Source organism: Lepisosteus oculatus, chromosome 4 (assembly GCF_040954835.1).
Source record: "Lepisosteus oculatus isolate fLepOcu1 chromosome 4, fLepOcu1.hap2, whole genome shotgun sequence".
In the NCBI taxonomy this organism is placed as follows: Eukaryota; Metazoa; Chordata; class Actinopteri; order Semionotiformes; family Lepisosteidae; genus Lepisosteus; species Lepisosteus oculatus.
Window position 1 is genome coordinate 60,909,546 of NC_090699.1, and position 265,523 is coordinate 61,175,068.

General features: G+C 37.2%; 4 protein-coding genes across 8 annotated transcripts; 1 reads left to right on the plus strand and 3 right to left on the minus strand.

The window, feature by feature from the left end:
• Positions 1–34,786: 34,786 nt before the first annotated feature.
• chchd6a (coiled-coil-helix-coiled-coil-helix domain containing 6a) lies at positions 34,787–182,039 on the minus strand. 3 transcript variants are annotated; one of them, XM_015348043.2, is made up of 9 exons: positions 181,812–182,039; positions 180,340–180,448; positions 179,868–179,925; positions 178,187–178,331; positions 148,639–148,659; positions 143,282–143,365; positions 108,488–108,558; positions 75,094–75,228; positions 34,787–35,055 (listed from the first exon to the last, which is right to left on the minus strand). In XM_015348043.2, the coding sequence occupies exons 1-9, from the start codon at positions 181,893–181,895 to the stop codon at positions 34,953–34,955; spliced, it is 810 nt and encodes a 269-aa protein (XP_015203529.1). In that variant the 5' UTR covers positions 181,896–182,039; the 3' UTR covers positions 34,787–34,952. The 3 variants fall into 3 exon arrangements, with proteins under 3 accessions (XP_015203529.1, XP_015203531.1, XP_015203530.1); XM_015348045.2 differs by lacking the exon at positions 148,639–148,659 and adding an exon at positions 162,586–162,642 and having other exon boundaries at positions 34,787–35,053; positions 75,093–75,228; positions 181,812–182,037; XM_015348044.2 differs by lacking the exon at positions 148,639–148,659 and having other exon boundaries at positions 181,812–182,037.
• Positions 182,040–184,428: 2,389 nt separating this feature from the next.
• Positions 184,429–197,588, minus strand: tpra1 (transmembrane protein, adipocyte asscociated 1). 3 transcript variants are annotated; one of them, XM_015348317.2, is made up of 12 exons: positions 197,470–197,588; positions 196,990–197,064; positions 192,958–193,152; positions 192,359–192,491; positions 191,574–191,660; positions 191,179–191,251; positions 190,807–190,886; positions 190,312–190,422; positions 189,732–189,792; positions 189,075–189,177; positions 188,498–188,578; positions 184,429–187,198 (listed from the first exon to the last, which is right to left on the minus strand). In XM_015348317.2, the coding sequence occupies exons 3-12, from the start codon at positions 193,134–193,136 to the stop codon at positions 186,961–186,963; spliced, it is 1,146 nt and encodes a 381-aa protein (XP_015203803.1). In that variant the 5' UTR covers positions 193,137–193,152; positions 196,990–197,064; positions 197,470–197,588; the 3' UTR covers positions 184,429–186,960. The 3 variants fall into 3 exon arrangements, with proteins under 3 accessions (XP_015203803.1, XP_006631071.1, XP_015203804.1); XM_006631008.2 differs by lacking the exons at positions 196,990–197,064; positions 197,470–197,588 and adding an exon at positions 196,878–196,983; XM_015348318.2 differs by lacking the exons at positions 196,990–197,064; positions 197,470–197,588 and adding an exon at positions 194,873–195,303.
• Positions 197,589–198,959: 1,371 nt separating this feature from the next.
• On the plus strand, positions 198,960–203,672 carry LOC102688510 (troponin C, slow skeletal and cardiac muscles). The gene is made up of 6 exons (XM_006631009.3): positions 198,960–199,167; positions 200,909–200,939; positions 201,519–201,665; positions 202,235–202,349; positions 202,856–202,992; positions 203,345–203,672. Exons 1-6 carry the CDS (start codon positions 199,144–199,146, stop codon positions 203,374–203,376), a joined length of 486 nt encoding a protein of 161 aa, XP_006631072.1. The 5' UTR covers positions 198,960–199,143; the 3' UTR covers positions 203,377–203,672.
• Positions 203,673–214,083: 10,411 nt separating this feature from the next.
• Positions 214,084–216,427, minus strand: rpl29 (ribosomal protein L29). The gene is made up of 4 exons (XM_015348030.2): positions 216,366–216,427; positions 215,802–215,850; positions 215,656–215,720; positions 214,084–214,292 (listed from the first exon to the last, which is right to left on the minus strand). The coding sequence occupies exons 2-4, from the start codon at positions 215,836–215,838 to the stop codon at positions 214,197–214,199; spliced, it is 198 nt and encodes a 65-aa protein (XP_015203516.1). The 5' UTR covers positions 215,839–215,850; positions 216,366–216,427; the 3' UTR covers positions 214,084–214,196.
• Positions 216,428–265,523: the final 49,096 nt, after the last annotated feature.

Below are 265,523 nucleotides of genomic sequence, written 5' to 3' on the forward strand. Positions count from 1 at the left end.
TTTACTCAAGAATCCCCTTGACCCCATGTATCTGGGCTTTATATAAGGTGAGTTATACAATAATGCCATATTCCTGTTTGAAGTTATGATGAAATTTCCAGATTCATTCTCTTTGGTTCTTTTAATGAAGGCAACATTCCAACACAGGAGAATTGTTTAGTTAAGTGTGTTTTAACAAAGAAAGCTGTTCAAAGATTTTCTGGCTGTGCTGTCTTCCGAGTTTTTTCTTTGTGCCTGGAAGCGATTCGGACACTCGGAGCAAAAAAAAAATAGATCATGTTCCTATTGTCTAGCTGTTGGATCCATCTCAGGTTAAACAAGCAGCAAGCTCATGTGCACATTGTACCGATGAAGTGATACATGATATTACTTACAGTTAGCTTAATGTGACAGTATTTGCATATTTTTACAAAATCAAATAAAAAATCATGCAAAAACTGCTTGCTTGCTGCTGGCTCAAATAAGAACCCTCCATTGCTATGACGTGAAATGAATCAAACTATTTCGCAATGTGAGACATGTACTTACTCCTACGTGCACATACTATGTGTACATATTTTACTGGAAATTACCAACAATATACAAACATATACTTTGGACAAAAAAAATCAAAAACATATTTCAGGCTTATAAGTATAAAACAACACTGATTTTGTCAGAATACATGTTATTATATTAAGGTAACATGCAGAAAATAAAAAAAAACGGTATCCTCAAATAATGTAGATACAGTATTAATGAGTGCCACTAAGATACCAAACAACAACTGATTTAGCAATTTTGGTTTTTAAGTGCACATTGTGTGCAAGACTGCCATCTATTGGATTCAATAAGCACGTAAGATGCTGTTCTAACCATAATAAATACCTGAAAATGTCAACATACTACATAACATACAACAAATATTTTCACTACTACATGGTACACAGTTTAAATAATTGAGAAAAGAAGTTGAGAATCTCATAGCTGTCAGATATTGCCTTATTCCTGCATTTTATTCACAGAATTGATTTATTTTCACTTTTGTGTCTATGTATACAGGTACCGTATATGTAATTTCATGGAAAAAATCCCAGGAGCAAAGGATACAAGGAAGGTCTACGCCTTGAATAGGTTGTCAAAGTAACCTAGCAGCTTATTTTTGGAAGCTGGGGGTAAACAGGAGAATCCAGTAGAAAAAATGGAAAAACTCCACATAGACGCCAGATTTGACATAAGATCTTTGAGCTCTAACTGCACTGCCAACGTGCCACCTTTATCATTTTATAATAAATATATAGTGGAGGCGAAACCACTGCCATTTTAATCCAAAAATTACATTGCATCAATAACAATACTGGATTTATCATTTTATATTAATTCAACACAAAACGTGGTCAAATACTGTATGCATGTGTGTCCATTTATGTAGGTAACATGATCTCAAAAGTACATTTATAGACTTAGGAGCTGGGCTTGCCCAAAGAAAGAAAGGAAGAGTCAATTCTGTAAGAAGAAAGTAAAGTTCAAGACTTTAGTACTGAAACTGGTGAGACTGCATTTCAGGCAGGTACCGTATTTAAACTCCACAGGCACCTCAATTATTTTGCAAAACAAAACATAATACAAAATTATATAAATGTTTATTTGCATGGAAGTGAAAACTGGAAGTCCTCAGGTGGTTAATAGCACATGACCCTGAGCATTTTCCCAGTCTAGTGTTCATCATGAAAAACCTATGGAGCAAGGAAAGAGGCACTTGAGCATCATATGAACAATGAAAAGGATGGTCTTGAAATCCCTTGACCAAAATGTTTTTCTATATATATGCTTTAAAATTATTTATTTTGAAAGCATTGCCAAATATGTTCACTTATTCCTCTAGTAGCTCTTAGGAAAATATGGTATAACATTTAGATCAATGATAAAATAATGCAGAACAGTTTATTTTGCACAGTACTAAGGTGACACAGGACTTGAGCCTCTGTAACAAACAAGTAGATAGCATTGGACCCCTGAGAAAATTATCCATGAGCATTTTGTAACTCATTATCATGAGCGATACATTCCTATAGAATGGTTTGTTCAAATGTTATTTTTAAAAACAAAGATAACATTCCTTTTCTCAAAATTGCAGAAATCTTATTTCACTTTTACTACTTTTTCATACAGTACATGCACTACAAAAATGTTGTATTTTGAAAATGTATAGGAAATTCTTTAAATATCTAGCTGTTGTATACTGTAAAGCATGTAAGACTCAGTAGTACTGCTGGCACTGTGTCACATATGAAATGAACATTTAAACTTCTATGGCTAAAGACATGATTCCAACTTTTGTCCCTTCGAATTTGGAATTACAGTACATATTTTATTTGTAGCCTCCCACTTTTTTTCAAGCTGACTCACTGTTGCATACACTGAGCATCACGTTTATCATTTAAATGCACTACAAGTTCAACGGTGCTTTACAACTTAGGTACTATCAACTGGAGCAGTTTTTTTGCTCTCCTCAACATTATTGAGTTCATAGGCTTCATGTAAGCTGTAGGGGTTGCTGTCAGATGACAAACCAAGGAAATTCCTGGCTCAGCCAATCTAGATCCTAACCCTGATGACACATGGTCAGCAATGCATCACTGGGAATGCAGATCCTACTTACCCTAATAATATAAATCTAGGCTTGAGCCTGTTACCTCTAAAATAGAGGGCCAAACCCACATTCTGAGAGCAGTAACTACGTTCTGTGGGAGGGTGGGAGATTATTTTGCCTTTTAGTTTTTAAAAAGCAATTGAATTTCTCTGGGCAAACATAATCTGTGCAGTTCTAATTACTCATTTAATGTGTATTCATCCAAATATACAAATAACTGACAAACATCATTTACTCAAGTCACTTCAAAACCATGGTGCAATGCATAGAGTCTTCATGGGCAATGGGTTTGTGTCTTTACAAATCAAATGATGCAGAAGTTGCCAATTGAAGCTTGCTAATTTAATAAGCAGGTATTTGTGAGCGGATTTCTTACAGGTGCACCTAAGCTATGAATAACTGGTGGTGTGTTAATAGCCAGTGTTGGTACTTTGAATGGCTTCGATAGAATAATTTCTATTGAAGCTGTTGGGTGCTCTGTGTACTGTATGTGATTAGGGCCAACAACTGGCCTTAGATCTTATAACCATTTGACACAGGGAGAGATTTTCAGATGGCCTCCAAAATATAATATTTAAGTTGAACATGAATTGCTTCCTAACTGTATAATTGTAAAAAATCATTGCATGAAGTAAGAATCCCCATTATAATTGAAAATGTCTGTATTTGCACTATTTGAATGTCATTAACTTTAGTCTGAAAAATGAGAATGAACCAAATGGTTCGATTGTGCTGAGTTTTTGGAGGCAGCTGACAGCTCGAGTCATATACTAATGGCATGTTTCCTTTTTCAGTTTTACTTGGGACCTTTCAATCAAGGAAGTTGGAACTATTTTAGGTCACTTTATGGATGCACATTTACTGACACAGATGCCTATACAAATAAGGAAATTCCAGTCATAACATTCTTCAAATATGTTAAAGAATTCCAATGAATTAACTTTTTTAAATACAAGGTATTATGATTACAGTAAGAAGATTGTACAGGGGCACAGTGGTTAGCATTACTACCTTGTAGCGCTGGGGACCTGGATTAAAGTCTGAGCCTGGTCTGCTATCTGCTTGGAGTTGGGATATTCTCCCTGTGTTTATGTGGGTTTCCTCTAGGTGCTGCAGTTTCCTCTCATCGTCTAAAAACATACTGGTAGGCTAATTGGCTTCTGGGAAAATTGGCAGTGGCCTGAGTGTGTGCCTGTGGTTATGTCTGTTTGCCCTGCAATGGACTGATATCCCATCCATGCTGACCTCTGCCTTGTGTCCATTGCTTGCTGGGAAAGGCTCTGGAATTCTGGAAGAAGTGATTGGAAAATGGACGGTTTCATAAAATCAATCATTGGATTACAGCAATAATAACCCCAATTTCAGATCCTGATTAAATAAAAGTTTCAAACCAGCAGCAAGTCTCAAATTTTAAATCCAGTGCTTGATGGCAGCATTCCATTAGATAGATACAAGAACCCGCTGGTAACACAAAGGATTTGGTTTAGAATATTTTGTTTAATGCTGGTCTGTTTATATTTACTGCCTTTAGAAAGAAACTGTGCATGGAACACCAAAAGGCTGTATTGCTTAGATGTAAAATGTACAGTACACCAAATTTACTAAATTAACTAATAAATGGATGAGATAATCCTAAAAATTATCTTGGTCACCATAGCATAACATAAGGGTGTAAATTTAAGTTACAAAGCCAGTGACCATGTATGGAGACCATTAATGTCAATGATGATATATTCACATTAGTAACTGTATCACCCTGCAACTCACAACTGGCAATGCATTGACGCTAAGAAGATGTGAGACTGGACAGTAACATGGGAGACCTCCGGGGAAAGCTAAGGTTGATGCTGGAAGAGGTGTTAGTGGGGTCAGTAGGGGGCACTAATCCTGCAGTCTGTATAGGTCCTAATGCCCCAGTATAGTGACAGGGACTGTGTACTGTAAAAAAGGCACAGTCCTTCGGATGAGATGTAAAATTGAGGTCCTGACTCCCTGTGGACATTAGAAATCCCAGGGTGTTTCTCGAAAAGAGTAGGGGTGTTAACAATGGCCACATTTCCCCCTGGTCTTTACCAGTCATGGCCTCTTAATAATCCCTGTCTATGAAATAGCTTAATCGCTCTGTTCTCCTCCCCATTGATAGTTGAGGTGTGGTGAGTGCACTGGAGCAGTCTGGCAGCTTTCCCATCAGCTAGGTGGTAGCCATACATTTCAGGTGTGGAGGGGAGACTCCCTTATCTGTAAAGGAATTCTACAAATGAATTATTATTATTATTATTATTATTATTATTATTATTATTATTATTATTATTATTATTATTAATGATTACAAAGCATCTGCACCTTGTACAGGTTATCACATAGTATGCTTTGGATACTGTAGTTGCAGTGTAAAGGTGATTGTAGAGGTATGTGACCCTCATCTATCTGTCTTGTGCTGGCATTGTTGCATGAGGATATTTTCAACTTGTCCTGTCATTGACATTATAATTGATTTTGTAACATCTCAGAGGTGTACCGTGGGTGTTTCTGTGACATATGAAGAGGTTTGCAAGCATGTCTTGGAACATTACAACCTCATTCACACCCAACACTTAATTAGCTCATCACTGGGTATACTGTACATTGAATCACAGTGTATGGCACAGTGACTGTGAATCTTGTTATGATTTTATAGTTATTCTGCCTGTCATCATACATACTTCCCATGATGCATTAAATAGATTAGGACTTCAATTTACATATGCAGTTCAAAGAATTTGTGAAAAAGTAATGCTTTTTATCTTTGTTTATCTTTAAGGTCATAATGAGTAAATCAGAAAACAATATCTGTAAAATATCTATAATATACAGTATATGAGTTGTTTAAGAATTTGTAGTAGTTTTCATGCACAGTTTCCCGTTTAGGACAGTATATTTTAACTGTTGATAGCAACGAAAAAGAATTACATTTAGAAAAATCATTGTTGCATTGCAATACCTTATTGGATTTCCCACTCTGGTGCGATAACGTAAAGTGAGAATACGGATTAAGCTTGAACTGCTTGAGCTACTTCAGTTGCTTAGTTTTCAGGTAAGACTGAGGTTCATCACTGTCATTTTGCAATTGCATTTAAGATCACTATGTTACATGCATATCTGACATATGCTCAAACTAAAGAAATAAATTAGCATGTTTTAGCTGACCTGCAGTTGCTTCCAGACCTGCTTGTTTTTTGTGGCATGGCTTTCTTTACTTACAGTAAATGTTGTGTCCTAAGTGTAATTACAATAATATAATGAAACATCTAACAGGAATGGCTTTCTGTCATGGCCCTCACATTAATTATCAACATAATTACATCTCCTCAACTCGAAACGATGAGTCCTGTTAAAGAATGTTCACCCTTGTGCACGCTTCTCTATCTTAATGCTTATTTCCATGCTTGAAGGGTGTAAATGAGTTTTAATTGACATATTTGGAAGCTTCCTGAACCTGGTTTGAGTGCCTTCAAGGCAGTGAATGTCAAGGTGCAGCACAGATATCAGTACTGAAATTAGTAACTTATCATATAGTAATTTCATGGATATGATGGTGGTTGGGGGAATGTTGAACCAATGACCTACATGTTTAACACGCCCAATCAAAAATGCTAAAGACGTGTGCTTCCTTGAGCAGAGCTTTCTGTCTTACCATCAAGGCCCAGATACAATCTTCCCTGTCAGAACTACTTCATAACACAAATTAACCCTTTATTTGTTGCTGCTAAAATTGCAGCTTGGACAATGGGTAATTTAAACTTAAGCAATTTTAAGACTGAACCTCTTTATTTATTTTATTTAAAAAAAAGGTATATGTTATAGATAAAAATAATGCAATATAAACCCAATTTCTTTCTTTCTTCGGACTCTGTAATTTTAAATAAAAAACATTTTCAGCTTGTTATAAGGGCACCTCCATATTAAGCACTTCAGTATTAATCACTCATAGTGCGTAGTCCATGTGTGTTAAGAATTAAAACATGAGAGTCAGAGAATAATTAGGCTGAACTGATGACTAGTTAATTGAAAATTAGTCAGAAATATGTCACAAGTGGGGAAAAAAGCAACTTTCGTTTTCTTTCAATTTATTGCTTGTGTATTTAATTCCTATGAAAGGTGAAGGACTCTGATAACTACTACTCAGGCACAGTGCCAGTCTGTGCCATGAGTGCCTAGTTTCAATTGTATGAGCAACTGAGGGGAAGTAAATAGTTCTGTACCTAGTGCTACTGCCTTGTAGCTCTTGAATCCTGGGCTCGACTCTAGAGTAATGCACCTTCTGCATGGAGTTTGCATGTTCTCTCCTTGTACAGTATGTGTGAGTTCTCTTCAGGCACACCAGTGCACTTCTCAGAACATACTGGTTAGCTTAATGGGCATTATTAAATTGTCTCAAAATTTGCATGTGTGTATTACTGCAATGGACTAGTGTCCTGTCTAGGGTGTAGTCTCACCTTGTGCTTCCCAAGTCTCCAAACTGCCTCATCATTTACCAGAAAAAAGTAACTTGCCGATAATGGGTAGAGAGAAGAAGTGAATCTTTACCAAAATCTCACTTTAATCAATCATTTTTGAATAAATGAATAATATTGCTTAATCTTCTTGTCCTTTTCTCCCTATCTGTTGAACTTGCATACTTTCTTTTTCTCTTTCTCTGGTTTTACATCTCCTTAAAACATTCAGTGCCAGTTTACAAGGCCCGTAGAGTCCATTGATTATCATTCCACCTCAAATCATAATTATTTAATTGAACTAATTGCTAAGAAACAGTCAAAGAATCTGCTTTTGACAGGCCTTAATTAGCTGCTAATCAAAAGAGCTTCTAAAGCACCTAGGATTCCAGCCTTTAAGGATTACTAAAGACTATCATTGCTTTTATCCAAGATGTTGTACATCCCAGCCATTATCTTTTAAGTCCAATTAATTAGTTGGACCCTGAATGAAAATTATAATTTGCCTATATAAATATTTTAAAAATTATTTTACTATCCTTTCACAGTGGGAGGTTTCTCACTACCTGTAAAATCCTAAAAGCAACGTCAAATTATGTTCTTTTTATGAGACTGGACTTTTTAGGAGGACAGCCAGAAAAACACAGAACACCGGCTCTTGTAGAACTCTTGTGTGGTACTAAGAAATATGTCTCTCTATCCTACTGACCTTCCGATCTATTACATCCTAACGCTTTGTTAAATCCCAACTCTAGACTAGAAGTGTGACTCATTGAATGATTCATTAAATAAAGAAGTAGCTGGTTGCAGTGGAAGTACACCCCATGGGCGTTCTTCTGCCATTTAGATGAATCCATTTCTATGCAACAGAAAGTTTAATTAACTTTTACTACTTTTCTGTTGATTGCTGTCTTACCTAGGTAGAAATCCATTCCTTTTTTTTTTGTTCCAGGGGCTAAAAAAGGTCTCTCGGCTGACGGATAAGTGTTGGATTGGCGCCACCCTTGGGATCCTCACAAAAAAACAAGAAGGCTCACCTCACCACAGAGGCCTCCCCACCCCCCTGACAAGGGTGGTGGTAATACATGAATAAATAACTCTCCCGCCCCATCACAACGGATGACCCCCAGGTCAATGCAATCAAGATCCAGTCACTCCCCTCTCTCATCACTGCTCTCAGGCTGGCTGTATTGGGCCCACCTGCAGCAGAGAGCGCAAGTTCAGCACTCAGACACATAGCACTTAACTGGATTGAACTACTCTCCAGATCGTATTTATTTTAATCCCTTTTGTTGATTTCAAACTAAAGTCATCTTTTTTTTTTAAGTGAATGCAGGATTGCCACTCACAGGCACCACTCAGATTCAAGGGACATACTGTAATCATCAGACTGGGAGACACTGTATTTTTGCCCGCCCTCTATGAAGACTGATAACTCATCATTTGTTGTACTTACAGTAAGTGTCACATTTAAGCAGGGATCTGATGAGCATCTTCTGTGTTTTAGTTTGAACAATCATATTATATATGGAATTATTTTATGTATTTCACATCTAATATGGACATACAGGTACTGCAGGGGCAGTATGGCTTCTCTGGTCTCATTCCTGGTGGGTTTTAGTAACCCACAGAGCATATTTTTGTACCTTTGGTGTGGTACTTTACCTTGGTTGTTCCAGTCCGCCCAGCTGTACTATATAAATGAAGACCAGCTGGGTAATCCCTGCAAAGGACAGGCTTCCTGTCCAGGATGTGGGGGAACCTCAGGCTCTCTTGTCCGCATAGTCAACAAAATGAGGACAAAATGTGGTCCAACAAGCCAGTTGTGGCTTGGATATGGAAATTCCCTATGGACATGTTCCTCATTCCTGTTTTTTACATGCAGTCAGACCCTCATTAGACTCGGTGAACCAACAGCTATTGTTAGATTCCTGAGCTCTGGTGTATTATCATAAATGTCCACAGCAAAAATGTACTGGATTTTAATAATAACCATGAATCCTGCATTTATAGAGCACTTTTAATTGCAGGTAGAAGGAGACTCATATCATCCATGAGTGATTTTTTCCTGTTTTTCTGCCTGCAGCTCAGTACATGACACGTCAGGTGGAAAAGCATTAGACCTTAGGTCACAGAGAGAAATTTGCATACACCAGATTGAGAATGCGTGAAATGGGAATTCTGCCAAGAAACAAGTACATAGTTTAAAAAATAGGATCTATTTTAATGACCACTAGTTGCCCAGATCAATTTTACGTCTTGTCTAGAAGACAGCATTCCTACAGCCAAGTATTTTGGCCTCCAGAGCATTTTGGTATCACTATGCCACTAAGAAATCTTTTCCCATTTTAAGCAATAGATTTTTTTCTAAACCTATTGTAGAAATTCTACTGAGTCTTTGTACAGTAAATTACATATGTCTTCAGAATAAACTACTGTACAATTCAGGTTTATACAGCACCCTTTATTCCAGAAGCATCCCACTGTGGTGTTTAGATTTAGCTAGAGGCTATAAAAGATTATGAACATGGGCACAAAGCAGTCACACAAATGTGCAAAGAAAAAAAACACTAACTTAATTTTAACTCCCAGAATTCCTTGTCCTCAAGAGCTGGGGATCTGCATCGATTATGTTATCTGTGTGCACTTCTTGTGTAGCATGTACCTGGTACTGACCTTGGTTATGGCAAAATCACAGATATACAGTACATTAATAATAACTAAAATTGTCTTAGTTATTATCTCATTATCTTACCTTAGTTATTGTCTTAGTAAATTTTAACTAGGAAAACCTCACTTTTAACTTGTTAAAGGTTAGGCATTCTTGAAAGAAAATAACGTCTGTGATTGATATGCAAATAAATGACTGAACAAGTTCTTATGCTGTTATATAATTTACTCTTGATATGGTCTGCTAAATAATAAATTAATGTCTGAGGCAATAAACTCAGTTTTTGTTTGTGTTTGTACAAAAAGTGATTTTTAACTACATTGGGGAGATGAACCCCACAAAGGAATGTGGTTTCAGTATGTTGGGACACACATAACCACAAATGGAATCTTGCTACTTGCTGTTAAGTTGTGGTTATCAAGGTAATGAAACACTTTATTATAGCCAATTGGTTAACACTCACCTAAAATGCCAGATCTGTTTCAGGGTGAAAAAAAGAAGTGTGTTTTAAGAGCATTAACGCGTGTCTGTCTCCTGCATTACAATCCAGTGTTTCATCTATTTTCACTTGTGTTCCTGCCTGTAATGTAAGCTAATGGGAACATCTGAAATAGCACTAACAGAGACAATCCAGACCACGGTTTACTGATATCTTTTAGTTGCAATGTGCTTGATTGTGGTTCTTGAAAGCAAAGTATTTTGTTGTTAGAAATCCCTTACAAATTGCAGCATATCCTGTATTATTTTACAAGCATGACACAGCATAAAACACCACACTTGAAAACTGACAATGCAATATTAATAATCATACTTTATCCATTGGGCAACCATAAAACCTTTAAGCAGTTCCTTCCCGAGAACAGCAGACACTTTGAAAACCCTGTTCTCAGCCGCAAGACATCTCCTGAGAATCACACATTTTATCTGCAGTTACAAAATCATCTGCAGAGAATATTCACTATGAATGTAAAAGACAGCACTACTTATCATAGAATATTTGCACGAATAAAGTGAGAAATGAGTCACAGTTTTGACTAGGGTAATTGGAAAAGCATGCCTTCTTCCTGGTCTGTTTTTATCTACTGTAGAAGAATGTTATATTCATGAACAAGTGTGTGAAAAAGAATAGCATTTTATGTTATTAGAAAACAAGACAAAACGAAAACAATTCTTAAAGTTAAGGCTTTGTCGATAATGTCATTTTGACCACTCAGATCAAATGGTTTTTACACAAAATGATCTACCCACAGTTCATCCATTAAATCCTTAGTCCTCCACATCTCAGAATGACCTGAGATTAATGGCACCAGAACCGTACACTGTGTGTGATGTATTACAAAGAAGAATCACAGTAGAAGGTTTAAACATGGAGTTTCACCTAAGCCTCTAAGCCAGTGAGGACAGGATCACAGTGTAAAAAAGGAATTTTCAAACTGAAGGGTAAGAAAAGGGAGGTGAGACAACTGGATTTAAATCTAAACATTGCACTTCTATTAAACAGATAGGAGTAATCATATCCCACAGTTCCTTTCATGGAATATATTATTAGTTTGCTAATCTCTAGGACAATATATAATATCTAGGACAATATACAATCTTTACAAGATTCACATTCAGTAACTTATTTTTAACATATATTCTTTGAGCTAAAACAAACCACTAAAGAACTGCAACAAATTCACAAAGCTATTGAAAAAAAAACATCTCCTGTAGCTGGCACACCAAGATCTAATTGAACAGATATGACATGGATTAATTACTCTGATTAATGTTTTTCAGCAACAGGTTTATCTATAATAGTAATCGTTATAATCTATAATAGTATCTATAACTCAAAAGTAATGGGTCCAAACTCTAATTTGCATGATACTATACCTTAATTTTCAACAATATAAAGTCCTCCCAGGGACGGAAGTTCCTTTGAATTTGTTCTATCATCATTGCAGTCTTTTATATTTCTTTTTCAAATTTGAAATCCCAGATAATTTGTCATTCCAGATTTAGAATTGCCTATTGCCCATTAGCTCATCTCAATCCTTCAGCCCCTGTACTAGCTACCATGGAAGAAGAGACAACAACAGACATACATCCCTTGAAGACCATGTTTCTTCCCTGCACACGTCCTGCTCACACAGCAGAATTGAGGTTTTTGGCAGAGGTGTGGCACAGCTCCCACTGATTACACTGCAGACGTGATGCTTTTTCTCTTCCCCAAGATAAACCTGGAAAGTACAGTAAGTCAGATGGGTAGCTGCGTCAGCAGGCGTAGGCTGCAAAGGAACAAGTAATAGGTTTATTCCACGCTGAAAAGAGAAGAAAGAAAACACAACGTTTCGGCCGTGGAGCCTTCTTCAGGTCTGAGGTGCACATGGAATAAACCTATTACTTGTTCAAGTACAGTAAGTCACCTATAATATATCTATCTCCTCCCACCTACAGTACTGTATGTTACACTGTAGGGTTTTAATTTGCTCACATCAGCAGAAGTCAAAGGACAGTATATGGGATGATGCTTAAAAAAGAAACGTAATATTTCTAAACCAATTCAAGATGCCTCTGCATAGCCTAATATGCTTCAGTGTTATAAATAATGTGAAATCATACACTGTGCTGTAATTACTGTGTAACACCCTGATAATTATTCAGTTTTTCCGGGTAAATACAATCAATTTCAATATTGTTTCATTGTGCTTCCAGCTACAATCATGCACCTCAGTAATTACATGGTTGTCATGGCACTGTAAAACAAAGTGGTTTCATTTTTTTTAGTCATATGAAGAAAGTTAAAAGAAGCCAGGGAGATACAGTACAGGGGCACTGTTGTGAAGCAAGATCAGACTCATCTGAATCTGGCAATACTGCCTGTTGTACACCCAGACAGAACAGCGACAGAAATGAGGCAGGAGGCAGGTTTGCAGTTTCACAAAGACAGAGGGTTTATTGCCCTTTTAGTTACAGAGGAAAGTGCTGTTCACTAGGGAGAGATAAGGGGAGGGAGAGAGAGAGACACTGCAGGTAGAGACGAAGGGGGAATCTCAGTTTCCCATAGCTTGCCATGTGGTGCAAAGAGGGAGAAGCTTTTTCATGAATACTGGTGTGGGGGAAACAACCAATATCCAACACGGAATCACTGACGGAATTGTGCTTGACAGTTATCATCACCAGCATCAGTGACTTCCTGATGATAAAAAGTGCTTCTGGACTGGGGCTTCCATTGACAAGCCAGAGTCTTGTAGTAATGACCTTTGCCCACATGGTGTGAATATACTCTATATGCAATTTAGAGGAGAGCTTCTCTTTTCCTCTTCAGTTTTGACCCTTACTGCATCAGTAATGTTTTGCATTTTTTTTTATTCAGAAATAAAACTGGCTTAGCCTCAGCCTTTTGGAAAGTAAATCTAGTTAGTGTCTTAATTTCTCAATTAGTTTTAGAGGAACCCCGAGGAGTGACTCAATATTTTTATGTGCTGTAATGATATGACTGTATGCTACATCAGGCACAAAAAAGTCCCAAGACAATCTTAACTACATAAAATGTTTTCATTTCAAGTCTTCTTCTGGGGTCATTTTTCCATATTAGACAAACCACTTGCTTGTTGCTAAACTCGTATAAAGTAATAACAGCGACTTCCGTAAAGTACTGCACTAATGGAAAATGCGTCAGGCTCAGTAACGTGAAAAGTGCTCCTTTTTTACCCTAGAGGACATGAATACCAGTGAAAGACGGGGGGGGTCGTGCATGTACGAGTCACCGTGATGCCAATTTCAATTAATGTACTCTTCAACAACAGACTCAAGATGAGCAATATCAGTCTAGGAAAAACTATGCATCAATAAAAAAACTTGTATTTCTATATCTATGCCTTAATGTAAAACTCTGAGCGCATAATACTGTAAAAGAAATTACTTCATCCTTTTAGCTTTTTAACATTTCTGATTCATGAAATGCTGGGGAGAGGTGGTAGGAAGTAAACAGCACTGAAAACCTTTATTTAGTGCTGAATGTGATTCCTTTTTCTTTGATGGAGGAATGAGGGCTGTATTCCATTGGTTTCTTTAGCTAGATTTAACACTTTAAATTGCCGGAGACCAAAAGACATTGATCAGTTTCCTCAACTGGATATAAACAGTAATTCATTCAATGTACATAACAGAGGCCTTATCTGTAACAAAATCTTGAATTTTTGGACCTCATGAAACAGGTCTGTACATCCCTGCTGTAAAAAGAATTCTGTCATATTACACCTGCATCAAGCTCATTTTTCCAACTTTGAGTGATATACAGTATATTTTTATTACATTTTAAGCAGATTTTATTCATTTTGATTTTACATTGCCTTTCCAGGTGCTTTAATCTTAATCTTAATGCCCCTTCTTCAAAGCATTCAGCATGGTGCTTGTTGTCATTCCTCCCCAAGAGCTCAAAATAAAGCCTAGATTAGATAAAAAAAAACTTTCACCCACCTGCCAGTTGCCAATTACCCAGCTTGCAAGTTGTAGGATTTCATTGGGTGAATGCTGGAAACATTGGTACCAGATGGATTTTTCAATTTGTGATTTGAAGCTGGGTCGAGATTTTTATTGAAGGATTTGTTTGGGAACCACAAAACTTGGGAAGTTGCATTTCTGACTTTTTAACCGCTTGAAGAGCTTTTTGATGTTGATGAGAGCACCGTCTAATAGCACAGACAAACATAAAAAATAATGTGAATATTTTTCACAAACACCTGGGGTGCTGCCATTATTTCAGGTCCAGGACACCCTTCAAAAAACTGTTTGAAAACCAACTAGGTGCTGGGAGAAATAAAGGAATAGCAGGAATAAAAAGGGAAATGTTCAGCATTTTGACGGAACTTTCAAGAAAGGTTCACATTAGCTCCAACACAAAAATTACTTTCTCCTTTTTCTAAATCATGAATCCATTAAAGCTTATTTTCCAAAATGGATCATTATGGTGTTGCACTATTTTCTACCAGCATTGACTGTTGCCTTTTCACACCTTGTAACTAAGAGGCTGTTCTTAATTTCCTTTTAGCACCATGCAAAATAACAATAATTAAAATAAGTAATTTGATTGTGTCACGATCCTAATCCCTCCTCTTATGGGCAACCCCGCCCTTTCGTATTTTATTTGATTACATGCACCTGCCCAGTTTTGTCTCTTTATTTAAGCCTGGTGCTCTTGCTATTACTGTCTCAGCATTGGGAGATGGACGCCCGACAGCACAGGTTTCATCACAGCGTCCTGACCATCTGAGTCCAGGGCTCGGAGCACCTGGCCTCGTTACCTTGGTTTTATTCCCTGTCTCTGTTCTGGATCCTGTTCTGGATTTTAACCTTGTTCGTATCGTCTTGGATGGATCCCCCGGTTCTAGACTTTGGACCTGCTCCCGTTACAGATTGATACTTTTGACTTGCAGAAAATCTGGCACTGAGCTAGGGATCAGTAACACTTACAGGTTGAAGCTCAACAGACCCACAAGTCCTAATAAATAGATAAGAGAGCTTAACAAACTTTTTGGGGTGACCACCCAAAGCCCAAAAGAACAGCATCAGAACGATTTACGTGGGTTCTCACCATATCAGGACAGTGCTCATAGACGCACTACAGCAAAATCAATTACAGCTCACAGCATGGTGGCAAGCTGGTGGATAATTCTAGACATTCATTTTATATATTTCACCTATAATTGAAATTTAATAAATACATATGACACCTTGGATTAGTTTACTAGCCAATTGGACTGAATTATGAATCAAAAGAAAGCTATCCTTAACCTTTAGGAGATTTTTAATTTAGGATTTAGGATTAAACAGGATTTTTATATTAGTCTTGAACTTTGATGTTTTTATATTCCTGTACTGTTATGTTTTCCACATTAGAAACCTCTAAAAAACTTAGACCCTATGCAGCACAGAGGAAGACCTTAAAGGGGCAAGAACCAAAACTGTAATCAGAACATACATTTGAATACAAAGTTTTAATAACAAACAAATGGGAAAGAACACTATAACATTGTCTAAAACACAGTCTAAGGTCAAGGATATCAGGTGAACAGGATATCAGGATTTTCAAGTTCAAACACAGGCATAAGGCCAAATATTGAGTCCCTCCAAAAACCAGACTTCGGTGATCACGATATAACCCAAAAAGAGTCCGAAATCCCAAGACCAGCACTGCAACATACGAAGACATCTGTCACCAGGAACCGGACACAAGGCCATTCCCACGGAGCAACCCAGGACATGGAAAACCAGGAACTTCGCAACCCAGGAACACGGAGAAGTCCGGAACCAGGGATAACTGGGAATCTATGCTGGAGATCCACAGCCAGGAAACTGAAAGCATGTGTACTGGAGCAAGTCCGACTGTACAAGCTGACACTGAGGATGTTACTAAGCTAACAATGAGTGCCGAAAGCAGGGTTAATCAACCTTATATACAAGGAAGGGACCAGTAAACCAATTCTGATTGGCTGCCACATAATCAGCAACATTCATACAGTGTTCTGACAATTAACGCTTCCTGACATGTACATCCCTGGACACTGTAAGACTAGTAAATGAATCAAAATGTAAGTACTCTTCTGAGCAATGTCAAATGAAAATAATATTTTTGTCACAATCAGAGATTTGTTAAAGTCAATAATCATTAATATTTACTTAAGCATCAACAAAGTTATTAGGTGTGTTACTTTCTCTGCTCACTGAGTGGTAATTGTAGCTACAGATAATTGTGTACAATCCATTAGATTTGCCATGGTTGACTGAGAACATAGCTAGCAAGTGTTACAGATACATCTCAGTCTGGGTTCTTTTGGAAATTAAGAAACTGTGGCATGGGGAAGGTATGTTACACAGTGTAGATCTTTATTTGACACAGCTGGATCTGAGGCACTATTTCGGCAATCTGCAATGTGGTGACAGGCTGCTGTAATATGCACATAAGGTGGGTTCCACCTTCGGTCTCAGAAATAATCAGAACGCAACCCCAAGCGTGAGAATATGAGGTCTCTTGGAAAAGAAAACAGAGACTAATCTGAGCAAGAAGAACTGAATTTCTTTTCATCACTATCAAGTAAACAAAAGAAATGTAGGAAAATGTACATTATATATTCACAGATTTAAAGAGATCAGAAGACATGACAAAAGAAACTATTAGGCTCTTTTCAGGTGTGGAATGCATGTCTATTATTATGCATTCACAACACAGAAAATCAGGGCAGCACCACTGATTCTGCGAGAGGTTTTTAATAAGATTTCTGATAACACTGTAACATAATATGTACTGTATGTGACAACTCGAGGTTGCTATGCAACACTTGGCTTGAAATGAAAAGAAGGGGGGGTAAGGGTGGTTTAATTATAAAGGAAATCTTTCTTTTCTCTCTGCCTTTTATTTTCAGATTACAAGTATAACACATGTAAAACCAATGTAAAACTGCCTGGTAAATTGCTTGTACAATAAAATGCTCCCTCTTATCAAGACTATACTGGCATTTGTCTTTTTTTTGTCCTTTCACTCATCAAACATTGTTTTTCTTCTGACGCAGTAACAGCATTGAAACATAAAGGTCTGTATGGATGCAGATTATAATACAGGCAAAACAGAAGAACGCACTTCAAGAATGAAGAATAATACAAAAAAAAAGCTTTTACAAAACAATGAGGGAAAAAAACTTGAAGTTTAATTAACCTTTTGCTACTTAAGAACACAGCAGAAAAACAACACAAAAATCAATGGTCTTGGCATTGTGCCAAAGCGGATAAATTAGAAAAGATATTTCCAAGCGTGTAGATCAGCTCATTTGCATCTTTTAATAAGTCGTTAGCTATAGCACAAAATTGGAGCAGAGCTGCCAGGATTGACTGCCCGGGTGGATTTTTGTTTGGTGCTTAAACAGACAAAGAATAAGGAGTCTCTAATGAGGTAAACAGCTATGACAATTGTCACAGCATCAGCCTGGTATTTAATTTTGTGGTTTTTATTAAAGAAATATATTTAAGTCGGGGAGGGAAGAAGGTTTTGATTGATCCAGGCTCTTTGCCAAATGAGTTTTATTTACAGGTCCTTACCATGATTTGAATATATACTGTATATATTCTCAGATCTTAATTAATGAGATTAATCATGTTAGGATTCTGTAAAACATTTACTGATACATATCTACACGGTTTCCATTAATTTAGCATGATTGACTAACGACTAATAAATTGCATACCGCATGAACTTCTGAAGATAAAATCTGAAATCCTGTTCACATGGCACAAGAAAGTATTATCGACAAAAGACATGTTTGACATAACATACTGACATATCATGTGATATACTGCACATTCTTCTGCAAACACAATAAGAACAAATAATTATTTTCTGAGACTATGTAAAAGATCATCTTTATTATAATAATTTTTAGGAACTGTAGGCCCACAATGTTCTTGAATTAATAGTAATGCTTGTATTTAAAGCCTTGTTTGCATAAATGAAAACAGTGTTTAAACAAAGACATTTTCAAGAATTAACTTCATTTGATTTTAACAAACCTTCTCACAATCTTCTTAAAACTGCTCAGTGTTCCAGACAATATTTATTTTTAACTGGAATGCCCTGTCACCTAAGAAATCGAATAATGTTACTTTGTCTTTGTCTAGTTATTATGGAGTATCTGTCTAGGACTTGGACTTGGTAAACAACAGTGTTCAGTTAATTATTACTTTTGGTCAATATGAAGATGATGAGTGTTTAGGTGATGAAATGAGGCATCTTCATCTCTTTTTAATTAAAGCTCATACTTGAGTCCAGTGAAGACTGGCAGTGTGTGAATCCTATACTCCATGAGTGGAACGCTTCTCCATTCGAAGGCTAATTCCAGTAAAATTGGTACTGTACGCATTTATATTGAATAGATTGGAGCAATTGAAGTGAAGTACCTTAATAAACAGCAGTGTCTGCAGTAGGGATTCAAACCCATCACCTCCCACCTGGAAGGCCAGAGCCCTAACACTATTATATTCTATAATGCACTGCTGTAAAGGGATTACTTATGCAGTCAACCTCTGGATCACAACAAGCAGAGCTGTCCAGGCCTGAACATGGGGATCAGTATGTCAGCAACTTTTCATTAATTAATTAGCTTATTATTGGGTTAACTAGACTGATTTAACCACTTCTCTCAGCTCTACAGGTGCTACTGCTAGAAAACCTGCGGACATACAGACCCTCCACTACTAGCATTAGACAACCACACATACAGTAGGATTTACCTGTACCTGGGTCTGTAGCTGTATATTAGATCATTGCATTATTGATCTAAAACATATAAAATTGAATATTTAGATGGTTGGCATATTATTGAATTTGCATGTGCCTTATTAATTCATGTTACCTTAATTTGCATAGAAGCAAATTCTTTTGAACAAACAAGTAAAGCTGACCAGCTGCTCACTTGATTTGATTGGTAGCAGAAACAATGATTGGTATGACTCATACAAAGGGGGTGTCTATGCAAATTAGCATTCAACAGCATTGTGTATTAAAAGCTGAGCTTTGGGGGATCAGGGTAATCAGAAAACAATCAAAATCTATTTTTTTCAAGATGTAATTAGTAGGCTATATCACATGGAATCTATATTTTAAAGCTTCAAAGAAAAAGAGAGACCAGTGTCTATGACAAAATCATAGAAAATATTCAGTTAGAATCTTGCACAGTAAAGCATTACTCTTCTGGCAGAAAAAGGGAAAAAAGGACAATGGAGCCCTAGGAAAAGGAAAATAAGATAAGAGCAGCAGTCTAATCCTTGTTACTTATTCAGGGATTAAGTACTATATTGTTCATATATCCAACAGATGAGAGGGTTAAAGTTCCCTGCCTGCGTGAATTCCTTGTTATTCTCCTATAATCAGATTACGGGTTGTTGAATTTCTTTATCCATAAGTGTAATGTCATAAGGGAGGCCCAACGTTATTGTTTATACAGCCACACTGGGCCCTGCGTTGATGGATGCTTTTTTGCTGTCTAATCTGATAGAAAATTTGATAAAACACTAAGAGTAAGAGGCTTCATTTCCCTAGAGGAGGCAGGAGGGGCTAGGTTTCTCCAGCCAGATATCCGATTGCAGGTTTTGTGAGCATCTGGAGTCGATTGCAGCAACTTCATTGGGTTAACATGATTTTAACGCGTTGGAAAACAGAATATGAATGGCTTAAAGCTTTTTGTCTCCTAGTGTCCATATCAGCAAGATCTAAACAAAAGCTTTTGAAAAAAAAAACTGTATCCAACAGGGTGAATAAAACAGACTATGCTGAGAAGACTGATGGGCACCCTGTTTGGCATGATATATAGTTTCTTTAGAACACCACAGTCAGTTTCAATGATGAGAATTGCGGTGGTTGATACAAGATAACCACTGCAATTGATTGAATGATTTTAATCTAATTCCACAGCAGTGATTTAACAAGTTGGACTTTATAAAAGAGCCCTAAGTAACAGGCAGCTTGTCAACCACCTTAATATTCTGTTTAAGCACAAGAGAAAATCTGGTTGGAAGATTTTGGAATTGAAATATTTCAAATTGTAGCATTATTGTGCATGCAAAATAAGTACAGCATAATTTCTTGTATGGATAACGTGCCACTGTATTCATTAATTTGATTTTGCACTCAACAGAACACCTTTTGTCTATATATGGAGTGTTATTCAGATAACAAGACTGGATTTTAACTATGAATACATTTGTTATTTAGTAATATTAATTCTCATACGTGCCACATAAACCTACTCCAGCATACATGCCTAATGCCTAGGATAGCAAATCACATATTAAATGAAAGTCCAACTAGTTTTCTTTTGGTTTGAATGCATTTAATTTCATCTCTAAAAGCAGTAACAGAGCTGTCAAGCTCTTTAACGTGAGCAGCTATCATCTGTAACCTTGCCACACTAGGGCCTTCAAAGCAAGGATAGGAACAGCATGAGATCCATCAATGGAACAAAGGAAGTCCCATTGTATAACACCACTCACATGTCCTGCCTTTTTCGTAATTCACAGCCTCTCACGAATGTCTTTCAAACGTGTTATAAACAAAAAGAAACCGATTTTTCCCAAATGTAGCTTTCATTCGGAATATTTTATCTATAGTTGTCCGACATGCATTGCACGAGTCCTTTGTAAACACAATTTCATGCAGCAGATTTGAAAAAGAAAAGCAGCTTCTGTCTTTTTTCTCTTTTATGGCACTTTTTTTGTTTATAAATTCAATTGTCAGAAATGTGTTGAAACCAGGATACTGTATTTTTCATGCCAGTCAGCAACCGATAACAACAATTTCTGTTTTTTAAAGACATACACATTACGTATTGTTTGTTTCAACTGAGTGTAGTACTAGCAACCTGTACAGTAAAACCACCATTTTACGATCAGTCTTTTTTTATCAACATACAAGCTGATAATGTTCAAAATAGTGAATAGTGAACAATAAAAATACATATCAAAATACAGGAAATTATCACCAAACATGGGAATATATCTTGGAAGTGAAGGCAAGTACTCAATGCTCTTTCAGGAACATTCAGTCTCCAAGACATATTGGTAAAAGCCTCATGTAGTAAAAACACAGTGTTTCATTGGTAAAAGTTCTTCATCATTCAAACAACAGGTTCATGAATTCTATAACTGTCATAGCCCTCGGTAATCAAATCTGCTTTTGTGGAAATGTACTGCACTTCTGTAAAAAGAGATATACCGTACTGTATTTTTAAATGTAAAAGTTCATTTTCTGCAATTGGTGAAGACAGTTAATGCTTCTGACAAACCATGACAATGACAGAATTTTTATTTTATTCCTTTTTCTATTTTCCCTATTTCACACTCCAAATCTAAAGCATCTTTACTGGAAAGATATTTGATTTTATTCGATTAAAGCTCCATCCATTTCGGACCGAGTTAACACAAATGTAATCAAATACAATTTAATTAGTGAAGCAAGCTACAGTGCCTTGCGAAAGTATTCGGCCCCCTTGAACTTTTCAACCTTTTGCCACATTTCAGGCTTCAAACATAAAGATATAAATTTTTTATTTTATGTGAAGAATCACCAACAAGTGGGACACAATTGTGAAGTGGAACGAAATCTATTGGATTTTTGAAACTTTTTTAACTAATAAAAAAATGAAAAGTGGTGCGTGCAAAATTATTCGGCCCCCTTGTGTTAATACTTTGTAGAGCCACCTTTTGCTGCGATTACAGCTGCAAGTCGCTTGGGGTATGTCTCTATCAGTTTTGCACATCGAGAGACTGAAATTCTTGCCCATTCTTCCTTGCAAAACAGCTCGAGCTCAGTGAGGTTGGATGGAGAGCGTTTGTGAACAGCAGTTTTCAGCTCTTTCCACAGATTCTCGATTGGATTCAGGTCTGGACTTTGACTTGGCCATTCAAACACCTGGATACGTTTATTTGTGAACCATTCCTTTGTAGATTTTGCTGTATGTTTGGGATCATTGTCTTGTTGGAAGATAAATCTCCGTCCCAGTTTCAGGTCTTTTGCAGACTCCAACAGGTTTTCATCCAGAATGGTCCTGTATTTGGCTGCATCCATCTTCCCCTCAATTTTAACCATCTTCCCTGTCCCTGCTGAAGAAAAGCAGGCCCAAACCATGATGCTGCCACCACCATGTTTGACAGTGGGGATGGTGTGTTGAGGGTGATGAGCTGTGTTGCTTTTATGCCAAACATATCGTTTTGCATTGTGGCCAAAAAGTTCGATTTTGGTTTGACCAGAGCACCTTCTTCCACATGTTTGTTGTGTCTCCCAGGTGGCTTGTGGCAAACTTTAGACGAGACTTTTTATGGATATCTTTGAGAAATGGCTTTCTTCTTGCCACTCTTCCATAAAGGCCAGATTTGTGCAGTGTAAGACTGATTGTTGTCCTATGGACAGACTCTCCCACCTCAGCTGTAGTTCTCTGCAGTTCATCCAGAGTGATCATGGGCCTCTTGGCTGCATCTCTGATCAGTCTTCTCCTTGTCTGAGCTGAAAGTTTAGAGGGACGGCCAGGTCTTGGTAGATTTGCAGTGGTCTGATACTCCTTCCATTTCAAGATGATCGCTTGCACAGTGCTCCTTGGGATGTTTGAAGCTTGGGAAATCTTTTTGTATCCAAATCCGGCTTTAAACTTCTCCACAACAGTATTACGGACCTGCCTGGTGTGTTCCTTGGTCTTCATGATGCTCTCTGCACTTTCAACAGAACCTTGAGACTATCACAGAGCAGGTGCATTTATACAGAGACTTGATTACACACAGGTGGATTCTATTTATCACCATCAGTCATTTAGGACAACATTGGATCATTCAGAGATCCTCGCTGAACTTCTGGAGTGAGTTTGCTGCACTGAAAGTAAAGGGGCCGAATAATTTTGCACGCCCCACTTTTCATTTTTTTATTAGTTAAAAAAGTTTCAAAAATCCAATAGATTTCGTTCCACTTCACAATTGTGTCCCACTTGTTGGTGATTCTTCACATAAAATAAAAAATTTATATCTTTATGTTTGAAGCCTGAAATGTGGCAAAAGGTTGAAAAGTTCAAGGGGGCCGAATACTTTCGCAAGGCACTGTATATATGAAGCTAGACATGAAGTAGAATTTGCAGTACTGTCAAAATAAGTCACAGCCTAATTAGCCTCAGTTTCAAGCTGCCATCTGAACAAAAAGTCTTAAAAGGGGCAAGCTTGGATAAAGACCCATTTAGACCATAGCGTATTGAAAAACCATTCTGAATCAACAAAGCCGTTCTGAATGTTTCTTCAGATGAGACAGATAAAACACATAAGTGAGCATGAAGCTGAACAGTGAAGTTCAATGGAAGCCTGTTTAATGCTTGATAATTTTAATACTATGATCAAAGACAATTTGAATCCATCTAAACAAATGTTCATCAACTGTTGTCCAAAACAAAGTCTTCTTGAGCTTTTCAGCTTAGAAATCCAGCATTACTCTCCAGGAAAGAGAAAGGGATTATTTTTTCAAATATATTTCTCCATCAGGTTTATTTAAAATTAAACTTCAATAAGCGACAATTGGATAATTCAAATTGAATTTTGTGGGACCTTTAATGATAAACCACTGTGGAAAGAAATTATGAGAAACATAGAACCTACACAGAACATTATAACGCAAATCCCACTGTTGAGGTTTTTTCTTAATTAGGCTTAATCAAATTCAAAAATGTCTGTAATGATAATAATGCAAATTTTCCATTGATTAAATAACCTTTGATTTACTGTTTTTTAATTAAAATCTTCTGCCTTGCATGGTAATTAAATGATTGGACCATTTGCATGACCTAAAAAAATAATCATCCACAAGTACACAGGGAAATCTGTTCGACTTCAATCAGCTGTTCTTTCATTGAAGAGCAAAATGAACTTCAATTAGGATCTTTGAAACCCTCCCAGAAAACACGAAATAATAGATTTTTCCAGCCCTGTAACCTGCTCCAATGGGGGTGATAAGCCACTCCAGCCATTGTCCAAAATTCAAATTTACGCCTTTTCTATAATTTGATTGTCAAATAAACTGTCCTGCTAATCAGAAAAAAATAATTATTTAACGGAGAAATGTCAAATTCCAGTCCTCATGAGCTGGACAGTCCTGTATTTTCTTCTGACTTATTTACCTAAATGGATTATCAATAGGTTGCTCTTACCTAATGGTTCCCTGAACCATTGAAAGGGTCTGTTATCTTGGGTACACCAGGGACCTATCCCAAACTTTATCAAGAACTTCTTCTTGGTATGAAAGAGTACAGTAGCTTTCTGCCTGTCTGTCTCATAGTGAAAGATACATAAACTTACAGTACCTCACTGTTCCCATCTCTCACCTGCACCTTTTTCCCACTGGACACAGAAAGATGTAAACCTAGAATACATCTAGAGAATGAGGATTAAGACAATCACTTCACTTTCTCTGCGGAACATTAACTTGATATAGCAGTATCTGCTTCCAAGTCGGCCATTCTAAACTGATGAATCCTAATCCTAAAATTAAAATGTAAAATGTTAATAACAGGGCCTATAATCCTCCTGGGTGCTATTGGACAATCCCCTCTAATATTTGGAAAGAGCTGTGGATTGCGTTTTGTAGACTTTATCCATGAAGAGCAGTTTGCTCTTTTGTCTTTTTTTCAAACATGGCTAAACTCATGGATATCAAGTCTGAAGGGCAGAATTATGTGAAGGAGATCTAAGAGACTCCTGATAAAACCTCCAATGTCAACAAACAATAAAATGTAGTGAATGTAACAGCCTGTAGAAATGGTTTAATGTGCCTCATGGACTAAACTATAAACTAAAAAGTGGTGAGATAGAAATTCAATAAGTGTTAGAACAACAGGGAACAATCAAGACTCCCATCCTTCTGGCATTGGGGGCCAGTCCTCTTACTTGTTTAGTTTAGTTTTTTGTTTCATATACTGATAGAAAAAAGGGAAAAAAAGGAAAAAAAAACATTTTCTTGAATGAGAATACTATAGTTATAGCTTACGTACTTTCACAAAAGGTTTTAAGCCCTCTGACCCGCAATACAACTTGTGCAGTGAGGCATTGCAACTTGCCAATCGCATGAAAGCTCATTAGGTGCACTTTTACCCAACAAAGTCCAGGTGAAACAATGCCTGATCAGGTCACCTTTAAAAAAGCATTAATTCAAAGCTTAGGTCACTGCAAGAAAAAGGCCACACTTAGTCAGTTTTCTGTGCATTCCATAATGTCTCGAATGTCACCAGAATGCTACAGGCAGGCATGTCATGTGCATGCCATGTGCCAGCGTTGCCAGACACTATGGAGTGAGCCGCTCCACTGTATCCCAACTGCAGAGAAGGTTTCAGCAGACCGGCAGGACAGATCACTGTCCAACTTCCGGTCGCCCTCCAGTGGCCACACCAGAGCAGGTCCAACACATCAGACTGGTCCATCTGCGAGATGGTTTCAGATCTGCCACCCGTACTGCTGCTGAAACTGCCAGCAGACACAATGCCCACATCAGTGACAGGACAGTGAGGCTCCATGCTGCTGGTCTTAGAGCAAGGCGACCTGTCAGAGGCCCTCTGCTCACACCTCCTAGACGTCACACCTGACTGGCTTGGGCCAGACAGAGGCTGCGATGGACTCCTCAGCAGTGGCATCAGCAGCAGTGGCATCAGCAGTGGCATCAGGTCCTCTTCATGAGTCACTCTTCAGCCTGTCCCACGCAGACGGGAGGGCCACAGTTTGGAGGAGGATGTATTGCGTTTCTGTTTTCCATCAGTTTATTTTTAGATATTTATTTTTCTTTCCTGACTTCTACTGCTGTCTTCCTATGTGCCATATTGTTTTTTCAAGCTTAAATAGAATGTACTCCATAATCCTGACCAGGTCGCGTGAAAACTACCTGTTACCTTTACCTGTTTTTGCACTGGCTTCCAGTTTTGAGTTGACTTAAAAATCCTCATGATAACCAATAACGCTTTACGTGGCTTGTCACCTCACTATCTGACTTATTAGCTGTCCACTCCCCACCTCGCAACCTTTGTTCATCTGATTCTGGTCTTCCGTCTGTCCCCCAGACTCATTTACATTCTATAGCTGTGCCCCAAAGATAGAATTCTATCCCCAAGGAGATCAGAGAGTCACCTACCCTGAGTGCATTTAAATCCAGTCTCAAATCATTTCTGTTCAGAAAGGCTTTTAGTTAATTAGTGTCTGTGTCTGCTCCATTTTCTAACTACTGTTGCACTTCTAACCAATTGTTAATTGTCTTTGTTATATGTATTTACTTTGTAATTTGCTAAAACTGTTTTTGACACCTGCATAACTGTGTGATACATTCTGTGTTTTACAATGGCCAGAATATTTTCCCTTTGTTTGAACATAGACAGAGTTAAAATAACAGAACAGCTTCTGGAGACTGACATGAAAAAACCTATTCTGGCAAGGGGAGACTTATTTGTTTCCCTGGGTTGACATAGTTTTCAATCAGGTGCAAGAGAGAGGAAAAGGTACAGGCTTGACAGCCTTTCCCTCCTTATAAACTACGGTTTTTGAGAACATTTCAGATGAAAATATTAATCAATTTCAACTAAAAAAAATGGAAAAATAATTCAAAAGATTAAGCAAAAATATCGAAAGCAATGATTTAGAGGTTTCTTAATTTCACTTTATCTTATTGATGTTTCTGTGGGAGTTTAATGCATTTTAATTTCTGAGAAGACATGTAAAATCCCTGCAAATGCTCTCACACAGCTGTTCCTGTTGTAATTTAGAATGACATTAGATCAATACAGATACATTTGGATGCAAGATGTAATTTTCTAACCTGATACCTTTAAGCTCTCCTTTACATTAACTTGGGCACTTGTTACCTTGGTAACCATTGCATTGCTGCATCTATTCAAGTTTTCTTTATTTTGTGGTATTTTCTGTCATAAACATATCGCAAAAATGAAATGAACTCACAATACAATTGCATTTCTATTGTCTGACAGATTTTACTAAAAGGTATTTACACATCATTTAGTTCAATATACAAATCATATAGACCAAAAGAGAAGATTTTAAAAGGCTTAAAAAAGATTTTTTGAAGCTGGATTTTTTGCAGAACGGATGCTTGAAAAAGTAACTTTCAAAATATATTGATGGCATTGTCGCTAATGGAAACTGAAAAGCAACACAATTTCCAGTGTGTTAGCTATTTATACACACTTGACTACCTGAAACAGTTTTCTTTTGAATAAGATTAAAATTGTAATAAAAAGGACTTTTGCAGAATGCAAAAGCAGCTATAGGGCCTGTTCTTAAATGTGAAGTACTGCATTTAACCAAGCAAGTGTCACTTTTGAAACTACTACCAATCACAGTAAAGCTTAGAATTATAGTAATTAATTATTTGTTTGGTAAAAGTGCAACACTGAAGTAATATGGATATTATGGTCAAAAGCTTCTATTCACTTCAAGTCAATGGAGGACTGTGGTAGCAGAGCAAAAGAACATCCTTTTCACATGAAAGATTAATTATCAAAATTAAAATTGTAGGAGCTCTCTTGTGGCTCCACCAGTACAAGCGCTCTCTCTATAGGTAGAGCTCTCCAGATGTTGGATGTTCAAGTCTGGGTCCTACAACTGCACAACTGGCTCACTGCTATCACAACAGGGTCTGGTATTTACAAACAATGGGGAACTAGCAATTTTATTTGGAAAAAAAACTTGTAGGTCTCCAAGGTTATATACAGTATGTCTGTTGATTAATTACTGCGTACTGGGTAGCAAAGAGATAACGGGAGAAACATCAGACTGGAGCTTGGTGAACAGAGGGTCAGTATGATTTACTGTTTGCTGAAGTAGGAATACCACTGGTTCTAATGTGTTAATATATGAATAATTTAAGTTGTGGTATACATTAAATGTGCAAATATTATCACTACCACTTAACTCAGGTAGAAATACTGTGCACTGCAGATATCATGTAAAATATCAAGGATCAAGATTTTGAGTGTCCATTTTGATTTAATTAACTTAATTTCCACATCTACACAATTTGGTAACACACTAGAAATGATGACAGCAAGTTCACAACTGTAAATGTAGTTAGGTCTGTATTTTGAATCATTATTCATTTGAAAATAGGAAATGATAAACAAAAAGCATGGAAAAAAACCCAGAATGTGTCATTTTGCTATTGTCTTTTGATACTTTAATATGAGACACCACTGGGCATAGATGCAATTTGTTCATCTGTAATAGAAACAGACAAAGAACACATGAAAGAATGGTAAAAAGCATAGGATTTGGTGCTGATTTTCTTTAAGAAGTAATTTTGAATCATAGAACTGATACTACAGCATTTTGCCCTCCGTGCAGTTCTGTCATGGAAGAACTGATCACGAGGAATTTGGTGTCCCAAACCAAACACATATCTGAAAAATATCAAGTGGCTTTGTGTTTTAAATTGCTAGAAGATGCAAACCTGCAAAGATTAATTTAAAGCACCTTTTTAAGTACACTAAATGGATTTTGAATGTAAAGCTAAATAAAAGACAACCATTAAGAGGTGTCTGAATAAAATATTTTATAGTAAAATTTGTCAAACCAAACTGGAGGAAATCAATGCAAAAATAATCCAGAGAAGTCAGAGGTCCTTTGCTTTTGTTCACCATGCTTCTGAAAATAGTTTCCTACAAGATAAGAACTCTGGAATAATTACTGGTCCAAAAATATATACTGTACAACAAAGTAAAAAGAATTTTTTTTAGGAAGAAACAACGGCACACCACACACACACACATCTCCCCCCACACCAGAAAGCACAGTGCCTGAAAGAAGACATTTGGAAAATGGAGTAAAACCTTTGATTATCTGCTTGTAAAAAAAGTTGTATGAATAACTATGTTGTTACTCACACAACCATGGCTGAATATGGGTTCGGATCCCACGATTACTTTGCAAAAACTTTTAAGCCAAATAAAAGTTAATGAATTTCAGTGTCTGTTACAGCATAAAATTTAATTTTACTGAACTACAGTACAGATGTAGTAACATTCTAAGTTAATGGCTTTTAAATTTCTCAAAAATAACAGGGTTAACAGTACCTGCCATCATCAACAGGGTGTGCTCTAAAACAGTCTCTCTCGACTTCAACATCTGTGCCCCTGACCCATGGGGCTTTATGCCACAGCTCCTCGTGGGCAGCTGCCATCTCTTTTAATTTCTCCCCAGCAAATGCTTTTTTCCCTTATATAGTACAAAAGCAAAGCCGAGCAAGCTGCTGACTTCACTGCAATTGAGTTTTCAAGATTACTACTGGGCCGGCGTCAAAACTGAGATTGTTGTGTAATGGATATGATTATCTCAAAGAACAAAAAAAAGTCACATACTGTAGGCTTCATACAAATCAAAATCTTGTCTGAACCTGATCACTCAGTAATGCTAAAAGCCAAGTGATTTTATAAATAGTGATGTTCAAGGATTATGGGCTACAGTAGGGATGTCAAGATGATTTAACCACTGGGAAGATGCAAAGCTTTGGTCCAGGCTGTGAGATTAGAATAGTGCTCACATTCTGATGGGTATAAATTGCTCCTATTTTTTATACTGTACATACCAATGCCTTTTACAATACTCGTGGGAAGAGCGAGCCATGTCCGCCCCTAAACATTTCTTAGACCTGTACGGTATACGAAAAGTACCAAATAAACAAACATTGTTAAAACCTCATTTAACAATAACAACTGTGATTGTGCATCAGTTCCAAGAAACAACCCCACATGTTCAAATAAAGCTGAGGGAATTCTAGTCAAAACAGAATGAAACAAAAATATTATTACACTATACGTTTAGCGGATTTAAATTATATTTAACGGCATATTAAAAGTTCATAGGTAACTGTAAAAAGCTGTGTAGACCAGAAGAAATCTAATGAAATAATACTTAGAGAGGGGAAAAAATAAAAACACATGAGACACTATGGACTACAGCTGCAACAAGGGTAAAAGATTAGTAAAGAGTATAATATATTACACAATACTACAATAAACATAATTTTAATGTGTTTTATAACTATTTTATTTATAGACGCAGAGGGTAAAGTAATTATGCAGACCTCTTATACGACTTGATATTTCAAAAATAAATGTCAGCATGGTATATATCAGAGGTGCTTACAGACCTATGGATGTATCTAATATTCATCAAACCTCCCAATGGTTATCAAATTGCAATCCTGCAGGATATGCGGAGCACTTTTAATAACTGCGAATGGGAGAGAAATGACAGCTGTATTTGCGAAAGGGTTATCTTTAAAATGTCAGGAGCTCCTACGTAGGTGTTGTTAAAATTAAAATGGCTGTAAAGCAGGACAGAAAGAAGTTTTTTTTCCCTTGTCTGCTTTACTTTTTCCTTTGGTTTGTAAAGGGCTTCAAAGCTGTTTTGAATATTACCGCCTAATCCTCAACACCCCCCTTTTGCTTCCATCTTAATATGAGCCGCACGACAAAGCTTCTGAAGATGGCTTCGTTGATAAGCCACACTTGAGTGCCTTCCCTCTGGTGAAACAGTTGGCTGTAAGATAAAGTCAGGAGTTGATGGGCATTATGAAACCCAGAGGTCAAACCTCTTGCAGTGCAAATTCAAAATAATTCCCGTTTTACAGGTAGCTTTTCAAATGAATAGAAGTCTAAGTTAATATTTATGTGGTGTGTTATGAGGCTGCCAATTTTTATTGCCTTCTGATAGACTGCATCTTATTTTAACCTTTGAAATCACTCATGCTTCAGTCTGTCATTTCTTCATGGTGTCCAGTTTCACCTACTGCCCATTCGGAATACGACTATTGTCTTGATTCTGCCTGTCCACCACACCACTTTCAGCCAGTGAATAGAGCTATTAATATCTTTCTGTGTTCTAGCTGCAAAGTGTTTAAATAAATCTCATACTCCAAAAAAGTCCAAACTTTTAAACTATTGCTGTAAAATACTCTTTTTAAAATTTAAGCATAAAATAGAAGAATGATAAAATATTTCCAAAGCTGTGAAAGGTGTTTTTTTTAATGTCCTGACATTGATAAATTTAAGAAAACAGTCCCTCATAGTAATATCCAGTATTAATGAAATTTCTAACATATATTCATTTCTGTATATTTGTATTGCCGAGCTTCATTTAATTTTCTGAATATCAGTGTCAGATGAATCAAATTGCAATTGAAGAGATGGGTGGTGTAAATGTTTGTCTAAGAATATTACTGGAATTTCCTAAACACCACTTCCCCTGTTTATCACCATCCCAGCATTACAGCTAATGGCTAAAATTTCTAGATTACTTTCACATCTCATGTGGATCCCTTTTTCTTCACTGAAGCAATAGATCAGTCGCAGTAGGCTCATAACATAGTCAAGATTCTCTGGACAATCAGGCCCAACCTGGTAAGCCCCCTTTTCCAAATCATTTTCCATTTCATGTGCAGAGGGCTTCGTAATGTCAGCTACTGTGTTTTCTTTAAACAGAAGACCGGTTTTATTTTGACTATATTATTCTTTGACTAAAATATGACATTTATCAAGCTAGAATATTCATTTGCAAGGTAATTCCTAAGCTTATCTATACAAATAAAATCTATAGTAGAGTACAACGCATTTGAACGACTCTAGTTAATACATATGCAGTGCTGGCTCATTCCACAGCACCACAGTCATCAAACTCAACATACTGGGCTCCAGAAACTAATGGTCTGTGCGTGCATTCTGCTGGATGCTACAATGGTTAATGTCAGGGTTTCAGATAAGACAAATCAGTCAAATACCAACACTACTCCGCCAATTTAATAGCAGTGCTGTGATCTGCCCATCAAAGTGACAGACAGCTGAAATCCTTGTGGGCAATAAATAAAGGGGCAAGGCAATTTACAATGTAGGGGTCCCATTATAATTTCTGTGACGTGTTTTTTTAAAAGATGTGCACTGATTCAGAATGATGACTCCCGAGGAAATAAGCACACATTAATTATATCTCCCAGACGTGCAAACTGCACTTAAAAGAATCCTTCAGATGTGGTGAACGCCAAGGTTGCTGTTAAGGTGAGGTTTATCAGTCAGACGCTGATTGAAAGCCTTATTAGAAACTGTGAAATACCACAGTGTTGCATTGGGCCAATATCCACATTGAAGTTAAGTTTCTGTTTAATAGGGAGATGTATGGTGGTAAGGTAATTGCGGATTCCTCAAAGATCCCATTTCTCTGAAATGGGCTAATGTAGACAGCTACAGATAAATTCAATGTGTACTCAAAGAGCTGAAATCAATTGAAGCGCTGTATCTTACAGATTGAAGATGTTCCTTTTACTCACAGATTTAGGAGAATTTAAAGGGAAAGCTTTTATAGTTTAAGAGCAAATGGTTGCGATCGCTTTGTGCACTTTTGTTCTCAAAAGCAAAGAATGGTGAATGGCTTTGCAAGGTTTAAGAATTCCATGTTTTTTGTGAATCAAGCATTTTCCTCAGTTACTTTTCACATTATCTGCGAACCCGAGCTCTCTATTTCATTCTTATCCTCTCAGATCCACGTAATTTGACAGAAGGGTGGAGATACTGTACAGTAACGGACTAATGAACTCACCTTAGTCAACACAATAACTGTTTAAGTGAAGAATAACTTAATTAATTTAGCAAACAGTGGGGTTGTTAAAAAAAATTACATTGTCGTTTGATGCCGCATTTAGGTAACATACATCACACATTAACTGGTCACTTCCCAATCAGTTTTTGAACTTACATACTCAATGCGTTGACCAACAGGACAATTCCTTGCTTTCCTGAAGAGTTGTGTCCTTAAGGATGTTGTCCAGCTGAAGTCTTTTATAGCTGCTGGAGAAGAAACTGAAGCTTCCATACACCAGCATACAGTAATAAAAAAGGAATAATGCTATTTATGTCTCCTAGATCACTGAAGGGCCATAATCAGAACTGGCTCCAGGGATTGTAAAAGCCAATCTTTTGGTGAACAAGTCATGAGAGGTGCACCAAGTGAACAATCACACCTAACCAGAGGAAGCAAACCAAAGCACCCAGCAACATCTGAAGCGAATGTGGAGGAAACCTACAAGTTCTACCAGGCTTCAAAGGCCCAAACTGCATCCAGGACCTTAGGGCAATGAGAGCAGTGCTTCCCACCACTGTACCACGCTCTTTTACAAAAGCCAGATGAGAGGTTGATCTTACTGCTGAGCACCACCACTGCTCATGGGAAAGGTCACTATGGCAACATTATGGCCATGCAGAGTTTCTGAGAATGTATTCTATTAATATATCCTTTACGAAAAATTAAATAAGCTATCAGCACACCGTTAAAGGAAGTTAACATATTCTGGGAAGGAAAAAACTATTTGAAAGTGTACAAATTTGTATATCTGAGTGGTTCATAAATAATAAATTAAAATATTCAGAAATAAAGGACTTTGACAGTAAAGCCTAGCTCCAAATGAGGAAAAGCACCACCTCATGGACACAGGTCAATGAAGAGCAGACCCAAGAGACATTTTACACATTGCTGTGGTTCTGTGTCCAACAAATGCTATCGTCCTGGTGTTTTACTGGGATTTGACAATTCCCTTTCTTGCAAAGGTCCTGTAATCTTAAATTGGTTTAAGAAACAGCATGTGCAAGAACCTGCAAATTCATAAATCACTCTACTATGAATGTGAAGAGCTAGAATTCAGTTTCTTTTTTGAAGTCACCATTTCACAGGTAAAAAGAGTACATAAAAGCATCACTGGCAGTAAAAGAAACTACTGTAAGTGCATCTTAACAAGAATGAATATACAGAATATGCTACTTTGTTCTAGAGCCAAGCTGTGTAGTAAAGATGCATATAGCAAAATGTTATAGAAAACTGTAAAATCAATGCCCTAGGTTCTATGAGCCACTTTTAAAAGTTTTTTTTTAGCTAGTTATACTGTTTTTTGACTTCATATTCCAAAGTTTAAGTGTACCAAACATGCCAAATGGCCCAATGTCCTGAGAAGCTCTGAGTCATGTCAGATGCTGTCCATTCACATCTTAATTCATTTCAGAACTGGTATTGGTAGTAGAATTTGACAATACATTATAACCCCGAGCCTTTTCGGGAGATTCTAAGAACAAAACTATGAAATATGATGTCAGAGATGATTGAATAGCTATATTAGTTTTTTCTTTTTGCTGACAAAATCTGGAAAGTTCCCTACTCCTGAACAGACAAAGAACAGCAAATGGCCATGATTTATCTGACTAGAATGGAAATGTGCAAATTTAATGCAATATATTATAAAGAAAAAAAAAAGCACATATAAAGTTTGTATAACAGCAAAAAATACAAATAAAAATATTTACTTTTATGCAGAACTTAATTAAGGGGTCAGGCAAAACCCAGTGTTACAATAAAATTGATATTAATTTCTATATGTTTATAGGGTCTTTGGCACTAATGTGTTATTAATGACATTACAAAGGCAAGTGATTTTTTTTCTTCAAATTTTATTTAAGATTATGGAGGCGTATTTTACCTCTAGGGATATAGTGCAACTTCAAATTAATCTGAACCATACAGTCAGACATAAGAAAGTCAGACGTTCCATGCTTTTAACAATCCACTCCTTCTTATTATACAAATGGATATACAATCATTTTAATTGACAGTTTCCATTCAAGTCAAAGCTGTGCCCATGGCAATGGTCACCCAGGTCAAAGTAACTCCTCTTCATCCATGATTCACCAGCAGGTTCTGCAAAGAAAGACAGAACTTAGTACTTTATAGAGTATTTCATTTGCCAGGAAAATGATAAGCTTTAGGTAAACCATTTCCAGAATGACAAATGTTAGGAGCCATTCTGCATGAACTGCATACAAGAAACCAAAACACAGACAAGAAAAGGGAATTATAGTTTCATGTTATCAGCAGAAAAGCTTTTGCTTTCTTGAGTGATTTAATTAATTTTTAATTATTTGTGAAATTATAAAGAATTAAAATACAAGATCCAAGATGACCTGTTTTGGACGTCTCCGGAGGTACTTATAGAGAGAGATTAAATTGTGGTGCAATTAATACAGGAATAATAAAAAACGGAGAGCTTTCTTGTCCAGGAGAAAAAAATATGTCTGGATGGGAAGAGTGTAGGTACATATAAGTGAAGGCTGAGAGAGCCAAATGCTGTAAATCGTTTCTCCCATTAGTAAAGAAACTTACACAGTCTTTTTTGTTACTAGCTCACAGGTTATAAATTTTCTGTGGCATCACTGTTTAGTAGTCTTCTTAAATACAAAGGTAACACATCATTTAAACTTGCATAGATTAGCATGGTGGTCACGTCAATTTTCCATTGAAAGAAATTCAATTTCACAATACAGTTCAGAGAGCTGTATACAATCATCGATCTCGGTAATAAACCTACAAATTTTATGTTCGTATAGGCTCAGTTTATCCACTGGGACCTTATTAGCAGATAAATAACCCATGTACACAGCAGCACCATTTCCATTAAATGTCGCACTTTGTGGTGTATTGGATTAAAAAAGTGAATTAAAATAAGAATGAATTCAGTTTTAGATAAAGTATTTTCTCAAGGTAGGCAGAATAATTTCAATTAATGCTACAACAATATAGCATCAGAGCTTTTTAAATCTTCACCCAGTGCCTTAATAGAAATTTTCAATTAAGATCTGATGGGTGAAATTAATACTCCTTCAGAACTTCTTATGTCCTTAATATGTAAAACTGCTCACTAATTATACACAGGACTTCTCAGACTTCATGCTGAGTAACACTAAATTCATTAGCATTAATACAGGCAAATCGGATTATTTTTTAGTGTGATAATATATTAAATTCATGCACAAGTCAAGAATGTTACAGTATGGGTTCTTTGTAACACTATTCTGGAAGTGATGGAGAACACAGTTTGGGGGGCAGACTCAATATTATCTTATAGTTACCAGAGATGCAATGGTACAGTATATTTAAGAGATTATTACAATTCAATGGAAACAAACAAAACCACCTGCCAAAGGTGTGTGACAAATTGCATAGAGCATTTGTATTGACTGCTAATAAGAGGGACATATTTGGATGAAAACGTTCTTGCGAGTCAACTTTCAACAATACATCCTGTATTAGATTTTGCTTTAAGGATAAAACATTATTATATCAATCAACTTTATTCTACATTTCCCAACTGTATTTCAGTGTAACAATTCTGAATACCATTGAATGTATATGGAGTGAAGTACACATTTTAACCTGTCATTGTGTGTACTTTCACAACTTAGCAACCCTCATTCTGTACCTCTTGACCTTTAACAGAAACTACAATCTGTGGCAAAACATGTCTAAAGACATGATTCTGCTTAAAATAATATTTTTCAATATTCTGAAGGATTATCTCATTTAAAGGCCAGAGTGTGATCGAAATGTATTGCGGAAGCAACAGACCATATAACGATTTCTTCTGATGTTTATTTGATTAGAAGCATCCACTCTTGTCTCAACCTTTTAATAAACAAGATGACTAGAGCAGAGGATGAGCCATTGTTCTGCTGCGGCACTGTAGCCTCCTACAGCACACTGTAACTAAATTAAGATGAAAAATCCCCCTTTGCCTTCGAAGTCATTTGACCTCGGATCTTTGTTCCGAAGCGGCACCAAGAACTGAGTTTTAGTTACAGCAGATTAATGCGCTGCATTAACACAACTGAGGAAGAGAGGCAAGTTGGCAATCGATCACTGCAGCACAGAGGGTTGGCAAAATGCTGGCCTCCTTAAACAAGTTTTATCAAGTTCAGCAACAGCCCACTGAGACTAATGATGTACTTGAGACTGGATGTCTCCAGATCCATTGTAGTTTCCTGGCTTCTAAGGATATACCACCTGAACTTATGCAGCAGGAGGACTTTAAACCACTGGGCAGCTCTGTTTTGACTGCTAATATGATTTGTTAATATAACTCAAGCTTGAGTAAGCACCTGTGGTTGGGTTTGCAGCCAGATTGTCTCATCTTTGCTTTCATTTTCACTGACAATCTTGTAACTGTCACTCTTCTGTCAGGTCTTTCTCAAAATGCAATGTAACTGGATTTCTTTTTATTATAAATGTCTTTGTATTCCTTGTCGTTGTCTCCAAACCAATGCTCAGATATCTCCTGCAACAAAGCTATAATTTGTTGAGCAAAGTTTTTTTTGATCTACTAATTTTCAGCCAGGCATACACATTGGACAAAAATCCATTAAAAAGGTGATTAATTGCAATGTCCAGTTTGTAGTCACTGCCCGGAGATAATCTAGACCGAAATCACCTGTCATGTTATGGTACATTACCTACGTAAAAAAGGTCAAAGACAATCTGACCTATTTTAATTGTGTTTTGCTTCGTTATCCATTTGCAGATCCTTAAAATACTAAATCGCTATCTACAGCTGTTCTCCTCAATGAACCAGAAAGATCTTAAAATTCACATCCAAGAATCCTGGAATTGAAACCTTGAATGAATGTGTTACACGCAACTTAAGAAGCTAGCTGTTATTATTCTTTCATATGATCTCATGCCATGTGTGTTTAAATTCAGGTGGCAACCTGCAGACTACCTATGACTGAGAACCCAATTATTCATAACTGGAAAATTAGCTGTAAAATGCTAAGATTGTTTTTGAATTACAGATGACATTTAAAATGAAAGAACCAGGAATTCACATAGCAATTGCAATTCACAGCTTGAGCCTGAATGTTGTTCTCCCAGTGTCTCGATGGTCAAACGGAAACACAATGCTCACAGCAGTGAGCAGCTGTAGGAGCTGTCAAGACAGTGACTTTCGCCTGCCTGGCAGCTTCCACTAATGTGACCAACAAATCCAGACTTTCAATTACAAGAGAAAACATATTATGGAATCCCATTGCCTGCAGCTTGTGATTTTTAAAAAATTGAAATCAAATTAAATATTTATATTTTATGCACTGTATGCAGATATATAAATATAAACTATAACATTAAATCTAAGTAAATTTAAACACCTACTACAGCATTCCTTTGCAGCAGAGAAAAAAGAAAAAATATTAATCTACTGTATTTTGTCTGCAGGTACTCCAGAGGTGAATGCTACTACCAGTGACTTACAGAACTTATCATTGAATGATTTTTAATAAAAATGTCTCTAGTTTTTAGATTTTGAAATCCGAATAACTTTACTCAAGGGACATCTTTTATCTGTATTTGATTTACAATTTATCTACATTTTTTTGCATACTGGGATTTTTTAAAAGAGGAAACAACCAACGACCATTCCTCTCAAACAGAATTGCTAAAGGCTGGATCCGAGGGCTTTATTTTGTGAATTATTCACAGCTTTTTTTAAACATTGCTTTCCTTTTTTTAGAGAAATACTGCATGACAGAACTTGTTAGCACTAGAAATAGGTGCAGCAGAGTGGAGCAGTTCAATTACAAATATGATCAGTCGAGTGGAGCAGTGGTTAGCGTTTGGCTTGTAGCTGAAAGGTTGTGGGTTCAAATTCCAGGTGAGAGTGCTGTTTATCCCTTAAAAGGTACATAACCCAAATTGTTACAGTAAAATACAAATGGGTACAAATGCAAGTTACTTTGGATGAATGTGTCAACCAAATTAGTAGTAGATAGCAGAAATGTAAGAAGTTAAAATTAAACATTAAAACAATTAAAAATGAAACAGTGAATGTATGAATATTAACATGTGCAAGCACTGAGTGTAAAACATGAAAAAAACATTAAGCATAAAACATTTAAATATGCAAGCAACAAACATTGAATACATTCAACACCTATTAAATGTATGCAACACATATTAAATGCAAACATTCCTCAAAGTGAAATATGATTTCAAGGGTCAACTGCTGGATCCTAAAATTAACCTCCTTTGTAAGAAAGGTAATTCCAAAAAATCCCATTTCAAATTTGTGCAGAAGGTCAGCTACTGAACCATGTGTGAATCCAAAACACCACTATAGGGGTTTCATTATGTATCACTTAGTACAGGATTTTTCGGCCTTCTGCTGAAAACGTAATGTTCTTCCTGGCTTTTCCTGGTGGGAAACCGATGTCATTATAGCACCCTTACTGCTGCTGAAAGCACTTCCACCCTGCCCTCAGGTTTTTTTTCTGCTTGCATCTGAGCACGTCGAATGTATCATGGTCTTTCAGCAAGATAAAACTCACCCACTTGTGGGTACAGCAATTAAATTGCCCCTTCGACCCCGTTCTATGCTCCATTTCTCTAATCCCCCTGCTTTTAGCAACGTCCATTAATGACCAAAGACCTAATGATCATTTTGTTTCGTTTTTCATTTGCTTTATCTTTGGCATTTTACAGTATAGCACAAGGAAGCCTAGCTCTTTAATTCAGGAGTGCCTTACTTAAGAAATACTGGAGACTGACACACTTGTAGCCTTTTCAATCAGAGCTCAAGTCTGGCTAAAGGTCAATAAGAAAATTCCCTGCAATTGCAACGTCATGACCTTTTTTTGCAATTGTACATCTCAGATTTAATCTCTTCAAGCTGGGGTGGGATACACAGTAATCCTGACAGACCAAAGGTCAAAGTTGTTAATTTTGATTGCATCCAAGCCATGCAGGCTTTTTTTCTGTTTGAAACAGGCACTTACATCGATTTTCTTTTTGGATAAATCCAAATATGACTCGGAAAAAGGTCTTTATATCTGCTTATTTCTTATTAGAGGTTGATTAACTTATCGGCTTGCCAATAATAATGGTTGAACTGTTGTTGATTTTTTCTTAGCACAAGCAGAGTAATTTGAACATTTGGCAAATATGTGTTGCAATAAATTGAAATTGCATTAAATGAGCAAGTAATTTACAGTGGTTTGTTGCATATCTAACTGCAGCGGGACATGAGTGTGGGAGGATGTTTGCATTAAACAACCATGTGATTTACAGCGGGTTGTTGTATATCTGAGCACAACAGGACCCGAGTGTGGGGAGCTGTATGAAAAGACAGATAATCGACTGCTGTATGATGACCACCTAGGCACCCTGCCAAGATCCACCAGTGTCTTGTACTTTATCGCTTTAGCTACTGCTGAAGTGGACTGTAATTAAGTCCCTTGTAACTTGTTAAGACATTTTGTATGGTGTGATTATTGTATGACTATATTACTTCGTATTCTTAATACTCTGCAGTTTACTAATTGTAACTCGCCTCTGATAAAGGAGCAAGCTAAACACATTCTTATTCATAGCATCATGCAATCGCATTTAATGCATAGTATCTTCATCAATACAAAGAATGAAAAAGTGTATAATTTGTGTTTAAAGGTGTGTTTGTGCTGCTTTCATGACCAAAGTCATTGTATATTAGCACCAAGAATTGAACATATGATAGACTCATAAGCAGATAAATCACACAGCCCACCTTATTTCTTCTTCTCAGTGTGAGTTGGAGATTCAGCTGCCCATTCAGAAGCCGCTTACAGTACAGTGACTAAGGACTTTAGTCCATTGGGCTGACGCCCAGCACGCTTGAACCTTTTTAAACTTAACGTATTCTTGTAGACTTGACTGCACTGCTGTTTTGAACCTGTGCAGTTTGATCAGCTTGAAACACTGTGACTGGTCTGTCTCCTACTAATGCAGACAACTAAGCATTGCATTGATTTTAAGACAATCTCATCCCCAGTAGAGGTTTTTTGGGAAACGAAGAGCTTAAAAAAACCACAAGCAATTTCTGTTTTTGATTTTGGCTTTTCTGTTTGTCACAGAATGCTTCACGAGATCAGCCTGAAATTTTGAAAGTTTTTTCAATCTATATAGCATTTGCGGTCTTTTCTTTCTATCATCACAGTCCTTACCTCTCTTATTTCCTTACTAATACTCAACCCACCTGATTTTGTGTTCCACGTCCTGGGCTAAAAGGACCTGAGCCTAGAAGTGTGTTTCAAGGCAGAGCTTAGAAATCTTACACAGACATGAAACTGAAATCTAGTACTCCAAAAATATTCCAGTCTTACAGAACATTAAACATACTGGGCTAAACATACTGGTAGTGAATTAGCAAGTGGTACTGTATATTCACAGTTTTCTCTTCCTTTATGGTAAGAAAATATTAGACAACTTTAAGTGTGATGACAGAATTAAATAGCAACACACATTACTCCAGTCAGAGAATTTCTCAGAAGCACTACTCAATTATTAACCAATATTATTCTTTTTCAGGATAAAGTTAGTCTAATGTCTTTAGCATGGCTTCCTCCTATAAAAAATAAAGATCATTACCGAGCTCTTCTCATACTGACAGTTTATTCTTACCTCTGTGAAGGACTAAAGAGGTCTAGAGCAATGTCTCATCCTTAGCCAGTTAAGTTTTAAAGTTCAGCCCTGTGTCTGTTCTCCCCTTAGAGAGTAAACAGATATTTACATTCTCTCCCTCAACAAATTTTTACTATTTTAAAACATGAACATTAAACAAATAAGAACTATACACCACCATAAAAAAGAGAAGAAAAGGTTATAAATAAGGGAGTTCTCCAACAGTTTTTTCAGGTATTGTTTAACTTTACAAAACAGCCTACACAAGCTTCAATTCACACAAATTAAACTATATTAAAGAAGCTAATTAACTTAATCTTTTATAGGTGTTTTGACATTCAAATAGTGCCTTTTACTGGTTGAAAGGCATATTACTATGTAAATAAAAATAAACCATTCTAGGACTAGGACTGTGTAATGACAGGATGCTGTGGCAATATATTCTAAATAAAATAAATGTTTTATCCAGAGAAGGAAACTTCAAATTATATGGACTTCATCCAAACATAAAACTACAAAACAATGCAACTATGCACTTCTCATTCATTAAGTCTCTGGAAAAAGACAGTCACTGTACATGCTTTCAACACCCACTTGATTTGGCAGTCTTAACATCCTCACAAATGCTCAAAAACAAATGCAAAAACCAAGATATACAGTATGAAGAATCACTGATGTGACAACTGCCAAAGTGCACCAGCATGCTCACCACACATCAGTTATCACTGGAGTGGAGAGCAGACTAATGAAGTCATTTCATAGATGGGGATTATCAGGAGGCCATGGCAAATGGTAAAGGCATATGGGAAATTTGGGCAGGACACCAGGGTAACACCCCTATTCTTTTCAAGATATGCCCAGGGATTTTTAATGACCACAGAGAGTCAGAACCTGTTTCATATCTCATCTGAAAGATGGCGCCCTTTTCCAGTATAGTGTCCCCTTCACTATACTAAGACATTAGGACCCACTAAGACTGCAGGGTGAGCGCCTCCTACTGGCCCCACTAACTCCTCTTTCAGCAGCAACCTTAGCTTTCCCAGGAGGGCTCCCATCCAAGTACTGGCCAGGCTCACACCTGCTGAGCTTCAGTGGGTTACCAGTTGTGAACTGCAGGGTGATATAGCCATGGGCTGATTTACCTGAATTGTAAATTTTGCATTGTATGATATTGTATTTTTAGATTGTGCAGTATTTCAATTTACTTTTAAAAAGACGTATCAATAATTCATATTAATTTAGTGTCTGATGCGGTTTATAACATATTTTTACAGTCTTGAAAGGGAATTATCTTTTACCAATCTACAGTGGGTATGAAAGCTTTTCTGCAGAGAATGAAAGGGCAAAACCAATACATACAGTACTTATACTATAAAACAATGCACAAGAAAATAATTCATGAAGTAAAACCTCAGAATGTTTACTATAGGATAAATAATTACATATACAGAGACTTAATTTTTTGTTAACAACATACAGTTTATAACGAGGACATTGAACCATGATATACAATTAGAGATCTCCAGCCACCAGTTACCATAGCCTTGCCACCCTCTCTCCAGCCAGAGAGAAAAATCCAAAAATGTTCATCAATATACGGTACACCTCAAAAAGAGAGTCAGGGAAGAAGAGGTTTCACAGCAGAAGTGTTGTGATTTCAGCTGCAGACTCCAGTCCTCAGTTCCATGCATCCAAGGCATGGAATGTTCCAGAAACAAAACTTTCCAGAAATAAAGTTGGCAAATTTCAAGTCACATAAAGGGAGAACACTAGAACTCAGCCAATGCAGAGCTATCATCTTCTTAGCTCCTGTAATGTGTGATATCGTTTCTGATCCACTCGATCTCCTCTACCACAGATCGGGGCTCAACTGGAAAAACTGATAAACATCAGATCCCAAGAACCCGATCCCCGTTTGTCTTAGGGTAATATCGATATGTGGATGCACCGGCACCACAGAGTGCACTGTCTGTGGTCAAGTGCAGTGTTCATTATCCACAGAAATAAACATGAAGCTCACTCGGGCTACTTTTCTCAAGGAAACAAAGATGGCATACTGTATGCAGCACCACACACAGGTGTGGCAAAAGGGTCAAATAATCACTGAGGAGTGGAAAGCCTTTCCTGCTCATCCCCAGAATTCTGAATAAAGATTGGTTTTTATCCTGGGGACTGGGTGATGCATCCTCTTCTCAACTTCAATAAAACAAAAACTATAAATAAAACAGTCTATGGTCAGGAATAAAAAACACACAGTTACATGTTTCATTGCCAAGGCTCCCCAACACAATCGGAGTCTATGGAAGCAAGGACTGAAGGAAGTAATGAAGTGCTTTCAGTCTAGCATTACCAATGACACATTCCTTGTGTTTCACTTGCGAGACTGATTTGATTGTTTTCAATGTATCAAACTAGAACTCACAAAGACCTTTCCTTCTGTCTGTACTTTTTTGAAGCCATCCATTCCTTTTCAGACTACAAGTCCACAGTGCAGAAAGCAGCTTTATCAATATCTCCAGAGGTTTAGATGTGGGTATTGGATTCCTGCATGGTAAACTTGGTAATTGGCTGTTTAACATATTAATCACCACTTGCGAAAACAAACACGTTTCAAATGATATAGATGAGTTATCGCTGAGAAATACAGTATTCAGATACACCCAGTGCATATAATACGTTATTAAGGTTCATGTTTTTTCTATGGGGAGACCCAAGGGCGCTGTGGCTAGCATTGCTGCCTTGCAGTGCTGGAGCCGTTTGTTCATTTACTGGGTGCTATCAGTGTGGAGTTTGTATATTCTCCCCATGTCTGCGTGGGATACGAATTTGTGCGTGTTTGTGTCTGTGTGTGCTTTGTGACAGACTGGTGTCCTGTCCGGTGTGTACTCTGATTCATGCCCTTTGCTTGCTGGGATGGGCTGTGGATACACAGCAACCCCTGTATTGGATAAAGCTGTGAGAAAATGGATGGATGGCTATCCCTTATATTTTATATTACCATTTGTTAGAGCCCAGCCCTGTGAGGACCACATTCCCCAGATTCCTCTTGTTCTCCATCACCTGACCAAACAGGTCAGGAGACAATTTAAAAAGCAGGAAGAGGAAACTTCCCGAGTCAGGCAGTCTGTAGGACTGGGTGGTTGCTGTCTGAGGGGCTGACCGTGTATGTACCACTCGCCGGACAAAGAAGGACTGACCTCTGACCGAAGACAAAGGAACTTGTGAGTTTTTGTGAACAATAATAATAATAATAAACTTTATTTTATATAGCGCCTTTAAAGGTGGCTTCTCAAAGCGCTTTACAGGATGACAATAACAATAAATAAGAAGACTACAACAATAAATAAGAAAATTTCACAAGACAGGACACAATTATAATTACAACAATACAACAATAAAAATAGAGGAGACCGTGGAAGATGGTATTAAGAAGAGCAGAGGGGTGAAGAATGGAACCAGTTAAGTAAAGGCTTTTCTGAAGAAGAAGGTTTTGAGTCTGGATTTGAAGGAGTTTAGAGAAGGTGACTCTCTAATATCCTTGGGCAAAGAGTTCCAGAGCTTGGGGGCATAGCAGGAGAAGGCCCTGTCGCCCATACAATGTATACATACAATGTATACAATATTAGAAAGGTCTTAAATGTTGAGAAGTCTGAGAGAGAGATTTTGTGTATTTGGAAATTTTGAGGAGAGTCCGAGATACTCTGTTGTTTGAAAACCTGCGAGCAGTATAAGCTGATCAGCCATGACGGAGAGGCAACTTTGAGAAGAAGTTCAGGTAAGAGCTCAGGCTTTTGTTTTGTTTGTTTGGTTTGTTGGTTTTGATTTTTCCCTCCACTGTGAAACAAACTGCACTGGCCATTTTAAACCTTACAACTGTCTAGTATGTCTGTTGGCCTGGACCTGCCTATTTTTAAGATCTCATTACTGCACGCCCAATGGCTTGCTCGTCACATATACTGCATTGTGGTTGTCTTTTACACTGTTTGTTGCCCTTTTGTGGTTTAAACCCAACCAATTTATCACCAAATGTTTCTTTTACTTTCCAGCTAAGCTACCACTGATGCCTCCTGGAGTTCACGAAGAGAATGAGGAAGGGCAGAGTCTCTGATCTGCCCACCCATCAAAACCCTCCACCTTTTCACATGCTTTAAACACCACAGAGCCTGACAGGGGAGACAGTGCCGATTGGAGGTGTGCCATGATGATGTCACTGCAAGACTGTAGGCAAGTGGGGCGTTGGCTCATGATATGACTCTGGCTCTTATTCACAATGTCGAGATCATGGCGCTACCAATGTGCTTGATTTGACCAACTTGACCGGTGATTTTTACTTTTATGTTAAGAACCTTAAAAGTCACTTTATAACACAACACTGACTGATTGGTTAATAACACTGAACTCAAAGCTGTGAGGTAGCAAACCTGGGAGTCTAAACGAGGCCAAAGAGAAAAGGATTGCCCTTTGCCATACCAGATCTGCTCCCCTGTTATCTACTCACCACTTAATTCACCTGGGACAGAACAGCTCTGCTAATTATGTGCTAGCCAAGGCTAGACCTCAGAGCAATTAGTGAGTTTTCCTGCCAGTCTCCTACTGTTCTCTAGTCTACTGCCTGATAGCTGTAAGAATTTCTGAGGAGATAACGAGAAAGGGCAAGGGGCTTGCAACTTTTGATTTTCCTTCCACAAACAAGTTTTCTTCAATACTTGTTCACACTAAAGGGAAAAAAAACATGTGGACTATCTGTAAGAAAATCTTAAGAACCGAACACCACAGTTCTATTTTAAACAATAAGCTGCTTCTCAGAATGCTATCACAATTTTTGTGCTGGCCTTCATATCTTCCTTTCTCTGACCCTTCTGTTTTCTTTGTACACATTCATATCTTCCCTTCTCTGCCCCAACTGTCTTATCTCTGAGATCTTGCAATGAGTAACATCCACAGATATTTGCTATGAACAGACTGAGGCATGAAGAAATTAAAGGCATGTTAAAGATTAAGCACATTTCTTTTTCCCCAGTTATACCTAGTTCAGACTGATTTTTATCATTGCGGATCCTAAATAATAACTGTCAGAGCTTCATATCAATCTGGGATTCTCAGAGACTTACATGAGTATTCTGAATTGCTTTTAGCTCCCTCCCAGTGAGAGGGAGAAAGCTTATGACTAGGACAGTCCTGATTCTGATCTGCATGTTATCTTAAAAACTAGCTGCAATTATAGGTGCATGATATTAGAACAAATTTGCTTCATTTATGATTATTATATTTTTACTAAATGAAAATGCATCCCTTTCTTGAAGCCCATCTCACACTGATGCAAAATTCTCAAACAGAAACTTGCGCTATGTGGTACATGCATGACAATCCTGGGAAATCAGGTACAAGCAGAACCAAAATGGAGAGAAATACAGATAAGTATGACTGCGAGTTGTGGCTTTTAGATTGAAATCGCAGTTCAGATATCTCAACCCGTGTATCTGTAGGTTACAGATTACAAGGCCCATTATCAGATGTGTGGTTTACATTATTGAATCATGCCATATGCTTGCATCATTCATCCTCAGGCTAATGCTTTCTAAATGATTATAAGGTTGAGATCAAGGTTCAGTGGTAAATAAATCGTCTCTGGCATCCCGACACAGGTGTCTGCCAGTGAAGAGTGAACAGTTTCAAGCTGCACCACAAAAACGCATAGTTCAAAGACTCTTCTCCCCTTTCGATCATTCTTGCCTCATTTCCCGTTGTGTGCCTTCCAATTTCCTCATATCCTAAAGGGGCAGTTAACACCACCCAGCTTCTCTGTTGATTTCATTCCTTACTTGTTTCATATTTAATTGCGTGAGGTGCTAGCATGGCTTTTTACATTTAGTAATTACTATTAGCAATAATAGCAGCAGGATAAAATTCTTCATGCAATACAGTGAACATGAGTGATGAAAAAAATTCTAAAGAATCGGGTCCTTATATTTACTACATAAGTAACAATTATGTGAGATCCTCATTTCTCTTTCAAGCTGAGTCACTTAAGGCCCACAGGAGAAATATGAGAACCTACTTTCACAAGTTAAAAGATCTTGTATCTCCTTTAAACTGTGAGGAACAAAGGTAACCAGTACATCTCAAGAGCAGATTAGAAACCTTGGGAGAAAACGAGAGGATATTCTATTGGTGATTTATAACAAATCACAAATAAAACCTGATTAAACCTGACACTGAGGTGGCTGCTTCCAAATCTGATTTCCAATATTAGCTGAATTTGTGTCAAGGCAGCCATTAAAAAGATTGTGTTCATGTTGCTAGGTTTTTCAGCTCATCTGTGTGAATTGGGTTTTGCTTTCATAAAATAAATATGGATCTGATTTTCAATCTTAATTTTTGATGCTCAGATTCCAAAACTACAGAATACAGCTAAGATGTACTGTTTGTTTTTCATCTAAATAATATTGCTTGGCTCCGTACTGTAAAGTCTACTCTTGTTGCAGAAAAACTGTTTCATGGCTTTGTTTCTTTCTGTCTTGATTACTGCGATGCCCTGCTTTAAACAAAGGCTGACAACACCGAACACACATGATAATACTGTAGATTCAAAAGTCAATATTGACCAGGTCTCGTTCAAGTGATCATCTTACTCCTTTTTTGGAATCTGTACACTGACGTCTGGTCAAGTCTCATATTGATTTTAAAATTCCTGTGCTGACATTTAAGGCTGTGAATGGCTCGGTACCCTCTTTTTGGCTGATCTTTTGGCCACTTTTAAATGCTATATTTGGTCAACAGGTTCTGGTATTCTGATATGTTCGCTGTTTAGTTCAGACGCCCCTGAATTAACAAAATCTGTCTGAAAAGACTCTGGTTTGGGACTCTTGGTTCTTCTTATATCTTGAAACTTATTTGGTGAAATTAATACCCTCTGGAGATCCTATTTTTATGTTACTTATGATGATTGTCAACTGCAAAGTGCAGAATGTTGTAAGCATTGTTAAAATGAATTAAAACTCAGAATTTAGAAGCTTGTGAAAAGACTCCTCAATTCTGAATGACAGAAATGAAATGAGTAAAAGAACCAGTTTCCACAATGCTACACTGATGGGCAATGTGTGCACTAATTACACTAGGACAAGGACCTCCCTACCATTCACTTCAATACATTTTGTGACATTGTATTGTTAATAACTACAAATAATCAGTTGGTTCTGGGCAGTTTATTTTTCTATGCCACTATGCAACCAAACAATTAAAAGCAATCTCATTCGGCTGGCTCTTCAGATGCAAAACCACTTTGGTGAGCAAAAGATTAAAATATTCTGAAAAAAGATACAGTGGATTTAAATCACAAAAAAGGAAACAACTTATTACATGGCACAATGTCAAATAACTATTGGTAATGCAAAGAATTTAAGAACACTTATTAATTGAACACATAAAAAAATAACAGTATAAGTTCGAGATTGTCATTCTTTTATGTTACTGTTTTAGTGAATAAGATGAAAGTATTAAGATCATGATACCTCACAGCAGTGTGACACCTTATTTGCCTTGCAACATTTATATTATTTCCCCTAAAACTGACATTTCAGTTCTGAGCATTAGATCTCTTGCACAGCTCTATAGCAATGGAAACTGGCAAGGAACAAAAATAAAATACCTAAAATGTACACAATACAGTCTTAATAAGCCTTTGTAGGCCATTTAAAAAAGGTGTTTCAGCAGACAATGTTAACAAAGCTTCAATTTAGCAGGTGCAAACCAAATGTTTTCTGCCAGTTGTCTTATTAATATATTTATGCCACAGGATGAATGGAAGGCATCAATATCTAGAGAGCTCCATCTGAAATGAGACTGTAGAATATTAAAAACGAAGAAGAAACTCAGATGACACTATGACAAAATGAGCAGCGTTTTTGAAAACCTGTTGCAAATTCCATCAAAGCACATACCACAGCAAAAACCTATAAAGACATCTGTAAAAATACTTTAATCAAATCTCTGAGGCACAGACAGAACGTAAGCTGGAGAAAAAAAAGAGATGAACTAGGTACTGTCTTAACTAAGAGAGGACACTGTTATGATTCTGTTGCACATCTAAAACATTTTTGGAAAGAGCAATATTTGTATCATGATTTTTGGGTCCATGAAAACCATTCTGTGTTTTAAATGTAAATCTGTAGTGCTACAGTGCTTATTAGGGAGCTTGACATCATACATACTTGGGTTGTCATTACTATTATATAGTGGGGTTAGCTGCTGACAACAGGAAGTAGTTAATGACGACTTTATGATGGCACAACATCCATCCATTTTCTAACCAATTCTTCTATTTCAGAATCGCTGGAGAGCCAGAGCCCATCATGGCAGGTAAAAGACACAAGGTAGAGTACACAGTGTTCTGGGTTTGGGAATTTGATTTTACAATCATATGATGACACAACCACTTTGATGATGAATCACTGTCTGTGGTCACTGTTGCCATCCAAATAGTACTATAACATTTGTGAGCGTAACAGTGTTAGAGGGTAGTTCTTCTACAGTATTTATACAACTGAACTTCATTCCAACAAACCAATTATTTATAGACCTTTTCTATGTACCAATTAAGTAACACTAAGGAAAGAACCAAGTTTTCATGATTAATTAGATTGGGAATAGAAACTCTTCAATGAAGGAGATAAAAAGAGTTGTACGTCTCATGTCTCCCAAGAGGGCTCCATAATATTGGGATGCATTTTGAAGTGCAGGTTTTCAATGTCTCCCTTTAAACAAAACTAACTGTACTTGAATTAGTATTGAAAAAAACAATGGATACAGTTTATGTTGAACTCATTTTCTGTCAACTTCTCTTTTATTCATTACCTTGCTGGTTAGCAATATTCAAGTGTTTAAAAAATGTTTTTAATGTCACAAGCTTGTGTTATATATGAACAATGTAAATATAAAGTAAGTTCAATCAGGAAATCCTCAACATCAGTAATAAAGCAATTAAACCTATTTTACACAGAATATATCCACTTTATGTTTTGAATACAAACAACTTATTCTGCAATGATGGAGATCTTAAAAACTTACATTGTCAAGAGATGTCCTAATCAAAGAACATATTTTTAGTATAATTCATCTCTAAAAGCAGCTGTACAGTATGTGGTTGTACTGTATATATTTAGTGACTCTGTTATGTAGCTCAATCCTTAAACACATTTTTTCTCAAGATAATATAATAGGGGAGCTGCCTGTGTCTGGATTAAGACAACATTGTATATGAAGCGATTGAGAGATGTGTGACCTTTCGGAAGTCACTCAAGGATTGATATGAAGTGAGCAAAGGAAGTGTTTATATAAAGGGGGAAAAAATTGCAACTTCTTGTTTTCAAACACAATCACTTGGTGTGGCATAAATATGAAGACATGTCTGGTCTAATTAAGTCAAGAATGTCAAACATAAACACCTCCGAGCTTTCAGAAGGTCAAGTGAGACTGCCTGTTAGCGCTGCTTCCAAGAAAACAGACAGCAGGGACTTTTTCTGAGCGATTCTCTGAAATCACTAAAGAAGATGCCTATTTAACAATGTAATAGATCTACATCGAATTAGATCTATAAGAATCTAATAGGAATAAGATGAAATAATACTATGTTTTATCTACTGCAATATCATTGCAGCAGGATGGATATGAACTGGAAAACAGACTGGTCTTTTAAAATCTAAATCAGGCACCTATTTATTTAAGACGAGAGCTAAAATATTGAGAACACAGGCTTAGGACACACTCCATTAAATACAATGTAGTAAAGAGGGGCAGGAAATCATTTGCATATTCTACTGGACTACTTTCAGCATTTGCTATTACATGGATAAAACCTATAATATAGTCTTCAGCTGCAATTAAAAGGGAAGCCAGAAGATTATTTATAAGTTTATTTGGTTTGATTTTATTCTTTTGTGGAATATCACAACACAACAAAATTTGCAAACAAAAGGAGGTTGCTCATAGATAATTAATTGAAGGCTCTCAACCAGCTGTTTTTTATTAAACCAATCAGGGCATGGCTTTGTCAACAGATTTGGATAGTTCCAGACTCCCACAGTCCTTCTCTGGCCAGTTTTAATAGCACTTTCCGTTTGTTTCCATTTGTGTTCTCTGGTTAGTGTTCATTTTGAAGAAGTACACAAACTTAGGCTCGTCAATGTCTTTGGGCATTTTGAAAATGTGAATCAGATCCTCTCGTTGTCTTTTCTGTTCAGGGCTAAAAAGATCTGAATATTTTCATCTGTCAAAGTATGACATTCTTTGAGCATGGTCGTGTATCTACGCTGTCTCCTCTGGACTGATTCTAGACCAGCAAAAGTTTATTTTCGATATGATGCCAAGATTACAAACACATTGTATATATGATGTTATAACATAAACATCTATGATTTTTTTATATACTGCTACTTCAAGTTCTGCGTTTTTACATTTGCAGTTTATGAATTTGCTACCTTCATGCAGCAGTCTGTACTTGTCTACTAAATGTCATCTGACAGATATTTGCCCAGTCTTGAATTCTATCTCAATTTCTTTTGTAGCTCCTACAGTGTTCAGGCATTTTTTTCCAAGATTATTTATTCTTAGTCCTTAAGGCATTATCTGTGAATCTACCAGACAGTAGTCAATGAACAGAGGGAAACCACAGAAGTCTGAATATAAGTTTAAATCATCTCATGAATAAGAAGCTTTAGACTCTTAAATTTGTAAACAACAGGTAGATACTATTCAGATTTTCCCATCTATTCAAAGAAAATCTGCAGAGCCAAATGTGAAATGTTAAAGTAAATTAAATATATATCCTTTATGTTTCATGATTACAGGTTACAGAGGAGTTTGCAACTTTTATAGCCTGAAATGGACCGAACATATCTGAAATGAGACTCTCAGGCAATTACAGTGGCCCACTTTTTTCATTTTGAAGGGAATCTGCCAAGTGATTCAAGCTGAACTTTACCCAGACATACAGTAGCTGTTCACACGACACAAGTAGACACTATATTCAGCTAAATGTTTTATAAAATTTAACAAGTAAAATAGACCTAAAATATTATTTTAGTTTTCAGCAGTGAAAGGTTATAATCCTAAAACCATCCTGTAACATATATTGTATTTGCCTTGACTATTTCAGATAAGATGCCCCTCCAAAACTAAAAATAATAACTCGTTTTGCCCAGAAAAAAATCCATTAAGATGACAATCTTCTCCCCAAAGGTGACCTGGCCACAAAATGACATTACATTGAAAGAATTATGACAGATTAGTAGGACACATAGTAGATAGATTCTTTAAATCAATCTAATAACATAGAACAAAACAATTGGGGAACACAGTATCTGCTGTTTTTCATTCAAGCTAAGCTCTACATCTCTTGTTTCTCCATGCTTATTTTTATTTAACTTGTTTGTTAGGTCTGTCCTGAGTGCCAAAAAGATCCTACTTCAAGGGTACCGTTTACAACAACTTCAGAATTCAGACCTTTTCACTCTCTGCTCAACATGCTTCCATTATTTTTTTATTAAATAGCTTGAACTTGAACTTTATTGCCATATGTAACCGGTACTGGTACAATGGAATTCTTACTTACAGAAAGTCTCTCGTTTGTAAAACAAGTGTAAAAACAAAACAAAGTGCAAACAGTGCATCAAGACAATGTACAAACAAACAATAGACAATGTGCAAGTAAACATGCAGACAGTTTGAATGTAAACAATACAGACGTGTAAACAATGACTGGAGATGTACAATAAATAAATTACAATGAGGTAGATGGTGATGGTGTAGGTGTGGTCCGAGGGGAATGGCTAAATGTGTTCGCCAGTCTCACTGCTTGTGGATAGAAGCTATTGAAGAATCTAGTGGTAAGTGACCGTAAGCTCTTATATCTCTTGCCTGAGGGCAGTGGTGTGAAGAGCTCATGCCCGGGGTGGTGACTGTCCTCTGTGATGGCCAGAATTCTACCACGGCAGCGGTCCTCATAGAGCTGTTTAATCTCGGTGAGACCGCAGCCGATGATCTTCTGGGCCATATTGACCATTCTCTGCAGTGCCTTTTTTTCTCGCGAAGAGGTGTTGCCATACCACACGGTGATCCCGTTGGTGAGGACGCTCTCGATAGTGCAGCGGTAGAAGTTCACCAACACATGTATTGGCATCCCCCATCACTTGAGGCACCTCAAGAAATAAAGGCGCTGCTGAGCCTTCTTCATGATAGAGTCAGTGTTCACAGTCCAGGTTAGATCTTTAGAGATGTGAATTCCCAAAAACCTAAAGCTGGTGACTGTTTCCACTTCCGTTCCATCAATACTGAGTGGGCTGTGAGTGTGTGGCCTGTGTCTCCGAAAGTCCACTATTAGCTCTAAGAAGTCATAGTTCCAGTGGGATTCGATCACAGACCGTGTGACATGGGAGTCAGGAACCTAACCCACAGCGCCACCGGCCGCGGTCGCTAGCTCTTACTAGTTGACCAATTTATGAAGAACAGAAAGGTGGGAATGTCACTGAATCAGACACACCCACAATTAGTGCTTGTTCCTACTACACCAGTTCATTTGGTTACATTTCAGGCATCACAGCTGAACAAGGACAGTTCTGAAACTCAGAAATTGTTACAGCGTTGGCACCAATTACAAATCCTAATTGACCTTTCAAGATCTGAAAGCAAATTTACAAAACTGTCTCAAACAGAATTTGTTTCCGATTAAAGATTTGACTGGAGCAAAAACCAGCACGCTCCCAGGACCAGGGCCGGGAACTAAACAATTATAATCATTAAGACAGATTAGCTTCAAAGTGCACTTACAGGAAAATTACACTTAAAAACATGTTTAACACAGAGATATAGCTTACGTCAATACATTAAATGTCATGTTTTGTCATTAAAAGGCTAGTACAGAATACACACTAAAGGGTTTCTAAACAATAAGGAAGCATTTGTTTTAACACAACTTTAGAGGTGATCTAAATCAATCTTCATGTCTAAATAAGTATGGGATTCATCAGTTACAAGCCCACAATGCTCATTTAAGTGCTTTTTCAACCCAATGAAAAACATCCAAATAGATATTTGGAACATTGCCTTTTACTTGCTAAATGAAATTTAGATGAAATAAAAATAACACATGCCTTCTAGAACCTAATGAATCACTCACAGAAAACAAAATAATCAGCTTTCTTTTCATTGTTCTGCTAAGTCTGACAATACAGAAACCCATAGAGCTGTTACGAGTTGTTTTATCACCAAATGAATACTGAAGATTTTAGCATTTATCAGTTTGTTTCTTTCATATACAGTTCAGTTCTGTTTAGTGTTATGTCTTGCACTTGAACTGCTTCACAGTCAAGGATGTAAAGGTGAAAATAAAAACATAAATGTCCAGTTCCAAAATTCAGAGTCTTTTAAATTCGAGGTCCGTGTCTCTTCATTAACTAATGAATATATCAATCATTTTTTATTAAGTGCGCTTTCAAGATCAACAGGAGCTTAAGGAACTTGACTATTGCAAAGTCAGTGCAGAGTTTTAAAATGTAATGAAGCAACCAGAAAGAAAAAAAAGACTGCATGACACCAAAATCAGGATTAAATTTCAAGCGAATCAGTACTTTGCGGGGAGAAAAGACAGAAATATGCAGAGATACTTTAAGGGAGCTTTAGTTTAAAAGCTACAGTGCACATCTCTTAATGAATTACAATTTTGAACAGCCCTCACAAAGAGAGTACTAATTAGGCCATGAAATATCTGTAATGCATTTTAATGCCAGACAATAAAAAAGTCCTAAAATAGCAAAGAAGTGGAACTGTTTTACTTTCGTTGTGTTTTTGGAATATTTAATTAAGCAGTACTTGACATTCCAAATATTCTGCAGGTGTAAGGAAACATGCACGTACAATGGCAGTGGAGTTATCCTCTACTGACTCACTGCAAAAACATGATGACTGCTCTTCATCTTTTATCAATATTTCCCCCCTGAAACCTGTACACTATATGGCTCACATTAAATCCAGAGTAATCCAACCAATATTTTTCAATGGCAAGTGTCATGGGGCATTACTGATTTAGCCTGGCACAAAGTCTCAAGCCAAAACATTGTGCCATCTGCTTTGATGTGGTTAAAGCAGACATGAATGAAGCCTAGATCTATATTAGAATAAAAACAGATTTTTTTAACAAAACATTTATTTTTGACCCTCCTTTTCACTGTATCTGAGCTACCCCATGGCTGGGATACATAACATAAGGTCTGGAGAGTATACTCCAGTATATATATATACTGTATATATAAAAAATTCTAGTCTGCACTTGGCCAGGACCAAAGTGAATTGGAAATATTTCTTATCTGATGATTGGCAGGCAATTGGGTTTCACAGGCAACAGCCCCACTTCCAGGATGCAAGATATTCATGGCAAAGCAATCGAAAATAAGTCACCAGATGTTAGCTTAGAAAATATTGAAAGCTTTATGCGTGGACTACTTACTATTCTGTCCAGTGATGGATGGCATAAATACTGGCAGGTAAACACAGTATTTCCCATTTATAAAGACTGCATTTTATACTTTTTGTATATTACATGTCTTATACTCTTTGTTTTATGAGAGGAAAAATATACCTTAAAGCAGTTCTTTAAAAAGGCTCTTATGAGGGGGAATAGAAAAATCTATCTGTATGCGCAGTAGCACAGTACTGAATACTCTCAGTTGTTTTTAAATGCTTTGTAAATGAGTTGTAAAATGCACAAAGCCGGGACAGAACTCAGCATGGCCTGTCAAAACTCATTGTTTCAAGAGGGTTTTGTCTTCTTATCCTCTGTATTACGTGTGATGCCATCTTTGAAGACAACCAAATATTCTCCAGTACACCACAACTGTCTGACTCATTTGGAGCATGGGTGGTCACCTAGGTGACACAGCTGAGCTATCTCTTCCTCGTGGTGTTGTCAGGCTGTTAAACAACAGCTTTATGTAACCCAGACACCCCTTAACAATGTGTAAATGACTGCATGGCTTCTTTGTACAAAAAGGTTACGCTGAAACTAGCAACAGGGGGATTCTTTCAACAAAGAAGTTTTCTTTTACAAGGCGTGAATGGATGGTTATGCCCAAACCAGTCCGGGCCCTTAAAATGCTATAATGTGAAACCTTTATTGTTGATGCCTATGGTAAAGGAAGGCAAACACTAAGTGGACTGTAAAAATATCTGCTCACAAAAGCTGGGGGCACTACATATGCTGGGGATGATAAAACGTATTTAAATGGTTTTTACATAAAGCTTCATGCTTCTGAAATGAAGTGAAGATTCAGCTGTAGAATGCCTCCTGAAGTAGTTAAGTATCAGGCATTTCAACTTATCAACTTATGTGCATTAACAATGTTTTTCTTTGTGCCTGTTATTTCACTGTTTCTTTGTGCCTGTTATTTCACCAATAACACTGCCTGTTATTTTTTAAACTGTTTTAGCCCAGATAATTGGCTTCTATTCCATTATTTGGTGATTTGGTGAGTACTGTGCACCAGTATCTGGAATCTTGTCGGATCCTCATTGTTTTCATGATGCTTTCAGGGCAATCTCTGCATTTAGTCATTTAGATCCAACTTAAGGATGCTTAAAACTGCTGTCTTGAATACTGTATCTCACATTATGGTGCTACTTCAATTAGTCTTTGTTCAATATCTCCATAGGTAGCAAAATCAATTTTAAAAATCAAGCTCCTTCATTAAATTAGACAACTAGTATAGAAAGTCATGACGGTAACAGAAGACAAAGTGGGTATCTAATGCAAATTACACATGCCAGAAGAATACGTTTTGTGGAAAAATAAAATGTACTGCCTAATGCAGTTTTTTTCCATGGCACGATGTGACTAATTACCTGACTGTCAATGCAATTGTGCTAAAACATCTCAAGACCTACAGTATATAAGTATAGCCAGCAATAGGTTCCTACAGTTTGATGTGTGGTGTATATGCTGACTCATGGTAAGGAAATCGCAAATTTACTTTGGTCATGGTTCATTTTCTCTATAAAAGAGCTATTAATTATAAAAACAGATGCTACTCTGTATCTTGCTCAACCTGCAGATTGTCAAATCTGCACATAACCTCTTCGGTCGATTAAATTAAGGAGATCTAGTCTGTGATGTAAGTTCTAGGCCCAGAAACATGTTGGTCCCTTCTTGTGCTGGAGAGCAATATTAGGACACAACATTTTTTTGTTATCTTATCTAAAGGCTCTTTCTCCATTCAATGTTTCCAATAACACTGCTGTAGTAAATATTCTATAGGTTCACATACACTCAGTACAACATTACAAATGAGTACCTGGTTCTTCAAAGGCTTTACTGGATAACCAAAAGCACTAAATTTTAAAAAATTCTAAGCTGAAAACTTAGTGCTGACATTAATGTTAAATTGTTGCCGATTTAAATTTTCTTTTATGGCACATTGTCTGGGCTCAAAGACCCCGTTATTATCTTCAACATAAGAGATGATTTTAGTTTCTATAAGAGCAGGGCTATTTGTGTAGTGCTTTGTAAACTGTAACTACCAGAGGCAGCAAGTGATTTGGAAGTCCTAACGGCCTTTTTTGTCCCCTCTGAAAGCCCTTTGAAATCTTTTGTTGATACGCCCAGACTTGGCTGGCGATGAAACTGAAATTGTGACTGAAAATGCAGTGTCTTTATTTCAGGTTCAGTACCACTCAGAGTAACAATATAAGACCAAAAAGGGGGACACACACCTTTTGAATGATAAAACTACAAGGGGGGGGATGAAAGCTACATAAAGAAAGAAACCAATTTCAGCCGATCTAGTGTTATTATTTCCTACAAGTGCCATTCTGTGTACTCAAAAGAAATAAACCAAGCCAAACGTTGAGATTGTAGACCATTGTAACAACATTGGCCCACATCCCATTCCCCTTACATTAATCCAAAAACCTTTTTTCCCCAACTTGGTAAACACCAGGCCCTTTAACGAATAGTTACATATGGAAATATCGTTAACGTAGACAAAAGCATACTCATTTTTTTATAAAACACTGCAAAGGAACGACTAGATTTCCCTTAGGTTCTACTGACTACACTCCCAATTATTTCCAATATAACACCCTTAACTGATGTCCTTTTCTGAGTAAAAGGGATTTAATGGAGTGCAGAGGCTGATAAAAAGGCAAGTGTCACTTTCACCTACTCAACCCAGAAGTGACAACGATCATTATACAGGGATTTATCACGGCTTCCAGAATTTCTTTCAAATCGGGAAGGATTCCCAACTGCTCAATGTTATTGGGGTGGTTACACAGAAATGTCTTTCAGTGAATAAGATGCAATCCACATTTTCAAATGAAAAGGATACAATACCTCACCAAAGTACTGTTTGTCTGGACAGTAATACAAATACTGTAATATGAAGCACTGATCTGAACCAGAAAACTACAAGAAAAAGCAAACCACAGTCCAATTTCCAGGTTTCATCACTATTGGACGAAATCCTACCTTATACAAACTTCTGTAATGCCAGTCTGTATCAGCAGAAAAACTGCCAGAGGATGTACAGGGAGATCGAATTATACCTTTGAGGCACTTTTATGAGGAACTCATTTTGTGCATTCCAAGATGCACCATTAATTTCAAATTCCATAACTTTCTGGTAAGATAAGATAATACTGTCAAACATTTGTCCTCTCTTTACTTTCCCATTATTGTTACATTTTGTTAAAGGAGGAATGTATTAGTACATTACAGGTTTTTTAAATGTCTAGTTTAAAATGTGCTTAGTATACTGTACTAAACAAACTGTAATTATATCAAAGAAAAACTAGGGATGTCAGTGGTATTGCTGAATCTGCCCTTCATGCTTACATTATCAACGGGAATACAAGAAGAGAATAAATTAAAACCCTCCTTTGGACTTTTTTTCTAGCTCAAAGAATGTCCTTGAGGAAAATTTCATCTGTAGCTGCTTGAAGTCTGTGAGTTGTTATGTATTGACTGAGTGAATCAGCTGAAAGTTGCAGAAGGGAGCTGGCACAGCATGAGGTTTTAAGAGATTTTGCCTTGGTCAATACCCTTATGCTTTATCAACATCAATGAGAGAGAGACTGATTTTTCCCCATTCAGTTTCTACATACACAGTTGTCTCTCAGACCAGGGCTAACACAAAGTCAGCCAGCTCAAGAAGAAGCTAGAAAGAACAAGGGGGAGGCTGTGGGTTAATCTTTTTCTTTGTATCATTCTTTCAGTCCTTTTGGAAGGGAATTTTCCTTAATAGCAGAGAAGTAGCCTGGCAAACTTCATTGACTGAGCTCTATACAAATAATCAATAATAATTTATCAACTCTGCAAAAGACACAATGCTGAATATATTGACTGCAAATCTTATGGCAGAAGAATTTATTGACAACATAATCAATATTCAACAAGGGTACTTATGCTGTTCATCTGCTTGTGGAGAGCAGACAGGGAGCACCAACTTTATTACCAAAAAAATGGAATAGAAGCCAATTATCTGGGCTAAAACAGTTTAATTTATTCTTAGTGTACACTCATCAGTGTACCAACAGAAAAACCAGTAACAAGTTATTTGCAGTTTAACCACAGATAATGCTAATGTATTATTTAAAAAATGAACTTGCTGTTCTATATTAATATCTCTTCTATTCCGTATTAGCATAAAACTCTGCTAGTTTGCACCGGTCAAAAGCAATAATCAGGGACTGTAGATGTGTTAATTTTTGTTCGTAGAAGGCACTACATTACAAAAAATGTAGCGCTGCCAGTACTGTGAATAGTCTTTGCTCTTAATTCTAACACTCCAATTATATTTCTAAAAGTTTCCCTTGTCCTCAAAATGATAGGTCTCCTGATTTTTTTCATCTCTTCCTTGAGCTCTGCCCTTTTCTTATGTCTCTACACTGAGATGGGTGGTTGAATTTAATTGTCATGAATGCAAAAGGGGTAGCCTTTTCTCTCTTTTTTGGTAGCAATTTTGACGAATCTATTATGGAATTAGGTGTTTGGGGGGAAGCTGTAACAAAGGCTTAGAAGCTTCCTCAGGTTCTTGAAGCAAAAAATTGTAATCCGCTAAAGACCTTGGTTTGGCGAGCAGAGGAGCCCCAGCACGCCTCCTTTTCAGAAATGCATTTAATCTCAGAGGGCCAACCAGCCGCAGTATTTAAATAAATAATCCGCCGGCCATAACAGAACAACGAACAAAAAGACAAGGTTTACAGATCCTATTAAATGTTGCTAGTGTACAGTCCAAAAGTGTCTACTAATTACATGTGAAAGACAAAGAAGCTTGCTTAAAAGAGCTCTCTGAATGATACATGTATTGCCAGACAAATACTGCACAGCAGGCAGTAATCATTTTCCTATTGGAAATTTAAGGAAAAAATATATGTTGTGAACATTACTGATTGTTACTTGCTTTGCATATATGATTGCAGTGATTAACTTTCTATTACAAAATCCAGAAGACATACATACAGAGACTGCTATGGAAATCATACTGTGCTACTACACTTACATTCCTTCTATATGGTGCAGTGCAGGAAAAATTAATTTACTTGTATCAAAGATCCCAGTGCACTCTTCATAAAAGTAGTGTTAACCCCATGTTTCCTGTTTCCATTCAACTGTGTGCTTGTGCAATTTGGCCTATCTGAAGTTCCCCCTTAAATTCAATTGATGAAGCGGTTTCTTATTTGTTGTATAACAAGGCTGTTGGTACAGAATGGAGAACACGTGTCACCCAGGTCAGAGCTGCACTTATAGAGGAGGATGTCTGAGAAGTATCTCATTTCTTTTTGAGTTTCGCATTTGGGCCAACCTTGTTGTGAAAGGCGCTATATAAAAATAAATTGAATTGAACTGAATTTGTCTCCTTCATAGAATAAAACTCAGAAGCATAATGAATTGAAAAAAAAATCAATAACTACATAGCCTATGACTTCGGTTTTCTTAACAGAACATTTTATTAATATATGCTTCCAAGGGTAATGATGCTGACCAGGACTGGAAACCATCGTCTCTCATCTCAGCCAACCTTTCACATCAATCTTTCATTCTTCTGCACATTAACCAAGTTCCTTCTCTGTCGACAGCTGCCAGCGTCAGCACTCGGAGTTCAGCTGTGTGCCCAGTGTGCAACTGGCCACAGGGTCTTGTGCGCAAGGGCTGTGACAGTGGACTGTGCTCACCCAGAGGTCTGGGCTGCTGTGCCACTGGCATGGCACATGGCTTCTGGCACAGCAGTTCTGGTTCTCATCTGTTACTGTGCCGTTACCTTTTCATCTCTCAGCTGTAATGGCCTACTGCTCTCTGGTGTCTTCTTTGTTTGGCAGCCAGTTGGCAGCCTTTTGAGCACAAGGCCCATCCAGCAGCACAATGTTCACGGCGTTAGGCACTGGCTTTAATCCAAAGCTTTACTCCCCGACCTCCTACAGCAGTGGCTTGCAGAAAACTTGCCTTTTTTCTGCATTTGCTGTAGTTCTATTACGGTCATATATACAGTATAGAGTGTGCAAAATAAATCTTCATACCATACTGACACCAAGGATTAACTATGAGTTTCCATTTCCACCCCAGAAAAAGGACTGCTTATGATACAACAAAACATGATGTTTAACCGTTATCCTAAAAAAAACTATATTAAGCACTAACCTCAATGCCGAGCAAAAAGTAACTGTCAATTTAATGACTATATTGTGGTAGTCGACAAACGAACAGTATCTGCAGCACCAAGAGAAAAAAGTAAATGTGGAAGAGAGGAGAGATACTCAGCGCGGACAGTGAGGCCACCTTTTGGAGACTATATGTTAATCCCTGCGTGAGGCAGACATTTACAGCAAAGGCAGAGGAACAAGTAAAGGTTAATTCTATGCTGAAAGGTAAAGAAAAAAGCATCTGTTTCAGCTGTGAAGCCTTCTTCAGGTGTGTTTAAGCTGTATCTTCAGCGCATATATCTTTTAGAAATACAGTGAACAGCTGTGCTCCTCTGGTAAATATACGTACCTATGCTGGGCAGGATTTTTAATGCAGTGTGGTGCCCTGCTGCTTGTTAGTCCACAGAAGGTTGCGCTTTAATCCCTTACACATGCGGGAACACGATGAGTACTTACTTTGAATCCTCAGAGTATAAGAAATATTTTAAAGTGAAATAACATTTCACATTCTGTATGCACCTTGCTACCACTGTTTTTGGCCATGTCAAATTGAAATCAAAGATAGGAGCTTTCCCTTTTTCAGATCAGACATAAATGCTAAATAGTTAAGCCACTGGAGAAGCCAAAACATATTGTTTCCAGCGTAGCTATACAATAGGTGTCATTACAATCCCAGAAGGCTGTAGTGTAACCAAATGACTAAAGCTTAAAAATATAAGCATACTAAAAAGGTATTTTTTGTGGAAATAAAGTAAAGCACATTTTACTGTGGTGAAAGTAAAATGGATTTTTTTAAAATACTGAACAGATGAATCAGTTTATTGGGAAATACTGAGTGAACATTCTTTTTTTTAACTGGCAACATGAGGAAAATAATAATTTACGGTCTAAAAATCCTAATCTGAAATTATGTCACATTTTCTGTCCCTGACAAAAAGGCCATCCTCCGCATAGCTGAAAACGAATAACCAGATGTCTGTGACAAGAAGAGATCGGAAATACCTGGCAAGTAAAGGACACACTTCAGTGTAGCTTAGAGCACAGCATGAATACCCTACGTTTTTTTGTGGTAAAATACACAATTGAACTATAAGATGACTAACCTCAGAAAACACACTACTCAGGAATTCATAAGGGAGCATTGAGGCACCGATATAACAGAAGCTCTGGAAATGTCACCGTTTCCACACAGCCCAATGAAAAATGCCTGCAGCCAGCCTCAGAGGACCTGCTGTACCTTGTTACAGAAGTCAGCAGCCCCTCCAGAGGCAGCAGCCCTTCTCGATCTGAAGCTTTGCTTCCACATACCATTGGGCACAGGTTAAGCAAAAGCCTTTTAACTACACTATGTCTCTGAGGGTATTCGCACTCAATTAGGCCACAAGTAAAGCCTACTACTGCATATTTACACAAGAAAGGAAAACAGTATTTCTGATAAGATCATTGTACTACACCCATTTCACCAAAAATGTACCTATCCTAACTATCTAAACAATCACTAGGATGTCATTGGAGACTCTCTTTAATACAGGAACTTAAAGGCATAATAATATATTTTCAGGAATGAGGTGATTGGGCCTATCATAGATTTTAATAGGGAACTTATCCCATAATTGCAACAAAATCATTTTCCATAGCATCACCGTACAGTTTGGTGTTGATACAGTACCTACAAATCTTTGCACCTCATAAATGCAGTCTTCCAGTTTCTGCAAGTATAACACGTCTTTGGGCCCTGAGATTTAAGTAAAGGGGGGAATAAACATTGGAAAACATTCAAAGGGGAAGAAGGGATTAGAAAACCACCGATCCAGTTGCTACAGGAAGGGAATAAAAACAAAAGAAGAAAAAAGAAGTTTCCTCAGCTACTTCCTGTAATGCAACCCTGGCTTACAATACCCCTTGTTCAAGACTGAAGAGGTTCAGATTTTAAACCTGTGAAAATAGACTGCGGTCTCATTGCATTCCCTTAGGACGAGGAAATAATGCTGTCACTCATCTCTTTAAACATTTCTGCAATTAAGCAGCCAGTATATTTGATGGCTTTCTTGTGGAGTTTAATTCCCACACCAAGACAATTTCATCTCAGGCGTGCCCAATATGTGACCTCCAAGCTGTGTCAATTTGCGACACACTACTATACTTCTGTAATGTGGATTAATGCCCAGTGAGAGATTAACAGAGACCACCAAATTCATTCCCCTCATCATCTGTGCTATGGTTCACTTGCTTTTTGTGTCAGTTCTCATGATGGCATGTGAATCAACAGCCAAGGTAGTTTACCCACCTAAACCATGTTCTGTTTTATTCCTCAACCAGGCAATTCCCAGGAGTTTGATTTTTTTTTTAGGTTGCTCTTTGGTATTGCAGTGGCTTTCACAGCAATTAAGACAAACACATTGAATATCAATCTTTATTCAGTCAAACAGTAAAATCCTCAAATGGAGAATGGCTTTAAGCAAGACATAGATAAAACTTTTGATTATAAATATACTGTATAGCATAGGTTTTCTTGACTGTGATAGAAATAATGTGAAAAATAATAGCAAAAATCTGTGCTCCTTGGAATTCTAATTGTATTGAATGGTCCACTGCACCTGAATATTACACTATATGCATGGAAAGTTTATTGTCTCCTGCTAAATCCAACAATTAGATCTAAGATTTTCTGTGCAATCAATATGCATTTGAAAGCAGGAAGACCTTGTTTACAGATCAACACAAAACAATACAAAAATCTTGATAATTGCCATTGTATTACAGAGTTGAAAAGCTCACTCTGTTGTACAGAAAGGATTTTTCATTTGATTTCTTCAGAGAGCAGACTCTCCATTCTATCTGTCCTGATCAATAGAAATAAACTAGTCTTTCAGACCAAGACTCACGTTGCAAATCTGACTCAATTGCCAGTAGTGCAAAAGCCACTGTTAGCTTCTTAGAAAATATTTCAAAGCGAGTAACTCAGGTTAGTGAATCACAAAGACAGGTCACTTTACAATGGCTGTTTACAATATTTAACGAAAAAGCAAAAAGGTCAGGAAAACTCTAGAAAAGAAGTCTAAGATTATATGAATTTGATATAAATATACTTAAAAATGAAGTTTCAGACACTTGGTATATATAAGACAAACCAAACTGCTTTACTTCTCAAAACTGATTTTTAAGTTTAATAACTGATTTAATCTGAAATAAGCAGACTCACAAACTGTGATTTTTCCCACAATGAAAACAACTAAAAGCTGGAAACACCAGGACTAGAATGGCAGGACTGGGATCTATTTGAGTTTTTACACACTATGGACTCATAAAAGAAAAACAATTAATTGAACTGAGGAGATCACAGTATGTGCAGAGACACTGGAATTGTGTAGTTGAGGCATCGGAGTTCAAACTCAGTACTCGGGAAAAGGACATCCTGAATTACTCAAAAATAAATGTCCCAGAGCTATAGATGCTGGTGATAAAACAGAACTGATCCTGAATTTAGGGCATTCATACAAAGCCACTTATATCTTTTCACAGGATCTCTACTTTACCTTCTCATTTTGTACACTATTTTAAATCTTTGTATTCTTATTTATATTACTGTACACAAGCAATAAAATGTCTTCCCCTGTCTGTCCAACCTTCACTTTGTAATCCAGATAAACTGTATGTAGCAGTTCTATTTGGTGTACTTTTAGCCTTTTTTATTTTTCTGTCAAAACCAGGTTTAGAACTGGTTGTAATTCAAAAAACATTTATATTTTTCACAACTCACGGACAAGCCTATTAATCTCCCATGATTCCCTATTATTTTCTCTTATTATTTTATGAGTGACATGCAGAGCTCAAATCCATAAGAAGCATTTCCACATGAAACGTCAAAGGGCTATATTCTTTCTATTCACAGTGTATGTTCATCATGGAGAGCACCCCTTGAAAACTCACAGAAAAAGGGAACTGAACTGATGCTACAGGAATTTTCTTAACTGCACTGGAATGCAACCAGGCTACTGTGGAGAACATCCCAGCTCTTCTCTGCAGCTGGGTAATGAAGCCCTCAGAGGCAACCAAAGAGATCTCAGCTTCCAATCCCATCTGAATTCTGACCTCTAAAACTGCCAGCGTTTCCTGACCTCACACTGGAATAGCAGTTTTATCCCTGAGCCAGTAGTGAGCCTCTCACCGGCACTTCTCCTTGTTCTACACTGTGGTTTGGTTAAGTTGGAACCATATTTTTCAGCCCTGGTTTCCTTCAGCTTTCTGAATCAAGGAAAAATCAAAAGGAGTATTTTTATGGTTAAGTAAAGAAATTAGGATGATGATATAATTAATATTTCAATTTGTTATGTATACCTTCTAAATCAAAATGGTGTATATATATAAAAAATAAAAGATAAAAACAGAAAGTATATGCGGGTGCTCAATGTTTTCATGTCATATCAAGCTACACATACGGATAATTTCTGAGAACTGGAAAAAAATGATTTTAGAATCTGAGTTTTTTTTAAACAAAAAACAAAGGATCAAACATGGATCACAAACAGCTGAGCCATAAGAAGTGGCTGGGCATCATTAGGCTTGGTAATAGCAAAAAAGGATTCCTAAGAAAGAACATCAATAGCAACATAAAAGTCTATTTTAATCAACCACAGCAGATATATGGCCTAAAATCTGTAAAATCTTTAATGTCTTTTATATAGTATAAATAAAGGTAATTACACACTGGCTGATACTGAACTAAACAAACAAGCTATTCACGTGGAAAGCTTCTTTTTGTCATTTTTATCTCTATCTCTGTCTAAGTATCTGCTAAAACTGGTACAGTATATAGTGACTAAAATGTTTCATACATCTATTTGCCAGAGAAGCGACTTGTCCAACAAGATTTTTAACTCCCAAAGTTTATTTTGAGCTACTGTATTACTCTCGTTTTGTAAGTCTTCCCATTAGAGAGTAGCCGCAGTTCATGTGGGAATGTTTGGTTTAGCAAAAAGCAATGGGAAAACCAACGGAAAAAAAATCACTGTTATACTGTTATACACTTCTCACACAAGGGAACAAGCACTTTTTTTTCTTAAATTCGAGCAACTGTAAAGGTGCGCTTTGCTACACACGAAGAAGCTGCCTGAATAGCTAAATTGCTAACTCCCCAGGGCTGTCATTTTTTCTTCTTAATGAGCAGCTTTAAAAAGGGTAAAAGCAGGGAAAAAAAGTCTATCTGTGACCCCCTGAACAGGGGGGCATTGCATTGACAGCTCCAGTCCTGGTATCAGGAGTCCAGGCATGCAGCCCAAATTAAAGCATTTAATAGCACCTGCATGTGCAGGAAATGGAGCAATCGGAAATCCCTAATGCCACGACTAGGAAGACTTTAATCAATGACACCACAGAAATTCAGACTCACCCAAGCAGAGTGCAGCTTTGATAGTTTCAGGCATGTATCCCAGGAAATGTCAGATCCCTTGTGTTTATTATGATAAAGTTAAAGTTGCGGTTCTCCCAGAGAACCCCCAGAGTTTCTCATTGGGAGTTTGGAAAATGAAGCTGCTCATTATATAATTTATTAAGTATTTTTTTAAAGCCGCACTCATCTTTGCTGAGTGAAGTACGGCCTTAGACAGCTGAATATAACAAAATAATGAAGTTGCTGTGGTAACAAATACTCCTCTCATCTGAACTCCACTTTCATGGCTTTGCTCTGATAAGTTAGTGATATAAATTAAGAGGCAAGAGAAGACGTAGGTGCCAGTTATGAACCTTGTTAACAATTGCTGTTCCCTTTTGTGGAGCTGCCGTTCTGACAGTTTAACCTTTCTTTGCTGTTGCAAGTGTTTATCACTTCTCATTTGGTTCTAAAACCCAGATAAATCAAAGAGAATTTGACAATTCTGAGGTAAGCATTAATTTACAAGATAATTTTCTCTCTAAATATTTTTGGAGACCTTTTGAGGAACGAGTCTACAGTATATGAGTTTTTAAAGTTCAAGAAATAAAATTCCAACGGAATCACAGCTATTTATTTTTACTTTGTTGCCATTATCGTTTTGACAGGCTACCTTTGTTCTCTTCAAATTGTCTTTAGGATCCCTGAAATGACTTGCTTTTTAAAAATAATCACTTTGCCCTCCTTGCAAAGATCTTGTGTGAACATACAGTATTAAGCATAAAAATCCTGTAAGCTGGAATCTAGTCTGACACACTGAGCAAATGAGCAATCTTACTAGAACTATAACTACTTCTACAAATTTCATCTGTCTTAAATACAGTGTTTTGTCAATACATAATAACGTTCTGAATTTTACCCCAAAAAATAATTCTGTCATTTGCAATAGAACACTGTGACTGCATCAAGGACACAGCATATGGTAATGTTGTAATTAGTATATTACTAGCCGTAAACTGCTTTTGTGCAACTTGACTCTGAACCTTCGCTGGATCTTTTTTCATTCAGACTGAAGTGCTTGAACATTATTAACAATTAAACATCATTAGTGCATTTAGACAAGAACACTTGTTATAGGAAATAGTTCAAAATGATAGCACCCAAATCAGCCTCACTTGGGTTTTTTTCCACTATAGTTCCATTGCCAGTACTGGATGCAATAGGAACACACCTCCCAGAGAAAGAAATCCCCTTAAATCTCCCCACCCCGTATGAGAAAGGGACAATTTAGAGTAGCCAATCAAACATAATCTGCACATCCTTGGGAGATGGGAGGAATCACCCAGTATACAGGCAAGTATACTTGGTGGTGGTGGAGGGGAGTCCCCATTACCTGTAAAGCGCTTTGAGTGGAGTGTCCAGAAAAGCGCTATATAAGTGTAAGCAATTATTATTAATTATTATTATTATTAAGTAACCCAGGTTGGAATCAAACCCAGGACCCTGGAACTGTGAGGCAGTAATGCTCACCTCCATGCTACCCACTAAAGTTTCCCCTACAGCTTTCCTGAGAGTGAGTCAATGGATATCCTGAGCGGCTGCAACAGACATCAGTGCAAAATTCATACATGGAGCAAAGAGGATGGCATTACCTTCAATGTGTGTCTTACAACTGTCAACACTGACATTGTTAAAATTGAGGAAGCATGTGCAGGTGAGTGCTTCTAACTCCTTTTCCAGCCATCTTAAGCCAGCTATTGTTAAAGAAAAAAGACATCTTGAGAATAAGCTTCTTTCAAACACTGAAAGATTAACATACAGTAAAGCAATGCTGCACATGTAACAGGAGTTACATTAATTATATTACACTACTTTTCATATTATCAGAAGATTACAGTATATCTGTTTGCATACATGTTTTTTACAGACACAAGGAGCATGTTTGTTAACACTGTTCCCATTGTAGAACACTGAACAGAAATGTAGTGTCTTTATCAAGAGGAGCATTAATGACCTCGTCATAATAGCATGTATAAACCTGTGAAATATCATACCACTGCGATCGATATATGTAGAATTTCATCTCATCATTCCAAGCTGAGGAATGCTATTTTTACAATTTAATAAATCTGAAAATCTTCAGATGGGCTTGTTAGCTGGGGACTGGTAAAATTTCATTGTGCGGCCACTGGAGCAGATCGAAGCTAATGCACTCAGTAATTTGACAAACTGTGTCCTGATGGACAGCAATGTGGACCTTAATAACAGGGGAGGGAAGGGAGAAAGAATACAAATTCCAAGGCAGATGGAAGAGATGTAATCAGAAATGACAGAAACAGACCAGATGGAGGACAGTTTCGGGAGCTGAAGGATGAGCTAAAAAAGATAATACCCTGGGATATGGCACGGACCTGGACCCTAAGGAATTGAACCGACATTTCCGTTAACTAAAAAATAAAATAAAAAATATCAAAAGCTGTATTTAACAAGGTATGTCAGTAACGGGACTACTAACTGACAAAGACATAAATAAAAGAACACAGAAGTCAGCACCAGGAACATGTGGTTTGTACCAGTCTACAGCAGCTCTATGTGGAAGAGAATGGTATGTCATTGCTTCTGTCTACATTAAGCATATTGACAACCTTAAGTACTCAAAACACGGAAAACCAAAGGTGTGGAAAGTGCTGGCAATGAATAAATATTCATTTTGTCCTCATACTGTAATCTTACAAAAGAGCAAGAAAAACGGAGAAGAAATACAGCACTTCATCAGTTTTTTCCCCATTCTGTGATGAAGCACTCCTTAATACATCTAGTCATCCGCTGTACTTCTATTAACTCTTTCAGATTTGGAGTTGTGCGCATCTTTTTCATCCATGCTGACAATTGCACAAAATCCAAACAGTCAAATCACTTATATAAATAGATATAAATGAAAATGATGCATGTAGAAAGAGCAATGCGAATATGCAGTCTGCAAGGAATGAATAATACAAACTGGGCTCCATCAGTTATGCACCTATATCAAGTTTAATATGCCAGAACGATTATATTTAAATGTAAAGAAGAGTCATTACTTGTCATGCACATTTCCTAAGATTACAACATTTCATCTACGACCCTGAAGCACTCTGAGCAAACTGCTGCATTCTGCAACTCTCTGCAAGAATCTGTGCCATAAAGAACCATATGTGAAATATGATACTGTCCAAGGGCATTTTCATTGCTCACTGACACCCTAGCGACCAATAGTTAGTGGCACCTTAGTGACCAATACTTAAACAGATTTAATAGCCATGTCCTCAAGCTTCTGCCACGGGCTTCCTAAGCATACAGCTAAGCGACAGGAGCTGCTCTCACTGCTTTGCCACAGACAGAGTTAAAATCGTGGGCTACATCTGTCATACTATTATACACCGGGCTCTTCAATGTGAAGTACTGTATCATTCCTATTGGAAGAGCAGTATTCAACACGCAACAGGATGCAATGCGCCCAAGCATCTATTCATGCACAAATGCCTCTGCTGATCCGAAGGAGAAAAAAAAAACATAAGCCAGGAACAAAAGGATCTTTGCAGGCCTAAAACTAGCGGTTCAGCTAATTTGGTCAATTTCTCACATAACAAATGTAATTAAATATAAGCTGCTAAAGAACCAATGTAGAAGACAAAAACAGGCTTACGAGAGAATTCAGAAACGATTTCTATCAGTTGAGAAGCCTGCACAATTTATTCCGCTACAGTCTTGTCTTGTTTGTTTGTTGGTGCCCTTCACATAGTAGGGATCATCAAATCTTACTGCTGAGAGCAAGGACACCTGGAGTGAGAGACAGACCTGCAGTGAATGCAGGTGCACACACAGCTGCTTCCCACAGAAAGCCTGTTCTCAGTCTAGCAACGTGACCAGGATTTCCTCGCCACTGCTGAAACCCTTCCATTTCTCTCTGGCACTGTACCCATAGTAGCCCTGGGCAGAGCTGTTAACTCTTTGTTTTTAAGCAACTATGTTTTTATTTAGAAAATAGCATTAACGCATGTACAGCACATATGCAAAATATTAAACCTTCTTGAAAAGCTAAATAAAATGGGTAACAGAATGGCCAACAGGCAGCCTCGGTCCTGGAAGGCAGACTATTAAAATGGTCAAGTAAGAGCTGGTTTCCTACAGTTTAGGAACATTCCTCCAGTGAGCCCAATTAATTGTAATGATGAGACAGGTGCAGCAGCCTGTTAATTAAAACAGAAAATTATTTTTTGACTATATCAAATAGACATTAAGCAGGTACAACACATCCCATTAAAGAGAGGGAAACATCAGAACAGAACCTTTTTAATTAAGTGCAGGATGTTTTCATTTTTTAGATTTTTCAGTTTTGCTTTCACTGTTAAGTGGAATTTACAATGTGCAAAATCATAAGAAGAAAGTTTTTATACAAGAATTTGACTGAAACAAATTGTGCTCCATGCTGCATACCAAACAGATTCTAATTCAGGGATTATTTGAGAAATCTGTGTTAAGAAACTCAAATGCAGCATTTCTTCAATAAAAAACAATCAATTAAAAGGAAAGACTTACAGTATATACAATGATAACATATTGAATCTCTTCAAAAACTAAAGTATAAAGATAGGATCTACTTGATGTTAATGTGATAAGCGATTCAGAACATATAAAATATAATATATATAGTTTATATATATTATTTGACCTCTGCGATTCAGGCCGAGGAGTAGTCTGTGAATCAGTGGATTGACATGTATTCCAGTGGTTCTGTAACATAAGGATGAATCAACTGTTCAGTTACTGTGGTGTTTTGTGGGGGAAACTATAATAAGTCTTATTATGTATTGTGGACATGTTTACACTGTAATCTTTCCAATGGACTTCTGAGAGTAAGCAATGTTACCTACTGTACATGAGACTGCATGTCTTTTGGTACTGAATGCTTGTCACCTGCTTCAGCTGTATGCATCAGTTACTTGTGGGTATGCCTGAAAAGGTGAACTGAACCCAGGCTCTAATAAACTCTACATTAGATCTCAGAGAGACTTCAGGGGATTCTCTGATCTTCTCCCCAAATATTTTCCAGTTATTCAACTCCTGGAAACAGCACCTTTCCTATGAGTGCTTTCAAAGTGAAAGGGGCATTAAAAGCTTTGAATTCTAAACTTGCACTTTGCTGACCAGTTCTACTGCACTCTTGCGTCTAGATAATCAGACACGCTGTCTTAACCACTGCATTTCATCTTTCGGTGCCTGAACAGTGGAAGCTAAAAACATCTATCACAATCAAAGTCAGAGTGTCTCACTCTTTAAATTACTTCAGAATCCCACTGAGCGGAGACACAGATCAGGCAATATCTACTCATTACCAAGGCAAGACAGCACTGACTCCAGCTCACAGATACTGAATGACATCTCTAAATATTAGATTGAAGCCTTTGTACTCCTATACAGAGATAGCTATATTTTGGAGGAATATGACTATCAAAAATGATACTGAGTTATTTTAATAAGTAATTTTTTAAACATAACTCATAGTTTTATACAGTAAAACAAAACAAAAAAAGAAACAGCCTTTCTTTGTCCTGTAATCAGGACATCTGGCAATGCACAGTGCTTCATTGGAGAGCTTTTAATAAAAAATATCAATGTTAACATCATTAAAGTTGCCCTGACATTACCGAATGATTCTTAGAAGTTTAGTTTCTTTTGGGTTTGGCTTCTTTGCTTCTTGTCCGAGTCTTATGAGCAAACTTCATGAATCACCTTGCAAAGCAATGATCTCAGAACATTACCAGAATAGGCAAAACAATTCTAAATCCATATGTGTAAGAAACAGCCATGTCTATGGACTGCCAGTTAGCAAGGAATTAAAAACTGAAGATTTGACCTTATATTTCACAAGTCTCTGGTTCTAAACTGGGCTGGAACTGCGCTGGTCTTCCATTCATTAAAATTGTCCTGCTGTTTGAATTATAGATTTGCCTCACAATGTGAAGCAGATAGATTGACAATGCACATTTCGGAACACTTGCATGCAATACATTGTATTACATAATAATTCTTGATATCCCTTAAGTATAAAATTAAATTAAGTAATCAATATCAGTATAATATCAAATTAAACAATTTATGACTAAATTAAACACCTATGAAGGTGCTCCAAATCATCTGCATGAAAAAGGACTTCAAGATCAAATTTATACATTCACAACTGTAAAAGCTGCTTATAAGCTGCTTACAAGTCAGACAAATGATTGGTGAAAGGTCAGCCTAAGTAATTAAGTTGACCTTTAAGTAGAATATACTTACTGAAGGTGCAATATTAAGAGTAAATCATCTTAAATAATCTTTCATCTTAAGGGAGTCTTGGGGCTTCTTTTGGTCTCATCAGGTACAGACGCATAATAGACTTGATACTCTCATACATATGAGCAAAATGCTCCTTACTCCACAAATATATTTCAGCTACAAGTGATATTTAAGTTACAAGTGGGTGGATGGTTATTGGCTCATTAAGTTATGCTCACACACTTCTTGTGTAACTTATACGGAAATGTCAGCACCAACGTCATCCAAAAACATGTTAATACAGCCTAGCCTCTGATCTCTGTCCCCTGCTTTTATTATAGTTCAATTAATATACAAGAATGAACAACCATTTAAAGTAGTTCAATGAAAAGAGATGTAAATACAGATGCAAAATTCTCCCTCAAAACTACCACTTTTAACATGGCGCCAGGCAGGAGAAATTCTAGAGTGCAATCTTTGAATTGTATACTCCTTTACACTATGTACTTCAAATAGCCCTAGGGTTGATGAACCCTATAAATAATATGAATTTAAACTTAACTTTACTGTTACCATGTAGGCCACAACAAAAAATATTGTTCAGTACAATTTTTCACACACAAAGTAAAAACATGTAAAGATTATAACTTTTTACACATGTGTATTACATGTGTAGCCCATAAGGATGACTTTGGACAGGTAAAGATGAAAGCTCTGGCTATAACACTGTACCCCTAACCTAATGCATTACAAAAATGTAAGCAAAATGAATTAAGCTTTAAGGAATATCAACTACTGTGTAAAGAAAAAAAATTCTGAATTCTTGTTGAGAACCAGTGTACAACAGACCTCCTGTTACAAACAGGGTTTATACTTGGTTTCTTTATGTCTCCTGTAATGCAAAACCATAAAGTAGAAACTAAGTGATAAACAACTTGGAGAAGAAAACAATAAATCACTGCTACTGAAACGTCATTCTTCAGTGTTACTAGAAGTTTTCCCGTGTCAGAAAAAAAAAAACTTACCCAATACTGGACTGTTGTACAAAGCTTTGAAAAAGCCCTACATACCTTCAGAAATTTTCTCATTGCAAACACCCTGGATTGCACAGGATTTACGGGGAATTTTCCTCACCTTTTTTGCAGCATTGATGCACTGCATGTACTCCTTGGCCAGGTCAGAGCAATTCAGTGTTTGCTCCTTATTCTCTCGATAGCACCGCAGGATCTCCGACTGCAGGTTACTGCACAGAGGCTCCACCCTCCTCTTCCTGCAAGGGCACAGAACCAGTCACTTAAATTAAGAGGAAAAAAAGGTGGTTTCTCAAGAAAGCTTCTAAATATCCTCCTTAGGGACAACTTTGATAGAGAACTTTCGTTGTTTTCAAAAGCTGGTGTCGTTCTACAACAAAGAGGAACAGATTTTTAGTTTATCTATCAAAGGTTATTTAACAGTGTCAAACAAAGAAAACACAACGCTTTATGCTCTACATACTAGGAAAATAATTTTAAATAACAGATATGGAGGTGACAAAGCACAAGATGTTTAATACAACTCATGATGCAGAAATACAACGACCATACTGCAAAACACTTGTAATACACTGCAGTGTGATGATACAACATAGCTTTCCGGTAGTCTGTAAGCAGTGGCAGTAACTGTAGAGTCTGCTGTCCAGGTGGAGAGGCAGTGAGAGTGTACAGTGCTGATGATTATATGTAGCTGCTCTCACTGAGCTGGGCAAGTAAGGAGAAAGTGCAGATATAGGAGATCAAAGTGTGAGTGGAAAGCAAGACTAGCTGGCTGACAGGGAATGATAGCAGAGGGCTAGAGGAGCGGGCAAGCAAAACAGTGAAGAGAGTGGTGAACTGGAACGAGGAATCATGGGAGAGCAGCAAGCAAAGGCTTTCATCAGACATATGTCGTATCAAAGCATTGCTTTTTTATTGAGAAGTGCCTCAGAAGAATGAACCTGAAAGTTTAGATTCATAGGACAAAATCTAAAATAATGTCAAGCAAAAAAAAAAAGAAAATCTGGGAACGCCATTTGAAAAATATATTAATTAATATTTTAGGCACACTGTCAGTAGCTCTAGTCATTAGGGGTTAGTAGGGCACAGCCCCACCTGAAGTAAAGGGAGAGAAGAGGAAATAAAATGTACTACATGCTGTCGGTATCTTATTTTATATTTTGTAAATAATGTTCAGAAAAATGTAAATGTCAGTACTGGAAGTATACAAACGTTTACCCTTTAACAACATTAATGCGGGTAAAAAACCAGGAAGATAGTATTGACAGTGGTAGCTAGTACCAAACAATGGCGTTGTGGGTACCTGCCAGATTGCTCCACAAATCTCAGTCCTTTCCCTCTCCTGTACCTTGCCATGGGAGAAATGCACATTACAAGCTCTCTGAGGGGTCCATGTTTCTTGATCTCTATTTATCAATCTGTCACAGTTTTTCTTTTCTATTTTTATCCTAATTTATTGTGCTATGCATTATTTTAACATAGAAATTGCAGTAACAAAACTGGACCTTCTGTTGAAAGTTCGTGGCATCTTCTGTGAGGTAGCAAGTTAACCAGTGTTCGTTCATTAACTTTCTAAAATATTTTTTTTGTTAGGAAGTATCTCTTCCTTGATATTTAACACAAAGTTGGAGGATAAACATTAATAGCCCAAGTCCTCTAATCCTGTGATTATCCAAATAAGAAAAGAAAAACCCTAAATGTTTAATAGCAAGTGATTTATGAAGAAAACTAAGCAACTTTATTGTTTTCCAGATCTTAATTAGGTGGAGAAACTGAGATACTGACAAAATCAGACTACAAAGATTTAAGACTGTGAAAGATTGGCAAAACACTTAGGCAATCTCCATCAAACTAGAATTACTGATAACCGTAAACTTAGGCAATCTCCATCAAACTGGAATTACTGAGAACAGTAAACATCACCCCTCAGATAATGGGCAATTTGTGTTCAAACAATAAACCCACCTAACAGCAAGTGCTATTATATTTCTAATACCATTATTAGATAAAATACAACTTGCATGCTGCCATCTGTTTGCTGTGTGATAAGATACACAAACTACATTTTGTTTCTTTGATTGCACATCCTGTACATTACCTTGGATTTATAAAAATGTCAACTATCAGTACTATTACTGCTATATTAATAATAAAAATGTAAAAAGCAAGCACCACGGCAATATTTTTAAACCAGTGTTAGCAATGCACACATTGATGTATTTACATACAGCACATGGCATATACTGTACAGTATGTCAATCTTTGCCTAAAATGTGTGCAGCCAGGTCTAGTGCAAGTGATCACTCCTATCCTGGAGTCCTTGTACTGGCTTCCTGTCAGGTTTCATATTGACTTCCAAATCCTTATGCTCACCTATAAGGCTCTACATGGCTCGGTACCTCAGTACCTGTCTGAGCGAGTATCATCCTACACCCCACCTCGCAACCTTCGCTGTTCTAAATCTGCTCTCCTATCTGTCCCTCAAGCACACCAACACTCTATGGGTGACAAGGCCTTCTCATGTTATGCCCCAAAGCTCTGGAACTCTGTCCCCCAAGGATATCAGAGAGTCACCTTCTCTAAACACCTTCAAATCTAGAATAAGAACCTTCCTCTTCAGAGGTGCCTTTACTTGGTTCTTGGTTAATTGGATCTGTTATTTACCCTTTTGCTCCTACCGTATTCGGTACCACCATCTACCGTCTCCTCTCATTGAGTATTCTCATTGTGCACACCTTTTCTATTTTTTTTTATTGTTGTTGTCGTTCTGTAAAGTGCTTTGCTTTGGTGCTACATAAAATAAAGTTTATTATTATTAAAATACACCTAGCCTTAAAATAACACACTTATCAAGAGAGATACAACATATTTTTCTGGTCCTATTTTTCTTTTCAATATTGCTGAAAATATCAGAAACTAAAGACGGGTATTTACTACTGTATGTAGTGAATGACAGAAAGAAAAATTTCACATCTAAGGAGCAGAATGCTAAACAGTTGGCAATCTGCTTCTTAAGTCTGAGAAATATTAAACTCAGAAATGCTTTTTAACTGATGTTTTTTTAAACCATCTTTATATAATTCCTGGAGATTCAACACTAATGTTTTAATTAAAATGTAATTGTAAAAGTGCTGTGACACTATATTGTATACCAGCACTTTAGACAGCTTATATATAGCCCTCTCAGCAAATGCAAAATGACAATTACCCCAATTATCATTTTGGGCATTCTAAACATAGCCTGGAGTCAAGTCTTTATTTACCTGACTACAGGCACAATATATTCCCCAGTGAGCTGGATGATCATTATCACACACAGCAATGATTGACATCCTGGTTGGATTTCTCACAGATGTTTACAGATTAAAAACTGTGCAAAAATGATCAGAGCTGTGGGTGTGATTAAGCAGGACACTTATTACAGGATATTTGTGAAATATGGCCCTCACATTAACTTTGACATATACTGCTGTGCAGGAAGCATTAGACATTTTGCATTATTTGTCATTTAAATATTTTTCCTTCTTCAAGAAGAAACAATTCTATGGAACTATTTCGCCATTTGATTTTAATTTAACTGTTAATACTGATAGGTCTATATTTGTTACAATAAAAGAAACCTTTTAGCTTTACTGACGTGCAAAGAGGAAGAAATGACAAAGAACACCTTACAATGAGTCAATTCAATTTCATAGGGAATTTGATAGTTGGGAATTCTATTGCAAAGTATGTGCAATTGCCCATCCCATCCCAAAGCAGAGCTTTTATTTCGCCATTCAGTGCTATTATTTATGTACTGTAACTTGCGAGAAATATTTTCTGTCCCTTGAACAAATGCATAAATAAACGGAATGTGCAGATTATTTTTCAAAAATAATGAAAGGTTTTCCTATTGGGATAATGTGGGGTGCGGAGAACCATGAGTTCCTACATATCCATTCCAGACTGTACTGAGTTCTATGTGCAGAGTTGCCATCTCAAATTCATATCAGTGCTGCTTGAACGCTTGGAGAGGGGACTGATGCAAAAGAAGAAGAGTATATTACCAGGCATTGCAGTGTTACCTTAACATTTATCCTTCAATAGAGCTCTAGGAAAAGATGTACCTTCTGCAACAGTTTCCTAAAAGGGAGGCTACTTTAGTAACAGCAGCATAAGCATAAGTGTACTGAATCATATGGAAATAGCTGTGTTGGGCAGATCTATGCAAGCTACAAACCCAAGGGAACTTCTGCAAAACAGTTCTGTTATACACAAGGCTGCCAAGCCTGGCCAATGCACTGAACGGGGTAATGCTGTCACCTAGTGTACAGTAACTAAGAGACCGTTGCGCTGTAGTAGAGCATTGTAGATTACCTATAGAGAATATTTCTAGCAGAATACTTACAAAAAGCAGTAAATGTATACTTTCTGTATCTGTCCTTAAAGCGGAGACAACCTCTTGTTGTTATTCTTTGATATGCTTCATTTTTCAGTGTCACTGTGACAAAGAAAACTGGATTGAATGAAGCTAAGCTAAAGACAGGACATGAACCTACAGTAACTGTTTTACACTATAATTGCAAATATCTAGAAAACGTGCTAACTAAGCATTGAAACATATTTATACAAGATGTCATTATGCATGAATGGTGGTCTCTGTAATGAATCTTGTCAGGAAACGATACACACAAAGCAGAATGCCATACAAGATGCAATAGAAATGAGCACAGCTCAAAGAAGACACTGTACAAAAAAGCAATATGCTACCAACATTGCAAGAGCCAGGTAATTAAAAGCTGGCTCTTGATGATAACGTTGGAGTGGGGTTCAATGTGCTGAATTATTAGGGGAAATCTGTTCAATACAACTGGCTGAAGAAAACAGGCAGTATCACATTAAATTCTATAAATAATGTCACTGTAATTACTTAAACCTGTTGCTTGGTTACGTATTATCTATACTGATGCACAAAGATAACTCAACACTCAGGCTTAATGGGTTTAATCAAAGATTGTGAATACACATATCAAACAAAAGCATAGAAAATGTGACCACAAATACAGGTAAAAAAAATCATGATATGCCCTCTGTATAAAAAGCCGAGAAGAAAACATGACTAAGTTAGGACTTAACACACTAAAGCACAGACAGGATCAGCTTCTGGACAGACTGCAGAACGTTTGCCTTCTGTTGGCACTTGCAGGTTAGTCCAACAGATTTTATATTGCACAGGTCAGGAAAAAATCATGGCAAGAACTCAGCACTGCTTTCTTGAAGTTGTGTCACTGTAATCGCAGCAGTACTATGTAGACTTGCATTGTCCTTCAGGAAAATAGAAATTTTGGTCTGGCTTTCAGGAAATGGTTAAATCTTTGACTCCAAATTGATAAACTAGTACATAAAAGTACTATACTGCTGAGTAGAACTTTGCCTTCAATCTGCACCAAAATATTATTGTGATAAAGGAGATTCCTCTCTACACAATCCCACTTCCACCACCCTAACGGTTGGCTTGAACAGTGTAATGGCCAACAACAGACTCATCACAACCAAAAAATGTATCTTCTATAAGGTCTTTCAAGAGCAAAACTGTGTTCATCTGTGAATAAAACAATCCACCACTCTCTTCCAGCACCTCAGATGTTCTCTGGCTCACAGAAGACAGCAAGGTCTCTTGTTAGCTGTCAACCTTACCCCTAGACAGCTTCCAAGTATGCATATTATTTTCATGCAGATAGCGAGTTACAGCCATTCTGCTGATTTGTGGGTTATTTGCTCCTGGAATTTCTTAGTGCTGTAACCACGGAGGTCTGAAAATTGCCTACCAGGATGTGGCCTGTTTTCCAAAACGTTCGCTTTCTGGTTTCTCAGAACTAATCTACTGATTATTAAAGCAGAACATTTCATTCTCTGAGTGATTTCCCTTTGCTCATAGGTTGCCTTCAATCAAAGTGAGAGGGACCACGTGATCTTCATTACTCAAACAGGACATGGCTGCATCTTTTGCTGTTCTTCCCATCGTTAAATTCACCAGAGCAATCCCAGCAAGCAACGGTTGAAAGACAGGCTACACCCAGGACAGGATGCTAGGGCATTCAAAGACACAAAGAAGCACACACTCACACCAGGGACACTTTTCCCAGAAGCCAATTAACCTAACAGCGCGTCTTTGGACTGTGGGAGAAAACCCGGAGCACCTGTAAGAAATTCACATGAACATGGGGACCACACACCACTGCAGCACAGTGCTGTCCACTTTTTAAACCCATTTAATTTAATTCATTCTTTTTTTTAATTTTTACATAATCTCAATGCATTTTGAAATTTTAATTTCAAAAGGTAGTGCGGTGGCTCTGGAGCTAAGGATCTGCGCTTGTGACTAGAAGGTTATCAGTTCGAATCCCGCGGCCGGCTGAGGAATCCTACTCCATTGGGCCCCTGAGCATGGAGTCTCATGGAGAGCAAGCTGGGGTATGTGAAAAGACAAACTCCTCATACAAGAAACTGTATATGGCCAATAAAGTGATCTTTTTTTGAAATTTTAATACGTCAAGCACCAAGTGTTTGTGTGATATCACATGAGTTTAATTCAGTATTTGGTTATCGCACATTAACATTTTACATTTACTTATGTTGAGGATGCTTTTATCTCAAGAAACTTTTGTCTAAATTGCATCTGGTCAATATCCAATGGGCGCATTTAGCAGCAGCATAACACAACAACAAACAATAAGTGCAACATTAAGTGCTAGTATGCTTCATAGTTTAAGGAGTTTGAGTGCTGTCTGACAGGGAGTAGTAACTATAACTCCTCAAACAACAGACCAATCTGATCATTGTTTCACTTAACTTAAACTTTAAGACCTTAATACCATGATGTGTGTACCCACTGAATTATTAGTATAGATTGTGACACTTTCATTTGCAGTATGGCTGACTTTGTGACTGAGGAGCCTAATTTTGTAGCATTTAAGTTAATGGAAAAATATGGTTTTTAATGATATTTAATGACAGAAGAGTTTGATTTGTCACAAAAGATTAAGAATCCTGGACAAATTTGCTTATTTTGTTTGCACGTTAGAATTCTAATTGAATAAACACCAGAATCAATTCTCTGTTGAAATAACACTTGATAAAGCGCTTTTTTAAATAATAAACTCCGTGCAATATTATAAAAATATCTTTCCTCAACTATTTATTCATATACAGTATATATTTACGGAAAAGCGTTGTTATAATATTATATATTATATAATGTACTATATTTAATTTATTTCACTTGTGAGTTTTAGATTTATTTGTACTCCTTCTACACACATACTTTATTTAATAAATGGAAGTTAATCAACTTATCCCTCTTATCTTACCAGCACTGACATCAATGTGATAATACTGTTTCGCTGCATACTGGGGTTATATATGGTGTCTGAACTGAGCAGAAGAGGAGGCCAGTTAACACAACGCTGTAGAACACGCTAGGAAAGGAAAAAAGATGAGGTGGCTGAGAAGCAGAAAGAAGAGCATGCAAAATGAATATCCTGGCAAGCTTTTTATTACTGACAATAACGAGTCGTCTTGGTAAATTAGACATTTATCTCTGTCTCAGCCAAACCAGACATTCGCAAGAAGATTAATTACAGTATTAACCCTTTCGCTACCCTCCAGCCAAATGGCTAATTAGAAAAGACTGTGCAAAGCGACAATTTGCTGACCCAGCATTTTTTGCCTTTGTCGAATTCCAGATGAGTCCAGTGTTTGCGTATTGTACTGTTTGTGTCAGTACAGGTACGTGTGCATCCACATAGGTAATGAGGACAACAACGATACCAACAGCAATTCCTAGATCCTAGATGGGAAATTTAGATAGGAAAGACTGAGCAAACAAAGTCATATTTAGCCAGGACACAACACATTTGTGTATTTTGCCAACTCTTATGTGCAGTTTATTGATCATTGAGGGATCATTAAAGACTTAAAGTCAGAACCTTGGTTAAATATTTACTGAAAGGAAGGCACAGTCTTAAGACACTGTCATAAATTGGGAATACTGTTCCATCAACCCCAATTACAGCAACAACCTAGTTTTCTTTGGAGGTGTCTCCCATCCTAGTAATGACTTAACCCAGCCTTGATTAGCTTCTGAAATCAGGGCTACAAGGTGGCAATGCTGCTAATATCCTTCTGTGTTGTTTCTTTCAATACATATTCATTAACACATTTAACAAATACGACAATATCCTTAATTTAAATAATTAGTGTGCCACATTTTCAGCATTTATATTTTCTCATGCGATGTCCCTTCAAAAGCACCTTTGCCCTGTCTTCTCCATTCACCCATTTTCCAAACGCCTTATCCAAAACAGGGTGCCACTCATTAAAAAAATCATCTCATTAAAATAATAAAACTGCTCCTAATAAAACAGCTGCTTTTCACTTAACATCACAGTCGCTGAATGTTTTGCCTCATTAGTTTCTAAAAACAGTTTACAGGTGATTTTCACCAGTTGTGGATGAGACGTCCCATCAATATTCTTTTCAACAGATCAGAGAAGCAGTATATAACATTCACAACTATGCTATTTCAAATAATACTGGTTAATAAAGATAAACCAACCTATAATGAACAAGCTCTCCTAAATTAGGATCTAATGAAGATGTGCTGGCATTTGTATTTTAAAGGGATTTGTATATCACTGTAAACTAAACATCAAAACTGCTGAACACCTATTTCTGAAACAAATGGAATTGTAATGATTATTATTTCCATCTCTGGAAATTATTGTTTTGACCACCAAACACAGTATAAACTATTTTTTATGTTCAAAGTGAGGCTTTATTTGGTTTCCTTAAATGTCAGTAGATGTTATATTTTTTGGCTCACGAAGAAGTATTTACTTAATTATTAAATTACAAACTTCTTTGTAAGCTTTTCTGTGTCTTCCACATAGAAAAGCTGTTTCAAGCTGTTCAGTATAAAACATGAATGAATTCTGGAGAATAGTCTTAACTGGATTACCAGTTAGCAGTAAGAATATTCATTAACAAATGAACCAGACAGCGACACACAGAATGATGATAAATAACTGTAACCAACTGAAACATGGAGATAGTTCTAGTAACCTTGGAAACCTTTGAATTGAGCCCTGAGCCACAACAAAAAAAAAATGCCATGGGTCATCCAACAGAGGCTTATTTTGTTGTGAAAAAACTCACAGTGCCCTCCAGATTTGTTCATACCCCCAATGTAAAAGGAACAAAAAAAAACATCATATAGCAGAATGAGCTACAGTATAGACTGGATCGTGTGTCTTACTGAAACATTCTAATATTGTTATAATGTAATCATAGTGGCATTGCACAAGGTAATGTCATATTTGTCATAATTAATTCCAAAGGAGGGCCATATTTATTCCCACCTCTAAATATTGCTTTAAATCAAATTCAACAAAAACAAACCTACAGTGACATTCTGCTCTTTGGCAATGCAAGGGAAGCCTCCGGAACCATACAGAGACTTCAGAAGGTTTTCCTGGGGTATAAAAGGAGGTAATACAAGGAAAACACTCCGTAGCAGCTTAAATCCTTAAGGTCAGAGAGCTCCTTGAAGACCGCAGACAAATGACCACTGACCTCTTCTAGTTTGAGGTTGGCGAGAAAAAGTATTCACAAATAGCTGAACCACTTCCTGCTACAGTATCAATTTTAAGAAATTTCACACTACTAATATACCCTAGTAGCAACTGTCCTAGGAAGAGCACAAAAGTGCATCTTGCCACTAGGCTGGAGAGAACTATAAATCCTTTTACCATTGACCATAAATAAAGGTCGAAGCGGACCTTCACACCAATACACACTGGCAATGTCAAGATACAAGCTGTGAAATGAACCATTCAACATTGCCACTGAATGAATGTAGCACTCATAGCTGGTTTGCAAGGAAGAAGCTTCTCCCATTCAGGAAGCATCTTCCTTGTAAACCAGCTATGAAGTATTAAAAATTGTGGCTGTTTCGCACCTACAGTACCAGTCCTGGAACCTGTGTCAAGACAGCAGGAATCATGAAATTCCAACATGTATTGTGCCAGGAAATTTTAGCCAGACACATGGTTCTTTCGTCCACGATGGCCGATAGTCCGAAATAAATGTCCTTGTCTGGCCATCTCCAGACCTCATTCCAAATGAATATTTGTGATTCTCACTCCAGATGGCAGTACACTAAGGAGTAGAATATGGACTTCAGTGTGGGTTCTATAAATGGAAATTCGTTCTTTGATAGTCTGTGAGAGAAAAAAGTCCTGTGAATTAAAATGTACAATTTAAGGACAGCAACATGGTCCTCACCCTAAAGGTCAGACTACATCTAAAGCGAGTATCTGCACGGCAGAGGCGGAAATGATAAGCAGAGACCTTTATGGAAAAAACAAGACTAGGGGGGAAAAAAATCAACCAGAATCAAAACAGGGTTTAAAACGAGGATGCAATGGCTGGTCTTAGTGTAGGAGTTACTTACTAATCAGTACCATTAATGGAAAAAAGTGTTTCAAGCAAGTCCTTAGTGGCTTCCCTCACCTTAGAAAAGAGAACTGTCAGCTTTGGATTTCAGAAGCGTGATAATTCTGCGGTGCGCTACATGACGGAATGAATTCTTCCCCTGAGTACCTTACATGAACAGACTGCAATATATGGCAGCATTTAGAAACTAGGTTCTGTTTTTAACCTGTGAAAAACAATACCACTGAAATTAATCTGATTTCTGTGTGTGAGATAGCTCAATACTTAGGTCATAACACACATAATATGCAAACAGGCCTGATGAGTTTCTTTCTACAAAGTGCAAAAAAAGGGAAATGGTCTCTCATTTAATGATTATAACATTTATGGAGACAGTATGTTAATTGTCAAGCATAAAAAAAATCTACAGTAAAAACTGTGCTAAAATCACTTATGTGCTCTATACTATTATAAGTTTCAATGTACTATCTAGTTTCAATGATCACTGCTGCCCATGAAGTCAGACCAAAGCACTTCTTGCCCTGTGTTACTCTTCACAACAATATACAAGTTAAAAACCAGAGAGAGACCCATTATGTTAGCCTGGTTGCTGGTAGTTTATTTATTCATAGACCAAGATGCAAAGTAGAGGTTTCTATTCTTCCTTAAAAAGCATGCATTACCCATCAACATGTCCTTTGACATGAATTTTCTTTGTGAAAGTTAAAAAGTAGATTTCACATTAACTTTCTCATTTCATTTCACTGAACTGATTGAGGTTTTTTTTTAACCTCTCAGTGCACATTACGCCTTTGACCTTGGAATTATGTCGATCATTTGTCTTTGAATTCTTTCCAGGGCGGTGATATCTCTGCTGTAGTACCGTGACAGAAGCGCACTACATATTTTTAACACTATCTACATTGACTTGAATTTAACTTGCTTTACATCTTCCCACACCACTGGCCTCTTATATCACTTACTTGCATTATTCATTTGACCAAGCCTCAGACCTTTGTCTATTTTTTCACAGACATTGCTATTTTTATTAAAACAGCTCATCTTACAACAGCACTGCAACTACAGCAGAAACTCCCCCTGTAGACATGAGCCGTTTAATTCATTATGTAGATCCTGCTGTGGTACAGCTGTAAAATTGTAAATGAGATCTCAATCTCTGTTGTGATACCTGATTAACATTTTTAATTAAATGCCACCATGTAAGATGAAAAGGTTAAATAAACACAGAATAAACACTAATATGGATCAAATGGAAATTTTAATGTGGCAGCAACTGAATGCTTAGTCTTCACTCTCCCTCAGCACCAAATCTTTGGCATAAGAGCAGAGCAGAGCTATTATCTCTTCTTTGTTTTACACAATTACTCTAGACTGCTAGAGTAATTGTCATACAGTCAAGGAGCTCATGACCAATCAATAAACACATACAGAAATATACAATATATACATTAACCTTGCTGAATAGCAGATGGCAAGCTTAAAATTTTCATTTGACATTCTAGCTATGTAGTCCCAGGTAGACTTTTTCAAAGTACTGTACTTCTCTATAAAATTAATTAAGAAGAGCAGAACAGCACCCTCTGTGATGCTCTGCCTTGCATTATGCTTCCCCTTTAATAACATTAAATGTCCTGCTTAATTGGATTGCGAATTAAAACAAGAACTCTAATTTTAATTTTATTTGCATGCCAGCCCCACTGTTTCAATTAAAGCATATTAAGATCTGACCTCCTCTAAGCAAGAGGAGCATCAAACCATTTCTTGTTTTTACTTGTGAATCTTATCTACAGGAAAAGAAAGAAAAGAGAAGAAACAGAAGTAAAAAAATGAACAACAACACACATTTATTATTGTTAAAGGTGTGATGTGTATCAGATTATAATTTCCAACAACTGAAGAAGCCTTATTCCATTTAATTACACCCAGAGAAAAGGATGAATACAGTACCTTAATTCTTTCTGCTCACTGATAAGAAACTCAGCTTTAATTTAAAATAAACTACGTTCATCAGAGAGGAAAGCCGACTGATAGCAGAGGCTTTTTAATAAAGGAGTCTGAAGCAGAAAATTGGCTTCCCTGAGCCTGGGCTCTGAGCTTGTTTGAACCAAATTGAAGGTGAGGTCTTTAATAAAAATATTAGGCGAACTGCTTTATTAACTAACTTGGAAAAGACAAGGAGCCGCCTGGATGGTGGTTTCAAGCGTACATACATAAGTAAATAATGAGATGTTCAAAGATTAAGTGTTAATTACCCCATTTCCTATTATTTTTAATCTCCTTGCCACAAGAGAGCTGTTCAACAGAGCCTGACTTTTGAAGCTCAGAAGAACGTATAAAAAATTTAAGCAATTGTATATCTAAAATGTGTGATTTCAACTCTAATTACTTAAGGACAGTCAAACTCACAATGATCAATGGTCTCACCATCTTTGTGTGGTTGCCTAGTTGAAGAAATGGTGGGTGACACTTAGATTAGTGACTGCAAATTCTCTTTATTAATTCTTTATACCTTGAAACATAGTAACAACGTAGTAACAGAGTATCAATAACTGACCCTTATTTACAATTAATTGTATATTTATTAAAAGTTACATTATATATTCCAAATTGATGAATTTCTCAATTATTGAAAGCTTCCTATCTTTGCATTAATAAAGTATAATTACCAAACCTCCTGAAACCAGAGTTGCAAACCTTTTTGTAAACAAGTTCCAAACTTAAACTCACCATGAATGTGTCCTGAATGTCAGTACCAAGAACTTTGATGAGAAAGCAAAGGGAGTTTTTTCTTAGCCATCTTAATGTGATAGACCACTGCACTGATGTTTTATTCCATGTCTGTGGTTTAAGGCCTTGCAACAGGAATTAACTTCACACTTTTTATGTTGTGTTTCATAACTTGTTCCAATTGAAGTGCTGTCACCTATGCAGAGAGAGTTTCTTGCTGAGTTATATAATTACACTGCATCAGAGGAAATTGAGGCTGTTTACAAATTCTGTGTGCACCAAACTGCATGGTATAAATGCAGTTACAGATACCAATTTTTTCAGGTCTACCTTTCTTTCATCAAAATACTTGACTGTCTCATTTACAGCCACTCTACAGGTTGGTCTGTGCTAGGGTAAGACTGCACACAGCTCCTCTATTATGCGGTCTTCAACAAAATATCACACTACCTCAAGTACTGCACTTTCATCACCTGCTGTGGAAATCAGCATTTTGGTGATCCTCAACGTTCTGTGCCTTAGACCAAACAAATTCTTTCACAGCGTTGTTGGAAAGGGAAAAGTTGGTCAGTTCTTTCACAGTGAATTATTTTGTCATTGACAGAGAAAATTCCAAGCTCTACTGAATGGATTACATTCTGAGCCCCACATAACAAGGCTATCACTTGTGTAAAATTCTGAATTGATTACATTTTAGGTCCTTCAGTTGCATATTTTATGCTTGGACGACAATCATTTAATAAACATTTTGAATAACTATGTCCCTTTAATTTTTTATCTTTAATAATCCGACCTGACTCTGCAGCTGCATGCCAGACCTCTCAGGCTGGTCACAGTGTTGCAACACTAGCCCCAAACCTTAAGCATTTTCAAATTGTGTGCAAACCCAGAGCTGAAAATGAATCCCAAGTTGGAAAAAAAAAAGCAGAATTTTGGAAACTCATTTTTCCTATTTCACCAGGTGCCTAATAACTGACACACTGGCAGTCAAAATTACTAGGGAGACCTAGGCAACTGAAACACAACTGAAGGAAAAATCATCAAACACTCTTGATTTATTTGGAATGTTATGGACATTCTCAACAGAGAACACAAAAGAAGAAATGGTTGGATGTTAATGCAAACATTATTTATCAAACCCTTGTAGTCATTCATGGCTGTGTATAATGTAGACCTTCTGTTACACAGCTAAACATTTTTTTTTATCCAGCAAGACCTAACCATCAGCCATGAAAAATATGTGCTCAGTGCACTCTTCTTTATCCACTCAATGGGATTTATAATCAGACAACTGTTGTTGACCTCTAATTTTAAACCATGATGGAGAGGGGTGTGCTTCTCATGGATTGCATCTGGGGCCAAAAGCTCCTGTCTGCTACCATGATGTTGAAAACAAATGGATCACTCACAAGTTATCTTCTTGGCATTTGTCTGTCCTGTTCAATTGAAAGTAACGTAAGGCACATATTTATTCTCAGGTCTGCTAATAGACACCAGAAGACAAGCAATACAGCCAAAACAGGACTTGCATTGTTAATAGCTGTATCAGAAACCAAGATTGAATTTAGCAGGTTTTAGTAAAGTGGGCTGCAATCCAAGTTTAGTTAGAACACACTTCCTTGACCTGGGTTATGCCTAGCTGCCAACTGAGAACCACATCTTGTCTCAACCCAGGTCTCTAAAAGGCAGATCTGACAGCTTTTCGATTGACTAACCAAAGACTGCTCAACATCCAAACCAGCAAATAAGATTTGTCGACTGTAAGCTGTCAACGTGGTCTCTGCTGCCGAAAAGCCAGGGCATACAAGAAATGTTCAGACCCAGAGGATTCTCACACAAGGGATAATTACTACAAGCGTGGTCTAGGTCATTTAATCAAGCTTAAAGTTACATGTTTCTTCCTCTTAATTGTCTCTTCTACACAAAAAGCCTCCCTTGTCCACTTAGCCTTTCTTTAATATCGGCCTTCAACGTTTCTCACAGACATCAGAACCTTTCTGCCAAAACTGCAAGAGTGAAATATAAAGTAACCGCCTTCCTGTATCTATGCATTGGACGCCAATTGCCTCCGCTTTATGACAGAACTGTATACATTCCAATAAGCAAAAAAAATCAAAACAAACATATGATATATTATTTAAGATGAACGCTTAAATAGTGAATGTTATTGAACAAAACCCTAACCCTAATTATATGAAATACTATCAATCGTGGCTGGAACCAAAATATACATAAATTCATTTTAAATATGTACAGAACATACACACTCAGTAACACATTCATAGTGCCCAGAATACACCAGTAGTTGTGCATCCAGCTATACAACTTCCATGATCTGATTATTCCAGGCAACCTGGGGTCTGTCCTGGAAGCAGAAGGCACACAACAACCTGGACTGGACCACTGCCTATCACAGAACAAAAAAACAAGCATACAGGGACAGTTTAGAGACACTAGCTACCACATCTAAGGTAGATGGGAGGAAACCAAAGCGTCTTGAGAAGACCTACTGTATATGAAGGCAAAACATGAAGAAACCAAACCAAAGGCATCGCAGCCCAGATCCAAGAACCACGGTGGTAGTGCTGTCACATTACAGTGCCACTCTAAGAGCATGTTTCAATATATTTGTCCAATCGTTTTATAACAATTCTGATTTGCCATTTATAAAAGACTTCATGCTTTTTCCACTGTATGGATTCCTCGTTTATGGTGATTCTTAAAAGCCCCTTATCTGTGGATCTGGGCTTTTCCACTTCTTCCAAACAATTCCCGTCTCCTGCTGACAGTTTTATGCATCATAAAAACAGTCAAGTGAAAAATGAAGATGTTACTGCATGTTTAATGCCATCTTGTAAACCACAAGGGCCAGTGCTGAATGTAATCCATCAGTGCTGAAAGGCGCTACCTGTCTGCAGGTAAAGATTCTCGGAGAATCTACACCCTCATCTGCGTTTTTGTCTTTACCTGACAGGGAGCCTCTATGGATACCTCACAGCAGGCAAATCTTATACAATTCCTACTAATAATTACAGTCTTAGTCTCAAATATGGACTGGTTTGGAGCCTTACAGCATCCAGGATGAAGGCACATGACCTAGGTGCCACAATCTTACATTTTTTGTAAGGTATGGCATGTTACATCATGCCCTAAATACAACCTGTTCCTGGATAAATTCAGAGTAACTTACGAGAAGCCTAAATAGCCCTGTTCTTGCATCCTCTAAGAATTATTACTATAAGATGACCTTGCAAGGGCCTGCTAAGAAACAGCATGTTTCTATACAGTAGGAAATCGGGGGCTCATTCTGCATTGGTGGTGATGAATGTTGGTTTTACAAATCCTGGACACTTGGTGTCTTTTATAATGAATGCTTTCTGTGGAAGTAAGAACAAACGGTAGGCTTCCTAATTGGCTTGCAATGCCTCTCCTGCCTCATGCTGCATAGTACAGAGTTGAGTGTGCACGCTGTGCTGCCTAACTGTGCTTCTCTGCTCGGATTCACATTCTGGCAGAAGCATTGTATTTAATAGAATCTGTTGTACTTTAATAACTGCAAAGCTCTGCGAAGTGTAAATAAATGCACTGATGCTGTTTTTTTTTGTCCCATAGTTGAGCCATTGCATTCTTTGGGTTTTCTGCCCTTTTTGGACTGATAACTATTTTTATAGATCTCCAAGAAATGTTGAATATGAATATATTGAATATATATACCTTTCAATTACATTGAGATTTCTTTACACAACAATCAATTTAGTTTGTATTTAATTTAATGTTTTGAATATCAATGCACATTTGACTTCATATTTTTCTAGTCGTGTTACATGTATTCTGAAAAGTGCAATGCAACCTAATCCCTTTTGTATCCTCTGTATTAGGATTCTAGCTTTATAGTGTACTATACTTTGTATAATTCACAAGAGGTTCCTTTACAGCACTTTCTGCACACAGATGCTGCGTAGACAAACAGATTGTGCAGTTAGGCTAAGGAAAATAGCTACAACCTACAGTACCTTGCATATACTGTATTCTTTCATTTTGTTTTGTTTCTGTATAAGGTAAAGCAAAAAAAGCAAGTCATGACAAAAACATTTCCATTCAATTTTGAGTAAATTCCAGAGAACTGACATTTTTGTAGACTTCCGTTCCCTTGTTACTATTTATTAATCTGATTAGACAACTGAATTTACTCTCCTAGTCGACAGTTATGGATTAGGATAGTATGGTGTCACTCTTACGACTGAGACGTTTTTGTTTAGAAGTGTAATCACCAAAAGTTGACATACTTCCCCCATGCACATCCCATCATGTTGGCCTATGTGAAATATTCAGCTTTTGTAAAGAAAAAAGCAGGGTCCTGGTGAGCTTTTCTTCACCATTTTAAGCAAGCACATTAACACATTTATTCTTCTGTGCCTCATAAATGTGTAAAATCCATTGTAGAATAACTGCTTCTGTCGATTCAACCTACGTTACACCAAACCGTGTCAGAAATCTAGCAGAGAAAGGAACATGACAGCCACTGAAATTGCAGATATTACTGTATACTGTATGTCCAATCCTGGCCTAAATGACTAGTGCAATCCTCAAAAGATTTCTTGCCACCATCTACTGACAGATGACTGGATGAATACTGTGCATTTCCTCCTGCAGGAATGAATTCTAATGCAGCCAGTTCCTAATTTGCCACTCCATTCCAGTTCATCCCAAAGGTATGTTTGGAGGTTGGAACTCATCTAATGTTTTTACAGCTATTCACTTTCATCTACTGTACTACCCACCCAGTTTGTGACATGCTGTGTTACCATTTAGATAGATTTATAGTATTTCACTATAACCCTCCAACAGGGCTGGAAGTACACTGATGTCCAAAAGCACTCACAATACATACTGGCAGGACCAGTGCTCTACACAAAAAATCAACACATTTTTGGGCTCCTGCTGTATCTGAACTGTCCAATTGGTAGAAAACAGCATGACTACTGAAGGCTGGAAGTGAACTTAAATGGAAAAATATCTTGGTGTGGAATTACATACTCAGCACTTTTTGCTATGTATTCATTTTTCTTTTGCAAATGTTCACTATTTAAATTCAAATGTTTATGTCATTGGAGACAAGCCTTCAAACATGAACTCTGTGACAAAGTAATAAATATACAGTAGGAAGCGGTAACAAGGAGGATTTATGATTCTGGACACGTTAGTATGAAAAACAGGGCCAGCTGTGGCTCTGTGGGGAAATGCAGTATATTATAAAAGAGTGCATCACATGAGATTCACCAGTATGAAGCGAGTCAGAGCTCAGCAGCACATTGGTCAGCAGCTCTTTAATCGTCTTGGGAGGCTTCATACTGCAATGGAATATAAGTGAAAAAGAAAAGAGATAATATTCATCTCTCACATTTTGAAAAAAAATATTCTCAAGGTTCTCTTTTATTGAAAACTATTTTTACTTTTCAAGGAATGTCCTTTGATGGATTAGTTTACTCTTTGTAGCTGCTCGCTATATTTTGGTGGGCATAGTCTCCTGACCTTCACTTTAAATAACCTGCCCTAAGTTCTCCTTGAAAAGCTTGTTTTTAAAAAAGCAGATGATAAAGGAATGCTTCATGTCACGTTACTTTTATATGGCAGGTGACAACAATCCTCGGCCTGTACTCTTCTAAATGCTCTTAAACAGCATTCACAATGTGTCTGATCTTAAGGCTATCTGCATGTTTCTCTTGACTTTATCAAAGAGTCCTTTTGGCAGGGCAAAAAAAGGAGCATTTGAGAATTATTTCTACTGTACATGCGGCAGAGCAGTTCTTATTAAATTCTAAGTGGGTCAGTTAATTCATTATTAAATAAAGCATACTTTATATATTATATACATCTTTTTAGAAAAAATGCTAGTCTTGAAACTAGAGCAAAACCTGCCGATCAATAACACACAGCAGGAATGAGTTGCATGTAGTGTGAAAAAAAAACATGAGTAAACCACATGACAATTTTAATTAGATTAGTGCATTAAGAACTTCTGGCATCTCATTATATATTTCTAACATTACACAACGTAATACCTATGTAATAAAATATTTTTACAAAGGCAGCACTGCTACCACTTTCCTGAGATTATAGTTTTTTAATGGAAAATTTACTAACAAATAACTGGAACAGAATGGGAATATGTGGGATTACACAGATGATGATGATAATTCTTCTTCTTCTTCTTTATTTAACCTAGTAAAACCAAATTAGTTCAAATTCACATTGACAAAGATGACCTGGTCAAGAGGCCAGTTTCATTAAATCTGATGGGAAACAGACAAATAGTTACGGAGACGGCTGACACAGAATTTGATTTTTTTTTTGCCAGTGATCCCATGGAAACGGTGAAGTTCAAGAGGCTGCGTCTGAAACGCAGCAGTAGAAGTTGTAATAGGTTTGTTAATACAGCTGCATTAATGAGATGATAAAACTAGACCTGAAATGAGTAGCTCTTCTTCTCTATGAAATCCCCAAAATACAAAGCATCGTCTAACAGGGTATTAAAATATTTTTTTTCCAGCATTTCAACATTCACTATCTTTACTTGGACAGATTATATAGAAAATCCTAACACGAGTAGATTCTGTATGTCCTTTTATATTCTGTGTTGAAATATATGTTGTGTCCCTGTTGCTCTTGGATGTGATCATTTTTCAGAACAGAGAAGATGCTATGTCTGCTTTGCTCTCGGATGGACGGCCGTTAAGAAACTTCAAAACTGCACTGAAGTGTGCTATGGCTTCTCTCTGTACCTCCCTGCAAGAACGGGGGAGGAAAACACACACTCCACACAGAAGGTGCCTCATTCCAGAACCCAGACTAAAAAAATACGAGGTAGCAGTGCTGTCTCCCACCCCACCTACATTTAAGGAACTAAAATTAAAACTATAAATAATGAATACAAAGCAACACATCAAATTCAGTTTTGGATTAGGAAGCAGCAGGTGTTTCCAAGGGCTGCAAAAGAACAAGTAAAGGTTAATATCAAGCTGAAAAGAAGAAAAAAACACAATATTCGTATTTTTTCATTTCAGTTTAATCTTCCTAGATTAGGTGGTTAGTGGATAGTGAAACAATTTTTTGTTTTTTTTTAAGTGGGACAAACTTAAAAACCCTTCTGGAAGAGAAAAATTGCATTAGTTGCTGCAGCTGCTTACAATTCTACATGCCATGCCATCAAACTTTGCTGGTGAAAATTACTGTTTTATTGTGGAAAAGGACCTTCTTAAAGTTTTTATTTGATGTTTATTTAACTGCCTTTAGAACAGACTTGGAACCCAAGAGGTTTCTTAATTAAAATGGAAGTGAAAGCAATTAATTGCAGTTGAGTGCATTCGTTCTTGCTCTGTAGCTTGCCATAGTCTTTTAAGTGATGATTAGGTGCACAGACACAAAGAAAGTATCTGATCGAGGAGTTAACCATTCCTGTTTTGAAAAAAAAAAACACTTTTGTATACAGGGATCTTCAATCCCCAATAATTTTTATTTGTTCCACGAAGCGATTTTTGTTCAGCACAAGCACTTTAAATTCCCTACATTGTGTTTCATCTATAACAGCGTAGAACAGATCCTATCAATACTATATTTCCAAAATATCGAAACTCTTTGTAGGTAAAACCTATGACTGTTAGATAATACAATTGGTTGAACAGTTCACAAAAAATTTACAGGTAGTTTGGCAAGCAGCAAACTGTGAAAACACAATAATGGATAACAGTCAACGTTCAAATGATTCTGCGTGCCAATTACATTTTCTCTCGCGCAACTGTGAAAAGCCTTTCTTATAAAGAAGATAACATAACTGAGAAATAATTTAAGCAAAAATAGCAACAGGATCATACACCTACAAATGCATTCACAAAAGGCACAGGGATATATTTAATAAAAATAAACATGCTAACTACAAAACACAAATTTACACCTAATGAAGGAACTCATGCAATCTAGGAGCTCAAACCCTGTTTGCCCCTCAGCGAGTGCTCATCAGTCTGTTCATTTCCTAGCAAAATATCTGTTCCCGTTAAACTTATCTACTGTAACTGCAGAGGCTTTCCCCTTACAAAATAACATCTGTGTACAGTTGCGGAACATCAGAAAGTGATTAGGAGGCATGGTTCTCAGCTGTTCAGCAGAGGTTTCACAATCTGTTAGCTCTGCAGAATACTATACTGGAAGAGAGGGGTAATTAATACAGCAAATTCCGGACTTACTGCTGCTGCTTTCCCTGCTCTCCTCTATGACTGACATTCATTTTGAAACAAAGCCCCCCTCCCATATTAATGTATTTTGATCTAAAAAGGCCAGCCTGTAAATAATGTTCTGATGCAGAAACATACACTCACAGTTTCTTTCTAATAACACTTTAAATGGCGCCTTTATCTTCTGTTGCAGAGTGGAAAGGAAGCTGATCTGGTCTCAAAAGAAAGCCGTCCTAACGTGATTAGAGGAAAGCAATGGGCATAAACAAATATTTAGAAACAGGGTAGTCATTTGAACTTTTCTTTAACATTGTTGCCCAAGTCTCAGACGTGTTAGACAGTGCTATCTCACTATTATTGTTGTCATACAGTACTACTACAATCCTTAAGTGCTTGAAGAAACTCCTAAAGGTGGAGGATGAGTTTTTCTTTGTGAAGGTTAATATCAATTGCAGGCAATTGTTTTCAATTTGTGACCTGAATTCCAACTGTATGCATAGTTAATTACTAGCACATTCAATCAGATTTTGCCACTCAAGGAAGCCGCAGCAAGACACATGATGTTATTCAAACCTACAGCTCTGAATGTTCTTTCAAAGTCAAGTTATTACCATAGGTTCACCCGTCTGATGAAATACAAAAACATGACTGCTTGTTTTTGATGAAATGTAAACGATAAAGAAAGGGAGGAGCCTGATATGCATCATTCCGCATTCTAGAAAGAAAACACTGTGCATACTTAAGGGAAAAAAATCATTCGGAGCAAATTCTGTATGAAAAGGAATCTATGAGTTATTTTTCAAAAAACAGAGTTTGCCTGTAGTGGTCGGAGCTAGCATTGTATTTTGAGCCACAGAACAAAGCAACAAGTCCTACAAAACCCAAAGAGTGAATAAGAGTAGTAGTAGTAGTAGTAGTAGTGAGTAAAATGTGAAATAATAAGTCATATCAGATGTGTTAAGATATTATTCTGTAACTAAAAAAAAGGGAAAAAGAAAAAACATAACAGGTTTGATTCCCCACAAACACGTGAAAGAATGTACTATAATACACAGTAAAATATTGTGAAATAATACTAAATAAAAACTATAATTAATCTTCAATAATGAACACATAAGCACATCAACAAACAAAAGGAGGTCAGTCTAGTTCATTTGTTTTTTTAAAACTTACTTCCAAGGATCTCACTCAGACATTACTTGAAAGAAGCTAAGGAATTAGCTCCAATAATATGGCAAAGTAGCATGTTCCAGACTCCCACAACTCTTCATGTATAGTAATCCACACAGACTCAATATAACACAATAACAGCTACAATGCGGCTACAATTCAAGCTCAATAATGAGGTTTTAATTAACAGGAGACTGAATTTATGAGTGTTAATTATTAAAAATGTTGACCTATAATGGTGCAGAACTCCAATGGTAATGAAGGTTGAAGTGTAGAAGGTGTTGACTGCTGACATACTGAGTGTGATAGAGCAAACTCAGCAGGACTGTAAAGAGAGGCATTTACTCACAGGTTTTAATGGGAATATAAACCATTCTGACATTTATAACTGAAATGCTCTGTTACATCAGCTCTGTTCTCATTTTAACAATGCCTGCAAACTTGGGTATTAGAAACATTAAGGCTGTTTCCCAGTTCACTTCCCAGAAGTTCTGTGTCAAACCATTTAGGATGAACATTCTGTACACTCTGCTTTCAAAGTACAAGCCTTTTGGCTCAAGATGTTCGTCGTAGACAGCGCTCTCGTACACTCTGGAGTTGAATAAGAAAATACAGTTAATTAGTAAATAGTTATAACGGAAAGACACCCTTTGGTACATCTTGGTACATGCTAGATGGACTTGACGCCGTAACATATCAGTCTTGAGCACAATCAAGGGTTTCTGAAACTGAAACCTGGCTTTAAGTTATGAAAAAAGGTTACAAATGAGAGAGGACCACCCGACCCAGCTACTGTAGCTCATTTGATTGCTAGCTAAATGATCTGTGGATTTCACCCAGCAGAGCTTCTTGTCAGTGTTTCATAATTCACTTTGTTTCGTGGCAGTATTTAAGACTCGAAGGACAGCAGAAATTTCTTTCTGCTTTTGCAAAGCTGCAGATTCCCCCATGGAGAATTTTGTTATAGCATGGAATATTTGCTCGTGCCAAGAGCATCATTCTCCAGACGGTGAATTTAATTAAATAAATATTACTTGATTAATATCAAGCATAATGTTATTGACATAAGAGATCGTATTATTGGCTAATAATGATTTTATTATGTTATTCTCTGTGTGAGATGGGGGGCTAAATGCATGAGTTTCTCAATATTTTCATTAAATAGTAAGAGATAATTATAATGAAAGGATAGGATGATGTTGTTATTCCTTAGACCTCTACTTCCAGGCTGGTTGTTCACCTTGTTCCAGTTGTTCTACAAGTAGCAGCTGTTGAAGTAGCTGCTCCTGTCCTGCAGGTTTCCTTGGGGTGAATAGATGGCACACCGCACATTTGTGTACTGTGCTGAATAAATATAATAAGAAGGAATTATGTTAAATAAATGTGGAAATGTGTGACATATTAAGAAAGAGCAAATGCTTACAACGATTCCCTGGAGTGCAATTGGCATATAACTGACAGAGACAGAGACAAGAAAGTAGCAGGCAGCTATAGTAACATTGGGTTGGTAATTCGTTATTAGCTGGTGAACTTCAGTCTGAGATTTTTCGATAGCTCAGCAACTCTACTCTGCTTTTTTATGTGGCTGGCATTAAAACCTGCTCGTAAAACTAAGCCGTTATTTTAACACACCAACAGCTCTTTACAACTGAAATCCTGCAAAGGCAATTTTTGAATGCACTCCACCTTTAAGATTCATATACTTAATTTTAGACAAACAGTTTCCACAGCTTAATGTCTGAAGATGAAAGCTGCCCTCACAATACACAGAATATCATGAATTAACCCTTAGGTATTGTTTAAAGCAATATAAAAGAATTGAAAGTTTTATTTTTGGGTAATGGTTGTTGTTTAATGGGGACTAAGTTAGTGCTCCCTGTAAATCCTCCATAACCTATTCATCTGCTTTTTCTCAGACTATGTTACAATCTCTGTGAAGCACTTAATAAAACCTGATGGAGCACCCCTTCAGCAGGTTCCAATACAAAGAGCGTGTAGGAGTTTATATAAAAAGGCATCATATTGACACAGATGAGTAAATCTATGCAAACATCGATAAAGCCGTCCCAGACTGAAAAACAGGTATTTGTAATGACATTTAAGAAAAGGAAAGGAACTGGTGCTATGACGAGTAGTCAAACATCTGGTCTACTTATTTCCCTGTACCACACTGTCCTTTTTACAGGAAACAGCTTTCAATATTTCCACTCCTGCTATGTTTTTCAAGGTTTCCTAAAACTGGAAAATAGCATGAGCTTTAAAGGGGGGTGGGGTTGCATTCTAAGCCATGCCTAGAACCATGTCACTGGAATTTCTGTTTTTTAACACACCTTTGGCCAACAGTAAGAATCTCCCAAGGCCGTAATAAATGACCGCACACATTTACCACAAAAAGAAGCAATGCTGAAGGAACAAAAGGCTCCGCTCACCAGAGCAGTGAATAAGATGCACAAGCAGAGGTAAATTCCAGTTGAAAAGCAGTTGGAAAAACAACGCTCTAGCTGGTAGACCTTCTTCAGGCAAACTTCATGCGCGCTTTCTTTCTTTCTACTTGTCAGTGTGGAATTAACCTCTGCCTGTTCCTTTGCAGCTCACACTCTGACACAGCTCCCCACTTGAACCGCTTAAGTCTCAAAACTTCTCTATTCAATTAACTCGTCGGCTATACAATATAGCACACTGAAGCAGTCATTTATCGCACAAGAGTAATTTCCTCAGGATGCTTTAGGAGCTCTGAAAAATCAATAGTGTACTATGAAAAGATGATTAAAAGGAAGTGTCTTGAATATTGAAGGCGCTATGGATTTATAACACCACAAAAAAAAAAACACCTGGAAAACAATCGAGTTGCATATATGATTTAACACAGAAACACTGTGTGTAACTGCAGAAGTACTCACCTCAGTGTGGGTTCAGGTACTGTATTTTGCACTTTACATCTTTAGATACTTTCATATTTGGCAGTGTTATTAAAATTAAAAACAATTCCCAAGGGCTTATACGTGTCTAAACCTCATTTCACAAGAACTGTCACGTGAACCAACTAAATTCTTAGGTGTTTGTAAAGCAAGTGATAATTGCTCATGCTTTCCTTTTGTAATTGAATTTCTATGTGTGGGCTGTGTGGCTTTGTATTATAACTATATAATGACTTACGTTTGTCTGCTTATAGCCCTAATGTAGTCACACAGTTTTCTATGTCCAACAAAAACCAGGCAACCTGATGACTAGCACTGATTAAAACTGGCTAACACCCCAGGTGCAAGGTTCCCGATTCTCATGAGAGAAGGGCAGGGAGTCACCAGAGCCACTGCAGAAAGAGCTGAGCAATTAGATAGGATTTCAAGCTTCCTTTTTCACAGGGACGAAGGAACACAAAGTAATGGACAACTTAAAGTAGCCAATCAAGCCTAACCTGCTTGCCTGTGGGATACAAGACGAAACCAGTGTGCCTAGTGAAAACACAGGTAAGCAAAGTAAGAACACACAATCTCAACACTGGGAGCAGAACCCAGCACCCTAGAGGAGCAGAACCACACTACCGAGTCACTACGTGTAATAGCAGACCTCTTTAATGAGGGGGAGGCACCACAACCATCTGCAGAAGCAATTTATTTCCCCCACAATTAGTCTGCCTCTCCACTGACCAATTCTCAGTCTACTGCAATCTGCTCCTCCTCTTTTTTCTCGCTTCTCTTTAATCATGTTACTCAATTCGCAATTACTATGAAATACTTCATTTGAAATCTAGCCATACTGGCAAATTAAACAATATTAACAAGGTCCCTCGGTTTAAATTCTCAACCTATTTATACATTCTAAACATTTATGTTTTTCATTGCTGGCATGACATAAAACTATATTTATACAGAACAATGTTCAATTTGGATATATAAATGTAACTATACAAATAAATGACCCAAGACCACATTTATTCACCAAAAATAATAATACTCAAGTTACCCCACCACCATCGCCATCTAAAACCGAATTTCTGCCAGTAGCAATCCGAGACACACAGGATACGATTATGTTAAACATCCCTGAGGGAGTACTTCAGTCTCAATCAAACGCAGAGATTGTTACTGAACTGCTAAGATCCTTCAGCCTCATTCCACATCTCTTTCACATCTATCCTATAAATTAAAAAACCTTTCATCTCTAATTTCTGCTAATTAGGATGAAAAGGGCAGTGGGTTATACAACTCCTAGAAAATGAAACAGCAGAATAAAGGAAGAGGCCACTGGAGATCGGCTTTCTGGATTAAAACAGTTGCATCTGCATTAAAGACATGACCCTCCTGGGCTGCTTTTTGCAGACTAGGACTTTGTTAAGTACCTTTAATTCCATACAACAAATTATCTAAATGTTAAAGCCGGTAAAAAGTAGAAAAAAAGATACAGAAGGAAAAGAGGTGAAATCACAACACATTTTGGACTGAAGTCCTGTGGGAATCCTGTTTTATCCCCTCCAGAGTGAACGAATTAATGGAGTTGAGGATGAAATGCCATTTTCTTCTGCACGCTTTGAAAGATTAGAGTGTTGTCTGTGCTAAATCCGGTCTGTGTCACGGCTCCATGAGTCGCTGTGACTAAATTAAAAATAAGAGGGGCCCCGCTCCTACCCAGGGAAGAAAATTCTTTCTCAAAAAGATTAGGGTGAAAAAAAGAAAATTTTAAAAGTAAAGACAGCACAAAACGTTCAAGAGACAGAGCGCTAAATGTAATTGGACATTTCTGTGATGAAAAGACAATCTTTTGTTACTTCATCCTTCTTCCAGTTTCCAGACTAAAAAATGACATACATGGAATGCATAGCAGCTTTCTGCCCATCTTCATTTGGTAATGTTTTACTTATTTAATCAGTCTTCTAAGGACATTTCACTATTCGTTATAGCCATATACTGAATGTTTTCTATTCCACTATTTCACTATAGCCAGCAGCCATATCTCCCTACAACTCACAACTAGCCACCCACTGAAGCTCAGCAGGTGTGAGCCTGGTCAGTACCTGGATGGGAGACCTCCTGGGAAGCTAAGGTTGCTGCTGGAAGAGGTATTTAGTGGGGCCAGTAGGGGGAGCTCACCCTGCAGTCTGAATGTGTCCTAATGCCCCAGTAGAGTCCTTCGGATGAGATGTAAAACCGAGGTCATCACTCCCTGTGGTCATTAAAAATCTCAGGGCGTAAAGTATTCGCTTTACCAACACTGTAATTCTGCTTATTCGAAAACTAGGAGTGTGGAGTGTGACTTCATGACTTCATTACTTTGGAGTGAAGCAGATTTGTGTGGTTTTTTTTCAGCAGCACCAAAGCTTCAGAATAACCTCCTCTACTAAAAGAAACTACATACATGGACAGCTTGCCCAACACAGCAACCAGATACATACCAAATGGAGATCATAACACAAAAACTCTAACAAACGAACTTTCACCTTTCAGACCATCTTGCTTCTTTTGTTGACAATACTTAACCAATCCTCATCTATTCATCTCCCAAAGAACCCAAAAAAGTCAGCTTCAACAACCAGGAACATTTTGTTCGTGACAGACAGCAGCAGTAGATCAATCTACCTCTCTGCTGTACACAAATATAGACTGTTGTCACCAGCACAGGGTTATCTGATACCACTTAGTACAGAAGATCAAATCACAAACACTATTGCAAACCAGTCTTCTGCAGACTTTTGTGTGCATTTTGTTGATGTTTAAAAATATTCCTCTTTAACCGTGCCATTTACTACATTCAATTTAATCTATAACTTGTATTTTGTTAGACCACAAGGCATGATATTGTAATATGTACAATTTACACTTACCTGCAAATTTACATTGCTCGCTGACATGTTAGGCAGCTAATATAACATATTTAATCAATACTGTGATTCAACATTTGTTAGATCTACATAAAAAAGTTAAACACCTTCAACCTTTTGCTCTCGATATGATGTCACTAATGTAATTTTCAGCCCCATGTTCCCGTCTACCACAGACGGTCACCACTCAGACTGCACAACACTGTGCAAAACTCTCGGGTTTTATTGCATCAATAAATTGATTAATTATTCCATGACCAGTCTAGTGTGAAATAGCTGCACAACCGCAACAAAATGAAAAGCTGGCTGAACTGTAACTGCACACAATGACTCTGACAAAATTGAATACAAAATACCCAGCATACAAGAGGGATAAATCAAGCACCTGCTTGTGCAACATTTATCCAGTTTTCATTTAGCTGGTTATAAGTCTTCCACAATGATCACTTTTTTCCACAGCCTTTCGGAGGCCTTTTTTGATGCAGTTGCAGTGTTTGTTCTGCATTTTATAAAACATTTTTTAGCAACTTAGCAGTAACCAGTCTTGGACAGATGTAGCTAAGATGGATGGAAATCACGAAAGCCTTCACGTATTGTCACGTCATTGATATCAGTTCCAGATTATTATAGGGTACTGTATCTCCAACAATCTCTTTCTAACGCTTATGGTTTTGGTATTTCAAAGAATTTGTTCATTAATCAGAACTGCGAGAGAGTATTCTACACGTTCTTTACATTAACACACAAGGACAAGGTCTTTAGGTACAAAGAGCTTAAACATCCTCATCCTTCTATTTTTAAACTTCATGCCTTTTATTACTGTAAACAATCCCTTTTCCGGAACTGGGAACTAAAACGCTGGATAAGCGATATGATCGGAACTCAAATAATGAACAAAATGGAAAATATAACATGATCTGTGCACTGGCCTGCAGACATGCAAGATTTCAGAGCTTCAGTACAATGTTCGGTTCTTTACTATAGTTGCAGGGACTTTATGACCAAAAGGACTTTTCAACACAGAGCCTTTCATGCATTAAAATAACTGTTATAATGCTAAAAGCCAAGAAGACAGAGCACTTCCTTTTCAAAATAATAATGACAACAAACTATAATTAAAAAATGTTTTGTGCTGAACGTTACAAGTGGTGCTGCTTACTAATCACAGCAGGAGCAAAACTAGCAAGTACAGAAACAGGGTGAAAAACGGGCCTGAGCCCCACAAAGTGTTGCCAAAATAGCAAACACACCTGAGCCGCCAGCTGAGCCACATGGCATGAAGAAGATAGGAGGAAAACGAAATTGCACAGGATGTCAATGTGGGCTGACACTTTGCTAAAGAAAACAGGCAAAAAAACGGGCAGAGAAGGAACCTAGCAGAACATCCTAGCTAAACTAAATGTTTGACCAAAAATACCGTATAAAACTAAAGTGAAAAAAAGATGCATGAAATTAAATGGTGCTGGTTTTTTTAAAGACATATTGTAATAAACTTCTAATTTATTTAAACATTTTTAATGGGCTTTAAAGATTACATCTATGTAGATAAAGCTTTTTTTAAAGCTTTAAAGCTTTAAAATTTTAAAACGCTCATAATTAATTATAGTATAATGAACTCAAGAGATGATTTATAGGATTCTAAGTTTATACAAATTGGTGATGTATCCTTCAGACCTCAAAGAAACACTTCCATGTATTTAAATCATCCTCAAATAAGCCCAGGATCAATAACTATACCATAAGCATCATGAATAATAAATATTAAGATAATATGAGAATTACAAGGACTAAAAAAGTGTTCACTGTGTCAGTATTATCTTTGGGAGTATATTAACAGACATGTCAGTGGGGTTTATGTATTTAATCAAAGTCTAAAATGGAGTTACATGTGCTGTTGGGAAGTTGTATTTTATTTTTTCTTATCAATATTATTAATTCATATTTTGATTGAAAGACTATTTAATGCTATTGATTGCAACAGACAGTTGCATGGCATTAATATAGGAAGCCCACAGGGATGAAGGAGAAATACAAATTAAAGTGTAAAAATGTATTTCTGTGCAGTTCTGGGGATAGTGATCAGTAACAGAGAACTACTAAGCATTTAACAGTAACAGCATTTAAAACTACAGAGATTAAAATTCTAACACCATTGGTATAGTGGACAAATTTCATAAGCCTCAATACATTCATTAATAGAAAGCCTGGCAGAAGTTTAAACACCAAAGACCATTAACAAAACTAATGATTAACAAAAGATGAATAAGGCTGTAGAGCTGGTAGACATCTTTAAGAGACATACTAGAAAGCTGCTTATTGGGCGTGAAATTACGACATATGGTCCCTAAATTAGACTTCAGGCCCCCTCATTTTCATGTTCACTAGAGCACGTGGTAAGAAATAAAATGACTCAAGACTGAGTCATTTTAAAAAGACTCAAAATGATCTTATTCAATACCAAGCCTCCAAAATTTAATCAATTACAGTACATGTTCCCACTTGGTCAGATATTGAAATCACATGGTCTTAATTATAATTTCTGTGCTGATGATACTCACAGCTATGTCCATACTAAACCTGACACTGACGTAGCTCTTTCTGCAATCGCATCTCTGATACAGTATAAAAACCTGGATGACTAAATATTTCCTACACGTGAACTACAGCAAGACCAAGGCCATGGTGCTTGGCACCTCCCATCACCTACAGTACGTAAGCAGTAACCTTGCGTGTGGATGGCACTGTGCTTCAATCACAATAGAAGAATTTAGGGGTGGTATTTTATGCGAAGAACACGGTTCAAAAATTGATGACCTTGAAAGTAGAATTCTCCTATGCGAGGAAAACAACCCGTGGGAAGATGAAGGGAGAAAAGGGCAAGCACAGGTAAAGATCTTCAAGTTTCCCCAGAAAACAATCAGACCGCATTTTGATGCCCAAACAGACATTTATGATCATTATTTCATTTGGCGGTGTATTTCTTTGAGTGACCTCTTAAAACCTCTCACAAGAAAGTATCAAGGTTCATTAGTAAAGCGTTTCCTCAGTGTTACCTTGTTCAGAACAGACATTAGGAGGAAAATTAATTGAGCAGCAACAGTGCAGAGTCTGGAAAATATACTTTGTTTGAGATTTGTATCAGCATTGTATGAAGAGAAGAGAATTCGTGAAGGAAAGGAGACTATACTAATGAATTTGAAGACTCCGTGAATAAGCAACAATATTGAAATGAGAAAGAAAAAGGTCTCAGGACTCACAAGCAATATATGTAGCCAGAGCAGATGTTAATAATGCACTAGGATGCACCATTAAAAGATAAATTATATGTCCAGTAAATGCAAGAATTTGAAGTAAAGCCAAAATTTCACAACTGTGCAAAGAATTGGTTCAATAAACTTCAACTTTAATTGTCTTTTAAATCTAAGTCAGGGGATTTCAGCCTCTTTACCTCGAGCTTCCCTTTAGAAGGCATGACTCTCAATAAAGATCCCCAATTTAAACCTAATCAAAGTGAAGTCTAGGGTTATTAGAAACGGAGACACTGTTAGCTGTAAAATATTCAAAGCAGGTCAACATTTTCAAGTACTGTCAGAGCAGATTCACTGTGTGAGTGTTGAATTTAAGATTATTAGCCTTTGAGTGAAATTTTCCTTTGTTTTAGGGCACTCCCTAAATAGTCTCTGGAGAACCTCAGGGTTCCCGAGCCTTTAAAATCTCTGTGTTAAGTAGCTGCACTTTCTAATGCTTGCTAATTTAAAAACACTAAATACTGTACATAAAATGGACAAAGCAAAACACAACATCCAGAGCAAGGCTGTTATTGATGCACATCATGACCTCATACATGACATACCATTAAAGGCAAAGAGATTTGTTAGGATGCAAAGCTAATAAGAAAATAAACCAAACTGGAATGTGAACTGAATTTAAGTCACTCTTTGCATCACACACACATACTGCAAACAATTTCCATTAATTACCAGCTCTGAATCATTCACAAGTTGCAGGGAAATTAGTTTGTGTCTCAACGCTGAAAGAATGAATAGATGCTAATGAATATGAACCGCAAATTAATCTTCAGCCATTTTTCATTGGCGAACCGTAATATTGAGAAAATAGCAGAATGTGTCTTGACAAAAGACAGAAGACGAGCTAGTTCTATTGTGAGAGAAAAACAATATTTTTGTCTAACAGTTTTTAGAAAGTTACATGGTTCTGGAATATTTGTTAGGTGTAATTTATTTTGAAAATCCTACCAAATATGAGTATTGGGAAGGATTTTGATTTTATGGGCATTTTTATCATCACAAAAGAAAAGCTTTAAAAAATCCAGTTACCACTACACAATCTGCCAGGATCATCTACCTTGCAAAGAACATATGTTCAGTTCAGGGCGTTTTTTTGAGGACGGTCAACATATTAAATGAGCTCTGAGAGTCTCTTAAAACTAACAGAACAATCAGAACAGGTTTCTGTTTTTGTGCATGCAAAGTCAAAGTTAGCAGCCATGGGTAGCTGCTACACTCTCTAAATGGGATTCATCAGCATAGCAGAGCACAGCCCGACCACTAAATGGGCATTTGCACGTGGATGCATCCTATAAGGACACATCTTTATGGGTGCCGTTCTTGTATTGTGAAAAGGCCTGTTCTAATTAATATTCATTCCAATAAATTATAATTATCCACCTATCCATCCACCTTACCACACAGCAGGAACTTTAACTGCATCCCCTATAATTCTGACAGCCTTTTTTGGCAGTATACAAAGAGAAAAAAAATAAAAAGATAGCTAAATGCACATAATTACACAGCTATTCGCAGTAACTAGAGAAACATAAATGGTGTTCGAAATCCAGTTTTTTAATAATATGTATTTGGCATATGCCCCATTATTTGAGCAATGAAAAACAGCAGTGAATATCAGTCTTGACATTCTTAATGTATTCTCTAATTAGAAGAAAGATTTTTTTAAAATGCCAAGGTGGAGATGTATTACTTTCACAACTTATTAAACCCATAGAATAAAAGGAAAAAGTCCTTCTTGATAATTAAAATGACTTACTTCACATGAGCTTCTGCCTGGGCTGCTGCCTCATGGAACTGTTCAGACGTCAACTTGTAATACTCGATGTTCTAAAAAACAAAAAGAGCATAAAGACACTGATGTGAGCAAACCACGTCAAAAACAGCTACGTCTGCCCACAGCAGAAAACCATCAGGAGATGAATCCAACTCTTCCAGCAGACCTCCAAGAGAACTGAGTCCTAGCTAAAGAGATGGAACTTCAGAAAGGTACAAACAGTGAATTCACCTTTAGCACAGGCTGCACACTATAGACCAGATGCTGAGAGTTTGAATCTGTGTCTTGTCACTAGCCAACTGTGACCACGGTTCCCCAGAAGCCAGTGCACAATTGGCAGGGTACTGTCAGGGTGACCTGGGGTTGTCTTGGCTTTCAATGAAATCTTGACTGCTGGAGCCTGCTGACTTGCAGGGATATCAGCAAGTCCTACTGCTCCTCTAATTCAAGGTAACTCCTATAGAGCACTGTGAAACTTGCAGTATATCAAGAAAGGCAAGCTCCTGCCGGGGATGTTCTCATTCTCCACAAGCAGCGCAGGAGTTACTGCCACAAGGCGACTCTTGAAAAATAACTGAAGATTCAGAACTGCTCAGTTATAAAATACATTGGTGACTCCAAATTGTAAAACACCACATAAGAGTTGGTTTGGAATAAAAAAAAATCTGTACATTACACCTTTACATCTACACTCCACTGAAATGAAAATACCTGTCAATTTTCTGTACTTTTTGCTATTATACAGAAGAGCTTTATTCACATACATGTACACTGTTGAAAAGCAGTGAAAAAGAGTGAAATATCTGTAAAAATTTGGAAAATGCATTAAAGAGACATCAAGGAGCTTGACTGAAAAGTCAAATTAAAAATGTATAATGAGAGACTCGTCTTACACACAGCCTTAGTGAAAGGATACCCATTCCTCTTTAATCTCTCTACTACAAAGCAAACACGCTTTAGATTTTCTTTGGTCTGACAAGGACACGCCTTCAGAATCCACAGAGGCAGCTGCCCACTGCAGATTAATTTCTTAAATTGCTTCTTTAGGACATCAAAAATGGTAAAAACATGGTTTTATTTTGCATTTTTTTCCCTCAACAAGGGAAATAATCTACTAAATAAAAAAGAAAAAAACATGACCCAGGCAGAGTTTCATTAGAAAGAGAATCAGACACATGGCAAGACAAAATTCCCATTCTGGCATCACATGAAGAAGAGTTGTTTAAATATTTAGGACATACCAACCTCATCTGCTTACTTATGGACAAATGGATTAGAATCACTGAAGAGAAATTGCCTTTTAATTAGCACTAGTTTAACGATATCATAAACTAAAAGGGCATAATAACCACAACTGCCTCTACATAATCCCCGCTCAAAAATATTTTCCTACAGGTTTTTCACATAAAAAACAATAAAAATAAGCACAGTGGGATGTTGCCCTTAGACGATGTGACATTAAGGAGTTACCACTCAAAAAGAAGACGAATCTATCTAGAACTGAAATCATTTTTTTGTACATTTGCTAACTGTAATAATCTAAAGTTTGAGCTTAATTCAAAATTAAAATATCCTTTTTTCCTCAAACCATCTGACATTTAAGTAATATTCAAAAACATTCTTGCAGAATGATATTAATTTCACCAACAGCAAACTAGAAAGACTAACAATACTAATTATTAGCAACACACATATAGACATTTATAACCATATTTATACTGTTTTACCCCTATTGCAGAGGTTTATTTTTCACAAAAGCAAATACCTAATTTGCTGTGTTTTAGAATTCTAAAGTACTACCGTATTTAGAACAGAGAAATACTGTAGTATTCAATTCAAATATATGTACATGTAATAATTATATTATGTATAATTGAATTTAGATTACTAATTCTGCTCTGGCAGCAGGATTAAGTAATTTAGTATGGGGCAAAGCAACAGCAATTGTGGTGTCAGCTTCAATTGACATATCGCTGTAGACTTATAATGAGCAGCAAAGATTGTGTTCCAGATTTATGAACATTTCCTATAAAGATGCAAATGTTTCTGAGATGGAGGCAATGCCCATGGTTAGTCCATTATATGACAAATAACACCATGATAGACATTTCGTGAAGTGTACAACTGTAAGTGCATGCAATTAAACAGGCCAAAACATTGTAATGGATTGCAGCTGTGAGAGTCTTGGCTTTAAAACCCAATTAAATTTCTACATAAACAGTAACTATTAAGAGCACAAAACACTTGCCATGAAACTGTCTGGACAAGCTTTAAGTGTGTTATTACATGTTGTTCTTAAATGGACAGATTTATGGTCATAATACAACCTATTATTTTTCTATTTTCCTACTCCCCTATCTGTTTTCCTCTCATTGAGTATTATATATATTAATTCAATTTACTGCATGAATTAAATAACTCTTTGCAGGTGCTTGGTTTCCTCTTGAGACCGCAATCACAAGGATGTCTAACACACTACAGATTACTGAGTGGGCTTATGATAAGAAAAAGAAAAGGATGTACACCAAGTTATCATGTGGAGCACATTACAGCACAAAACCTTAACAGAAAGTACAGCACAAGTTAGAGAGACCAGAGAGTGCACAGTTCAACGAAAGAGATGACCTGTATTATTTAAAAATGATATTTCTGTAAAAACTAAAATACAGTTTCAGTTACTGTAGTTTTAGAAAAGATAGTGTACAACGCTAGTAAGAGAAATACAAAGAATTAATAGAAATAGTGAAGATAACTCTATGCTTTTTTGCTGGGCTTACATTGTATGTGCTCCAGTCAAAATGCTGTTAGGGCTTTGTCTTCATGGCGATGCTTGAATGAAGATGTCTCCCACTCAGGAACAATAAATATTTACAGAAGCAGAAAAAGAAATTTTCTTTTGTTTTATAGGAAACTCATCAGAAAAACAACCCCGATGACAATGACGTCCGTTGCAAACTGTATTTATCAAGTGATAGACACAATAAATTGTAGTTACCGCGTGGTGCGGTGGCATTTGAGAACGACTCTCACACAGAGCCAACTGCTGCCTGCAGCTCTCCAGCTACGGCTTTCATTTACCGTGCCTATCAGCACCCGCCAGCAAACTTAGCTACGCTTCCTGCCCAGGACAAAACTCTGTACCTGCAGTGAGTGTGGAAATAATACACTGATTAACAATGACTGCTCATCAAAATAAGATTTGCATAACAGTAACAGTGAGCTGCATGGAACCTCATTATGAAAACCTATCTTGTTATGCAAATCAAAAGGCCCCAGAAGTTTTTTTTTGAGGAGGAGGGGGAAATGAAGCAGATGACCCAACTTAACTGCAGCATACCGCGCAAAAATAACTAACACGAGGAGAAATAAAAGGACCCCCTAATTATAAGATGGGTGCCACTAATGTTGCTGTATAAATAGCAATCCTTACAAGAAACCTCCTGGAGCTCTGCGTATCGGCGCTGTTTTAATGAAGGGAATTCGGCTATGATCTACACACTGGCTGCTGTCAGGCGCTTCATCCTACACTCCGTTAAGGAATCAAATCCCGCATAAGAATGGCAACTAGAACACTGAAAAAAATATTCTGACATTTAATCGAGGTTTACGTTTTCCTCAAGTTGTTCCAAGATTCTGAAGTTTTTCACATAGCATCTTCAATGAATCCAATACTCACAATCTCATACCCAATAACTACCAGTTTGCAAATGTTCTTTCCTCTGAAAAAATTAATTTGAATGAAAACAAAGTCCAGTGGGACCACTGCTGAACTTTGCAAAATCCGATCATTTCTCTGAATGCTTGGCTAGTAATTTATATATTTCACAGTATTTGATCCCTCACAGGGAGCAGATTTTCTGAGAGATGAGGAAAAAAATAATTTCCAGCGGCACTTACAGTAATCTTTAGTCTATTAAGGGGCACAAATATAAATTATTTTTTTCTCCTCCTTTTCATTTTTGTAGATCTAGAAGGACCATGGTTCAGAGATTTTTTCTATTTGAAGTCCCTCTAAAGGGATGATTAAAATAACTTCTTATTTTACATGCTAATACCTTAATGACCCATCTCACAAGAGCTCATAATTGCAGACCGGCTGTTCTAAAGTGCAAAGTGAGAGGATGTCTTTATTTCATTATTTCTGAAGGCCTATGCACAGGGGATTTATACACAATGCAGCATTATTCTAATGAGCTTTAGAATTTTGTTTTCTCCAAAATACAAAAGGCATTATTGCCATTAGTTTAGCCTCTGGTACTGGAGGGCACCAGTAGTCTTATGACTGCTTTCAGTTGAGGAATGCTGTTGTAAATTATGGACAGGAGGTTCATTTTGCAAGTTGAATGTCCAAAAGCCAAAACTAATGCCTGCAGGAAACAATGTAATAAGCAGCTTAACCAACTGTTCTACCTGATAAATGATATATATATATATTTATGTGCATGGACAGTGAGCGTGCTGGCATTACGTGTTGTTCATTTCCTTTGTCACACAGTAATAGTAGAAATACAGGGGAATTACTGTGCTGATAAAGTAACCCATTACAGTGACCCAAACACCTTAACTACAGCACATCTCCTAAACCTTCTAAGATGGCAGATGGCAGATTTCCACTTTAATTTGACAGACCTGATCATCTTGTTTATAATTCTAAACAGTATAGAACATAAATCCTACCTTTTCGACATTTTCCCCAGGAGCCTAGAAAACCACAATTCTGGTGTTTAATTTAAATAAAATGGCTGTCACGATCTAATATGTAAAAGGGGAGATGTAAAAATACCCGGAAACAGAGGATATCTGTTTCTAGAGACTGCAGCCACGCCACCCTTTGACAGATAAGAAACACACATCGCCATAAATAACCAAATAATAAAATACACTGGGATAATAGGAACGTGTTCAGCAAACTTGACTTAATGGCAAAAAAATAACCCCTTAATTTGATGATAGCCAGCTCCAGATTGCCTCTCTAGCAGGAGGTAAAGTTGCAGAATTCTCTTTCCCGTATTGATCATCCAGCTCAAAACTTTCACCTCAGTTTCAGACACCTGTTTTTAGTTTAAGAGCAACAGGCACTGTCAATCCTATAATCCTGTACTGAGCATCTTAAATATGCTTTTGAAATGGCTGCAAATGTAGTTATTTCAGCAATAACGTGTTCACACTTACCCATCCAAATCATCACCCTCTACACTGCAAAGGACTGTAAGAAAACCTCTCCAAACACATCCGAGTAGTAAATAACACATCCGAGAAGCAACACTGGAAAGTCCACCGTCTCACACCTGCGGACCGCGGCAATATTGGAAACATATTTTTTATTTTCACATAACAGAAGTGAACATATATCTGAATTATTTAATAAATTGTCATTTTCCGTGTGTTTGTATTTACAGGGGTCTTATGCGCAAACAGTCCATTTATCTTTGTGTTTCCGATCAGTCCTTGGTGTAGAATACAGCGTGAGGGCACACCTGCCCTCTGAAGACACAGGTGTGGGTGCCGGTGTGTTGGATCCTCAGGCGCAGTCGAGTGTTCTGCAGTCTGCAATGTAATGACCCAGACATGTTTGCTTGTCCTGCTTCATGAAGTTGCCCACCTGCCTGTATAGCAGCACTAACGACGAAACTCACCGCAATCGTTAGTGCTGCGTTTGTGCTGCTTTCGTTTCCGAGATATACAGTAGCGCCTTGTTATTTCGGGTAATCATGTGACTATCTACAAGGATGTTTACAGGTACCAACAAACTCGGTACTTGAGCTCCTGATTGTGATTAAAACGATGGGGGCAATTTGTTTTCCGAGTCTGGTCGGGTGGGGTGGATGTTTCAAAACAGTGCGTTCTTTTCCTGGCTTTAACGTCACCCTGTGACGTACAAAAAAGCAGTCACGACCACCAGATCTTTCAGTTGTGATCTTTCGATCAGTTGACCCCAGACTTTGCAGCCTTTACACGAATAAACAGTTACATTTAGGGAGGAGTTACTATGTTAGTTCATTGGGTTAGGTGTTTTGTTTTAATTTTAAACCGTGTTCTCGAAAATGTATTGCTTGTGTAATCCTTTCATTGGTGAAGAGACACCAGTTTCCAAATTACCGCTGGTAAAACACGAGAGCCCATCTTCAAAGTTTTAGGTATTAGTTTCCAGATCGAAATAATTCATGAAGTACAAAGCAGAAGGTGTTTCCCCTACCTTTAATATACGATTAAAATTGTTCAAATCCCATGCATTCATTACATAAAGCAGCGGAGCCAGTTATATTGCAAATAAAAAATGTATTTTTTTTCCGAAGAGTATGGGACATTGTGAATCAATAAAGACGTTAAAATACAAGCCGATGGTGTTATTTTGCAAATAATTAAAGCACTTAAAAAATAGATTCTCATTGACGGTATACAAGCCGATCCACCTGCCGCTGCTGGCTTGAACAGCTCTCAGAGCCGCGATTGGCTAAACCCCCGAACAGCTCGGGCCGCGATTGGGTGAAGAATGAGAATCGACACTCTGATTGGGTAAAGCGCCACAGCGGAAGCACGCTAGATATACAGTAACACATACATTGGTTTCCAAATACCGATCAATCTAAGAAGTCGCACTGAGGTCAAAACTGAATAGCAGACAAAGAATGTCATGGCATCACATCGCGATACCCATTGCGACTGGCGCATCACTGTCATGGTGCCACTGTCACGACATTAAGTCCATATATTTCGATCTGAAATACCCCGACAAAACGCCCCTGCCCCCCGTGTCGTGACATGGAGCCCGCATCTCGCAATATGGCGTACCCCCGACAAAACACACATCCCCATGTCGCGACACGAAGCCCCGTATATCGCGATATGACATACCTCGACAAAAATGCCCTGTCCCATGTCGCGACATGAAAGCCCCTATATCGCGATATGACAAAACTGCCACGCCCATGTCGCGACATGAAAGCCCCTATATCGCGATATGACAAAACTGCCACGCCCATGTCGCGACATGAAACGCGTATATCGCGATATGACAAAACTGCCACGCCCATGTCGCGACATAAAACCCATATATCGCGATATGACAAAAACTGCCACACCCATGTCGTGACATGAAGCCCATATATCGCGATATGACACCCCCCCCGACAATGCCCCACCCCCCTGTCGCGATATGGGGTCCATATGCTGCAATAGGACATACCCTGACAGGATATGCTGACCCTATGTCGCAACACGAAGTCCATATATCGGAACTCCTCCTATCTGGGTATATCATGTCCTGATATGAGACCTTTGCTGCGACAGCGGTGCCAGGGTGGCATGGAAGCAAGGCGCCAGTCGTGATATACACTGCCGCGATATACATGCAATATACATGGGGTCCCTATCATGACATGCTGCGGAGGTCTTTTCACAATGGTATCCCATAGTTTGGCAACAGCGTGTCACGGTACGGAAAGAGAAGGAAAACGTGCCTTAGAAAATAAAAACCATAGACCTTACAATCACGGTGATTTTACATACATTACAACCACAGGTTTATGTCATAAATGGTTACCCTGTTCGCATGCGTCATGTCTTAGTATTATTCACATCTAAAGAGGCCATATGTTTATGGATATTGTCTTTAAAATGTTATGGGTATGAGCTAAACTGTAACAGAGCGCTTGAACTGGAGGGCAAAGTCACCATGCATGGTCACATGATCACCGGAAAAACAAGGTGCTATATCTCAGAAACAAAAGCAGCACAAACGCTACGTTCAACGACACAAACCGGCACAAACGTAGCACTAATGAATGAGGTGGATTTCATCATTTGTGCTGTCTGTAGGAGGGCCAACTTCACGGAGCTTTTACCTTGCCTTTAAATTTTCAGCGGACTTGATCATAACATCCCAGAAGAACGTGCAGGCACGTATGGGTTTCAGAGGTTGGAGTAAATGCATCGCCCCAAGGGTAATATCGAGTGAAGCGCCATGAGAATAAAAACTGCGAAGGTATTAAAATATTAAGTTCTAAAGATCTTGTTTGATCCTCATGATGCTTTTAAACTTGTATGAAACCCATGAAATTAGTATTCTATTTTCGAAGCCAAAAGACCCCTAATTTGGAAATTCGTGACTTACCACAAGACTTAACAGTGAATTGTTATAGTCGCATTACAGTGCTAACCAAATCATCGTACCTTTAATTGCAAGAATGGTGTGCTAATAAAAGCGTCAAATACATGTTTTTGGATGTATTTTAGCTCTGTAAACATCTTTCACTTAAAAATACTGCAGAGGCGATCTGAATAGTTATATGTAAAATGCACACTCGCGTCTATCCGTCAATATTATCTTAATGTTATTCATGCAGTCCAAAACTTGAAATTTGTTTACAGGAGAAATTTTAGGACCTCTTCGTGTTTAACTCTTACAGGTCGAGCACGTATCGAGCTGCTACAAGCAATCGCGTGCACTGGGAAGCTCGATACGTGCTCTGGGAAGCTGGAAAGCAGCTGGGGAGTTATTTTCAACGGCACAAACCGGCACAAACACAGCACTAACGAATGAGGTGGGTTTCATCATTTGTGCTGTGTGTAGGGGGGCCAACTTCATGGAGCTGAATTAACCAAGTTCTGAAAATGGGATGCTCATTATTACTAGTAGTAATGTGTTTCAGCTCGATTCTGCTTCTCCAATGTTAACTGTATTGTGTTTTAGTAGAACTTAATTACATTAAAATATGGTAAATACAGGGATATACAGAAATTAGGCTTGTAAAGTATATAGGTCTTTTATATGTAAAACCGGACAGCGTTAATTCTATAATAAAAAGAACTGTTAGCTCCTTTCATAGCCCAGAAACAAAGAGAAAAACAGCAAAATAAATCAGAAATACTGCAGTGCAATTAATTAAACCATTTATAGGTATATCCGATAAAGCTGGGTCAAGGACTACTCTAATACCTGCCTGACACAGTATACAGTAGATGCCATAGCATGTTCCAGTCATTTAGTTTTGAAACATCATCCAGTTAAAATCAGATACTCAACTAATCATTTTTACTTTAATATGTCAAAAAAAGTTCATCTTTTGTGGTTTCTGTGGGAAACAGTTGCATAAAGTAGTCATTACGTTAAAAAAACATGTTGTACCCTTTAATTAAAGCTCTCATCTCTGTTTCGAATCGAATGATTGAACTGATTACCGAAAACTTCTGCCTACCCTCTTTGTGAAGTAAAATATAGTACTGAAACGCCATGAAATTACTCACAAAAAGGTGAAGAATTGCTGGTACCTGGTTTCGAACCATTCCCAGAAATAACAGTCAAGTGCAACCCCATCCAAACAATTCTTCTCTGTAACTATTCAGTTAGGAACCAGCACACCCTTGAAACCACATCTCAGCTCACAGGCCATGCAACATCATCTACACAGGGTAAACATCTGGACTTTAACCAAACCATGATAATGACAACACGTGTTCCGTATCAGTAGTGAGAAAAGGCAGTGGGCTCTCCGGCAGCAAGTCTGAAGGGGAACTGCAACGCCATTTTTATATTTAGAAGTTTGAAAGAATCGGCATTAATGAGTGCATTTCAAACCACAATGAAAGTTAAATGTAGACAGTAAGTTGTAAAATCTCCAATTTACATGGCAAAACAGATATGCGCAGCACCACGTTCTGAGAATCAGAGCGAGACAACAAAACTTTGGAGTTTGAAGTGGCCCTATTACATTATAAACAAGCAGGCTTGTGTATACATCTCTTTTAATCCAACTCAAACACAGCTTGCGACTTCAAGGCGGTTTTGCCGATAAAAGGAACTTACAAAATGCAACCCCAAATACTACACCTGTTAATTCACTGGTTACTACAATTACAGGATCCTTCCATTAGCATTCATGTTATGTGTGATATCATGTTAGATACAAAGTAAAGTAATTCTAATTTGTCCTGAGCTGTCTAAAATAATTTCTCCCCAAGTGACTAATGTCAACTCTCAATAAACAGACATGTAAATAACTCCTTTCACAGTACAAGGCTGTGGATTGCTAGTGTTTCTGCTTTTATAGTTTTTAATCTCCTTTTCAAGTAACTGCCTGTTTGTGGCGTTACTCAAATTAAGCACTAAGAGCATACATCTACTGCCGAAAAAGCTTCTTTAAATATTAATTAAAATGGGCGGATTTAATGTGAGCTGGAAGCATACAATCACATAGTATGGAGGTGAAGATGGCAGAATGCTCCTCCAGATGGGGAATATTGGCATCTGTCTAAAAATTGGGGTACCAATGGGACACAGATGGCTGGGAGTTGAATTCAAGTTTATCAGCTCTCCTAGGGGTTTGCACTACCTCCCAGAATGCTGAAAGATCCTCTGCATAAAATGGTGCAGGGCTCAAAATGGACCAAAGAGCACAGCCACAAACACCTCCAACCATTCCAAGCACATTAAAGCTGTGACAAGAGAAGAGCACTATTTCAAACACAAAGCAAGGCAGCAGGCAGGTGCTGAGGAGTATTAGCTGGATTGCCCCCTCCTAATCCTCCAGCTGGTGTCTGCCAGGCTCACCTCCTCTCCCATCAGCTTTTCCCCACTCCTGCTCCCTGGCAGGGCTCTCACAGTGGTGCTGATCCCCTTGGGGATCTGCTAGATCTCCCTAATCCCATCCATGTCTTTATCATCATGGTAGCTGACAGCTTTCGAGGATGCCTCTGTAAATACCAAGGGTAATTTCTGTACACGATTGGCGAGTTCCTTTAGCAGGCTAAAAACAACCGTAGCCAACGGGTACTTCTAATTTTAAGCTGACACACAATAAAAGTATAAGATGTTGTGACCCTAACCTGCTGCCTTTTGAACAGTACACCTGCCAGGCTTCAGGAGGCATTTTCCCAGACCTCTCCCTAACACTGCTCAAGTCAAACATACCTCCCCGCTCATCTCTGAGATGAAACATGCAATGTCATTTTCTTGTCTTTGGCTTTCTTAACTACTTATGGCATTACGTACCGATTTCTTATTTACCATATCTGGTATTGCTGAATTCACCATGTTCAAGTGGGTAAGAGATCGGACAGCATTTGGACTCATTTGTGTCTGTTTATGCACGGATAGAGTTTACAAAAATGTTTTCCAGAAAACCTACGTAAAGATGAGAAGGGTATATTTGTATGTACAATAGGATAAAGTCATAACATCAGAATAAGACACTTTGATTCATAAACATTGGAAATTTAACATACAAATGATAATGTTCTATCTAAAGGTAAAGATGTTTCTTTCATAGTCCACTACATGTTTGCTTGTTTCTGTAGTTACCACACCAATGTTTCTGAATATTTCTGAATAATATTGCTCACGGAACTGAATACTTTTATGCCTGATTAACTCAGCTGGCTTCCTGTATATCCTTATTATAATACCCACAGTATCTTAGCAGCCACCAAAGCAAAAGAACTAACGTTTTTTTACTAATAATCAAAATACAGTGAAACTGAAATCTGTTTAATGGGAATGCATCACCAAAAGATACTGGTTTTCTTTCTGACAGTGTGATTAATCTCTTGTGCAGCATAAACCCTCCTTGACTATAGTTCTCAAAGAGAGAACCTGGAAGAGCACTGCAGTCTTCTGACACCTATTAGGTGGTGGTAAAAAGAAAGAATGTTCCTGGATATCCTTCTGAAGAGTCACATGTTGGATGCTTTCCAAATCTCTGTTCCTTTTGTTTCAGATGCATTTAGATGCATGAGGATGGCCCTATATAAATTCAAAACGTACTGACCAACTATTGTACTGCAATTTTACCTTCCAAATAGAAGCTAACCATTTAGTCTGCTGAGTGGAAACTATTACAAGATCGAAGAATCTCATAATTGATACGCTACTGAAAAATTGTTGTTTTGTCTTTCTGTATCACATGTACTGTAGTTTGCTTTCCGTTTCAAAGTTGTGAACTCAATTCTGATTAGGTATCAAGTCTGCATTAACAGGTATCTAGTTTTTTCTGTGACCTGACAGATTTACCCCGCAAGATTAAAGCTGTCAAAAAAATTCCAAAAAGTCTTTTATCAGAAATGTGAATCTCCCATTTTTCTCTAAATCAAAACATCTGTGATACTGTATATTAATATCTTTCTTGGCTTAAGGTCTTTGTATTTTTAAACATCTTCCAATGATTAATCTAGGGGTATTAATATAACACTATATACATAATGTAAATGAATTAAAAATTATACAGCTTTAGATGTATGAATGATATGTATCTTTTGTGACTATTACAGAGATAATAACCAAACAAAGCAAGAGGTCGTAACTCATGATTGATTCATGACTGGAAATAAAAAGCAGATCTACACTATGGAGATGCATTGTTAAGAAATTATTTTTCTGTCATCTTGGTACATATACTGTATTATAGTATACAGTAGTATACTGTATATTGACTAGCGATGTCACGGTGTGAGATTTTGATGGTACGATTATAGTCTCAGGAAATATCACGGTTTCATGGTTTTACGATTTCTTTTCAGGTAATTTATTATGAGACACTATGGAGGGCAAAAAGACAATGCATGGCATACTGTAATTAAACATTTTATTGTTTTTTTTTATAGCATTCTTTAGGTCCTGCAAATAAAACATGTAAGCCAACTTTATCTTAAAAACATAAATATGATGGGGAAACATAGGCACATTTAAGAATTCACTGTAGCTGCCTTTAGAAACCAAAATAACACAGTATCTACCTTTTGAATATATAAAAATAAATTTAATAAAATATTTTTAAAAATATATAGAAAATATTTATAATGGGCAAATGGAAATATTCAGAGAGGTCAGTCTCAGCCCGTCCCTCTCCTCACTTGGAACTTCGTCACTCGTTGTCAGTAAAAAGTGTATTTACTTTAACGCCAGGGCCAGTGGGTGGACTGGTGGCGAGCACCAATTATGGGGAAAATGTTTCTAAATGATAGAGTTATTCCCCACAAAATCAAATCGAATGAAAACGAAAGTAATGTTAAACGTGCACAGGGGACTGCTCTGCTGTGAACTGCCAGGGGGAGCCCTAACTTAAGCTAACTAATGTAAGGTTATCTAGTTTATTTTTTACCTTGACTTGTGTAAAGAGGGATGGGTGGTGATCACGGAGAGGCACGTTTTGCAAATGGGAAATCCGTTATCTTCTACTACCCCCTGATCATTTTTTAGATATCCAAAATGCTCCCACACTGCCGATTTAAGAGTCTTTTTTGGTGGATATAACGCTGAGATGTCGTATCCCTCTGACATTTTCACAGCTCGTCTGCTCTATGTAGGCTAAGGTGTTGTTGGACTAGCCATCTGAACACTGCACACACACGTGACTCACGAAAGGAATTTTTCCGGGCAACATGGAACGCGAGGCTTCTAGTTAATAATAATAATTATAATTGCTTACACTTATATAGCGCTTTTCTGGACACTCTACTCAAAGCGCTTTACAGGTAATGGGGACTCTCCTCCACCACCAATGTGCAGCCGGATGCAGCCAGGATGATGCACACGGTTTGGAAACCGTGACGTTTTTAATCTTGGTTAATAGTGAAACCGGTTAATCTCAACATCCCTAATTTGAACTTTACCCCCTTTTTCATGAATGTAGGTGCACAAATCAGATGAGATATCAACTTCTGTACCTGCCCGAAATACAATTTAAATTCAAAGTACTGTAGCGCTCTCAGGTTCACGTGGGTATGCACCCTCGCTGCTGCTGCCTCAAGTCGGCCCCGCCCTCGCTGGGGACTCGAACCCGGGCCTCCGGCATCACTCAACAGGGACCCAGCCAGTTGAGCTAAAGGGAGATCTCCCGTCAGCCCAGCGGCTGTGGCCCCTGCTATTCACAGGGAAGGGCGGTGACGTCACCGCGCTGGTAAGCCGGCTCGCACAACCTGCAATGGCGGCCGTATGCGTCACAGTATTTTCACTTTTCATTTAAAGCGCTACCTGGTGTCTCGGTCAACAGTTAAATCAACTTACTACAAAATGTATACAAGTGTTAATTGCACATCTGTTTAAGGATTTCTATAGACTCAAAATACTACAGCAATATTTAGTGCAGCAACTAGTTAGGTTTCAATTCTGAAATGTAAATTGAAAATATTTTATACAGTACCCGTTTACAACTTGTACTTCAGCGTTGCGGCCGAAGAGCGCCAAGCTGGGGCGCACGGCGAGGGGCAGGAAGGGAGTAGTAGTGGCCAAGGCAGGGACTAGGTGAGCCGCTGGCCAGTGTGGCTGACCACTTGTGGAACAGGTGTACACAGTTGCGAGATTGCCTGGATTCACGTAAATAGTAAATAGTCTTCCTGGTTTTAAACCCCTTTTATACAGGTACCCAATTACCACCCTATACCGGTGTAAATGTAACCGAACTGACCACAGTGTGTTGTAACTTATCTCTCCCTCTCTGTTGTGGTTGCTGTGGAGAGAAGGGAGGGAGGAAGCAGAAAACCTGTGGGAAACAGAGGGCATAGGACAGTATCTCAAGAAGCTGTGAAAGACATTATCATGTTAAATTAAGAATGAGATTTCCAACGGAACAAGATAAATTGTTGCTATGTAACTGCTACCATGTCAAAACTTAATGAGATGTGATCATATATACTCTTTTAAGTATGTACTGTATATTAATGTAAAGATTTCTATTTTGTGGTTCCCTGTATTTATTTGTGAAAAGAAAAGAAAGTTCTTAAAAATCGAAAATCGATTAATAAAGCGCCGTGTTCTCATTTAACAAGAGACTGAGTTCCCGTCTCTGTCCTCGCCGAACCCAATGCGTTACAAGTGGATGTTGAAAGCCAACAGGAAAAAAAAAATCATATCTATGCATTTGAGGGGAAAAAAGCTTTGCAAATGTTAAGAATGATTAAAGTCTGTGCTTTGACAGAACAAGCTGCACCGACCCACAGCGGTAGAATTAAAATTAATCATGGAGAGTTATTGAACAAAAATGCCAAAATCCACTTCATTATTGCCCCCTTTGAATTTCTAAAATACATTCTAGTGAAGGATACTTTTTGAGATGGTAGTTTAATAGGGGTCTGGTGACTTAATCTGACCAAAAGGTCTATTGATCCCTCCAGCCCTCTCCCTGCCCCCTCACCATTCTAAATTTACACCCTGTCCTAAGTCAGTCTTTGCCAGAAATTGTCATCTGCTCTACTAAAACAAACAATGTATCACGAAAAACACATAACAAAAATGATGATAACCTTGTTCTTGTCCTTAAACCGCCTCAGTGACATCTGCATACTGCACAGACGTCACACAGCTGACAGTGACACAATGACTTCATGCACGCCCACAAGCCTCTGAAGCATGGAAATAAAAGAAACACAGAAGATGATAGCAAAATTGTGGCACAAAATACTCACGTTTCAAATACATTGTAATACAACTCATAGTTTCACTGAGTTTTTAGCACAAAAACACTTCAGGACACAGAGCTCAATTCTGTCCGTTCAGCGTCCATTTTTATTCTATGGTATGGAAAGCTGTCTCAGCCCATCGAAGGATTTGTTGCTCACATCCTTTTCCCTCGACTCGCTAGACGCCCAAATCACTCCAGGGCTCTGCAGCGAGCAGAACACTGGAGTAGCCACATGTAGGGGCACTCACAACTTCTCAAACACACAGGAGCAGGGCAAACAGGAGACGGTATATACTAACTATACACAACCAAACCATAGCACTGGAACATCGTCATCCATATCTGTTACAGTGAATTAAAGGAACATCAGTTTCTTAACATATACACATGCAACCAATCACAATGTATGATGATGTACTGTATGGCCTACACTTAATCTGAGTCCCTCAGACTGTGGGCCTGAAGCTGTGGTGGCACTGTAAGCGCAGCACTAGCCTGACCCATTAAATGCTGGTTCATAAACATAAACCTTCCCAAATATCATCTAATGGAAATGAATGGGACTGCACGTCAGTATTGCACAGTTTTGGTTTCAACCCTCATTTATTTACAACTGGACTAGAGAACAGTGGAAAATGCTGATTAGCTTCCCCTCAAACCTCCTGGCAGCAGATACGAAGAAAGTCTTATGACAGCAAATATCCATCTAAGTAAAAAGCCCAACCACAGAACACATGCAAGAGGATGCCAAACAGATAAGAAAGAAACAAGGAAATGTATTTATAAAATCATTCGGAAAGCACTGATTTGGTTTGTGTTACCGTCAGCTTCCCCCAGGCTCAAAGCTCACAGTTGTTTTAGCACTAATCACTGACATTTTCAATCAGCAGCTTTAGCATCTCTGAGAAAAAAACAAATGAATTTGCCATCTCCAAGACAAAATGAACTGAATCATTCCTCTTTCTGTATTTTTACTTCTCTGCTACTTAGGAAGAGATAAGCTTAAAAGGCTGTGACTGTGGTTTAAGGGGACATGTGCAACAAAACTGTCACAATAATTCATTTTAAACAAAAAATACACATCCAAACTATTAAGTCCTAAATAGAACACCTGTATAAAAAATGACAGAGTCATTTTTACTTCCTGCAAAAGTCATTTAAAATCCACACCTCACCAGGGCCAAGAGTACAACAAGTTATGTACCAGAATTATCTTACTATGTATTTAACTAAACTCTGCCTCATAATATAAAGCCTAATCATTCAGGCTTTTAGCTTTCTATGCAAACCTAATGCAAAGAGAGCTCATGTATCATTAGAGGACATTTGCCATCACCATCATCATCTTCATCAATGGAGGCCCACAGAAAGGGCAGTCCTTACAATAAATCACAAAGGAGCTCAAACCTGAGGTTGAGAGTTCCCCCTTAAATGCAAGTGTACAAGTCAATATGGGTCCTGTCTGAGGATATTTTTAGGGACTGTTGAGAATGGTGTGCAAAGCTATGGTATGGTGAGCTTTAGTGTCAAACATAGCAGTGTGTCCAAAGAGATACAGCCACCTGGCTCAGTTTCAGCTACCAGAGGGGACACTATCTGGCAGCACTACATTCTGGATTGGCTTACTATACAAGGTTCTGTGGCGATAAGTACTGTCAGACAATGCATTAAGCCACTGACAGGGTCTATGTCTCAGCACCTTGCAAGAAAGATTATGCAAATGCTAATAGTCTTGCTAGGATGCTACAGTGCTTTCACGTGCTATATTTCTGTCTTCTAACAAATGCTGAGGACATCAAGTTAGGTCAAAGATTCCACCACTTCCAAGATTGTCCTGGATGACCTAAATACAGGTAGTTCTTAATCGACACCAAAAAATGCAGGGAAATTAAAAAACATGTACATTTAAAACTAATTTCCCATAACAATAAATGTATCATGCATTCTGATTTTGCTCCAAAATATAAACAATTAAACACATTTATTCATGTAAGATGTTTATATAGTCATATCAAAAGTTAATTTAAACCATTTGTTCATGCTTAACAAATTCAAGAAAAATGTGAAGGGAAGACTGTTGTCAGTGTTGGTTGGTGAATGGTGTGGAAAATGTCCATACTTCTGCAATGTGCCAGGATTTCTGGTCTTTTGGTCCTCAGTGAGCCCTTTAAAAGTCATTTTAAAGTCTCATAAGGAACATAAGAACAATTTTTCAAGTCAGAAAATGTAGACATTTAATCATTTTATCAACTAAACGTTAAGGTTGACGATTGATTTTCATTTAAAAAAATAAGAGCAAAAATTAATTAAATAATCCTTTGCATTGGATTTCATTATGATTGTTTCACACAGTAGCTTACTTTGTTTTAGGGTTTAAATGATTTTATTTTAGATTTTATGCCTTACAAACTATTGCAGAGCAACTGTAAAATTCTGCCTAACATAACCAGAAAACCTCAAAGCCTTACCTAAAAAGTAACAAAAGAATTGCTTTCCAGGAATCCCACCATATGGAATTAGGAATTTTCAGGGAGGAAGGGCTAAATTTGTCCAAAAGAAAACCAGCCATGAAATCACTTTTGTGAAAATGATCAGTTCCAAAACCCACAATGGGGCATTTTTAGTGAATTTCTTGCCAAGAGCAACCTTGTCACCAACATAAGGTACAGACTAAGACAATAAAATTATTTTATACTAGTTTTATTTAGTAAGCATGAGGTGATGTTTATGTAACTGGAAGAACACTTAGACAGTGATTGTCCAGTTGTTCATGTGTGACCTAAACAAAATGCTATTCATCCATTAGCATATTCTACACTCTCAGTCACTTTGTGTAGTTGACTGTTGCTGACCATGCTCAAACCTGTTAAAGAGAACTAATTAGTGAAAACTAATTCATACTAAATTAAGAAGTGGTACAGTATATATTATTGAGATGCTTCAAACAGAAATTCCACAAATAAAGAGAATGTAAATTAAGACCTACCTGGATTTTTATACTTGTGTGACATACGTTCTTTGGTTAACCAAAGCAACTATTCATCATTGATCTGGATTTTTATTTTTGTCCATTTAACCTTCAGCAGAAAAGAGATCTCCAAATGGAATTTCTACTTTAAAAACATGAAACAAACTATACATAATTTAAATTTTCCCCACCAAAATCCCACAATTCAGAATCTGATTCCTATATGTTTTGAGCTGGCCTTCAAAAGTTAAGTCTGCAGTCTCCTGTCAGCCACTAGTTCGTACAGAAAAATAATATACTGGTCTTATAAAAAAAAAATCAAACAGCATGAGCATGCGGAGGATTAAACACACAAGGCTCGATTCAGTGTAAAATAATTAATAAAGAAAGGGTGCTGCTAGGTGTTTGAAAACTAATGTAATGTAAAGCTTAATGTAAAATATTCCAGGGGCACTTAAGTGAAGAACCAACACAAGAAAGATGGAAATAAGTTTATAACGAGTTCTGCTACAGTTTGTGCTGCAGGGGTGCTGTCCTTTACACAGTTAGATGAGTTTTATTGTAAGAATTGCTAAGGAAATCCTACTGAGGAAAAGAAAACAGCTCAAGGAAATAAAACCTTTGAAAGAAGGTCTTCTGTATCTTAAATTTAATCTCAACCCACCTCCACTACCTATTAGTGATGTATTCATTTCTGTTAGTGTAATGTTGAAAAGTCAAGGAGCACGATATAATGGCTGTTTGAGCAATTCAATGCTTTCATGTGCGTCTAAAAATACATCTTGGTGCCTTTGAAGCTTCTCAAAGCTTGCATGTCCTTTGGATTTCTTTTTCCACACATAGCAGCTTTTCATTCCACATCATTTTCTTTGATTTTTTTCCTATTCATGCAGCATGGAGTGCTTTTAGGATGAAATTGTTAGAAGCATGTTTTTCTCTCGTCTTTATTCAAGCTCATTTGTCCACGTCCATGATGTAAATTTGATTTCTAATGGAAAAAAGGAGCTGTATGTTTAAAGTTAAAACATAAAAAGCAGGAAATTATCAATTCAAAGACAAGCATAGATAAGTTCGTTAATACCCAAGGTAACATTCATAAAGGTCATTTTTGTAGTTTTGTTTTTAAAAAGTACTGTAGGTCCTCATAAAGGGGAGCAGTACAAGAACTGTTAATCACCATCTATGAACCATCTGATCCTGGCTTTATACAACAAAAGAGCTTAATATGGGTTTAGTAAAAACTGATTTCTCAAAAGAAAATAAAGGATTCTTACCTCTTTAATATTTAACTTTTTGTTCTGGTTACTAGCTCTATTCATAGCGAACATTACATTTCAGAGAGGAAACAAGAGCAGAGAGCAGCGCCTAAGCAACATTTTCATATGGTGCACTCAAGTCTTAATTTACCTGTCATCGATCAGCGAAGCAATTCACTACAATTCCACAGTATTACTAACTATATTACTAACTGCCATTCATCAATCAAAGCTGCTCCTGCTGTTCCCTTTGACAAAGCAAAGAACAAGCTCCCAGAAGCATTCAAAACATTTATCTTCTTATTCTTCCAAACATACACCACACAAATAACAATTAATATACTAACTACTCAGCTTCTGCATAGCGGTAAGCATTATGAAGCCTGCATTTTTTTTTTGACAGATTACCTTGATAAAAAACAGCAGCCACATCCTTAACCAGTAGGGACTGTTGTGCAGGACTGTACAATGGAAGGAAGACCAAACAGGCCTTTAGAGTTGAAAAAAATATACAGTACACTTGTTTTCTGGCATTTATTGTTAGAAATATGCAATAAAAACTGATTTTTGTATTACTTCCAGAAAACAAGACATCAAACTTTGCCTCTGCAGTTAACAGAAAAGTAAAATGTTTTGTTTGCTCACCATAGCTCTTAGTAAGAAGCTATGTTCCTGATGCAGTTTAATCACGACAAGCTATAAAATTAATAATACAAAAATAACCTCTGCATTTATTTCCCTTGAGGTTTAAAGAAAAAAAAATCAAATGAATTTGACTTCAACTGCCTAAACCTAAGAGGCTCAGACTGCTTTTCTCTGTCCAGTTAATACCTTTTCTATTCATTGTTAGAGTGCAGATATTCCCAGAATTGCCAGTTTTGACAGCAAGCCTGTGGATTTGTGAACAGCACGTCACACAAACTGTCAGGATTTGAGGAGGATTATTATCTCTTACGTACACTGAAGTGCTTCAAAGTGCTTTGCAACACAAGTGACAAGGAAAAAAAATACAGCCCTGACTCCAAAAGCACAAGAATAAGGAGGGTTGGGAAAGGACAGAAGGGAAAACCCACTGCGATCTTTGCAGAAGTGCCTAATGCAATTTTTATCACAGAATTTGTTTTGCTGCTAGAATCTTTGCAATTTGATTTTCATATTAGCTGGGAGCAAGCCCATTTTGTATGGCATCTTAAAGAGCAGTCACAGTCCAAACAATAGGAATCTTTCAGTTTTGTTAACAACCAATGACTTATGTCAGAACCTACTTCTTTTTATGAGTAAGAATATTCTGTTTGGCTACACAGCACCAAGTGATCGACTGTAAGTAAGGTCCTCAGGTAGTGTCTGGCTGACAGAATAATTGGAAATAAAAGAAAGTTCTCTTCAGAGTTTTGAAGAAGCTCAGTCTCTGAGCAGAGTCCCTAGGAGAAACAGACCACTACCAACATTATAGAAAACAGGGAAAAATACTATGAACTATCTGAATCATGTGCTGTGGAAAACCCAACACATTCTAATACAAAATGGACAATAACATACATAACCTACTCCAGTTTGGTGTATAAGATACATTTTAACAGTATATTCAACTTAAGTGCTTAAGTTAAATCAAATTTGAGTGCCATTTCCATTACATTTCCTTTATGTTTCCCCACATTTAAATGTATATATGGTTCTGCTTTGTGGTATAACCAATTTTTCACAATCTTCAGTGTTTATTTAACAATCACATTCAAAAGTATCTTTCAAAAGTATTAATCTACTACCCTCGATATTTCATTATTAACCAAAATTATTTAAAAAATAGTAATTGTGATTATTGTGCACAAAACACATCTCTCTTCTCTTGAAAGCAATACTGTCTGGATGCGTCATTCAATAGCTGGCAAAAATAAAGGTGTAACCCTTTACGGATCTCAAATGGGAATCCAAAGGACCGAAATCTGAGTTAATCAGGGTTCTCAGATAAATGATCAACATCACCTGTATACTGTACTTTACAGGTGATAATCACCTGTATGTGAGGGACTGATGAGGCAAATCACTTAGCAGCAGGTCTTGTTTTGTAATTGGTAAAGGTATAGTGTTTTTAATTGGAAAACAGAACTGATCAAAGATGTTTAAAAGGGACATCAATCAGAATACTAAGCATAAATGAAATACTTTTGCTGTAAGCATGCTTCGGGACCTTTCACATACAGGTATACCCCTGCATGCCACACACACCTACAGTAAAGGTAGTGCAAGCATGCATGTTTAAGAGAGCCTGAACCCTGCCCAGTCTTCATGATTTGAGCTTCATTAGCATGAAATGATCTGGAAAAAACCTGTGGGAAGGAGGAGTCAGGGAGCAGATGCAGAGAGAGAACAGAGTAAGGAGCATGCAAGAAGTCACACCAGGAGGTCTGGTATGTGCAATCAGAGAGGTAGGAGGAAAGCCAGCTGAGAGCAGTGCCAGAAATTCCTAGGTCAGCGAGTGTTGACAGGAGAATGGAGTGAAACGGCAGGGAGATCAGGAAGGATTAAGAGGGATGAGAAGGAGGTAGCATGAGCTGAGTGAAGAGACTCAGTAACAGAGAGAAGTGCATTTTCTGTTGATTTTCTTAAGGTGCTGTTTGTTAATGACCTACACTATAATAATCGTAACTAGAGCTACACACAACAAACACACAACAAAGCCACTTACAGTAGGTGTCTACCTCATTTAGGTCTATAAAACTTTGAGGGGAAAAAGGATATTATACTTAAGTGAACTGTACTATATGCACAGTTCATGAATTTCTTCACATGTAGAAGCCTGTGAGACAAAATCAATATTTATTAATTAGCCAGTTCTCCTGAAAATAAGTGAGTTTCAATGTTTTGGTTCCTGTACAGCATCATTAGGTAGCTGACTACTGATAAGAGCTTTTTTCCCGGTGCAAATTTAAAGCTGATTAAAATTTACTGAAGATAAGTTTTAAATTTACCAGTTACAGATATTGACTAATTATATCAGAATACAACCAAATGAATCATGAATGTATATTAATGAAAATAGCTAGAACCTTAATTAACAAATAAAACTATATTGTTTTTTTAATGCTAAACCTAACCCTAAGCACCAGCTTTCAAATCACTGATGATTTAATTTCACAGAATGGCACGTGTCAGGAGCCCTGACCATGTACATCTGAGGTGACCCTCCTCATTGGTGTTCACTTCACTTTCTACCCCTGTGCCTCTCCTTATTTAACTCTTCCCATAGTGGAAAGACTAGACTGGTGGCTCACTGGTTGAATATCACTCTCAACAGACAAACAGCCTCGAAATTCCTGGCAAACAACAGGCTCTCCTGTTCGATCTTCTGTCCGTTTGTTATTTTAAGTTATTGTTTTAGGTTTGTTGGTTTTGGCTCAGAGCTCTTGAAGACCTAGCTGAAGGCTCTGCCAAGCAGAGCGAGTTGTGTTCCCTTTCTTTAAGAACTGCTTAGCTGATGTATCACAAAAACTAAAGTTTCCAGGCTGTTTTTTCATCTAAATCTGTCCCTGGCTTGTGTTTGTCCCTCACTGAACCAGGTACACTTGAACAGACAGATTTGTGGTACAGAAAAGCAGCTCTATAGCCCAATAGAATAAGAACACAACAAAAATGGCACAGAATTAAAAAAAAATATTAATGGAGGAAATTGACATATTAATAGTAAGCAAGAGGAAACGAAGGCAAAGCAAAAAAAAAATGTAGTGTACAAAGAACAGCACAGAAAATAAAGGTTATGGGTTGTACACAGAGTAAACTTATTAAAGGCACAATGGTGTTCAATAGTGACCAATATGCCATAACTTCAGTCCACTTCTAAGTGAAGTTTGTTTTGTACCAGGATAACAGCTCCTAACAACCAGACTAAACCTTAATTAATTAAACCGGAATGAAAATTGATACTTTTAACCACACTAATGACTTTCTTAGTTGCATACATACCTTCTTAGTTGCTAGTACACAAGTCTAGGTCTGTCAATGTGCACATTGACAAGTTAAAAGACAGATATACTGCAGGGTCAAAAAGCAATTTATGTTTATTTGCATTGTTTAGAAAAGAAACTCAGTTTTTTTTCTAGAAGTCTGTAGAAAAGAGACTCTCAGAATTTGAAGAAGTAGTTCTAAAACACAGTGGTTTGTCATTGCCATCTCCCCAGGACTGACATGATTCACACAAAAATAAACTGAGTAAGTGAGAGCCTGTATTATTACTATCTTCCTTTGAAGTCCTGTCAGCCAAGTTCCTCAAACACAACAAAAGCCTGACAGCAAACACGTTCTTGATCTGATTTCTTTTTCAAAATCCAGCTGGTACTGTAGATGTTTTATTTCCTTATTCTTCTAATGAAGTAAATAAATATGAATATGAGTGTGTTACTGTATGTAATAACTAATGTCACAGATTCTTAAGTCATGCATCACACATCAACAGCCCAAAGTCGGAAATAAAACATGTCAAACGTATTTAATGTGATCACAAAGCAACTAGTGCATATGTTCTTCACAACTTCTTGATTTAAGACCTACTTACTTGACTACATTGAAACTTATAAGAGAACCACCTGTATGACTCTATTAATTGTAAATGTTAAGTTACCAATTATCTGCAAATTTAACAGTTTTACTACATTACCAGCAAAATAGCTGAGGAAAGAGATGGCAGACAAAATATAATATTTTACAATAACTGGGAAAAACGTCTTCTCAAACAATTCCTGTTCATTATAAAATCTGCTACAAGTAATTTGTTCTAACTCAAGTTAAATCCTTCAAAAAAAGTGCCAAACTGAACTGGTTGTATTTTGTAGAAAAGCCCAGGTGTGGGTGTACATGATTTATCTCCCTCTAGCTTTTCAGGTAGAGCAAATGCAGATTCAGAAATCCATTGAAGCCAACATCTCATCTTAAACAGTAATGAGCAAACCTGCAGTTTTCCCACAAAATAAGGTACAGGAGGCAGACATACTGTATGTTTCTAACATTATTTGCACTCTTCTAAGTTCCAAAGGCCCAGATCAGTTTGAACATGTTACATAATCAATATTCTTCCCATTCCAGTGCTAAAAAGGCTATTTAATAGCACAATCTGCTCATACTGTACATTCAGGTATTGGTATACGTTCACTAATTAAATTATTTGCAAACTTCCTATCTATATATTCTCATGATGTACAGTTTCAGTTTCCTTTTTTCAAAGACATTATGCTAATCTCAGGCAATAAATGTAGGCATTTCTGGCCTCCTACTTTTTTATATTAGTACACTGATTGTCTGCATCTTCTAACAGTAACTCTTCACTTGATGAATCACAAAAAGACTATCCAGGAATGCAGGTAAGCACACCTGACTGCAGTGTGCAGGTAAGAAGTCTGACACTGAAAGCAATAAGATGAATTAGAGTAAATTGCTCATCCCTTTTTGACTGTCCATCTAGTAATCACCTGTTCCAGTTTAATATAGCGTTCAAATTAAACCAGATTAAAATAGTTTTGTCTAATGTCGGCCATCACATGCCTTGGAAGTTTAAATTGCCTTTCACATTTTGTGAAATCTATTCTCTCAGACAGACAGGTGAAATTAAGAGCATGACAAGAAAGGAAGGGAGCTAGCTCTCACATAAATAAAATAACTTCTGCCTGTGCTTTGTTTTGAGGTCTAAGAAACCTCATGCACACAAATTATTAATGGTCGCTACTGGACTTCATTACATATACAGAACAAATAAGCTCAGAGGCAACTGGAAATGTCGTTTCCCAGTAGGCGCATGTTTGGGAAATGAACATTTCTCCCCTCCATACTTTTAATTAGTTCAACGAGGGTAGAAGAACTCATACAATTGGGAATTTATTATTCTTGAATGCAGCCAGATCATCCCAGTTAGTTCTTCTTTGAAAAGAAAATTGAAAGGCATTTTCTACTCAGAAACACAATCACATTTTCCTAATCACTCCAGCCAGCTAGCAGGTTTCAAGACATAAATTGAAACCCGAGACTCCAGAGCATTCTCCTTTTCTGATCAAATGCACACTATGGTAAAAAGTACCATGTTTTTTATTTTTATTGAGAAGCAAAAGTAACTTAAATAATGGATTTAAAAAGACAAAGTAAACCAATTCTGAATAATGAATACGTGAGTCATGTTTTTACGATTTTGACCAATCTTATTTGTAATGTACTGTCTGCTGTGGTGCTGTCTGTTGTACAGTGCATGCCCTGAGAGAACGGCACAAAAAAGAATTCCGATGTACAGAAACTTGTGGCAAACAAACTCCCCTACAACTGATCGGTAATAACAGACTGTGACACACTCAAGTGACTCTGACTGCTGTACTGGCAACCACCTAATTAACGAGAGCTTATTAGACACGAGTGATGAGGTGATATAACATGTCGCAAGTTTAACATAATAAAAATCAGGAAAGGAAAAAACAAGAAACCAATATGTCTGCTTATCAAGAACAAAGCATTCAAGACGTATTTTGATGCCATAGCTGTAGTGCACCATCCTCAGTCAGATTCACCAGAAGTGGAGCTTTAGTGACGATTCAAGGTTATGTGAAGACCACTCTGATGTCACTCAGACGACCGCGAGAGTGGGGCAGATCTGCAGAATTATACAGCAGATGTGCACAACAGACCAAATGATGGGAAAATCAAAGTGATAGTACGGACAGGAGAGACTTTATGCTACAGAATACTGCTTGTAGGGATTGATGACAACCTAACTGCACAGCTCTACTTTGGCTCAGTCCTTTCAGGATAAGTACTGTATGTATCGGTAATACGGCAGATGCCTCAATCACCTGCCCTGTGCCCAACTTTTTTGGATGAGTTAGAATGATATGTGGCATCTAGGACTCTGAGACCAGTGAACATGCTTCTCCAGATTCTATAAGAGAAACAGAACAGAATCTCACACGACAGCATCAGAAGCCTATTACAAAGTACATGGACAGCTTATATTTTGTAGTAGACACCCTATTGACAACAAATCAGCCTAATACGTTTATCCATGCCTTGTCTGTTCAATAACATATCAGCATTTGTCCCACAGAAAATACTGTAATTTTCACAAATATATTTTTGTTTCCTTTACTCAGCATTTTTTTGTCGCACAGAACAATAAAACAAAAAAAATCATTCGCTATTTAATTATAGTTTCCCCTAAGATTTGCTTTCCACCTGTGGAAATGTAAGTTGTGCTGAAATGACTTAAGATCCCAGCAAATTAAATAGTCAAAACATTGTTTCAGGAACAAAAGCATTTGATATAGAAAAAAAACAACAAATAGCCAATTAACTGAAAGCTATCACATAAAAGATGTATAAGCCTCCTATCTCCTGGTCAGACACTGGCCAGATAATGTAACTATCAGATGCTCAAGTTAGCTTCAATAAAAACATTAACATTTTAAGGGCTTTTATTATGGTACTTTCTGTACTTCTAAAGAATATAAGTCAAAAAGGAAAAGCTAGTTAAAAGAAAAAGACTCACACTGTAGTGAACTACAATCCATATAGAATACACAAGCCACTTGGACCCTTCATCATATATTTTAGCACTTTAAATGAGTGGAAGTTGCAGCATCCTCTGCTGTCCTTAACAGCACTTCTTTCTCATCTTTCTGGCATTGAAGAAATAAAGCTTAATTAACCTTTCTGTTTCACGATAAGAATAACAGTCAGGCTGTCCCACATATTATATGGCCATAAAGCCAAACCATAATATACTACAGTGTTTCTCAATATGTTGCAGGTGATTAAAATTCCTGAGCAGTACATAGACAGCAATATTGCATCTGACCGTGGAAGACTTGACAGGAGCTATCTTCACTCACAGTACAATTTACCTGAATTCTAGAAGTAATACACAGCAACAAAAGAGCAACAGGTTATTCTGGAACTGTTCGTAGCAGTGGAAAAGTACAAATGTGGTCTTCATTCTTTTTAGTGCAACCCATTGCCTTAGTCTGGTCTTCTGGAAATTAGACCAGCCAGCCTGGGCAGTGGAGTTCAAAGCACATTCCCAACAAATACTCTGCTTGAAGGAGTTCTTGAAGTGGGTTTACTGCAATTCTTTGAGCAGGGATTTGTCAAAGATAGCCCATACAGTATGTGCTAAGTACAGTTCAAGCTGAATGACTGGGCAGGCCAAGACACAACGGTGTTGTGAGATTACATGCAGATTTGACAAAACAGACTGTGCCAATAGGAATCCATCCAAAGAGGGCAGCAATTTCACGTAAATGGTGACCAACTTTGCATCAGGACACAAATTCCATCATGCATATGTAGGCAAACTTTGATTTACCTTGTAAAAAACACACAAGGAAACCATCTAATCAAAGTTACTGACTGGCCAGGAATTGGCTGCACATCCTCTTTATGAAGGTATGCACTATTACCTTTATTAATTATAAATTGAGAAAGATCAAGCCTTCCATTTTTTCTGAGCATGCAAGAAATGTACTGGCATCCAGTAAAATCCATATCTATCATAAATTCAAGTCACACAAGCACAGATATTAGCAGGAAATGTTTCTGTATTGAAGCATCTATTACAAATAAACAGAATAAATAATAAAAATAAATGCTTAACACATGCTGGATAGTGTTAAATGTATCCACTAGTTAAATATATTTATTGCTTAACTCATTCTACCAGTGTCTGATTCTGGTGGTGTCACAGCTCTAAATATCTCTGTGAATGTATCGTTTCAGTGAATTGAAATTTTTTTATGATAATATTGCAGGTTTCTTTATTATTGCTAGGGCACTCTGAATTTAGTTCCATTTCCAAAGACTCACATATTTTAAAAAATCTAAAAGGACTTATGAAAGATCAAGTCTTTCTTTCCCCCACTGCTTCATACCAATACTGGTCAGCTCTCTGGAATGAAGAGAAAATGTAAAATATAAATAAAGATATATATAAAATGAGCCCATTTCCAATCACCTTCTTCCTTCAAGCATGACAGCAATATGCAGTCCCATTTACTATAGCATGTAAAACGTTTACTTAAACGTTAAACACCCTGAGTGCTGTGAGCAGGAGATAAGACTACAGAACTGGGAAAGCAGCTGGAACGGTTCATACCAGGCAGCTAAAGAAGAAGAAATGAAATAACATAAATTTAGGAGAATGTGTCTAACTTAATTTACCAACAGTTACTTCAGCATTTCTGCACCATTTCACTTAACAATGCAGGCTAAGCATTTTTAATACTGAAAAGGCTCAGTCAAGGCACAAAAAAACGTGCAGTAAAAAGACATATTTCTCTTTTATCTTCTTCTGCTATTTTACCTCTGTCCAGTTACTTTCATCAGGTTATTTTCCTCAAGTACCTTCTCCCCATGCTGCTGTGGTCTGAGTGAAACTAAAGACACATAAATATGAGCTTATCCATGATGGCAAAACACCCAACCCTTCATGAAGTATTACTTTGCTTGAGTAAGGTAATACAGTACTACGCTATGTGTGATATAATCTCAATGCATGTTTATGATTTCCAAAACCCTTCCAACAGCAATGTTGTGTCTGTTTAATGCAAGAAAGAAAATTGTCAAAATTTAAGTGAACAACAAAACTCTTGAACACTAAGTGATCAGCTCTTGCTAAACTGAAGCTGTTCTCTAAGTGAAAAGAAAAAAACACTAAACCCACAAATTCAAATCAATGTGCAGGATTCTCAACAAGAATCCCCTGTACTAACATTGCCTGCAGAGAATGGAAATGAACTGAATGCATGTGGAACAGACTATTGCCCACACCACGCTCCTTGGATTCGGAAAGAAACTCGTAGATGAAACAAACAAATATGCTACTAGCCACCAAAGACAAAACATAAGTTCTTGTTACTTCTCTTTTGCTCTTATGTTTATCCCTTTATCACAAAAAACAACTGTGTTCTTTCCACTCCTTCTAGAGCAAACTACACACAAACAGTTCAGTTCTTCTTTTCATTACAGCCAATTTCTCAATCCCAACTTCACCAGTCGTACTGTAGCATAGAGAACAAGTCAACACATCAACACCTACAGCTTGAATCCAAGGCACACTTGGCTTCTGAGGTAAGTACATCCATAATCTACAAGGAGCATTCCAGCCCAAGTAAAAAACAAAATGACAGCAGTCACTCTGTTATTTAAAAAGTCCCCCCTTCTCCCAAACAATCCAACAAATTACCATCCCATTTCACTTCTAAAGTTTTCAAAGGGGTTTACACTAGGAAGTTTCATTCTCACCTTTTTGGTAATATTTGAGAACTTTTTCAATTTAGCTTCAGAACAGGTCAGAACACCAAAGCATCTCTTCTTCCAACTAAGAACAATGAACTAGAAAGCCTACTGCTCTAACTGAGCTACGTGACACTAAACACTCAGCCTGCTAACTTAAAGTAGTGCTATTGTGCAGTAATCTATAGCTTCCGCACATATATAATATAGAGAATATTGATTCACACATTAAAGTATAAGTGACCACCCATCCAAATTAAGTTAATACAAATACAGTTTAGATTTTGCTGTACATAAAATGCCTTTTACCAGATATGGATACTGTAGAATACCTCTGACATAAGAATACATAAAAATACATTTTTTTAAAAGTTTTAGAGTAATTTGGGCAAAAATTAAATAGGATGAGCTGCATTTAATAGAAAATTAATAGAAGTGTGCTCAACAGAAATTAAGGAACAATATCAGAGAACATGTTAACATCTACACATACAGAAGAAGAGAATGATTAAAAGATCTATAAACAGCTCATCAAAAGCAAATATTACTCGTTTTTGCATTCATGGGAATGCCTCTAATAAATCCCAAAGTAAACACCTTCATAATATTAGGCAGACACTATTTGGATATTATTATCTTCCTCATTCCACAAACATCTCCATTCTGCTCCTGGCACCTCTTCCCTTTTCAAGATTAGCAGCACTTTAATAAAATCAAATTTATTATGTAATAAACACTTCCACCGCAATAACACACTTTGCATAAGTCAAGAGGCAAAGCTTACTTTTAATTTCCAACAACTGTGACTGCAGTAGCTGCATCTGACTTTCTCACTAAAACCAACAGAACTTAGAAGTTACTTAAACTTATTTCCGTCAGTAGCCTACAAATGGGGTATCAACATTTCAACTTTTTTAAGTCTGTTTATTAGTTAAATTACACATTCAAAGATAATCTGCTTACTTAACTTAAATTGGCTTATAATAATTTAGTAATTTACTTCAGAATCTTGCTTATTAACCTACAAGGAAAAAATACAGTACGTAGACAAATTAACAGATATGAGCAATATTTAGAACCAAGAGGCATTTTTTATTGGTTTTAGATTTCCATCAGATTACATTCAAAGCACAAGCCTAGGCAGGAAACACATTAATACTACATTGTGGGAAGTCAAGAAAGCTAAAGAGGTTCTTAATAAGTAAAACATTTTAGCACAGTAAAATCAAGCCGTAGTTGATCTGGAATAAAGATATTTTAAGACAGCTAAACAGCAGATATTATAATACAAAATATTATTACATCTCATTTTGTCCAGCAAAAATAAAAATATTTGCATTGACGTGTGTTTTTCACAAACTATTTTTTGTGAGATAGTTCTGTATATTTTACTCTGCTGGTAGAATTTATCACCAATATCATTTAACCAACCTAAGAGCTCATGATGACCTTTTTTTGTAGGATCTCTGAATTCTCTTCAATCATAATGCCTCATTATGAATGGTCAGAATGCCCACTGATTTGATCTAAACTCCATCACCGCAAAAATTATTTGATAATTAATGTAAAGAATCTGTTATATTTACATAAATGCATTTTATTTTTAATCCCCTCTAGTTGCAAAGCTGAAACCGGCAAAACCTTCAGGTAGCAGGTTTTGAAGAGAGGTTTAAAATAAGGTTTCAAGTAAATCCTTTACTCTTTGAAACCGCAGAAAACAGTCTTCCCTTGAAGTACAGTAGCTAGATTGAGAGGATGTCAAAAGGTCACTCAAACAGCTTCCCTGGCAGTGTCTCAAGTGATGATAGAGGAACACGGAAAGGGTTAAACAGAATGAATTGGCTAAAACACCTTACACACGTAACCCACATTTTTGGTGGCTTCCTGCTCATCACTGATACAACAATTAATAGCCAGGAGGTCCAGCCGAGGCTTCAGGGCACCAAGCTGGAGAACCATGATATGAACTCTGGAAATGGCTAACTTGGGGAGAAAAGGAATGAAAGGAGATGAATCATGTGCTCAATCAATGCTCTGCATATCATTTAAAATAAAACAACAGCCAGAGAGCTCTGCTTTTGCCAGCTGTTGGAAATGACTCAAAAGGAACAAAACTGACTTGACAGGGACACACAAAATCAATTTATTCCACTCAGGTGGAAATGGAAGCAGATAAGCTATTGTGGATTAGCATTCCCACACAGAGAGCTCTTACTCGGGATGCGGCTGGCTGGCTGGCAGAGCAGGGTGAGGCACGAAACAGAGGAGCTGCTCGGCACAGAGGCCCAGGCATCTTAACATTCACCTGAGGTCCGACCTGATGGGCATTAATGAGACAGAGGTGTCGGAGCTGCTTTTGTCCCTGTTCAGACATGAACGGCATCTATAAAAGGTTGTATATCAGTGTCGCCACAGTTCTTAAATTTATGTTAAAATCTCCATTCATCATCATCATCATCATCATCCCCATTTCCATTAAGTGTACAATTCATGTAGACAAACATCTCAGTATGCTTTGCTAAACAAATAAATACAGACGGTAAGCAAGAAAAAGATATGCTTCATGTAGCCTGTTTGAATCGGTACATCGCTTTCTCCTTAAGATCTATAGGTTACATTTAGGTTTGAAGTAAGATTATAATAATCTGCTGAACGGTTTAGGAGAGTGAGCAGTGAATGCCTGTGTACTGTACCTCCTGGACGTGCATAGTAGAAGGAACCTCAAGGAGACTTGAGAACCTAAGGATGCCAGAGAGAACACAGGGCCTAGGAATTGAGCTATGGAGAAAAGGACCTTTGTTGTGAAAACATCTGTAGGCTAAGATTACTACAATAAAATATACAGTAACAGCATGTGAACTGTGGGTCCTGTGTTAACCAGTAAGTGTGGAGATATTGTTCTCCTGCTTGGGGCATCTTGCCCTGGAATCTGAACTCTATACCTTAAAAATAGTGTATTACGTTTCAGCCATTAAAATAATAAAGTTTACATACAGTAGGTCAGAATATCAGAGGCAGCCACCATGGTGAGCACTGTTGAGCAGGTCATAGAGGGCCATCTTAAACAAGATGTAGATTCTCTTTCAATTAAAAAAAAAGCACTTAAGCAAAAAAAAAGCCTTTATCCATAGTGATGGAACAAGACGGTATGCTGCACTGCTTTCACTTAAAAATCGCTCAGTGTGCCCGCAAAGGGGAAAGCTATTAAAATACCAGGTCTCTGATCCATTTCGCAGCATTGGAGATGTCTCAACACTTCTCCCTTTCTGCCTGAATGCAACACAGAGCCCGTTACGAAGGGCAAACAGATTAATAGATCGAATCCTTAACACTGACCTCGGTGACTCATTTTTTTTTATTCCAACCACTCTATTGCCTATGCCTTCAAAAAAAACAAAACAAATTAAATGTCCTCACTGCTAAAATGTTTTGCAAACCTTTATTTTCCCGCTATGCACCCTGACTTTAATGCGCTAACAAAATGTCAAGGACTCCGTGATACAAACTCTGGGTGAAAACAAAAAAAAAAAGAAAAAGCCACACATTCTTTCAAAGCATGAATAAGAGAGAAAATAGCTGTGAAGTAAGTTTGCCACATCACCTATTACAGAGACAATAGATACATGAAGATTGTGATGTGTGTACCTACAGTGAGAACAGTCCTTCCAGGCCACACAATTTTTGTTACCTACTGAATTATTGGACTCAGGAAAGTGTCAGACGCGTATCTTTATACAATTTTATTATCAAAGAAACTACTTTTTGGTGGGTCACCACAGATTGCTTCCATTTTCACAGCAAATACAGGCAGCTCCAAGAACAGGCACTAACAGCTATTGACTCCAACATTTCAAAGAATACAAAAGTGGATGCTGCATGACAAAAGGGACATAATAAAGGCAATTTTAAAGAAAACCTTATTGTGTATCTGCCGCAAAAAAAAGGCAATTTTACGTTTTAGAAAATGTCCACTGCTGAAAAAGGAATCTGAACAAAAAGCAACAACAAAAAGAAAATCACCACTTGATCAAAAGAAAACACCTCAAGAGTTGTTCTCCTACTAGAAAACCTAACTCCATTTGTGTGGTCGTCATTAAGAAGAATAATAAAAATCTTTAGTTTCTACAGTGCCTTTTAAGACACGGAATCTCAGGACATTTTACCTTCAAAATAAAGCAAAATTATAAACAATAATAAACTCAAATTTTATAAACAGGATTAAAAGCTTATGTAGACAAGCAAGTTTTAAAACATGATATAAAAGTGCTGACTGACATTCAAGATCCAATAGTCTCATGTATTAAGGATAGCTATTGAAAAATGTACTATTGCTGAATTTGTCATTCTCTTTAATATTTTAGTTTTTCATTGACACAACAACGTAAAACATTATTGAATATATAATCTTTACGTGTTACACTGATGTTTATTGCTAAAATAACTGCAGATTTTTAATTTTTGAAAATGTGGTCTGGTTACAAAATAACTAATAGAATCAACCTAGTATGAAAGTTCTATTCTATTCTATTCAAAATTGTGCACTCAAAGACCCAAGTTTCTGGTATTTAACAGACGTGTAACAGATGCAGTCATTAAGACAAATCAATTCTGATATTAAAGAAAGTCTCCCATCTTTTTCCATTGTCTCCACTTGTCTGTGGTGTTGTCTATACTGGTTGGAACTTTTACTTTCTGCAGGACTCTTTCTAATGTATTAATAACCACTATAGAGGGATATAAATTAAGATATATTACATATAGAGATGATAACAGTATATGGTAATAGTACAGATTCAGGACAGACCCCCTTGTTCCAGGCTCACAGTAATAAAAACTAGGCCAGTCAAACTAGCCTCTAGCCCTTGCTACTTTGTTTGAAGCAAGCTCCAGTTGTGGAGGCCCTTACCTTCTTTTCAAGGTGTGCTAGCTGCTCCTTATAAAAAGTGTCCAGCAGTTTCAACTCTGCTTCTTTCCTCTCCAGCTGCTTTGCCTATAAAAGAGAAAACAGATCAGGCTTCAACGGAAGAGATCAGGCAGCAGTCTTAAAATAAACAAAAAAAAAAAGCTCAGTGTGAAACCTTTTTCTTTCTGACAGGTTGTGCTTGATTTTCATCTCTCCCGTTTTCAAGCTGGGAGCAGGCCTTAGCAATCATTTAAAGAAAGAACTTATCAGAGAGGGCGCAGCCTTATAGACCTTCTAGAAAATAATTTGCTTGCTGCATTACCAATCGGGACATCTCAGCTTCCTGACACATTGTGATACTGCAGAGGATGAAGTGCTTTAATTCTGATATCTAGGTGAGACTATCAGCTTGAGAAGAAGGTAACTAGTAATAGCCTTCCAGTGTGCAAATGGAAAAACAAGGAGATGAGATTGAGAAATAAGAAGCAACTCTTAGAAGGCAATATAAAAACAAAAAGGTAAGCCAAGATACATCTTTGACTTGAATGTTCAAGCTGCACAAAAACCTTTAAATCAAACAAAAGAAGTTCGGCCAAGCAGATTGTGCTATATTGAAGAAGGGGGAAATAAAATGGGTTTCTCCAACATGCTGGTTAAATTTCTATTTAGTCGACCTAGGATACAACTTGGCATAGAACAACCCAACTGTGGATCCTGCATCTGGAAATATTGGGAAGTTTGGTGTGCCTTTAATGTGCCAGGGCCAACTGTTCCTATCCTGATGCTGAATGAGAATCCTGTACCACACATTTCTTTCGTTCACCACAACCTATTGTAGGTGTAGCAAGAAAGCCTTTACTTGCTGTTCACACTATCTCAAACGTGCTGCCTCCAGCAAAAAGCATACCGAAAGCCGAAGACTGCCAAAGTGACTCGAAGATCGTACAAAAAAATGGGGTTTCGGACGAAGCAGTAAAAGCATGCAGGCTCAATTCTGTGATGCAGGTGGCATGCATTCATGCCTGGGTCATGTCACTAGCCAACAATGACCAGGTTCCTCCTACTTGGTGGTATACAATCAGCTGATGCTATTTTGAAGTCTTGAAACGATGTCAGTGAAAGATGCACTGTACCTCCAATGGGCATTAACTCTCATCAGGCACAGTAGAGCCCGCAACATGACAAATGGCTGTAAGTCATGCATTTAAACACAGCTTGCGTCACTGGTGTTGCTAAAACTATTCAATCACTGCCATGAGTTATGTTCAAAACCAAAATAACTGTGCTGCCTGTTCAAATCATGTGAACTTCTTTTCCTGAAACACCTTTACCACCTTAGCTGATAAATTTCCAACTACAGTTACAGTGTCCCTTAACTTGGGAATTCTTTAACTTAGGATGGAATGCAGCAGCCCAGCACTATGGGCAACTATACAATCCAATAAATGCCTCCAAATCTAGCTTGTCAACACTGCATTACTCTGCGATACTGTTTGTTGCAAGCACCCAGCCATTAGCCTAGATGCTAGGCAGTAGCAGTGAAAAATTATATTAAATTAGATTGCCTATTGGTGCCTACTGACACACGCAAAAATTTCTCTTAGCTGTCACCTACACCAAATTAGCACACTATAATGAATACACTTAACTGTACAGTATGATATGTGAGTAGCTGGGGACCTTTACTAATTGTTGTTGTGTCTTCTCTGTCAAACAGTTTAGAGGAACCTACTATTTTGTTGTAACATTCTATATTAAAAAGAATTGTAGAAAATAATGATAATCACCAATGACACAAACATAGAATTCCATTGTTTGTTAAATCACTATATAAACCCAGAGCACAAATGGTTTGGCAGGAATGTTTTTGGAGCTTTTGACACTTGTTTTCCTTAATGTGACTGAATACCATGTGCAGAGCTGTAGAGCTCAAAAGCCTTGAATGTCTAGATCTTGAAATGTTAATTTGTCGACCACTTCTATGCATCTTCTTAAAAATCAAATCTTTCGAAGAGCTAGGATTCTCTTCGTCCAATCAGATGATAGTGGAGGGTGGACACAGTCCTCTGGTACTTGGAGTTCACATAACTAACATACAATGAGATGCACACGATGCACAATGTTGTAGCTGGCACAGGCAATAATCGCTCTAAGAAACCATAACGGAAAAGCAAAAAAGCTCAACTCACTGTCTTCAAAAAGCTTCATCCTCTGTCTGCTTGATAGATTAATCAGACACAGCAGACTGAATGAGCAAATCTTCAATTACACACCTTCTCCACCTGCTTCAGGCACGGCAATAAATCAGCCATTCAAAGCTGTTTGTTTGTTTGTTTTTGTTTAAGAAATGCTTCAAGTAGGTAGGACAATGCAATTGTGCAAAGAAGCTAAAATGCTTTATAAAACAAAAAAAATAAAAATAGTAACCTTCCAGGGAAAGCATCACAGGTATTTATGGCAAACATGAACGAGATCAACCCATTTCTGCTGCAATGTAGACAAATAATTTTGTTCTGCATTCTTTGTGGGCCTTACAGATTTCATGGGCAGATGGATCTCACATTAAACTGACCTGTACCAAATCACATACATATAATATCCTATGCATATGTCATGGTCTTTGATGTGCAATGAAAATCACTGCATGATTGTTACTCCTAGTCTTGTTTTCAAAATGTGTCAGTGTTGTAATGTAAACAATTAGGAACTTGTTCAGCATTTGAGTTATAAAAATAATAGAAAAGCATACATCCATCTATCTGCTACCCACTTTTGACAACAGGTCAGAAAAAAGTCCTATTGTTTGTCTGTATTGGTCATTTTGGGTTAATTTAAATTTACAAGATAAAGAGGCAAAACTCTAGGGAGAAAAAGTATAATGAACTGGAAAATTATGGATTATGAACCCAGAACTCTTGCTTTGCGTTCATTGATCATGTTTTCCCAATTCATGCATTTTGCCTTTTACTGCTGAACTGTCTGACTGGATCACTGGAAAGTCAGAAAAAAACACCAGAGAAAGATATCAGAAACAGCCGCAGGATAATTGCCATGAACAGAGCTGATCTCATATTCTGTTTGAAGTAAATGATCTGCTGGTGTTGGAATGTGTGACGATCCCTAAACATGAGAAGAAACAAGAAAGAGCTCTGTGCAGAAGAGAAAAGCTGGTACTATGGAAGAGAGGCAAGCAGCAAGCAATTCATGGTTCTGTTTATAATTAAACAGAGTTTACACATACAAGTAGTTCGACACATACTGTACATACTGTAGTGAGAAATACAAAAACACTGTCTACTCATATACTGTATCGCAGCAGTACTTCAAAGACCAAACCCAGATTTTCAGAGGATGCAACAACAAACATCTATTGCTTGTATTTACAAATACAAGTTATGGCTTTGTTTCCTGTGAATAAATTTACAATTTACAATACCACTTCCATATTGCCTTGTACAAATTATTTTCAAGGGTTCATGTGACTCATACATAGATATGCATACCTTCTGAAAAAATAATGATATTTTTGTACATTTTCCATTAGCAAGATCACTAGACATCGGACTTATTATTAGGGTAGGATACTTATCTATAGTAGATAATCTCAATTATAATCTACACTTTGTGGCAGTGGTATGCCTTCACAACTCGTAAATAATACTGATCACTTTGTTAATGTGCTAAAAAACCTCCTTGGAAACAATGCAAAGCACATTCGACCTATCCATTGTGTGTGGCTTCCAAAATCACAGAAGGGGTCCTCCCTTATACGCTACCCCTGAAGCAGCCTATTACAACATTCCCAACTGGTAGTAAGAGTTTAGTTTATGCCACTCAATTCATACTGCCTTGATGGCTAAACAGTTGAGTAAATATACGTATTGGTACATATTGGGCAATTCGATTCGGCAAAGATTGGACAACGTTATTCACAGAACAGTATTTTTCTTCATAGATCAGTCAAACATAGTGAAGAAGGATTAATGTCAGGTGCTGCTCTGATCTTCCTTCCATTGCAGGAGCATAGGCAATGCAAATTGGGGCACCATGTTCCACATATTGCTAGTATCGTATTACTGCCCACTTCTAACAAATGCACACTGGCACAGACAGGCAGCAGTACCTTTTGGAATATCTTGCTCTATAGTAAAGGCAAGAAATTGTAGGTCTTTTCCCTGAACAACAGGTGAGACTTTGCAGGTGCTCATGGTATCTTACATGCTGGAGTCATGGCACCTCAATCGTGCAATGACCCAGCCAACCACTAGAAAAGGAGTCCAACTGAACATGCTATCCTTGAAAAGTCCCTACTGTATAGAAACAGTGCCTGCGATTGCTATTCCTTAGTGGTTCCCAATGGGCTTCAGCAAGTTCAAAGTTTCGCAACTAGAACCCTAATCAGATTTAAGACCTGTGAGCAGATCATTCCTGTTTTCACAGCTTTGCAGTGGCTGGCAGTAAAATTTAAAATTGATTTTAAAATCATTTTATTAACATTTTTTGTATTCACTATCGTATTAAGTACGATACTTAACACTACTTAATACTTGGATGAAAGGTCCTTTTTGCAAGTTAACTGTGTATCTAAACTGTTGAATGTCCTAACTTGTGCCTTTACATGGGACCATCACTTGTTCTATACATGGGGTGTTTGTCCATTACTAAAATATATAAGGCAGTATGAAGTCATTTTAAGCCTCAAACCATTCGAAAGCAGGTAGTGTACATTTGATAACTCAAAAATCTAATGATTTAATGAATTTACATTTAGCACTGATTTAGTCATAAGCACAAAGGCAAAGCAAAACAAGAAAAAAATGACCTAAAGACTTTTTAAAGTCAATGCAAAAGGAAGCAAACGGACGCAAAAAATTTAATCAATATTAATAATGGAACAAAAGAGACATGAACACACATCCATGAGACACTGAAGAGAATAAGATGATATACTGTATCCCACCTGAAAGGGAGCTTGGAGCTGTTCTAGACCAAACAAACACAGTTTTGCTTTTATTGAATTTAAAAGATTATAAATCTTCATGATGTTGATCAATCATTCAGAACTAATTGTTCTAGTAAAGCTTTATCTCATGGGGCAGATGAGTTTTAAAAAGCTTCCACAAATTATACCCCTGCTCCATACAGTGCAATCAGTCCCATACTTAAGCTTCTGCCTGTTGACAAAGAGAATAACTTCAACCGGCACACAGATGATATGTAATTTTCTAGCTGAATACCCTTAAAACATAGCAATGGAGATGGTATATGCATGCTCAGATTCTGTTTTTAATGCACAATGAAAACATGACATTTAAATAAAAAAAAGAAAGTAAGATTAACAGCAAACACGCACTGCTTACCCAGGCATCCAATTCTGCAGGCTGGGAAGAGTAAAGAAAGAAAATGTATGAAAAGTGATTAATTGAGCCTGGCTTCTAATATAGGTTAGAGTAGAGTACTGATTTGGTAATGTTAAAATAAGGGGTATAAATAATACAAAAACAAGGAGATATTCTTCATCGTTAAAAAGACAGCATTCCCATTTTTTGCTTAATAAACAGAGAGCTATAATTTAATCTCCCATAGAGCACTCACCAAGCAAGGAATCTGCTGCAGTTCTCATTATTGATGGTCAAACTGCAAATTCACTTTTAAAATATGAATCATTTAGTGTGAAACAAACATACTGAGTGCATGCAACGTGAGGCCAGAATTTGTATTTATTATTTTTATTTCACGTGCTATAGAGACCTGAAAAGGGGGGAATGTTTTAAAATCTGCCCCTATTGCAGCACAATACAAAATAAGCATTTCTTGAAGTAATCCTTACTATTTACAAAAACAAATGGGTGCATAATTTGCGGCATTTAAAATATTCCCCAGTTGTTTTTAAAAGTGCAGCAGCGCTGGAAATGAAACACCACAGCCGTCTGAGGAAAGCCAGCACTGCAATGTCACCTTGTAATCAAAGCTTATTCAGCGACGCAAAGCCACTTTTAGCCCAGTCCTTTATGCACAGTCAGCAATGCAGATCAAGTAACACAGACTCCAGTCACCTGAAAGCAAACTCAAGGTCCAGCAGTGGCACAAAAGAACCATTAACAGGTGTTCAAGAGACCGCAAAGAAGACAGATTTACTAAGCCTAGTACCATGCAAAGAAAAGGCTTCTACATATCGTTTTCCACTTCAGTGTTGCACTGATATTCACATTGCATCTTACAGTAAGGCACCCACAGGGCTCATGGCACCAGGCTACAGATAATTTCTGACAAAAGTCTGTGAGAATATAATTAATAATTGCGTATACTTATATAGAGCTTTTCTGGACACTACACTCAAAGCGCTTTACAGGTAATGGGGACTCTCCTCCACCACCACCCTTGTGCAGCATCCACCTGGATGATGCGACGGCAGCCATAGTGCACCAGAACGCTCACCACACGTCAGCTAACAGTAGGGAGGAGAACAGAGTAATGAAGCCAATTCATAGATGGGGATTATTAGGAGGCCATGATTGATACAGGACAATGGGAAATTTGATCAGGACGGTGGGGTTACATTTATACTCTTTTTGAGAAACACCCTGGGATTTTTAATGACCACAGGGAGTCAGGACCTCGGTTTTACATCTCATCTGAAGGATGGCACCTTTTTTACAGCATAGTGTCCCCACCACTATACTGGGACATTAGGACCCACACAGACCCCAGGGTGAGCGCCTCCTACTGGCCCCACTAACACCTCTTCCAGCAGCAATGTTAGTTCTTCCCAGGAGGTCTCCCATCCAGGTACTGACCAGGCTCACATCTGCTGTGAGGCTGTCAGATTTGAGGTGCAGGGTGACATGCTGCTGGCCATAACATGGAATATGGAAAAAGGTGAAGTGTAGGCTTCATAAAAAAAAGAAGTGCGTGCCTATGACATGTTCACAATGATACAAAACTGCAGTGTAATTAAATAATTTCCAAAAGCATCTAATGGTCTTGAGGAAACTGCAAAGATAAGTTTTAAAATGAGTTGTTATTTTGCAATGTCTGAATGAAACCTCTTTAAAGGGTGGCTGTTCTCATTTGACGATACGAAATGCTTTCAAAAGTGAATTTAAACCCAGCATTCCTTATCTTCAAAGAACTTGTGCACATAGCATTTGTGAGACACTTCAAACTGAATTTTAACTTCCTGCAATCAAAGGCAATTCTTAATCCCTTTTCTAAAAGGTACTCATTTATAAACAAGTTGTTTTGTTTTTTTCCCCCGAGTGGAAGTTGGCTCACCAGAATGCTCCCAACAAAACTGATGCAAACAGATGAGCACATTCTGCATTTTAGTGGTGCTCCAGAAGAATAATGAGACATTTAAAAAATACCGTACCTGCAAAATGTATGGCAAATCTATAAAGATAAGGAAGGGCCCATTTACTGACTGAGGCAGGATAATAAGGCAGTTACACCAAATGCCATCTGTTTAACCTCTCCATCCTTCTTTGCTTGAAGATGTAACATCATTTACATTTCATTTTCACTACCTCATCGTTGTTCTTGCTTCATTAGGCCTATCTCCCTTGAAGACGAGCAGCCAGGAAAAAGAAAAACACAGTAATTCTAGCCCTGCTCCCGACGAGCAGAAAATCTGAGCCATTTCAAATAAGAATACAACTTGAAAAGAATCACCATTAGTCACGACAATTCATATCTTTGCAATATGTAATATTATCCTGGCCCCAACCAGTATGATCATGAAAAAAAATGACACCCATGCAATGTACTGAGAATTCTTTTCCTGAGGCCTGGGACCTCATTATTAAATGTTGTGACCCGAAAGCCAGTTTCTCAACAAGCTTCTGCACATATTCACAAGTGGCACATCTGTGAGCTGTAGCTGTCCTAGAAGACCATTAGTAATCAAACTACATTTTCTCTTACAAGCAGACTCTTGTTGTGCGTGGGGTCCCAATCATAATCAGATGATTGATGTTTCGTGAACAGAGATCAAATGGGACCCACGCGCACTGAAAAGGCTAAGACCAAGCTTAAACCTCTACATCTTTCAGATTTTCCCTGCAGGCAATGTGCAGCCAAGCCCAAACTAAATAACATCAATAAGAAAGAGCTTACTTTGTCAGTTTTCCTAAGAAATTAATCTGCTCCTGGTTGTCCCGTATTGCTCTAAATGGGTTTAGGCAGAAAGTGAAATAATTAAAGGTATTTTCTGGGACTAAATGCCCAGCTAAAGTGAGTAATTGCTTCAATAACAAGGGCGTGAGGCTGTGTCTGGAAGTAATGCAAAAAGACGTCTAACCATTCAAGGCCAAAAAGAAGGGAAACTCTTTCTCCACAAATCAATTATGCAAATGAACATTTAAATAACTCCCACAGATGAGCTTGGTTTTACATTTGGCGTGTGTATGGGGGGGGAAGGCTAGCGTTCCGGCCAACTCGAACTAATTTACAGTTAACACTTTGCCTCTTCTGGGAAAGTGGAGGGATTCGTTTTTGCTGTTAAAAACAGGTTAATTGTTTACCTATTCACGCAGCAAATTGTAAATTAAACGTTTGCAGTTTGCACCGGGTGCTGTAATCACAATTTAAAAAGGCAAATTAATCATGTGTACTCAAGTCTTGCACGCTGGCAAGATTTGTATGTACTGTATGTAACACAGTACAGTGCAGGCTCTGAGCTACAGATTCTACTTGCTTATTGAATGAAACAGTCCATATGCATCATACTGCTGAAAGACTTGCAGACTGACTTGCCATCCAATCTTTGCCCCTGATCTTCTCCCGGCTTCCATGGATTTCTCTAAAATGCATTTCTCCTGCCGAGTGTTGTTGTAGATTTGTTATGCTCTCTGTATTTATTTTTTCAATGTGTTTATTTTGTACACAGCTCCAAGCTATGCAATGAATTAGCAGTTAATAATCAAACTGATTACCCTAACAGCAAGCTGTCTGAGGAGGGGGGATATAGGCCAGTGGCTTCCTTCTTATTCCGTATGATTAACGATTTCACAATGATGAATCTCTGGTAGAATTAATTAAAAGTTTTTTTTTTCCCCAGAAATCACCCAAAAAAACAACTATGAAGAAAGGAATTAAGACAATGTGGATCTTATATTTCATACTTGCACCAAACAGGACGCTTAAAATAAAAAGTCAAATGACAAACTGATTTAGAAATTGAGTTCCTGCTGCCTTTAGAGGGAAATATAATGGGTTTTTACTACTCTCGGCCTCAAGCCCCAACTCAGTGGTGTGAAAAAGTAAGTACACCCCATGAAAAGGTTTGTCTTTTTTTACATTTCTGGGCAAAAGGATATTTGATCGTCATTTCAACAATACTGATAGATAAAGGTGATCTAATTTTAAAAATAACATTGAAAAATCACATTTTGCACTCATTTGTACTATTTAAAATAAACAGAAATGCAATTTCCTTGTATGAAAAAAAAGTGAATACACCCCTACCTTTATCATAGCATAAAATGACTAAAATTAAGAATCAGGTGCACCAAAACAGGTTCAAATGATTAGAACATCATTAGAGAGTAACTTGGAGGGCACTGCTTTATATAAACATCAGAAACCACCTGTGGTCTGCTTTGCCTATGAGTTTGTAAAGGGTTTTAAAGCTACTGTATTTCCAAGCTATCTGTATTTAATCACTCCATCGTACGTAATTCATCTACAAATGGAGAAAAATTCAAACCACTGGCAATCTTCCCAGGCCAGATCGTCCCACCAAATTCAGCCCAAGAGCTGACCGAAAGATGCTGCAGGAAGTCTCCAAGAACCCCAGGATAACATCAAGGGATTTACAGGCAAGTCTTGCCTCAGTTACTGTCAAAGTGAATGAGTCCGAAAGAGACTGCAAAATTTTTCCTTACATTTGAGGTAAAGAAGGAAGAAGCCTCTTCTCTCAAAAAAAGAATATAGATGCATGACTGAAATTTGTCAGACACCACCTAGGTGAAGATCAGGACTACTGGAACAATGCGCTCTGGACGGATGAGACAAAGTTAGAGCTGTTTGGTCACAATGTCAGATATCATGTTTGGCGAAAACCAAAAACTGCCTTTGACCAAAAGAACCTCATACCAACTGTGGTAGTGGAAACATTACGATATGGGGCTGCTTTTCTGCCTTAGGGCCTGGCCAGCTTGCCATCATAGTCAACCATTAATTCCACATTGTACCAGAGAGTACTTGAGGAGAATGTGAGGCCATCTCATCTCATCTCCAGGCATTTCATCACTCATCTGTGGTGATGAAATGCCTGGAGAAGCTGGTGTTGTCACACATCAACTCCTCCATCACAGAGTCCCTGGACCCCCTGCAGTTCGCCTACCAGAACAACAGATCAGTGGATGATGCTGTCTCCCTGGCTCTGCATACAGCCTTGGAACACCTGGACACTAAGAACTCGTATGTGAGAATGCCGTTTGTGGACTACAGTTCAGCATTCAATTCCATCATACCCTGTCAACTGGTGACAAAGCTCAGGGGATTAGGTCTGTGCAACTCTGTCTGCAACTGGCTGCTGGACTTTCTTATCGAGAGACCACAGGTGGTGCGGATAGGCAATAAAACATCAATACCACTCACCCTGAGCACTGGAACCCCACAAGGCTGCTGTCTGAGTCCAAGGTTGTACTCCCTATTTACTCACGACTGCACAGCAAGACACAGCAATAACCGCATCATCAAGTTTGCCGATGACACCACTATAATAGGACTGATCAGTGATGATGACAAGTCCACTTACAGGGATGAAGTTGTACAGCTGCTTAGGTGGTGTCATAGAAATAACCTGGACTTGAACATAAAGAAAACGAAAGAGCTAATAGTGGACTTTCGGAGACACAGGCCACAAACTCACAGCCCACTCAGTATTGATGGAACGGAAGTGGAAACAGTCACCAGCTTTAGGTTTTTGGGAATTCACATCTCTAAAGATCTAACCTGGACTGTGAACACTGACTCTATCATGAAGAAGGCTCAGCAGCGCCTTTATTTCTTGAGGTGCCTCAAGCGATGGGGGATGCCAATACATGTGTTGGTGAACTTCTACCGTTGCACTATCGAGAGCGTCCTCACCAACGGGATCACCGTGTGGTATGGCAACACCTCTTCGCGAGAAAGAAAGGCACTGCAGAGAATGGTCAATATGGCCCAGAAGATCATCGGCTGCGGTCTCACCGAGATTAAACAGCTCTATGAGGACCGCTGCCGTGGTAGAATTCTGGCCATCACAGAGGACAGTCACCACCCAGGGCATGAGCTCTTCACCCCACTGCCCTCAGGCAAGAGATATAAGAGCATACGGACACTTACCACTAGATTCTTCAATAGCTTCTATCCACAAGCAGTGAGACTGGCGAACACATTTAGCCATCCCCCTCGGACCACACCTACACCATCATTGTAATTTATTTATTGTACGTCTCCAGTCATTGTTTACACGTCTGTATTGTTTACATTCAAACTGTCTGCATGTTTACTTGCACATTGTCTATTGTTTGTTTGTACATTGTCTTGATGCACTGTTTGCACTTTGTTTTGTTTTTTACACTTGTTTTACAATCGAGAGACTTTCTGTAAGTAAGAATTCCATTGTACCAGTACCGGTTACATATGGCAATAAAGTTCAAGTTCAAATTCAAGTTCTCTCAAAAAGCTGAAGCTAAACCATAGGTGGACCTTGCAACAAGACAATGACCCAGAACACTCAAGAATATCCATAAAAGAATAACTCAAAAAGAAGAAATGGAATGGCCAAGTCAAAGCCCGGATCTTAACCCCATAGAAATGCTGTGGGGGACTTGAAGCAGGTAGTACATGCAAGAAAACCCTCAAACATCACACAGCTGAAGGAGTTGTAAGGAAGAGTAGGCAAAAAGTTCTACAAGTCTATATAGGAGACTGATAGACAATTACAAGAAACACCTACAGGAAGTGATTTCTGCCAAAGGGGGCAACACCAGCTATTGAAGCTAGGGAGTGTACTTATTTGTTCCATAGCAGACAATTGCATTTCTGACTTTTTGTTGTTGAATAAATGATTGCAAAGAATAATTTTCATTGTTATTTGTTCAATTAGATCACCTTTATCTATCAATATTGTTGAAATGAAGATCAAATATTCATACATGCAAATATGTTGAAAAACACCCACCTTTTAATGGGGTGTACTTACTTTTTCACAGCACTGTAAAATGCAGACTCTAAGTTAACCAAATATAATTGTCCTGTCATCATTATTAGAAATGAGAATACTGCTAACATATCCTGTCATAACTGTAGTATAATTAAAGGAAATGTATTTGAAATGCCTTTAAATGTTTTGCTGAGAAATGCAAATATGTGATAACTGTAAACCTAATCATCACATAGTTAACACACAAGAATGGAGGCCACTATATGATTGCATTGTGTTTTATCAAATAAAAGCATCACTCTCTGGAACATGAAAAGAGAGATAATAATAGCCTCTTCCTAGCAATAAATCAAAACAAATCACTGTAAAAATGGGAATTAATGTTAAGAAGTTTGTTTTAAAAATGGTACCGATGCTTTAAATGAGCTTTTAACAGCAATCTGAGAGTGAAATGGTGGTAATTTCCATCAGAGCAACACATCATTAATGGATATTAAAACAAAAACAATCACACTTCATTTACTTGGTTTATTGCAACAATGTTATTACTCTACATTACATTTCTTCGCTGAAAGTTAATTACCAGTAAATGGAACTAAAAATCATTTTAAAACTCTTTTTTCATGCCATGAGTGAATACAAAGTTAGCTAACTTTACCACTCACAGAACACTTGATAAAACATCTCAAATGAAGGCATACCAAAAACAGGTGACTTGCAAATTAGAGGTGTAGTTCTGCTTCTCTCAAGAAATAAAGCATATAGTACAGCATGAATGTGTTTTGCTGTGCTTTTCCAATTTTTACCATCAAGTCAGTACCAAGAAAACAGAAAACAATAAGTAACCAATCTAAGAAAAGTGAAAGCTAAACTCAACAGAACACCATCATCCCATCAAGACTCCTATTTGAAAAAAATGTTCAACTCAATCAGGTGGAAATGGTTTTACTACCATGAAGCCTTATGAAGATACAACAAGGGGAAAAAAATTGATTAGACTACAAAAAAGACACACAATCTGAAGTTGCACCAAAACTTAGTTGGCGGTCAAATCCCCAATTTCAGATTTTAAAAAGAAAACCTTTGTGAGAGTTCAGATTACGAGTATATTTGTGCAAAGGGCACAGGATAAAATCTCAACTGACTGTGCTTATCTTGTCAGCAATTACTAGGACTCCAGCCACTGCATGTGCAAAGAAAGGGGCTTAACAGCTTTGCATGTAAAAAGATGTCAAGTCTGTGATTACAATTACTGATAGCATACAGTTATCTGTGTGGTGCTATTCATTTAACAAGCCAGATTAGTCTTCGCCAGTTTTCTCTGAAATTGGAAACATCTGAAACTCCTGAAAAGTACTACTAGAATCAGAACCCAGTCTTGAGCAGTGTGAGATTATCTGGATTAGGTACTCACTAAATCACAACCGCAAGTAAATGGCAAGGAGGCAGAATGCTATAAATTCATGCACACATCATCCACTGCCTTTAGTATACAGTTCCCTCAAGAATGTTCATAGAAAACAAATATCTTACCTTTGAAAGAATATGTTTTCCATTTTTACCAAAGTATCAGGTAACCCCTTCATCTGTGTAACTGTACTAGAACTGTTGTCCATCGGGGTCTTTCTTTACTTAGATCTATTTTACTTTATATCAGTAAAGGGCCACAACATGATTGCTATTTTTTTTTCTTCTTGGGGTGATTACTGGCATGGAGTTATCACGATGCTGGCTGGGATGATTGACACTCAGAACTGCATGACATTATACTGATTCATCAGCACATTGTGGGAATTAATGAGAGACACTAATTCATTGGGAAAATGAAGACATTCTTTAGACATGTATTAATCAACAGTTAGCATCACCTGATTAAACAACTGGGAAACAACAAATAAATATGAAACTCATAGCATATGCTTTCAAAAGTAAAACATTTTCATTTCTATTTTGAGAGCATCCTAGTAATACATCACTTAAAGCTGCTAAACATTGCACATTGCCTTTACCAAGTTTTCACCCAAATGACCCCTAACCACCATTAGACAGCTGCATTAAAGAAGTAAGGATCTAACTACTGGGTCAATTTCAAGATTTCAAGATAAGAGAGCATCCCTTGATGCCAGGTAAGGGTATATAGAAGCTCTTAGCAGCAAACCAACATTTTGTAGGAGCAGAGAGACCAGTCACCCAAACCCACTTCTAACACCAAGGCAGGCTATGAGGAGATCTTCCATTTATTAACAATACTCTGAAAAAGCTAAGAGCACTCTTGTTTAAAATATCGGCTAAAAAAGAAGAAATCGGTTTCCAAGTTTAACCAAAAACGGGCATTGTGAAGACAGTTAAGGGGGTCCTTCATGGGCAAATGGTGTCTTTTATTTAAAATCAATGTGCCAAAGAAGCATCTTCAGGTGTAAGGTATGTTTTCATTATGTGGCAGGATTTATTTGGGTGGCGTATAGAACTGTAAACAGAAAGAGAATGAGTCAACGGGGGGTCCTCGCTAGTTCAGAAATACAAATGCTGAGAGAGAAAGTGTAAACTTTCTGTTTCTTCAGGGGGGCCTTTAGCTGTTTTTTTTTCTTCCACTTGTGTGCTGGCAGGCTCTCCCATCAATCCAGCTCCAATACCACTGCTGAGCCCCAGAGCCACATTTTAAATATGCATTTCTTATCAATAATTAACCAGCCATATCATTAGTATGTATCTTATATATCAGTGTAACCTGAAAGTAACTGGCATCTCCTTTGAATTCCCTCGGAAATCAATCTGTCAGCTGCTAAACACCCTAAAGCACTTCAGAATTAACATTTATACAATAATAATTAATATTACAATTATTTGTATAACCAAATGCCTTTTCCTCATTCAAGTATCATTTCTTAATTCAACTCCAGTTTTCAATACAGATGAGATTTCCAATATTTGCTGCTACTTCGGGTTTTATTTATCTTACTTCTTATAAAAGGCTAATAGGGACATTAGCTGTCCGTCTATGGACTGCTGTTGATTTACTGTCAAAGAAAACAAAGCACCAACAGCCATTTTAACCTGTTTTCTTCAATTGTTTTGACAAAGTAAAATTCTGATTTTGCTGTGGTGGTCTTCACCCCATACAGGCACCTTGATGTGAGACAGAAGGTACGGAAGCATACGTACAGTACACTACATAAGTAACATTTGTTATCTGTCAATATTTAAGATGATTGCAGACTAGCGCAAGGGAATAGACATACTGATTTCCAAAATGCAGCACCCTGCTCACAGAAATCCACACCAAATCTGCATTTTAAATTGACACTCGACCTGCCCACCTCAAACAGTTGTACAATTGCAGATCTGATGAGCTTACATGGAGATCCAAAGTGTAACATTCCGTCTATCTAAATCAATCTAGAACTCTGTGCTTTCACTGCCTTCTTTAGGAAGTCTGCAAAGGAGCATGCCTCTGAGATGTCAAAGGCCCACAAGAAAGACACATCTATTCACTGTAATGAGGTGCTCATTCATTAAGCATTAATGTATCATCAACTACAGTGAAACTCCATGCATTCATCTGACATCTATATATGAAAGAGTAGAACTGGGAAACTGGTGAATTTCTGCACTTAAAATAATGACTAGTTCTCCAAATATGAAAGCTAGAACTGTAATTAGTAACAAGGTCAACAGTTTCCACACTGTTATTTGAAAGAAATAAACCAATTTTAATGGATGAGTTGTTTGCATCTGCTATTAGAAGCCATCACTGTCTCTCTTTTATGATAGTGGCTACTGTTACAGTATTTTGTTTAGTGGGTAGCAGTCACAAACCACATTTGCTATGTTATCTTCTGTTCACATTGCTGTATCTATTCAACCTATTTAACAATGCCATACACTTTATATAAAATAGTAATCTGAAGTCAAATTGGATTTTTCAACAGGAATGCATAACATATTTACAGGAATTGAAAATAACAGCAGTAAAACAAACCATGATTAATTTCTTCTGCACAGGAACTGCAGAAGTTCCAAATAAAGGCTAAGGTCTCTAGAAGTGTATACAATCTTGACACCGTGTCATTTTGAGCTGGGTTTAAAGGTATGAGATTGTTTTATAGTATATCGCGGCCCTAACAGACAAACACTGACAGAACTTGTCGTATTTAACAGATGACTAAAAGGTGGAATAAGAGTCACCAGAGAATTCAGCTACCAACCATCAAGCTTATTTTTAAAAGATTTAATTTTAACCTTGATGGCACTGTGTAGAAGTAGGATGATCTGTATTAATTTTGATGCAGTTTGGCACTTACGAATGTCAAAATACATCGCTTAGAAAGTCTGCTAACAAGGAGAGCATCATTAATTGCCTTGATCACACATCTACTTCTCAATCACAAACAACACATTATACACATGTATAGTATACTGAGACACTCCTTAAAATAAGCTCCACCTCATCAGTTTTTCCATTACACATGACTACGCAGTTGACATCACAGCAAGTATCATACCATCTACAAAGAAGGCTGCACATGACACACACACACCCAAGACCCATGCATCAATGTGTTCTTGTCTGCTCCTTTTTGTATCTGCTGCTGTCCTGCATACATAATATTTCTAATTCACGGCTACTCTTTCCAATATGTATACAGGTAGTTTCAACACAATACCCAGGTGTGCGGTGTTCAAACTATTTTTTTTTAAATAGGAATTCTAATAAGTCAGTATGATTAAAGAAAATGGGTACAGAGCTTAATGAATTTGCCTGATGCAGTTCATTTCACTAGAATACAGAGTTAAAGTTAATATAACTTAAGATGCCAGTCCAGCCTATAGTTTTCGTAAGAGCCTTTGAACCCGAATGTAACCAGTTTAACAACATATACTGTACACCCATCTTTGATTTATATCCGTACTGTAGTCCCATTATTCTGCTTTTAAACTGCAGGACGCACATGTATGGTAAGCTCTTTTTGTGAAATGACCCATGAATATGCACAGACTTTTAAGGAACAAGACTGGAATTATTGTATGGGTACAAAGTCTTATGTATACATACAGTATATATTGAACCCCATGCTGTCATCTGGGCAACAATTTTGGCCAATACGCTTTCTGTGCTCAAAAGGGCTACTTTATACTGCACAAGGTGTGAAGAAAACAAGTCTTTAGTTAATGCTTTATACAACAGAATAATCTGAAATTATTACTTATAATTTGGTCAGGGAAAATCACAAACATTCAAGTCCAGATTTAGGTGATGTTTTGAAAAAACAATGTGTACTTATCTGCAATTCTGAAAGTGAAAATGTTTAAGGACTCAGTAACTTTTTTTTGTGAGTAACACTCAAGACTTGAATGTCTTTTACTGGTAAACATAAATGAATTAATAAATACAAGCAGGCAGTCTGCTGCTCCACACTGCTTGCCAACATTTACATTCAAGTAGCAACATCCCACCTGTGCATTCAATTTTACAATAAATATAATTAACTACAGACTGTCTAAAACAATCTTCCAAAGATTAGCTCCCTTTGTACTCTAGTGCATCCCAAGAGAATTTTGTTTGGTGACAGGGTTTACTGGCATTTCAAAATATTTTTTTCCCCCCAAACGGGAGCTACTCAGACTTTCTGTGCTCCTAATACATGTCATCAATATTGAGGAGACGATGCATAAAATTATGTGGGAAGAGGAGACTAACTCTTACTGCCTGTATCACAGAACATGGTGAGAAAAAATTCCTTCAGAATACTCCAACATCAGTGAAAAGCACTATAAAAATTCAAATGACACATTAAAGGCAGATTAAAGGAATCTGTTTCATTTTATAAGAGGAGGTTACAAGGGGGCTTGTTTCATATAACTAAAAGTATAAAAGATTGGGTCCAAGATCTACAACGTCATCAACAGGACTGAACACCACATGCAGGTACATTCAGAATAGAAAACATGGGGCAGTTCTCTTCACAATGGTATCAGAAGTGGAAGCAAGTTTGACATAAATTTGATACAAGTGGAACCTATGTGGAAGTTCATTTTAAACAAAGAACAGGAGGCACTGCGTCACACAAAGGACTGAGGGAACAGGGAACAAGCTACCCGACCATGTTGTCGAAGCGACACCCTGGCTTGTTTCGAGAAAGGGCTTATGTACTTTCATATGTATTAGGAACAAGATGAATGAAGTCAATTCCCTGGGATCCCTCCAACAAAAGCCTGATGGAATTGTTGGATCAATGCAGGTGAATGTAGAGGCCTCCTGTCATCTAATGCTCTTATGCTCTCAATCTTTTGCATAAGACACACAGAGGACACACACAACTGGAAACCATGGTAACAAGCTGTAAACAACATCTTCAAGCTGCTCTCTGACTCAGTGATGCTGCTCAGTGATCTTTCCTCCAGACACACCACATTACACTAAAAACAGAGCTGTTTTCTCATATTTCTATGAAAATACAAATCAACTATTAGGAAGCAGGTATTATGAACGTCGTTTGTTAGTCTTGTTATTCTGTACTTGTTGAGACTCCAAAAATTTTTAGATTAGATTGGGCATGTCAATAAATACATCCTACCTGTCAGGATCTGCATTGTTTTTTTTTTTGTTTTCTTTCATGAACTGCTAAACTATGATTTCTAGTAAGATACTAAAAACTTTAAAAGAGAAATGTTTTATGCGTGTTTTGAAAGATAAGCCTAAAACAAAAGGGTACAGTCAAAAAAGTGCTCATATTTATTCTGTACAACATGAGTGCCACCTGAAAAACTGTTTTCCTCTAGGCAATTGGCAATATACAGTGAACCCCATAAAGCTGGAACATCTTCTGTGAGAAAGATAAAAAAGAAACAAGCAATAAAAAGCAAATGACAATTACAAAGCAACGGAAACACTAGGAAAGCACTGCAGTCCATACAATTCACACCTTTATTGCAATCGGTACAGCTGTTAAAAAAAATCCACTTTGATCTAAAATGCTGGCATCACAGCATATACAGCACTACACCGTATACAAAAAAAAAACAGTGAAAATTATTTTTCATGTTAGTAACAGTAATAAGCATTTAATTAAAAAAAACTAACAAAAATATATTTTCAGATTGTCTTAACATTCTTATTAATCCAATACATACAGTATGAACCCCTATACTGTACCTTTAAGACCTCATTCCGCAGAGACGGAGCGACGCTATGAAGTGTTGTTGCTGCCATCTAGTGGATGATAGAAGTAACCGATCTTAGATTCATGGCATGGCACAACGCATCTTCAATTTACAAATAACTCGCCAATACCTCAGATTTATTCAGGATTAAAGGTGACATCAAAGGAAACTGACATTTCTACGATACTATAAATAAACCCTTTTAGAACCTACAGCTGGACTTCATTCTGGCACCCTGTAGTCAATCTTTGTCTGTCAAACTAAAGTGGAAATTGCCCCAAAAAAAGAAAGTGGGACTATACACTTTAATTAAAATGCTGGAAAAGTAATGTAGTTTTGATTAGAACATTTATTACAGAGAGAAAAGGAATTTAAAAGTAAAAATTATGTTTTTCCAAATACACTTAATTGCTTTGATTCTGCGTACAGCAGCAGCAGCTACCCACAAGCATGTCTTTTCCCCCCAAAAACACTGCATCAGAGAACATGGATGTCCTCAAACCTCAAAGACACAGCAATAAAAATCTCCTGATCTGCAAGTCTTAATTCTGGTTCCAGAAATCTCCAACAAATTTGCCCTGTATGAAGACACTTTTAGAGTAGAGGGAGTGACAGTTTTTGTGTGCACTTCCAACTTGGTAAGAGGACTCTGAAGGCAATTCAATACTTCAGCCTGTGAAATGACATCACGTTTGTCTCAGAACACAATTCCAGCTGATGCTTAAAAGATTCCTGTGATGTAACTTTCATCCTTGGTTCATTAATTCTGTACATCAACTAAAAATTTTTGCATTTGTCAAAGGACCTACAACTATAGCTAATTGCTCATTTCCACACAGAACCCCAGTCAATTATGAGTGTCCAAAGATATATGCACACATCTATAATGAGATGTAATTCACCAAGAAGCTTTTAATGATAGGAATCAAAGAGTTTCCATTTTAATCAGGAGGAAGGGATTAAGGAACTTGTAAATTAAAAAATAAGGGAATTCATTTTGACACTGTAGATGGTTGCTATTCATTTGAAATAAACAGGTCTAAATTTTAATATTAGCTGCATTTATTATAACTGTATATAAGGCAGTTAAAATACTAGATGCACAGTGAAGCAGCACAATTTGAAAATAAACAAGAACTCGACAAACCCAAGTTATGAAAACTAAACCACTGAAGTAAGCAACACTGGCAGACCTAAAATTATATTAATGCCAAAAGCACTGAGCTTAGATACATTTCAGATGCAGTACTAATCTCTGCATTTCTATAATACTACATAAAATATGTTGTTGCATCTTCATGCACCTGGTTAAACAAAAAATAACCTTATTTATCTTCTGTTCTTCAGTTCTTATTGCTAACACAAGGCATCTGCATATTAGCCTTTAATACTCTTAAGATGTTGAGACTCCTGCTTTATTACAACAAGAGGCAATGTCACTGGACATAGGAATAAAGGTAAATGCTTTGACCCGAGTTTAAACACAGCAAGGAAGGATAGCTCTTCTATTCTGTGGAGTAACAGGAGGAAATTGATGGTCTTCAGTGACATATCATGCTGCAAATTTGTCTGACCATTTACAGAAAGTAGTTCTGCTGGGGTTAGACAGCTTTCAGGCTTACTTATTACAGTACATACACTGGCCAAAGAAATAAAATACCACCTAAACTACTAAAGGATTTCAGCACCCAACATTTGCCTGACATAAGGTCAGGTTACTTCCCAGCATTACAATCAAACCAGTGAAACAACAATAAACAAAACATGTCGCAAAACAAAAGGGGAGGTATCTTAAATTACTAACAGAAATTTGTGTCGATATAGAGTTGTATGTGTATACATTTTATTTAAAAATTAAGGAGTCTAACAGGGACAACAAAATGGTGTAAACACGCATTCCATAATCTTAAATTAGCATTTGAGTGCCACATAAGAAGAAACAAACACGGCCTTGAAGTCAAGAGAAGGGCTGAATATTGAATTATGTTGGTGTAATGTTGATGCAATGCCTCTCCTGCATGCGTGGAAATTATCATCACGTAAGGTCTTCATTAATATTACACAAACATTAAATAAAACCTTGTGTATTTCAATATTAAATGTATAATTTGCATCAGCACGTGCTGTTTCTCTTCTTAAAACAGAGCTGTGCATCAAGACAACTCCTGAAATGGACAGGCATCTACAGAAACAAAGTGGCTTTCCCATTAAACCCAGATACTGTCAGATGAAGTTGGCATTTTAAAAACTACGGTCAAGTGTTTTAATACAGCCCTGTCTGTTACTAGAGATAAATACAAGAGAAAAAGTAATTGTAGTCGCCTGACAAATCTGAAAATGACATCTATTTGTCTGATTAGATTCATAAAATGTCCTTTCCCCAAGAAGGCTTTAAAGAACACAAGTGTACAGGTTTTAGGAAGGCAAAGACAACAGGGACTGGGAATTCATGATTAGTTAAGATACTGTAGTACTGTATGAAACAGAAATGAACATGTTTTCATGACACACCATTATATAATGGAGTTTTCTCCAGCTATGGAATGTTGTGCCATGTGGGCATTTTTTGTTTACCATCCACCCAACAGCTTATTTAAACAAATCCAGAACCACCTGGGTCAAGTTACGAGTCCAAAGACATCCAATATGCTATGCTGTCCCCAGAATTAATAGCAGATAATAAAAAACACTTCCTTTAAAAAACATACTGCACAGTTTGTTTCAGGGCAGAACGACCATGACCCAACATATTGAGACTACCTTTAAAAGGACAGCAATTACTATTACTGAAAGTAACTGAAAATGTAAGGCAGGATAGAATCCTTAGTAAGGCAGTGCACTTGCCCCCATTGTTTCCTTGCAAGTTTTGCCTTGTTTTTAAAATCAAAACAGCACAAAACAAGATTTTTTTCCTAAACAACTAACTTGTTCTGTCACAGGTGACTAAAATGTCACAACTGTGTAGTGTTGTTTTTGCAATCATTTCTATGAGAGATAAATGGCATTATAGCATTACACAGTAGCTGGCCTTAACAAATAATAGCATTAATAGGCAACCTGCTGCAACCTGAAAGAGCTTTCCAGAAATTTCCCAGGAAGCTTTCCAGATATCACCCAGGTCCGTAACTGAAAAGGTAGAAACAGCGGATTCTCAATAGGTCCAAAATTTAACATTTCTGGATAATACCATGCTTCATTTTGGATAAAAATCAATGTGTATCTGCAAGGGAAATTAAAGCTGTTGCCTGATCTTATACACTGTGTTTGCATTCATAAACAAACCCCAGCTGTTCCTGAGAACTGAAAAATGGAGAAGAACTGACACACTTTCCTTTGGTGTAAAAAGCTCATTTAATCAAGCATGCAACTGAGGCACTGCAACACAACTTACCCAACCCTTCAAAACAGGGTTATACTGAAAGACATGAGACCGTCAGTTGAAAAGACAGGATTTTCTGTCTGTTTTAACAACAGAACATCACCAAGACTTCTTTGAATGATTTCTCTAGCATAGTTCAAATCCACAACAGTGCCATTCTTCCTACAAACCACCCGGAGCATGAACGAGAAAACTCCAAAAGGTTCAGTGTTTACATCTGAACACTGAAAAAATAAAAGTAAATAAAGGCAAAAACACTTTCAACAAACTTTGCCAAACAAAGCCCTCTTCTTACAAAGAACCTGTCATACTTCCCATTAAAAATAAAGAAACAAACTGCAAATTTATGTTTGTGAAAACATGCCTTCTTCATGACATCTCCAGAATACATTAAAATGGCAAAAAAATCATACATGGGATTCTTCACACTGTGGAATACACACTAATTTGCATCCAAGATTCAAACAGTGATATAAACTACACCCCACAATCTCCGTAGAAAAAAGCTGATCAAATTCAGGTTCCACTAATAAAGAAGGCCAGATGACTGGCAACAAGTTTCATTTTCACATACCGATTACTACCTAAAGACTTATTTTTAATTTTGTTTTGGCTAAATTAAACTAAGTTTAAAATGTATTATTGCTAATCTAAATTTTGAAGAATACCATTTGTATGCGATTGTTAGAAGAGATGCCCATAAACATTTCCAGTTGGCCACATTGGCCTGTTTGGGTAACATACTCCACAGACAGGATTCACTGCAAAGATTTAGGCATAGCTTGGAAACCTTTGTCTTAAGATGCTGATAATGTTTTATACTTTTAGACAATGTGACTAATAATACCAGTCATTATGACTTAGGTTAATCTTAGTAAATGAATGAAGTAGCTTAAAACTGTTTTCTAAAATTAAAAATGGAAATATTGTCAACTCTTCAGCAGCTATATTTAGCAAAAGTCTATTTATTTCAGTGCAATGCTACTCCTGCATGCCAAACACACTGCACAAAATAAAAACTAACAATGTTCTACCACACTGATAAGTAGTGGGCAGACTGAAAACCTTTAGTGTCCAAAGCATGCATCCCTCCGTCGTGGGTGGGTAAAAACCATGTATGCAAAAGGAAAATCTTTAAATTATGCTCATTTTTTTCTGGCAGCAGTCTATTTTGTGAAGTGTTAACTCACCTTACAATTTTTGTGACAAAATAACCTGCTTAGTGAAAGATAATTATGGACTTAAAATGATCATATTTCATCTCAGTCTTTGGAGTTAAAAGTGCAGGAGCCAATGACAGACACAGAACTCACATAAAAGAACAGATTCCCAGATACTGTCCGAGATATCAGAACCAATATCCGGTTCCCTTAGAGCTTTTATTATCAAGCATTCACTGAAGGACAGTTCAGTGACAGAATGGCTGTAGATAGTAAGTATCTCACCTCTGGAGTAAGGATCTAGTACTAGAATCGAATGAGTAACATAAATTTAATATAACTTCAGTACAGTGCTTTGTAACATTTCCCCAGACAAACAACACTATTTACTTCCCAGCTCAATGCATGTACTGTATATACCAAGGGCATTATTCTGTCAAACACAAGCCTCCACATCCCCTTCTGAGCAAATGCTTAGTAATTTGGGCTCAATGCCATGCAGAAACACCTCCAGCTGAGACCTAGTAGTATGTGCAGCTTCTATGGAGCCAACAGGCAGAAGCTACAATTCATCCCTGGAGCACAGCTCTGCAGGCTGGCCATACTTATGACTTCTCTCTGCTTCAGGGATGAACACCTCTTTATAAAACGTCATCGCAAAATTGGTATGTTATTGTGACATTAAAATTAAAAATTAAGCAAAACCAAGTCACTACATGTCTACGTACAATATTCTATATTGACTGGAAATGTCATATTTTCTTTTCTATTTTGTTGAAATTTAGCATAGTATACCCAATAGGCAGCCAGAGTACTGTATGTAGTCTGAAAAACAATCACCCGAGAAATAATAAGGAGATGCTAACAACCTAAGCAAAGCAAATGGGAATATGACATACAGCTAAAGTATGACAGACTGCATGAAACTGAAAAATGTGACTGGTTAGGGTCAGAACTTAACAGTACACACTGCTGGACACAAAGAGAACCTAAAATGGCATGGCATATAATCATTTCAACATGTATGTCATTGCAGAAGTATTTCAGAATAGTTTAAGACATTCTGAGTAAAACACAGAACCTCTTTCACAAAAAACAAAAACTTGTATAATCTAAGTATTCTGCAATGTAAACAGGAACATCATGAAGAAATTTCAATATTTAGTTTAAACTTAAATATTTTCACTTACCTTTCCAGTTGAGTATTGAGGTGTTTTTATTGCTTTAGAAAAGTTTAAGACAAACACAATATAAATTATATTAGCTGGTATTAAACCCTGAACTGACAAATGTTAACTCGATGGAGTTTTAATTAAACAGGCAAAAAAACAGCCTAATGCAAATGTGACTTTATCACCTATTCCACTGACTGCCTGTAAAGGCATTATTAAAATTTAAAAGAAAAATCCCTTTGGTCTTTTTTCCTCCTGCTCTGAAATTAATCTCCTTAAGACTATTCATTGGATGCAAAGAAGAATTCGTAGATAAGAAGGGAATGTCTGAAAATGCCAGTCGAAAGAGAGGAAAAGAAAAGAATAACAGTTTGTCTGTGAAAGACAAAGGCAAGAATTTGAGATAAAAAATAAGGCATTAAAGAGGACTAGGGTTTATTTTACACATCTTGGCTCAAAGGAGACAGACTCACTAATATTGCGCCATGATTAACATGCTTCTCTGACAGGTTTCCAGAATGTGCCGCTCCAAGACTTCAAGGAAAACTTTTTTCTTCTTCGTTTGAATTCTTTAATCACATATTTTGCAATTTAAACTGCATTTTATCCATTCCTAAACACGAGCATGAAAACACAGCAGTCTTTTTTCTTCTGACGCATGCTGCTGTATTCATAAAAGTTATAAAGTTATAAGATAACCTGCTGTACAGTATATATTGTTGTTATTATTTTCAGATCAATCAGATGCATTCTTGCTCACAAAGTGCAATACATATCTCGTAAAATCTCATTAATGGCTCCGTCCTTCCTTTATCATTACTGTATTTTGTTTCTTATTTCTATATTGAAAAAATAAAAATGTTTAAATCTGATCAATTAAACAACGTCTTCTTGTTTAGTATGTCACATGGTCCCATGACATTTTCCTTCTCAAATTTCATTCATAGTTTTCATGGTACCCTAGTTCCAAACAGAACATACTCTATTTGCCCAGAAGAACAATTTGCTTTGCAGGCAGATAAAAGGTGAACCCATTAACAAATAAGAGAAATGCATATATGAAAAAACAGGCAGTTGCCTAAATCGAGCAGGTTAATAGCTGTGGGAATAAAAGATGACTTAGTTCTATTGCTCTTGAATCTAAGTAGTCTAAATCGACATCCAGACAGGAGGTCTTAATTCACTGTGCAAGGAATTGTCATGACAGTCAATGACTATATTGGTCTTCCACATTATGTGGTTGACATAGACATCTGCCAGCTGTTTCTGTTGTGCACCAATAGGTTTGCTCTTCACAATAGTGCTCAGTCCATTTTCATTGCATGTATTAAGGTTACCAAACCAGGCTACCACAGTGAATGTTTGGACAACTTCAATGAAAGTTCTATAGAAGAGTCATTCTTGTAGTACACATACACAGAATGGTGGGTAGCTGCGTCAGCATGCGTAGGCTGCAAAGGAACAAGTAATAGGTTTATTCCATGCTGAAAAAAAGAAGAAAGAGAACACGTTTCGGCCGTGGAGCCTTCTTCAACGTTTCGGCCGTGGAGCCTTCTTCACATACACAGAATGTTCTTAGGGAGAACAATTGCTGTTGGCCCTTCTTACATATGGCTCCCATGTTTTCCTCAAAGGTTAGTATGTAATCAACAACAGTGCCAAGTTATTTGAGAGTACAATTTATCGCTCTCTCCTGGTGTTGTTTTGCATTTTGACCTGGGGGGAGATGGGCTAACCTTGACAAAATGAAGGAATATGAGCCATTTAAACTTCAGTAAACCCAGTTTTGAGCATATTTCAAATTAAATTTCCAACATTTCTCTTATCATCACAACCTTGACCTGACAATATTCAATTTTCCTGCACTAGAAATCTAGCTATATACAGTAAAGTTAAGAGACAGGAAACCCAGAGGAAGTTGATACCAGTCTCGTCATTTTACAACAGCAAGATAGTTTAATTGACAGACTGAACTTTTGACTCCCCTCCCTTCTGGGTGGTAGTAGAGCGAAAACAAATCCCCTCAAAGGAATCGTCTGCAAAGAAACAGCTCCAGCCGTGGGCATGCTCCAACTTCAGAACTTTCTTTTCAAAGTAATCCTTACAAACGAACACCTACTGTAGGAGCGCTGCAGACCCTGGTCATGAAGAAATTTCCCCACAACCCCATTCCCAAAAATTATGGGTTTACCTTACCCCTTGGAACTACTAGTGACCTCTCCATCTGCAGAAGAAATAGCAAGCAGAATTTATATGAACAGGAAACCCCACGAGTATGTACTGTATTGGGGATGAAAAGGTTTGAGAAAGTACAGTTTAAGGAGGGATGTTTCAAACATTGACTGTTAATTTCCCTAGAGTCACAGCAAGGCTGTCAGATTCAGATTATCAATTTATTCATTCTTCTGTTGTTGTTTTTTTTTCCAGTTTTCCGTTTCCCATTAATCAGGCACATCTAGAATGATCAGGAGGAGTTACTGTCAACACTAGGTTGAAAGACTGCAGAACCAAAATCAGGCCTTCATACCCTGAAGTTATTAGACTGTGATATTTCATTTTTCAGGATAGAAAAAATAAGTAAGAACACTAATATCTAAGAAAAACATACATACAAGTCATCATCACAGTTTCCTTTGTTGCACCGTTTTGGGCGGAAAGCATGTCCTCCATAGTTGAACCTATATTTTTAAGAAATTACATATTGTAAATAAAATTCATTCTGTATGATAAGCTGGACCACTTAATTCAAGCACATTCGTCCTCACTAAAAAAACAGTCCTGGTTTGAGAATTACCTTGATTTATTTGAAAACTATAGTGATCTTTATTCAGTACATACCATTTTCAACCAGTGGTACTTCACAAAGTCCTGCTTAGATGAAGAAAATTGTATTTCTGCAACAGTAATTACTCTATGTGGAACAGATTATATTGTCACCATGTTATTTCACACAGTACACTTGCCATCATGCCAGCAGTTAAGGGTGTTAAGCACACCTTTCAAAACGACAGACAAATGTGTTTTCCTTAAAAAACAGATACCAGACATGTGTGTAATACCTTCATCAGGTACCCTGACAATCCCAATTGAAGAAAATGCTCTTGGAAGAAGCCTTATTCATTATGAGCTCTTTACGCTGTAAGATATACATTTATCATTTGTGAAAAAGAGGTGTAAAATGGTGCCATTTTGTAACGGGCTGTTATGTATGGTCATGAGATGCAGTTCTTGTTTTTATCTATACAGCTGAGCTTTCAACGTACTGTAAGCTGTGAAAGATTTTAACATAACCACCAGCAAACACAGAACCACAATCATTGTGTGCCTGAATAAAAGCACACACTAACTTTTCCCCAACATACCCATATAAACAAGTAATGAAGAATAATAAACTCGGGTGATATTTTTAACACAGAATTCAAAGATCACATTCAAGGACAAGATCACATGAAAGCCTCTGGATTCTGTAGAAGAATTAAAACCAAGATCAGAGATATGTGCAATGAAGCACTCACTTTTCCACAACTGAGATACAAGCAACATAGCATTGGGTTTTAGCCAAATTTAAACTTAGAAAATACCTGTATAGTGATAAACACTGGTGTATTCTGGTATAGTGGTACTATATAGCTTCCATTCACCCACACTCTAAACTACTCAATTGAATAGCTGGGCCTGCCACTTTATTGACATATGCTATTGCCAAACAACACAGCAGCATGCAATTTATATCCCTCCTCCACCTCCTTTCATTACTCAAGGACTGTGCTGAAAAAAAGAAGAAAAAAGCCATCCATCCTGACCACTTTTTATTAAATCATCCTTCAGACAAAAATAATAATCCTCTGTTTTCATTTACCCTATGATCTTTAAAGTAAAATTTATCACCCCTGCTTTCATGTACAAAAAGATATCCTAGATTGCCTATGACCTGTGTGTGCATATTATTTATATGTTAAAATTCCACTAGTAAAAGATGGGACTTATAGATTTACATATATTCTTTATTGTCAAAACTAATAGGGTATATTTTAGTATTAAATATCCAAGCACGTCGTTGTTACAGTATGTAAGGAATGTGTTGGAACACTCCATCAGCCCTCAGGCAGAACTATGCTCTAGAAACACAATGAGCAGATGAGTTATGGTATCTGGGGTCAGTCACCATATAGGGTTAGAAATGCTCTGGAAATTGCAAGATGCATTTTGAAATGCTGTTGATTTTTATCCGTTAACCATTGCTGTAGTCAATGGCACCTCTATAGTTTCCATCCAGATAAAGTAGTAAATCTGAAAATGTCATAACTCATTATCCGATTTTTGTAAGCCACCCGTTTAAAAAAAACACTCAAGGTGATATTAAATTCAGTGTCCCATAAAACAAGCACAGCATAATAAACCGATTTAAGGATTTCAGATACTTCCAAGCAGCCATGGTCCGCCCCTTGAGTTACAGCCTTTACTGTGTGGGTATCCCTTCCCATATGCAGTGTCATGACTGATTAATTTTATAATAAAGGGCACTGTAAATTACAGCAAAATCAAGATATAGACAAAACAACAGATGATGCATACAAACTTTAAATATAGCTACAAGCAAGGATCATTACAGATCATCCCTTTTTTGTAACAGATTTGCATTTGACCTTTAAGAGTGGTTATCGGTCATGAAAAAAGACAAGCAAATAAGGTTTTTCATTTGTGTTCTTTAGTAACCACGATCCTATCTGCACTCTTGGGTTTATAAACTCAATTTTCATTGGTTTCGAAGGAGTAGTCATTCACGTTTTTCAACAAAAACCAAACCTATCATCAATTACTTTGTGATGAAGATAATTTTATCATGAACATGAGGTTTTAGACCTCCAGCATGGCTCACAATTCTTCCAGTTTTGTTTTCAAAAATCCGATATGGCAGCCTAACTATGTGACCTGCCAGCATACTTTTATCTTCACCTAGCCTGTTCAAATCCTGCCAAATGACATGCATTTTCAGGAGCATTTAAAAATAACAGTGGAAACAAAAAAACAAGCTCAACCACCACCAACTTTGCTTCTTGGCTCCATAATCATAACCTGAACAATAACAATAGGTTTCCAGCAACATCATAAACTCGCCTATAAAGACACTTCCCTCCAGATACTCAGTGATGTATTTTTGACTAGTCATAAATACTTGACTAAATTACTCTTTCATTTCTCACTTTTACTCTGTGCAATGTTTCTAGCCTGTTTCAAGTCTATAACGTACTGTATGCTGATCGATACTAAAATGCTGCTTCTGGTGATCTTGGGGAAGCCAGCTGAGAACTGGTGCACCCACACACTCATTAATCACCCTTATCTAGAACATGTGATCAATATGCTATTTCAGGTACATTAGATTATCAACTGCATAAGAACTAAGGAAAAGAGCTGGTCTAATTAACTCAAATAATTTTCCCAGGTCTTAGACTGTAACATTTCCAAAAACAGAAAACCAGTGAGATGGACTGCAAGTAGCTTAACTGGTGAAAGCCCACACCCAGGCACAGAGTGAGCTCTAAGATCTAGGTGACAAGTGCAGGTCATGTCACTAGAAGACTGTGATCAGGATTTCAAGTGGCAATACAAAATTGTTTAAGTGTCACCTGGGTTAGGACTGGGATTAGGCAGCCAGGACTAAGTGTGGTCAGTAAGGGTCACAACTCTTCTCCAAAGGGCACCGAACCTCATATCCTTCACGGAGTAGCTTAGAACATGAATATCTTGAAGCGTGGGTGCCTATCCTCATTTCTTCATTTGGTCCATATTGGTACAGCAGTCATCACTGTGAGCCGACATAAGAAACAACTGGCAACTCCAAATAGGGTGGGCATATAATTAAAAAAAACTAGATTTCTCAGATTTAAAAAAAAATGTTGGACTATGCCATCTCAAGCAACACAGCAGGAGATCCCCGTCTCTGTTAGATGTAAGAACTGTTACAATAAAAAGAAACTATTTACCCCATCGGACCCATTTGGCTGCTAGAATCTTTAGACAGTTTCTAGCACTCTACCCACACAGAGTTACACACAGTATGGGACTTTAAAAAAAGCTCACTGCTGCCCCTACAGACAGAGTGCTTATGCAGCAACCTCAGGTTATACCATATAATTTATTGTCGAAGACACAAAATAAGCACTTATCAATCCACACCAAGTTGCCAATGGTTTTTCAAAGGCTCAAGGGCCCTATTAGAAATCTGTCAAACAAGCCTTTTAATGTCTTTTCGGCTGGCTTTTTATTAATTAAACTCAAGAGGAGGCTATTATTTCTTAAGCAACATTTTTCTTTTTGCTTTAGTGCTTCCCAGGCTGTATTTTGCTACTGCAAATTATACACAGAGTGAAACTGCCTGATGCTCACCTCTAATTTTAGGTAGCACGATTTACATAATTTGTGGTTTTCAAGAATCAGTCTTTCTTTCCCACTCTCCTATTATTAAAACAATTTGATTTTCCTGGGCTGAAAACACCATAATAAGCAAAAATCTGGAAGAAACCTGTATTTTACAGAGAGGATGATTTCATATATGTAGGTATTATTATCTTTAAGAGCGTCATTATTAATCTCATGCCAGAGTGAAGAATGTCCCAGCACTTGTGTGCAAGTCCCAAGAGGGGTTAAAACACAATTACGTCTCCACAATAGAGGTTCTGCACACTGCCTGATAGTGAATTCCCCACACGTGCCTCTCCAATGAATTTCGATTAATGTCCGGTGTGTGTCAGAACCAAGATAAGGTGCTGGCAACATGTCTCAGAAGTCAGCCAGAGAATGGGACTCCGTGTAAAACATCAGCCTGTATCTAAATCCTCAAGAAACTCTCTTGGTACAATTTACCTTTCACATACTGCAGATAACAGCATAGCTAAGGGGAAGGGGAGGTGGAGGGGAAAACACAGAAAACACATTTCCTGCAAGATTTGTGTGAGCGGGGAAAAAAGCGGGATGTAATCAAAAAAAGCAATTTCAGGTTACTTAAAATTTCGACAGTGATTTGCGAAGAGGCACTTAACCAGGGCTTAGCTAAACTAGCCCAAAGAGAGAGTCTTATTATAAACTTGCCATTAGACAAAATAAATAAATAAGAGCAGGTAGCTGCGACTGCAAGTGGATTTTTGTGCTTGGGGACATCACCGGATACCGACACAAGAAAATCCTGAGAGCACAATCTTTGTCAGCCTGAGATAACAGCCACAGCCGTAGGCTTAGCTAGATTCTCACAGCAGCGGAGAGCAGAAAGGCGCAAGAGTGCAAGCTCAGTCTTGCCCAGGGGCAGCGGCTTATGAGCGTTCAGTGCAAAGCGTACGTCTTAACGCAGGCATCTGGGTACATCTGTTGTTGACAGTAATGGGTTATTAAACACTGCATGGCTAATGAATTACTTCACTTAGCTGCTTATTGTTTATATCCGTTTTAGAGTTTTGCTTCTCTGCTTACATTCAGAGCATCACGCTTGAAAGAAAATACATACACGTAAAATAAAAAACATTTTAAAATTTCTGCCTAGACAGGCATAGTATGTTTTATCTGTTGTCATGCTTCTTATGATGTTCTTATTTTCGATATTTGTGTAAACATATTTACCATGCACGCTGACCTCTCTTTTTTAAATTAATCAATTTTTGTTTTCTATATTACATACATTCATATTATTCATGGACTTTAGCTTGCAGTAATATTGGGATATTAATGGACATAAATCCATGCAAAGTAACCAGGTTTCGGCATTTACAGTACATCTCTCTAAATACCCAGCCAAGGCAATGAATCATTTCTCTCCTTGCCATCAATATGGATAATGTAACCTTATCTGTATTGATGGCAATAATCTTAGCACCGAGCTGACCAAATTCTGTTCTACATCATTGTTATGTTTCAGGCAGAGCACTGTCACCTAATCTTACGTTCAGTCACACACTTTAGTCACACAAAGTGTGACACACTTTCAGTTTGTGAATAAGGCAAATAAATGTATAAACGTGACCTACCACTGAAGTTGGAAATATCTTTGCAGCTGTTACACAGTACCAACAATGTTGAGAGAAAAATAAGTTATGAAGGCAGCTGCTCACAATACAAAAATAAAGTATTAGACCAACTAACACAAAACCTCTGTGAAGTATGACTAAACACAACCACTTACATTATGTAAATGTAAAAAGGTTCAAGCTTACTGGCTCTTTTACAAATCTATCCGCAAAAGCCATGGGTGATTTAAGTGGGGGGAACTGAATGTCTCCTATACTGTTAGCTTTACCTCATAACGGATAAAGAGAATGAAACAATAACAACAAAAAAGTAAGTCAAAGTAACAATTTATAACAAACAAATGGAATAAACAAATATTAAAGACATCCAATCTGTTCTGTAGCATAATATTCACTTATGGTTTTGGTTTTAGGTTTGTCTACTTCTGAACAGAGCCTCAAGGGTTTCCATTGTAAATGTACTTAAACCCATGGCCACAGGTCTGTGCCAGCAGATAGCCAATATAATAATGACACCTGCAAAACGGAAGTAGAAGGTAATCAAGTACAGCAGGTGTTTGGAAAAACACCAACCCACAGCCAGGATCAGCCTCCAGTGCTAATCCTGAGCCAAGATCTAAGATAACCATGTGGCCTGTCTAAGGCTTCAGCCTGAAGTAGCTTTGATGTGTACAAAACCAAGACTGTAATTTTACGGTACCACACACCACAAAGGCCTCCAGACATCAAAGTTAAACAGCTTGGGCCTTACACAAGATGTTCTTGACTGAGCACGCCCCCAGGTGGGAAAAGAAAGAGGCATTTCTGTTTTGGACGATAAGAAGCCTACCTACTGTAAGACTAGAAATCTGAACCTACATAACCGTAGAGATTGTTATTTAAGATCAGTGATCATAAAATCACTACGGTTCAGTTTTCAATGAGACTCATTTAGTGCTCCACCAAACCATATCAGAATCAAGTCATAAAATTCAAATTACTAGTTAAACAGTCACCGCAAGAGGTAATACAAACAGGAGGAGCTTTTGAGGAGCTTTTCAGAAGAGCAGAATGCATTTGTATGGAACAGGGAGTCGCTCGGATTTGAATCAAGGTTGAGTTTACAAGGGGTTAAAGGAGCCAAACATCCAGTGTGCAAACTTGGTTTCATTTGAATTCTTTAGTTCAACACAATGTTAGAAATTAATCTAGTTCAATAGTTTGAGTTCTCTTTTAACAGTTTCACACCAATTCAATATTCTTTTGTCTTCACATGTTTTAGGACAACTTTTTTTTAATTGCTTACTGTAATTTAAATCCCAGACTATCTCACTGATAAAACTGCACAAAGAAAAGACAGCCACAAACATGTCTGTTTTCATCTAGTTTTGATCCATATTCATTTTCAAATATTTATCTGCAGACCTAAAGGCACTACAAGCATTGTGCAAAACATTGTACAAAAAAAGGTTTGGAACAACTATCCTAAATACCAGTTAATTTAAAATTTAAAAAATAATTTTATAATATATTAAATAATATTCATAAATAAAATATAAGTGAATAGGTCAAGGGCTTTCTTGTCTTACTGCCACTTTTTTTTACTTTGGGAAATTAATAGAATGAATTTGAGTTGAGTTAAGGCAATTAGTATTAAGGCAATCCTTAGTATTAAATTTAAGGTGACTGACTCCATTAACAACATTTACAATGTTCCCCCTTAATTTCCAAGCTTTAAGGCAACAAAATACCAAAAAATTTGCCTTCACTTCTGATTGTGTAAGTTTAAACTCCATCGGACTCATTTTAAAGGCGCCAGCTCGTGCAGGGATCTGCATTTAGGTACACTGCTGTGTTCTTGGGGGCACAGTGAAGGGACACTCACCAGCACCTTGGCCTTCTCTGCCTCCTGGCGTGTGTGGGCTCGTTCCCGAAGGACAGCCAGACTCAGCTCGTCTCGCACCGACTCCCTCTCCTTCCGGGCAATCCGAGCTAGCTCCTCCTGGACCATCGCCTTCTCCCTCTCGTACCTGCAAGAGAGCGTCAAGCAGGTATGGCATCACACCTGTAACCAGAACAGTCTCCAGCACCACAAGAACACCGAACACCCTAATCCGGGCAAAAATGCAAAGCACTTTCTGGACACACAAAGCATAAAAAAAAGTATGAGGGCATAAATTGACCAAAACATTAACAACATTAACCAAGATATTTTTTTTAAATAATGTACATTTTCATCATTACTAAAGTAAAATAGTAAAACTACTATTACAACTAATAGCATTTTCAAAAAATAAAAAAATTACAACCCGCAACACAGAGTTAAGACATAACTTAATCAATACCATCATCATCATCATCATTCCAAGCAGAGGTATTTCTTTACAGTCAGCAGTTTTTTTTATATTGATCCACTTTTTTTCACAAAATGGACAGTGTATGATCTTATTTATGGTAATATTTCCTAAAGTACTTCAAAGCATTGTGCAGCACAAAAAAATTAACACACAACACCACACCACACCACACTAAAGGCTAATGCAGAGCAATGTTTCAGCTAGATTAAAAAGTACTGATGCAATCATTATACTGTTTTGTAGCCACAGGAGGTCATTCTGCAGACCAAGATCCTATCTTTCTTCATAAAAGACTAAGCTTGCAAAGATTCTCTCTTCAGCAGTTTTCTGACAGAATGATTTTGCTGCAGTTAAATCTGCAGCTAAGAACCTTCAGACATTTTTCCACGTTACGCATTTGAAAAGGACAGTGAAGATTCAAAGCCAAATGATGCTCTTTGAAAATATTTGGAATAGTAATACTGTGGACTTGGCAGTAGTAATATTAACTGGACTGTATCTGCCCACTGAAGCTGACTACAGTATTCTTCAAGTATTTCTTGATGACTTATATTAAACAGGGGCTTCAAAGGCTTGTTATGCATGGTCCCTTTTCCATCAGGACAGCCCACAATGTTCAATGTCTGATAATGACATATTTGTGGGGTTTAACTTCTTAAAAAAATGGTTGAGTACCTTTACAGTGTCAGCAACCAAATTAATAAACAGATTTTTCACTTTTAACATTTAAAACCACAATATTATACCTACTAGCTGAAGAAAAGAAGCTACTTAGTAAACAGTTTAAAAACAGAGAACTGTATGAACAGAGAGAAAACTGACAGATAAACTAATATAAACTAAAATAAACTAAACTAATATGACTAAAATAATATAAAGGTTTAGTCTCAGATCTGAATAACAATGTTTCCAGATTTGTTTCTCTATCATATTAGAATAATATTGTCCCAGAATTCTTCTAAGATACTTTGTTTTCCTTCCAACCCACGTTTAAGGATGTAATACTTCACTTCACCACGGGGTGTCAGACGAACTCCACCTTTTTAAAATACAGTACGGTCAATGTTAGATCGGAATAGCTTATAAAAAACCCGCACGGCCCTAATAATAAAAATAATAATAATGATAATAAACTTTATTTTATATAGCACCTTTAAAGGTAGCTTCTCAAAGCGCTTAAAACCAATTAAAACCAATGAAAACACCCACCTTCTGTATAATTCCTCTTCTTTCACTGTGACTGTGTGTCCCGAATGCATCTTTGAACCTACAAACAACAAAAGAAAACATCTTCATTATTTTCTTTCACATTTTCAGATTAATGTGATGTTGTTAAAATGTTTGACCACCAACACATTTTGTTTCACTGTTTGTTAAGTGCTTTCACATTAATTAAATGTATTCGCATTTAATGTAATCTTAACATCTTTCTCCAAAGAAAACTCAATCAACAGGTAAGCATCTGCCCCTCATTCACTAATCTTCAGTTAAGCAAAAGTATCAGTTCACCCGAATCACTCTCATCAGTATGATGGAATTAGAAATAAGCAAAATTGTTGAAAAGCTATTTTATTTTTTTTTATTGAAATTCTTCTTTTCAAACTTTTTGTACCATCTCTATTATTACACCTATTGATGAAACAGTAACTTGTAAATATAGTTCACACAAACAAGACAAGACCTGAGGAGTCTTTACTGCTTTCTGTCTGAGAGGACGACCACTCGTCTGAAGCAGAGGGTTTGGATTCGGCTGATTTTTCTTTCATTTTCCTGATGACATCCTCCGACAACTGCCCAGAGAAAACAAGTGTGTTATCATTTTGTCCAGGAAGCGAACCCATACATGTAGACAAACAGCACGTGTAAGTGACAGTAATGCACTTCTTTTCAGTGCTGACTTCACGATTTTAAAGGCTAACTGGACAATGTTCCACATAACAATGTTCCACATAACCCCCCACAGTTTTCACACAGTTTCTTCCCACAAACTGTCAGAACTCTACCCCTACCACTGGCTTTGTATGTTATTTAACTTGTTGTTGTTGCTGCTGTTCTGTGTTTATGTTTTTGGTGATTCTTTTAATGTCTTTCTTATGGAGCACACATGCAAATATGCATGCACTTGTGCATATGACAATAAACTGAACTGAACAAACAATCAAGTCTCAAGGCTGTGTTAAGTAAATTAACTGCTGTCAGAAAAATGTACAACATTCAAAAATCATGCCACCTCAGGACCTTATTGCAACACGTTTTTGAAGAGAAGCAACTTTGGGCCCAGACATTCCTTGAACAGAAAGCAGCTACACCAGATCAGGTCGCTGCTGGAAGTGGTGCTTAAGGACCAGCAGGTGAGATTCGCAACTCTGCACCACTAATTCCAAACCTATGCCTGCGTCTGGAGATTCGAGACACTGAGCTTAAAGAGGTACATATTTTTCGATGACACAAAAAACAAGGACCTCAACACCCTGCAATCATAAACGATGCAATCGCTGTATTGTGAATAGTAACCACTGCTTACACAAGTTGAAGAGCACTTGATGAAAGCATAGCATTACAGGCATTTCAAGACAGTGAAATACGAGATTAAAAGGCAAACATGCTCCAAAACTGGAACACAAATTACCACGTTTATTTGGTGAGTAATTTAGAAAGTTAATGTTATATTTCAAATAAAAATGAATTGGGCCTGTATGAGAAAACAGCTATTGTTTTTGTTTTGGCGTGTTGATCTACAGGATGACCGTTTGTTTTTGCTTTAACAGTAACATTGGCATTGTCAGTTTCGGCAATTTGGCAGCATTTGAGGCAGTCAGCATCCGATTTGCCTGTTACAAAGCAAGACAGCTTGCAAACCTGCAAGCATTTATCAGAGGTCAACTTTGGTTTGGTGCCGAGAACTGTATAAAGCCATGACTTATGGGATGCTTCCCTAGCCCACATAAATTGCTCCATCCGATGTTAGAAGACAGGATTGCATCTCCAGGCGTTTGTACCCAGTATAAGGTTGTCGAGCTAGACTTAAGAGGTGACTAAAAACCAGATAAAGCTCAGTTTCCATTTTTGCATTTGCTATAAACGTAATACGTTCTCCTTAGCGTGCAGGACCTTTCCAATAAGTTTGCTTTTTGGCAATTGTTCCTTCCTTACCTTGATTCCGTGCAAAACCCTCACCCTGTCTTCCTCGTCCAAACCAAAAGACACCTTTCTAGTTACACTCTCACTCCCTCCCATTGTAAAATGCTGTCCTTCAGTACGACCTTCGGTTATTTTGCTTGGATTATTAAAACACTGATATTCCTCTGCAACCACTTGAAAATCTATGGACCTTTCAGCCTTCGCTCCACATGAAAAGTCATTTTTTTAACATGCCAGTATTGTGAAATGCAATTGGTAGACGTACATGGGAAGCCCAATCACATTGCAGAATGCTACCGAAGGGAACCGGATTCAAGTGGGAACTGTAGTTCAGTAAAAGCAACAACTTTCAGGCGGGGCTTGTTAACGTGCATTATCCCTGTGAGCCTGTATTATCTCAGCCATACAGTGAACATTTTATGTAGCGTCGGCTTGAAAAACGGATACATCTTTCCATTCGTTATCTTTTAAACGGGAACGGGAGCAAGTACAATAACTATACACAAAATCGGCTCGGGAAAAAATGAAAAAGGAATGCCTTTGAGATATTTAGAACCGTTTCTAAATGATTTAATAGTGATTATTATGTACATAGAGATAAGTTATGCACCGTTTTTGTTCAGAAATACTTCCTCCCGTCAACAGCTGATTATGCTATTAGAGATGCAACCAATCTGGTTTCTAAACAGTATTTGTCATTTGTAATTATTGTTGGACATCACAGGCCTACATTTTAATAAACTAACAAGGTGTCATTGCAAGAATTAAATGACACTGGAAGTCTGGTGGTTTTAATTACATTTAATAAAGGATAGACATAATTGTTTTACATATAATTAATGAATAATAATTGCTTACACTTACATAGCGCTTTTCTGGACACTCCACTCAAAGCGCTTTACAGGTAATGGGGACTCCCCTCCACCACCACCAATGTGCAGCATCCACCTGGATGATGCGACGGCAGCCATAGTGCGCCAGAACACTCACCACACATCAGCAATCAGTGGGGAGGAGAGCAGAGTAATGAAGCCAATTTATAGAGGGGGATTGTCAGGAGGCCATGATTGATAAAGGCTGATGGGAAATGTTGCCAGGACGCCGGGGTTACACCCCTACTCTTTTCGAGAAACACCCTGGGATTTTTAATGACCACGGTTTTACGTCTCATCCGAAAGACGGCGCCTGTTTTACAGTATATATATAAGTCCCAGTCACTACACTGGGGCATTAGGACCCACATGAGCTGCAGGGTGAGCGCCCCCTGCTGGCCCCACTAACACCTCCTCCAGCAGCAACCTTAGTTTTTCCCAGGAGGTCTCCTATCCAGGTACTGACCAGGCTCACACCTGCTTAGCTTCAGTGGGTTGCCAGTTGTGAGTTGCAGGGTGATATGGCTGCTGGCTACTATATAGTACCATTATAATTATATACAAAAACAAAGAGTTTCAGAGTTGGCACTAAATCGTTTTTGACAATTATGCTGGTCTGACTAATTGAACCATCAAAACTTAAAACTAGTAAACTAATAATCTGTCTGCACATTAATTCACATCTCATGTTTACTTGATTTTGACAGCCTTAATTACACTCCATTTCAACGTTTTAGTATGTCTAGGTTACAGAGCGTCCCAATCCGAGAGGGAATTTGAAAATTGGGAACTAGAAACCCTTATTACTCCCTAAATACCAATGTTTCCAGCTCTTTATTGTGTATTGGCAGCTACCTCCACATACAGCAGTCCTAATTTTTAAGGGTTAGCTATTTATTGACTGTTTGTGTCCCCTCAACTAAAGCATTTGTAAAGCTTAAACACAGACTGTAGAATTACAGAGGCATTAAAATGCTATGCCATAAAAAAACAGTCCTGCCCCCTTTGTATTACCTATAATTTATCTGCATTTGAGATCATCAGTGAACATCACATCATATCATTGTTGAACTCCAGATACACCTACACTTCCTTTGAACGTGAGGGAGTTCTTTAATTTCCCAATACACTTTGAACACTGGAAAATCTTGCTTTCTATTCTATTTGTCTGGGAATTTGCAATGATTATCTAAACCAAATTGGATTTTCCAAGTACCTCAACATTTTTAATCCGGACTTAAAACTCATTTTTGCACTTCAACTTTCTCGTTTAATTTACCGTTTTAATTTATGTATACCTTCCTCTTTTATGAAATAAAGCTATTACTCCTATATTTACTTTGTCACATTCATACCATGAACAGCTTCCAACCTCAAACTTCCATGGAATTGGATGAAACGATAAGTAAAGACTAAGGCGGATCTAAGAAAAAGTATATACCTGCATTTTTCTTCCAAATTCCAGTAGGCCTACAGAATTATTTAATCTTGGGAGTTTGGATCATAGATTTCAAACCCACTTGAGAGTACTGTTCAAGTAACTGTATATTATACTGTAAATGGATATAAAAGTGCTTATACATGTAAGCACATTACACTGTTTATTCCTTAACCAGCTGAAACAAATACAAAACGTTAGCTTTCAGCTTTTAAGGCATATGTAAGATTTGTTTTTCCCTCTTACCATGAGTTTTCTACTTCTACTTTGGCAAAACAAAATCTAACTAAACATTGACAAAAGAAATAGAAAGCAGGCAGACAGGAAGCGTTTTTAATAATCACTTTCTAGGAATGTTTAACATACCACAATAATACTCTATAGAAATACATACAATTAAATAAAACCATTTTCTTAATAAAAAATGTTTAATTTTTACATGCTTTCATGTTGGTCTTGCAATGATGAATCAAGTGTTGTGTTGATCCCTGCCCTAATACAAATTCCAAGCCTCCACAATTCCACCAGTCAAATACCTCCAACAGAACCCAGGGTCATCTTGAATTCATCTATCTTGATGCCAGTCTTCAGCTCCAGACCAAATTCCATGGGAGAAAAATATTTTTCAATTAGAGGCAACTTCCTCTGAAAACATTTCCCTGTGCAACTTTTATTATGCTGCATCAAAATCCCAACACAGATTTGCCATATTAAAGGGCCAGTTCAAAATTTGGTCACAATATTCAAAACAAAGTGTATCATTTAACATTTAAGAAACAGAAAAATCTCATAGTGGGAAAGTTTCTGTGGTCTATATTTAAATATTTCAATCACTCTTTTTTTAATAAAATACGCAGTCCAAAGAAGCTTAGCCCAAAGTGCAAAAGTTAGAGTACTCTTTCCAGTTAAATTTCACACAGGTCAAAAACCTTTTTCACTGCCAAACATGGATTTAATTCTTGCTAAGAAACATTGTATAATACTTGTGCTGTAATTGTGACATCTGCACCTCTGTTAAACCCTATGAAAGCACAAAAATATTCTGATTTGGCAATTCAGATTTACACAATACAGTATTCAAAAATAATTAAAATTACAAATGTTTCCAATTCACGGCTCACAAAAAAAATGTTCATCTTCACTGTACAAGCAGATGTAACAATCCACATCATCCTATCTATTCCCTGAAACGCAAAAGTCCAGCATTTCCAGATGCAAAATCCAGCCCAGATTATTGCCTTACAAGTTAAGGAAACTAGTTAACTACTGAAGAAGTCTTGATAACAATATAATCCATTTCAGGGGAATCATTAAAGCAAAAAATATTTATTCAAGAGGTGTCAGTGCTGAGAAATAGTACTTAATATCAAGACACTGTATCCTTCTATTTCTGATATACTGGATCTGAGTGTTCCATATAGTTTTCTGAGAACTTATTTGTCTAATACTAGTACAGCAACACATTTCTAGTGCTACTGATAAGGTTACAGCTCCAGATTTTGTAAAGGCCAAAACACAAACAGGGAACTACCACGGTTAAAAATCACAGCTTGTATGCAATCCCGATTTATAAAAATTGTTAAACAAAAGAGGAGGTTACATAGAGTGATATTGGGGAAAATGTTCCAAGTTTGTACAAGTAAAGCAGGAGACTGCATTCATGCATTCACCATGCAATCAATAAAGGAACCAGTAAAGATTTCTTTCTACTTTTCAGCTCCACACTGAATATTAGAAAAAAAACAGTTAAACACATATTTTAGCTATGGATCCTTCTTCAGCCTCCTCATTCCTGAGGTAGGATTCACAGCTGAAACAATGAGTTCCATCCTGCTTCTCAGAGTGCAATTAACATCTGCTTGGTTCTCAATTACAGTTATGGAAATTTTAAGTATTTTTTAATCAGATGTTCAGTACGTTCTCATTAAAACAATGTCTTACTGGGCGGGTCCATCAAACATTAATTACAAACTATGCGCACATAGGAATAAATAAGACTCTTTCTCATACACCTTATTTATATTTTAATGCTCTTCTATAGAATTTCTTTTAGTGCACTAAAGTGGTTAAATTCCAGCACACTGGTCCTACCATGGAAACACAACTTTTCTAAATTCCCTTAATATCAGGGAAAAAGTAACAAAGCAGCTGTTGATTACAGGATAAAAAGGGAAAAAATAATTTATGACAGAAATAAGCTAGTTGACACTGGTTGGTATTTATCCATTTAACTGATAAATTACTGTTTTGGCTGAACATTTGCAACTGCTCCATAAATCATGTTGACTAGAATTTCTACAAACCGAACCCCTCTGGTGAATTTGCTACAGCCAAAGCTATAGCAGTGTTATTACATTGAAGCACCAAAAACAAAACTCTTAAGTGACGATTTAAGTTAAATTAACCCCTCTAAGAAACTCCAGTAAAGTCTCTTATTTCCCATATAATCAAAGCAGCATGTATGTCAGTGTTTCACGCCATCAATAAAGCATTAGTTAAAAGCTTTTTTTAAAAAAAATAAAAGAATCACTTGTAATACAATGTAAATGCTGAGTCTGAGAGAAAATGAGGATGACTTGGCAAAAACCGTGAGGCAAAATGATTTGAGAATTATGTCTGCCAGCTCATTTCCCTTTCTCATGTGGGACAGCAGGGAGCCGAGATTACCTGTTGCAAATTTCAGATTGGAATGTATATACTGTACATTTACTGCTTTGCTCAAAAGCAACATCCATGTTGCTAAGTATCCCCATGAATGGATTTATAAAATCCTGCACATGGTCTTTTACATTTCATGATCAGAACTGTTCCTGGAGAGGTGCAGAATCCTACCCCTCCTCTGGATTGGATTCTAGGCATTGATGGCCCTCCAGCGGTCACTATCAATACTGTTAATGCTACCCACAGGATAAGGGCCTGAGGCGACATCATCCAAGTAGGACCCCGAGGTATCTATCTGTGTGCTGGAGTAGAATCCAGGTTCATGACCATCTTTCTTGCCCACACCATAGGTCGGGGGAAGGTGAACATCTGTGTCATCAGGCTCATCGATCTGGGATTTGTAGGAAAACAGGATCTTTGGCTCTGATCTGGAGAAGGAAATGAGAGATAAATACTTATTCTTGCCAGAGTAAGATTCAAAGCTGTGACTTTATCAAATGTTTTGCTTGTGCAATAGGTTTTAATGATGTCTATTCTATGCAATAGAACAGATAATGATTATGAACATTAAAACAAATACACTTTTACTGTAGGTAGGGAACGAATCTACTGTTCGACCCTACATTTTCATATAAAGGGAGAACACATAAAATTGGACATCTTTATGCTACACCTTTCATTCAACATGACTAATTTTACAAGTTTTTGATGTCAACTGTTACATAGCTTCAATGAGTTTTTGTAAACCCATTTCACATTAAGAAATGATTTAAAGAATTTGGGGGATTCAGACTTCAAGTATGAGTTTTTGTACTGTTAGATGAGCAATAGCTTAGTAATGCATGTCTCCAAGAATCCACATCTATATAAGCATGAGAAGCTCCATTCTGGCCTTGAAAAGCACCACGATGACATTTTTATATTTCGGGATTAGAAAGAATCACCAATGATGAGTGCATTTCAAACCACATTAAAAATAAACTGTACACAGCAACTTGTAAAACCTCCAATTGACATCACAAAATACACTAAATTTCCAGGTAATGTATGTGCAACACCATGTTCTGTGACTCAGAACAAGGCAACAAAACGGACATGTTGCAGCTTTACTTCATTGTGAATACATGTCTTTTAATTCAATAAAAATATTGCATATCTGCATGCAGATCACACTGGAACATTTCTGTGGTGAAATGCCTGCTGTGCACCCTGTACTTATTTGTACATCACATTACATTAGTTATTATGTTGACAGGCGAGCAGGAAGGGCCGCATCACATTGCAATTCAGAACTCAAAGTTTGCGACAAAACGTCAGCTTAAAGTACTTTTACAAAGTTCCAGATTTCGTGTGTAATTCAAAATTTGTAAAATTTTCTACAATGTCGATTAATTTATTCTGTAACCAAGATTTAATAACCGGTCTAAGAAATTGGAACTGCAGTTTCCCTTTAAGGACCACTGCCCAGGATGTCTTATAGGTCTCTGTAAATATCCAGATTCCTAAGAACAAGGAAAGGCTATTAGCAAACAACCAAGTAAATAATGAGTTCAATAGGCGATTGTGGGTTCAGGTGAAACCTTTAGTCCCTCCAGGATTAGAGTTGTGCACTCTTTGATATAAACTATTAAATGAAGGTAATGATGATAAATAATAAAAGCCTTAACGTATCATACATTAAACCTTAACATACACATTAAACAAACCAAAAGGGACACTCTACATACCCAAAAAATCCTTTCAAGAATGTCACGTAGATCAGGGGAGCAAACACGGAAAAATATAGGAACGTAGTCACGTCAACGCAGCTGTTAAAACAGACCCCAAAACAACAAAAAAGTTAGACCTTACAGAATCACATGATCCGGAAATTGTAAAGTTCTGTTTTAAAGCAATTGAATCCATGGGCCTAGTTTCATTCATCAAAAGAATTTTATAAAACAAAGCAATAACTATTTTTTGTCACTGCCTCATCAGGAATTTTTATCCATAACCTTACTCTTACAAATCCATGTCCTTCAGTTCTACGCCACATTGCAGCTAATGTGGTTAAATGATTACATTTTGCTATCCAGCACTTATCAAGTAATTTTATAAAGCCTTTGGAATTCTATAAATGCAAGCCTAGATACTACTTCAGTTAATTAATCACATACATCATGCTGTGTTGTGGTTCTCATTAATACTATATTTTTTCTAGGTATAGTAATAAATACAGCGCAAAATCGCTTAAAACAAACATGAGTCCTTTCTGCTGGAGAGTGGGAGTAAGACGACAGCGATTAGACCTCAACAAATACATACCAGAGTCCTTCTGTGATATCCGCACACAGTAATGCACTGCCCAGACCCTGTACTAGGTTCAGCAATGACAGGATACCAGCATATACATAAAAACTCTTCTTGGCTGCAAAATACACAGGCCTCATTCATTGTACAAGGCATCATGTTTTATGCGGTTCTACAACTGCAACTCCATATCATGTCATTTCTAGCTGTAAGTTAACTCTAAACTATCTGGCATAGCATAATGGCATAGTTAGCATGTTCTTCTTACATGTAAAAGACTGATGAAGTATACAAATGAAGTATGTTTGATGAAGTATACAAATGCGGTCTTTGTCCCACAAGGTAATGTATGTTACTTATAAAATAAAGACAGAAATATTGTATATAAGATACCATTGCAAATATTGTCTAAATCTTAATAAGTGTTAACGGAATAGAACCCATTTAAAAGCATGCAACGCATTTTAATTCAAAAGCCAGCAGGATACAACTGCTGTCACTGCAGCAATAAGTGAAGTATGTTACCTCCTGGTCAAAATATTTCATTGTTAATTTTTAAATATAAACTGCACTGGCTGTTAATTGCTGCTTTAATTTACATTTTTAAATACTTTGCACTCCAAATTCAGGACACTACCATCATCTTGGTCAAATATGTGAACTGATACTCACATGGAAGAGATATTCTTTCCTTTAAAGGTGTTTTTGGAAGGATGACTATCAGGGAATAGATCTGTAAGGCAAAAAAACTTTGAATCCCTCCAAGCAGCTTATGTAGGTTTTCTGATGTTCTTACCCAAAAAAAACACTTTAAGCAAAATGACTTTATTAACAGAAAAATGTATTTTTATTTGCTAATTAACTAATTAATTTTCTCTTTCAGGACCGAAAATCTGATTTATTTCTCAGCTGTGTGAATGCTGTCAACTGAATACTCCTGGGAGTTAAAAAAACAACATACATATAAGCTTCCTGCAGTTTAGAGACCCACACTATAACAATATGACATACTTTATTGAAGTGCAATTATCAATTATTCCTAAGGTACATGGTAGTGAAGTATCAAACATATCAGTGTCACTACATTGAAGTGCAATTTTCTTGTACTTCCTAAACATAAAAATAAAGCACAATAATCTGCAGTAAAAAATGTTTAGTTAAATAATAGTTTATAATATAATATTTCTCCTTCATATATTTGAATTGGGTATTCCAATAGCAATCGGTATCCCCAGCCTTTGATTCTCAGTACCAGGAAGAAGAAGCAGGAACTAGCAAGCCAGAAATGTCTTCCTCCATGGCCATAGATGTTAAAGTCCTCTGCTGAGAGATGGACATCTGGGTACAGGATCTCTAAGGTCCCCTGAAGACATCAAGACAAAGTCAGATTTATGTAGTACACCACCCCAAAGTGACTACCTGCAGTCCTCTCTCCTCTGGATGTACTGATATTCATATTTCCTAAGTAATACCCTTTAATACTTCATTTTAAGCCTGGTTAAGTCACTTTGATTCAGTCACTTTTCAAAGCCCAAAGCTGTTTAGAATCATTCCAGATTGAACTGTACAAACAACTCACCATGTTGTATGTGTGTATTGTGCAATTATACCCAGTCACTGATTAAAAGCTTTTACAGTGTAGTGAAAAAAAGTTACCAAAGGAAAGCAAATATTTTTGGTGGGTACTCACAAGAACTCTAGAGACATAAACACTGGATGAACCTTTATTCCCAAAAATCTGCTATACCTGAGTGATAGAATAGGCCAGTGCCAGCACAGCAGTGATCGCTAAGACACGCTTTATGCTTGATTTGCTTTCAAGGTGACCTGTAAACAGAGAGTAAAGAAAAGTATTAATGGGTGTTAATACAAGTGTGCACATAAAACAGTTTGCTAATGCTTTTGGAGTTTGTTTGATGAATTAGCATAAACAAAAGAAAACCTAATGGATGTACTGTAACAGAGATAAAAACCATTCTGATTTTCTCCAAAAATATAATACAACAAATAATATGACCAGTAAATAATTAAGAAATAACTTTACTAACATGAAATACCTGTCGGATGTATTATTTTTTCACTCTTTTACACTTGTAACGTTGCCAATTGCGAGACCTACCAAAAGCAAGACCTAGTATGATAACACTGAGCTCAATGGCAAGCAGGAAGAATCGTGTTATCTCCCAAAGAACCTGCAAAAACAAGGGTTTGAGCAAATATCAGTTTCTCACCTAAGAGCTATGAAGTGGTCAGTAAAAAAAGCAGTTTTACTGTTAATGCTTTTTACAAGGACTGCAAGGTAAAATCAGGGTAAAAGGCAAAAGGAACAAAGCCAAACACAATCATTACACTCTAGAGTTGCATCTCACCATTTAGTGCAACAGAGTTACAAACGTAAAACAAATACTTCTCAGATTAAGCTACATAGGTCACATATAAAAGTTCATATCCACTGCTGAACGCACCTGATTAGATACTACCCAAAACAAATTCACAGTGAGGGATGTGCACTACCTTGTCAATGATGGTAGCTGCACTAGAAGCACTAACAGTCATGGAGACTACAGCACGGGTAATTCCAACAGCAGCTACGACGAACACCTGGAAGTGAAAGACAAGAGCTGGTTACCCAGAAGTCAGTGAACCCTTTGTATCTGTCCAACCACTCAGGCAAATCATCATTCTAAAGAGCTAAAGTTCTGCAGGCACGATAAACAAACACAGTACATCTTGTTAATATATTGCAGTAGTTCAGGTGGGTAGAGGTTCACTCACACCTGAAGAAGGCTCCACGGCTGAACTTACTTGTTCCTTTGTAAATATATTTATTTCAATCTTCCATAAAGACATCTGTGTCACCATATACATCTTTACAGCACAAGGAAATATAATGCCTAATTGCTTGCCAGCTATATACAAGATCTATACATCAGAGACAACAATCTAGGAAAGCAACATCACTTCTGTCCTGACTTGTAAAATCAATATTTATGCTCATCCTTCACTTCTAGAGTAAAGACAGGTTCTAACTAAAAAAAAAAATCACATGAACCTCTTGTCCAAAAGTAAAGCCTAGCAACAGTGTGGACATTTTGTTTCAGTTGCTGAGAAAAGTATTTTGGGATATCCAGTTCACGGCTGGGAGTTTAACAGAGAGATTATTTTATCGTTTTAAATGGGGATTCAAAAATGTCATAAACAGCACCTCTGAATTCAAAACCTTTGAAAGAAAATGGCTAAGCCTTACTGACTTAAAGGATTAATTCGTATTACATTTCTTATTTTTTTATTGTGCTCACCAGTATATAAAAAGTAATAAAAATGGGACTGGAAGTAATACGGATCTTGGCTCGGGCAGATGGCAGCTTCCAGACCAGAAACGCAAAGAATGCCACATTCGGGATAAGAAGAAGAAGATCCCAGAATCGAACTCTGCAAAGGAAGTGGCAGTAAAGGGAATAGAGGAGTTAGACACAAGAAGAATAAAATACAATTTAACAATGTAAAAATTAAAAAAAAAACATTGCTTGATTGACCCCATGGTTGAGGGAGAGGCATCTTGTGGTTTCTGGCCTTTTTAAAATAAACTGATAACTTGACTGCTTAAGAAAACACCTTTAACAAATTCATCTGAGGCATGACTGGAATTCATCAGAACAGCAAACTATGGAAGAATCCAGCTAGTCTAACGCTTCAACTTAATCTGACTTACTCAAACTAATCCGGACGAGTTACATGCATGATTTATTGCACTCTTCCTACCCAAGAAAGCCCTGTCAACACTTTTTCTTCCAGAAAACAAGAGAAGAAAAAAGCCTGTTGGTTTTGGCTACACATTCATGCATAAAATCCTTACTCATTTTCCATCACTCACCAGGCTGAAATTGAGGAAACTCACCTGGAGTCGCCGATGTCTTCAAACAGAATCTGAAGGCACTTGTGTGGCTTGGAGATGTTAGCTCCGGGGTCTGGCTGCCATGTTGGGGACACAGAGCTGTTCTCGATTGCTGGTAGCAGGGTTAAGCTTTCACCTCCATAGTCAGCAAACCTCACCACTGTGTTCGCAGCCTCCAACATCCTGCAACTGTCCTGCCTGATGACACCAACAGCGCACACTTAGTGACCCACTCAGAATACTGGTTCCACCAGGATGGGACACTTTTCTAGGCATTTGTGGTTTTAAGTAGGACAGCAAATCTAAAGTAGGACATTCATCCAGATATCCATATATACATGTATATAGGTGTCATGCTTACTATTATTTTTAGAGTATTAAAATTTATGAACTAGAAAATGTATGAACTAATGTAAAAATAGCAAGTTAATGTCATTACACAGAAATACAGCAGATATTACATTATTCACGTTTCCTCCATTTCAAAACATTCTTAAAAAGTCGAAGGTGTTTTGAAAGCAAATTTGCTCATACCTGGATCAAATTTGCCCTAAATGAAAACATCCCCAAATCAACGGTATCATCCCTTTGAATTCTATTCAAGTAGTGACCCCTGTAAAACATTATGGGCTTTTGCTGTGGTAAAAAAACATATAGCAATCACATTAAATATTGTGGCCTTTTCACAGTAGGGGGGGGATTATTTCAGTTAATTTACATCCAGTAAATGATCAATTCTATGAGGCATCCACCTTGCATACACAAAACTTATAAAACAGTTTTTTTTTGGTTGCAGTCATCATGGTTGCAGTCAACCTTTAGTTAAATCCAGGTAACTCCACATACATGAACATATAAGAAAATGTCCTTCCAAAAACAAACTGATGGCTGTATCTTATCCATTGTTTGCAGAGAAACAATGGAAGCAAACTACTTAAGGTCAGTAGTTCCAACAGGAAAAAGGAGAAAATGATATGCAAAGAAAGCCATTCACCCAGAAACCATCTATTCCATAACGGAGCCTACCTATTACAAGAAAGTTTTAGCTTCACAAATCATATTCCCTTATGACTGCACTGACAGATCACATGAATTCCTTTAAGGAGGTCAAAACCTCAAACAAGAAATGAAAATGTAAGGCAACACCTAGTAAAAAAACGCTCAACTACTGCAATGGGATATAAAATCACACTGTATCGATCGACACCCTACAAACTACAACAGGTTAAAAGCACATATTGCTCCTCTACTACAGTGTATCCTTACAATGACTACCTTACATTATATCATGCTCACTCATACTAGTTGCAAGGAAGATGGTTTTATTTTTTTATGCATAGTAGTTGAAACTTTCACTCACAGGCAAACATTTCTACCCTTTAATAGAGCTTGGAAATCACTGGAGCAGTCTGAATGAAGCACCTTGCTGAATAATCCCAATTGGGATTTGAACCTACAACCTTTCAGGTACAAGTCCAGAGCCCTGACCAATACTCCACAATATTTTGTCCTTCTTAAAAAACAAAATATGTCAAATTACAGTTAACAGGTCACCTTTACACAACTTTCTTTATCTTCATCAGTCGGAATCAATATTCATCATTGAATCAAATTCTGAGAAACTGAATTCAGAGTGAATTTGAGGGTCTAGAAAGCTACACATATCTAAGATAAGATTTTATTGTCCCCTGAGGAAATTGTTTTATGGACACACAGCACTCCTGTACATTTAAATAGAATGCAGACAAAAAAAAAAAAGAAAAGAAAAACATTGCACATTATTCTATTTAAAAGATAAACGTTATACATCTCTCTATTGCACATGTATAACACATACTGTAACAACATGTAACATTTATAAACACATCACAAAACATATTGCACTCAAGTGGGTTGTAAGAGTCAAAATTGTGTTTACCCTTGACATTTGCGTTGAAAGTCTTGGTGAATAGTGGAACAAAGGAATGCTGATGTTACTACTTGTTAAATCTACTTGTTACTACATCTATGAAAGTAATATACAGTTTCTCCCCTGACCTACCGCACCCTGACAAACCCTTTTAAGTGTAAAATCCAGCACACTACCACACACCTTGTCTAACTCAGTGTCCTTTAGGCTGCTGACTGATAGGCAAACAGCTGTTATACCACTGGTCCTCAAATTCTTCACACTGCAAATTCCTGCCAGCAGCAACAGTCCCTGCACTCGTATATTTGAGTGACATTCATATTTTAAGAAGGCGGGGGGGGCAAACTCTTTCTCTCATTTTTGGCACTCTGCCGAAACTAACCTTGCTGTGGTCAAATGACTTGAAACAGCATACAGGGGAGATGACGATAAAGATAGTGCTGTTTACTTCAGCTTCCCCCAAAAAAGTCAGGGACACATACAGTATATGCCCGTGTACTTTGAGGACCACAGTTTCTACACAAATGCTCCTCCTGTATATGTTTTTGCAGTACACCACAATCCACTGCCTATACAGTATGTTTCCATCAAAACAAGGCCTGGAGAAAGATGTTTCTCTTGCCTCCCGAGCTTCATCGTTTACATTTACACAGCAAAGTAAAAATATCACATGTTTGGGAACTGGAGATTCCCTAAGAACCCAGAGTGGTCTCAGCCTGCCAGTTATGGTTTCTGAATGACTGCTTGGTTTACAGATATTTGTCTTTGCTTTATTGGGTAATTTTATTAATCCTTTATCTAGTCATCGTTTTTTATTAAGAAGAAATAAAACACCTTCTAAATTAAAAGTGACATGGACACTGTTGGGGTTCCTTATTTACTATACAGTAAGTTAAACAGCATTAGAATGTTTTCTTGTGCCGCAACAAAGTCGTGCAATGTAACACTTCGTGCAACAGGCCCTATTTCATGAAGCTCGTTCCTACAATGCTAAACTGTCCACACGTCTTGAAAAATATAAACACAGTACACATCGTGTTACAAATCAAAAAGCATTGACTGGTATCTACTGGTGCCTGTGCATGGTACTACTACCGTCAAGTTCATAACTCCATACTATGGACCATATTGACCATCTTATTACAGCACCACATGTAAACAGACCGTTTACATTCTACCATTATAACCAACCAATATCTGCTCGGATAATAAGAAAAGAGCTGCTATTTTTTTTACTGAAACAAACTGGAAATTCCACTTCAGATACAGTAAATATGTTTTGATAAACTGATGTCGCCTTTGACCTCAAGGTGACAATCCTCATTTTCATGCACATAACGCATCACGTAACACAAAAAAGGCTATTACCAGCCCTAAATAATAACAACCTTGGTCTCCCAAACCGTGAGAATCAAAAAGTTATTATCGGGTCTCTTTGGTGAGGAAACCAGTCGTCTTTATTTGCAATAAAAAGAATGCACACGTGAAATAACGATTTCTCAATTTTGAAGAGAAACAAGAAATTACCCAAATAAACTGCGCCAACCACATAAAACACTACTGTCATTTCATACTGACAATGAACATGTGAACAATGAATAAACAATGTTATGGTCTTAGCATTCAGTGAAATCTATTAAACGCCTCATAACGAATTGGAGATTTATGTAAAAATACGAAGCTAGAATATCACCTACAAACTATTTTCACTTCCTCGAAAGGATGAAAACTACATTTGACAAGGACCACGGTTCTAGTTTTTTGCAATCCCCTTGATAATAACTATGAATACTGTAGGAATGCAGTGGGTATGAATCGGACTTTAATTAATATATAAGAGCTCAGTTCTTATTTTATATCAAATGTAAAGAAGAAGAGCAGTAAGATTGATATTCCCTATAACACACAACTGTGTTTCAATATTCAGTCATGTGCATCGTAATATATGATTATGTTGCTAGTACTACTTAAAAACCTCAGAAAACCCTAACACGTTTCCAGCGAGTATACTTACTAACGTGAGTCCTTTTTACATTAGATTCAAAAGCGGGACCTCTTCCACTGCCGAATGCATTAAAACAGAAAACGCTGAAACAAAATAATAATTGGAAAAAAAAAATTGTCACCTGATTTCATTTGCTTTCCCTTCCTCGGTGAATAGTAGGGACTTCCTTCCCCCCAGAAAAAGACTCAGGGAGCGTCTGAAAAGAAACAGACTGTTAAAAAATAGTCCGGTTTTTACGAAATGGTCATGAATTTCACTAAATTCCTGTTTATTCGGAAATTATTTTTAAATAATCCTCCAGGAATGTTAATTTACATTACTCCATGGTAAATCGAGCAAGACATTTACAGTTCGACTGATAGCGAACATGACAACTACTTGCTTTTCCTGAAAATCATATATTTCACCATGAACCATTCCAACATTGTTTGGGTTCTCGTTTGATATAATATAAATGACACAGACTGCGCATCCTAGAAGAACAAAACTGGGTACATTATTAAGGTCACAGTGCGTTACACTAAGTAAGCATTGCCTTTTGGTATACAGGAATATTAATGTAATATAAGATGTAATATATATAAACTGGCGTGCTACGTACTATACACAAACTGCAATGTATTTTGTATTCCCCTGTGTTTGAAATAATTAGAAGAGGTTTTTAATCATATAAACTCTAATGTTAAAGACGTTAAACTGACTAAATTGTGACCTTATATACAACTGCCTTCCATTTTATGCAGGCCGGGGGGGGGATTATATAATGTAAAATGGCGTGTTGCATGGTGGGAATGGTAGTCTTTCGTGTTCAGAAATTAATTTAAATTCGTCAGTATTGTTGAGTTGGTTTCATGCGTTAAATTCAAGTGTTCACAGTTATGAATGCTAATTCAGCGCCCCAGGGATATACTACATTATTACATTTTGTCGGAATAATTTGATTTCACCGGCGACACATTTAGTTCAGTTTTGTTTAATACTAGGCTGTTGAATTCGAATTAAAACTATGCGCATATTGTATAACAACTGTACTGCGCCACATGAGAAACAGTACATATTACATTTTTGGTCTTTATAAAAAGACCAAGACCGTTTAAATACGAATTTAAGAAATTGGAGTACATTTTAAAAGACGTCGAAGCAGCCTGCAAATTAGACACGACCTTTTAGTCAGGTTCTGTCAGGTTCTAGTCCTCTTTTTGTCTTCCTTTTAAAAGTACACACAAGACGTAACATTTTATGTTTCTAGGCTATGTACAGCACTGTCTCCTTACATTAATTAGTTAATAATTAACAGTGTTTTCATAATTATGGTTAAGTTCCTCATCAAATTTTAAACAAAATTGCTTGAAAGCCACTAAGTGCGAAGGTCTGAATAGTGGCTTTAAAAATTGCAGACCTTCACAAGGATGAATTTGTATGTCTAGAAATCTTTTAAAACCTAGGCTTAGAGCACAGTATTTTGCAAACTGAACAGGAAGCATACAAACAAATGTGGAAACAATCAAGTATTTTTTTTAAAAAAACTTTATTTTTATTGTTTTCTATAGAGTCAACATTGAGAAGCCCTTACCAGCAAAACAAAACAAACTGATTTTTATATTCATCACAACACCAGTTGAAAATTCAGTACATAAAAAGTATTTTTTTAACTTGCTTCCCTTTACCCTTGTTTAAAAGGGAAAACATCGCTTATGTCAAAATCATTTTGAAAACACCATATAATCAAGTTTCATTTCTGAATTAATTTCTGTAAGTTTGGTGCTTGGTGCATCTTGTCAATTGTGTAGGAGGCATTAATGCAAATGCCTTGGAGACAGAAGAATTATTCGCCACGCAGCCTTGAAAACAGAGCTGTACTGAATCCAAGGGAAAAAAAGTATCCCTATTAGTAGATCATGGCCTTGAAACATTATTGTAGGAGGACTTTTCTGGCTCGTCTCTGAGCTGGCATATTCTCTCTGTAATACCCCCGCTGGAATGTTGAGTGTCTCTCTAGTCCATTCAGGCATGATTAGGGGAAAGCGACAAGAATGGCTATCCATTTGGTTCATTCCATTCCAAAGTATGCTGTCCAAGAGTCACTACATTCTTATCTGAGCTGGGAGATTGCGATTTATCCACATCCCGGTGGGTTAGCTGGGAGGCAGGGAGGGACACAGCTCGGTCTGAGGGGCAGATATAAAGCTGCCGTCGAGTGGATTTGCCTCTGCTCTCCTCTGTGGTTCTCTCATCGCCTTTGCTGTAACTAGGAGCCATTTGAGTGGCTTCTAACATGGACAACATTTACAAGGCAGCGGTAAGTAGAGCATTTAGGCATCTTTGAAGCCGGAGGTATTCTGGGAATCGACAGAAGCAGAAAGACAGAAATCATTGGGATTCAGAGAACAAAGATTGTAAGAATTCTCTTGGCAAAACATGGCATGTAACCTTTTTTAAACTCATGTATTATACCCAAATTAAACATACAATATAAAATCCATCAAGTTTACATAGCATGCTAAGAATATTATCTATAGAGTCAAATGGGTTTCTCCAACACAGCTGCTTTTTGTACCCAGTTTCTCCGGGTAACTCTTGTTTGGTAACAGGATGGTATGGTCATTTGTATTAGCTGGGTGTTTGCAGAAATCTGTCAAGTACTGCAGATACTCTTGTTTCATAATTACTTTGACATAGCCTAACAGTGTGGTTGGAATGGTAAACTCCATCCGAGAGAGTGTCATCTGAAAATAGAGCCGGGAAAGTGTTACATTAATACCACAGTGAAGCACACAAGTGCAAATAGCATAGTATTTCTGGATTGTGCGATGACTTCTATACTTAGTGGAATACAATCATTTATCCTGTGATGGAGTTTAGTTGATATGGGTCACAAAACATCTCTCACCTGTGCTGGGGAATTGTGCCACTCTATTTATTATTGAAAACCTCACTGCACTTGCACCGTGAAATCATTTTTTTAACGAAGATACTGTTATTCCAATTCTTTGCAATCACATTCAGTACCTTAACCAATAAAGAGATAAAAATAAATGCAGATTTGCTCATTGCTTCTGAGTGCAGTTGTACGTGATAATATTTAAAACATTTAAGATTAATATTGAGAATATTTTCCTCACTGTAGTTTTGCAAGGGAAAGTACTAACGAATGTGATGTGGTTTAAGAATGTTGAAATAATTTGTTTTTCATATACGGAAAAATCTGAAATGATAAAGATCATTGTGTGATGACTCCATCCATGCCTACAAATGGCAGGATCACCTCCAAAGGCTAATTTTGGCAAACCACTCAGACAGCTACGCTTTTGTCATGTATGGTCACAGTAGAAGAGCCTGTGATTTAGATAAAAACTTCAAGGCTAAATTCCAATGCTATCTGTCAGAGCCTGGGCAGCTACAAGATTGTCATTCAATTCCTCATTGCGTATAGTTGTATTAAAATGACAGTGCATATGCGCTGCATCCCCCTGACTGGCAAATCAGTAGAATTGTTCTTGGTAACCATAAAGTTTTGCAGCTGTCATTATTCTTGATTCTCTGTGGATGTTCCTGCAATTCCTGTTTCATTTTTCTAAACGCTTTAAAACACAACTTATGTTTCCTTTGTTTATGGTTTATTAATTTAATGTAGTTGTATGATGTAAAGTTCTGCTATTTTGTCAGCATTGATTATCTACAATCCATGTCTATCAGTGGTTGCTAAGGTCCTGTTTTTGCCAGGAATGTTTCCAGATGTACATGACATTACCATAGATGTCAATCTGACCTTAACATTTTTAAATCTGAACTGTGAACTTTAACCTGTATTCACCTTTCAAGTACATAATTCAGTTATGCTTATACTGTACATGCTCTTTACAGTATGCAGTGTTACTTTTTCAGTCATGCTGTTAGAGCCATTAATGCAGTTCATTAAACATTTTTGCCTAATTTAAATACAAAGTACAGGTGAATGTAAAGAGTTTATATACTGTAAGCCTACAAAGCCCATACACAAATCCATGTTTTAAGTTGTTTTATTTCTATTTCTGGAACAGGTTGAGCAGCTGACAGAGGAACAGAAAAGTGGTAGGTAGAAATTGCCTGTATCAACTCACAATGAAAAGTGAGTTGCAGTGGTGCTGTTCACTCTAGCTTTCTGTCAGAAGTTCCATTATTGCTTTCTGTCAGTAGACAATAGCAGTCCCAGAATGGGAGAAGAACAATTTGCCTTGATCTGTTTAGCCTAAGTGGATATCTATGGCTCCAAAATCAGCTTTAAGAGTATCATAACCTTTTGAGAGTCCTCATATTAAAGTCCCCACTGTGCAGAGTCAATCATAGGTGTAGCGCCATCTACAATAATACAATGACAGAGACATCCACAACTGTTCCCATCTTAAGCTTTTCAACTTTGAACTTCAATAAACGTCTAATACAATGACCAGAGTTCCTGTGCAGCCCAGAGAAACCCTAAGAGCTCGATTTTAAAATACAGAAAAGGACTAAAAAACAGGGTAATCGAAAACAACCTATAATTTATAAAACCGCAGTAGTGTGTTTGCATTTTTCTGAAATATTTTTACAATACACATTTTGTGAATTTACGCTCCTGTATGCTACTGCCCGTGTTTGCTTTTATCTAATCCTGAGTCCTCTCTGTTATAGAGTTCAGGGCTGCCTTTGACATCTTTGTACAGGATGCAGAGGATGGCTGTATCAGCACAAAGGAACTGGGGAAGGTCATGAGGATGCTCGGCCAGAATCCAACCCCGGAGGAGCTACAGGAAATGATAGATGAGGTGGATGAAGATGGTGAGATGTTCTGCATGTAGCACATGTTCATGACCTTAAATACATATTAATCAAGGAGGTGTGTGGGAAAGAGGTATGTGGGTTTGCTTACAAGTCTAAGAATACTTTTATAAATAGTTATTGTTATGTTACCTTGGTCGTTATCCACTATACAGTAATCCAAGTTTAAATTACTGCGTAAATTCCACAGTTTTCAAAACCCACTTCAGAAATATACTGTATATCCTGATTTTCCCTCACCTACATAGAAGGCCACAGACTGGGAGGTATGTTTCTCTTAGTTTCTCAGTAGTACTATACATCAGAAGTACAGAACTGAACGACACAAAAAAAAGGTTCTGGATCTATGTAGAAGCTCATATTATTAAATGAAAAAAATATCTCCAATTACAAAGTGCATATTATAAACCCATTACAGCACTTCATAGTAGATTTCCACTGGGGAGAAACCAGAAAATCCGAGTAGACAAAAAGCTGTTATGGAAAAAAGGCTTCTGAGTTTGCTATTACTGGGTGGGTCAAAGTTTTGATCTAATTTTGACCGAAGTATTACCATTTTCTTATTGTAGGGAGTGGAACAGTGGATTTTGATGAATTCTTAGTCATGATGGTCAGGTGTATGAAAGATGACAGCAAAGGCAAATCAGAAGAAGAACTTGCAGAACTCTTCCGAATGTTTGATAAGTAAGTGCTTGTTGTCAAAAGGGAATCTCTCAAAGAAATTTGTGTAACACAGTAGGTTAAAACCTACAAATAATGATTTATTAATGTTAATATTAATCTATTTTATCAACGCTCAAATTACCATTAATTAAGGTCACATAAAATGCTAATGATATATTAATAGATACACTGTAGTTTACATGTTAATCCTAAAAGTAACCCTAACATTTACCTAACCAAATTACTACTGAATATTTATGGATGCTTTATTATCATTACGTAGAAACATAGAAACTCAAGTAATAGTACGTTGATGACATTCAATATCAACTGTATTCAATCTTTATTTATGCTTGACTGTGCTTGAATGGATGTGGTCATGTTGAGAATTGATTAGAGATTATACTGTTTTTATGGGCTTTGATCATTTAAACCCATTCATGTATTCAGAGATGGCAAAGAGAAACCTTTTTTTGTAAATTCTGGATTTTTCCAAATCGGCTGCTTTTTGTGGATAATTGTAACAGAAACGCAGATGGCTACATCGACTTTGAAGAATTAAAGATAATGCTGGAAGCCACAGGGGAAGCCATTACTGAAGATGACATAGAAGAACTGATGAAAGATGGAGACAAAAACAATGATGGAAAGATCGATTACGACGGTAAGTACAGTATATATACTGTATATAAATCACCATTAATGGATTTAACATTTCACTCATTGGAAGCCAGAAGAATAATGGGATTGGTTGAGTTGCTTCCCACTGACAGTTTTGGCTTCCTTATCATCATAGGATGATAACAGTATAGTATTTGAGGAAACTGAAAAACAGAACGTACTGACTTCATAGCATAAAAGAATGAAACTTTTTTATGCTGGGGCTACACTCACAAGACAAGTGTTGTGTTGTATAAAGAGGGAGTCATTTTTTATTCCTACTGTATATCCAATGCATTTTTGAAAAAGAAACTTGAATCATGTTAGTCCCTTTTCTTTTTTTTGGGGTTCTGTAGAATTCCTGGAATTCATGAAAGGAGTGGAGTAAATATCACAAGGCCAACATGAAAATGTTATTTCTTCAAGTCCCTTGCTGTGATTTCTGTGTGTTCTTGTACCCGATTGGCATGGCATGAAGCTACCGAACTGACTAGAGAGGCCAACGCTGATCTTTTCTCTCCTGAGCGGAGAGGACATCCTCTTCCGTGTGAACTGAAGGAAAAGGATTCTGTATTTTTTCTTTGTTCTGGTAATGTAAATACAGTAAATGAGACGTGAAACAATATTTTCAATTTCTGGAATATAATATCTTTTTGGGATTTTAATAAAAGTTAATGTCAAAAATATGGTTTGTGGTTTCATGCTCATAACTAATGAATATATTGCATTTTGCATACAATTTACAATGTATAGCACTATCAAAATAATTTTAAAAAAAAGTTTTCCCAAGTGCTGTACTATCTTCATGGTTCCCATTTATCATACAGTAAATTGCTATGGTTTACTGAATTTATACAGGTTTATCATCAGTTTGGAGAATCTTTTAACCATTGCTTAATCTGATTTATGCCATTAATGACTTTGTTTCATGAGCAGATTTAAGTCTTAACATTCTTGCCTAATTTCCAATGACAACAAAAACCTTAAATGCAACAATAATTGTTTTTGAATGAATATATTTTTCTAATATGAGAATGTTGCATCTAATTATACAGTATATATAATGTATACTTATTTATACCACTGATTTAGAACTAAATTGAATAATTAAATAATAGTAACTCTCTAATAAAAATGTGAATTACTGAATAACAATTTTCACATCCTGGATGTCAATTTTTATTTAAAAAATATACAAAAAGTGCAGCACAATGAAAATATTTTTAAAATACAACATACTACTGGAAATTCTGTGTCCTACAAAATACAACTAAATAATAATGGTTGCATTATGACAAACACAATCAAGAAAGAATGATTTCACTGGCAATCATAAAACAACACTTCAATGTGGAGAGATAGACAGGGTTATATTATCATCCTAAAATAAACTATAGCTGCGCTGCATACTAATATTTTCCCACCCAAACCTTTGGTATCATAAAAGGTTGGTTTAATTAAAGGAGAGTTTACAAACCCTTGTTTTAGGGTCCCTTTTAATCTGACAGAATGGAAGAATGAGTTTACAATGTGTCTTTGTCTCCAGAGGCAAACTTGATTTTGTATTGTTCCTGCTCAACAGAATGTGACGACAAAAATGGAAGACCTATCCTTGAATGTGCAATGTTCACTTGCACTGTGCTGGGAATTGGATGTGATGTTTCTAACCATCTGTCCAACAGTCAAGCACAAGTTCCTGCAGGCACCTATCAATTACACTAAAATGAACTTGTCAGTTGTAGATATCCTCAGCTCTACTTTTGGACATTGACTGACTGTAGAGTCTTTCCTTCAAGGTTTCTACACAGAAGAAAGAGTTTTGTGTGCCTTTCAGGAATTGTGTATGACCTTGTTTGGCATAAATTATAAATTGCCTACTATACTCCAGTTTCCTATAGTACCTCTTCCCAAAGACATGCAGGTTAGGAATGACTGGCTTTTGTAAATGATCCGTTTTAGGGGTCACAAGGAGATTTCATGTGTGGAAAAATACTGCCCAGGGAACCACAGAGAAATTCAGCCACATTAGATTAATAGGCTGAATGATCTTCTCTTATCTTTGACCTTTCTGATGTATAATTCCTATCCTGGCAAGCAACAGGCACAAAGCAAGGTAGGCCTTGGACAAAATCCCAGTCCATCAAGGCAGCCACACGAACACAGACAGACATGCTCACACCTAAAGCTAATTTTCCTAGAATCCAATTAATCCACCAATATGTTTTTGGATTTGGGGAGGAAAATGGAGCAACCACAGGAAACCCACATAAACATGAGGAGAACTTACAAAGTCCACACAGAAAGAAAATATAATTTTACTGTATATTATTTTTTTCAATATCTAGGAAATAAAATGTTTGGAGGTATAGATGACAGCCTTGGAAACTGAGCGTAAAAAGGTGTAGTCTTTTTCACAAAAACACAAATAAGATGCAATTAGGAGAACTTCAGGAGGGAAAGGATTTGTGATATAATGTAGTGATTTAAAGCTGCTTTTGAAAAATATATATTTTCCTTTGTCCAGAGCTCCAGCAAATATACCTGTGCGTGAAATCATTAAGAATCCTGTTTTCTTCCCGTGACACCAATGAAAGTTAAAAGCGTGGTAAAGCAGTATGAATCGGATTATTTAGAGAGCAATAACCCTCTAACAATGAGTACACAAGTCTAATTGAGAGATGTAAAAAATAGCTTTTTCCCTCTAGCTTTTGTAATTTAGATATCAGCCACTTCTAACCAGTAAACAAATCTTTCCCTGCCTTTTTGATGGTCTCAAATCACACCGCACTGAGATGTTAAGATTCTTCCTGACAACAATTCATCTCTCTAACTTTCTCTTCATCCAAGGAATTCCTTCTCCAGCCTCATTAGCAAGTCTGAATGCTTAGTGCAGTTGTTAAACAAATGTCAGCTATTAATAGACCAGGTGATAATAACCTAACATAACCTACAGGGCTGGAACTCATATACTGCAATGTTCTGCAATATGAAAGTGCATATTAATGTATACAATAACTATGGGTATTTTAAACTCCAGTTTTCCTCCAACTTCTTTGACATTATAGCTATTGAAAGAGGTTTTCTTCTATTGGCTAACACTTTTTTAACTACATGCCCACACAGTTATATAATGAATTAGGTAGGTCTCTCTGTATTTGAGCCACAACAACTCATCAATGCGGACACAATCCTGGTTTCCATGGCATTAAGAGATCAGAGAGGACAAGACTACCTCCTGGATGGATAGGAAACCAGTCCAATGCAGAGCCTACCCCACCAGTCCCCATTCTTGCAGCTGGATGGTCTGGAGAAATTGGGCTAAACCTGTTCACTCAAGGTAAAACAGCCAGTGTCTTGAACCCAAAACCCACCACACTATGCAATACTGCTACCTAGCAAATGGATTAGGATAGAATAATACACATCTCAACAGACAACTGAATGCATCTTTAAATGTGTTAACATTTGTTTGTGCATAGGGGCTTTTCACAGTCCAGTGACGATTCTTTTGTCAGCTTAAATAGCAGTTCTTTAGAATTATGTGCAGTGTATGAAGTTTTCATGAAGTTAATATGAAGACATGACATTTTGATAAACAAGCATCAATCCAATTTCAGAAAGCCACATTTTCCATCTAAATGGAGATGGCAACTCAATAAAACATTTCCGAGTGAAATATTCAGGAAAGGGAACAAAGCTCCTGGGGGCTGAAGAAATTGGTTTTTCAATTGCAGCTCAGGTGTGATGGTTTGTCTCCCCCTGCAGGGCTGCTGGCACTGTGGTCTGTAGCTGTGTGTGCTGTGGAGAGGTATCTGGTGGTATGCTGACCTTTTAAAGCCCTCAGTTTTGGGAAGCAGCATGCAGGATCTGCACTCCTGATCATTTGGCTACAGTCACTGGGATGGTCTCTTCTTCCTTTGCTGGGCTGGAGAGCATACAAACTGGATGGCAGCAGCTGGAGTTGTGCCCCCGTCTGGCACAGGCAAGACTTTAAGAGCCGTTGCTATCTCTTGTCAGTCTTCGCCAGCTGCTTTCTCATCCCCTTCTTTCACCTCACACTTTCTTACAGCACTTTACAACATGGAAAGACAATGTCCTGCATGCAACTAAGCCCTGACCTCTGCAATCAAAAAGAGAATCAAAACTTCTGAAATTTGCAATCATTAGGTTTGCATGATTTCTCTTTGGTAAAGTAGAATGTGAAATGATGAATAAGCTATATTGGGGAGATATATGTATTTCCCCTAATATATATAGGGGATATATATACTGTATACGGGAATATTAACGGAGATGCAAAAGGGTAATGCTACAGAAACATGATTACAAGTTATCTTGAGATGTTATCTTATGAGGGATAAAGAAACTATTCCTTCTCCACCAATAAGATAAGACCACTTTATCAGCCATATACAATTTCTTGTATTAGGAATGTATTCACATACCCCAACTTGCTCTCCATGAGACACACAGACAGGGAGAGAAGCTTGGGGTCAGAGCACAGGGTCAGACATTTATACTGCGCCCCTGGAGCAGTTGGGGTTAAGGGCCTTGCTCAGGGACCCACCAGAGTAGGATTCCTCTGCCAGCCGTGGGATATGAACTGGCAACCTTCCAGCCAAAGGCGCACAGCCTTAGCCACAGAGCCAATGCTCCGCCTCCATCAGATTTACCTTTTTTCAATAGAAGACTGACAAAAGTAAATATGATGGAGGGAAAGGGCTGCACCAAAAAAGGATGGAGGTTTTTTTCTAGGTTTGGGGATGCAAGCTATCTGGACTGCAATACAAAAACTAGACAAACAAATTCCAGTCTTTATCAGTTGGGAATGTAAATCCATTATTGCTCCTCCCCAGTGCCTCATTCTATCACCGACTGAGTTGGAAAGACAGCGCTATATTTAGAATAATTAAACTGAAGGATTGCTAAAGACGATCAAAGTTATGGGTCTTCGACAAGGGAGCCGCTGGTCTGAAGCAATCAGCAAATGTTTCAGAAGCTCTGTGACAGCTGCTCTTGTGTCCCTGAAAACGCTCGAGCAATTAACATATTTGATGCCAGACTCTTGTTCTCCAGTGCAGTTCAAAACAATAAAAAACAACCTTTAGGAGAAAGGAAACAAAGGCTTTCTTTGAAAACTCTCCGTCATTCAGAGTGGCTAACACACCAGTGAGAGATTACTGACCAGAGCCGACACATGCTATACAGTTTAAAAAAACACCAAAAGCATGATAAGCCAAAAACTAAAAGCTCATAACAATACAGGATGTACTGTAACTAGGCATGCTGAAATTCAGCACTTATAGGGTAGCAACAATACAGTACTAGATAGGACAGAGGAAGTGAAACGTTTTCTACAGATTACATAACTAAAGACATGGATGATAAAAACACATCAAATCTGTGGTAAATACATTCAATTCCTCTATCACATTTCAAATTCAATTTAGCTATATGCCTCTAGAGATACTATCAGCAAAGTAATTTAGGATGTGGCATTTCGCTATTTCAAGCACACTATTTAAAATTAACAGTACAAAGGAATTTTGCTTTATAAACTTGTATCACTCTTCTGTTAATTTATTTGGAGAGCTAAAGGAATGTGATAACATCTAACACATTAAAAAAAAACCTTGGGAGGCAAAGACAACATTCCTATTAATGAACTTGTTTCAGCACAATGTAAATGATTACACATTAAAGGTGCTGCCAGCGATTGAACTGTCCCTGGCAAAGCACAGCAATTAAACCTCATTGCACTGAGCGTGTGGGCATTTGTAGCCTGTCGTATGTATACTCCATAAGATACAACCTAGGCTTGTTTATAACAACAGCGTGCAACTCCTGTCTAATTTACTGTAAAATATTTGGAGGTAAGGATTTCCCTTTCATTTGTCATATAAAAAAAGAATGTGATGAAGTCAGAATGGGATTGCAGCTGCCAGGACATGTAGCTCAAACTGCACACTGTGGAAAGTTGCCTTATAACAACATACTAAACTAATCCCCCCATTCTCCCACCGGATTTAAAACAAGAGACCAATCTGTCTGGTGGTTCAGTATGAGCACCAGCAGTAAGTCCCCGATATGGCTGTCGTTGTTGGAGTTGTTCTGACCAAAGATTAAAAAGGTGCAGGTTAGTTTGTTGATTTTTGGATATCCACGTTCACAAACAGCATCACAAGTAATTGTGTATCAGTTTTGACTTACATTATCTGCAGCTGGATCTCAATTCTCTAGAAACCTAAACCCCCCTGCAGTACAAGATATTATACAGTATGCACTGAGTTTGAATTCAGTAGAATGTTAGTGTTCAGATTTAATTGATAATAAATAATACATTTAATAGTCTAAGAAGCAGGGGTTTTCAATTGATAAACCTTCTGGTGTGTTTTTAATAGTTTTAAAATAACAGTAAAATAACTTAACAATGTTGTTTGTTGTCAAAGCTGGCAAAGCCTCTTAAAATATATTTTAATAGAACAAGCAGTGAATACATATTTTTAATTCAACAGCAGAGTAAAAAAACTCCAACATGTGCCTCTGACCATTTTATGACTCACAAAAAAACCTTTAAAAATGTTACTTCTCTCCTCATCTTTTCAACAGATCAGTAGAGCAGGTCTGGTGAACACCGACTCCACATAGAGAACTTAGTCCCAAGTGTAGTGATTTTGGTCCTTGCTTTGCTTATCAGTCAGATGTGGTATGCTGTGTTTGCCTTAACAGTAATGCTGACACCTCTGACTCAAATTCATTGCAAGATTCAGAGCTTTCCCATAACGCTTTAAGACCAAAACTGGAGCAATCTATAATCCATCATAATAATCTGTGTTAATAAACAGGACTATAGCAAAAGCAGAGGCAGCAGAACCTGTGTTAAAAGGTATCTATATATGTGACGCCTTTGACTTTTTCACACCAGTTAGAAGTTATGTGATGCAATAACATCCCTCATGCCTCAAAAGTGCTATTTGCAATACATGTATTCAATTAATGTGCAGATGTTTAAAATAATCCACTTTGTGCTGATGTGAGAAATTATTCTGCAGCAAGTGCCTGAAGAAGACATTCTGCATTTCTGCTCATGCGGGATGAAATGAAAATGTATTAACTTAACACACAACTGGAAAAGACCTCCCTGAAAACAGAAATGATCTCTTTTAAAGTCTAGTATTTTTACCAACTTTAAAATACAACAGTAGAATAGACAGATGAATGAGAAATGTAGTTGGTTCTCTCTACAAGCAAATAACATTTTTTATTTAGGAAAGATTTTTGAGTAGCCCAGAACATAAGTCCACCTCTCCTGGCATTAGAAGTACACAGACATGCACACTATTGCTCTTGAGAGGTTGTACCCAACTGCTTTATACAGACAAATAACGAAGTGAAAAGTAAACAACCACTATATCATGTATAACTAATTTGCATTAGTATTTACAATGACAGTTAACATCCGTGAGACTTTCAAATGACATGAAATAAAACTGGGACACTGAATTAAGATCTGCAGCCTAATTCAAGTTCTAATGTGAACACTGGCCAAATTTAAAATAAATAATGCTTTACCATGTACTGTATAAGGTGAGTAATTACCAATCGCATTCCTAGCTATACACTAATGAGTGTTTGATTTGTTTCCATTAACAGGTGATTGCTTTTCTGGGCTGCTTTGTCAAAACGATTCCCAGAGATCAGAGAATCTTCTATATATAAAACTTAACAAAAGGGTTTCTCCAGACACCAAAGCCGCAGCTCCACCAGTGAAAAACAAGATTGAAGACACCCCTTCTTAATTTTGCGGATTTTGCAACAGACATTAATCTTAGCTTTTCTTACAGCCTTTTGCAGTACCATTCTTAATCTGTGTATTCTCTTTAAATCATGTTAGAGACGTGCTGCAATAAACTTATGAGCTTTTGCTCACCCTGCAATTATCACTCCGTGCTTAATGGGAAAAAAGTCTGAATTATATTGCGCATTATTAATCTTGAATTAGTATAGAAGAACCAGAATAGAAGGAAAATAAATTTTCTTCATGAAGTTATTAGCAGACATATATCCATCCATTTCTAACGGTTTTATCCAATACAGGGTCACTGGAGCTGGAAGCTATCCCAGGAAGCAACGGGTGTAAGGCAGGATACACCCTGGGTGGGGAGGGGACGCCAGTCTATTGCAGAGTGCACAAGGACACAGCCACAGACACATACTCACACCAGCACCGTAACATCAAATCTCATGACCCCTGTACACCTTCAGATCAGTCTGGTTTCTCTATTCTGGTCAGTGTTGTATTATGCTCATTTGGTTCTTTGACTAACAGTGTTTGATTATTTTGGACTCCACAATAGGAAATTACTCAAGAGATTCTTCTTTTGAAACGACTGCTACCTTCTTCAGCCTATTTCACTTCACTGACCAGCATTACAAGAGACTCAAAAAAGTAAAAAGGTCACTACACATTACTAAAATTATTTTTTAATATAACTTATACATTCACAAAAAACAATGCCTCCATGCTTTTGAATGGTTGAAGTTCTTAGCATTTAGATAAGAAATGGCTGGTATGTTATCATTGTAAAGATAAACATTAGTATTAAAAAGGGCTGTATAGGTATTCCTTTGCATAATTACATTTGATAAAACTGAATTTCTGTCAAACAAGGTCATTCATGCCTACTTTCATAACCCTTAAGTACAGTATGTGGTGCAAGCTAGGCCTTTAAAATATATACCTGAGATTATTCATCAGCCAGAGTTTCTTCTCTCTTCCTGAAGAACATTTCTTTGAAGCTGTTTCTTGTGGTGTTATACTCGACTCTTAACAAGCAACCCAGATGTGCTGAATATCTCTAATAAAGATCACAGATGTAGTTTCAAAATAAGCAACAACCTGCAATATATATATACTAGTAGTGCTCTCTGAATGACCGTAGGAATGCTCAGCTGAAGATTGACAGGACTTCTGTGTCTAGTCAGTAAATACAAGATGGTAAGTGTTCTTGCACTACAGAGAAACTAAGTAACACCTAAAGACTCATTATAGTTTTAGGTCCGAAAGATGACTTGCAGATAAATGCTTGCAAATAGCAGGTTTAACTGTTTCTTTAGAAAAGAAAGCAGAAACCATCAGCACAATAATAGGAAAACCAATGAAATCTCAAAGATAGAGAACAAGACACTCTAAATACTACGCTTACTGCATAGTACTTTTAGGCCAAAACTGTTTGAGGTTATCAGTCCTGTTTCACAGCCTCAGTCTAGATCAAGTTACACAATGTATTGTGTGATGAGCTATTTCTGTCTGCACAATGTAGTTACCATGTTTAGAAGTGTTTGATTTGTGAAGACAGAGAAGGCTTCCAGTCATACTACAAAATACCAAACAGTAGTTTCCAAAACGTTTTACGAGGGTTCTAGTTATTTAAATGCTGCTTGTGAAGAATGACACCCGATATTTAAATGTATTTGAAGTATTTGAGTGCTTAGGCATATAAAGATTTGGCTTAACCACCATGGCTGAGGTCCAAGGACCCCCACACAGAGTGAGGAGTGAACTAAGGGGTAGCTGTGAAGAACAAGATGTGGCAGAGAAGGGCTGCATTCAACTAATACGAAGGCTAACATTTGGTATTGATAAGTTTTTTTTAGGAAATGTTGTCAGGAATAGTTCTGCGTTAAGGTGGCTGAGGTTAAAGGGAACCTTGATGCCGTCATCCCTACTGCACTTTTGTTGTAAGCTCCATTAAAATATGCAATGGAGAACATTCCCATCACGGTAATGCTATCATACTTCAATTTTGTATCACCATCTGACAATCTCACTGTAGAGGCAGATAACCATTTGGATTCAAAGCTGAAGGATAAATAAAAAGGAGGGCAAGGAGTCTGCAAACTATTTTTACTTCAGCATCCGGCGCTACTAAAGAATGAGGTTTTAAAATAATATTTTGTATTGGAGGAACATGGGCAATACCACAAATTAAAAACTAAGATTATGGATTGCATTCGTGCACATTAAGATCCTCGTCTTTAAACAGATTTCACTTTGTATCTAAAGCTATCGGCACAAATGTATCCCCAATATAACTATTATAATAATAGAACTACTATTATGATTATTAGTTTGATTAGCCCTTTTCATTTCACTTTCCCAAAGAGACTGCCATCACCCAGCCTCTGCTAGTCACTCTTAAAAACCTTTAGAGTAGAATAAATGTCAGCAAGAGATTACCCATCAATAAAAATACAGAAGCATAATATTCTAATATCTTCAATCAAAGATCTGATGTAAAACCAAAGGTGCCACTCATTGGCAAGAACTAATTTAGAAACAATAGAAATCCTGTCTCATTGCAACTGATATTTTTAGATGGTTCAGCTGCAGGTCTAGATCTGTTCTCATGTCACTTTAATGTTAAGGATTTAAATTACCTTTTGAGGACAACCCTAACAGAAAGTGAACTTTTCAGTATGCATATCCAACAATTTTCTTGTATCTGATCTTAAGCTGATATCAGGAGCTGAGCAATACTGTCTTAATTCCACTTTGGGCTCACACTTTAGGCCCACCTAAAGCTCCCTCTTAATTCAAATGGCAAAGCAATACTTCACTTTTCCACCTGATCTGCAGTATAATGTGCAACTGTTGCATAATGGCTACTGTATGTTACTCGAGTGGTGCTGCACTTCAGTAATGGATTAAGTGGGTCCACTCCTACACTTAAAACACTTTGGGATCCTTTGGAATAAAAAAAAGCACTATATAAATGTAAGTATAAAAACCACTTGCTTCTCCCACATTCTACGTAGCCATAGAAACTGTTATCAAGATGTTTTTAGTTGTACCACACAATTTTAAAACGGTCTCAACCTTTTCAAATATTTGCAGTAATTAAGTTCATGGAACTAGATCTTTGCTTACTTTAAAACAATGATGCATTCATGTTGTTATCCAATTGCCTTTTGATTCAGTTAAAATTAAAGAAATTATCAACTTTCCTATCAATACTGCAACTGCTGTCCCAATCTACACCCTCATCTAGCTAAAGATGAATAGCCTTTTTTAAAAACGAAAGAAAGTGAACTGTTCCTTTCAACTGCCCATGGTTTTATTCAGGTACAAAAGATGTCTCAGGTGATTGAAACAGTCCGAAAGGAAAAGTCTGACAGGAAGGTGGATCCTTGTGATACTCCTGCCACTTATTTTGCACTCTGTTTGGCTGCCATGGCTTTCTTCAGTCCTTTCTTGTTGTGCTTCTTAGCAAACCGCATGTTCCTCATGAATTTTGGATCAACCTGCAAAAGCAAAACTACTTTAAAATGTGCCCAACTGGAAAGATGTCATCAGCATGATCAGTTTCACATGTTAAGCTTTCCTTACAATATTAGAAGTAATGTTTAACTGAGAAAGTAAGCAGTGGCATAGATGATCAAACTAAGCTTATATATTCTGATTTCTGTACACTACCTTTTCCTACAGATCACCAAGCATGTTCAAGTCATGCATTTCAGGCAGCATGTTGAGGACACTTTCACTTTGACTAACTTAAATTTAGATTTAACAAGGGATATAAACCAACATTCTGGTAAGACACACAGAGAAGCTGAACAAAGAACAAAGAAATATGTAGTCACTATTTTTCTGATCAGGTATCAACATTTTCTACAACTGCTTTATTACAAGAATCTTCAAATTGTAACCCATTTGCAGACATCTTGTGCTATAATGATAAGCACAAAATTTGGCTGTCAAAAACCCAAATTTTTGACAGCCACGTTTTAGAGAGCATAGATTTCTGATGCAGTCTTAGACAATATACTGCCAAAGACTGAACATCTGTAATGACCTAACTTTCTATGAAGTTCATTTTTAAGGTGCCTTTTTATTAATCACTGCTTCTTCATATATTTAAATCTGTTCAGTTACTTTATGTCATTTGCACACATAATCGGATGACAGTTTATTACATTAACAAATAACTTATTTAATCCAATAAAGGAACATTTATCCTTAAAATTAGTACCTTGGTCATTCTTTATTATAAGAAGTGTAACTTTTGCAATATGTCTATCTATTAAACTTATTTGGAGCAGACTAAAATATTACATATGATCCAGATGGGAGCCCAACTGAAAACATTGTACAGAATTGATGTCACAGCTGAAGATGACAGCAGAATAAACAATGGCTTATTAACGTGAAAGAAATTGGAACTTCCCCCTTGTTTTAAAACCATCATGCATACAACAGAAAGTTAAACAACTTCCTAGAATACTTAAAGGTGCGGATATTCAAAAGACTTTCTATTATAAGTGACTAAACTCAACTGAACACGAACAATGTATGCTTGGGAGGCCAACTGTATCACATTTACTGATGTGCAATTCTTGAGCTACGTTCCTAAATTCCAACGTTTATTTTAGAAATAATGTTATTCTTTTAACGACCATATGCTCAAGCACAGCAGCTCTTGGTTTTACAGTGCAATATATAAACGTGATTATTTTTTACATTACATTATTACATTACATAAAAATGTAACATAAAAAATAATCGCACAAATAAAATGCATGCAAAATAAGCCAAACAGATAACAGGACCTACTCACTACATCCAGGACGACTATTTAAGGCCACAAAGCAACAACACAACACTTACCCCCTTCAGGGACTCGTATCTGTCAGATCTGGGCTTTTTAATGCCATTTCGATGCCACTTACGGGCTGGAAAAAGAAAAAAAAAACAGTAAGTATAGAATCGAGTGTGAAGAAACGAGCACATAAGTAGTATTATTTTATACTTACACTGGTTGTGGGTGGTGTGGTTCTTGGACTTGGCCATTTTAAAACTTTGCTAAAACGAGAGAAAACAAGGTTCAGCATTCACATCCGAAGCTACTTACACACAGTTGTGGTAGAAAATGTATTTACATGAAAAAACGAGCTGTACATAACTATTTAGATGCGTAAACAATTCCCAGAACTTAAGTAGCGTTATATACCAATTGTGCATTTTATATAATGCAGTATGCACTTCATTGTGTGACGTTCCAGCAAACTAACTGAAAAGTTCTTTTCACCCAAGGTTTCCCAATATAATATTAATTATACTCCCAGCTCTTCGGTATGTAAAAAACAAACCAACGTTTGTGTACCCTACGTAAGTGCTATGGAACAAAATCGGAAAGTGGCCTTGTGAATCTAACATGAATGTAAGGAATCAAGGTTGTACTTATGTTGCAATTCATAGTATAATCCACCCGTTATGCGTTACTTAGTATTAATGAGCCCTTATATTTTAAGTTTCACGGTTCACGTTTAAGGATTGTTTAAGATGAAAGATATCCCTTAAAGGAGCAAATTCACTACCTTGCAACCGAATTAGATCACAACCGGAAGAGAAAGGGAAGTCGCAAAGCACCATGGTAATTAGTAGCGAAAATAGCAGTGCTTCCTGTAGTGTCACATAAAATGACTACTGGAAACACTGGAAATACGGAAATAGGTTCCGCATATATATATACAGTATATAATAATAATAATAATAATAATAATAATAATAATAATAATAATAATTGCTTACACTTATATAGCGCTTTTCTGGACACTCCACTCAAAGCGCTTTACAGGTAATGTGGACACCCCTCCACCACCACCAATGTGCAGCATCCACCTGGATGATATATCTTACATATATGCTGTGGTCCTCCGTATTATACGGAGGCACATTAACTAGAGTGATCTTTTTATAGAAAATGTCAAATGTACAATTACAGGCTGACTTTTCGTTTGTTTTAGAATTCATTTTTTCAAATAACAAAGTTCTTATTTCTTATGTGAAACTGAAAGTAACATAAGTTCATCAAAAGATTTGAAATCTCATTTTAGCCGGTTTTAGCATATCCCCCTGCAATTCACATCTGACAGCCCACTGAAGCTCTCAGCAGGTGTGAGCCTGGTCAGTACCTGGATGGGAGACCTCCTGGGAAAGCTAAGGTTTCTGCTGGAAGAGGTATTAAAGGGACCAGTAAGGGGGAGTGTACTCTGGCGTCCTGGCTTAATTTCCTATTGTCCTTTACCTATCATGGCCTTCTAATAATCACCAGCTATATTTTGGCTTCATCACTGTTCGCCTCCCCACTGATAGCTGATGTATGGGCAGTGTACTGGCGCACTATGGCTGCCGTCGCATCATCCAGGTGGGGCTGCATATTGGCGGTGGTGGAGGGGAGTCCCCATTACCTGTAAAGCGCTTTGAGTGGAGTGTCCAGAAAAGAGCTGTATAAGTGTAAGCAATTATAATGATTAATTATTGATACAGTCTCTCAATAAAATTCAAATTTAAAAAGCGTGCAACGTTTCGTGAATAAAATGTGATATTCAGATATGAAATGTAGTTAAAAATCTCTTTGAAGAATAACAAATTGCTAGAACGGACACTAAAATATGAATCTAGATGATGGTTGGTAAAAAGAATCAGAATCGGATTGAACGTAATTTTTATATTGGATGACAGTGGATCCATCAAAGTCCAGCAGGTGGCAGTATAAGACAGTGGTATTATAAAATCAACGCGAGCCAGAGAGTAGCAACGATTTTGTTTCACTACTTCTTACAGGAATTAGTCAAGTATTTAAAATATTGAAAAATACGCATTTCAAGTAAAGGTTTAATGTCATTATACTCAGTTGCATTCGATTAATTTATTATTCTTGCTGAAAGGAAATTGAGATTGTTGGTCCTTCTCGTAAATAGAAGTTGTCTTAACAAGAGTTTGAGCAAAACAAGTTCAAGAAAAAAAAAATATCTGGAGCTGCTTCAATTAATTACTCACATTTTTTTTTTCATTTTGGTGTTATCAGAAATCTTTATGCCACTATAAAGGTACTGCATCTACACCTAAAAATGAGTGCTTGCATCAACACATCAATAAAAAAAAACGTTCAAACACCGTTAACATTTTGTTTTCAAGATAAAAAAATATGATCTGAATTCTAGTCAGCAGTCAGTTGATATTTTACCATTAAAGTAATCAAATCTCACCAACATAGAGTAATTTCTAGTCAACTGGGCATTACAGAATGGGTTTCAGATTACAACATAAAGTAATCATTTTATTCTACTTCTACTCAAAAGAAAAATGTAGGGGGAATATTTCATGTAGTCTCAACAAAGGCATAAACCTCAATAGCTACCTCACCATATTTAATATAAATTATTTATAACAAGCCTAGAAACTTGACAAACACCGCTTCTGTACAAAATGCACATTGTGTAAAAAATATTTCAATGCAAAAAAGAAATAACTGACAATGTATTTTTATTTTGCTTTTTATTTTTTAACCAAAATAGATCTTGAATGCTGTGGGGTTGGCCTATTGTGAATGTTTTTTTTTTTCAGAGAGAAAAGTACTTGAAATTGTTTTCTGTCAGATACAGTATGATAACACAAGGAGGTGATGTGAACAAAAAACAGACTGCTGTTGACAGCCTGCAGTCTTTTTATCCACAACAACATCGCGGGGAGATGAAAAGAACATTAACTGGATTATACAATGTCAATGAAGTCAAAGAGCTGTTTTTTACTGCGCAGGTTAAATTGAACTTTTTTAATTAAATGATTTTTTAATTTATTTCAGCAGGCACCTTAAACTAAATCAGGACATTTTCCTGAGTAATATGTGGTTTGCAAAATGTTTCCCATTACAAGAAGAACACTATACTGGAAAAATATTTAACTTAATGTAAGTTTATCACTAAGAAATACATTGAAAAAGTTACTACAATAACTTTGCTGTGATTAAAAAAACGAATACATGCAGATCTATACACATTTACAAATTGTTATAATCTTTTACTTCTTTTAATATCTGTTAATGATACAATACTATCTAGAATGATATTTTATTTTGTTGTTTAAGTCCTGAGGTATTGCAGTGTCCTCAAAACAAATATATCAATGAACATTTTTGCCTTAAAATCTCAATACATTGTATCAATGTTGCTAATTTGCCCCCAGAGCCAAATTAACACATTAAAATTTTATATTGTAGTTGGGCAACTACCACCTTATCAATGTTAAACACTTTTTTCCCCCCATTCCCTGCCAGTGTTAAGCATCTGCTTGAGGTTTTTGTGAAACACGTGAAATAACTGCAACAGAAAGCACCCATTACATGAAATACTTTATAAAAATCTTTCTAGGCACTGATGTGAGCCCAATTATAAAAAAGGTGATGGAACCTTCTTGGGTGATGAGAGTTTCTGGATTCTGGATCTTTGTATTCAGCTGTGAGATAAGATGGAAAATGGCTGAGCAGAGTTATTTGAACTAAACATCTTGTAGATGTGATTGTGAACCCCACTGTGTTCAAAGACTCATCCGCTTAACAGTGCATGTGATGCGGAGCACCATTTGTACAACAATGACACAATCTGGAAGACTACAGGCCTCCATGTGTACTGTTTCTGCTTGTCTCCCCAGGCAGTTCTGTTGTGGTAATGCTTTGCCGGAGCTGAAGTAATCTGACAGCACCCTACATTTAGACATATCCTTTACCAAAGAGGCAGGATTGAAATATGTTCTCAATGATAGGCTGGGAGAACAAAAGTTAAGTTGTTAAGTTAAACTTATAAGCAGTTTCACCATAATCAGAAGTATCAATACTCGTCTACCTCATGCAATGTAGGACGAACACCCAGGCAGACTGGTGTAGCAGTGCTCTTTTTACTCAATTATTAAAGTAGCTCACAATGAGCCTGTGCATGATCACTTTACTCAAATCAGAGTACTTAACCTATTTTAAAAAAGACATACAAGAAATACAAGAAGATACATTGCTGAATTACAATACATATTTAGGTATTTCTTTTGGAGTCTTTCTAAAAAGGCAAAGATTTGTAATATTATTTTATTCTTTTGAGATATTATTATATTTATGTTATTTTCTGTGTGAAATCGGTAGTACATCTAGGTGATGATGATGAATTAACAATCCAAACAAGAATGCCTAAATAAAACAGTAACCTTAAGAATTTGTTTATCAATGATAATGAAAGTGACAAATTGGCCTAACACCCACTGAAATTTTTAGTTGCTTCTGGCTACTTTACTACAACTATACATTATGTCTTTTAAGGTTGGTGAAACAGGGATTTTTCAATTTTAATTGTAACTCTGGGGCTCAAAGATTTTCCATCTTTTTAGTTAATTGTGGAAGCCAAAATAGGTGCTCTTTTTATGGAAATGTGTGACCTACATTTTGTGCACCTGTTGAAAAAATATCAGGGGAACCTAAATCCATTACCTATGCAGCTGTGTAAATTCCACCTCTAAATATGAATCATCCATCCACAATACATGGAGAGTACAAGCAGGAAATTATCCAGCACATATTTTTATTAATTTTAATTGTTTCATTCAATGTATTAGACATCGTTTGGTGTTTGGTGTTTGGTATCAATATGTTATGCTTATACTATGAAAATGAATTAATTACCCGAGTCTTAGAGTATCCTTGTGTGTTTTCATGTGGAGAATTAAAGTATCAGTTTTGATCTGAAAAATATCATTATGCCCTGTACTCCTATCACATGGCATTGCTTCCTCTGTAAAAGTTGAATCAGTTGTAGCTTTCTAGGTTGACAGAACTCTAGGTAATTTATAAATAGCTGAGACTGACTAGGCAGCGAAAGACACTTTACAGTATATACAGAGACACCGAAACAGGTGAACAGTGAAATGAAGGGACCTAAGTAACAGGCAGAAGTATGGAGGAAATGTAAAAACCTATTATGATTAAATGGAATACTTCCCTTTATTTTGTATGGTGAGGGGCAGATTGAACTATATATAAAGTTGTCTGAGCCATTTCAAAACCATGCTTTATTGTATTGTCTGTACAAGTATATCTTCAAAATTGTCACATAAAAACTTGAAAAACAAATACTTTAAAATGTGCTTCTTGAGTCTGAAGGATGAATAAATGTGTCTCATTTTTAGCTATGTCAAAACTTTTAAGTGTCTTAAAAATATCTAATGAAATTAGTCTTTCATGGATATTCGGTTTCATTTTTCAACAAAGCTCTGGAGACAGACGGGTCTATCGGTATACTTTGAAAAGTTATACAGCTGCATACCTTGACCAGATTGCTGTAGCTAGCCTTTTCCTTTGATTGGAAGTTTCCCTTTGTTACCTCAAAGCTTTCTAATATTTCCAGCTGCAGGGCATCGGGTTTGAAATAGCAAAACAGACTTAACATATAAAACGAGAGGCCATATCCAGAGACAATGCCCAGTCATGTTATTCTCTGCTTTGCTAGCAGCTACAGGGAAAATGTTCTCTTGCCTTTGTGTTCTAAAGGAATGAGAGTTCATCTCCATTCTACTTATGTAACAGGGGCCTAAGGGCTACATTGTGCATCACGTGTTCATTACAATTGTTGCACACAGCCTGTACATATTTGTGCACAGTTGTTTCAGTGAACTCGCAGATCTGCTAAAAGCTTGCAGTAGTTGTGGCTTCCTGGATTAAAGGCACTATGATGAAGTCTGTGAGGCAGCCGGATATTATACCATACTTGTTGAAGTAAAGTTCCAGCGTTAGAAGATGCATCTTGGCAAGTGAAAGAGTGAGTGAAAATGTTGTGTGGACAGACAGCAACTGGATGAACCAAATCTTGTGTAAAAGCATAGAAATACAATGGAGTTTGAAATGGAGTTTGGTCGAAAATCTTAACTTTTCCAACATGGTGGAATACAGTATCTGTTAAGCTTCTTTCTATCATAAAAAGACCTCCACCGTTGTCTACAGTTGAACCAGCTGGCTATATTCTCAGAGAATTTATCATGTGCAGAATTAAACTATAAGAGAAAAAGAAAATTAAGTGAAAATTCTGACTTGAGTAATGTCTCTAATGAGATTACACAATTATTTTCCTTTGTATAAGACAATTTTTTTCACATTTATACATACAAATATTTATATTTTAATAATACACATCCAAGAGCTTACAGTATTCTCTGGTTTTCCATGGTGAGTCAAAGAATAACATGCAATTATTTGGCTGCACTATAATAATTCTAAGAATTTCCCTTCTGTTTAAATGCACTTACATTACTTGATAACCACTCTGTATATTGAAAGTCATTACAGGTCACAGATTTCAGAGAATAGGTGTCTCTTTTCACAAGGTCAAGTGCAAATACAAAACCATCTCATAAACCAACATCCAGAGTGGCAGAAAGAGGGCATCTATCTACTTACAAGACAAGGATTAGGGAGTATGGTAAAAAAATAAATAATCCAGAGTATAAAAGCACATTTCCAAGAAAATCTCTTATCTAACCTCTAGCTACAGGTGTTAGGCCAAATGTATTTTTTAGGGATGTGATTTCTAGCCCTCACCCAGCCAGGATATTCCAAGCCTGAGATACTCTTGAAAGAAATGCTGCATTCCAATAGTATCCTCCTAAACACCAGTTAACAGATAGTAGCGGCTCTGAATCGTCCTGGTTTTGGAGTATGTGCTGTTGTGCTATGCTGAGGTGTAAGCTATACACCACACCAAGGACAGAGTGTCCACATGTAGTAAGAAATGATATAGGCAGTAATGTATATATTAATCTTAGGTGTTGCGATCGTGCGAAGATTCAGATATGAACAGAATAGCCTGTGGTTAACTTTGAGCAAACAGAGAACATCTCTGAAAGTGAATCCCCTTTTCCATTTATGTCTCTGCCTTTATATCTTTTTCTCTGTGTTTGTTCACAACAACATATTTACCAGAAGCCCCATAAAAAACACAAAAAAAGCTTACAGGTGTTTTCAGAAATTAGAGTCGTGTCAAGTTTTATCGAAACACTTTAGTTTAAGTGTGTAAATGTTCTGAAACAGTTTTGCTATTGTCTTCTTGAGAAGCTTTAAGAAGCTACCTTTAAAGGCTTTAAAGGCTATATAAAATAAAGTTTATTATTAAAATGAATTTTAGACAGGCAAACACAAAGACAAAGATATGATAGCATTATTACTGTACATATGCAATCACATAATGTGATATGTCAACACAAATATAGCCTTGACAAACAGGTTGTGCTTTGCAAAAGGCAGAGGGCCACAACTGCAAATGTTCTTATTATATATTATATAATATATAAACATATTTTGACATGTTTTAATATCATGTTGATTGTTTTATTGGAGGTATTAAGTCAATGGAAATAATGGAGGTTTAAATAATGTAGATGTGAATAAGATGACAGTTCTCAAGATAAAACAGTTTTCATGCACTTTCATGAAATGTTATAAATACTTTTTAAAGCACTGTATTCAGAGCTTTCCTATGGTATCCCATTTTGTGAAATTACAAAATCTTGCATTCACATTGTTAATATTTTTCTTAAAACCTGAATGCTCAAACTTCTAATGGTAAGATAAGTTAGAATAAATGTCAGCAAAACTAAAGAGAAAAAAGAAATATGATTGTATACAATATTTGGTGGAAGCACTCTGGTAGAAATTACAGCCTCCAGTCTTTCTGAGTAAGTCTCTGCCAACTTCGTACACTGGCTTGGTGCAATTGTTGCCTATTGTTCTTGGCAGAGTTGCTCAAGCTCTCTCAAGTTGCTTGGGGATTGCTTATAGAAAGCAGTTTTTCTTCCAGTCTTTCTTCAAATTCTCAATAGGATTCAACTCGGGACTTTGTCTGGGCCACTCTGGGACATTCACGTTTTTGTTCTTAAGCCACTTCAGCACTGCTCTGGGCTTCTGCTTTGCATCGTTGTCCTGCTGTAAGGAGAATTTTTGTCCCAGTTTTAGGACTGAAGCCGTTTTTTTCTGCCTTGTCTATGTTCCCATCAATCCTGACAAGCTTCCCAGTTCTGCTGATGAGAAGCGGAACTTCAGTATAACATAATGCCATCACCACCATGTTGGACAGGAGGGATGGTGTTGACTGAGTCCTGCACTGTCTTGGGTTTGTGTCAGATTGAATCCAGAAAGTTCCAATCCTCTCTTGTCTGACCACAACAACTTCTGCCACATCTTTCCAGTATCACATAGGTGCTTTGTTGCAAACCCCATGTGGTGTTTTTTTCAGTTTCATACAAACCCCCTTTGTAGAGTGACTGGGATATTGCGGACCAACAGACAAGTACGCCAACTCCAGTTTCTGGCCTCTGTAAGTCATGGTAGCATCGCTAACTAGTTTTGTCATGGCTCAGCTACTCAGATTGGAAGGACTAGACAGTTGGGGTGCCTTCCTTCTTCTTAATGATCAACGTCACCAGGCTCAAAGAGACATTAAGACTCTTTGAAATGTGTTTATACCTTTCTGATTTGTGCTATTGTACACTTCATCCCTCAGTAGTTTTTAAAGTTCCTTGGTCTGAATCTTTGCTTTAAATTCACTACCTGACTAGGGGACATTACGGAGATAGGCGTATTTATTGTTAAAATCATGTGAGCCACTATTACTGCACACATAAGCTGCTGACCATATTTTGTACACTTAAAAAGTTATATTTGCCTCACAATGGATTTGAGTACATGCACAATCATGACTTTTCCATTTTTCCTTTCATATTAATTACCTATTTACTACTTTCTTTTTCGCTTTTTGCATTGTGGAGAGTAGGTTGTGTGTATAATAAATACTAATTACCACTTCAACGTGTCACGACTGCAAGCTTTAAAGCAACAAAATGTGAAAACTGTGCAAGAGTCTGAATACATTTGCAAGGCACTGTAATGTAAGTGCCATACTCTTAGTACATTAAAATTACATGACTGGAGAATAATTTAAAAAGGCACAGTTTTTTTTAGTTATTAGGTACACAAGTGCTAAAGGTGCTGAAAGGCACTATTGCTCATGTAGAAACAGGCATACAGTGGTGATAACCAGACCTATGAGGTATATTGTTGAGTTTAAAAAATAAGATCCCAAACATTCCCTGTAAACGTACTGTATCTTGTGAGTAAAGTAAGAATAAGAGACACTATGAGGCAAGACTGTAAGTACACAATGGTAATGTAAATTAATTATTTTAAAATGGACCGGAATGTTATGCATATGTTTTCCATCTCCTATGAGGCATAAAGTTATTTTCAGCTGGTACTCCAATGTTATTCTACATTTATTCCAAAATTGCCGGGTTTACTCTATAGAGGACCTTGCAAGACTTTTTTTGGCTTCCATGAGCTCTCAGATGCTTGTATATTTAATCCAAGTCAGAGATAAACTAGTTCAGTTTTATGTTGACTATTTACCACTCGTACATACGGCAATGCTGCATGACTGCTTCTGTCGCCAAAGGAAATGAGGTACAGATGGTGTGTCCGCCCTGAGTGTGGCTTATAAAATGTATAGTAAAATCAGATCCACCCCCACCCACGCCATGTAATTACAGCAGTTAAACTACACCCGCAGAACCAAGCAGAGTTATAAAAAAATCCTAGCCTTTAACCTTCAGCAGAAACATGACACATGGCTTAGGACAAGCTACATGAGGATACCTTTCTATTCATGTGGCTTCCATTAGACCTCTCATTTGGTGTTTGATTATGTCGAGTATTGTTTCAGATAAAAAGTTTAACTAGAAGTAATCCCTCAGTTGCAAAATCTGGTCAGGGAAGTTGAAAGACATTAAACACTGGCTTCTTTTAATCAGCTCCTTTCAGATTTTTCTAATTATCCTCTGACAATCTTTCCATTACCATCAACACACACCAAGCTCCCTTGCCTGCCTCTCTGCAGACGAATGTCTGGTGTGCAGTTCAGCTGAAAATACAAGTCCAGGGACGATGTTTTAGTGTAAAACCTGCATTGTGTATCCAAGACATGGCAAATGTGGCTTCTTATTGTTCTTGTATTGTGATTGCTTGGAAATCTAACTATAACACTCAATAGTCTATTTAAAACAGTGTTGCAAGAACAGATTCAATGTACAGTATGTACTGTAGGTCAATGTATGTTTTAACGTGCCCTTAGCTCACAGTAATTATAAAGATTTTTGCTTCTTTCTGGAAAAAAGATGATAGATTATTCATTGCTGAAAGTAATCAGTGAAATATTGCCCAACAGTCCTTAAACGCAGTCCTGTTCAAATTCTGTAGAGTGCTCCAAGAGGATATGAAGTCATGGAAAGTAGATATTGTCAACGGCTCTCAGCGGATGTTTAAAGGTGCATGCCCTACAAGACGAGAACCGTTAAATGAATGACAAACAAGTTCAGCCTCGTCCCCTCCGTATCTTTGAAATTTTGTAACGTTTGTCTCGTAATGTAATGTCTCTTGTAAACTGCCTTTGAGAGGCTTACCTGCTGTATATGCTTTTGCAATGGGTTTGGAAATCATGAAGGCCAATGTAGTAAAGAACCAAAACGGGGTTGACTTTTTTAAAGAGAATTTATCTTGTTCTCCATCTCTGAGGTCAGTGAATTAAATATTACAGCATTTGGTACAGTAGCGCTTTTTTAAAGGTTTTCCAAGACTTTCATCCCCCACAACTATGTTGCTCCAAGCAAGCCAAGTTTATGCGAAATGTCTGCTACGTCTCTGTGAGAGTGAATCAGCCCCCTGGCACTTCAGCTTCTGACGGCCTGGATGTATGACTGTGTGATGCTGATAGGGTAAGCGTGTGAGCTGAAAGAAACAGCCTGAGATTAGACCTTGTGGATACTTGAGGGCAAATGAGCTACTAGAGTGTTGAACGTTGTAAAAAATAGAAAGCAATAAAGAGCCACTGTATTTTAAGGCTCCTCCATTGGCTGCCAGGGGAAGTGAATGAAATCCAACTGACCTGGATCGTGGCCAGCTGTCACAGTGCATCAGGAGCTAGAGTCCCCGGGACCTTTCATAGCATCGGCGCAGATCCAGGGAAAGGCATGAGTCACTCACTAATCCTGCAGCAACGTGGGCAGGCTAACGGCTGCTTGTTGACTGCACTCTGTCGGTTGTGCTATTATATTATTATCAGCATTATTCATTCATTCATTTGTTCCTTCATTCATGCACTTTGCAGATGTCCCTGTCCAAGGCGAATTGCAATCAAATTTACCTTTGCTGTAAGCACAAGGAATAATCGTGCAGGTCTGCTATTGAAAGAGATGATTGATATGCCTCGGTGTAATTTTTCTCTGGGTTGCTCCTAACAGTCAAGCGTGATGTGTTTGACAGTCTTCTCCTAACAGTTACAGTAGCTGTGCAATGCAGGTGTTTAATATGGCTTGGAGAGGGAGGGGAGAGTGTAATCTCAGCTAAAAAAAAAATTTTTATTCTGCAGTTTCATAGGAGTTCACAAGTGCCACAAGTCCAAAGCAAAATGCAATCCGTTTGTCTTTCGTCTAAGATACACAGATATGGGGGAGAGGTGAGAGGGTGAGAAGGAGGTTGGGAATGTAGTTTTCTTGTTTTATTTTGTTTTAGAAACATCTGTAAACATTTCTTTGTTTTAAGATAAGATACATAAACACCAATTTTATTCTTAAAATTAGTTTAAAGAGTAAAATTATTTTCTTTACATGAAAGGATTCTGAAAAGAACTGTTCAAGCAGTTGAGGAGAAATAGTTTCCTTTGTTCTTGATCTTATTGATACTGATGGAGGAGAGGTGTCTTACAGCCCATTGGCCTTTTTGATTGTGAACTTTCATACTACAGTGTAACTCATAACTGTACTCATTTTGCACTTCTCGTCCCAGAAGATCCCAATGAGCTTTATGTGTGGGAGGAGGCATGCTTTATCAACCATTGAAGTGTAATACACACCTGGAGGGCAGCTATTATGTGCCAGCAGCTTAAATACACACTAGATCAGGTGGAGAAATGATAAATTACTTAACCCATTGATTTAAGGAGGAGTTATAGGGAAGCTGGATTCTACAAATCCGGAGAGGGGATGTAGTCAGTTTTCTAGGGGTGAGATCTCTATTATTACAAACTATGACGTGCCTTCATGGCCAAGTAATCAGAACAGGTTTAATATTTGTTTCAAAGGATGGCACTTTTTATAGCACAGTCACCCCTGTCATCATCTGTTTCAGCAGGAAAAGAGGTATCTATTGGTCCACCAACACTAACAATCCCAATAGTAACCAGGTCCACCCTTCCTGAGCTCCTGAGATCTGATGAGATCCGTTGGTATCATTATTGCTACTTATAATTTGCATTTTTAATGTCTAATGTTGTTATTGAAAATGTATTTTCCATAAGTAATATTTGATCAAATGCACTTATTTTATTGCTTCTACTTAGTGAGAGTGTACTGATGTTCACAGGGGAAAACGTTTTCAAAACTAGGGCTGGTGGAAGCTACTATCCAAAACGATGGATAGAGAAATTAAATAAGCCTTGAACGGTGACTCATGGATCCTGTCACAAAAACGCAGTGTAGTTGTATTATATATTGAACATGGCAGCACTGAGTAATACTTGTCTCAGTGGGGGTTTACCACTTTTGACCTGGTTTTTGAACAATGAAGCCTGTCGTCTAACATTGTAATAACCTTGTGGATTTTAGTACTGCCAAAAAAGACAAATAACAATACACAGCAGGGTCATCGCAGTACACTGCGTACAAAATCCAAACATATTGACTGCTAAAGTGAGAAAAATGGATCCTCGCTGGAAATTAAAGCAAAAATATGTTTCAAAACAATGGAGTTAAGATTGAGTGATACCTTCATATTCGGCAGTATATTTGTCACAGAGTAAGAGTATTCATTAGGTTTTCTTAAAGCCATTCATTTATCAATGAATGCCAATATACAGCTTGATTACGGAGAAAAGGTTAAGTCCTTACTCAGTACAGTCAAAGAGGAATTGAACTGCTCCATTTTCAAGCCCTTGGAAATGATCATTTTTTAAAATAATAATAAGACATAAAACAACAAGTCATTTGTAAAAAAGTGGGCATACTGCCAATTTGAAAATCACTAGGGTTCTGAAAATAAATGCATACTAATTGCTTTAATTCTAGATTTATTACACTTCAGAAGGTAATACCACTCAGCCTTCACATACCCCCTGTGAATAGGGAAGTTTGTCTTAGTGTATGTGTTTTTAAATTAATCTCAAAAGAATGTTTTTTTACTTTCAGTGTATTACTGCATTGCAGACCCAATTTCTACTGACATTCAAATATTTGCAAGAAAGGCCAAGAAATTGCCCGGATTTCCCTTCAACCAAGTAGCTTTGCTATTTCTAAAGACAATGTACTAGAGAGGGTATTTTGGGATCCATTCTGGAATATGGGTTTTTACTATGACAAACTACTTTTTTCTTACGTCAGTTCCAGGAACTAGTACCATATCAACACTTTCACAGTTCCAATGGGTATGGTATGTTTCCAGAGGAAAAATATAATACAGAATAAATATAAGATGAAGACATAGAAAGACATAGAAAGTGGAGTTATGTCATAAATCAGTGACTTTCAGGATTAAAATACATCTAATCAGATGACAATCTGTTCAATTACTCTCTTGGGTCTACCATTGCCTGTGAATCCTGTAAGTAATATAGACAGAGCATGTTCGTAAAAGACATAGCCTACAATTTTGCAATGCTTTCTGTTCCAGTTGTCATCATTTCCTCAATATAATTCATCACTAAGGATTCACTTGGCTTCAGGAGTTACACTGTTCACAGTAAGTTTTATCATAGGGGAGCAGAATGAAATCTGAAATAAATACTATTGAAAGTAATAGATTTTTTGAGGGAGGATTACGAGGATATGATGGGACTCTGAAGGAGTGTTCTATTTTAATTTAGCTATTTCTTCCTGTGCAGAGGATGACTTAACCAGATAGGATTAAAATATTATTCTTTTTGTATGAAATTATGACAATAAAGCAAAAATCCTTCTTTACACAGTCAATAAGTGAAGAGGTCTGCAGTGCTTTGGATGGATGTCAGTTTCCATTCAGCTGTAAGCTCAAAATCACCCACCTTTTTTATTTTTGTTGTATCGAAGTCTTTTTTTACTTAATCTGACAGAATATTTCCTTTGGTTTATAAAGTACCAGGCAACACAGGAAGACATGCATTTAAAATATTAGAATTCATGAACAGCAAACACTGAAAGCAGAAAAATAACAACAGATATTTCCATTTCATAGGTTGTTACCTTTTTGTAATAGTTGTTTACGTATCTTTTAGGGATGGCTCCTGATTGGAGTCAAGCCAAAGTGGGAACATAGTGATTCAGTTATGACTTTGTGAGACTTTTTTTTTAGTATACAAGTATTTTAAAAGTATACTTTGACCCAGTTAGCTTTCCAAGTTCCACTTTTCAGTTGAAATGCCTGTCAAATCCTGGTTTCATTAAACTATGACAAAAAAGAGTTTCTCACAAGCAATTCAGCATGCTGCATTTTCTTTTCTCTATCTGGGCTGTTTGGGTGCTGAATTCAATCCAATCCAAACACATCAGTGACTGACTGCATTCATGTCCCACTACAATTTGCTTGATTGTACAGCAACATGACTAAATATCAGTGAAAGTGTTAAACGTGTTAAACATTTTTTACATAACTGGACATCAACTACAGATCACTGGGTGGTGAAGTTATCTGGCTCTGTCTTTTCAAATATTTTTGGAAGGAAAGAATGTTCAAAAAGAACATAATTAGGGACATCATAAAGAGCAGATACAGCCAATCCTTGAAACCTGGAAGGTGCATTGTAAGTTAACAGGTATTGATGCTAATGATTTGACCCCATAAATTTTTGTTCTTGCCAGCAAGGATGAGTCATGTAAAAAACCAGAATGTGTTCTTGCTTGATTACAGGGTTCAGGTCTCTTTTTCCTGACACCTTCAATGTGATGGGCTTGTGAATTGAGCATTCCAAATATGGTCGATTTTCAGTCTTACTAAACACAGTGCTGCAACAGAACTGTAGGAGACAAAGGCAGATCTTCAATTCAAAGGATATCCTCTAGAAGACTGCAAAACACAACCTGCATCTTGCTTTCCAAAATGGCCCCATCAATCTGCTCCATTGAAGAACCCCCACCTTAATTGTTTAATTGATCCTGTTGATTACCAGTTTAATAATTATAGATCTGCTTGTAAAAAAACTTCTGCAATAAATTAGTTTGGAAAGGCCCCGAGTTGAACCTGGTCATTGTCAATTGATCAGATCAACAATGCAAGACTGGATTGACATATTGTTTTTTTTTTCTACATCTCTAATTGGTGACAGTATGATCAGAATTGCAGGTAAATTTTTAGCAAAAGCAGATAGATGGGCAGGCAGACAAATGATTGATGCAGAGACAGAATACCTGATAATGGAAACAACAAACCGGAACATTGAAGCCATTTAAAAACTCTATAATAGACTCAAAGCCTTTAATATTTGGTTGTTGTTTACATAACGATGGGAACCCATTATCTAACCATTTTCAATTGCCGTCAGTCACTGCAGATTGCTTTTTTTGCTTTCAATGCTGTGCTTCATTGAACTAATTGGTATAATTGAAAAATGTGAATTAATGAACAGAGACTCAACAAAATCAAAGCACAGGCATGTGACTCAAAGTATGTGCTGCTCACATGTGTATGAAATTTGGTTTGCGGTGCTGTGCTAAGTATCAAACTGTTTTTAGGTTTGAGAGTTAAAACGTTCATTAAAAGTTGAAAAAACACTGTAAAAAACAAAAGGTCATTTAAAGTTGTGGAAGATGAAGACAGCCTGAAATTATCAATGCAACACAGCTGAGCCAACTACTACTGTTCATCAGAACAGTAAAAGAGAAATTTCTCTGGCTGATCTTTTTAAAAAAAAACAATTTTGTCTTCTTTTCTGGGGATACATCACTTATACACTTGAATATATATAAGTATGCCGCATTAGGCAGTTAATAATCACTGAGGATCAATTAATCACATCTCATTGATAAAAGCAAACCCAATGTCTTGATCAATTGCATCCCTTCTTTTGTGAACAATGACTTAATTCAACAATTAATTTGGATTCCAAACAGACACGAAGGATACCTGTCTGTTCACTTCCCTATTGAAAAAGGAAACAATGTTTTAGGAAAGTAAATATTTTCAAATATTGTTCTGAACTAGATTATTTCGGGCAATTACTTACTTACCCCAGTTAACGTCGCATATAATGAAGTTGATGGGATGAATTCCAACATTTGTTTATTTCGTAGTCAAGCAGTTTCACAAAGGCAACACAGCAAATACACATTTTACCTTAACTCAACAGGAGAAACATCCTATCGAAATTATATCAAAATTCACTTTAAACACACAGACGTTTTCTTTTGTCTCCAAGGCAAGTCAGGATATTTAAACAGTGAATTACAACACATTTAAAAAAGTGAATGGCCTCTGACAACAGTATTAGGTGAGAGATTTGCTCAAAGCTGGAAAAACAGAATGTTGCCAGTATGGCAACATACAGTGTATTAGCTGTCTGTAATCTTCTGCATGCTGCTGAGACCACAAGGCAGTACAATTACTATTTTTCTGTGCATAATTGAAATCTGGTGATTTGTGCAAAGCCTTTGGATGGTGGTCTTCTAAATATACAGTAGCATTCACAACAACAAGCAGCTATATTCTGCAATGTTCACCTAATCCTTTAAGAGCAGCCAGTAACATTTTTGGATTGACATTTGTGATTACATAGATTCACACTTTCGCCTACAAATGACAGCTCTTTTCCTTATTCCCTGCTGATAAGCACACTTTCAGATGCATTTTGCTCTCTGTGAGTTGAGTTTGTGTACAATCTTGTCTCACGAGCTTGGCCTGTCAAAGGATTTAAAGATTCAGATTGCGCAGCGCCTGCTGTGTTTCAGAGATGCGGGGAGACAGTTCTTCCTGTTTTTAGTAATCCTTTCCCTCCATGTAGTTCCTTGTGTCCTTTCTGAATCAGAATCGGGAGCAAGGGGAGGGGGGTGATTTCTTTTTGTTATTTTTTTTTGTAAGCAATCTTTTTACACAGACTTCAAATGCCACAAATGTCCTGCAACATCCCATGTGCTCCTGAGGAGAAGCCATGTGACAGAAACAGCTTAATTCCTGAGCTGCACACCACCTCCCTTCTCCTCTGACTCACTGATTCACAAGAAAGGTTGAACGGGCCAGGCTGGTTATCACCCTCCTCCAATCGTATACTATTCTTTAACTGAAGAAAAATGGAGCGCAGAAATAAAGACCCCCAAGCTACTGGGGAAAACAGAAGGCCAGTTGTACCCCAAGCACACACTGAACGGGGTGACAGTTATAGTGCTTTTAGCACATCAGTGCATACTCGGAAAAGATTAGTGCTGCCTTTGATCGTGCCGGCTGTAGTTATTGAAACAGTGTTTCTGATTATAGCCAAGGGGAAAAAAACGAGCCGTTCTCATTCAGCTCGCTCCGCCGCTGTTTATCATTCAGCTGAAGAAAGAGAGTCAGCCGTAGGGAGCAGCTCCATGACCAGCATACATTTATTACTCCATTGATTGCTCCGGTATGAATGGAGCGCCGTGGAAGGTCACATGACCGTAGTGAGCGCTGCGGCGGCGCGGCAGTAGCGGCGCTTGGAGCGCAGCCCAATGTCATTATGTAGCAATCAAGTTCCTGGATTTCTGACAGGAAGCCTGTTCGGCTACAGATAAGATGGCTTAACAGAAACTAGATCTAACCGGATCTTGCCTGGGAGGGATTTCTAAGCAGCAGAGTGTGGTTAGGGCTGGAGCAAGCAGTTTCTCTTCCACGCGTTATCCCTGGAAAGGGGAAGGGAAGGGAAAAGACGAAGGATTTTAAAGGTGCATTTTCCTTTTGTGGCCGAAGACGTGCCTCTGTTATGTCACTTAAGATGTTTCCATACACACCTGTGCCAGACATAACAGTTATATACTGGAATTGGTTACTGCTGCCCAACCTTTTAAATAGTTCAAGTAGGTACTCCTGAAGAAGGCTCAGTTGTGTTTCTTTTCTTCTCTTTTCAACATGGAATAAACCTTTACTTGTTCCTTTGTAACCCTTTAAATGACAGGCAATAAAAAAGTTTCAGAAACAAGCATTGTTTCATCTAGGTAGAAACACTAACCGATTATACTGAAGAAAAGTAACGTTCCCAAAGTGCTGTGAAATCTAAAAATATTCACCACTCATTACCACTTAATTTTCACGACTTCTTCCCTCTACTTCATACTTACAGAATCACTATGCTGCAAAAAAATAAATTTCCAGTTAGACACGTCCTGAAAACACGCGTTCTTTAAAACGAAGAATATCCGACTAATGCTGAGCACCGCAAATAAAACAGTGTACTAAAACGAAAATGCTTTTAACTCAAAAAGAGCTATCGAAACGAATTCAATTAAACGATTTATATTAAAAATGGCTCTGGATCGGACGTTAAATTGTCTGTTGTAACACGGTTAAACAGACGCCGGTAAACAAGTGTGCTTGAGAGAAGGAAAAAATACAGATGAGCTGTACAGTATATCAGTTTTCACTTTTGGTTCTGGGGGACAGCTGTCCAATAGTTTTTAGGTAACCTACAGAAGTCAATGAGTGAAGATTCGGAAACAGTGCTAATTACTAATTAACTGGTCTATTCCACCTCCACAAAGCAAAAAGCTACAAAAAAAGCTCAATATTCAGATGAACAATCAGAACTTGCTCCACCATCCTACTCCCACATACGTTGGAATGAACCTAGACAGGAGGGAGCACTTCAAGAGAACAGGAACAAGGAACAATCTGATCTCCAAACTTGCTGGTACAACATAGAGTGCCGCCACTTCCAGTCTCTACACCTCAGCCTTTGCACTGTCTTTCTCAACAGCAGAATACTGTGCTCCTGTCTGGTCAAGATCATTACATACAGAGTAGACACTCAGAGTAATGAATGCCACCATGCACATCAGCACTGGGACCCTAGACTCTACCCCACTCCCCTGGCTCCCTGCCCCAACAAACATCACTCCTGCACACATTCCATGATTCGAAATAACCCACAAAATGCCACTATACAAGGACATATCTAATCCACCAAAGAGGGGTCTGCCTTCAAGAAAGACAACCTGAAAAAACCCTATCCAGCAAGACTTCACCTGGGCTCAAGAATGGGAATCACTAGACTGAATTGCTTTAGGATGGTTATGGTACATTTCTTGCCTGCCTCCATACAGTAGATGGGGAATCAGAGCAATGATCCCATGGGATGGAGCAAACCATGTAGTACATCTTAGAGGTCGGCTGAGGTCCTCAGTGGAGGACCTCACACCCTGAACACAGCTGGGCCAGAAGATACCACCTGGGTCAGGGACTTCGCATTTACTAAATAAATACCCATTGATTAAGAGTCCAGGGTGAAATGAAAACCAGAAAAGACAGTGGCTCTCCAGGACCAAGACAGAACATCAGTGCTGGGTGGAAATGCTGCTAGAATTGAATGATTAGAAAATCTCACCCAGTTATTTCTTTGGAGAGACCAGCAAGAATATCACCTTTGGCAACACAGCAGGGCTTTGTATACCAAAAGAAACACCCACTATCCTTTGTTTAAAGAGGCTCCTTCTTTTTCCAGTTTTAAATGTGCTGTCCTATAGTTTTCAACCATAACAAACCAGGTTAATTCCACACTAAAAAACAGAAAGGAGAAAGATAACTTTTCAGCTGTCAAGCCTTCTTCAGGTGTGACACACCTGCTCAGGTGGCTAACTTTTACTTCTTCTTCTAACGCAGCTCCCCACTTGAATAGTTGTGTACATTGGTGGAGGCCAATAAAGATGCTAAAAAAATATACCATGCACACCAGCTGAACGTAACCTGAAGCTTCCTAAATCATTCAATAGTAGCCTCATATTCACCAGCAACACCATCACTGGATTGAGTAACAAAATGGTACTTGATCCTATCTCAAACTGTCCTTAACAATGATAAGAGTTTCATTTTGGCAACATTTCAACCTTAAAAAGGAAAACTAAAAACTTTCTTAATACAGGTAGATGTCACAGTCAAACCTGTCAATACATTGCCTGAGAACTATGACAAGCACTTACTGTATATACTGCACCAACATCTGCAAGGCAGGATATCCTGTAAGGCTTCCCGACAAATTACATCCCACACCTCACTCCACAAACCACTGGTCTACATAAAAGCTACAGGTGATAGTATGAACCAGATCCATTTTCTACAAATTTATCAGTACAGGCAAGGAACCCTCAGCAATCACAGAAAAACATAAAAAATCCTGGCAGAACCTGATTGATTAGACTAATATGATGCATAATAGTAAAAGGCAGAGGTGACAACACCTGTGTTATTGCTTCTGAAGTGAAGATGTCACTGTATCTTTCATTATGAGAGGATGTCACTGCTGAAGTTAGGATGTGTGTACAGGTGCCTGAACAGTCAAGTCAAAGCCTGGAATGCTTTGCTACAATGGTTACAGAACAACAAAGCATACTGGTTCTGGATAGTGGAACTGCTGGTCCTGGTATACACTTTGCATTGTTTCCTGTTTCTTCTGTGCCTCACAGATATGGGTTTTTTTTTTGTCAAAGTGAGTGCTCTTTTCTTTGACAGGGCTTGGCCCGGGACTGTTATCCCCATACGGATGAAACTGCCAGAACTTTGTGTCAGTGCTAAAACTCTTGAGAGAAGTTTGCAGACTGTCAATTCAGGAGGCTTTTTGGCTGCATTTTCCAGGGGAGAGCACAGATAGCCTTTTGTGTTTGTCTCTGGCTTGGAAATTCCCTTTGCACTTGGACTATAAAAGCATCCTTGAACACTCGAGGCATAATTTCTTGATCCCACTTGGACTGAATGAGCTTGATCAGTTTCTCTACTGTGTGAGGGCCTTACATTGTAGATTTCAGCTGAGATCGCCTCAGCTCCTGGTACCTTGCCATTAACAGTAGGCTGAAGACTTTCTTGGTCTCTCCTGTAGATGGGAGGTTATTCATGGGAACTCCCTAAGGCAATCTCTCATTTACATCTGCAATGAAGATGAGGGACAGTTAAGGATGCCTTTCAAGTGTTCTGCTCACCTCACACTTATTTGTGCATTCGCTATGTGCAGAATGTTTTCCACCGGTACTTGTGAGTGGTGAAGATCCAGATACCTGGAGACCAAAGACAGTCCTGACAGGTTCATTAAACTTTTTTAATGTTGCTTTGGTGGGCAAAAAATGGATTTCATTTTCCTTCTGAAAAGTCTAAGTAAGCATTGTAAGGATTCTTCTTGAGATATACGGATTCTTCACACACCTGAGGAAGGCCCGACTGTCATGGTCGTCATCCCTCCTCTAGAGGGCGCTCCTACATTTTTTTCTGTATTGTTCTCAGTTTAGTAGTTTCACCTGTGTCTCTTCCCCTTTGTCTTATTCAAGCCCGGCGTCTCCGCAGTTCCAGGCTCAGGATTAGCCAGAGGGCACAGGCTTTATCACAGCATCCTGACCTCTGAGTCCAGGTCTCGGAGCACCTTGCCCTGTTATGGTTTTAACCTTCCATGCTCCTAGTTCCCCCTATCCTGTTTTTAGCTGTTTTCGTCTCGGATGGACCTCCCGGCATTGGACATTGGACTGCACTCTAACTAGCCCTTTAGACTTCATTGGATTTGTCACCTTGGCCTTTCCCCATGCACTGGATCGCCACTGTCACCACCCCTGTCTGTCGACCCCACCTTCCCTGGTGTGCTTCTCCAGACACTTCTGGATTATACCATCACGCATAGGGTCTTTAACAACACACTCGACGGGAGTCGGATTCGACTACTGTGACATCAACAGCCTAAACGTAGTGTTTCTTCTTTCTACTTTTCAGAGTGGAGCCTATGCTCGCTCTTTTGCAGCCAACAGACGCTGACATGAGAGCTTCTATTGACATGAGGCTTCTGTTCCTCAGTTTCTCCTCTGGTGTCCCCCCTCCACAGCCAATTAGCTGTTCATTGTGTTTATAAATAAGCTGAAAATTATCCAATAAGAATTGAATCCAGAACTGTTTGAACTTCAGCCAGGTTTAGCTCAACAGACAGTAAAAGTGAATTTAAAAATAGTGCAATGGTAGGCAAGCAATACACAGAAATGGATTCTTGACACGGTCAAGAACGGTTTTGGACAAGTCCTTCGGCTTCCAGTATTTGTATCAGCTGCAACCAGTTGAGCAGACTAGAAAAACAACACTGTGTTTTCAAAAACATAAAATACTGAAGCAAAACATTGACACAGGATTACAGACAAAGGCTGTTTTAAAAGTATAAGCGACTTCTAGACGTAATTATTGCATTAAATATTTTTTTTCTGTGCAGAGGGTTTCTGAGGAGTAGGTTCACAGAGACTTTCTACGTGACAGGAAAAGACCAGGAAGCTGGAAACCTCATTATCATCTAAAGCAGAAGAAAATTTGTAGACACGATCACATTGCACAGAGGCAGGCAGAAAATAGATTATACTATGGTTCCTGCAAAGGGTATTATTGCATGCTTCAGTAATTAAATGTGCATTTCAATTTAACACAAGAAAGTTAGGTCTGAGTTAATTTCAGAACACTGAAAATCTGTGATTCTGCAATGTTTGGAGGCCAGCGTTCACACGGTTTCTTAACGCTTCAAATTTGTTAAATACTTCAATGGAGTTAACATGTTCAGCAGTTATATATGACGTGGCTAATATTGCTAATTTAAACAACTTGTCTGAACAACTGTTCCAGCTCAGCAACAGCTACAGCTGGAAGATGTGCAAGCAGAGCCCAGCATGCCTTTGGAAAATATTATTAATTAGTAACAGTTTCCTCAGCAGCACTGAGTAATGAACATGGTTCACGATCAGCTGACTAATTTGACACAGATTTAAGTACCATGTATTTACTAGTTTAATGATGCATTTTTTCATTAGTCTATTGTATGAAGTTATTTGTGTCTCAGGCTGTTCGTGTTTACTAATTACAACATATTAACATGACAATAGCTAGCAATGCAAATTTCAAAGAAAACTGACTGAAGCATGCTTCTTGATTGGGCTTCACCAACCTCCTATTAAAATTTTAAATGAAAAAAAATGTACTATTTTTTTATCGGAGAGAAAAATAATGCTTTATGATTTTTCAAAGATTTGTTTAGACAGAGCTCAAGAAGTCATGAAAAGATCAAAGTAACATAAAAAACATTAATAGGCTAACATTATCTAATTTAAAAAAAAAATTCTGTTCAACACAGATTTAAGCATTAATACCCTTTGCAGGAGACCTAGTGTAATTTGTGCCTGATATGTGCAATGTGATCATCTCAATAAACCTAGAACACAAGTGTTTGATTTTAAACAGTGCCCAAACTCATGCTACAGAAGGACAAAGAAAATATTTAGATACTTTGAATGTTAGATACTGTACGGTTGGTACAGATGCATCAAAGTAGCGTTTTTACAATATATAAGTAGGAACAAGAATTGGATTGGGTTCTAATGTCTTTCCTTCTTTCCTTGGCTTATGTTGGATTCCTCCTGTGCAAAGCATGGTAATGACAAAATGGGAGAACAAATCATTTTCCTGTGAGTTTTCCCTCGGTCTTGGACCTGCACAATGGAACAACAGTGCATCCAAAGTCATATAACAAATGTTTCATTGCTTCTTTACTACAGAAAGATATTTTCTAAATTGTATATACTGTACTGTGGCACTGCAACTGAAATTGTCTAAATGGTAGGACTTCAGCAAAGAAGAAGTATATTTTTTACCAACTCAGTGCTGAAAATAAGTTAAAATCCTTAGTCTGTAACAAAGAATGAATGTCATATACAGTATATACAACTGATATTTTTTGTTTCCTCTTCTAAAATGACAAACTTGGTCTTAGAGTCTTTTGTGAATCAAGCATGCACAGCTGAACTGTTATGAATGGCAGTTGCCTTACAGTCTGTATTGTGTTTCCTTGCATTAACTAACCGGAAGGCCATAATGACCTCAAAATGAATTGATTTTAACTAACCGACCACAATTAATTGATTAACTCTTAAGTCTCTTCTATACAGCACCTCACACGGGTTCTGAAGTTTGATGGGCCTTCTCCTAATTTGTTTTTAATTTTGAGAATGGTTGACAAATACTTGAACACAGTTTCAATACAATTTGTGGCACCCTCTTTGGTTTGAGTTAAAGCTGGTTCAGCTCATCCATCCATCCTGACCTGGAAATCTCTCTCAGCAATATAGCTTGTCGTCTGAAGTCAAAGATGATGCGAGCAGGACCATATTGTAATCAGGAAAAGAGAAAACTGTCCGTTTTACATACTGATGTGTAATAAAATCTATAGAAATGTGTGTTCATCCTGGCAATAGTCACAGGATTTTTGTTTCTCTCAACAGAATAAAAACACAATAAAAACCATAAAAAACATAAAATAGATGCACTTAATAAATGATCTTAGGTTTATCTTAGGTTTTAAGTAAGGGTTGTAAAGGCAGCAGAAAATCCTGCAAGACAGAGCAGATTTTTTTTATATACGGGAGTTCTCCTTATTGTTTGACCTGTTTTATTCATTCACCGACCCAGCTGAATGAATTCCCAGCACAGCTTTCTTCTTTTATTTCCAGCCTTTTCGAGGAAATGTAAAGCTCATATATGAGATCTGAGCACTGGAATCTCAGAAGTGACTCATATTGTTCTGGTTACTATTATTGCAGTTTTCCGATGTGAAAGACTCCAGATTTTGATGATCAGCCTGCAAAAGGCCATCATGACTCACAGTAACTCAGTGGTGTTTTAGTTCCTTAATCTGGAATTCAGTATCCTCATCCCACACAGCCGATTATTCAGTAAGTGTGAAAAATTAATTTAATGCAAACCTCTCCTTCCCACTTATCATACTTATAGACCTCTCTCTTTCTTTATTCTCCATACCTTTTGGACTCAGTGGGAAGACAAAGTTCAGCAGTCAGGGCAATGGAAAGCACTTTGCTGGGCTCTGTTTACATATGCAGTGAAAAAGATATGTCTGTCCAAAGTGTCTTTGTATGGTTTGAGCCACAGGAGGGGCTTCAAAAAGCTGGGATTGATTTTCATTGTGGTCATTTAATGTGCTGACATGGTTAGATGAGAATCTGAAAAGTCTGAAGTAACTTGTAAGACATTTTTGGTTTCTGAGAAAGTGAACTACTGTGGGCAAGAACAGACACTACTGCAGTACTGCTACAGAACTATACAACTGACCAGCTGTATCTATTACAGAATGAGACATTACAGAACATACTACTGCACTTTGAGGTGTAAGAATGACATTCATTTAATATTACTTTTCAACAAAGTTTGCATATTGTCATTGCTCCACTGTTCCCTAAAAATAATATTCCTTTTGAGTTTTAGGTTGCGTTAAGGATAGAATTTTCCTGCTCGGTTCATAAGATTTTACAAGCTTAAAAAAAATACACTTGGACATTGTTCAAAATATGTGTATGCCTTGAGACAACTGTTGTTATTGGTGTTATGTACACTTTTATCTTCGAATGTCCTACATAATTTAAAACTACATTAAACACATTCATCATTTTGACTCCTGTTGCTTATTTAAAAAAAAAAATCAACGTCCATTCTTCTGCTATGAGATTGCTGCAGAGTTTTAGTAACACCATGACAGGAGCCTGTCCTGGGAGCACAGGGCACAAGGCAAGATACTCCCTGAATGGGATGCCAGCCCTTCACTGGGCAGACACACAGACACACACACACTCACACCTAGTTCAGATTTCCCCTGAAGCCAATCAACCTACCAGTGCAGAGGGGGAGGAAATCAGGACACCCTTAGAAAACCTTCACATAGATGAGAAGAACACCTCCAAACTCCATACAGATAGAGCCCCAAGTCCAAGATCGAACCCAGAGCCCCAGAGCCCCAGAGCTGCGAGGCAGCAATGCTAATCACTGTACCACTGTGCTGCCCACGGGAGTGCACTGATACCTCAAATTTACCTGTTCCCCAATACAGAGCAGTTGCTACACTAATGTATACATTTTCAGCAACTGCATGCATGTATTACACAGGAGATGCCCTACAGTACACTACAAAAAACTGTAAGTAATGTTTCAGCAAAAAACAAGGTGGGATTCCATAGTTATTTATGCTGATGTTCTTCACTTCCTCTTTAAACCCCTAAACCACTCTACAGTGTAAATCAAGGATGGGTCAGTGCAAATCCTGCAACATAAAAAAGGTTAGTACCCTCAAAAATAAAGGTTCTGTATGGCTATCGTTCACTCCTCTGAATGAATCTATCATACAGGCTTTGCTCCATTAGCTGTATGTGAAGTTATAAATCTAATTATCCTTGAATTAGCAGTTCAACAGCAGACAAGATGTTTGACCTCAGAATGTCTCTGATGTGATTGTATAAGAACAGGCCCCCTTCCATCCACTGGCTCTAATGGGAAAACATGCCAGACCCCACTGGTTCATACTTGTTGATTTCAACAAAAGGAAATACTAACTGACAACTAGATCGTACTTGGTATTACTTTATAACAGTAAATAGCTGTGAGAAAGAGGGGAAAAAACAGGAGAGTCAAAATCGGCTGTTCTTTCAGACTGAGCGGATTTGAAATGGGTGAGCAACAAACTGTATGAACGTGCTCTCAAATAAAGTCATAATCTGTCTAATCTTAAATTCCTGTCTTGCTAATAAGTGTTCAAACTTTAATGCAGACTTCCTCCTCAGCACAGACCTTTATTAATTACAGAGTCTACCTTGAGCCCCCTGGGAAAGATTAGAAGCCAGCTCATCTCTGAACTCCTGTGTGGCATGGGAAATCTGGGGCATGACTTGTAAGCAGAAAAGACTATTTAGTTAAATCTCTTTAGGTGGCTTTTCTTGCACAGACAACTGCAATGCTTCCTTAGCTACAGTGATTGTGTGGGAGTGTTCACTGCTCTTACTGGAAGAGAGAGAGTGGGTAGGTGGTATCAGGAGGGTTTTGGGAGCTGCAGGGATGTCACACGTTCTTGACAATTTTAGCAGGCACAAATGCAATTCTTTAACCCCTCTGTCTATAATGGATTCAGTTTTATGTTGTTTTTTACAGGCATGTTTTAAATTGTGGTTATGAATATCCCCAATATTGCCATTTGATAACACTTGGTGGGGCAAATTTGTCTGAAGAGAATGCTAATTATTTTATGAAACCAAGATAAAAGTAACACACAGCTAATTTATCATTTATAAACATATCTGTGACCATTAAAAATATATAAATATATATGTCTAAGTAGGAATATGTCAGGTTTATGGTATACTCTAAGAGCATGCTGTTGCAATGAATTATTCTGACTGACATGATGGTAAAAATCCTCTCTTATGCAAGTCCTTAAAGTTTAGTTTTCACAAACTTGTACATTTGACACATTTAAACATTTTTCATAACCCATTTGTTTTTTCTGTTTACCTATAGGGCTCAAATAGTTCCATGTGGGAAAATTGTTCATTGAAACATTGCAAAAAGTGTTTGCCATGAAAAAAGTAACTTAAAGTAAACAATGTGTTCTGTATACAGAAAGACAACATGCTTCATGTACTGTAAATAGTAAGAAAGGGAACTGTTTGATATGTATTTTTGTTTGCTACATCCACTTATCACCACAAGCTTTTCTGACACTGACCGAAACTGTCCAGAAATTAGTCAACAGCAGAAGTCCACATGAATCACATGCCAGAAATATCTAAATGTATAAATAATGTCAGATGAGAAAGAACAACAATGGTGAATTTAAGCTTAAACATTAATGCAGCTCCACAAGTATATTATTAAGACTCAAGCGTACAGATATAAAATGTAAACATATTAATATGTATTTTATCAAAATTCACACACATTGAGTAGCCTCCTTTCTCATATTCTCATATGAGGTTGATTTTGCAAAGAAAATTTGTGCATGCTAGAAAAACTGCATTAACTTAATTAAGGTGGTAAAGTGTGAAAAGTAGCATTGCATTATTCAATAGTGTAGCTATACAAAATAACTACATATAGTTCTAAATCCATTATGCTTGAATGTATTAATACACCTATAAAAAAAGCTGTCAATTTGGCCCTCTGGTAGTTTCACAAAGCCTGTCACCATTTAGAGAAGCTGCTGGGAGGCACCTTGAGTGCAACTAAGTATTAAAAGTGGTTGGATGTGGAAGTCAAATACTCTGTACTGCGTATTCATGAGGAAAGTCAGGGAACAATCTGAAGATTTAAGGATAAAGGCTCCATAGTGACTGCCATTATGACATCCGGAAGACATCCCAGTTTCAATAATGTTTTTCATCAACAAAACATTTAATGCTGATGTTATGGTTGTTGCATAGCAGAAAAGTGCTTTTTGGGTTAATTCACTTAGCTGGGAATCTTCAATAAATTTTGGCATCACCGGGAGATTTGGCATTGTTGTTATGAATCTGGTGTCTGCAGCAGTGTTGAAAGAGAGGCATGGATTTGCTAAATACCATCTTACTTACTACTATATTTTGACTCCCAGGTGACATACTGTAGGATCTCATGACAGGGTCTGATGAAACTCAAACTGAGTCTTTGGATTGTCTCACATGTGGCATTATTGGCACATAAGGTTGAAGCTTGTATTTGAAAAGAATACAGAAAAACAGAAAATCATTCTGAATCCTCCAGTCCTGGTGTTCTGGTTAGAACTGGTTAGATTAACTAGGTCAATTTACTCATAAAGTGAAACTCGTGTTTGGTTGAAAATGGACTTTATGAAAAGGAATAACAACAGAAAACATGTCTTAAAATGAGCCAATTGTTGAGAAGGCATAAAAATCAGTGTTTTATCATTTTGGTATTCTCTAGTGGATTGTTGAGGGTATGGACTGAAGAAAGCTAATCACAAGTGCAGAACTGCAACCTGTATGAACTGGAAAGTCTCCACATGTACATCAGGAGACGTTTTAGAGCTAAAACAATATTGTTTGAAACCTGAATTTCCATGTTACCCAATGTATTTTGTTAGTGTACTATATTAATCAATATTTAGGAACAAACTAGTTTCATCTAAAATATGTTAATTGTCCAAATACTTCTCAAGAAAACATGTTTTAACATTATTCATTTTAAGTGTTTATGCAATAATGTTTGGATTAATTAAACTGATTCTCCACAATTAATAGAGTAATTAGAAATAACAGAAAGCATTGTTTATGCTTTTTCTGGTGATGTCTTTTTACAGCCGTAGTATGCCTGTCTCTCTATATATATATTCCATGTGGTGAAATTGGCTTTAGTGCAAAAATTGCTTAAGATTCATGGGATCTCGAGAGAACAGAATCTTTCTTTGTCTGGACTGCAGAAACTCTTACATATCCCTCTGTTACTCATTGGCCTAATTATTGCATTGCAGTCTAGTGGAGTCTTTGGGAATGAGTAGATTCCAGAGCTGAGTGTTTTAAAATTGACTGTGACTGTATTGAATGAGTAACCATGACCATGTTTCCAAAAAACAAAACAGAAGAAAAAGAAAACAAAGGACCAAGCTAAAGACATGTTGGAGCACTGTGGACAATATAGAATGTAAGTCAAAAAGAAAAAAATGACCACACACATCTCTCCATTAAAATATCTAAAAGATTAGCTAACCAGCAACTTAGACTCTACGGCTTTGCATTAATAATTTGGAGATCTTTTGAAAGCCACCTCGTTTTTTTGAACATTTTTGTGTTTTATACTTTATTCCCCATTTGGAATCACTAGTTTCTTTGCATCTTGGCCTACAGCAACACCTGCTTTACTGCACAGGACGGATGAGAAAACAGAAGTATACACCTACCCCCTGCTCACTCAACAAGTCTTTAATCTTTCAACATACTGCAAGCTTTACAGTGCCTGATGGGAGAGTTGGAACTGATAGGAGGAGCAGATCACTTTCTGATATCACTACAAGTCTGTAGTTGGTGCTGACTAGGGAAACATTAAGTCTCTATCTGATAAATATTAATGCAAGCCTACCGATGCCTGTGAAATCACAAGAGCTGTAATTTCATCAAAAGAGACACTCCTCTCATGACAACTCATCCCCATCCTTCCACTAGCAGTACTCTTGAAATTGTATGCCACAATTCGGGAAATCCCTTTCACAGTCTGGTGTGGTCCAGGCTTGAAATCATGATATCTGGGTGCTCTAATGCACACCTTTACTGTCTGAGCCATTCTGGAACTCCCCGTGAATAACATTCAATAAAAAAAATAGCTTTAGGGAGAACAAATGTTTCACAGGTAAATGCTTTTATTTTCTATTTACAGAGAATGTTTCTTCAGTTATTTTTATAAATGATTATAGTCAATAAGTCACGTCAGTATTATGGGCTTTCCATTGATACAAATGAAAGACAGTGAATGAATGACAAGAGGAAATTGAACAGCTGTGGACTGTCATGCAAGATGTGAGCTGTCTAACCTGTGAGGATGTGGTCAATAGCTGAGGTGGCTCCGGGGGTGTGATTCACAGAGGTGAGCCAGTTGTGAGCTGCCTGTGCAAAAAGAATTCTGCTTTGATGTTCAGTGTTTTTCACCTCCAGTTCAGCTCGCAGCTAGAAATAACACCTTGAATGACTCATAGCTTTGCACAGGCCTGTTCTCAAACATACCTGCCAAGTTTTCAATGTTCCACTATTGTTTGCCTTAAAGGCACAGCTTCGTCTTCATAAATAAACAAAAAAGTAAAAATAACTGAATGAGAAAGCTTTGAAAGAGCACAAACAATATACAAAGCTAAGACACACTGATCAGTCAGTCCACAGATTATATACTGTATAATCACTTGCTGATGCTTTTAAATGAAGATTTTTATAATTATGTCATAAATAGAACTCTCCCTAGAATGTTTTAGCAGATATTTTGGCAGATGTCTATGTTTGTCCATCTCATCTGTCCAAACTCTATTCTTATATTTCACCTTAAATAAATTGTTAAACCTGTTTAAACAGGGAACAGTGGTCCTTGAGAGCAGAAGCCCATTATTACTTTTGTTTGTAATGATCTTTCTGTTACTTAATCAGACACAGTACCTGTTTAATTGACCATAGTTTAATTGTTCTAGGCCATTTAGAAGCTGCTGAGTTAAAGGCTACTTATGACTGGGGCTCTCCTGGAGCTAAGAGGACCATGTGTTCCAGATGCTCTGGAAATGCTAGATAATCAAGCAAGAGAGGAGACAAGGGATCAATGGCATCGATATACCTTAGTTCCTCTAAGGTCAGGACTGTTACTGATTTGTGACTAGTGTCAGTCTGACCTTATGCCAGCAACAACAAGATGTTACATGGTGCTCAAGCCAGCATTGGGTGGCTGTGACTCTGTATTTTGTTTATATTATGAGCTCACTCACTTGCTATATCTGGAGTGGTCTGTACTAATTGAAGAGGGGCAATTAATGAAAAGATTTTTTAAACAAAGAGCACAATTTAGGTGCTGTATGTGTCACTATTGCAGAGAGGAGTAGTAAATGGGAAATTAATTTTAACCTTAATGCAAGTTCAAGTTAAAGCAACTCACACTAAAGGATGTTGAATAAGAGTACTGTATGAAAAAAAATGTTAAGTGAAACATCTTAATGACAATTATGAGGTAAGGCAATACATTTTGTTGTTTTATTTTTATATAGTCACCATCTGCAAAGGGGATGCATTTCAGCCATGTTTTTCCTGTGTTTTAATTTTCATTGCTGCTAGTTGCAAAAGCAAAACTGCCCAACTTTGCAAAGCACACTAGTGGACTGTTCTGTTGTGTAAAGATTTATAATCTCCAATCATTGTTCAACTCTCATTTGTGATCTTTCTCATATTTGAGATTATAAATTCACCTTCTGTAATAGGAAAAAGAAGTTCATTCTGTATCAGACAGACCCTTACAGAGAAGTTAGGACCCTTACAGAGAAATTTAACCAAGATGTACTGTAATTAGTATAGACGAGTGCTAAACCAGAAACACAAAACTGTTCTCCCTAGATGCACTGGAATGAACTGGTCCATTGCAGGATCTCAATGGAAAGTTAAATGGAAAACCTAGTGGAAAAGCCTGGACACTTCACTCATACCTACAGCTTGAATTAAACCTACAGAGGATCCATGGAGCTCTATTGCAACATACAAAGTATCAAATGTATACATGTGAAGCTGGCCATAAACACAAAATCCAAAATATCTGAAAGTATCTCTAAAGTCTAACTTCATTGCCTATTTTATATCCTTATTCTAGTAGGTAATGTAGTGTTATTCTTAATAGAATTGACTGCATTGTTATACTTGCATTTCAGCCTCTATGAAGGATTGTTAAAAAATAGAACTTCCTGTTCATATTTGTGCTGGGCCACATATTTCCTCAGTTGTTGAAGCTTCTAGATTGATGTGGTTTAACAAAGTTCACATTAGAAAACCTCAGGCTGTCTACATACGTATGTTAACTTCCTTCAAAGAGGTAAACCATTTAACAGGGACAGAGAAGGCAGAAAAAGACAGGTCTAGCCTGTTTTTGAGAAAACAAATTAAAGACCTACATTACCTACAGTTATGCCTGAGCAGTCACCAAGGAAGCAAAGCTTTAAACTGGTAAATAATTACTAATATGATTATATGTTATATTAAAACCTATGTTTGACTTTACATCTAGAGATTAGTGCTCATATCTTGGAAGAGCTGTGCTAATGTGCCCTTTAGAGAGTGTTTTTATTCAAGTTCAAGTGAACTGAGACAAAGGTAACAAGAAGAAGAATAAAATAATAATGAGTATAAATAATGAATAGAAAATTGTTAATAGCAGAAATGTATGAAATTACTTTACTGTACGCCTGTGAGAAGAGTGAAGAGCTGCCCTAACCAGGGGTTGATCACACCCTTTTATGTACGCCTGCAGCCTAACCACAACCAGGCCAACAAAGAATTCTTCTACAGTACCACCCAACAAACACTATTACATTTGTACTAACTGGAGATGCTCATGTTTGAATGATACGATCTTTTACTCTAGACTGTTTAACTCTATGTACCTCTTAATCACATTTTAAACTGTGCTGATGAGCAGATCATCTTCAGCCTCTTGTGGTTTTTGAAGGCTCGGGGCACTGAACGATTGGTATATCTTATGCTTGTTTAAGAAAATGTGAAGGAGAGGAAACAAAAGGCAAACACTAAAAATGGATGGCACATTATCAATTGTACTAAAGTTTATTGCATTGTTCATAAGAATAGGGTTGTTAACTGCATTGGATTGACTAAATTCCATTATGAACTTGTGTAATCTGGCCCTTAATTTAATTATAGAAACACTTTCCCACTTTTACATCTGATCTGCTGTGTAGTGGTGCTGTTGCCATATAATGACTGTCACACATCACCGATGCAGTTCTTGCACTTCAGTGATGGATGAAGAGGGTCTCCTCCAGTGTGTAAAGCATGCAGGAGTCCTCTGAGATGAGAAGCACTATACAAATGCAAGTCATTATAACTTATTTTAAAGTACTGCATAATCAATAATACTCTGCCTTTGGTGCTTTCACAAGGAGAGGGAAGAGAGGCACCATTGAGTGGAATATGTTTTTCTGTTCTGAGATGTGGCACAACGCATCAAAAAAAAAATCCCTTTCAGGAAATGGAAGTTGCAAATTTGATAATGGAGAATTCATACATTTTAAAAAAGGAAGGCACATGCATTCTATACTTCCTCCGGGTACAAACTTTGAACAGATTAATCAATTCTTGATGAAAAAAGGTATAGTTTAATATGGACTGCTTTAGTAAGAGAACTAGGGTCAAATACTTTTCATTGTGTATAGAAAATGTCTTGAAGGATAAGGTACACGGATGTTTATAAATGTTCTTATTTCTCCCGAGTTTCTGGAAATGTCCTTTCTGGAGAAATGTGTCTAGACATGAGTGAACCACGATAACAGCAGCTTTGTTAGGTAAGGTGTTAACCTCGTCTTCACCTGTGATGAAGCTGCAGTACATAAGGGAAGCTGCCCCTGAGTCTACATGTGTCTACATGGAGGAGTTCCTTATAACAACTGGGAAGCATGCTATAATGCAAGTACGTGTTTTGCCTCAGAGAATATGGGCATAACACGTATTGTGCACCACTAAAATTGTCAAGTCATTTCCTGCCTGTTTAACCAGATGCTTAACCTGAAATGCATGTCTCTGTGAACCCTACTATAATCCAGGCTGGCAGCTGTATTATATGTCAAGGGATGTGGCTGGCTGGCTGTATCTGGGATGTGTCAAGCCTTTAAAAGTCAGCATGGTAATGCATTTCAAACAATTTCACCTGTTTTGAACCTAACGTTTTTCAATCATCAGACAGGATGCAACCAGCTTAACGAAAAGAACGGGGACAAAAAAATGCACAAGCAGAAACAATCACAGTGTTTTCAGACCAGCATCAGACTTCGCATGTCAGCAATTTGTGAAATCAAACGTGAGGTGATGGAAAACCCTCAAATGAACTTATTCTGGAAACATTTGCTTTTAGAACAGAAATCTGTAATAATGACAATGATGATTTAACAGCAAAATCTTAATTATATGAAATGTTCCGTATTTCTAACTGTATAGTACAGTTTGCTTAAAATGGTATATTTTAATTATCAGGTTGTGGTATGGCAAAATGGTATATTTTAATTATCAGGTCTGTATACTGTATAAAGTAACCTAAGCAAAGCTTAACATTTATGTTATATTGGTGTTTCATAGTTATACCAAATGTAATTATGACTCCTGATACTTTTTTTCTAAACCATTTGGAAGCTGATACTTTAATTAAATCACTACTTTTATTGCTTTAAATGATCGCATAGTCTGTGGTCAAAGACATTTTAAAACCAAAATGTGCTGTTCTCAAGTCATTCAGTGGGATTCTGATTTTACTTACTGTCTGAGGCTGAACTTCATCTAAGTATGTGGAAATCATTTTAATTCAGGTTACACTGCACAGTGGATGTGAAGTTTGCTATGAGGTGTAGATGTTTTTACACCTCACTACAGAAAGTGTGGCACATTTAAAATCTCCCGTGGGTTATTGTCTGAGTTGAATAAGGTCACAGTATTACAAGCTCAAAAGCGAGGACAAAAAAGACCCTGAGCAACAGCTATTTCTTTCCTCATTCATTTATATATTTTTCTTGTGTTTGAACATTTCTTTGTAAGTAACCTTTAAGACTGTCTTCTGTATAACATATTTCCAAGACAAAAATACATTTTCAGTTTTAGCTGTGTAAAAAAAAAAGAATTTCAATTGTTTGCCATCTAGGATAAATAAATCCAAGTTCATAGCAAAGCTCTCTTTAAGATAATTGAACAGTAGACATCAATCAGAGAAGATCCGTTTATTTTAGTCATGAGGAATACAAAAGTATTTTGTGCACTTTATCACATTGTTGAAACTGATATTGGTGTAGGTTTATTAAAGGACTGAAAACCATTCATGGTCAGAACCACCTGTGTCTTACAGCACAAGCATTATTGACAATTTTCTTGATGTCCTCAAGAGAACACAAGTTAAGGCTACAATAACTTTGTTTCCTGTTATGACAGGAACTGTGCATGTCCGGTGTCAGTCTGTCAGTCACTGCTAAATGGAGTTCTGTAATCTTCTTTCACATTATTTACTTGCTCACTCTAATTCCTCTAATTTTAGTTAATTTCAGGGAAAATATTTACTGTATTTGCAGGTGGTTGTTCTGTGTATTCATAAATGCATGCTCATGTTTTTACAATATGATACATAACTGAATAATCTATAAAGCTCCTCTATAAATTTGAAAATTTATTCTAGCTATATTCTAACATTACTATACTAACAACTTTGAGGGCACTTGAAGACTGTATTACTGAAATATTTTGTTACTGTGTTCAAGTAATATGATAAGAAGATGCTTTAGATTAGGCATCCTTTTTATGTGTCTTCAACATTATTACAGTGCTCTTCCTGTTTTGTTTTTTTCAAGAAAATTGCTGTGTCTGTTTTTGCATCTCCTGTGTGAGTAGGTGTTTGTAGGTTGGAAATTCAAAACAAACCATATGTTTTTTGGCAAAGCACCTAAGCTGGCTTCAATTAACTCTTTGCATTTGTTCTTATTTGTTCACATAATGTGGAGACATAAGACTGAATCCTTGTTAACCTTGAAGATCCCCATTAAACCGATGATGAGACATAACATTGTAAGTGTAACAAAACTCAGAAGTGCTTCTGTAATGGCTGTGAAACACCCAGTATCACATCTTTGACCTCATTTAGACTCTGGCCTCATCCTTTGTAGTCTCCGTGGGTGTTTGAACCAATTCAGGGCTGTAGGCAGTAATTCTTTTTTGTTTCTTTCACGGAGAGATATAATTATTGTAGCAGGAGAAAAAGAATGAAAACAAAAGCGAAACAGTCTAGCCAGAATGAGATGTTGATTTACAGCAATTCTATATCCTCATTCAAAGATGGAGATAAAACCCAAAAGGACAGATAATCATAAAAGACAACTGATTTACTAGAATATTACGGCAGCCCACATTATTTGTCTTAGCTCCAAGTTACCATTTTGGGTTGTGTTTCAGAGAGGTACTTTATCTGATTAATACAGTCATATATAAACCCTTAATGTTTATTTCAAGAAAAAAATATCAGGAGCAATACCATAAATAGAAAACAGCTGAGGAATCCTTTAAGGAAAGAAAGTTTGTCTTGATTTGATTCTGTACAGACTCAACACAGAAAGCCAATTCTTAGAGCCTGCAACTATTTTTCAAGATTACCTCCATACTTGAAACAATAACATGAAATAACAGGAAATGACGTTAAGAAATTGTCCTCAAGATAACTTTAAAGACATCAAAATGTTAGAGAAAGCATAGAAACAATCCCAGAAGCTTTTTGGGTTAATAGCCAAGTAAACATCTCTTTAACTGGTATATTTTGGTTGTCTTGTAACAATAAGCCAGGTGATATTTAAAAACCTGATTCCAGTTAACATAAAGTTTGGAGGATTCTAAACATTAACTTAATGTTTTACAATTTACTTACTTACTGAAATACCAGGGGAGTTTACTTCTGCAAACTAGTAAAAGTGACTGGTTCTGGCTGTAAATTGTGCTTTAGACCAGGGGTGCCCAGTCTTGGAGGGGTGTTGTGCCTGCAGGTTTTTTGGGTGTCTTTTAAAGCAGCAGTACTTGAAGATCTGGGAGAAGCAGATTAATTGTATCCATTAAATAGCTGGTTTAGCTCATTAGGAGCTGAGCTGAACAACCTGCTGATATGCTGGCCCTCCAGGACCAGTGCCTTCTTTACACCAAGGAAACCGGAAACCAAATATTCAGCTTTTAGCCCTTTATCTTGAACTGTCCAATGGCTAACACTCTTCTTCATGCATTGGAAAGGAACACCCTTCATTTAAAAAGCACCTCCTACATAGTTTTTTAAAGGTCACATCAAACCCTCCTTGCTCCTCAGACTGCGTTAAAGCTCATATCTACAGTATACACACATTTCAACCATTTAACACTGAAATCTATAGTTTATTGTTATTATGATAAACTCCAAATATTAAGATTCAATAATAAGGTTTTTACATTAATTGATTCATTATTCTAAGTTACGTACAGCCACAGTGTCTATACCTCACAAGCGATTTAAATTTTTTATGTGAAAATACATATTTTATATATACTGCAAATATGACATTTTATTAAAACATAAACTAGCATATAGTATATTACTAAGAACAAGCTACATTCTTTCAACAGGTTCTGAAAGTCTTAAAATCCTGAAATGTCTTTGACTAGGCACTTAAGGTAAACCAGATTCCAAAGTAAGAGGCAATTATTGATTTTTTCCAGTATTGTTTCGTAATAACAAAGTTTATAAGAATCCAGTTTATTGTATTAAAGAAACTACATTTATCTCAATCTCTGGGAGCTGAGGAAAGCCCTGTAGCTCACACTCAATCGATCTGCAGTCCGCCTTGCATCACCATTTTGCTACAGTAATCTGACATGATGCCTGGCATTTTGACAGCAACCACTAGAAACCAGAGACCTTGTAAATCATTGATGCCCTCCATGCTAGAATTACATGACAAATCCCAGGCGGACACCATATGTAGAACAAGTCCTGTCGCCACTTGGGTGTTTATTTCACAGAGTATATGCCAATGGTATCCACAACCCCATCAAATACAACAGCTTTTTTGTCTTTGTTTCAAAAGATACCTGAATCCAGAGTCTCACTGGCCAAAGCCTACGCCTCTTATTTTATGCCAGCTATAAAAATAAACTTTCATTCTAAAGGGGAGAAAGTTTTATTGTTTTTTGCTTCATTATTGTCTCTGAAACAGATTCCTGAAGTACCTTCAATGGAGGGAACTTAAAAAAAATGAACATTACATTAGTTTGCCCAACTTTGCATTTATCTGTCATGACTTTTGCTGTAAGCTCATCTACTGTATTTACTGTGCTGCACAGCCAAAATGATTGTGCAAGTTCTCTATTCATGTGCTTTTACAATTTCAATTGAAACTGATTGCAGGATACATTTAATATTTACCAGCACCCCAAAATTCAATAAACGTGATCCTTATTCTTATTATATATTAAAACTAAAGCACACAAAAGAAGTCAAGTAGTTCTCTTTCAGGTAGGGATTGCTGAGCACAAGTTTTACAGAAATATTACATCTCTGAGACCAGGCAAATGCAATTTTTGTGGTTAGGCAGAGAAAGAGTTTTCATCCATCTCTTTCCCCTGTTTTTACTATTCCTCATCAATAGACAGTAACAATCACCTATAGACAGCGGCCGATCATATTGCCTCCTGCTGAAACTGTACACTAATTAAAAGGGACATGGGGAAAAGAAAATAGCATAAAGGCAAACAACATACAGTACATTTCCAGAAGAAAAGACGTAAAAACAATTGTTGTAAGGTGCTGTATCAAGTAATATCTCACAAGGAAATGAAACATAATATTAGACACAGCAGACAATGGATAAAACAGACAAGAAATGCTAACCTAGTACAGAAAGTAAACGGAGAGCAAATTTTATTGTTTGTTCTTACAAATAAGATCTATAAGATATTGTTTTATTTCATATAAGGTTTACATTGAAATGCTCTAAACATATAAGACTCAGGTTCTCTATTGTACTTTGGAAGGCTGAGGGTTTTATTATTTAGATACTGAATCATCTCAAATAGAAATACCAGCCAATAAATCTATGGCAAGAGGATTTTTTTTAAATCACCAACAATAATGTGAGCAACACAGTATGGACTTAAAGCAACACTGAAGCAGATGGGGGGTTGCATATGGTTAATAAATAGATTCATGATACACATTGCCTACAAGTTCTACCCTGGCCAATTCTGAATTCTTCCCTTCTCTTAAACTACAACATGAATCTAGGCAACGCTTAAAGACCATTTTTTCGTTACACTTCATTAAAGAACATTTTTTTCATTACTAAAAGAATGTCAATAAATATTTTTAGTGTGTTGTCTGCATTATATTCAAAATAGTAAAGGCTTTCCAAGGATCTTGTCAAAACAGGCCAAAAAGAAGGATAGAAGGCAAAACAGATAAAAATTTCTTCACCTTGGGGGACTAGATTATAATCCATCAGTAGTAGTGTCTCAATCATATAGAAGGTGATAAAATGTGGGGCGAATTCATTGATGAGGCTATTTTGGGCTCAAAGTATGTTTCCAGTTTCTCTTTTTTCCCCTTTTGTTCATGCCAGTTTATACTGGGGACTGGAGCCACATTTCTTAGAAAACATTTTCTTCATTGGGAAATATGGAACAAGCCACCCAGTTCTGCTGTTGAAGTTGACATCCTGGCTTCCACCCAGAAACTACTGGGAGGGATCAGTTAGTTCCTAACTACCAAAACAGGCTAGAGGGGCCAGATAACCTCCTCTTTTTTGTAACCCTTGACATGTAAAATCCTGGGATAATGATGTAAACTGTGCTCTGTCTTGGAGTTTTAATGGGGAACACTTCTACATTGTTTAATGTGTGGATCCCAAAAAACACTTTATAAATATAGAATTGGTCCCACTTTATCTCCCACTGAAGGGCAGCACCAACATGGTTGATAAGCAGCAAGTATGACCCTTGTAAACACCAGATGAGGTGCAGAAGTGTCTTCATCTATTAAATAATTGGGGAATTTTAGGGAGGCTGGATTGTGCAAGCCCATGGTGGCATTCAGCCATGACACTGGGATTAACACCCCTACACACCCTTAAATGGGTTTCGCAAACTGAAGTTCTTTGTCTTTTGTTAGACACAAAGAAATTCCCTAACCTAAAAGGCTAAAAAATGAGAATCTAAAGGTACAATGCTTCTTGGGAATGAAAATAATGTAGGAAAAGGGAAAGAACTGGGATTTTTTTGTTCTTGTTTTGTTAGAGAGTAGAGAAACCACCTGACGTTTGAATTGATTGAGCAAAATGCAGAGTCCAAAATGATGTCTGTCCATCTTTAGTACAGCCCTCCAGGATAGAAAGTATAGTTAAGGGCTGAAAAACCACAGCTCTTTTTGCTCATGAAAAGACGAAAGTTTCAGCTTCGGTTCTGCTTAATAATTTGCACAGTCTCCAGCCAAAGTTTTTCTTTGTAGACTATTAACAGTGAATATTACATCTTTAAATACATCGAGAACCCAATTAACACATCTAATAGCATGCACAGATGTGATATTCTTGTTCTGATTAGTGGAGTTTGTTCTTGCATTTATTAGGGTACACATGGTTTGTACGTTTACTTAATTATTAATTTCAATATTGGTGGCATAAAAGTGGTTAGCAGTGCAGCACATAGGGCCCTGGGCTCAATCCTGAAGTACAATCTGCGGGCAGTTTGTACTGTACGTTCTTCCCATATTCACTTGGGTTTCTGCCAGGTGCTCTATTTTCCACCCTCAGTCCAAAGACACGCTGGAGGGTTAATTGGCTGTTGGAAGTGTGTGCGTGTTTATATCTGTGTGTAACCTGGTATTGGACTGGAGTCCTGTTGAGGGTGAATCCTATCTTGTGCCAGATGCTTGCTGGAATAGGCTCTGGCTTCCTTGCAATCCTCTATTGAATAAAGCAGTTAGGAAATGGATGGATGGATAAATACTGTATATTGTTGCCCTAAAATGGAAACCAGGTTTTCTAGAATAGACTAATAAGTTTATGAAAGAAACATTTTATTTAGGAAAAAAGTTCAACAACCAGAAAGCCAACAAAATGAAATCATCATTTACGATCACTCACAAAGTCAGGAGGCTTAGTGGAGAGCTTGTGAGAATTTTCCATCACGAATAAATTTTGCAAGCAAAATACCACTGTGTTTAGTTTCCTACTTTGAATCGTTGTCCTTATTACTGAACAATCAAATTTATACTTAATCCACCGCCCACCTCAAGCCAGACAGTCCATTTTATTAGAATAGACAGAATACTTGTCTGATTTATCTGCTAATTATGAGTGGATTCTCCCATTAGGAGACATTCATTTACACATTATTCATCCAGATATGAAACAAGATGTCTGAAGTCTGAATACTGAGGTGTTGTGATTTTTATAAGTTTGAAATCTTTAGATTTATTCAGCATGTTGCAGGTTCTACTCATGATCAAAGGCATACTTAAAATCTTATATCTCTGGGTTTAAATATTCATATTCGGTCTATAATAGATCCTAATCTGTCTGATCATTTGACTTGTAATTTTGCTTTTGCCTATTCTATCTATAATTGATAATACTTTGGACCATTTGGTGTAATAAGTATGGTTAACTCTTCAACAAGAAGCCAAAAATGCTTGATTTGTACAAGAAGTAGCCGTTGACACAGAGCAATAGCAATAGTTGTAGAAGTGGATATTTTGCCATTTCAATATCGCTGATATTTAGGAAATATTGTCCCACATTCTTTGTTTACCTTTTTGACATGAAACATTCCTTTAACGTTACCATTTACCAACTGTTTCCTAGTTTAAAAAAACCTCGAATACTCTGCTCGTTATGAATGACCATCAGGTGATGAGTATTAGTCTGATCAGTTCCCCAAGCAGATTAAGGTCAGAAGGTTTATTACCGAAATGGCAGTAAGTAAGTAAGCAAGCACTCTGCTATGCAGGAAAATGCAGTAAAGAGAAAGCCTGTGACTTAAACAAACTCAAACAAAAAATTAGACTGGATGCCATGAGCACAAAAGTCAGATTACAAATCCTACACCACACCTCTGGCTCCCCCTGTGAGTAGGGTAAGACTCCACTTTATCACAGACAGAGTCCAAGTCTGTAACCTCACACAAAATAGTGGATAATAAATAGCACAGATGATCAAAACAATGTGATCACATGATACATAGAAGATAGACTACATGACAGCAATAATGCAGTTAGTGATGGTAATAATCTAGGTGCATGGACAGAGAATGTTGGACCTCACAGAGGTCATGGCTTGAATATACAGAGTGTGTCTTCCTTGCAGTCGTATGATATATACAGTACTTTATTTTTCTGCTTTGGTCAATGTAGAATATATTCGTCCGCACAAATAGATTAATTCAGAAATGATTGTATGAAGACCTATTTGCTTTCTCATTTTTCATAATGCATATGTTTTCTCTTTTGTTATTATATCCAAACTTTTTTTTTTTATTTTGGTTCAAAAATAGTCTAGGTCAATTGCTTTTACATACAAAATGTAAGAAAGTGCTAATATAGTCCTGATATTGTGTTCCAGCCAACACGTTTTACCTTTCAAGTTAAGGCAATGTAGTAAGTATTGTGTAAGTCCAACCAGTCAGGCCAAGAAACAATAAATGGCTCTAACAGAGGCGAACTAAAACTATTTGTTCACTCACGTTAGGCAGTGTACAGTCTGTAAAAATTGGTAATGTATTTCTGGAAAGCTGTACTCAGTGGAAAAAAATACATGTTTAAACTTGCTGGAAAGCTAGTCTTGCACAGACAGCATTTAAATGAAGTACTTTCCACAGCACTGTATAAGTACAATGTTAACTGTTAATTTTGTACACAGGAAAAGCAACGGTTTCAGCATCTCCAGACAGCACAACACTTAAGATTCAACAATTAAAGTCTTCTGAATTCTGTACAGAGAAAAAGTTTTGAATTAGAGAGAAATTGAAACAAATTCTGTTACAACCACATGCTATGCTTTACATGTGTGTCTTTAATTCGAATGGATGGCTACAAAAGGCATTTCTATTATTTCTGAAAGGAAAATTCTAGGATTTCATTCCCTCTAAAATTAATGAATAAAGGAGGTCTTGCTATGATGATAAATGTCAATGTTTGATTGCTTTTATTTACTTTTGCTGCAGAAAACAGTATAATAGGAGAGTATCTTACGTTCAAATCAACTTTACCAGTGCCTTCACAGGAACTGGATTAGCATATCTAACAGACTCTTAAAATTAGCCATCCTATAGCACACAGCGAGTTCCCCAAGTCTTCTAAAATTCTGGGCTCCTTCATTAAGTCTGTCTTTGGAGTTCAGAGTTGGATGTAGGAGTGACCAGTAAAGAATTTCCCTACAGTAATCTGCAGAATCTCCTTTAGTCATAATTTCACACCTGTGAAACAAAATTGATTTGAATGAAGGCAACTGTGACACGCCACCTCATACCAGTTCCACCTGTGGCACAATAAGCGAACTAGAATGTGTGAAAGGCTCTGATGAGCTCTGGAGAATTCTAATGTTATCACAGAATCTAGTAGAGACCTTTGTCTAATTTACAGAATTAAAGATACTTTAAACAGCATTGTTAGGAAATATCGGTGGCATTTCTCCTTATTGTGAGGTAATCTGGCATTTGGTCTTAATTCTGTTTTTATGTAAAGCAAATTAAGATCATTGGGTATGCTACAATTCTAATATCTGGGATTGGGATTTTTAATGCAACATTTTCATAGTGAAATCTTTCAAAAATATGTTTCCCTTTTAATTTCAAATTAAAAAGTTCTTCATAGAAACACAGTTCCAGGCCACCCCGGTATTGAACTAAACAATCTTCAATTTCTGTTTCTCAGATTCACAAAGCCAGTTTTAAAAACAGTTATACAGTCTTTTTAAAAATTTGATCTTAGTCTGTCTTTTATGTTATTTTCAAAGTTTGAAAATGGTTACAATGTAGGCCTGTACTACATTTCCTGTTATCAAAGGCTATATAAAATGACTTATGGTGTTCCTTATCTACAGTACTGCTAAAGCTAAAAGAAATGCATTAAGATCTCAGTCTGTCACAACTAACAGGTAAAAAACAGTTCTATGGAATACAAGACATATACTGTAGCTGCCACAAGTTTCTATAGTGGTTGTGAAGACAACGGTCTCTGTTTCCAACCACAATAAATAAAAGCATTTAGTGACCATCACTGGTGTCTAAAATTTCGAATTGCAGTTTAAGTTATTCTATACAATGAATAAACAAGTCTGATGGACAGAATGAATTCTGAGATATTGTTGAATCTGTTAAACTTATTCACCTAAGAATCTGCTGCAACACTGGATCCATTCAGATAAAACTCCAGCCTGTACAGATTTACTTTCAAAAGGTCTGTACCCTATGTGAAATTTATTTTGCTCTAATAATATATCAGTACTATATGTCTCGTACAGAGTATAAAATAATGAATGTGGCATTTTGGCTGTGGAGCATGGAATAACTTCTAAATGTTCCTTTGCAGACACAGCTTCCCAGTCTAACCCTAAGAATGTACATGTACTCAGGTTTGTGGAAACATTCTTATCTGAACTGATGCGTCTGTTTTTATATCCACCAGAGGCATTCTTTTTAATGCTGATAAACCCTGAAAATGTCTGTAATTACCACAGCATAACAGATGATGCTTCAGGTGGAAAATAAAAATTGCAGACAGTTCTTAACGGAAGAGATATGACCTCAGCACGCAACCTTATTCTGCTGGTGCTGCTAAAAAGAAATACAACTGTTTTTCAAGAACCACGTTCTCAGATGTCACCCACGTAGTGGAATTTGAGTTCATTTCACCGGACGGTGTGCGGGCATATGCATTTTTAATGGCATCTTCCCTTCCCTGCAGATCTTAAAGATCTAAAACACATTGCATGTGTGGGACCTCCGGGGCGTAATTGTAAAAGTTTTGAAATCTATCCAGGCACATGTCTGCACCATCCCAGCCTGGTCGGGATAACCAGACAATTGTCTAGGATACATAATATACATAAGCTCATATTTTTGTGACAACCAAAGTTTCTTTGCTTGCTGCACAGGGATTAGATCCAGTTTCTGTACTGTTCTATGAAATTTTAAACAGAATCACACTGATCATTACAATATTCAAATGACCCAAAAGGCCTAGTCATGTGTAACCTTTCTTAAGTATTCATTTAATTTGTAAAACCTATTGCCAGCCTACATGCACTACCCAAACAATATGCTGTTATTTCATATAAAATCACCTTCTGTATTCCGAAAGAAAAACAATAATTTAAAAATGAAACCTGTGCCTTGTAATGTCAATTGGCATACAGTATCTCTCTGCTATTGTGACTCATTCTTTCCCAATTTCTATTACACTTCCTTTTAGAAGTTTGTATGATACTGTTTATTTCTTTGAAATATTTATTTCTTCTCGAGGACTGTTTTAACCTTTAAAGTGGCAAAGCTTTACTTCAACTCAACTAACCATGACAATACCTAATAAAAAAGTACCCTTAAGTATTGACCCTAAATGGTTAAATTAATCTTCTGACATAATGAGCCTCTTCCTTAATTAATGTACAGTCCTCTTATGATCCTTTCTCTACCTCCTTTGAAGTGTTAAATTGCTTTTTTCACATTTGATCCATTCATTATAAACCATGGTTACATCATCTTTCAAAGGTCTATTTATTATGTTCATAGTTCCATGGTTTTCACGCAACACACCCTTTAACAATAGTATACTTTTCAGGCTTTGACAAGCTGAGCTCCGAACCAGAAATGTCTTAACCTTGGCTCAGCATTTGATATCCCAGCTCTAATTGGTTCTAGTGTTCCCGTGAAACTACGAGCTTGTGATGGCATCAGTGTAGAGGAATTTGAGTCATCTGAACCAGACACAGCATGGTCCACTGGGAGTATACTTCTTTTCAGCTACGTCACTGCATCAGCGTTCATGAATACAGCTTCCATCGCCTCCGACAAAGATACTGTACCATCAGCCAGCTGTCCATCTCCGGACAGCATTAACAGGATCCGTCTACAGCAACTTGACAATAAATCCTGGCCTCACATGACAGTGAGCCAACAGGAAGGGCATGGCTGTTATGAGTGCTTGCTCAAGGTACTGCGTTTGACCCTCAGCACAAATGTTACTGAAGGGTATTTTTATTTTTGGATGTCATTTCAAGGAGAAATCAAAATGAGATTTAAACTATAGATTTGAGAAATGTAGGAAATCAAGAATTTATGTGACTCCATATTATTTGACTTAAAACTGGAACTACAATCATGTGTGGAAAAAAAACACAGGGTCTCTCTAAAACAATTAAGGATCAACATAAAGTACTTAATATATACTGTATATTGCATTTTAAAATGGACTTGAACATTAATTTGAATTCTACTGAAAGGGAATTAATAATATTCCTCATTCTATACAGCACTTTTCATGATTCATTATCTCAATAATGCAATGATGGTTTTCAATTAAACAAAAGAGGTTTAAGCACCGACACAGTAAATTAAACAAAATTAAAAGCTAAAGTATAGAAGTGAGTTTTAAAAAAAGGATATGAAATTGCTGACAAGTTGGAGAAATCTGATATGGACTGGGCAATCACTCCACTGTCCCGGAGCATGAGGAAAGAGAGCATGAACTCCCAGTGTTCAGGGCCTCAACTTAAGAAATGAAAGAAGACCGGAGTTCAAAGAGTGCAAATGACATTTACATGTAGGTGACAGGGAGGTAACAGCTCATTGATGTAGTCAAGAGCCAAACTGTTCAAGTCCTTAAAAGGGAGGGAGAGTATTTTGAGTTTTATTCTGAAATCCAATGAGCCAGTTAAAAAAAAAAGCTAAAACAGGGGATATACAGTACACTTTCACATTTTAGTTTTAGTTCAGATCTGAGCAGCCAAGTCCTGAACTTCCTGCAACTTGTTAAGAATGTTTGAATACGCTAGCACGCACAGTGTTACAAAAGACAAAAGCTTGCATTGACTTTTCTGCATGGGATCTGGAGAGATGTGAATGGATCAGCAAATTTTAAAAAGCTGAAATAAGACACCTTCCGAAAAATGTGTACATGAACTTCATATTCAAGGCTCAGACCAAAGATTGCCCCAAACATCCTGACCTGAGAGCTTAGAAAGATTCCAAGATAATCAACAGACATACTAAGGTTGAGACATTTACAGAGCTGATAACGAGCTTTAACTAGAATAACTAAAGTCTTGTTCAGATGTAAAATGATTTATTGCGTCCGTTTTTACCATCATGTAAGCAGTGTGACAAGAGCCATAGTGCTTGATAAATAAATGTTGGTTTTCATCAGCAAAAAAACAATTCTAAAATAAAGTGCCTGGTAAGGTGTTCATATAAGTTCAGGTGTTAGGTGTGCATTAAAGCATTTTAGTCTTGGATTTCCAGCAGTACAGTACTCTAGGCACAGTGCAGAGTGATCATCTGAAGAGATATTCAGTAGTACAATAAATGTAGGTTGTTATGAAATGTTGATTTGTTTTGCTTGTGCTGGGTGTGTTGCAAGCAACTCAACTTGCTTGTTGTACCATCTCACAGACTTATAAAACAATGAGCAACCAAAACAGATATACAAGGACTGTCTAGTATGTCACAGGACTAAAAGGAGAAAGACATGAATTAAATTGAAGAAAACCTGTTTACACAAAACAAGCCAAAATAAGACTGGCACCTGATCACTAAAACAATAAGCAGAGGCAAAATCTGGTTACAAATGACTGTATGTGCATCCCAATAGATCCTGACCAAAAACTAAATAGAAGAGGAAAAAATATATACTAAACATTTAAAAGCTTAGCTACAAGGTGAGCTTGCATTAAAGAAAAAGTTAACAGTAGATCAAAAAGGAACAATCTCTTGAAGATACCAAAGTGTAGGGGCTACCAGCACAGATTAGGCAAGACATCTGGCGGGGGCAGTTGAAATAGAGTGGTGTGGCTTGAGGGATAAAAAGAAATGGAAGTGTTCTGATCTGTGTTACTATGAAAGTTCCCATTTGGAACCTGCGGAAAGCTGATTGGATCCTGTGGTTTACTGGTGAAGAACACCATGGCAACACAATTCCCTCCTTCACTTGAATTTCCTTCAAGCAGCTCTCAGTGTATACCTGCAGAGTTCATTGCTCAGAGAGGGTTAGTGTCAGGAGCCTGTTCAGCAGGAGTGTGCTTCATGCAGGGTCATGACAAGAGCTTTTCATTTCAGGGCATTGCCACAGCATGGAAACAAGCCCGCAGCCATGTCTCTCTCCTGTTCCAGCTGGAAACAGGAGCGAAGGCCTTTTTGAACGTGAAGAAGCCTGTGGGACCACTGCCACTTCCTCTCTTGGTTCGTTAGCGAAGGCGGAAACTAATTCTTTATTGCATTTAGCTGGCTCCATTTCTTAAAATAGTTCAGAAGCTTTCTGGCTTTGGAAGAAAAGATCACCATTGCAGTGAAAAGCAACTGTAATCTTGTTCTTGGTTAGTAATGAACAGCAGTAGACTTTACAAAGTAGGCTATTATAAGATGACAGCTACAATAGCGGATTTCAGATCAGAAGTTTTACCCACACAAATTCACAGTTTTAATTAACAAAGCTATGATATTAAAAAAATAATAGAATCAAATCAATTAGAACTAAATTAATCTCAGAACCCCCAGAGCCCCCTCAATATGTGATTATGCTTGATTATGTATGATTACATACATGATTCTGTATGATTACAGGCTGAAAGGATCAAATAAGCCACCTTACATTGACAGCATGTATTTAATCTCGCAACACCTGAGCTTTTAAACTATTCTGACCCTTTTCAAGAAAACCTTTTTCAATAAGAACCTACAAGTCTTAAGAATTACTTTCGCTGCTAATTCTTAAAGGCAGAGCTGTAGCTGAACATATTGTTAATGATGACAACATTGTTCTGTTAGGGCAAACCATGGCTAACAGTGGATTTTGTATACCTCTAGACTTGGGGGCAATAAATGTTTTATGAATATGGTTTTACAGGGGACACTTTAGTAGGGACGAATTAGAACAATCTTGAGTCTAGAGTTTCTGTTTTTAGAACAGGGACTTCCATGTGTCCTGCACACAACTGTTTTCAAAGCGTTGTGAGTTGGTGTGGCTGGGGAAGTTAGAGATCATGCTGTGGCTCACATAGTGTCTATGTTTTGAAAGAAAGCTTTAAATTAATCTTTAGAGAAGTCACTTTGGTTCAGACACTAAGTCATGCTTTATATTATACCATACACATTACTACTAAAAACAAAAACATTCTCCTGAATCTGAACATCTCCCATCCTAAAGTATAAAACTGTAAGATGGAAGAGGA

Excerpts from the sequence above, each read along its gene's own strand:
- chchd6a (XM_015348043.2), bottom strand. The coding sequence starts at position 181,895 with ATGGGAGGGAGTGAGAGTGTAACTAGAAAGGTGTCTTTTGGTTTGGAC. Across the intron at positions 148,660-178,186 it reads CAGAGAAGGCCAAGGTGCTG|CCTGCAGAATTGGATGCCTG; the intron begins GTGAGTGTCCCT and ends TACTCTTCCCAG. Across the intron at positions 75,229-108,487 it reads CAGGCAGAAGCTCATGTGAA|GAAGAGGAGGGTGGAGCCTC; the intron begins GTAAGTCATTTT and ends GTGCCCTTGCAG.
- tpra1 (XM_015348317.2), bottom strand. The coding sequence starts at position 193,136 with ATGTTGGAGGCTGCGAACACAGTGGTGAGGTTTGCTGACTATGGAGGT. Across the intron at positions 189,178-189,731 it reads GGAAAGAATATCTCTTCCAT|CCAAGAAGAGTTTTTATGTA; the intron begins GTGAGTATCAGT and ends TGTATTTTGCAG. Across the intron at positions 187,199-188,497 it reads TTCTTGAAAGGATTTTTTGG|ATCAGAGCCAAAGATCCTGT; the intron begins GTATGTAGAGTG and ends TTCCTTCTCCAG.
- LOC102688510 (XM_006631009.3), top strand. The coding sequence starts at position 199,144 with ATGGACAACATTTACAAGGCAGCG. Across the intron at positions 201,666-202,234 it reads AGATGAGGTGGATGAAGATG|GGAGTGGAACAGTGGATTTT; the intron begins GTGAGATGTTCT and ends TTCTTATTGTAG. Across the intron at positions 202,350-202,855 it reads CTCTTCCGAATGTTTGATAA|AAACGCAGATGGCTACATCG; the intron begins GTAAGTGCTTGT and ends TAATTGTAACAG.
- rpl29 (XM_015348030.2), bottom strand. The coding sequence starts at position 215,838 with ATGGCCAAGTCCAAGAACCACACCACCCACAACCAGT. Across the intron at positions 215,721-215,801 it reads CCACACCACCCACAACCAGT|CCCGTAAGTGGCATCGAAAT; the intron begins GTAAGTATAAAA and ends TTCTTTTTCCAG. Across the intron at positions 214,293-215,655 it reads GATACGAGTCCCTGAAGGGG|GTTGATCCAAAATTCATGAG; the intron begins GTAAGTGTTGTG and ends TTGCTTTTGCAG.